The sequence below is a fragment of the Symsagittifera roscoffensis genome, chromosome 6 (assembly GCF_963678635.1).
Source record: "Symsagittifera roscoffensis chromosome 6, txSymRosc1.1, whole genome shotgun sequence".
In the NCBI taxonomy this organism is placed as follows: domain Eukaryota; kingdom Metazoa; phylum Xenacoelomorpha; order Acoela; family Convolutidae; genus Symsagittifera; species Symsagittifera roscoffensis.
The window spans coordinates 5,968,080-6,213,373 of NC_087067.1; the positions used below are offsets into that span (position 1 = coordinate 5,968,080).

General features: G+C 35.8%; 1 protein-coding gene and 87 non-coding genes across 88 annotated transcripts; 1 reads left to right on the top strand and 87 right to left on the bottom strand.

The window, feature by feature from the left end:
* The first annotated feature begins 21,036 nt into the window (after positions 1–21,036).
* Positions 21,037–209,432, top strand: LOC134847776 (2-(trimethylamino)ethylphosphonate dioxygenase-like). Its single transcript, XM_063864993.1, has 8 exons — positions 21,037–21,107; positions 48,647–48,932; positions 205,637–205,976; positions 206,230–206,498; positions 207,118–207,240; positions 207,676–207,800; positions 208,211–208,310; positions 209,029–209,432. The coding sequence occupies exons 2-8, from the start codon at positions 48,647–48,649 to the stop codon at positions 209,283–209,285; spliced, it is 1,500 nt and encodes a 499-aa protein (XP_063721063.1). The 5' UTR covers positions 21,037–21,107; the 3' UTR covers positions 209,286–209,432.
* On the bottom strand, positions 67,622–67,693 carry Trnap-cgg (transfer RNA proline (anticodon CGG)). Its single transcript has one exon. It is a non-coding gene; the product is annotated as a tRNA-Pro (tRNA).
* Positions 69,480–69,551, bottom strand: Trnap-cgg (transfer RNA proline (anticodon CGG)). Its single transcript has one exon. It is a non-coding gene; the product is annotated as a tRNA-Pro (tRNA).
* On the bottom strand, positions 72,684–72,755 carry Trnap-cgg (transfer RNA proline (anticodon CGG)). Its single transcript has one exon. It is a non-coding gene; the product is annotated as a tRNA-Pro (tRNA).
* Positions 73,597–73,668, bottom strand: Trnap-cgg (transfer RNA proline (anticodon CGG)). Its single transcript has one exon. It is a non-coding gene; the product is annotated as a tRNA-Pro (tRNA).
* Trnap-cgg (transfer RNA proline (anticodon CGG)) lies at positions 75,430–75,501 on the bottom strand. The gene has a single exon. It is a non-coding gene; the product is annotated as a tRNA-Pro (tRNA).
* Positions 76,817–76,888, bottom strand: Trnap-cgg (transfer RNA proline (anticodon CGG)). Its single transcript has one exon. It is a non-coding gene; the product is annotated as a tRNA-Pro (tRNA).
* On the bottom strand, positions 77,267–77,338 carry Trnap-cgg (transfer RNA proline (anticodon CGG)). The gene has a single exon. It is a non-coding gene; the product is annotated as a tRNA-Pro (tRNA).
* Positions 78,654–78,725, bottom strand: Trnap-cgg (transfer RNA proline (anticodon CGG)). Its single transcript has one exon. It is a non-coding gene; the product is annotated as a tRNA-Pro (tRNA).
* Trnap-cgg (transfer RNA proline (anticodon CGG)) lies at positions 83,185–83,256 on the bottom strand. The gene has a single exon. It is a non-coding gene; the product is annotated as a tRNA-Pro (tRNA).
* On the bottom strand, positions 84,754–84,825 carry Trnap-cgg (transfer RNA proline (anticodon CGG)). Its single transcript has one exon. It is a non-coding gene; the product is annotated as a tRNA-Pro (tRNA).
* Trnap-cgg (transfer RNA proline (anticodon CGG)) lies at positions 86,007–86,078 on the bottom strand. Its single transcript has one exon. It is a non-coding gene; the product is annotated as a tRNA-Pro (tRNA).
* Trnap-ugg (transfer RNA proline (anticodon UGG)) lies at positions 90,878–90,949 on the bottom strand. Its single transcript has one exon. It is a non-coding gene; the product is annotated as a tRNA-Pro (tRNA).
* Trnap-ugg (transfer RNA proline (anticodon UGG)) lies at positions 91,488–91,559 on the bottom strand. The gene has a single exon. It is a non-coding gene; the product is annotated as a tRNA-Pro (tRNA).
* On the bottom strand, positions 92,081–92,157 carry Trnap-ugg (transfer RNA proline (anticodon UGG)). Its single transcript has one exon. It is a non-coding gene; the product is annotated as a tRNA-Pro (tRNA).
* Positions 92,866–92,937, bottom strand: Trnap-ugg (transfer RNA proline (anticodon UGG)). The gene has a single exon. It is a non-coding gene; the product is annotated as a tRNA-Pro (tRNA).
* Trnap-ugg (transfer RNA proline (anticodon UGG)) lies at positions 93,617–93,688 on the bottom strand. The gene has a single exon. It is a non-coding gene; the product is annotated as a tRNA-Pro (tRNA).
* On the bottom strand, positions 94,669–94,740 carry Trnap-ugg (transfer RNA proline (anticodon UGG)). Its single transcript has one exon. It is a non-coding gene; the product is annotated as a tRNA-Pro (tRNA).
* On the bottom strand, positions 95,721–95,792 carry Trnap-ugg (transfer RNA proline (anticodon UGG)). Its single transcript has one exon. It is a non-coding gene; the product is annotated as a tRNA-Pro (tRNA).
* Positions 97,535–97,606, bottom strand: Trnap-ugg (transfer RNA proline (anticodon UGG)). Its single transcript has one exon. It is a non-coding gene; the product is annotated as a tRNA-Pro (tRNA).
* On the bottom strand, positions 101,879–101,950 carry Trnap-ugg (transfer RNA proline (anticodon UGG)). Its single transcript has one exon. It is a non-coding gene; the product is annotated as a tRNA-Pro (tRNA).
* Trnap-agg (transfer RNA proline (anticodon AGG)) lies at positions 115,232–115,306 on the bottom strand. The gene is given in 2 exon segments: positions 115,232–115,267; positions 115,271–115,306. It is a non-coding gene; the product is annotated as a tRNA-Pro (tRNA).
* Positions 115,699–115,770, bottom strand: Trnap-agg (transfer RNA proline (anticodon AGG)). The gene has a single exon. It is a non-coding gene; the product is annotated as a tRNA-Pro (tRNA).
* Positions 117,104–117,175, bottom strand: Trnap-agg (transfer RNA proline (anticodon AGG)). The gene has a single exon. It is a non-coding gene; the product is annotated as a tRNA-Pro (tRNA).
* Trnap-agg (transfer RNA proline (anticodon AGG)) lies at positions 118,042–118,113 on the bottom strand. The gene has a single exon. It is a non-coding gene; the product is annotated as a tRNA-Pro (tRNA).
* On the bottom strand, positions 120,386–120,457 carry Trnap-agg (transfer RNA proline (anticodon AGG)). Its single transcript has one exon. It is a non-coding gene; the product is annotated as a tRNA-Pro (tRNA).
* Trnap-agg (transfer RNA proline (anticodon AGG)) lies at positions 120,848–120,919 on the bottom strand. The gene has a single exon. It is a non-coding gene; the product is annotated as a tRNA-Pro (tRNA).
* Trnap-agg (transfer RNA proline (anticodon AGG)) lies at positions 121,768–121,839 on the bottom strand. The gene has a single exon. It is a non-coding gene; the product is annotated as a tRNA-Pro (tRNA).
* Positions 123,153–123,224, bottom strand: Trnap-ugg (transfer RNA proline (anticodon UGG)). The gene has a single exon. It is a non-coding gene; the product is annotated as a tRNA-Pro (tRNA).
* On the bottom strand, positions 124,554–124,625 carry Trnap-agg (transfer RNA proline (anticodon AGG)). Its single transcript has one exon. It is a non-coding gene; the product is annotated as a tRNA-Pro (tRNA).
* Trnap-agg (transfer RNA proline (anticodon AGG)) lies at positions 125,015–125,086 on the bottom strand. The gene has a single exon. It is a non-coding gene; the product is annotated as a tRNA-Pro (tRNA).
* Positions 125,939–126,010, bottom strand: Trnap-agg (transfer RNA proline (anticodon AGG)). Its single transcript has one exon. It is a non-coding gene; the product is annotated as a tRNA-Pro (tRNA).
* On the bottom strand, positions 126,862–126,933 carry Trnap-ugg (transfer RNA proline (anticodon UGG)). The gene has a single exon. It is a non-coding gene; the product is annotated as a tRNA-Pro (tRNA).
* On the bottom strand, positions 127,326–127,397 carry Trnap-agg (transfer RNA proline (anticodon AGG)). The gene has a single exon. It is a non-coding gene; the product is annotated as a tRNA-Pro (tRNA).
* On the bottom strand, positions 127,793–127,864 carry Trnap-agg (transfer RNA proline (anticodon AGG)). Its single transcript has one exon. It is a non-coding gene; the product is annotated as a tRNA-Pro (tRNA).
* Trnap-agg (transfer RNA proline (anticodon AGG)) lies at positions 128,257–128,328 on the bottom strand. The gene has a single exon. It is a non-coding gene; the product is annotated as a tRNA-Pro (tRNA).
* Trnap-ugg (transfer RNA proline (anticodon UGG)) lies at positions 129,180–129,251 on the bottom strand. Its single transcript has one exon. It is a non-coding gene; the product is annotated as a tRNA-Pro (tRNA).
* Trnap-agg (transfer RNA proline (anticodon AGG)) lies at positions 129,644–129,715 on the bottom strand. The gene has a single exon. It is a non-coding gene; the product is annotated as a tRNA-Pro (tRNA).
* Trnap-agg (transfer RNA proline (anticodon AGG)) lies at positions 130,112–130,183 on the bottom strand. The gene has a single exon. It is a non-coding gene; the product is annotated as a tRNA-Pro (tRNA).
* On the bottom strand, positions 130,576–130,647 carry Trnap-agg (transfer RNA proline (anticodon AGG)). The gene has a single exon. It is a non-coding gene; the product is annotated as a tRNA-Pro (tRNA).
* Trnap-agg (transfer RNA proline (anticodon AGG)) lies at positions 131,045–131,116 on the bottom strand. The gene has a single exon. It is a non-coding gene; the product is annotated as a tRNA-Pro (tRNA).
* On the bottom strand, positions 131,512–131,583 carry Trnap-agg (transfer RNA proline (anticodon AGG)). The gene has a single exon. It is a non-coding gene; the product is annotated as a tRNA-Pro (tRNA).
* Trnap-agg (transfer RNA proline (anticodon AGG)) lies at positions 131,978–132,049 on the bottom strand. Its single transcript has one exon. It is a non-coding gene; the product is annotated as a tRNA-Pro (tRNA).
* Positions 132,447–132,518, bottom strand: Trnap-agg (transfer RNA proline (anticodon AGG)). The gene has a single exon. It is a non-coding gene; the product is annotated as a tRNA-Pro (tRNA).
* Positions 132,908–132,979, bottom strand: Trnap-agg (transfer RNA proline (anticodon AGG)). The gene has a single exon. It is a non-coding gene; the product is annotated as a tRNA-Pro (tRNA).
* On the bottom strand, positions 133,374–133,445 carry Trnap-agg (transfer RNA proline (anticodon AGG)). Its single transcript has one exon. It is a non-coding gene; the product is annotated as a tRNA-Pro (tRNA).
* Trnap-agg (transfer RNA proline (anticodon AGG)) lies at positions 133,840–133,911 on the bottom strand. Its single transcript has one exon. It is a non-coding gene; the product is annotated as a tRNA-Pro (tRNA).
* Positions 134,303–134,374, bottom strand: Trnap-ugg (transfer RNA proline (anticodon UGG)). Its single transcript has one exon. It is a non-coding gene; the product is annotated as a tRNA-Pro (tRNA).
* Trnap-agg (transfer RNA proline (anticodon AGG)) lies at positions 135,232–135,303 on the bottom strand. The gene has a single exon. It is a non-coding gene; the product is annotated as a tRNA-Pro (tRNA).
* On the bottom strand, positions 135,696–135,768 carry Trnap-agg (transfer RNA proline (anticodon AGG)). The gene has a single exon. It is a non-coding gene; the product is annotated as a tRNA-Pro (tRNA).
* Trnap-agg (transfer RNA proline (anticodon AGG)) lies at positions 136,163–136,234 on the bottom strand. Its single transcript has one exon. It is a non-coding gene; the product is annotated as a tRNA-Pro (tRNA).
* On the bottom strand, positions 136,626–136,697 carry Trnap-ugg (transfer RNA proline (anticodon UGG)). Its single transcript has one exon. It is a non-coding gene; the product is annotated as a tRNA-Pro (tRNA).
* On the bottom strand, positions 137,092–137,163 carry Trnap-agg (transfer RNA proline (anticodon AGG)). The gene has a single exon. It is a non-coding gene; the product is annotated as a tRNA-Pro (tRNA).
* On the bottom strand, positions 137,556–137,628 carry Trnap-agg (transfer RNA proline (anticodon AGG)). The gene has a single exon. It is a non-coding gene; the product is annotated as a tRNA-Pro (tRNA).
* On the bottom strand, positions 138,481–138,552 carry Trnat-ugu (transfer RNA threonine (anticodon UGU)). Its single transcript has one exon. It is a non-coding gene; the product is annotated as a tRNA-Thr (tRNA).
* Positions 139,404–139,475, bottom strand: Trnap-ugg (transfer RNA proline (anticodon UGG)). The gene has a single exon. It is a non-coding gene; the product is annotated as a tRNA-Pro (tRNA).
* Trnap-agg (transfer RNA proline (anticodon AGG)) lies at positions 139,871–139,942 on the bottom strand. The gene has a single exon. It is a non-coding gene; the product is annotated as a tRNA-Pro (tRNA).
* Trnap-ugg (transfer RNA proline (anticodon UGG)) lies at positions 140,330–140,401 on the bottom strand. Its single transcript has one exon. It is a non-coding gene; the product is annotated as a tRNA-Pro (tRNA).
* Positions 140,799–140,870, bottom strand: Trnap-ugg (transfer RNA proline (anticodon UGG)). Its single transcript has one exon. It is a non-coding gene; the product is annotated as a tRNA-Pro (tRNA).
* On the bottom strand, positions 141,263–141,334 carry Trnas-acu (transfer RNA serine (anticodon ACU)). The gene has a single exon. It is a non-coding gene; the product is annotated as a tRNA-Ser (tRNA).
* On the bottom strand, positions 141,728–141,799 carry Trnap-agg (transfer RNA proline (anticodon AGG)). The gene has a single exon. It is a non-coding gene; the product is annotated as a tRNA-Pro (tRNA).
* Positions 142,190–142,261, bottom strand: Trnap-agg (transfer RNA proline (anticodon AGG)). The gene has a single exon. It is a non-coding gene; the product is annotated as a tRNA-Pro (tRNA).
* Positions 144,087–144,158, bottom strand: Trnap-agg (transfer RNA proline (anticodon AGG)). Its single transcript has one exon. It is a non-coding gene; the product is annotated as a tRNA-Pro (tRNA).
* On the bottom strand, positions 145,010–145,083 carry Trnap-agg (transfer RNA proline (anticodon AGG)). The gene has a single exon. It is a non-coding gene; the product is annotated as a tRNA-Pro (tRNA).
* Positions 147,112–147,183, bottom strand: Trnap-agg (transfer RNA proline (anticodon AGG)). The gene has a single exon. It is a non-coding gene; the product is annotated as a tRNA-Pro (tRNA).
* Positions 147,576–147,648, bottom strand: Trnap-agg (transfer RNA proline (anticodon AGG)). Its single transcript has one exon. It is a non-coding gene; the product is annotated as a tRNA-Pro (tRNA).
* Trnap-ugg (transfer RNA proline (anticodon UGG)) lies at positions 148,501–148,572 on the bottom strand. The gene has a single exon. It is a non-coding gene; the product is annotated as a tRNA-Pro (tRNA).
* Trnap-agg (transfer RNA proline (anticodon AGG)) lies at positions 148,965–149,037 on the bottom strand. The gene has a single exon. It is a non-coding gene; the product is annotated as a tRNA-Pro (tRNA).
* Positions 149,888–149,959, bottom strand: Trnap-ugg (transfer RNA proline (anticodon UGG)). The gene has a single exon. It is a non-coding gene; the product is annotated as a tRNA-Pro (tRNA).
* On the bottom strand, positions 150,354–150,425 carry Trnap-agg (transfer RNA proline (anticodon AGG)). Its single transcript has one exon. It is a non-coding gene; the product is annotated as a tRNA-Pro (tRNA).
* Trnap-ugg (transfer RNA proline (anticodon UGG)) lies at positions 150,811–150,882 on the bottom strand. The gene has a single exon. It is a non-coding gene; the product is annotated as a tRNA-Pro (tRNA).
* On the bottom strand, positions 151,281–151,352 carry Trnap-ugg (transfer RNA proline (anticodon UGG)). The gene has a single exon. It is a non-coding gene; the product is annotated as a tRNA-Pro (tRNA).
* Positions 151,746–151,817, bottom strand: Trnap-agg (transfer RNA proline (anticodon AGG)). The gene has a single exon. It is a non-coding gene; the product is annotated as a tRNA-Pro (tRNA).
* On the bottom strand, positions 152,212–152,283 carry Trnap-agg (transfer RNA proline (anticodon AGG)). Its single transcript has one exon. It is a non-coding gene; the product is annotated as a tRNA-Pro (tRNA).
* Trnap-agg (transfer RNA proline (anticodon AGG)) lies at positions 153,137–153,208 on the bottom strand. Its single transcript has one exon. It is a non-coding gene; the product is annotated as a tRNA-Pro (tRNA).
* On the bottom strand, positions 155,717–155,790 carry Trnap-agg (transfer RNA proline (anticodon AGG)). The gene has a single exon. It is a non-coding gene; the product is annotated as a tRNA-Pro (tRNA).
* On the bottom strand, positions 160,103–160,174 carry Trnap-agg (transfer RNA proline (anticodon AGG)). The gene has a single exon. It is a non-coding gene; the product is annotated as a tRNA-Pro (tRNA).
* Positions 166,557–166,630, bottom strand: Trnap-agg (transfer RNA proline (anticodon AGG)). The gene has a single exon. It is a non-coding gene; the product is annotated as a tRNA-Pro (tRNA).
* On the bottom strand, positions 181,569–181,640 carry Trnap-agg (transfer RNA proline (anticodon AGG)). Its single transcript has one exon. It is a non-coding gene; the product is annotated as a tRNA-Pro (tRNA).
* Trnap-cgg (transfer RNA proline (anticodon CGG)) lies at positions 183,463–183,534 on the bottom strand. Its single transcript has one exon. It is a non-coding gene; the product is annotated as a tRNA-Pro (tRNA).
* Positions 184,983–185,054, bottom strand: Trnap-cgg (transfer RNA proline (anticodon CGG)). The gene has a single exon. It is a non-coding gene; the product is annotated as a tRNA-Pro (tRNA).
* Trnap-ugg (transfer RNA proline (anticodon UGG)) lies at positions 189,100–189,171 on the bottom strand. The gene has a single exon. It is a non-coding gene; the product is annotated as a tRNA-Pro (tRNA).
* Trnap-agg (transfer RNA proline (anticodon AGG)) lies at positions 191,209–191,280 on the bottom strand. Its single transcript has one exon. It is a non-coding gene; the product is annotated as a tRNA-Pro (tRNA).
* Positions 193,096–193,167, bottom strand: Trnap-ugg (transfer RNA proline (anticodon UGG)). The gene has a single exon. It is a non-coding gene; the product is annotated as a tRNA-Pro (tRNA).
* Trnap-ugg (transfer RNA proline (anticodon UGG)) lies at positions 194,740–194,811 on the bottom strand. Its single transcript has one exon. It is a non-coding gene; the product is annotated as a tRNA-Pro (tRNA).
* Positions 196,382–196,453, bottom strand: Trnap-ugg (transfer RNA proline (anticodon UGG)). Its single transcript has one exon. It is a non-coding gene; the product is annotated as a tRNA-Pro (tRNA).
* Positions 198,032–198,103, bottom strand: Trnap-ugg (transfer RNA proline (anticodon UGG)). The gene has a single exon. It is a non-coding gene; the product is annotated as a tRNA-Pro (tRNA).
* Positions 200,169–200,240, bottom strand: Trnap-ugg (transfer RNA proline (anticodon UGG)). The gene has a single exon. It is a non-coding gene; the product is annotated as a tRNA-Pro (tRNA).
* Positions 209,433–245,294: the final 35,862 nt, after the last annotated feature.

The following is a 245,294-nucleotide window of genomic DNA, read 5'->3' on the forward strand; positions in this document are numbered from 1 at the left end:
TTTCGTCTTAAGTGGAAATTGCGATACATTTTCTTCAGAATATGAAGCGCTTACAAGAGGAATTTTATTCCACAAAGAGACCCAAATATTACTTCCGGAAAAATTTGTTAACGTTCAATTTCTTGTGCCATTCCCGAAATACAATTTCACGATGCAGAAACAAGTAGAAACAATGTTAGCAAAATTAGCCGAAATGTGGAATGTCAAAACCTTTCAATTCCTCGCACAAACCCTTCAATTTGAATTGGATGCTGGCCAAAATACAAAACGAAACAAATGCAGCACAGCAGGAAGTTGAACACATGCGCAACGTAACAGCAAAATTTCTATCGAACGATGAAAACGAGGAAGAAAATCAAAACAAACAACAAAATTCACAAGGAATCCAAAATCGTGAAAAACGCGGTGCACCTGTAGTAGCAGCCGCTGCTGTAGCAGGAATAGCGCTGTTCGGATCCCTTGGAATATCAATGGGAGGATCAAGTGACTGTGGATAACTTTGAGTTTTCGGTAATTGCCAAAACACAGGAAAGAAAAATGCAGAGAACATCGACCGACTAAACCAATACGCTAGCCAACTTACAGAGTACGTTTTAGAAATTGAACAAGCCAGCAACGAGAATTTTTTCTTGATTTCCAACGAAATAGCCGAAAAAGCGAAAATCCAAAAGGAAATGCAAGAAAACCAGAACAAAAATTGGAAAATTGTACAGCAGCAATTTGAAATCTTTCAAAACAACTTTCATGTTTTACGAGATTGTACTAAAATGCTGTTTTCGCACCAACAGCTAAATTTCAATTTCGACACAGCCGCTTCATTGTTGAACGTTTTGTATGCAGACGTCAAAAGTTACCGTTCAGCTTTATACGCCTATAGCATAAATTTGCTCAACTCAATCCCAATTCTACTAGACAAAAGACTTCCAATGTCCCTAGTTCCACGAGAATCTTTAAATGCTGTACTCGACTCAGTACATGATGCACAAAAATACTCCACGGATAAACTGTCATTGGCAATTCCAATGCAAGATCTAATGTCCTATTACGAAGCGAAATTACTAACAGAAATTTCAACAGTAAAACAAGGATTACTTCTCACATTGGCGATACCTCTATCATCAAGAACAACAACCTTTACAGTTTACAGTGCACATTTAGTACCAATGCCACAACACGATCCCTCTGAAGCTTTAGAATGGGTCATCGAAGGCCCATACCTAGCAATTTCACAGGATTCAATGGAATTGACAACTCCTACACAAAAACATTTGGACAACTGCACTGGATCATCAACATACAGAATTTGCCATGAAACAATGGAAATACACTTAGCACAATCCTCATGTCTTGCGACACTTTACTACCAGGAACCGATAGTTGCCTTAGCATGGTTGCCTTGGTTAATAACGAGCGCAAGACAATTTAAATGGAGACAACACAGTAAGTGGACAAGAAACAACATCAAACGTGAATAAGGATGGATGTTAAATTTGCCTTATAACTCTCATTTGTGGAGAACAACTTATAAGCAAGCATATTAAAATACGGTCAGACCTGTCAAGCTGCGCAAAAATTCCAGCAGTACAAATTGACGTCAAATTAGACGACCCTCTTCAGAAGCTTATTTCAACGGTCCCCAAGCTAGACCAATTACCCTATTACAAGTCTAAAGCAGACGCAAATATTGCCCTATTTCAGCAAATGAAACTAGAATTGACAATGATGTCAGTAGATAATCTTCAACAAAACGATTGACGAAATTGCTAAACCCTTAGTCCACAAAATGCAACTTTTGAAACCAGCATTAATTGATAAACTCTATTCCTACGTCCTTATAAAAGTCTCTTTATCCCTCACAATCTTTGTTTTTATCGGAAATCTCCTTTTACACATCCTAGTCATGTACCTTTATCATAAATTCAAGTTCATTCGAAACTTAACGCCAAAATTTATGAAATCAACCGATACAAAAATTCCAGTCAAACAAGTCATGTCAGTAACTAAGGACCAATTCCCACTGGTACAATCGATGGATCATAAGCTCAAAAGGAAGATAACTTTCATTAATGAATCTACAACGGATGAAGAAATAATACAAGACATACTCCTTCGGTTAAACAAAATCGAGAACCTTGTGGATGAACACCACAAGCATCTGATACAAGAGGAAAACCAGAGAGACGCTATACAAACCCAATCCCTCAGTTCATCCCGCAGAATTCTCCAATCGCAGTCACGGCATTCAGTACATGCCCGTGAAATCCCGCACGAAACACAACAAACAGACCAAAACCCAATCTACTTTCGGGCTCCTCAAACATTCCCAGTTCGGCTCCTCAAACATTCCAATCACCGGTGAAAAATGCGACAACTTAAGGGTGGCACCTTAAAAAAACTAGTAACCACATTTAATTTTATATACATAAATTTTATCAAAGAGCGGTTGTGTAACGTCCTAGAAAAGTCCGTTATATTAAGAGTGCTATAATCATCCATATTTCCATATTACCATATATGGAGTTTGAACTTGTATACCATCATAAGAATGTAAAATCACTTGCTCAAACACGAAACACCACAAACAGTTCTTGTATTTGCTAAAACCACTCATAAACCGGAAAAAGTATCTATCTGTTTACCTATCTGAGAACATAATTACTCCATCCTGCTCCGGTTATAACTTGCCGTATAAAATACTGTAAACTCTTGCCTTATTAAGTGCCGCTAATTTTGTTATTGTCTTTCATCTGGCGCGTGCCGGCGCAAGTAGATATGATTATATTTGAACTATTGAATAGAAACAGTGTGAAAATTATAACACTGAGAGCGATGAGATTGAAACCTGACGAACAGTAAGACGAAATTCAGTATTAAAATAACTAACTACTTTTACTATCTAAGAGTGAGATCAGATACTGTCGGCCCTGCTCCGAAGTAAAGTAAAAGCTCGCCATCGAAAGATTGAATTTTATAGTAAAGCATTGTCCAATATTCCTAGGAAATAAGTTAAAAATAGCGCCATCACATGGTGATAGGAGTGGGATAAATAGCGCCATCACATGGTGACAGGAGTGAAGTATGCATTGAATGAAACGATTTAAATTTTCTCACAACATGTAAGTTTTTTTAAAGACTTAAATAGCATGTTAATAGCATTTAGCGTTACGCATTTATTTTCAACAAAAGAAGTTGGTATAATTTCTTGATTTACTAGTTAATATGTACAACTAAGATATTATGTATTATTACCACTAGCAGAAATTGCAGATGTCATTAAAGTAAACGTATCACCCATCAACTTACGTATTGTTAGAGCTACATAAGTTGCCAGTGGAAACTGTGTTCGTCTTAAGGAGTTGACTTTCCATTTGTGGATATACGCAGGCGAACTTCGAACTTTTGTTTTTTTTTGAGGTTCAAAAATATTGTCTTCATTGACATCATCCAGTCTATTATATACGCTGTGCGTCACATTTTTTCGTTCCATCTCATTACATGTAATTTCATAAATTCAACGCAAAATTTTACCAAATTTTTTTGTACCACTTCAGATATGTTCAAAAAAGCCAGTAAGAAACTTTATTTCTATTTTTCGTGACACATGATAAGAAACGACTATGCAACGATGAGCAAAGAGTTTTAGCATATTCAGAAAGATGCGAGTTTATGTGGTCTATGGCTTCAAAAACTCTTTTTTCCAGTTCTTTTTTGTTTTTCGGTTGCGGACCATCATAAACCCTTGAACTTAACATGCTCCACACGTTTTCTATAATGTTGAGGTCCGGTCTCCTGCTGGGCCAAGGTAGAGGCTCAATTCCCGTCTCCTCAAAAAAGTCCAAACTTTTTTTTAAAACACGAATACTGCAATTGTCTTGTTGCAGAACGAAACCATCGGGGAGAATGTCTCTCTTTAAAGGGATGGCAGTGTCTTTCATAAGATTATTGTAGGTGTCTGAATTGATTCGACCAGATACCGTTTTGACAAAAATGTGACCGGTCGAAAAATCATACCCCAGACCATTAGGGAACCACCCCCACATTCACGTTTATTGAGGTAAACTTGATGATTTTCCTCCTTCCAGAAACACCAGTTGTCGTGTCCGTCTAGGTTAAATTTTTTTCATCCGTAAAGACGACTTCATCCCAGTTTTTTGTTTTATTCAACCATTCAGTGCAGAGGCGTACTCGGTTTTTTTTTTCTGTTTTTTGGTCAAAATTATCGTGAACTTTGCATTTTTGTTTCTATACCTCATTCTTGATAAAGCCCGATGAACCGTTCTTCTGCTGATTTTGAGGGCTGTCTCCCTCAGAACCTTTGAGGCTGTCACCCTTTCTTTGCGTTTTTTCAGTAGAGCAATGTATCGTTTTATACACAGTTATTTGAAGCCAACGGTCACATGCTTGGGTCCCCGCTTTGCTTCCACTCTTCAACGCCATACTGATCTCGTTAAAATTTTCTCGTAATCTTCTGAAATCATATTTCCTTGTTTCATTCGCAACTAAGTCCGAATTCTTGAAATTTTTGGTAGATGCATTGCGAAAAAAAACAGCGTCCATTTAAACTGGATCGTAGAAATTTTCTCGAAATGCTGGTATCAACCAGATGTCAAAATCTTTTATTATGGTTTCGGACATCAATGATAAGCCGACTTATTTGTTGAATTCTCGAGAAACTTTTGAAAATAATTTCGAAGTTTTATTTTGATCAAAAAACCCCAACCTGCTGGAACGTTCCAAGTATGATCCGACTTAAAGATGGTGTAGATTGGCTCCAAAGGAGGTGAGGCCGTGTTAAATGTTCCATCACACAAATCGTTTTGGCTTCTCACCGCAAAATCGAGACTGTTTCGTGCCAAACTCAGCATACCTTGCAAAAGAAGGCATTCTTAGCGATTCTAAGTCATTGTTTCCGATCCTCAAGTTAACTGTCTTCCAAAATCAAATGAAGGCTGGCGTAAATTTTTGTTGCATCGTTGGATTGTCTTGTATTTTGAGGCCAAAATCGCACTGATCTGATTCTTGTAATCCAATTCTACTCTTAGTCCGTTCTTGTTGTTGGCCGTTATTCAATGTTTCATAGCGCACAAAAAATACGTGAAGAGCAATAATAAGCACAAATGATAACGTTGAGTTTCTTAGCGAAATTTAAAATGATTTAAAGCGGGTGTTCAATCAGCCTCTTTAATTATTCAGCCGAAAATACCCTTCAAACGTTGTCACGAACAATTTCCTTTTGCTCTGCTAACCACGCTTAGATAGGACATTGTTCTTAGCTATTGGAAAACTGGTACAGGGGCATAGCTTTTACAAGCATTTATATATAGCGAAGATCGATGTTTCAAGAAGCAGTTAAAACAATGAAAGAATTTACAAAATTTACAGAAAAAATTGCCAACAGGGCAAGTTTGCCTGCTAAGGTGAACCTCTGCGAGCAACCAGTTTCTTCTTATAGAAAAAGGAAGAAAAGCATACTTTCTCTTTTTCTTGTAGTGATTTATTCAGTTCAACTATCAATTTGTACATACATTGAAATTTTTAGATAGTTAGCATGATTGCTTGCAAGAATTTAGTTTTGTACGTTTGATCGTTTTCAATTATGAGTGAAAGAGCATATTCAAAAAAACTATTATGAACATTTAAAATACAACGCAGGATGTGATATCATTGATGTTTGAAGAACCCTGAGAAAAATAAACTGTCAAATATGAGTCAAAAACAATAATATCTGATGTCGGATAGACTCGTTTCAGATATCCTTGAGTTCCTTTAGTAATCGACCTCAAGAAAATACATTCAAATCAAAACAAGCATAGCCGATTGCTGTGCAAAAGCACAGAATGTTCCGACCATAAAAACTTGCAAAAAAGGTTTCAGTTTTTATTTTCAACTTCAAATTAGTGTCATTTTTAGTGCGTGTAGTGATTCGAGATTTATACAAACGCGTAGAAACTTAGTAAATGAGACAATCGACAATATTTGTCTCCAAAAAGTGAATTACAAACAACAAATTAAAAAAGTAAAAATGTAAACATCCAAAATGAATTTTATTGATAATCAAGTTAGGTTTTTTTATGTCTAAAAGTCCAAATAAAATAAATGTTCGAAAAACGATTGTTACTCAATGGCAATACTCAACGGCTATACTCAACTAAAAATCAACAATTGTAAACCAGTTTTTCTCAACACTGGGAGATTTTTTTTGAAATTGTTTAATGACGTTCGAATCACGACTGAAAGGGCTCCAATTTGGTATATCACTTGACTCATTCTGATTATTATTTGTGGTACCTGATTTGCGTGAAAAACAAAAAAAAGAACAAAAAAACTAAAACACTTGAATACAGCTTCTACTCATTTTCAATGGTCGGAACAAAAAGTTTGTATCGAGAGCAAATAGAGGGCTGGGACAAAGGTCGGAAAAAAACAAGATCTGATTTGCAGAGGACTGCTTCACATTAGTAACGCACCTAGTTTGCAGCCGATATCAGTAATCAGCATCTTATTGAAAATGTGAGTTGAAAAATACTTTTGATTCACTGAAAATCTTTTAACCAAAGAATCAAGCTCAAAATAACAGGTAAGAATCAGGTGAGAATAGATATTTATTTTGCCAAAAATCTTCTAGTTAAACTAATTTAAGTAAAATTTAGAGCATGTCCTGCACTCGACAGGTGTTAATCAGTATTCAAAAAATCAATTATCTTATTGTATTAAAACTGTTTAGTTACTAAAAGTAAATTTCGACCAGGTTCTGTTCACGTTGGCTTTTATCAGTATAGAATAACTATTGATCGGATCACTCGATGAAGTAGGATGACGTTTCTGCCAATGATTGCAGGTATATTATCAAGATTCAGAGTTATCCAATGGAATATCTGTTTAAAATGACCTTTTTGTCGTGATTCGAGGTCTGAGAATATTTTCTTAGCTTCTCATCGTCTCAAGCAAATTGGTCCAAAATGTGCTGTTCAGGCTAATTTACCGCTTAAGTATTAGATGCAAAATACGCCCGTAGTGGACAAAAAAATTATAATTGACGAATAACTTTTTTTTCAACCAGCTTTCTTTGCTTGCTTGATGTTAAACTGTTTTAGTATAATTTGAGTTAAAATTTCCTGTCTCATGATTTAACAATGCTGGTTAAAATCCGTGTAAACAAAAAAAGTCAGTGCTGCAGTGACGCTCAACTAAGCAGTATATTACGAGGGTCGCAACAGAAACAAGAAACATGTCAAATCTTCCTTTAAACTTGCAAGAGCGAGTGTCTTGTAATCGGGAACTGGACTTTTTTTTTATTTGTAAACAACATTTACAAATGTAGTTAGTTGAAGCTGCTTCCATACTGAAACCTTAATAAGAGGTAACACAGTTGCTTTTGCACCGTAAGTTCAGGGATCGAGTTGCGGCCGAACCTTGCTTTTAAAGTGAAATGGAAAAAAATTCCCTAAAAATCGAATTGTCGGACTTACCTTTGTCTGCTTATGTTATGTCCGCTTAGTTGCCACAAGACAAAACTTGATTTTTCTTGTAATTTAAGAAAATTTCATTCTAGTTGCAATTGTTGTTGATTTCATCCTATGATTTTAAAATTTACTAACCCTGACGTAGTATATTTTTTCTTTGTTTTTTTTTGCTTTTGAAAATTTTATTCGCCCTAAAAGTTTTTGGCGTATGTTTTTATCGACTCGTCATTTTTTGAATTGTTTGAAGGGCAGAAATCGATTATTTTTTTGAACATTCAAGTCGTATGTGGTGTATAAGTTCAAGATGTAAACTTAATCGCTCAACATTTTTTCGTAATTTTTTTTCGGTTCAATGAGCATCTACTCACGTATTATTGGCTTGTTGGCAGCTCATTAAAAAAAATGTTTTAAAGCAGGTGGTTGTATTTCACGGCGGTTTTTCTAAAATTATAGTTTTTGAAAAAATTTTAACCTAATTTTTTTTTACCCGAAGGGTCGATATTTAAATTGAAATTTTTGGCTGAAATTTACCATTATGATTAGCAGAATTTATCCGAAGTTGCGGGAACCCCTAAATTTTTTTGAAGCCTGCGCAATGAAAAACACTTTTTTTAATAAGGTCCAACCCACCGGGAATTTTTGACCCCCGCGATTTACGTACTGCAGAGTAAGCATTATTGTTGCGATCCTGCACGCAACATTCCTTCTTGCTTTTTGTCTGACAGGAGATTAATGGCCTGTTTCTCTTTTCTTTTGTCATGAAAGTTTTGGTTCCGTTCAAGATGCGATGACCGTAGCTCAGACTCATATATAAGTTGCGAGGTTTTTTTTTAATTTACTTTTTCGCTATTTGACTTTTATTTTTAGTTCAGTTCATTTCCTTTGTCAAAAGGAAGGCAAACTCTACTATCGAATAGCGAAAGTTATAAAGTCACGAAAAACGTGATCTTCTAATTTCGAAAATGGAATTTAATTTTCAGATGCTCCAGCGAAATTTAAAAAAATTGTCCTAGAAATTCAAAGAGCTTTAAGGGCTTCACAAATTCAGTCAGTTTTTTTTTCTGTTTCATTGCGTTCATTGATTCTTTTCCAACTGTCTGTTGGCTATGTTTTTTGGGCAATTTCAAGCGTTTCAAAAATAATTAATAATTGGACGTTTTGACGTTTTGTTTAATTTTGCAGTTGGTAAAATTCTGTTTTTGAGAATCACCTAAGAAAACAGTTGAATTGTCTGTAAAATGTTTTTGTTTTAAAGCTAGCGTTTGCTAGTTTTTTTTTGCCCAGGTGATTTTCATCCTTTTTCAAGTATCTGAAGCTATTTGATGGTTGTTATAGGGGAGTCGGAACATTCACAACACTCATACGTGCAGTCTTCCGCTACATAAGCAACCCAGAGGGTGTGTTATAGAGTTATTTTCGTAAGACTAGCAGCTTAAGCATTTAAATAGGAGTTTTTAGCTTTTAAAACTATTTTGATATTCGTGTACGCTTATCTTAAGACAAGACGGCTGATTTTCTGGACAAAAACTACTTGATTAAGTTTTGGCTGATTTAAATGATCGATATTTGCATTTTGTGTTATTACTGACAAATTCTGGACAATAGTTCTCTTAATGGCAACATTAAAATGCATTTGAACTGTTCGTTGGTTCGCATCAGTAATAAAATGTGCACTTTCATGAGCGTATCGACGGCTTGGGTCAAAGCATAGCTAAGTATCAGGCTCATATCAACAATCATGCCATAAGTGGCGGAAGTCTCGTTGGACGGGTCGAGAAAGAAACAGTTTTCGTCTTTGAAAATCAACTTGACCCCTGCTGTTACTGATCGAACTCTGTCAAATGAAAAAATAGCCCAGCATATGTAGTTTGCTATCAATATAGGAGCCCCGATAATGATAGTTTTCTTCAAATGTTTCACGTATTTTGTGCTTCGGAGTGCTGCGTCTTCGCTATCAATTGGACCATTTTCGTTGAGTAGAAAAACGGCTTCCGAGTTCAAGGTCGAATTCAACGAAGGCGATTTTCGCTCGACGCGTTTAAGAATATTTTTGGTGGTTTTGTAGTAAAATTTGAATAACAGCGAGAGAGTTATAACGTAAAATAAATGCCACATTATCAAGTACATTGAGTAGAAAGCTGTTATGAATTTTGACTCGAAACGAAGTTCGCTCCTTAGAAGAGATATTGAAGCTGTAACGAAAAAGATTCCGATGATTAAATACTCGACCAAGTACTTCATACTTTTCCATTCGGCAAATAGCTGACAACAGTAGTATGAGTTTTTGCTGAAACTGTATCTGTATGTCGCGACTAACAGCAGAAGAAAATAATACATTGAGTCGCAAAAGTATAAGCGAACTTCTGTCATAATTGCAGTCAGTAAGGGTGAAAAGGCGGGTTGATATTCATTGCAAAGTACCAAAATTCTGCCTCCTATCAAAGATACGAGGCTTGAAATTAACACTCCGACTGCGAGAGTGAAAATAAGTTGCTGGTCCGGGGCGAGATTCGAACTTGGGTTCCTTCTACTAGAGTAGCAGTAAATGACATAGGAATAGATCAATATTCCGAGAACTGCAGAAATGTTGCTGTACACGTCTATGGCGATGAAGAAAGTAGGTTTGAAGGTCTCGCAGGACCAGAGAAGGTGCCAGAAACTTGGATGTTTCCATTCCAGAACACCTCCAACTTCGCGCAGAATCAATTCTGAATATGACATTGAGAATTTTGAGGAAAAATCCAGGATGAATATATAAAATTATCCGTTAAGTACAAGAAGAGTTGAGATTTTTTAGGCCGTGAAAAGGCTAATCCGTCTTTGAAGACCGTGAAAAGACTAAATTAACGTTTGAACTTATGAATTCTATTTGCTCAGTTAATTTAAATCTACTTTGTATCCTTCACTTTGGCAAATTTACCTGTATATGTTTTCAGAACAAATATTTGACATTTTTCACGCGATCTGTTATCATAATACGCAGGTATTGTTCTCTTGACCGAAGTATCGAATGTTCGAATACTTCCGACCAATCAACGTTCTTTAAGGTGTCCAAAACTGCCTGATTTTCACGCTTTGAATCTAAACTTAATTTGTTGGCATTCGGTCACAAAGGATTACACCAATAATTAGCTGAACTTATAATGAGCTGAACTTCAAATTATTGGAAGTCAAATGACATTTGAGGACGTAATTGAAATTTGCTCTACTCGCAAACTTCATTTGCAGAAAATTAGGTCGAAAGTATTGAAGTCAACTTTGACCTATAGAGTTCTTTCAGTTGAAAGAAATTGTCGGCTGACAATAATTTGCTTGTGGTTTGACATCTAAAAGCATACCAGTTAAATTAGTTCAGTACAAGAGAGCCTTAAAAAAATCTGTTCAAGAAGCCGAAATATAAAATCCGTTCAAAAATCTAAAAAACAAAATGTCAGATTATGGAAAATATCGTTGATAACAAATAATGCAACGTTTCCCAGAAGCTTACGTTGTTGATTTCTCTTACCGCAAACGATCTTTTCAATCCAACTATTTTTCTTCTCGTTCTATCTTTTTTCTGGTTTTTGGTGTTTTTCCTGTAGTTTCTTTTTTTCTCACCAAAACTCAAAATTTTTTATGAAGTTTTCTTCGCTGCTGAGCTATAAGATGTCGTTAGAGATGATAGTGTTTCTAATAGATTCCACATGTTTATCGGACAATATCCGTTAAGTCAAAACTTTTAAAAATGAAGATTCCTTGAAATTCCGATAAAAAAATCGACAAGGATAATATTTTTTCGATTTCATTAAACTGAAAGCTATATACGGAATAAAAATCATCGTTGAATTTTTCTTCAATTTTTGAAGTTGGGCGTAATCAGTGGCAAGATGAATTTTCTTACTTTATTGCCCGCATCCAAGTCTAGGCGTAAGTAATCGATTATAACGGAATATTATGATGATTTTTTGACAGTTATAATTGATTATAATTACCAAAATCAGGTGTTTAAAGGATTTATAATTGATTATAATCGTGATATTTTCCAAGAGATTAAAATCTCTTATAATCGATAATAATTGATTATAGTTCTTACAAAAAACCCTTAAAATCAATTATAATCGATTATAATCTCTTATTTTGCCGAAATTTTGTCAATTCAAAACTAAATTCGAATTATATCTTATGGGTTATTATTTTTGTGTCAATAAGAAAATCTTTAAAAGAGAGATCTCTTGAACACTTTGGTTCATCCGAACACAAAGTTTTACCACGAAACAAAAGTTTCATGGAGATCCTTTCACGTGAGTGGAAATGTTCCCGCGGTAGATGAAAAATAAATCTTACGAATCAATCATTAAACTAAATCAATTTGCTGATGTTTTGGTGGTTGAAAAAGCTTAAAATATGCATCACAAAACAACTCTAATGGGGAAGAAATGAAAAAAAAAACTTATAAAATATAAGCAATTTAGATGCAACTTCGAAGACAAAATGGACAAACAAAAAGGATCATAAACAATTATAATCGATTATAACAAAAGAACTAGAAATTTGAATAAATATAATGGATTATAATCAATTATAATCGATTATAACTGTATCGAAAAATAGACGAATAAATAATCGATTATGATCGATTATAATGGATTATAGTTAATTATAATTTGATTTTAAGAAGAGAGATTATAATCGATTATTAATTGATTAAAATCGATTGTTTCTCAAATTTAGTAAGACTGGTACTAAAATCGTAAAATAATCGATTATTAACGATTGAAACTGGATGCGGGTGAAAACTGCATGGCAATAATGAAACTGAGAATTCACATGCTGATTACCTGGTCATCATTTTTTAACAGCAGCACAAAAACCATCCGCAAAATTTGTCCAAACAATGAAGACAACATCATTTTCCAGTTTTTCTGAATTGGCTTCTAAGTAACTGCAACAAAAACAATTCGTCGTCTTTTTTGGAGAACAGCAAAACCAAAAAAAGCGTTTGCTTTTCAAATACAGGAAAAAAATTATTGTATGGGGCTGGGGCTGATCTAGGATTTTCTCGAAGGGGGCGGAAGGGGGTACTGAATTCTCAAAAAAAATTTTTTTATAGGTCGACCAAATTGATTTTCTGAGCTCTCGCAAATCACACTCCATTTTGCCATTTTGACCAAATTTTCTGAGCCGCAGGCAAAATCTTGAAAAACAGGCCAAAAGAGCTGTTTTGGGAACTTTTTAGAAGTTTTTGACCAAAACATTGCGTTTTTTTTGGCGCACGCTCCTACCTCAAAATTAGAATATAAGCAGAGTCAGTCAGCCAAGAATTGATATCTCAAAATAGTACAAAGGGGGGACATTTTGGGTTGGCAGGGGGTCGAATCACTAAGAAAGGGGCGTCCGCCCCCCCCCCCCCCACCTAAATCTGCTGGTAGTATGGGGTAAAGGCACTGGATCTGTTTTGAAAGAACCAATAAAAAGTCTTGTTGACAGTTCTTATCCATTTCTTATGACCGAACTTTTTGGTATTCGAGGTTGCTGTTCTTTTCGGTGTAAAATTTTTTGTATGTTTATATCAATTTTGGATAGAGGTTTTGTGATTATTGGGAACTTCATTTTCTCCTGAAGCCATTTTTTAAAACGAATTTGAATCTTTTCATATAGTAAACGAATAAACGATGGTTATGTGCATCTGGAAATTTTGTAATTTCAGATATTTTTGAGTCTAGAGTAGTTGTAGTTTGTTAACTTGGCTTGACGCATGCGTAAGTTTTTCTAATGTTTTGGGGTTTTACTCTTTTTCAGCGATAGCCAACGATTTCCTAACTAATATCGAGCCGGTTTTGATGAAACAAATCTCAACATTTATTCAGTAAAAACAGATGTAATTCGAGATATTTTAATAAAGGGAGAAAAGTTTTTATTTAAACTGTTTTCAATAAATGGAGACAAAATGGAAATCACCAATAATTTGGCAATTTTTTCCCATGGCTTTTTGTTCAATGTTAGTTCCGTTTTTTAAAAAAAAATTGAAAGCTAAGTTCCCAATTTTGTTAATTGTTTTGGCATGCTTGGATTCATTTCATTTTCATGTCATTTTGATTCCGTAGAACGAGAAATTTTACCTTACTTTGTCCAGGAAGCATTTTTTTCGACTCAGTAGTAGTATGCATCTAAATCAGTGTTAAGCGTTAATCTAGGCGGTTTACTTAAGTAATTGTTCCGACCATTTGGGAGGTGTTTTTTTTTGGTTTGTTTTCCTCGCAAAATCAGCGACCACAAATAATCATCGGAGAGAGTTGAGTGATATATCATACTAAAGCCCTTTCAGTCGTGATTCGAACGACATTAATAATTTCTCAGTGTCGAGAAAAACAGGTTTGAAGGTTTCGATTTCTCGTCTTAATTCGAGCGAATAAATAAACATGCAATAGCTTATTTTAATGGCTTAAAAGCTTACAATAGCTTAGTTTAAGCCGTAAAAATTTAGTTTAACTCGAGGAAAGTTAGTTTTTTTTAGTATTTTAGCGCTTTTTGTTGTCAAAAACTTCAAAATTTGAAAACACTGCAAAAACAAATGAACAATTTTTTGAACTTTTTTTAGAAGTTTTTTTTAGTAATTTTTCTTGAAAAATTGTTATGCAATTTGCGTTTTTTACTATGACTATCGAATATACCTAAGCTCTAGTTTTTTGTTAAGATCCGTTTATCAGACCACGCCGAAAAAACGATCCTAACATGAAAAAATTTAGTTGTATTTTTTCAAGACTATGGTCGGAACATTCAGTGCTACTTGCACAGTAACAGGTTATCCTTGTTAAAGATAAAAGTTCAATTGATTATTACGGCTTTCGAAGAAAGCGAGGAATATGAATGATTGGGTTAGTTTTTCTTCAGACCAATTTTACAAAAGAAGTTTTGACAGCTTGGGGATTGATCATGGGATCTTCGGACTACTAGGTGGGGTCAAATTGCAGATGTAATTGAAAATTGTAATTTGAGCGTTATTATTTTTTAACGCAAGTTCTTTATTTATATTCTGGCATCAATTCAAATAATCACTGCTCTCGTTTCGAAATGGATTCAGATTTGCAAAAAATATTGCCTGTTACAAGTTTGAAGTTTGTTCAATGCTCCCTGCTTGAATTCGTACAATTTTTGACTTCACTCCATTTAGAACTGGCTGCGAACTTGTGACAACTTTCTCAATTGTGACCTGTTCACGACTTCCTTCTCTCGAAGAATCGTTTTCAGGGCCCACATTTGAAAAAGACATGGCAAATAGGGAAGATTGTATACTTGTATTTGAGCCGAACTCAAGATGCTCTTCGCCTGTGAAATATGGAACTGGTTCGACCGCTTCCACGTTTGGGTGATAGAAGAATGTGCGGAATATGAAAAATGCACCAGCTATAGAAATATTTGATGAGCATTTGGAAATAGGTTTTTGAAAAATCCAGCGATTAATGAGCGAACAAAAAACGACTCGTAATAAAGCTTACGGTCAAATGTTTGTTCCGAGAACAATTTGGGAATGGAACTAAGGCTTCAAGTGTTTTTACCCAACATCATGTACCACAAAGAAAAGTTATTGTGATTTGAGTTAATAAAAAAAATCAAGCCCCTTAAGTCTTGATTCGATCGTTTTTATCGAACTTTGAATCCTTTATGTCAAGAAGAATTGATCTGAATTTTCTACTTTTCAGATCAATTTACAGCGGTGTTGTTGAGTTCCCAGTTACGCCCTTACTTGATTTTCCGCCATAGAGCTATTTCAGTTTAACTTTTTTTTTGCTAAAATGCTTTCAGAAATATGAATAATAATAGGTTACTTCAATTTTAAGTTTCATGAACGTAATGAATGCTCTTGATAGGTCTTGGTGATTTTTTTTCAGGACAATGTGTTAAAATTTGTTCGCGTTCAAATTGGATTTTTCGCGGTTTGACTTTCGATTTATATCTAAATTCAGTTCATGTCCTTTGTTAGAAGGAGGCAAACTCCTTAAACGAACAGCAGTAGGGTAATGTTCACGAAAAACGTGATCGACGTCTTGTTTCGAAAAGGTAATTACATCCTCAGATTTCCCAGCGGAAATAAAAATTTAGCTATTGAATAAGAATTTTTCAACGTCTTACAAAATTAGGCTCTAAGAATATTTCGAGATTGGGTTTTTTTCTTAAAAGAAAGCTGTAAGATAGAGACTTTTCTTATAATGAAGTTGTAAGATAGGAACTTTTCTTACAAAAATTTCGAAAATTTTGTTTTCAAGTTTCTTCTCAAAATTTTTCTTTTATCCCGTTTAAAATTATCCGCTGGCGCAGACTACAATAACGGAAACCCAGAGGCCAAATGACTCGTTTCGCTACATGTTTTTCTCAAAAACTCACTCACTCTGTAAAGTTAGTTTTTTGCTGGTCTTTAAAAGTTTTGTCGATGTATACCTGAACCCGTTAATTTTGTGTTATTACAATATAGAAACACATTCAAAATATTTTTGGCATTTTTTTAGATTTTTGGGAAAAAGTTGCTAACTGGTCAACCCGTGGCCAATCAGAAGCTTTTCTAGAAATTTAAACATCGTTACGGTTTTTTTGAATTTTTAAAAACAATTTAGTTGCTTTCAATGTTCTTGCGTTCATGACTCTTTTCCAGCTGTCTGTTGGCTATGTTTTCTCTTATCACTAGACGAAGTATTACCTCAATTTTGAATCAGAAATATGAGGCTCTCAATCGTCTAGTTTAAGTTACGGGCAGTCTTCCTAAAATTTAACAATGCTTCTGTGTTTTTATGTAGCTGCCTGTTACATGAACTCACCAAAGGGTTATGAGTGCTGATTGAAAAAAGATCCTACCGATCCTTTTAGATTCTTGTGAGATATAAATGCTTTAATATTCGTTTCGTGATTTCTAATGATACATGAAAATGTTTGAAGCTTCAAGATAATCCCGTTTTGAAAAAATTCTGGGTAGAGTGCAAACTGCAGTGGAAAGCAAATATGAGAATTCCAATCTCAGATATAGAAACATAGAGTTTTTATTTACTTGATTTTCTGCTGTTCCAACTTAAACAGTTATTGTGCAGCTGAATAAAATTTTCGTGTTTCGAGATGAGTAACTTCCTAATTAATTTTTGGGGAGCTTGATATTTTGTTAGAATTAAAATCTCATTCCCGCAAGCATATATTTTTTTCGGAGTATGTTAATTGATTAAAATCTATGAGTGTGCTCAGAAATTTTTTTTCTTTATGAAAATATACTTTTTACTGATGGTTCAGAACCAAAAAAAGAAGTTTTTTTTGTATTTTTTGCATGATACGGGAAAAAGTTCGTGCTGATAGCGTATTGGATTTTTCGTGTTTCTTGATTTGTTTGCCTTTATGTTGGTGAAAGTGTGATTTTTAACAGCGGATTTAAGGGAGGTGGGGCGGGGGGCGGACGCTACTTATCTCAGGGGTTCGACCCTTTGCCGACCCAAATAGTCCCCCCTTAGTACTATTTTTCAGATGTCCATTTTGGCTGACGGACCCTAAAATTTTTCTAAATGCGCTTTTTGCGCCAATATAAACTAATTTTGAGGGGGGAGCGCAAAATTTGGTCAAAATAGGGTTTTTTTAGTGATTTGGGAGAGCTGAGAAAATCAATTTGGTCGACCTAAAAAAATGGGTCGACAAACTTTTTTTTTTTGAAAATCAACCCCCCTCGAGAAAATCTTAGATCCGCCGCTGATTTTGGTGCACTCTTAAGTTGTGAATATAGTGTTTTGCCAAAATAATCCGCGATAAAAATTGTCGTATTTATCAAATGCAAAAAAAATTGGTATAAATGGATTAAAAAGTATTACTTTTTTGATTAAATTGTGAATCGAATCTTCAAATGCTCGTCACTGGTTAGAATAGAGAAGAAAAACGTCAGGACAATGGTAACAAAGACGACGCTTGAGGCCGGCCAATTGATTGGTTCTGAAAAAGATCCAGTTGCCTCTTGAGTTGAAGTTGAAGCCGAAAATGCTGCGCCATCTGCATAAAGTTTTGGCATAATGAATAGGTGCTATTTTTTCTGGAAATCAAATCACAAACCAACAATAAGACGATGTCACGATTCTGGTGTTTCCAAATGAACTGATTGAGTTGAGAGCGTGCGGTTGAGGTTAAGACTGAAATTAACGATGTTCGGAACGTTAATTAATAGAATAAGTTAACATTTTTAATCGAGATGAAGTTTGATCCGAAATTGCAAATTTGTTTCTTTAAGAGGGATAAATTTTGATCAGCAGCTTAAATGAGTTTTTTCACTGAAATTTAAAAGCGGTTTAGGTACACTTGGTTTGTTAGCAATATTTTTTGAATTTGTGAATGACTTTGGGAATAATTTAACATCATTGACCGCAAAGGTTTCAAATTTTGTATTTAAAGACCTTTGAACCAATTTGTTTGAAACAGACCCATGTATAATAGGCAAATCAAAGGCGCGCAAGTTATGTGTTTTATAAACTTTGTGCTTAATCGAGACTCATGTGAAAGTAAATACTGTTATCTAGTGTGTCTAAATACTGCTGCTGCTGATGAAGCGAAAGCAACTTTCTCTTCTAGTATCTTGCTTGGCCTTCAACCTGAAGCAGAAGTAGTTTTGCTTAAAGTGAGTCGAAACCGATCAAATGTTCTATAATTTTGTTCTCTTTTTTTAAAAGCGAAGACCGCTGTCGGTTTGCCTCCAAAGTTGGACGAGACTAATTGACCAACCAAATGACCAAATTCGTGTTTTTCTCGAAGCAATCAGAAGCAATACTTATTTCCATGCCTGAAATAAATACAGCAAACCAGGGCCTCAAAGGATTCTGCTAGCAGCAGAATTAGCAGAGCTCGGCCTATAGAGCAGAGTAATTTATTGAGCAGTATATATAGCAGAATTAAAATCATAAGGCAGAATTTACCCATTTTTTTCCAGGAATCTTCTTAATAAATATTTATCATTACCAAATCGACAATTAACTGGGCAAAAATGGTTTATCTGCGAGAAACTATCGTTTTTCTTAAGCCTATTAGTGTTCTACAAATTGTGTCTCCGTTTTCTTTTTTGGTTTATTGGGCGTTAGGAATTTGCACGTTGTGAAGGGATAAAAGTCAACCTTTTTAAACTCATTTGTTTCCGTTTTTTTTGTGCTGCTTTTTTGTGCGAGACTTTTTGAGGCTTATCTAAATTATCTTAAAACACAGGATTAAAGCGTGAATGAGCGTGGTGTCTCAAGCAGAAATGTTTGGTCACAATAACTGTGATTTTTCAAAAAAAAACAACCTTGCTGATTAAAAATTGAGAACAACGAAAAGTTTCAAAAACGTTTTGTTTGAGTTTTGGTCGATATCGATGAAAGTCTGAGTTAGGAAATCAGAACCACGTTTTCTTAGAAAATTAGAGTTCAAACCTAAAGTCTAAATCAATAATAAGTATTGGCTCACAATAAACAACAAGATTGATGCCATGTTTCCTAGTTTATTGCCAAAAAAATTATTCTGTAAAATCGAAATATTCAGAGCCGTTTTTCCGAAGGAAATTCCAAATCAAGACTGAAGGATGTAATATGACATTAAGCTGTAAAATAATATAAAAATCTATTGTTTTCAGACTAACAAATAATTTTGATTGTTACGAACCGCAATTCCAACCATTAAGTTTTAGTTTGCGAGATATCCATGAGATCTTCTGGTCCGTTTTCAGACTTCTCTGAGCAGAAAAGTTTTTTGTTTTCTGAATTTCCTAACTGACATTTTCATCAGTATTGCTAAAATTCAAAGAAACTCAAAACGGTACGAGCTTTTCTACGAAGGAAAGACAAAGAGAGAAAACACCAAGATTAATCTGTTGACATGTTATAAATAGTTTCCTTGCTGTTTAATTTGCTCAGTAGATTTTTTAAATTCAAAATGAAGTTGTCTAAGAAAAGGTAGTTCTTTCTTGTTAAGGCTATTTTGGAATCTTTATGGGTAAACTCATACCAGCTTAGTCCATAATTAAAGACGCAATTGATCAGTTTTCTTGTTCTTAAATGCGGCGAATTTTTTGTATTGTAGTTTGCAGCGGGTTGTTGAATTTTTCAAAAATAATCCTTGTTTTGATGTTTCACTTAGGTCATAATCATTCAGTACGTGGCGTAAGGTTACGACTGGGAACTTCTGAAATTAATTTAAATGAAATTTTCAAAAAGCGAGACTTCTATTTGTTTCGGCTCACTGGTTTTCATATCGGCTTTTAGTTTCTGCTCTGTTTTTCTTTAAAAGATGAAGACAAGTTAAGTTATCTTATAGATTCCATCTACGGTTGTAATCATTGCATATATAATGACTCTAAAGTTGGTTTTTTACTGCTGATTTTTGACTTTCTGTTTTTCGAATAAAGCTCTGTTGGTTGCATTTCGGAGTTGTGTTTATATCTTTTGTGACTGCATGTGATGACGCTGTCCGTATATGAAAAAGTTGCGTATTGACTCATAATAAGAACTAAATCGAATTGAATTTTTTTGTCATTTTCAATTTTGGTGCTTCTACTGTGACGGTTCTTTGGTTTTTTAAATAGATGAGAATAATCAACTGTCCATAGATGTCATACAAAAACGATGTTTTGCAAATATGTAGTTTTCGTAGTCAGTTATTTTTTTCTGTCTTTTGTCTGTCACAGATATTTGATTCATGGAAAATTTTGAAATACCTATTTGAAATATCTATTCGTCGTCAATTTCGACTTGAAATATTTAAATATGTTTTTATTTTATTTGTATTGTTTTGAATATTTTTGATAATGTTTGATATGAGCCTCCTAATTGATATCATTCGCATTCATTAGTAATTTTCAGCATTAATTACTTTTTTTAACGCTTGGGGAGGGTTTGTATAATAATGTCTTTTCGTAGGGTTTTTAGTTTAACGTTGTTTTTTGCATGTTTTAGTAGGAATTTCCCAGTAATAAAAATTGACCTTTGTTACACGAAGAATTGAGATTTTTTGTTACTTCATTTTTTGTTCATTTTAATAACATGATCTATACTAATTTCACTGCTGTGGTTTTTCGTTGAATTTGATAATTTCGATAATTTGAGATGCAACCAAAGAAGTTGCGAGTGGATAAATTTTCAAGTGAATTGGCGAAATTGAGATAAACTAAATTAAATGACGTTTTTTTTCATTTCATTTTCTTTTCACCCATCACGAAGGAAGTTGCATGGATCGTTTTTTACAATCAATATAATTTTTTCTGTATAATTAGCTTTGCGAAGCTCCGCTTGACCACTGTGTAAATCTATGATCTATTTTCTTTTTCTTTAAATTGAATGTAGTAACACTCTTTTTTTTAAAATTCGACGTTTGCTCCAGTATGTTTTTTTTCTGATTTATTATGGCTGAAAAAATTGACTTGTGAACGTTTTGACCCCAAAAGGACTGATTTGTTTTTGTTTTATGCATGCAGTAGTTTATTTCATTGCAAGTTCAGTTGGATAACTTTGATACGTACTATAATCAATTAATCAAATAACTTTAAGAAATAATTCTGGGAGAGTGTCTTATTAAGCAAGTTCATCTTTAGGGTACATTCAGATAAGGAAATTTCGGGTTCAAAGGTTTAAGTCCTTCTTTTCAAAGACACGCGCTATTTCTTTTCATATAGTCTTCTTAATCTTCGAGGTAAGCCTTTTAATTTGCTTTTATTACTGTCTGATGGAAATTTAGAAATCGGACGCTTTAAATTGCGTTTTCTTTGTTCGAACTGCCCTAATATTTTTTAAGAAAAGTTTTCGGAATTTTAATAAATAATTACACGAAAACTTTGAAGAAGGAATGTTCTGAGTTACTTGCACATCATATGACATCTCTTGTATCTAAGCAGGGAATCACTTTGGGGTGTTTTTCGTATTTGTTTAATTTTTTCTTGTTGTCTCTCATTTCTTAGTCTCACAGTCGGAGACTATAATTAGCTTGTTTGTTTTTTTTGTCGAAATTACTACAACTTCTAACTATTTTGTTTCTTTTTTTAACCTAGGGAACGATCCATGCCAAAAAATTCGCCCTAATTCTCGGCGCTGTTTTACGAAACTCATTTGTAGAAAGAAGAAATTGAAGTTTAGCTTATCACTTAGTTGTCTATCAATTTTAAATTAAGGCGAACCAAAAACGCCATTTTTGTAGGAAAAATTTCTCCTTATACTGCTTGGAGCGGAGTTTTTGAAAAAAAATAATTTACTCACCATTGGCCTGTACTCAGGGGTGGATCTAGAATTTTCTGGAGGGCAGGGGGTAAAAAAGCTTTGTGGACCTTTTTTTAAGCCGACGAAATTGATTTTACGAGGGCTCCCAGAGCACTACAAAAACCCTATTTTGACAAAAAAATTTGCACCCCAGGCAAATTTTTAAAAAAAGTGTAACAAATGCCTTTTTGGGCACTTTTTGGAAGGTTTTGACCAAAAAATTGCGTTTTTGGCGCGCCTTTAGTATTTGAGATCTTTGACGCCGATATTAACTAAGTTTGAGGGGAGAGCGCGCGCCGAAAAAACGCGATTTTTTTTGTAAAACATTTCAATAAAGTGCCTAGAAAGCCTAAAAACGCCATTTTCTGCCTGTTTTTTAAAATTTTTCGTGAGGCGCAGAAAATGTGGCCAAAACAGTGTCTTAAATGTGGCCAAAACAGTGTCTTTTAAGTGCTTTGGAAGAGCTCGGGTTTTGATCGACCTAAAACAAAAGGTCGACAAAACTTTTGAAAATCTGCACCCCCCCCCCCCTCGAGAAAATTCTAGATCCACCCCTGATTAAAAGAATAAAAATTACATGATTTTTTTTAGAAAAATAAAATTTTGTGACGTGAAGGTTTTGCTTCAAGCTTTTATTCAGCCCTAATGATTTTGGTCGAAGTTCTATCGGCCTTCCAAACTAATTTTGCGTTTCAAACTTGTTTCTCACCTAATATTGCTTTATTTGAAATAAAAGTGGAGTTTTATCTTTTTGTTTTAATTGCCGACTACTCATACACTTTCGTTTTAGTTGCCTCTCTATATGATTTCTTTTGACTTTCAAAAACTCTCGGGTCAATTGCTCAGTTGTACAAAAAGATATTTGAGCCCCGAAACAGCGTTAAATAAGTGTCCAGAAAAAAATTAAAGCGTTCCAAAAGGCCTGTTAGCAAACATTGTTTAATAGATCAAAATAATATGGTTAACCTTGCGATAAGCAAGAGTATTGCAATCGTACTAGATTTTTTCCCGTAAATAACTTTGTTCACAGAATGGTCAAATTTGTAGGAATGGTAAATTTGAGGACATGCTCACTTTCTTGAAAATTCAAATAAAACTACCTCAATTTGATAGTTAATAAGGGGAGTACATAGGTTCAGTTAATGTTTTTTCAATTACATTTGAAAAAATAATTATTTTTTTCGGATTTGTGGTTTTGGCCGAGTTTCCGTTGGTGCAATTTCTTTTTTTTAATCATCATTTAAGTTTTATCAGGTACTACTTTTTATCGGCCTACTTTGTGAAGCGTGGATTTTATTTGGATACAAAATTTTGTTTACTATAAAGTTTCTGTAATTTGTCATTTTACCAAGTCTGATTTTGAACAATTTTGTTTTGTACTTTTTTTTTCGTTTTAATGGTTTCAGCTAATGCTGTATGAGATAAGTCAATTTATATTGCATTTTCTTGACGGTCAAAATTTTGTGTTCAAAAAGTCAGATGTTTTGAAAATGCAAGGGATAGGGTTTTTTAATTTTGCTTTTTTTGAGAAGCTTCCGAAAGTTTTTTTCACTCTTTGCAAAAATTTTAGTTCGGTAAAAAACTACTCTGCCGAGTTTCAAAAAAGGCGTATCGTTTGAAAGATTGCTTACTCCCCTGTGTGCCTGCATAGTCTTTCTGGTCTCTTTTTACTTTATTCTACTGTCTACAGCCTTCAAAAAAGTCTCTGGGGGAATATTTGACCCATATTTTTGGATTTTTTTCATTTTCTCAAAATTTCTTCTGAATCTGAACTTCTATGTTCAATGATAAAATGTTCTGGGAATATTCCCTGCTTAAATGTCTACGCTCAAGTTGTTCTCCACTACGCCCATTGTTTTTTTATACGCAAAGTTATGACCCCTCGGAAAAGTCAATACTTGGTTTGTTGTACCATCTTTTGAAATAGTTTGACTTTTCGCGAAATCTAACCTCCCAAATCCTGTTCTTGCAATCAATCGGAACGACAAATTGTGTGAATGTTTCTGTTTAGCGACCATTTCCGTTTTTTACACCAAAAAGTGTGATACGTAGAAAGTTCAACTTTTTGCTTGTTTGACAGTTTTTGGGAAACTTTTTGGTTTTTCTCGAAAACCACCCTGCTAATTATTAGACTAAGTGTTCGGATTCAATCAAGAAACCCGGTTTTGGGAATCTTCTCTGCTTAAACGGCCACGACTTTCTCATTGCAGAAAAAGTGGTTGGTTTCGGAAAGTCAAGTTTTTGAATTTTTGACCGTTTTCTGAAACGTTATTAACCTATCGAATATGCGAATATGAGATGAAGGGCTCAATCGTAAGAACTAGTTGCAAGATTTTTTTCTACAGAAGCGGCAACTATTTCTTTTTTCTAAGAAAAGTTGTTTGTATTTACAAAGATTGCTTTTTCTTAAAAATTTCACTCATTTCACTTTTTTTAGTAGAGAAATAACCTAAATTTTTGGCAAACTCCAATTTTTCAAATTACCTATTTGATCTCGGCTTAGTATAACAAATTCTGAATATATAAATTTGCTACTTTTTGAGCTGGGCCTCTAGTTACCGTTTATCGAGAACTTCGAACATTTTGGTTCGCCTAGCTTTTTTTTTCAACATATTTCTTTTTTTTTGCGTTTGAGCGTTTAGTTCAGCAAATTTGAATTTAGGTTGCAAAACTTTCCTACAAAACTGAATACCTATTTTTTTTTGTTTCCCAAGTATGTCGTTTTTTTATTATAGAGGGGTGCGGTCGGCTCAGATCCTTTAAGTTTCCGAGATATGAAGTTTTTATGCTATTTTTTAATTTTTTTTTCAAAAGTTAGATTTAGAACACGTGACAAAGTTTGAAATTCCAAAACCTATAGTGGGGTTCCGTCAGGGTAATCCCAGGGTTTCAGATCTTGCCTCCAAATATACTGCTTAAATTTTCTATATATTTTTTAAAACAAAATAGCTTTATTAAAAATAGGTTTAAACAGCTTCACAAATTTCGGAAATCTCAATCCTATAGTTGGTGCTGTCAGGGTAATCTCACAGAGTGGCGAGTATTGCCTCCAAAAAAAACAGCTCAACGCCTTTATACTCCGGGACCTGGCGTTCCTATGAATTTTTAAACCTCCGATATAAACCTGATTTAATTTTTTTTCACTTTTCGAACCTACGGCGGTGTGATATGAAGTTACTCACAGAGGTTGCAGATGTGGCCTCTTATTTTGACTGCTCAGATCCTTTCAGTGTTATCAGATCCAATCAGCTACCCATACACCCAACAAGCCATCGCTCTGTTAAGCTATCCTCCCAACGAGCAATCAATCCGTCATGCTATCAGCATATCGATCAAGCCTTTTGTTCATCAAGCGATCCAACCAGCCATTGTGTCAGTTTTTAATTGATTGGCCCATCCATCCAGCCATCCATCCGTCAAGTCATCAATCTATCTAGCCATCCATCTAACCGGCCATCCATCCGTCCAGCCAGCAAGCCAATCATTAATTAATTTGCAAATCTCTGTAGCCATGCATCCAGCAAGCCATCCGTCCAGCCATCCATCAAGCTAACTCATCAAGTGATCCATCCGTCTTGCCATCCTTTCATCAAATCATCCATCTATGTAGCCATCCAAACAGCTATCTATCTATTCATCTATCCGTCTTACCAACCAGTCATCCATTCATCCTTTGAACCATCCATGCTTGCATTCAGCCATCGATCCCTTCATCTAGCAATGCATCCAGCCAGACATCCAGCCATCAAAGCAGCCACCACTCAAGCAATCCATCACTCCAACCAGCCATTCGTTCAACCAGCCATGTATTCGTTCATCAAGAATGTCATCCACGCATTTATCGACCCTGCCGCCTGTCTTGCCCTCCTCAGTACTACCATGAATCCATCCAACCAGCCATTCTACCATCCGTTAATCCTCCGGCAGTCCATCCACACATTCGGCCAGTCCTCCGTCCAGCCGCTCATCATCGATCTAACAATCCATCCATCTAGATATCATTTCGTCCCGCATCCATCCCTCTAGCCATTTATGTATCCCATCAGGCTTTCACTCAGCCGTTCATTTCCATCTAGCCATCAATCCAACCAGCCTTCTCTCCATCCAGCAACCGATCCATTCAGCCATCCATACAACAATTCATCCATGCACCTGGTCATCGATCCATTCATCAGTCATCCCGCCATCACTTCAGCTAGCTTTCCTTTCATCTAGCTATCCATCCAGCCAGTCCTATATCTAGCCAACAACCCATGTGGTCTTTCAACCAGGCAGTCATCCATACATCTAGCCATCCATCCATCCTCTTATCATTTCAGCCATCGATGCATCAAGCCATCCATTCATCCAACCAGGCAGTCTTCGATCCAGCCGTCACTCAAGACATCCATCCTTCCGACTAGCCATCCATGCGCCCATCTATCTATCCATCGTGCCTGCATTCCATCCTTTCAACAGTCCATTAATTGATTCAAACATCCATTGATCTATTTCATCCACTATCCAGCCATCCTTAAAACCAGCTAAACATCCATCCATCTAACCAGGGGTGGATCTAGGATTTTCTCGAGGGGGGCGGATTTTCAAAAAAAATCAAAAATTTTGACGACTTTTTTTTTTAGGTCGACCAAATTGATTTTTCGAGCTCTCCCAAAGCACTGTTATGCCCCTATTGTGGCTAAATTTGTCTGCACCGCAGGAAAATTTTTGAAAAAACAGTCAAAAAGCCGTTTTTGGGCACTTTTTGAAAAATTTTGACAAAAAAAATCGCGTTTTTTTTTGGCGCGCGCTCCCCCTCAAAATTAGTATATATTGGCGCCAAAGGCGCCTTTAGAAAAATTTTAGGGTCGGTCGGCCAAAAATGGATTTCCGAAAAAGTATCAAAGGGGGGACCCTTTGGGTCGGCAGGGGGTCGAATCCCTGAGGGGGGGGGGGGGGCGTCCCCCCCCCCCCCCCCCCCTAAATCCGCCCCTGCATCTAACCTTTTTTTCTGTTAGAGATAAATTTTGTAAATTTTCGGGAGCAGCTTAAGCTGCATAGGGCCTGCTAGTCCATTTTTAAAACTGAAAGTTGACGTGACGCTCATTGATATTTTTTGACTTTCAAGTTATCGGATATATAAATCTTTGTTAAATGATCGTTTGTTTGTCCAATTAGAGATATTGTAGGCATATTTTATTGACTTTTTAATGGTATTGAATACAATGAACATCATTCAGCCTCCAGTTTTAACTAACTTGCTTTGTGGGGTAAATGCGGGTTAAAAAGAGCCTCCTATTTTTTTTAGCTCAAAACAAGGTATTCCGAGCCGTTGCCAAATCTTTTTACCCTTAATTAAAGAAGCTTAGTTTGATGATGGCATTTTTTTTGTTTCTTCACGCTGTCTGCGATCACATTTCACCTGAAAACATTTTTTATTTGATTCCTTCAAATCAAAGTGTATTCATCTTTTTCATAAATAAATAACTAACTAAGGCTGACTTACGGCAAAGTTACCACAATCAGTACATTGCATAATCTACTACGCCGCTGCTTAGAGATAGGCGAAGCAACTCTCATTCAAAATTAATTTTTTGCTTCCGTTTTTTAATAATTTCCGACTGGTTGGTTTTCACGTACAATTATCATCTGTCTTTTTTCTCAGGCCTCTGACGAGACTCCATCATTTGAAAAAGAGAAAAATAAATCAGATTCTACATTTTAATTTTTGGTCCAACTGACACAAAATAGATCACTGCTCAAATCGTCAAAATGGTAAGTTCTATTCAATGATTTTTCTGTTCCGACATGCATATGGAAGAAATTCTGAATAAGGGTAATTTTACACAAAATTAGATTTCACAAAATTTTGTTGGATATCACACTGAAGATCTTTCGATTGTGATTAAAAATTATATTAAACAGTTTAAAAAAATCGCAATGACATCTTAAGTAAGTAAGTATAGATAATACTATACGAATAAATAACTAATGAATTTTATTCGCCATTGAAATATGCTTTTTACCATACTATGAAACTTTCAATGAGTATTGCCTCTTTTTTCAATCGAGTTTTTTTTTTTCATTTTATAGATCTTTTTTCAGCCGAGTATTTTTCAAATTAGTGTTGTCTCTTGTGCGTGGTGTGATGAGAACTACACACCTGCGAAGAAAGTTATTAAATTGAGTTTGATCGACAATAGTTGATTTCAAAAAAAAACACAAAAAAATGTATGAAAAATTTCAAAAAAAAGATCAATGAAAACTTTTGATCTCATTCGATTTACGACTTAAAGTTTTAAGATATATCACTCGACCCATTCCCATGATTATTTTTGGTACCTGGTTTTGCGTAGAAAACATAAAAAGAAGAAAAAACACGAAAACACCTGAATACGAAGTTCTCCCCATTTTCATTGGTCGATTTAAAAATTGAATGTAAGTTTTATAATTGAGGTTTTTTCTAGAAGTATCAAATTGTTCATTCGCTAGAAAAAAAGTTTACTTAAAGTTTTAACTCACCTTGACTCATTTTTTTTAGTCACCAACTGCAATCCAATTTTTTGAGTATTCGCTTAGGGTGAGATAGTTTTATCAGGTTGTTTTTTTTTTTCGGCTAGCTGACTTTGGTTAGTTTAACTTTATATATTTATAGCCTATATTCATTTGCTTTTTATTTACACATGTGATGTAAGTTTTTTTTAAAATTTATTGCTGTTTCGATTTGGTAAAAGTGACTCGCGATATGAGTTCTTATAGCACGCATAAGCGGTGAATTAAACCATGGTAATTTGAATTGAGTTCCCCGAAATATGGTCCGAATAATACAATACGAGATGCATACTGCATCTATTTGTATTTAACATAGCTTGCGGATACAAAATTGTTTGTTTCATTTTTTTTCAATGATTTAATTGATGTTTTTGAGGCCAATTTTTTTCTTCAGCTTTAAAGGTGAGTTAGGACTGGGGTGTATAACTCATAGAGTAATTTCGGATAGGGTACACCGTCTGCTCGTCACGCTATCTTATTTTCGGCCGGATAGATTCGTGCAACTTCTTAGTCTAATACCGATCCTAATCTTACTCTTATACTATCTAGTCTCAGGTTGTTTAACTAGTCTCTGCTAGGCTCAATAGATCTAGGGTATACTGGTTTATTGCGGCTGCTGAAGTGCTCGGGAGAGTCCAACTAATTTCTAAGTTAAATTCAAATCTCTCTGGTGCTGAAATTACAAGTAACTTCAGCACTTACAAATAAGTAGGTTGTTAGTTAGATGGATCATGATTGGTTAATATTAAATACTTTACATTGGTAAAACATTTAATTTATCCAATCATAAAATATAGTTTAGATCAGGTTCCACCCATCCGGGTTTTACAGAGTTTTTTAGAACAGTTCTTCTGTAATTCAAGGATGGATGATGGACGTTGGTATTTGGCGAACATCATTTTTCTTTTGTTTCCTTTTTGTTAAGGAAGTTCCAGGGAGCTGGAGTTAAGGACATAAGACGTTGTGTTCTTCTTGTGACAACGACTGAGTCTCTGCAACAGCATCAATTCTGATTTCAGAATGGTTGGCTATGTCAGGTTTTTCTGTTCTTCGGAGAGAACTTCTTTTGTGTTTGATCTAGCTTGGGAATGGCGTGGAGATTGTGCGTGGAGGGGATGCCTGGTTACTCGGATCTGTACGTATACTTGAACATCGAGGTGGTCATTGGTCTAGTTCAATGAAGTCCTTTTCTGCGAAGTCAAGTCGTACTCTAAATCCTTTGAGTTGTGATTGTGAGCGGCATATCGATTGTAGTTGGTCATTCTCTCTCGAGTGTAGCGGGGTCGTCTTGTCTTTTGATGTTCGTCTTTGGTGTTGTATTCTGATCTATATATTGCATCATGTGATTTTACATTTTATAAAACTTTTATTAGTTTAGTATTTTTTAATTATGATTTTAGTTAGTTGTTTTCACAAAAGCTTTTTGTTTTAGTTCGGTTATTTTGAAGAGTTACTCACCCTTGAGTAGCTCTTATTAAAAATAAAGGTGTGGTCACAAAGCGTGGATGTAGCGCGGTGGGTTAGGCCGGCTATAGAGCATGCTCAGGACGTCCTTTCCTGGTGGGTTAGGCCAGGTGTGGGAGTATAATTTCATGCGGTTTTTGTGAGGGGTCCTGTTATGTGACAACGTTTTATGTTGGGTTTGTTGTGGTTTTACTTATGTCTTGTTGGTTATGTACTTTTTCTAAAAAACAAATTGTTTGTGGTATGGGTTTGTCTTTCGACTTTTTTGTGTTTTATTATTTCTTTCTAAGACTTTGTAATAGTCTTCAAAAGAATAAATTATCCAGTTTTAAACTGGGTTAATCCGGTTTGGGTACCGTTGGTTTCCTTTTCTTAGTCATGCTGTTATTCTATGATTTGTGGTATTTAGTAAGCTGCGTTGGTTAGTTTTGTTTAGTATATGATTCCTTTCCAACCGGGTTAAAGGAAAGTTTGAAACATGTTATTATATGTTAGAGTTGTTGAGTGTGAAAACTTGAAACTGAAATTCATTATTTTAAACAATTCTTCGTGGGCGAGCTGTGCGAGTGTGGATAGAATTTCTGTGTGAATGAATGAAAATATCAAAAGGTTAGTACTGCAATTGCGTTTTATTAATTTACTGCATAGAATTTGGAAATTTACTGCTAGTTATGGGGGAATTTTAAGATACAAATTTTCATCATATGTAGATTTACTGCTTTTGGGGGAAAATATTATAAATTAATTTACTGCATTGGTATTATATTTATTTAATTGTTGGTGCAAAAGTTTAATAGGGTCTTAAACAGTTTTGAAGAAGTTTGCTATTTTTTATTTTTCTTTTGTGAGTTTTTCAGATGATCGAGGATGAAGGCTAAAAATCTAAAGAAAACATGAATAAAGTATGGTGAGTTTTTTAATATTTTAATTAGTTAGTAATATTTATTTAATTCATACTTACCTGTTAGTCGTCGGGGAAAAAACCGTGGGGGAAGATGTCGTGAATTAGTTCTGAAGTTGTTAGTAGTTTAGCTAAGATGCGGATGATATTTTTAGTTTGAAGCAGTGGCCAAAGCAATTGAAGTGCCTTAATAGTGGTTAGTTCTTCAGTGCCTACTGCAAACTCATAAGGTGTGTTTTGGATTAAGTTATATAATTTGTGGTTAAATTTAGTGTTGTGGATGAATTCTAAAATTGGGATTTCTATAGGCTGTACAAACTCGTGCGGGATAAGGAAGGGTCGGGATTCTTCGGCGTTGAAGGTCTTGGTGATGGGGCAGAAAATATACATTTGGGTTATGGGGTCATAATTACGAAGAATACCATGGAGGTTAGTGTCTTTAATACAATATGTGAAATTTAGGAAATACGGTGAAGTGTATTTTGAATTGATGAATTGGAAACGATGGTGTGGTTGTCTAGAGGGTGTGTGGAGGTCAAAGTGATTTTGGATGAAACGATAGTAACTGTATGTATGTGTTTGTTTAGTGCGCAACATAATATCGTGTGAGCAGTGTAAATCTCTTTCGTGTGGTGCAAGGAAATGAAAGGTTAGTGAAAAGATTTGGAAGCGTTCTTTAAAACTTTCGTATGCTTGTGTGTTTGTTAGTGCTTCTGAAATAATGTGATCAAACTTTCGGTCGAAGATGTTTAGTGTAAATACATATGGTGTCTTGATGAAAAATTTCTCGGTGATTTGTGGATTAGCGAAGCGATCGTCGTCTAAGAATTGATCTTGGTTAGCTCTGATGATGTTGTGATCGTAGTATTCTAGTGTATATTCATTAGCTCTAGGTGCAGTGTGTATTTTTAGTGATTTTTTATATCCTACGTAAGTAAACTGTCTAGCGGTGAGTGGTGTAGTTAGTCGATATAGCATATCTTTGTTTCGGTCTATATCGATGGAAGTGTTGGTTAAAGGTAAGCAAAGAGGGTTAGTGAAATGATAGTATGAGGTCCAAGAGAGAGTGGGCATTAAAACGTATTCGTCTACAAAGTTGCGTGTTTCGTTAGCGTCATGAGGGGTGTTTAAGGTGTATTGTGGAAATGAGGGTAAAGTGATAGCTAAAAATTCTTTAGTGTTAGTATGCTGGGGGTGGTTGATGTATTCACGGGCTGTTCCTGGTTTTGCTGGGAAAGGATGGTTGGGGAACTTTCTTTTAAAAGTGCGGTAAGCTCTATTAGTGTTGAGTGAGGATTCAGTTGATGTGGATGATGGTGCTAATGATTCAGTATAATTTGAAGAGGGTGTAGGGGGATTGGATGAATTTGTAGTGGAGGAGATTTGGTTTATGGTCGGGGTGTTAAGGTGGTAGGGTTGTTGTTGGAGGGTAATAAAATTGTCTAGCTCTGGGGAGATTCGGGGGGTGTCTGGAGATGATTGGTCAGAATGGTATGAGGAATAGGTTGGGGTAACTTGGGAAGCATAAGAGGGTGTGGGAGTGATTGGGTCAGGGTGATTTGACAATATGGGTTGAAAAGGAGGTTGAGAAAAATGAGAAGGGTTATGAAAATTATTGGATGGAGATGGTTCTGAGTCGGCAAATTCATCGGGGGTTTCAATATTCGGGTTATTTAGCTGTGAAATGGAGTATAAAACTGAAATATGTGAGTTAGTGTCGGAATTCATGCCTGATGTTACATTGCTAGATGGAAAATCGGGTGGCGGAAAAGCGAAAAGTGGTATTATTGGGATTGAAGAGGTAAGGTTGGTTGGATGGGAATTTGATCGATGGAGTGATCCAAGTTGGCGGCTCATCGTGGGCTAAAAAAATTATTATTTTGAGATTGAAAAGCGGTGGTATGTGGTTGTTCAATAATTTGTTCATAAGTATTATCATCTTGTGATTGATGTGTTATTATATGTTGGACGGGACTTTGTGATGTGGTGAGTCTAAAATTTGGATTATGTGTGATGGCTAAATTTCGAAAATTTCGTGGGACTAGGGATAGTGGATGGTTATTTGGTAGGGGTGGTAATTGTGGTGCCGTTGGCTGTGTGTCGACATTGTTATGTTCTTCGTTGTATGTATTTTGTCGTGTTGTTATTTTTGTGTTATATTCTTTTATTTGTGCGTCTAAAAGAATTTTGCTTATAGATGTGGAAAAAATTCCAAAAAATCCTGCAAAGAGTATGCGTGCTACGCTTGCTTGTCTGTTTACTTGTGTGTGTATAGCACATGTATTGTAGATTCCTTTTAAGAGTGAGAAAAGAAATCCAATAAAGTTGAACATTGCGTATAAAATAGTCAATTTTTCTAAGATGTAGTAGGGCCATCCTAGAAAATCAAGGATTTCATTCTTGAGTGTAACAAAGCTAAAAATGTTAATTGGTGATATATCTTGGGGACGGTATTTTTCGCCGTTTAGATATATATAATCTTTAATGTCTTTAAAATATCCGCTATAGTCTTGCGTGTAGATATCGGCAAATCCTGCGGTTTCTGCAAGTTTGCGTAAATTTTGGTCTATTGATTGTCTTTGTATAGTGTCCATTTGTGTTAATAATTCTTGGAATTGTTGTGTTCTAATGTGATGTTGAATATCTGATTTTGAATAGATTCCTATTGATTGTAAGTCTATATTTGGGTTTCGAGCAATAGCGCGAATGCTTTCTGGTGAAAATTTTTTGAGTGATTGCATTAATGTGGGGTATGGAGTGAGAAGATAATATTTATTTTCATCAGGGTTTAGTTGTACTACATTGTGGCTATTTTCTGATCCACATGGGACTGCGGTATCCCAGAAATAGGTTCTTCGTGAAAGTGTATCCACGAAATGTACTTTATTCTTATAAAAGATAGGGATTCTTTTATAACATCGTTTATCTTCAAAAACGTATAGTGGTGATACTTTTTTAGTACAAGTATAAAACCATAAGATGTTTCCTTCGTAGTCTAAAAAATTTGATCTATTTCCTGATAATAAGTATCCTGCGTAGGGTATTTTTAATACTGCTAGTGCAAGTGATTGTAATATTTGTGTTCGTTCTAATTCACATAGTTGGTGTAGTGTTTCTAATTCGGAGAGTGACATTTCTTGAAAAATGCGGCTAATTGTATAGTCTAGTTTCATATCTAAATGAATATCATAGTGGATATTACCGAAATATGTAGTATTCATTAGTGATAATTCTTGTAAGCGTGTGCTTCTGGTGTCATAAGGTTTTAGATGTCCACCAGGTTGTCCGTTGCTTTTTTCAAAATTAACTGGTATATAGGATGTTCCTTCGTTTAGAGGATGACCTGTGGCATATGGGTCGATTTTTACTTTTCCAGTGGTCATGTCGAATCCTTTTTCGTATTCAACTAATATTTCAGAGTATTGTGTTCTGTGAAGTGGATTCCTGTATTTACATGCAAGTTCTGTTTCTTGATATATTTGAAAACGTGTCAATTTATTTTCTATATTGTCTATGTTTCTAAAATCGGAACTTAGTTTGCGTGATGGATGGACTTGTTCATATGGAATTGATTGTATGAAATATTTTTCGTGAAATTTTATCATACGAGCGTGTATTTTTGCTACTTGAAATGTTGTACATGTATCTTCGGGGAACCAAACAATTGTTGCTTGTGTTCTCGTTGTAGGGTCGCAATATCCTTGATCATTTTTACAAGGTAGTCGGATTCCTTGATAGATCATTGTATTATCAGATAAATCTCGTGTGAGTTGTATTTTTTCGAGTTGTATTTTCCAATCGAAAAACATTATTTCTTGGTATCCTTTCTTTTTCGTGTCTGCTTTGCAGTTTGATGGGTTATTTATACCAATGTGTGGTATCCAATGTTTATCATGTAGGTCATAGGTTAATCGTCCGTGTGCGCCGTTATACGGGTATTTTTCGTCTAGTTTTATATGTCCTTGGTGTCTTTCAAGTTGTGATTGATGTACAGAGTCTGAAAAAACTTGAAAATTTACTAACTTTTTTTGGGAGTTTTTATTTCGTGTGATGTTTAGTCTAAGTAATTCATTTTTACAATCGTCGGGATTGAGATGTAAAAGACGTTCTATATTACTTTGATAGAATGATTCATGGTCAAGTCGGTTTTTGTTTCCGTTCGAGACTTGTGAACAATGTACTTTCTTTTCGGAAAATGTTGCTGTGAATTTATAACCTGTAACTGTTGTTGCTCGGGCTTTTGAATAGAGTGTTGCTATTATATCTGTGGTTTCTATAGCTTGTGGTTCTGTTTCACAATGTGATACTTGATTTATTGCATATTTGTGTAGTGTTTTTTGTTCATTTTCTTCGCAATCGTAATGTGTTACTAATAAATCTTGTGGTCCTGTACGAGGGGAAGGGTTTATGTTTTGATTTGAGGTTACTAGAAAAAGGAGTTGGAGAAAATTTAATAATTTTAGAATATACATGTGTATGATAATCCTGAGTATGGATTATAAAATGTAATGTAACCAATTGTGTTTTTGGTATATCTGTCGTATTTGTATATTACTTCAGTAGTTATAAAAGGTGGTGGTAGTGATTGTGCTGTTATGTTAGGTGGATTTGATGGGTAGGGATGTTGTGTAATATTGTTTAATTTAACTGTGATTTCAAACTTTAATTGTAAACTGTTTTGTTGGAGTATTTGAATATTGTGATCACGGATATCGTTGTGAATATCTTGGCGATATTGTAATCTATTAAGTGCCCAGTTATGAAGGCGGTTACTTTCTTGATGTTGTCCAAATAATGGTGGAGGTGCTGTGAATGTATTCCAATCTAATCTTAAAGGAATATTTATTGATGATTGTTCTCGATATCTGGCGTCGAGATTATTTGGAAAATTTAAGTTAAAGGGTAGTGGTGAAAATTGGCTTATTGATGGTGTTGATGGTAGTGATAATGTTTCCGGTAGTGATGAGGATGTTGTTGTATCCGTAGAAATATCTATGGGGTCGTTGACTAAATTTGGTTCACCTTGTGTGAATGAATGTGTAGTCCAATATGGTAGTCGTGATGTTAGGTTTGGGGGGTTAAAAGGATTTTCTCGTGCTTGTTCAGATGTTGGTGTTGAACCTAAGTAATCTGATGGTAAGCTTGAGGTGCTACGTTGTGAAAGAAGTGTAGGGGTTTCTGGTAATATACCAGTGGTGTTTTCTGGAGTGTTTTGTGATGGGGATTGAGGTATATCAAAATGAACTCGGGGAGTTTGAAAATTTCTATTTCGTCGAGGATGTATAATTTGTCTATTTATTTCTGTTGTGTTTTGGTTTTGACTAAGGTTTCGTATTCTGCTTAGTTCTTGTGGTAGTGTTGGGTAAAGATTATATGTTGGTTCACTTAGAGGTGCTTGTCGTTGAACTGGTTCTAGTGGTTCAGATAAACGAGCGTGCTGTTCTTCAAAAGTGTATGGATTGTCTTGAAAGGAAATTCGTGTAGATGTTTGAGGATTTTGAGTAGTTGAAGGTGGTGTTGGATTATCTTGGGATGATGTCGGTGAAGACTGATTCTGTGACTGTTGGGTAGCAATTTTTGATGGATTTTTGAATTGTTACTTTAGTGGGAAGGTTTATGTTTATTATAATATTCTTCTAAAAAAAATAATTAGAAAAATTGTTGCTAGGGCAAATGTGATGATTGCTTTCTTTATACATTTACATATGGTCAAAATGAGGGATGATAGAAATGTTGTGAAAATTACAAACAATAAAAAAATATCAGTTCTACTGAAAATTGTTCGTATCATTTAGACAAGTTGTTAAAATCGTACCTGTGGATATATTCAAGGGTTTTGGAAAGTTGGAGGAATAGTTCGAGTATTGTGTAGAAAATTAAAAAAATGTTACAAAAAATGATTAAGATTATTAGAAAAGATTCAAGTAGATCAAAAAGAAATATTATAAAAGCTTCAAGTATTGAAAAAAAATGTTTAAAATTTATAAGTATTTGAGCGACTGTTTGAGAGAAAAGCATTTAAGAAATGATCTCTTGGTCGAATATTTTTTGCTGTTTGAGGCGATTTTCTAGTGTGGTCGAATTATTTATTAGTTTTTTGACAAGTGGGTTGAGTTTCGTAAAAAATTGTTGGGGGCAATTTTCATGGTGACTGGGAGGTCGTCTTTTTCTTTATTTTTGTTTGTCAAATGATCCGGGGTATGGTGAGATTTTTATACTTTAGGCTAATTAAAATCTTCATTTTGTTACTTTAGGCTAAGTTATCAAATTTGTTTTGGGGTATTCGTGGTCTGAGTTGGGGAAATATTGTTGATCTTTGGGTTATTAGATAAGGGAGGGGTACGGTATTATGGTGATATTTATTTTAGCTGTCAAGTTGGAGTGGTTTGCTTATTTTTGACCTGGAGGTTGTAAAGTTATAGTTAGAGATGTGCCTGGAGTTCTAGATTATTCGTCTAATTGATCTTAGTTTGAGTTAGAGAAAGTGGCGGATTGGATGAATCCTATTGGTCTATTTTGAACTAGAATTATTGTGTACTTGTGAGCATGTTATTTTGAAAAATTGAAATGAAAAATGTTACGGAGGTTTCAAGATTGTGAAGTATAAAATCTTAAAATTACTTTTTAAATTCTACTTTCTTTAATATTTTAGATTGGGGGATGAACATTTTGTAGTTTTTACGTGGTTGATTTCGGAGTCTTGTTGTTTTTCTATGTTCTGATTTGTCTATTTCTTCTTGGGGTATTATTTGTTCTGTCATTTTTCTATTTTTTCTTAGTTTTGGAGATTCTTTATGGTTTTGGGTATTGTTTTTGGTGGCGGTTGGTTTTGTGTTTTGATTTTCGGTGGGGTTATCATTTTGTTCTGTGTTTTTCAGATGTGGTTCGTTTTGAATGATTTTTAATCCTGTGAAAGAATATAATTGAGTTAATTCGCGGAGTGCGTATTCTTTTGGGTAATAAGGTAATAGGTTGTTTCGATGTTGAACGATTTCTTTTTTGTTTGAGTCGGTAATTTTATATGTGACATCAGTGGGTTTTGCAATTATTTGGTAGGGTCCTTTTCGGAGGGGTTGTAATTTTTTAGAAATTCCTTTTTGAGTATTAAAATTAGGTATTAAAACAAATGTTCCAATTTTTAAATCGGAAGCTGGTGTAAAACGTGAATTGATTTGTTCATTTATGTTTTGTCTTTGTAATAACTTTTTCGTTATTTTTTGGTAAATTTCATTGTGTTTCTTATCTCTATTTAAAATCCATTCGGTGTGTGTACCGGAGGCTAATTTGAGAATTTGTGGGTGATGAAAATGATCTTCATCGTGTGTATGTAAAGGTAGGTTATAACAAATTGAGTCTTTAGTTGGTTGACAATAACCTTGTGCGTTTTTATGGGAATTTGCTGTAAACATTATTGGTTTGCGTGGCTTTTGGTTGAAAACCATTTCATATGGTGACATTCCTAAAGTTGTCGTGATTTGTGAATTATATGCTAAGGGAAATAATTTTACATCTGCTGACCATTCGGTATATTTTGTATCATTTCCGTTGATGATACATCTAAGATATTCTTGTAGTGAGCGGTTCATACCTTCGACTAAACCGTTTGTCCAAGGTGCATGAGATGTACGTGGTTTGTGTTTAATGTTATATAAATGACATAGTGTGATAATTTCATTATTTATGAATTCTGTGCCGTTGTCTGTAACTAAAATTTCTGGTAGTCCAAATTTTGCTATCCAGTGTTCATAAAGTGTTGTATATGCGTAATAAGCATTACAATGTGGTACTGGGTTAAGTGCTACATAGTGTGTGAATGCGTCAACAATTACCATAATGTAGGAGTTTCCTTCTGATGAGGGTGAAATTGGGCCTTTAGTATCAAATGAGATACGGTGATTAAAGTACAAACTTTGTCCTTTAAAATCTTGTTTTTGTGCTATTTGTTTTTGATTTGGGTAAGGTTTATTCAGTTGACATACTATACAATCATTGCATAGTACTTTTATCCAAATCGGTGCATTTGGGAAGTAAAAATTTTGTATAAAATTTGAATATGTTTTTTCTGATCCAGAGTGTCCTTTAATATTTTGTGTATGTGAAATATTAAAAGCTATAAGAATCATACTTATAGGGAGACAGGGAACCGTAGATTCATTTAATTTGTATTCTAGAAGGTCTGTGTTTTCGTTAATTGTTGTGTTGTTAAATTTACGAAAGTATCGGAGGAGTGTTTTGTTTCCTAGAATGGTTGAATCTGCTTTGATAGGTTTAGTTTTATATTTGTGCCATGATTTCAGTTGTCGAATTACTGGGTCAAGGTTTTGATATTGTTTCAGTGTTGAAATTGTAATTGTTTCTGTTGGGGGGAGAAAAATGTTTTCGATTTCTAATTTAGATAAGGGTATTGTATCAAGTGGGTCGTGAAGGTCAAAAACTTGATTTATTGTGTATTTTGAATCATTTGTTTGTGGTCCTGATAAATTTATTTTATCAGTTAAATTTTCTTTTTCAATTAGTGGAAAATGGTCTTTTTTAGGTAGGTGTTGTTTTGTTCGTTTTTGTTGGGTGTTATTTTTTATCCATTGAGAATATGGGATTGGTTTGAAAGTTGATGTTCCAAGTAGATCAACTTCATAATGATTATTTTGACAATCTAAATAAAGTGGGAAATGTTGTAAATTATTTATTTGTGATTGTTCAATATCAGTTTTTACTGCATATTTGCATTCTAATCGAGGTGATGTTTCGTTTTCTGCAAGGTAGAATTTTATATTTTTGGGTATTTCAACTGTTGTTTTTCGTGTAAGTAATTCAGGTGGTGTATTTCGACTTAAGGTGTCTGGTAATGCAAGATTTTTTCCTGCAGTCCAAACTATATGTAAGTTTGGAAACTTCATTAGAATTAATTGAAATCTGTAAACTCGGTGGTTTGGGTTAGATTTTTGTGTGAAAAGAAAAATGATTGGTTTGTGGTCTGTGAATAAAACTGTGGGATGTTTTGATCCAAGTATCAGAAATTCATATTCTGTAAGTGTATAGATTATGGCTGTACATTCTCTCATTAGGGTTGAGAGTCGTAGCTCTGCTTGAGTGAATAATCGGGAGTTTGCTGATATAAGGTTCATTTTGTTTGTACCATTATGTGATTGTAATAATGCTGCGCCGATGCCAAAGTTCGAAGCATCGCACATTGCATAAAATGGTTGATCAGGGTCTGGAATTGTATTTGAAATTTGTTCAGTTAAAAGTTTCTTTATTTCTTCGAATCGTGCTTGATGTTCTGTATTCCATTCAAAGTTATTTTGTTGTCTAAGGATGTTATAAAATGGTCGTAGATATAATTGCATTTTATAAACATATTTACTTAAAAAGTTTAACATTCCAAGAAATTCTTGGATTTTCTTTTTATTTGTTGGTGGTTGAAGTTTTTGAATAGCGTCAATGCGTGATTTCAGTGGAGTGATTGTTTTTCTTTCTATGTTATGTCCTAAGAATTTAACTCTTGTCAAAAAGAAGTGTGATTTATCGGGGGCGGCCTTCAGATTTTCGTTCTGAAGTATTTGGTGATATGTTTCTAAAACTTTGAACATTTCGTCTTTTGTTTGTGATTGCATAAAAACATCGTCTAGATAGGTGATTGCGTTTTTCTTGAGTATTAGTGGTCTAAAAATTTTGCTCATAAAAGCTGAAAATGCTGCTGGTCCTATGGATATTCCATAGAATAAGCGGTTGAATTCATATTGTTGGTTTCCGATAACAAATTGTGTTAAACGTCGTGATTGTTCATCTAGTGGCATTTGATTGTATGCACTATTCATATCGGCGGTTGTGAAGTATTTGCCGTTTATTTTTGTTAAAATAACTTGTATTGGTTCGATGGGCCAATTGCATTTTGATTCATCTATGAGTGAATTAAGGTATCTAGCGTCGAGAACGATTTTTAATGATTCTCCTTTAGCTAGAATGATAACGGGGTTGATAAATGTGTTGCCTTTTGGTTGTTCTTCTTTATTAACTGGTGATATAATATTGTACTGTTCTAAAATATCGAGTAATCTGTTTACTTTATCATGTAAGTGAATTGGTACTTTACTTGCTCTCTGTTTTTTGAAAACTGCGTCTGGTTTTAATGGGAGATGTAGTGATGAACTGATTTTGCCAACATCGAATTTTGATGTTGCATAGACTGATGAATATTTAATTAGCTGTTTGGCTAACTTTTCGAATTCGTCTTGTGTTATTTGTGAATGTTGGAAATTAAACATTGTTAAAAATTTTTGTTGGTCTGCTGTGTAGTTACTTATGTTGAATGTAGGTTTGAAATATGGAGTTTTTGTGAAATAATCCGTATTTCTGTTTTCGTTACTTATTATATTATTTATAGATAATTCTTCATTAAGAATTGTAGATTGGCAAATATCTAGTAATTGGAGTATATTATTTACGCGATAGGCTTTTTCGTGTATTGGTGATATTGTAGCGTTAGTTTCACAATATCCTAAGAGTCCTAAAGGTAATGTTACTTGGTAAGGTGTGTTGTTATAAACATGTAAGGAAATAATATCTGAATTCGAATTTTTCAAATATTTTATTGAAGAGATTGTCATTTTGAAAAATTTATGAATGGGTTTGAATTCAAAATCTGACATATAAAATTTTTGTTTGTTTTGTTCTTTATCATATTGGTGAACTTGTTTGATTGAAAAATTATAGATGTTTCCTGATAGTGGTTTCAGGTGTTTTCTTTGTTGGTTATATATCGGGTAGAATTTTGAAAAGAATGGTGGTTGTTTATTTAATCTTTGAAAAAATGTTAAGGATGTTTCTTTTGTTTTTGTATATTTATCTTTGATTAATATTTTACTATTTAGGATGTTAATTGTTGGTATATACTTCGAAATAAATGGTATTCCAATGATATTATATTTAATATCAGTGATATGAAATATTTGTTTAAATGGCTTGTTTAGAATTTTGCTTTGCTCCATTGTTCTGGTAGGGAGGAGAAATAATTGGATTTTTCCGTAGTTTATCAATGTTGATCCTTGTGCTGTTGCTAGCTTACTGGAGGTTTCAAGAGGTGTTAGTTTCGGATGTAAAGTTTTTATTTCATTCCATGTGGGAATGTTTATTATGTTTGATTCTGCTCCTGAATCAATTAAAAAATCTATTTCAAGGTCTGGTGGTTGAAATTCTTTGTTTCTTGGGCTTTCTAAGAGAAATGGTATTGTCCAAATTTTTTCTTTGGGTTGTTCTTTTTGTATATTCTGGTAGATGTGGTTTGTATTCAAGCATTTTGTTTTGACATTTTGATTGGGTTGTTCTGTAGTATTTTTTGCATTTGTTTCTTGCGTTGTTGGTGTGGAATTTATGGGTGTAGTGTAATTATTTTGAAGAAATTCTGATTGATTTTCATATATATGTGATGGAAAGGGTTGTTCATATATGACAGATTCATAGTCATTTTCGACTTTTATCATATTGATAGCAAGAGTGTTTTCAGTATCACTTTCTGAATCTGATGATGTACAGTTTATTTGATTGAGTTGTAACGTATCAGTTACTGTGTCATCAATACCTGGAGGGTCTGATGTTGTTTCTGGGTTAGCTTGTACTTGATTGATTTGTCTTTGATGTTTAGGTGTACTGCTTCTGTGGCGATTATTAGAGTTATTATAGTGATTATTATTCCGGTGTGGTGATTGGGAATAATTTCTATAACGATTATTATAACTTGGGTGTCGATTTTGTGAATTATTTCGCGATCTGTTTTGGTAATTATTGTTTGGTCTGTTATAGTTCGATCTATTATATGAGTTATTCCTTGATCGATTGTTCGGATAATTCTGGTTTCGGTTGTTTGAATAACTTCTATTTCGATTATAGGAGTAGTTTCTATTTCTATTGTATGATGAATTTCGTGATTGGTTGTTTGGATAGTACTTATTTCTTGATTGGGAATTAGATCTAGAAACAAATCGTTGTGTATTTGAATTTGATCTGGAGTAGTTATTTCGACTATTTGGTCTATTGTAGTGATTTTGTGATGAATTATACGTGTTTCTTCGTTCTGGTGATCTTCCTCTATAACTTGAGTTATATGGTGATTGATTTCTTGTATAATTTGTATTGTTCGGGAGTGGTTTTCCTGAACTGTTGTTGCTGTGGACTGTTTTGTTCGGTAGATTTTGATCTTTCTTCATGTATTGATAGAATGATTTATTTGGTTCTTTATATTTCTGAGGTTTATTTTGATTGTCTTGCTGTTTTTGTCTACATTCGGAAATACTGTGTCCGTATCGTCGGCAATAATTACACCATTTTTTGAAAGATGGTTTGCCTTTAAAGTTTGGGTTCTTTTCGTAAATATTGAGTATTTCAGTGATTTTTTCAACGAGGTCTGTTTCTGATTCCTGTATATTATTAATATTAGTGGGAGTCGTTTCAATTCTGTTAACGTATTGTAATTTCAGATTTTCCGTTTCTTCTAGTTTCATCGTGATTTCTGCTTGTTCTAGTTTGTCTACTAGTTTTCTAAAATCTAAATCGGGTTCTCGAATTGAAGAAGGATGGGATGCTCTCTTTTTTATTGCTATTTTCCTTAATTGTGGTGTTAAGGTCATCATTAAGATTTCTGTCATCTTTGTGTTTTTATAGTCATGTGTATTTAGTGAGTATGCTTTTCGAACTAGTGTTTCGATTCGTACTGCTATTTGCTTGATGGTTTCGTTTGGTAATCTACGAATTTCATTACATAAAACTCTTTGTTGTTGTTTGTTTCTTTCGGAGTCAAACATTTTTGAAAATTCTTGTGTAAATCTTTTCCAGTTTGATTTTATTTCTAGAGGTAGTACTGAAAACCATTTTTGGGCTGCGCCATCTAAGGTTGTTTGTATCAACGCTGTGCGTCGATGTATCCAGTTTTGATGTAGTGGCGTGTTAATTGGTTCAGGTCCTATGTTTAAAATCAAATTTGCTGTTACTGCATTTAAGTAATCTTCTACAGAGTATTCAGGGTCTGTTCCTGTGAAGACCATTAAAGGTTTATTTGATGTTATCGATGATCCACCCATAAGGTATGGATTCATTGTCATTTGTAATGATTCTGCTGCATTTGGCATTTGCGAAAAATTTGAAAGTTGGTTTCTTGTTATTTCATGTTGTTGGAGATAATATGGGAGTGGTATTTCATTTTGCATTTGTGATGGTTGATACGAGTGTGCAGTCATTGGATTTTGTTGTTGAATTGGTTGAAAAGATTGTGTATTAATTAGATTTTGTTGGTGAATTGGTTGTTGATGTTGTGCATCTATTGGTTGTGGAGAAAAATTTCTATGATTTGTACGTGTTTTCTGTATTCCTTGTCTACGATATTCTTGAGTATTTGGTGCAAATATATCTGGTTGTAAGAAATCATCATCTGAGGATAAATAATCCATTTGATAAGATGTTTGTTTTTTATTTCTATTTTGTTGAAAAAATGGGTAATTTTCACTGCGATCCTGTGGAGGATTTGGTTGAAAATTTTTGGAATTATATTGGGCCGTTGGGTTATCCCAGTTTCGAGGTTTTGTATATTGATTAAAATTCCTTTGTGGTTGATAATTTGTTTTTGATGGATGTGTATAATTATAATTATGGTCTGCAAAGTTGTTTCTAGTGAATGTTTTGCGTGTTTTTGATGGTATTGTCATGGGTCTGTATGTTTGGTAATCCATATGTGAATATTTAGGGGCAACCGAAGGTTTAACGGTTGATTGTAAGGTTACCTGTGTTTGTGAAGGATTTGTATTTCTTGGTGTTGTTAAATTTGGGCGTATTGGTGAAATACTTTGTTGTGTAGTTGTTGTGTGTACAATTTCTTCATTTATGAAGTGTGATGGTGTCTGGATATCTTGTTGAGTAAGATTCCTAGTTCCATTGAGGTTTTCGTTGTGTATGACTGTAGAGTTTAAACTATTATTTTGTGTATCGGGTAAAAATGTATTATAGTTTAATGGTGTTGCATCTATTGTTAATGGTATTACTCTTACATAATCTCTTATGTAAGATATTGTACCTATTGCTTGACTTGAGATTGATTGTGGAAAGCTTATAAATGCGGGATGAGACCATTCGGGGGTCCCAAACATAATCTGATTGTTCTGTGATAGCGGTATCATCGTTCGAATTTTGGGGTCTAAAATTTTTTCTTGCTTGTGCAATTAAATCAATATTGTGTGTGAAATAATCTATTATGAACCATGCTAAAATTTTCTGTAAATCGTGTTTGGTATGTTGTGAAACGTCGTCTTTCGTGAAATTTTCTTTAATGATGTTTAAATAACTAGAGAGTAGTGTGATTTCATGTCGTACTCTTAAATGTTTAGATGTTTCTGTCGGTGAGACATTTGTTAATGGGATTTCGTTTTCTAATATCGAAATATAACTATATATTATTGCGAAAACTTCATTGGTGAAAATGGAGTTTGCTCTTTGTGAGTTATGGTATTGGATGCTTTTTATATATTCTGAAAAAACTTTTGAAAATTCTAAATCAAGGTCGTCTGTTTGAATAGTATATGTTCTATTATTATGGTTTGGGGAAGTGAATTCTATAGAGTAGATTCCATACTGTTGTGTTATGTTGCATATATCTTTTAGATAGTGATCTATGATTTGTCTTTTGATTTTTACATCGGGGAACTCTGTTTTACATGGACTGATTCCGGGTTCAAATAAATTTACGAGTAAATTTTGACAAAATATGTGTTGTCCTCTATCAGTATCTGCATCTACTATAAAAGGAAAGATTTCATCATCATCTGGAGTTTCGTCACCTGGGGTGTGTGTTGAACTCATTTTTCCGTTCGATGACTGTTAATATGTAATTATTAATATGTCGAATTGGTTGATTCCAATTGTATAGATGTACTGGTTTGTGTTTATACTGTTTTTTTTATTCTTCTTTTTCCTCTTTGTGATGAATTTGAAGTTGTTTCTGAGTCAGAAAAATATAATTGATCGTGGAGTGGGTAATTTTTATCTATTGATTCTTTTAGTTTGTAAAGTTCGTCTAAACTGTTGGTTTCTGATTCTGAAAATGCGTTTCGATTTTTTGAAAATCTTTTTCGTGTTATTTGTCTCTGTTTAGTTATTATTTTCCTCTTTAGTGTTTGTCGTTTTGTGCGAATGTATCCAACTGTTTGTGTATGAGGTGTGATTACAAGGTCGTATTTTTTGTTATCTATTTCACAATTGTGTAAAATGATTGTTTGTTTATTTCCTAGGTTTTTAAATGACATAAGGTTTAGAATGACGGATGCAAAGGTTGTTAAATGATTTCTATTTTCCTAAACTGTTAGTTCTTACGATTTTTTGGTTAGCTTAACCTGGGTCTATTTGTTCAGGGTTGGAGAGAAAAGTATATCGATTCCGAAGAATGATTTTTACTTTCTCGTGACTAGTATAAGTTAAGGTGTTAACTTACTTAATCTTACTTAGGGGTAGTGATTGTGTTCAAGGGTTGGAGAATAGTAAATCGATCCACAAGGTTCAGGTATAATTAGAACGCGAGTAGTTCGTTAGATACTATTTTAAACTTACTAAGTCTAAGATTTATCCTGGGTCTGGTAAGAGGGGGGGTCAAGTGAAGGATGAATAACCGAAGTTCTTCACTGTTTATCCTAATTTGAATGATTAGTTTTGTTTAAAAATTTCTATTAGTCTTAGGTCTTTAGAAAGGGTTGGGTAGTGAATCGACGTTTGAGGTCGTTAGACACTAATTAAGTGGGTGGGGGAGAACAAAGTTGTTCTGTTTGATCCAAGGATAAGCCTTGATGATCAAATTTGAAATTTAATTAAGTAGAAAATGATTTAAGATCCAAGGATAAGCCTTGATGATCTGGTTTTAAAATTAAGTGACTTTAAGTTTTAATAAAATTTTAAATGTGTGTAAAGGAAAGATTTAGTGTTTTGATGATATTAGTGGGTTTATGATTGCTGTTATGTTTTAGGTGATGAAGCTGGAACAACAGGATGATTTATGATTACTAACCATTTATTGTCATGCTACTAATTTTTATTTTTATTTTCCAATAAATATTTTTCAAACATGTTTTGTATAATACTGCAGAGTTTTAGGAAAACGATCTTAGATCTTTTTATCAATCGTTATTGTATAATATTAATTTTGTTTAGCGCCTGAAATGATTTTGAAGATTAACTTCAAGGTTTTATGTTTGCAAATGGAAATCTAAATTCATTGCAAGTAGTATTCGAAATCTAAAAGTTTGTTCTGGCTTTTGCCGAACTATCATATAACTATACGGCAAGTTTCTACTTTGTCGTATGTCGTCTTTGGTTCGATGTCTTCTTCCAATTCCGGGTAGTTCTATTATGGTTCGGAATATTGGCTCTGATCTATTGAGTCGGAGAGACATTTCAATTAAATTATTGTCGTATAACATTTTGTAAATGTTTTTGTCTAATTTCTAATCTAAATTTGGTTAATTCTAATCTAGTAAGGTCTTGTTCGAGACTTATGGTCGCACCAGATGAGTTAGGACTGGGGTGTATAACTCATAGAGTAATTTCGTATAGGGTACACCGTCTGCTCGTCACGCTATCTTATTTTCGGCCGGATAGATTCGTGCAACTTCTTAGTCTAATACCGATCCTAATCTTACTCTTATACTATCTAGTCTCAGGTTGTTTAACTAGTCTCTGCTAGGCTCAATAGATCTAGGGTATACTGGTTTATTGCGGCTGCTGAAGTGCTCGGGAGAGTCCAACTAATTTCTAAGTTAAATTCAAATCTCTCTGGTGCTGAAATTACAAGTAACTTCAGCACTTACAAATAAGTGGGTTGTTAGTTAGATGGATCATGATTGGTTAATATTAAATACTTTACATTGGTAAAACATTTAATTTATCCAATCATAAAATATAGTTTAGATCAGGTTCCAAAGGGCAGTTGGAAAATTCAAGGCTCTGTCCTGATATACGAGCAGTGTGTTTTTATATCAAAATGATGTACATGTCGTAGAGAAACGACAAAAGTTATCCAAATGATATTTAACAAAAGTATAAAGTGAGCTTGCAATCCTGAGTGGCTCAAATGCCAATTCTTCCAGGGAATTGATGTTTTTATTGACAACGTGTTGAATATTTACAACAATTAAAATAGTTCTCTTCAATTGTTATTAATCTTAGTACGAAACGTTTTCTTTGAAACTGATATCAGGTTAACTGATTTTGTTGATCGACTTTGATACGTCTTTAAGAAAAGAGGGCCCTTTTGAACGTGCTCCTTCTTTAATAGACTAAGTGAAAAATCTCTCCCCTATAACCAAATGGCAAATTCAAACCGAAAAGGCCTTCATGCACTATGCTTCAATCTGATTGGCTGAAAAATAATACTTTTAACCAAGTGAACAATCTTCCTCCCACATTGATTTAGTGGAGGGGGAGATAATTCACTTGGTCAAAAATGGGTGCGTTAGGGTTTAAGTTTGATAATAAACAATATCAGCGGCAAGTTGAACTAGCTCCCTGTGAAGCTTGTATCAGCTCTTTTGACTTTTCTATCATTTTTAAGTCTTTTGATTGTGACTCCCTAGAATGCGGCTCTTTTCCTCTCCCTCCATCTCACATAATTATCAATTTTATGGTATAACGAGGGGTTTAGTAGGGTTGGGTTTGAGGACTAAATATGTTGTCATAGCCTAATTAGTCCGCATGCCAATTTTTCTAACAACCGTACAATGTGAACAGACACATTACTAAAAAAAGTCGCTGGTCGGGTAAAAGGAAAAAGAGCCGTCTTCTGCGCGTAAAGATTGTGCTGAAAAAATTTCCACGGGAAAAAAACTGTTTGTTTTTCGCACGGTTTTCTTCGGCGAAATAGTTTACACGACGAAGAGGTTAACTGTATCAGCCTCTGTTCCTCCTTTGCGCTTCGACTGCTTAAGTATCAATCTCTTGAAGTTTGCCCTTTCTCTTGAAGGATGACATGATTAGAACGTAATGCATTGGGATAAGACCTTGATTGAGAAATGCCTTAGACATCCATTTTGGACGCATAAAACATTTGGATTGTTTAGATGGTTTTGACTCAAGTTCGAAGAGTGCTGCAAAAACCGAGTGGCCAGCGTGAAATTTCTCGTTATTGCTCGCAACTGCTCAAAGACGCCGACTTTCTGTTCAGTCCTAACCCGCCCAAATCATCGAAACAACGAGTTCTGGAGCTGAACGCTAGTTCGCAGTCAGTTCAAAACAAGGGACTGTTACACGAATGTGGAAACGTGAACAAAAGGAATATTTCACACTCCAGTTGGACTCCTGTCAAGGATGAGTTCTTGAAAGACCACATTAAGCTACCTGTAAATGGTTAGTCTGCTGGCTTTTTCTTTACTCGTTGGTCCTGTCGTACGTAGTAATGAAACTCATACCCTTTTAGTTATACTAACTCAACTGTTAAGCATATACAAGTTTAGTAATTTGTTATAAGTTTTCCCCATATCGCAATAAGGAGCCGTAGTTACACGATCAAAGTGCTGGCAAGATCAATCAAGGCGACAGGTATGGGTTTTATCAACTGGGTTTCCATGTTATTTACGGCCTCCTCTCAAATTGCACCGCGAATTTTGAGGGATTCTATGCTTGTGTATATATTTTTTGTACCTGCGAATGTTCACAACTTTAGTGACGAGGCTTTCACGAGGAATGCAATTCAACATACAATTTTGCAATTATTGATGTTTTTGCGTTATGTTTCTGTTCTATGTTTGTAGTTGGTTAGTGTTTGCTGTCTGTCTACGAGAATTTGTTGTTCTGATTAGTATACTGGAGACAGCCGGGAGTTGCACCCGTGACCTCTCGAACCCTTAGCGAAAAACATACCACAAGACCACTGTCCCATAATTTAGCTTCGATGCGTTCCTACTTTTTGCAAATCAAAATCCTTGCGTTTTTTAGCAGTTTTTCTAGTTTTGATGAGTTTTTATGGGTTGAATAATTATTTTAAGTTGTTTACTGTTAGCTATTTTCTACTGGAAATTAACAATTGTGTTCTGTAAGTTTATTGGGGACTACCGAGAATCAAACCAGGGACCTCTCGTAACCTAAGCGAGAATCATAACACTAGACCACTTTCCTAAGTATTTTGGTTCGATGCTTTCCTACATTTTTCGCAAATCAAGATCATTGCGTTTTATAACTTTTTTTAAAGTGTTGATTCGTTTCTCTGGGTTTAATAATTATTTGTTGTTTACTGTTAGCTATTTTTTTCTACCAGAAAAAATATATATTTTTCTGTTAGTATTTTGGGGACAGCCGGGATTGAACAAGAACACGGGACCTCTCGCACCCAAAGAGAGAATCATACCACTAGACCACTGTCCCACATGTTAAGCTTCGATGCATTCCAACATATTTCGCAAATCAAGATCATTGCGTTTTTTAACAATTATTTTTGTTTTTATGAGTTTTTGTGGGTGTAATAATTCTTTTAAGTTGTTTGATGAGTTTAATTGATTTTCTGAGTTGCATAATGTTTGCTGTCTTTTTACTTGAAAATGTATTTTTTTTGCTAGTTTAAATGAGACATCCGCTGTATAAATCCGGAACTTTTACCGCTCTACTTGAGACTCGTACCTTTAGATCACTGTCCCATATTTCAGCGTCGATGCTTTCCCACTTGTTTCACAAAAAAAAGAATGTTTAGTTTTTATCCGTTTTCATCCATTTTCGTGAGTTTGATAACTATTGTAGGTTGCTTAGTGTTTGCTGTCGTTCTACAATTTATTATTTTCTGGTAGTATCCTGGGGCCAGCGGGGAATTGAACACGGGACCTCTCGCACCCAAAGAGAGAATCATACGACTAGACCACTGTCCCATGGTATTAATTTCGATGCAGTCGTACCTGTTTCACAAATCAAGCGTGTGTTTTTTTTGTCCGTTTTTTTTCGTATTAGGGATTTTAATATTTTTTTTCTAAGTTGCTTAGTGTTTGCTGAATTTTTACTGAAGTTTTTGATTTTTTTCTGCTCGTTTAACTGAGACATCCGCAGTATAAACCCGGAACTTTTACCGCTCTAATCGAAAATCATACCTCTAGACTACTGTCCCAGATTTAAGCATCGATGCATTCCTACTTGTTTCACAAAAAAAATTGTTTAGTTTTCATTTGTTTTTGTGAGTTTAATCATTTTTGTACGATGCTTAGTGTTTGCTGTCGTTATACTAGAATTTATTATTTTTTGTTAGTAATCTTGGGACACCCAGAAATTGAACCCGCGACCTCTCGCGCACGAAGCGAGAATCATACCACTAGACCACTGTCCCATGGTATTAGGGTCGATATAATCCTAAATCTTTCACGAGTAAAAGTTTTTCTTTTTTTGTCCGTTTTTCTTCGTTTTAGCGATTTTAATTTTTTTTTTAAGTTGCTTAGTGCTTGCTGTCTTTTTACTAGAAACTGTAATTTTTTTTCTGCTAGTTCAAGTGAGACATCCGCGGTATAAACCCGGAACTTTTACCGCTCTACTCGAGAATCGTACCTTTAGACCACTCTCCCATGTTTCAGAGTCGATGCTTTCCCACTTGTTTCACAAAAAAAGAATGAATAGTTTTTATCCGTTTTCATCCATTTTCGTGAGTTTAATAACTATTGAAGGTTGCTTACTGTTTGCTGTCGCTCTACTACAATTTATATTTTTATGTTAGTTTTCTGGGGACTGCGGGGTATTGAACATGGGACCTCTCGCACCCAAAGAGAGAATCATACCACTAGACCACTGTCCCATGGTAATAATTTCAATGCAGTCCTACCTTTTTCACAATCAAGATTGTTTTTTTTTTGTCCGTTTTTCTTCGTATTAGTGATTTTAATAGTTTTTTCTAAGTTGCTTAGTGTTTGCTGTCTTATTACTAAAATTTTTGAGTTTTTTCTGTTCGTTTAAATGAGACATCCGCAGTATAAACCCGGAACGTTTACCGCTCTAATCGAAAATCATACCTCTAGACTACTGTTCCAGGTTTAAGCAACGATGCATTCTTTTTTGTTTCACATAAAAAAAAGAATGTTTAGATTTTGTCCGTTTTCATTTGTTTTAATGAATTTAATAATAGTTTTAGGTTGCTAAGCGTTTGCTGTCTTTATACTAGAGTTTATTAATTTTCGTTAGTAATCTGTGGACAGTCGGTAGTTGAAACCGGGAGCTCTCGGACCCGAAGCGAGAATCATACCGCTAGACCACTGTCCTCTGACTTTCGCTTCGATGCCGAACAACGTTTTTCGCAAAGGACAATCATTGCGTTTACTAACCGTTTTTTAAATTTCTGCTAAGCGTTTGTAGGTTTAATAATTTTTAAAAGTTGTTTACTGTTAACTATTTATTTTACTAGAAAATCTGAACTTTTTTCTGTAATTTTATTGGGGACAACTGGGTTTGAAATCGAGATCTCTCGCACCGTAAGCGAGAATCATGCCACTAGACTATTGTCCATGTATTTAGCTTCTATGCATTCCTTCATACTTCGCAAATCAAGATCATTGCGTTTTTAACAGTTTTTTTTTTGTTTTGCGGGACAACAGATAATGGAACCCGAGACTTCTTGCACCATAAGCGATAATCATTCCACTAGATCACTTTACCATGTATTTAGTTTAATAATCATTTCAAGTTGCTTAGTGTTTGCTGTCTTTATACTATAAAGTCTTTTTTTTAGTACTCTGGGGACAGCCGGGAAGTGAACCCGGGACCTCTCGCACCCGAAGCTAGAATCATACCACTAGACCACTGTCCCATGGTGGTAGGTTCCACATATTCCTACATCTTTCAAGATTATTCGTTTTTTTGTCCGTTTTTCTTCGTTTTAGTGAATTTAATTTTTTTTCTAAGTTGCTTAGTGTTTGCTGTCTTTTTTACTAGAAAATGTATAATTTTTTTCTGCTAGTTTAAATGAGACATCCGCGGTATAAGCCCGGAACTTTTACCGCTTTACTCGAGAATCGTACCTTGAGACCACTGTCCCATGTTTCAGCTTCGATGCTTTCCCACTTGTTTCACAAAAAAAAGAATGTTTAGATTTTATCCGTCCTCATCCATTTTCGTGAGTTTAATAACTATTGAAGGTTGCTTAGTGTTTGCTGTCGTTCTACCACAATTTATATTTTTATGTTAGTTTTCTGGGGACAGCGGGGTATTGAACATGGGACCTCTCGCACCCAAAGAGAGAATCATACCACTAGACCACTGTCCGATGGTATTAATTTCAATGCAGTCCTACCTTTTTCACAATCAAGATTGTCTTTTTTTATCCGTTTTTCTTCGTATTAGTGATTTTAATAGTTTTTTCTAAGTTGCTTAGTGTTTGCTGTCTTATTACTAAAATTTTTGAGTTTTTTCTGTTCGTTTAAATGAGACGTCCGCAGTATAAACCCGGAACTTTTACCGCTCTAATCGAAAATCATACCTCTAGACTACTGTCCCAAGTTTAAGCAACGATGCATTCTTTTTTGTTTCACATAAAAAAAAGAATGTTTAGATTTTGTCCGTTTTCATTTGTTTTAATGAATTTAATAATAGTTTTAGGTTGCTAAGCGTTTGCTGTCTTTATACTAGAGTTTATTATTTTTCGTTAGTAATCTGTGGACAGTCGGTAGTTGAAACCGGGAGCTCTCGGACCCGAAGCGAGAATCATACCGCTAGACCACTGTCCTCTGACTTTCGCTTCGATGCCGAACTACGTTTTTCGCAAAGGACAATCATTGCGTTTACTAACCGTTTTTTAAATCTCTGCTGAGCGTTTGTAGGTTTAATAATTTTTTAAAGTTGTTTACTGTTAGCTATTTATTTTACTAGAAAATCTGAACTTTTTTCTGTAACTTTATTGGGGACAACTGGGTTTGAAATCGAGATCTCTCGCACCGTAAGCGAGAATCATGCCACTAGACTATTGTACATGTATTTAGCTTCTATGCATTCCTTCATACTTTGCAAATCAAGATCATTGCGTTTTTTAACATTTTTTTTTGTTTTATGAGTTTTTGTGGGTATAATACTCATTTTAAGTTCTTTACTGTTAGCTATTTTTCTACAAGAAAATATAAGTTTTTTTCTGTAAGTTTATGTGGGACAACAGATAATGGAACCCGAGACTTCTTGCACCATAAGCGATAATCATTCCACTAGGTGGCCGCGTTCCAGCATTTCAAAAAATTTTTAGGTGGGGTAGGGCCCCCACCGGTACAAGTAATCTCCCTAAATTGGTCTTTAGAGAATTTTGACAAAAAAGTCGATTCTCGAAATTGTCAGGTTAGATTGGTCTAATTTTTTGCATGCGGCCCTAAAATGTCAAACGAATAGGGGTTTCCTTTTGTGATTTTTTGACCCAACAATTTTTAACAGGTGTTTGGGCTAATTTGGGCTTTTTGCCCAATTTGGGAAAAGTTTTTATTTTGCTTAATTCTCAAAAATAAGTAAAAATTTTGATATTTTTATGAAAATGCGTCTAAATTGATCTCAGCAGTCCTATCTAACGAACTAATTATCATGGTGGTGGAGGTTTTTGAATCTGAGAAAATTGATTTTTTTGACTTTTTTTTACCCATTTTTGACTACTCTTTCAAAATGAAAGCTTTTAACGAAAAAACTTGAAAAGAATTTGCTATATTAATTTAATTGAGCTTAAAGGGCATTGCTCTGGTTTTCTTAGCTAAAATGAAAAGTTTCAGCTAAAAATTGGCACTTTTTCAAAACAATCATTTTTTTCAAAAAAATTTTAAGTTTTTGATTTCTTTTCAATTTCTTGTTCAGAAATAAAGTTAAAAAACGATTATTGAGTCAGAGTAAATTTTTTGTTTCCACCCTAATGTACCTTATGTGGGAGTACTGTTTGTACTATTTTTAGGCCCTCATTCTTGTTTTTAGCCAAGATTTTGCTTTCGGAATTCTGTGAAAAAAGTCGAAAAAACATGTTTTTTTGACCTTTCTCAAAATTTTAAAATAAGTGATCCACTTGTTGTTAGTCGCCAGATAAGGTCTCCAAAAACCTCGAAGACTCCAATAAACAGAGTGATGAGATTTTTTTTAAAATTTTTCAAAATTCGAATTTTTCGATTTTTTTTGAACTTTTCAGCTGAAAAATTATTCTAAGTATCGCCATTTGAAGAAGAAAAAAAGATTAAAGTTCAAAATTTTCTTTCTTTTCTGAATTTTTTTTCTTCCAGGCGTGTTATCAAGCTAAAAATGGCTCATTCAGACTATCTGCTTAGCTTGTTTAGGTTCCAGTTTCTCAAGTTGGCTCAAAGGTGCCTTAAGTGGAGGCGACAAGGAAACATAGCCAGAATGAAAACTTCATAAAATCTATAATTTTCAACATTTTTTGGGAATTTAAAATGCTAGACCCACTAAGTTGGGTACGCTGAATCGTAATACGCAATTAATTTTCACTTTTTTTCAATTTTGAAAATTACAAATTTTTGACTTTTTTAAAAAAAAAACATAATTTTTAATTTTTTTTTTTAAACATTTTACATCTATTGATGTTGTTTCTGCCAAAGTGTAATAAACGGCTAGAACAGGAATCTTCATTACTTAAGAACAGTGAGTGGTGCGAGGAAAACAAAAAAAAAGTGATTCATTTCTCCCGATTTACAAAAGAAAAAAGAAAAAAAACTGTTTTTAAATTTTTAAATTCATTTGAAAACTTACAATTTTTCGCATCATTATCCCTTACTAGTTTTCACCAACCGCATTTGTAACCCCCTAACAACAATTGTTCTTGGAAGCATTGATTAATAAAATCAATTTTTAAAAAATTTATACAGCTTCTCATGAGGAACTGAAAACAAGCATTAGTGAAAAAAACTTTGTCAAAAATTGAAAACAACTATCCGTTATCCTGGATCGAGGTAGGATGCTCACTCGGTCCCTCTGGGACCTGTAGAGGGAGCAGCCGTAACCGTAAATTCTACGCTTAAAATCTGAAATCAGCCTGATCGGAATTATGACATTAGCGGAGATCAAATAAGTTTTTGAAGTTGCGTTCTTATTTTGAACAATTTTTTTCTTTCCATTTCCTTCATTTTCCATTTTATTTTTGCCGAAATCAGTCTCACTGCATGCCCGGTATTAGCAAAAACTTGATTGTTTCACACTTTGATATCTTTGGTTTTTTTGGTGGTAGTTTCAGTTAAAATTTATCAGAATTTTCCTTTGAAAAATATTCACCTGATAAAATTAATTGAGCATTGGCATTTGCGCCCGAATGGCGCAAGGCTAATGTGAATGCGTAGAGTCCGACGTCTTTGCTTGAGGCCATGATATTGGCGCATGACCTTATTGTTTTGGTTTCAGAAAATACCAAAAACAAAAATAAGTCACGTGACCTTGAGGGTGCTAGGTGGCCGCCGCGTCCGGCTATGGCGTTCAGCAGAGACAGGGGAAGGGGCCCCGTCGGTTCGAAGGAACAATTACCTTTTACCCTTTTCATGCAGAATAAGTCGTGTTCTCGAAAACTGGAGGTCAGAATTCCCTAATTTTTTGCATGCAGCCCCGTATGGAAATTCTAAGGATACACTTTTGCCCCGTTTTGCCAAAATTTTGTTATGTGTTGACTTATAGAGGGAAATGGGGGGCAAAAATGGTAAAAAACACGTTTTTTGATAAAAATCACCTATTAACTCTGTTTTGGTTCAAAAAATGGGGTATATTGACAAGAAATGGATGAAATTAGACTGTTTGGGGAGCCCAATTATAAAAGTTTGAGGAAAAATTTTCCTCTCAAAAATTTGAGTTTTTTCAAAAACTGCAACAAAAATGATGTTTTTTTTGTAACTAAAAAGGTGTTTTTTCCACTTTTCTCAAAATGGGTGAATTTTCGGCTCTAACCCAAAAACACATTCTGAACAGGTTAATAAAGTGTGTTTTAGTGAAACAAATTGATTGGAACACTTTATTTTGACTTTTTGAAAAAAATTGATTTTTTACGTTTCTGACTCAACATTGTATTCAAAAAAACAAAAATTTTAAAAAGTGAGAAAAAATGAATTTTGATGGCTTATTTGAGCTTGCCATAGACATTTTAGTAGGTATAGAGTATTTAAACGTCAAAATTGAATAAAAATTATGGTTTTTACAATTTTTTTTCTCGGCTAATTTACTACTATTTTACTACAAAAAAAAATTGCCAAATTTCGAAAAAAAAGTCTTAAATTCGGAAGTGGCCAACAAAACTGTTCTAGTTTTTTGCATGCGACCTAACAAGGACACTACATATACACCCTACACCCTATTTAGATCACTGCTCAATCCTATAGGTTTGAAGACGACTTTACCCGATTTATCTACCTTTTTGAGTTAACCAAAAAGTTGTTTTTTTTTGCCTTTTCTCTAAACATGGAAATTTTACGGCTTTGGTCTTGAAAACCATTCTGAGCAGGTTCATATATTGTAGTCTAGTGATTTAAGCCAATTGGAGCTACTTTTAATGACTTTTGAAAAATGGGTTTTTTCACGTTTCTGTCTCAACTTTTTTTTCCAAATAAAATTTTTTTTTATTTTTTCTTTTGCTTCTAATCAATTTGAGACAAACTTAACCTCTTTGTGACAAATTCCAAGTCCAATTCAGCTATTAGTAACAATTGAAAGTCCACGTACTTGACAATGGCTTCGAAAAAAAATATGAGGACTGTTTCCGAAAACTTGTTTTCGTTGGAACGGTCCTCTTCATGAATCACTGAAAAACATAAGTTACTTTGGTTTAGAGTTCTCTAGAGACTGATCAGGTGTAGATTCAGTCATTGAAAGTATGAGAAATCTTTTTCGATCTTTTCTAATCACATACAGAATGTTTTGTGTTGTTGCTTTTGTGACACCTTACAAAGTTCATCAGATACCGTTTCAGAAAACTTTCGAGCAAAAAAGAGCACCCGAAGGGTGCTCCTTTTGCGAGTGCGTTAAGCGTTCCCCTGCTCCGCCCCCCGCGGAACCCACTCGTCAAAAGTCACTTAATTAGCGGGGCCACAGTGACAACTAGGTGGCCGCGTTCCAGCATTACAAAATGTTTTGAGGTGGGGTAGGGGCCCCCACCGGTACAAGTAATATCCCTCAAATGGACTATAGAGAAATTTTGCAAAAAAGTCGATTCTCGAAATTGTCAGGTTAGATTGGTCTAATTTTTTGCATGCGGCCCTAAAATGTCAAACGAATAGGGGTTTCCTTTTGTGACTTTTTGACCCAACAATTTTTAACAGGTGTTTGGGCTAATTTGGGCTTTTTGCCCAATTTGGGAAAAGTTTTTATTTTGCTTAATTCTCAAAAATAAATAAAAATTTTGATATACTTATGAAAATACGTCTAAATTGATCTCAGTAGTCCTATCGAACGAACTAATCATCATGGCAGTGGAGGTTTTTCAATCTGAGAAAATTAATTTTTTTGACTTTTTTTTACCCATTTTTGAATACTTTTTCAAAATAAAAGCCTTTAACGAAAAAACTTGAAAATAATTTGCTTAATTAAATTATTTGAGCTTAAAGAACATTGCTCTGGCTTTCTTAGCTAAAATGAAAAGTTTCAGCTAAAAATTGGCACTTTTTCAAAACAATCGTTTTTTTCAAAAAAATTTTTAATTTTTGATTTTTTTAAAATTTTTTGTTCAGAAATGAAGTTCAAAAACGATTTTTGAGTCAGAGTCAATTTTTTGTTTCCAACCTAATGTACTTTATGTGGGAGTACGGTTTGTACTAATTTTAGGCCCTCATTTTTGTTTTTAGCCAAGATATTGCTTTCGGAATTCTGTCAAAAAAATCGAAAAAACATGTTTTTTTGACCTTTCTCAAAGTTTTATAATAAGTGATCCTTTTGTTGTTAGCCGCCAGATAAGATCTCCCAAAACCTCGAAGACTCCAATAAACAGACTGATGAGATTTTTTTAAAATTTTTTCAAAATTTGAATTTTTTGATTTTTTTTGAACTTTTCAGCTGAAAAATTATACTAAGTATCGCCATTTGAAGAAGAAAAAAGGTTAAAGTTCAAAATTTTCTTTCTTTTCTGGAGTTTTTTTTCTTCCAGGCGTGTTATAACGCTGAAAATGGCTCATTCTGACTATCTGTATAGCTTGTTTAGGTTCCAGTTTCTCAAGTTGGCTCAAAGGTGCCTTAAGTGGAGGCGACAAGGAAAAATAGCCAAAATGAAAACTTCATAAAATCTACAATTTTCAACATTTTTTGGTAATTTAAAATGCTAGACCCACTAAGTTGGGTACGCGGAATCGTAATATGCAATTAATTTTCACTTTTTTTCAATTTTGAAAATTACAAATTTTTGATTTTTTTAAAAACAAACATAGTTTTTACATTTTTCTCTTTTTTAAAACATTTTACATCATATTTATGTTTTTTCTGCCAAAGTGTTATGAACGGCTAAAACAGGAATCTTCATTACTTAAAAACAGTGGGTGGTGTGAGAAAAACTTAAAAAAAAACTGATTCATTTCTCCCGATTTACAAAAGAAAAAAAGAAAAAAACTGTTTTTAAATTCATTTGAAAACTTACAATTTTTCTCATCATTATCCCTAACTAGTTTTCACCAACCGCATTTGTAACCGCCTAACATCAGTTGTTCTTGGAAGCATTGATAAAAAAAATCAATTTTTTAAAATTTATACAGCTTCTCATCAGGAGTTGAACACAAGCATTAGTGAAAAAATATTTTGTGAAAAATTTAAAACAACTATCCGTTATCCTGGATCGAGGTAGGATGCTCACTCGGTCCCTCTGGGACCTGTAGAGAGAGCAGCCGTAACCGTAAAATCTACGCTTAAAGTTTGAAATCAGCCTGATCGGAATTATGACATTAGCGGATATCAAATAAGTTTTTGATGTTGCGTTCTTATTTTGAACAGTTTTTTTCTTTCCATTTCCTTCATTTTTTCTTTTACTTTTGCCGAAATCAGTCTCACTGCATGCTCGGTAATAGCAAAAACTTGATTGTTTCACACTTTGAATTCTTTGCGTTTTTTGGTGATAGTTTAAATTAAAATTTATCAGAATTTTTCTGTAAAAATTTTTTTTCACCTGCCAAAATTAGTTGAACATTGGCATTTGCGCCCGAAGGGCGCATTGCGAATGGGAATGCGTAGAAGTCCACATATTTGCTTGAGCACATGATGTCGATGCATGACCACGCTCTCTTTTGGTTTGACTAAATACGAAAAACAAACATCCACCACTAGTACCTGATTGTGCTAGGTGGCCGCGTTCCAGCAATTCAAAAATTTTTTAGGTGGGGTAGGGCCCCCACCGGTACAAGTAATCTCCCTAAATTGGTCTTTAGAGAATTTTGACAAAAAAGTTGATTCTCGAAATTGTCAGGTTAGATTGGTCTAATTTTTTGCATGCGGCCCTAAAATGTCAAACGAATAGGGGTTTCTTTTTGTGATTTTTTGACCCAACAATTTTTAACAGGTGTTTGGGCTAATTTGGGCTTTTTGCCCAATTTGGGAAAAGTTTTTATTTTGCTTAATTCTCAAAAATAAGTAAAAATTTTGATATACTTATGAAAAAACGTCTAAATTGATCTCAGCAGTCCTATCTAACGCACTAGTCATCATGGTAGTGGAGGTTTTTGAATCGGAGAAAACTGATTTTTTTGACTTTTTTTTACCCATTTTTGATTACTTTTTCAAAATAAAAGGCTTTAACGAAAAAACTTGAAAATAATTTGCATCATTAATTTATTTGAGCTTAAAGGGCATTGCTCTGGCTTTATTAGCTAAAATGAAAAGTTTCAGCTAAAAATTGGCACTTTTTCAAAACAATCATTTTTTTCAAAAAAATTTTCAGTTTTTGATTTTTATACAATTTTTTGTTCAGAAATAAAGTTATAAAACGATTTTTGAATCAGAGTCAATTTCTTCTTTCCAACCTAATGTACTTTATGTGGGAGTACTGTTTGTACTATTTTTAGGCCCTCATTTTTGTTTTTAGCCAAGATATTGCTTTCGGAATTCTGTCTAAAAAATCGTAAAAACAGGTTTTTTTGACCTTTCTCAAAAACTTAAAATAAGTGATCCACTTGTTGTTAGCCGCCAGATAAGGTCTCCCAAAACCTCGAAGACTCCAATAAACAGACTGATGAGATTTTTTTAACATTTTTTCAAAATTTGAATTTTTTGATTTTTTTTGAACTTTTCAGGTGAAAAATTATTCTAAGTATCGCCATTTGAAGAAGAAACAAGGTTAAAGTTCAAAATTTCCTTTCTTTTCTGCAGTTTTTTTTCTTCCAAGCGTGTTATCACGCTGAAAATGGCTCATTCAGATTATCTGTATAGCTTGTTTAGGTTCCAGTTTCTCAAGTTGGCTCAAAGGTGCCTTAAGTGGAGGCGACAAGGAAAAATAGCCAAAATGAAAACTTCATAAAATCTACAATTTTTAACATTTTTTGGTGATTCAAAATGCTATACCCACTAAAATGGGTACGCTGAATCGTAATATGCAATTAATTTTCACTTTTTTTCAATTTTGAAAATTACAAATTTTTGATTTTTAAAAAAAAACATAATTTTTAAATTTTTCTCTTTTTTAAATCATTTTACATCATATTGATGTTTTTTCTGCCAAAGTGTTATAAACGGCTAGAACAGGAATCTTCATTACTTAAGAACAGTGGTTGGTGCGAGGAAGACTTTAAAAAAAATGATTCATTTCTCCCGATTTACAAAAGAAAAAAGAAAAAAACAGTTTTTAAATTCATTTGAAAACTTACAATTTTTCTCATCATTATCCCTTACTAGTTTTCAGCAACCGCATTTGCAACCGCCTAACATCAGTTGTTCTTGGAAGCATTGATTAATAAAATCAATTTTTTTAAAATTAATACAGCTTCTCATGAGGAAATGAAAACAAGCATTAGTGAAAAAAAAATTTGTGAAAAATTAAGAACAACTATCCGTTAACCTGGATCGAGGTAGGATGCTCACTCGGTCCCTCTGGGACCTGTAGAGGGAGCAGCCGTAACCGTAAATTGTACGCTTAAAATCTGAAATCAGCCTGATCGGAATTATGACCTTAGCGGAGATCAAATAAGTTTTTGATGTTGCGTTCTTATTTTGAACAATTTTTTTCTTTCCATTTCCTTCATTTTTCAATTTATTTTTGCCGGATTCAGTCTCACTACATGCCCGGTAATAGCAAAAACTTGATTGTTTCACACTTTGAAATCTTTGCGTTTTTTGATGGTAGTTTAAGTTAAACTTTATCAGAATTTTTCTTTAAAAAATTTTCACCTGGCGAAATTAATTGAGCATTGGCATTTGCGCCCGAAGGGCGCACTGCGAATGGGAATGCGTAGAAGTCCACGTATTTGCTTGAGCACATGATGTAATGTCGATGCATGACCAGGCTCTCTTTTGGTTTCAGAAAATTCCCAAAACAAAAATAAGTCACGTGACCTTGAGGGTGCTAGGTGGCCGCCGCGTCCGGCTATGGCGTTCAGCAGAGACAGGGGAAGGGGCCCCGTCGGTTCGAAGGAACAATTACCTTTTACCCTTTTCATGGAGAATAAGTCGTGTTCTCGAAAACTGGAGGTCAGAATTCCCTAATTTTTTGCATGCAGCCCCGTATTAAAATTCTAAGGATACACTTTTGCCCCGTTTTGCCAAAATTTTGTTATGTGTTGACTTATAGAGGGAAATGGGGGGCAAAAATGGTAAAAAACACGTTTTTTGATAAAAATCACCTATTAACTCTGTTTTGGTTCAAAAAATGGGGTATATTGACAAGGAATGGATGAAAGTAGACTGTTTGGGGAGCCCAAATATGAAAGTTTGAGAAAAAATTTTTCTCTCAAAAATTTGAGTTTTTTCAAAAACTGCAACAAAAATGATGGTTTTTTTGTAACTAAAAAGGTGTTTTTTCCACTTTTCTCAAAATAGATGAATTTTCGGCTTCAACCCAAAAAACCATTCTGAACAGGTTCATAAAGTGTGTTTTAGTGAAATAAATTGATTGGAACACTTTATTTTGACTTTTTGAAAAAAATTGATTTTTCACGTTTCTGACTCAACATTGTATATCAAAAAAACAAAAATTTTAAAAAGTGAGAAAAAATGATTTTTGATGGCTTATTTGAGCTTGCCATAGACATTTTAGTAGGCCTAGAGTATTTAAACGTCAAAATTGGATAAAAATTGTGGTTTTTACATTTTTTTTTCTCGGCTATTTTACTACTATTTTACTACAAATAAAAATGGCCAAATTTCGAAAAAAAGTCTTAATTTCGGAAGTGGCCAACAAAACTGTTCTAGTTTTTTGCATGCGACCTAACAAGGACACTATATATATACCCTATTTAGATCACTTCTCGATCCTATAGGATTGAAGACGACTTTACCCGATTTATCTAACTTTTTGAGTTAACCAAAAAGTTGTTTTTTTTTGCCTTTTCTCTAAATATGGAAATTTTAGGGCTTTGGTCTTGAAAACCATTCTGAACAGGTTCATATATTGTAGTCTAGTGATTTAAGCCAATTGGAGTTACTTTTAATGACTTTTGAAAAAAGGGTTTTTTCACGTTTCTGACTCAACTTTTTTTTCCAAATAAAAAAAAATGTTTTTTTTTCTTTTGCTTCTAATCAGTTTGAGACAAACTTAACCTTTTTGGGAAAAATTCCAAGTCCAATTCAGCTATTAGTCACAATTGAAAGTCCACGTACTTGACAATGGGCTCGAAAAAAAATATGAGGACTGTTTCCGAAAACTTGTTTTCGTTGGAACGGTCCTCTTCATGAATCAATGAAAAACATAAGTTACTTTGGTTTGGAGTTCTCTAGAGACTGATCAGGTGTAGATTCAGTCATTGAAAGTATGAGAAATCTTTTTTGACCTTTTCTAATCACATACAGAATGTTTTGTGTTGTTGCTTTTGTGACACCTTACAAAGTTCATCAGATACCGTTTCAGAAAACTTTCGAGCAAAAAAGAGCACCCGAAGGGTGCTCCTTTTGCGAGTGCGTTTAGCGTTCCCCTGCTCCGCCCCCCGCGGAAACTACTCCTTCGAAAGTCACTGATATAGCGGGGCCACAGTGACAACTAGGTGGCCGCGTTCCAGCATTACAAAATTTTTTGAGGTGGGGTAGGGGCCCCCACCGGTACAAGTAATATCCCTCAAATGGACTATAGAGAAATTTTGCAAAAAAGTCGATTCTCGAAATTGTCAGGTTAGAATGGTCTAATTTTTTGCATGCGGCCCTAAAATGTCAAATGAATAGGGGTTTCCTTTTGTGATTTTTTGACCCAACAATTTTTAACAGGTGTTTGGGCTAATTTGGGCTTTTTGCCCAATTTGGGAAAAGTTTTTATTTTGCTTAATATTCAAAAATAAGTAAAAATTTTGATATGCTTATGAAAATACGTCTAAATTGGTTTTAGCAGTTCTATCTAGCGAACTAATCATCATGGTAGTGGAGGTTTTTGAATCTGAGAAAATTGATTTTTTTGACTTTTTTTTACCCATTTTTGAATACTTTTTCAAAATAAAAGCCTTTAACGAAAAAACTTGAAGATAATTTGCTTAATTATTTTATTTGAGCTTAAAGGGCATTGCTCTGGCTTTCTTAGCTAAAATGAAAAGTTTCAGCTAAAAATTGGCACTTTTTCAAAACAATCATTTTTTTCAAAAAAATTTTAAATTTTCGATTTTTTTACAATTTTTTGTTCAGAAATAAAGTTAAAAAACGATTTTTGAATCAGAGTCAATTGATTGTTTCCAACCTAATGTACTTTATGTGGGAGTACTGTTTGTACTAATTTTAGGCCCTCATTTTTGTTTTTAGCCAAGATATTGCTTTCGGAATTCTGTCTAAAAAATCGTAAAAACAGGTTTTTTTGACCTTTCTCAAAATTTTAAAATAAGTGATCCACTTGTTGTTAGCCGCCAGATAAGGTCTCCCAAAACCTCGAACACTCCAATGAACAGACTGATGAGATTTTTTTAAAATTTTTTCAAAATTTGAATTTTTTGATTTTTTTTGAACTTTTCAGCTGAAAAATTATTCTAAGTATCGCCATTTGAAGAAGAAAAAAGGTTAAAGTTCAAAATTCCCTTTCTTTTCTGCAGTTTTTTTTCTTCCAGGGGTGTTATCACGCTGAAAATGGCCCATTCACACTATCTGTATAGCTTGTTTAGATTCCAGTTTCTCAAGTTGGCTCAAAGGTGCCTTAAGTGGAGGCGAAAAGGAAAAATAGCCAAAATGAAAACTTCATAAAATCTACAATTTTCAACATTTTTTGGTACTTTAAAATGCTAGACCCACTAAGTTGGGTACGTTGAATCGTAATATGCAATTAATTTTCACTTTTTTTCAATTTTGAAAATTACAAATTTTTAATTTTTAAAAAAAAAACATAATTTTTAAATTTTTTCTCTTTTTTAAAACATTTTACATCATATTGATGTTTTTTCTGCCAAAGTGTTATAAACGGCTAGAGAAGTAATCTTCATTACTTAAGAACAGTGGGTGGTGCGAGGAAAACTTGAAAAAAAAATGATTCATTTCTACCGATTTACAAAAGAAAAAAAGAAAAAAACAGTTTTTCAATTCATTTGAAAACTTACAATTTTTCTCATCATTATCCCTTACTAGTTTTCAACAACCGCATTTGTAACCGCCTAACATCAGTTGTTCTTGGAAGCATTGATTAATAAAGTCAATTTTTTTAAAATTAATACAGCTTCTCATGAGGAATTGAAAACAAGCATTAGTGTAAAAAAATTTTGTGAAAAATTAAGAACAACTATCCGTTAACCTGGATCGAGGTAGGATGCTCACTCGGTCCCTCTGGGACCTGTAGAGGGAGCAGCCGTAACCGTAAATTCTACGCTTAAAATCTGAAATCAGCCTGATCTGAATTATGATTTGAGCGGAGATCAAATAAGTTTTTGATGTTGCGTTCTTATTTTGAACAATTTTTCTCTTTCCATTTTCTACATTTTCTATTTTACTTTTGCCAACATCAGTCTCATTGCAAGCCCGGTAATAGCAAAAACTTGATTGTTTCACACTTTGAAATCTTTGCGTTTTTTGGTGATAGTTTAAATTAAAATTTATCAGAATTTTTCTTTAAACAAATTTTTTCACCTGGCAAAATTAATTGAGCATTGGCATTTGCGCCCGAAGGGCGCATTGCGAATGGGAATGCGTAGAAGTCCACGCATTTGCTTGACCACATGATGTCGTTGCTTGAAGACACTCTCTTTTGGTTCCAGAAATTACTAAAAACTCAAAACAAGCCACTAGTACCTGATTGTGCTAGATCACTTTACCATGTATTTAGTTTAATAATCATTTCAAGTTGCTTAGTGTTTACTGTCTTTATACTATAAAGTCTTTTTTTAGTAATCTGGGGACAGCCGGGAAATGAACGCGGGACCCCTCGCACCCGAAGCCAGAATCATACCACTAGACCACTGTCCCATGTCGTCAGGTTCGTTATAATCCTACATCTTTCACGAATTAAGATTATTCTTTTTTTGTCCGTTTTTCTTCGTTTTAGTGAGTATTTGCTGTCTTTTTACTAGAAAATGTATAATTTCTTTTCTGCTAGTTTAAATGAGACATCCGCGGTATAAACCCGGAACTTTTACCGCTCTACTCGAGAATCGTACCTTTAGACCACTGTCCCATATTTCAGCGTCGATGCTTTCCCACTTGTTTCTCAAAAAAAAAGAATGTTTAGATTTTATCCGTCTTCATCCGTTTTCGTGTGTTTAATGATTATTGAAGGTTGCTTAGTGTTTGCTGTCGTTCTACTACAATTTATTTTTTACTGCTAGTTTTCTGGGGACAGCGGGGAACTGAACAAGGGGCCTCTCGCACCCAAAAAGAGAATCATACCACTAGACCACTGTCCCAAGGTGTTATTTTCGATGCAGTCCTACCTTTTTCACAATCAAGATTGTCTTTTTTTGTCCGTTTTTCTCCGTATTAGTGATTTGAATAGTTTTTTCTAAGTTGCTTAGTGTTTGCTGTCTTTTTACTACGAGCTGTTAGTTACGATGCATTCCTACTTTTCTTTACAAATCGAGATTTTTCCTTTTTTTGTCCGTTTTTCTTCGTATTAGTGATTTTAATAGTTTTTTCTAAGTTGCTTAGTGTTTGCTGTCTTATTACTAAAATGTTTGATTTTTTTTGTTCGTTTAAATGAGACATCCGCAGTATAAACCCGGAATTTTTACCGCTCTAATCGAGAATCATACCTTTAGACTACTGTCCTAAGTTTAAGCAACGATGTATTCTTTTTTGTTTCACATAGAAAAAAGAATGTTTAGATTTTGTCCGTTTTCATTTGTTTTAATGAATTTAATAATAGTTTTAGGTTGCTAAGCGTTTGCTGTTTTTATACTAGAGTTTATTGTTTTTGTTAGTAATCTGTGGACAGTTGGGAGTTGAAACCGGGAGCTCTCGGACCCGAAGCGAGAATCATACCGCTAGACCACTGTCCTCTGACTTTCGCTTCGATGCCTAACTACGTTTTTCTTAAAGGACAATCATTGCATTTATCAACCGTGTTTTTAATTTTTGCTGAGCATTTGTAGGTTTAATATTTTTTTAAAGTTGTTTACTGTTAGCTATTTGTTTTACTAGAAAATCTGAACTTTTTTCTGTAATTTAATTGGGGACAACTGGGTTTGAAATCGAGATCTCTCGCACCGTAAGCGAGAATCTTGCCACTAGACTATTGTCCATTTATTTAGCTTCTATGCATTCCTTCATACTTCGCAAATCAAGATCATTGCGTTTTTTAACAGTTTTTTTGTTTTGATGAGTTTTTGTGGGTATAATACTCATTTTAAGTTCTTTACTGTTAGCTATTTTTCTACTAGAAAATATAAGTTTTTTCTGTAAGTTTATGTGGGACAACAGATAATGGAACCCGAGACTTCTTGCACCATAAGCGATAATCATTCCACTAGATCACTTTACCATGTATTTAGTTTAATAATCATTTTAAGTTGCTTAGTGTTTGCTGTCTTTATACTAGAAAGTCTTTTTTTTGTTAGGAATCTGGGGACAGCCGAGAATTGAACCCGGGACCTCTCGTACCCGAAGCGAGAATCATACCACTAGACCACTGTCCCATGGTGTTAGATTCGACATTTTCCTACATGTTTCACGATTTAAGATTATTCTTTTTTTGTCCGTTGTTCTTCGTTTTAGTGAATTTAATTTTTTTTCGAAGTTGCTTAGTGTTTGCTGTCTTTTTTACTTGAAGATGTATAGTTTTTTTCTGCTAGTTTAAATGAGACATCCGCGGTATAAACCCGGAACTTTTACCGCTCTACTCGAGAATCGTACCTTTAGACTACTGTCACATGTTTCAGCGTCGATGCGTTCCCACTTGTTTCACAAAAAAAAGAATGTTTAGATTTTATCCGTGTTCATCCATTTTCGTGAGTTTAATAACTATTGGAGGTTGCTTAGTGTTTGCTGTCGTTCTACTACAATTTATTTTTTTCTGTTAGTACTCTGGGGACAGCGGGGAATTGAACACGGGGCCTCTTGCACCCAAAGAGAGAATCATACCACTAGAACACTGTCCTATGTACTTAGCGTCGACGCGTTTCTTCATTTTCCCATGGTAATAATTTCGATGCAGTCCTACCTTTTTCACAAATAAAGATTGTCTTTTTTTGTCCGTTTTTCTTCGTATTAGTGATTTTAATAGTTTTTTCTAAGTTGCTTAGTGTTTGGTGACTTTTTACTAAAATTTTTGATTTTTTTCTGCTCGTTTAAATAAGACTTCCGCAGTATAAACGCGGAATTTTTGCCGCTCTAATCGAGCATCATATTTTTTGAGTACTGTCCCAGGTTTAAGCATCGATGCTTTCCTTCTTGTTTAACAAAAAGAGTGTTTAGTTTTCATTTTTTTTGAGTTTAATTATTTTTGTAGGTTGCTTAATGTTTGCTGTCTTCATACTAGAATCTCTTGTTTCTTGTTAGTAATCTGGGGACAGCGGGGAATTGAACCCGGGACCTCTCGCACCCGAAGCGAGAATCATACCACTAGGCTACTGTTCCAAGGTTTTAGGGTCGATATAATCCTACATCTTTCACGAATTAAGATTATTCTTTTTTTGTCCGTTTTTCGTCGTCTTAGCCAGTTTAATTTTTTTCCAAGTTGCTTAGTCTTTGCTGTCTTTTTACTAGAAAATGTATAATTTTTTTTTTCTGCTAGTTTAAATGAGAAATCCGCGGTAAAAACCCGGAACTTTTACCGCTTTACTCGAGAAGCGTACCTTTAGACCACTGTCCCATGTTTCAGCGTCGATGCTTTCCCACTTGTTTCACAAAAAAAATGATGTTTAGATTATATCCGTTTTCATCCATTTTCGTGAGTGTAATAACTATTGTAGGTTGCATAGTGTTTGCTGTCTTTATACTAGAATTTATTATTTCTTGTTAGTAATCTGGGGACAGCCGGGAAATGAACGCGGGACCTCTCGCACCCGAAGCCAGAATCACACCACTAGACCACTGTCCCATGGTGTCAGGTTCGTTATAATCCTACATCTTTCACGAATTAAGATTATGCTTTTTTTTGTCCGTTTTTCGTTTTAGTGAGTTTAAGTTTTTTCCAAGTTGCTTAGTATTTGCTGTCTTTTTACTAGAAAATGTATATTTTTTTTTTCTAGTTTAAACGAGACATCCGCGGTATAAGTCCCGAACTTTTACCGCTCTACTCGAGAATCGTACTTTTAGACCACTGTCCCATATTTCAGCGTCGATGCTTTCCCACTTGTTTCTCAAAAAAAGAAGGTTTAGATTTTTTCCGTTTTTATCCATTTTCGTGAGTGTAATAACTACTGTAGGTTGCTTAGTGTTTGCTGTCTTTATACTAGAATTGATTAATTTTGGTAGTAATCTGGGGACAGCCGGGAATTGAACCCGGGACCTCTCGCACCCGAAGCGAGAATCATACCACTAGACCACTGTCCCATGGTGTCAGGTTCGATATACTCCTACATGTTTCACGAATCAAGATTATTCTTTTTTCGTACGTTTTTCTTCGTTTTAGTGAGTTTAATTTTTTTCCAAGTTGCTTAATATTTGCTGTCTTTTTACTAGAAAATGTATATTTTTTTTCTGCTTGTTTAAATGAGACATCCGCGGTAGAAACCCGAAACTTTTACCGCTCTACTCGAGAATCGTACCTTTAGACCACTGTCCCATGTTTCAGCTTCGATGCTTTCCCACTTGTTTCACAAAAAAAAGAATGTTTAGATTATATCCGTTTTCATCCATTTTCGTGAGTGTAATAACTATTGTAGGTTGCATAGTGTTTGCTGTCTTTATACTAGAATTTATTATTTCTTGTTAGTAATCTGGGGACAGCGGGGAACTGAACACGGGGCCTCTCGCACCCAAAAAGAGAATCATACCACTAGACCACTGTCCCAAGGTATTATTTTCGATGCAGTCCTACCTTTTTCACAATCAAGATTGTCTTTTTTGTCCGCTTTTCTCCGTATTAGTGATTTGAATAGTTTTTTTTCTAAGTTGCTTAGTGTTTGGTGACTTTTTACTAAAATTTTTGATTTTATTTCTGCTCGTTTAAATGAGACATCCGCAGTATAAACCAGGAATTTTTAACGCTCTTATCGAGCATCATACTTTTTGAGAACTGTCTCAGGTTTAAGCATCGATGCTTTCCTACTTGTTTCACAAAAAATAGTGTTTAGTTTTCATTTTTTTTGAGTTTAATCATTTTTGTAGGTTGCTTAATGTTTGCTGTCTTTATACTAGAATTTATTATTTCTTGTTAGTAATCTGGGGACAGCGGGGAATTGAACCCGGGCCCTCTCGCACCCGAAGCGAGAATCATACCACTAGACTACTGTTCCATGGTTTTAGGGTCGATATAATCCTACATCTTTCACGAATTAAGATTATTCTTTTTTTGTCCGTTTTTCTTCGTCGTAGCCAGTTTAATTTGTTTTCTAAGTTGCTTAGTGTTTGCTGTCTTTTTACTAGAAAATGTATTTTTTTTTCTGCTAGTTTAAATGAGAAATCCGCGGTATAAACCCGGAACTTTTACCGCTTTACTCGAGAATCGTACCTTTAGACCACTGTCCCATGCTTCAGCGTCGATGCTTTCCCACTTGTTTCACAAAAAAAATAATGTTTAGATTATATCCGTTTTCATCCATTTTTGTGAGTGTAATAACTATTGTAGGTTGCTTAGTGTTTGCTGTCTTTATGCTAGAATTTATTAATTCTTGTTAGTAATCTGGGGACAGCCGGGAAATGAACGCGGGACCTCTCGCACCCGAAGCGAGAATCAAACCACTAGACCACTGTCCCATGGTGGTAGGTTCCACATATTCCTACATCTTTCACGATTTAAGATTATTCGTTTTTTTGTCCGTTTTTCTTCGTTTTAGTGAATTTAATTTTTTTTCTAAGTTGCTTAGTGTTTGCTGTCTTTTTTACTAGAAAATGTATAATTTTTTTCTGCTAGTTTAAATGAGACATCCGCGGTATAAACTCGGAACTTTTACCGCTCTACTCGAGAATCGTACCTTTAGACCACTCTCCCATATTTCAGCTTCGATGCTTTCCCACTTGTTTCTCAAAAAAAAAGAATGTTTAGATTTTATCCGTCTTCATCCGTTTTCGTGTGTTTAATGATTATTGAAGGTTGCTTAGTGTTTGCTGTCGTTCTACTACAATTTACTTTTTACTGCTAGTATTCTGGGGACAGCGGGGAACTGAACACGGGGCCTCTCGCACCCAAAAAGAGAATCATACCACTAGACCACTGCCCCAAGGTATTATTTTCGATGCAGTCCTTCCTTTTTCACAATCAAGATTGTCTTTTTCTGTCCGTTTTTCTCCGTATTAGTGATTTGAATAGTTTTTTTTTTCTAAGTTGCTTAGTGTTTGCTGTCTTTTTACTAGAAAATGTATAATTTTTTTCTGCTCGTTTAAATTTGACGTCGGCAGTATAAACCCGGAACTTTTACCGCTCTAATCGAGAATCATACCTTTAGACTACTGTCCCAGGTTTAAGCGTCGATGCATTCCTACTTGTTTCACATAAAAAAAAGAATGTTTAGATTTTGTCCGTTTTCATTTGTTTTAATGAATTTAATAATAGTTTCAGGTTGCTTAGCGTTTGCTGTCTTTATAGTAGAATTTATTACTTTTTGTTAGTAATCTGGGGACAGTCGGGAATTCAACCCTGGAAATCTCGGACTCGAAGCCAGAATCACACCACTAGACCTGTCCCATGGTGTCAGGTTCGTTATAATCCTACATCTTTCACGAATTAAGATTATTCTTTTTTTGTCCGTTTTTCTTCGTTTTAGTGAGTTAAGGTTTTTTTCAAGTTGCTTAGTATTTGCTGTCTTTTTACTAGAAAATGTATAATTTTTTTTCTGCTAGTTTAAACGAGACATCCGCGGTATAAACCCGGAACTTTTACCGCTCTACTCGAGAATCGTACCTTTAGACCACTGTCCCATATTTCAGCGTCGATGCTTTCCCACTTGTTTCTCAAAAAAAAGAATGTTTAGATTTTATCCGTTTTTATCCATTTTCGTGAGTGTAATAACTACTGTAGGTTGCTTAGTGTTTGCTGTCTTTATACTAGAATTGATTAATTTTTGGTAGTAATCTGGGGACAGCCGGGAATTGAACCCGGGACCTCTCGCACCCGAAGCGAGAATCATACCACTAGAATTATGTCCCATAGTGTCAGGTTTGATATACTCCTACATCTTTCACGAATTAAGATTATTCTTTTTTTGTACGTTTTTCTTCGTTTTAGTGAGTTTAATTTTTTTCCAAGTAGCTTAGTATTTGCTGTCTTATTACTAGAAAAAGTATAATTTTTTTCTGCTTGTTTAAATGAGACATCCGCGGTAGAAACCCGGAACTTTTACCGCTCTACTCGAGAATCGTACCTTTAGACCACTCTCCCATATTTCAGCTTCGATGCTTTCCCACTTGTTTCTCAAAAAAAAGAATGTTTAGATTTTATCCATTTTCGTGAGTGTAATAACTATTGTAGGTTGCTTAGTGTTTGCTGTCTTTATACTAGAATTGAGTAATTTTTGGTAGTAATCTGGGGACAGCCGGGAATTGAACCCGGGACCTCTCGCACCCGAAGCGAGAATCATACCACTAGACCACTGTCCCATAGTATCAGGTTTGATATACTCCGACATCTTTCACGAATTAAGATTATTCTTTTTTTGTACGTTTTTCTTCGTTTTAGTGAGTTTAATTTTTTTTTCCAAGTTGCTTAGTATTTGCTGTCTTTTTACTAGAAAATGTATAATTTTTTTTCTGCTAGTTTAAATAAGACATCCGCGGTATAAACCCGGAACTTTTACCGCTCTACTCGAGAATCGTACCTTTAGACCACTGTCCCATGCTTCAGCGTCGATGCTTTCCCACTTGTTTCACAAAAAAAATAATGTTTAGATTATATCCGTTTTCATCCATTTTTGTGAGTGTAATAACTATTGTAGGTTGCTTAGTGTTTGCTGTTTTTATGCTAGAATTTATTATTTCTTGTTAGTAATCTGGGGACAGCCGGGAAATGAACGCGGGACCTCTCGCACCCGAAGCCAGAATCACACAACTAGACCACTGTCCCATGGTGTCAGGTTCGTTATAATCCTACATCTTTCACGAATTAAGATTATTCTTTTTTTGTCCGTTTTTCTTCGTTTTAGTGAGTTTAATTTTTTTCCAAGTTGCTTAGTATTTGCTGTCTTTTTACTAGAAAATGTATAATTTTTTTCTGCTAGTTTAAATAAGACGTCCGCGGTATAAACCCGGAACTTTTACCGCTCTACTCGAGAATCGTACCTTTAGACCACTCTCCCATATTTCAGCTTCGATGCTTTCCCACTTGTTTCTCAAAAAAAAGAATGTTTAGATTTTATCCATTTTCGTGAGTGTAATAACTATTGTAGGTTGCGTAGTGTTTGCTGTCTTTATACTAGAATTGAGTAATTTTTGGTAGTAATCTGGGGACAGCCGGGAATTGAACCCGGGACCTCTCGCACCCGAAGCGAAAATCAAACCACTAGACCACTGTCCCATAGAGTCAGGTTTGATATACTCCTACATCTTTCACGAATTAAGATTATTCTTTTTTTGTACGTTTTTCTTCGTTTTAGTGAGTTTAATTTTTTTCCAAGTTGCTTAGTATTTGCTGTCTTATTACTAGAAAAAGTATAATTTTTTTCTGCTTGTTTAAATGAGACATCCGCGGTAAAAACCCGGAACTTTTACCGCTCTACTCGAGAATCGTACCTTTAGATCACTGTCCCATGTTTCAGCTTCGATGCTTTCCCACTTGTTTCACAAAAAAAAGAATGTTTAGATTTTATCCCTCTTCATCCAGTTTCGTGAGTTTAATGATTTTTGAAGGTTGCTTAGTGTTTGCTGTCGTTCTACTACAATTTATTTTTTACTGCTAGTGTTCTGGGGACAGCGGGGAACTGAACACGGGGCCTCTCGCACCCAAAAAGAGAATCATACCACTAGACCACTGCCCCAAGGTATTATTTTCGATGCAGTCCTTCCTTTTTCACAATCAAGATTGTCTTTTTCTGTCCGTTTTTCTCCGTATTAGTGATTTGAATAGTTTTTTTTTCTAAGTTGCTTAGTGTTTGCTGTCTTTTTACTAGAAAATGTATAATTTTTTTCTGCTCGTTTAAATTTGACGTCGGCAGTATAAACCCGGAACTTTTACCGCTCTAATCGAGAATCATACCTTTAGACTACTGTCCCAGGTTTAAGCTTCGATGCATTCCTACTTGTTTCACATAAAAAAAAAGAATGTTTAGATTTTGTCCGTTTTCATTTGTTTTAATGAATTTAATAATAGTTTCAGGTTGCTTAGCGTTTGCTGTCTTTATAGTAGAATTTATTATTTTTTGTTAGTAATCTGGGGACAGTCGGGAATTCAACCCTGGAAATCTCGGACTCGAAGCCAGAATCACACCACTAGACCACTGTCCCATGGTGTCAGGTTCGTTATAATCCTACATCTTTCACGAATTAAGATTATTCTTTTTTTGTCCGTTTTTCTTCGTTTTAGTGAGTTTAAGTTTTTTCCAAGTTGCTTAGTATTTGCTGTCTTTTTACTAGAAAATGTATAATTTTTTTTCTGCTAGTTTAAACGAGACATCCGCGGTATAAACCCGGAACTTTTACCGCTCTACTCGAGAATCGTTTTAGACCACTGTCCCATATTTCAGCGTCGATGCTTTCCCACTTGTTTCTCAAAAAAAAGAATGTTTAGATTTTATCCGTTTTTATCCATTTTCGTGAGTGTAATAACTACTGTAGGTTGCTTAGTGTTTGCTGTCTTTATACTAGAATTGATTAATTTTTGGTAGTAATCTGGGGACAGCCGGGAATTGAACCCGGGACCTCTCGCACCCGAAGCGAGAATCATACCACTAGAATCATGTCCCATAGTGTCAGGTTTGATATACTCCTACATCTTTCACGAATTAAGATTATTCTTTTTTTGTACGTTTTTCTTCGTTTTAGTGAGTTTAATTTTTTTCCAAGTTGCTTAGTATTTGCTGTCTTATTACTAGAAAAAGTATAATTCTTTCTGCTTGTTTAAATGAGACATCCGCGGTAGAAACCCGGAACTTTTACCGCTCTACTCGAGAATCGTACCTTTAGACCAATCTCCCATATTTCAGCTTCGATGCTTTCCCACTTGTTTCTCAAAAAAAAGAATGTTTAGATTTTATCCATTTTCGTGAGTGTAATAACTATTGTAGGTTGCTTAGTGTTTGCTGTCTTTATACTAGAATTGAGTAATTTTTGGTAGTAATCTGGGGACAGCCGGGAATTGAACCCGGGACCTCTCGCACCCGAAGCGAGAATCATACCACTAGACCACTGTCCCATAGTGTCAGGTTTGATATACTCCTACATCTTTCACGAATTAAGATTATTCTTTTTTTGTACGTTTTTCTTCGTTTTAGTGAGTTTAATTTTTTTCCAAGTTGCTTAGTATTTGCTGTCTTATTACCAGAAAAACTATAATTTTTTTCTGCTTGTTTAAATGAGACATCCGCGGTAGAAACCCGGAACTTTTACCGCTCTACTCGAGAATCGTACCTTTAGATCACTGTCCCATGTTTCAGCTTCGATGCTTTCCCACTTGTTTTAAAAAAAAAAGAATGTTTAAATTTTATATGTCTTCATCCATTTTCGTGAGTTTAATGATTATTGAAGGTTGCTTAGTGTTTGCTGTCGTTCTACTACAATTTATTTTTTACTGCTAGTATTCTGGGGACAGCGGGGAACTGAACACGGGGCCTCTCGCACCCAAAAAGAGAATCATACCACTAGACCACTGCCCCAAGGTATTATTTTCGATGCAGTCCTTCCTTTTTTACAATCAAGATTGTCTTTTTCTGTCCGTTTTTCTCCGTATTAGTGATTTGAATAGTTTTTTTTTCTAAGTTGCTTAGTGTTTGCTGTCTTTTTACTAGAAAATGTATAATTTTTTTCTGCTCGTTTAAATTTGACGTCGGCAGTATAAACCCTGAACTTTTACCGCTCTAATCGAGAATCATACCTTAAGACTACTGTCCCAGGTTTAAGCTTCGATGCATTCCTACTTGTTTCACATTAAAAAAAAAGAATGTTTAGATTTTGTCCGTTTTCATTTGTTTTAATGAATTTAATAATAGTTTCAGGTTGCTTAGCGTTTGCTGTCTTTATAGTAGAATTTATTACTTTTTGTTAGTAATCTGGGGACAGTCGGGAATTCAACCCTGGACATCTCGGACTCGAAGCCAGAATCGCACCACTAGACCACTGTCCCATGGTGTCAGGTTCGTTATAATCCTACATCTTTCACGAATTAAGATTATTCTTTTTTTTGTCCGTTTTTCTTCGTGTTAGTGAGTTTAAGTTTTTTCCAAGTTGCTTAGTATTTGCTGTCTTTTTACTAGAAAATGTATAATTTTTTTTCTGCTAGTTTAAACGAGACATCCGCGGTATAAACCCGGAACTTTTACCGCTCTACTCGAGAATCGTACCTTTAGACCACTGTCCCATATTTCAGCGTCGATGCTTTCCCACTTGTTTCTCAAAAAAAGAATGTTTCGATTTTATCAGTTTTTATCCATTTTCGTGAGTGTAATAACTACTGTAGGTTGCTTAGTGTTTGCTGTCTTTATACTTGAATTGATTAATTTTGGTAGTAATCTGGGGACAGCCGGGAATTGAACCCGGGACCTCTCGCACCCGAAGCGAGAATCAAACCACTAGACCACTGTCCCATAGTGTCAGGTTTGATATACTCCTACATCTTTCACGAATTAAGATTATTCTTTTTTTGTACGTTTTTCTTCGTTTTAGTGAGTTTAATTTTTTTCCAAGTTGCTTAGTATTTGCTGTCTTATTACTAGAAAAAGTATAATTTTTTCTGCTTGTTTAAATGAGACATCCGCGGTAGAAACCGGGAACTTTTACCGCTCTACTCGAGAATCGTACCTTTAGACCAATCTCCCATATTTCAGCTTCGATGCTTTCCCACTTGTTTCTCAAAAAAAAAGAATGTTTAGATTTTATCCATTTTCGTGAGTGTAATAACTATTGTAGGTTGCTTAGTGTTTGCTGTCTTTATACTAGAATTGAGTAATTTTTGGTAGTAATCTGGGGACAGCCGGGAATTGAACCCGGGACCTCTCGCACCCGAAGCGAGAATCATACCACTAGACCACTGTCCCATAGTGTCAGGTTTGATATACTCCTACATCTTTCACGAATTAAGATTATTCTTTTTTTGTACGTTTTTCTTCGTTTTAGTGAGTTTAATTTTTTTCCAAGTTGCTTAGTATTTGCTGTCTTATTACTAGAAAAACTATAATTTTTTTCTGCTTGTTTAAATGAGACATCCGCGGTAGAAACCTGGAACTTTTACCGCTCTACTCGAGAATCGTACCTTTAGATCACTGTCCCATGTTTCAGCTTCGATGCTTTCCCACTTGTTTCACAAAAAAAAGAATGTTTAGATTTTATCTGTCTTCATCCATTTTCGTGAGTTTAATGATTATTGAAGGTTGCTTAGTGTTTGCTGTCGTTCTACTACAATTTATTTTTTTTTGCTAGTATTCTGGGGACAGCGGGGAACTGAACACGGGGCCTCTCGCACCCAAAAAGAGAATCATACCACTAGACCACTGCCCCAAGGTATTATTTTCGATGCAGTCCTTCCTTTTTCACAATCAAGATTGTCTTTTTCTGTCCGTTTTTCTCCGTATTAGTGATTTGAATAGTTTTTTTTTTCTAAGTTGCTTAGTGTTTGCTGTCTTTTTACTAGAAAATGTATAATTTTTTTCTGCTCGTTTAAATTTGACGTCGGCAGTATAAACCCTGAACTTTTACCGCTCTAATCGAGAATCATACCTTTAGACTACTGTCCCAGGTTTAAGCTTCGATGCATTCCTACTTGTTTCACATAAAAAAAAAGAATGTTTAGATTTTGTCCGTTTTCATTTGTTTTAATGAATTTAATAATAGTTTCAGGTTGCTTAGCGTTTGCTGTCTTTATAGTAGAATTTATTACTTTTTGTTAGTAATCTGGGGACAGTCGGGAATTCAACCCTGGACATCTCGGACTCGAAGCCAGAATCGCACCACTAGACCACTGTCCCATGGTGTCAGGTTCGTTATAATCCTACATCTTTCACGAATTAAGATTATTCTTTTTTTGTCCGTTTTTCTTCGTTTTAGTGAGTTTAAACTTTTTCCAAGTTGCTTAGTATTTGCTGTCTTTTTACTAGAAAATGTATAATTTTTTTTCTGCTAGTTTAAACGAGACATCCGCGGTATAAACCCGGAACTTTTACCGCTCTACTCGAGAATCGTACCTTTAGACCACTGTCCCATATTTCAGCGTCGATGCTTTCCCACTTGTGTCTCAAAAAAAAGAATGTTTAGATTTTATCCGTTTTTATCCATTTTCGTGAGTGTAATAACTACTGTAGGTTGCTTAGTGTTTGCTGTCTTTATACTAGAATTGATTAATTTTGGTAGTAATCTGGGGACAGCCGGGAATTGAACCCGGGACCTCTCGCACCCGAAGCGAGAATCATACCACTAGACCACTGTCCCATGGTGTCAGGTTCGATATACTCCTACATCTTTTACGAATCAAGATTATTCTTTTTTCGTACGTTTTTCTTCGTTTTAGTGAGTTTAATTTTTTTTCCAAGTTGCTTAATATTTGCTGTCTTTTTTTACAAGAAAATGTATATTTTTTTTCTGCTTGTTTAAATGAGACATCCGCGGTAGAAACCCGGAACTTTTACCGCTCTACTCGAGAATCGTACCTTTAGACCACTGTCCCATGTTTCAGCTTCGATGCTTTCCCACTTGTTCCACAAAAAAAAGAATGTTTAGATTTTATCCGTCTTCATCCATTTTCGTGAGTTTAATGATTATTGAAGGTTGCTTAGTGTTTGCTGTCGTTCTACTACAATTTATTTTTTTTTGCTAGTTTTCTGGGGACAGCGGGGAACTGAACACTGGGCCTCTCGCACCCAAAAAGAGAATCATACCACTAGACCACTGTCCCAAGGTATTATTTTCGATGCAGTCCTACCTTTTTCACAATCAAGATTGTCTTTTTTTGTCCGCTTTTCTCCGTATTAGTGATTTGAATAGTTTTTTTTCTAAGTTGCTTAGTGTTTGGTGACTTTTTACTAAAATTTTTGATTTTTTTCTGCTCGTTTAAATGAGACATCCGCAGTATAAACCCGGAATTTTTAACGCTCTTATCGAGCATCATACTTTTTGAGTACTGTCCCAGGTTTAAGCATCGATGCTTTCCTACTTGTTTCACAAAAAAGAGTGTTTAGTTTTCATTTTTTTTTTGAGTTTATTCATTTTTGTAGGTTGCTGTCTTTATACTAGAATTTATTATTTCTTGTTAGTAATCTGGGGACAGCGGGGAATTGAACCCGGGCCCTCTCGCACCCGAAGCGAGAATCATACCACTAGACTACTGTTCCATGGTGTCAGGTTCGTTATAATCCTACATCTTTCACGAATTAAGATTATTCTTTTTTTGTCCGTTTTTCTTCGTCTTAGCCAGTTTAATTTTTTTTCTAAGTTGCTTAGTGTTTGCTGTCTTTTTACTAGAAAATGTATATTTTTTTCTGCTAGTTTAAATGAGAAATCCGCGGTATAAACCCGGAACTTTTACCGCTTTACTCGAGAATCGTACCTTTAGACCACTGTCCCATGCTTCAGCGTCGATGCTTTCCCACTTGTTTCACAAAAAAAATAATGTTTAGATTATATCCGTTTTCATCCATTTTCGTGAGTGTAATAACTATTGTAGGTTGCTTAGTGTTTGCTGTCTTTATGCTAGAATTTATTATTTCTTGTTAGTAATCTGGGGACAGCCGGGAAATGAACGCGGGACCTCTCGCACCCGAAGCCAGAATCACACAACTAGACCACTGTCCCATGGTGTCAGGTTCGTTATAATCCTACATCTTTCACGAATTAAGATTATTCTTTTTTTGTCCGTTTTTCTTCGTTTTAGTGAGTTTAATTTTTTTCCAAGTTGCTTAGCATTTGCTGTCTTTTTACTAGAAATTGTATAATTTTTTTCTGCTAGTTTAAATAAGACATCCGCGGTATAAACCCGGAACTTTTACCGCTCTACTCGAGAATCGTACCTTTAGACCACTCTCCCATATTTCAGCTTCGATGCTTTCCCACTTGTTTCTCAAAAAAAAGAATGTTTAGATTTTATCCATTTTCGTGAGTGTAATAACTATTGTAGGTTGCTTAGTGTTTGCTGTCTTTATACTAGAATTGAGTAATTTTTGGTAGTAATCTGGGGACAGCCGGGAATTGAACCCGGGACCTCTCGCACCCGAAGCCAGAATCACACAACTAGACCACTGTCCCATGGTGTCAGGTTTGATACACTCCTACATCTTTCACGAATTAAGATTATTCTTTTTTTGTACGTTTTTCTTCGTTTTAGTGAGTTTAATTTTTTTCCAAGTTGCTTAGTATTTGCTGTCTTATTACTAGAAAATGTATAATTTTTTTTCTGCTAGTTTAAATAAGACATCCGCGGTATAAACCCGGAACTTTTACCGCTCTACTCGAGAATCGTACCTTTAGACCACTCTCCCATATTTCAGCTTCGATGCTTTCCCACTTGTTTCTTAAAAAAAAGAATGTTTAGATTTTATCCATTTTCGTGAGTGTAATAACTATTGTAGGTTGCTTAGTATTTGCTGTCTTTTTACTAGAAAATGTATAATTTTTTTCTGCTAGTTTAAACGAGACATCCGCGGTATAAACCCGGAACTTTTACCGCTCTACTCGAGAATCGTACCTTTAGACCACTGTCCCATGTTTCAGCTTCGATGCTTTCCCACTTGTTTCACAAAATAAAGAATGTTTAGATTTTATCCGTCTTTATCCATTTTCGTGAGTTTAATGATTATGGAAGGTTGCTTAGTGTTTGCTGTCGTTCTACTACAATTTATTTTTTACTGCTAGTATTCTGGGGACAGCGGGGAACTGAACACGGGGCCTCTCGCACCCAAAAAGAGAATCATACCACTAGACCACTGCCCCAAGGTATTATTTTCGATGCAGTCCTACCTTTTTCACAATCAAGATTGATTGTCTTTTTCTGTCCGTTTTTCTCCGTATTAGTGATTTGAATAGTTTTTTTTCTAAGTTGCTTAGTGTTTGCTGACTTTTTACTAGGAAATGTATAATTTTTTTTCTGCTCGTTTAAATTTGACATCGGCAGTATAAACCCGGAACTTTTACCGCTCTAATCGAGAATCATACCTTTAGACTACTGTCCCAGGTTTAAGCTTCGATGCATTCCTACTTGTTTCACATTAAAAAAAAGAATGTTTAGATTTTGTCCGTTTTCATTTGTTTTAATGAATTTAATAATAGTTTCAGGTTGCTTAGCGTTTGCTGTCTTTATAGTAGAATTTATTACTTTTTGTTAGTAATCCGGGGACAGTCGGGAATTCAACCCTGGAAATCTCGGACTCGAAGCGAGAATCATACCACTAGACCAAAGTCCCATGGTGTTAGGTTCGATCTATTCCTACATCTTTCGCGAATTAAGATTATAGAAATTATAAATTTTTCTATGGAAGTGAATTCGGGACAACCGTGAATTGAACCCGGGAACTCTCGCACAGCAAGCGAGAATCATACCGCTTGACCACTGTCCTCTGACTTTAACTGCGAAGCCTTACTATGCTTTTCGCAAAGGACGATCAATGCGTTTTTAACCGTTTTTTTTTTATTTTTGCTGATCATTTGTGGGTTTAATAATTCATAATTCTTTTAAGTTGTTTACTGTTAGCTATTTTTTCTACTAAAAATATGAATTTTTTACTGTAATTTTATTGGGGACAACTGGGTTTGAAATTGGAATCTCTCGCACCGTGAGCGAGAATCATGCCACTAGATCATTGTCCATGTAATTAGGTTCTTTGCATTCCTACATACTTTGCAAATTAAGATCATTGCGTTTTTATTTAACACTTTTTTTGATGAGTTTTTGTGGGTATAATACTCATTTTAAGTTGTTTACTGTTAGCTATTTTTCTACAAGAAAATATAAGTTTTTCTGTAAGTTTATTGGGGACAAGAGGTAATGGAACCTGAGACTTCTCGCACGATTAGCGATAATCATTCTACTAGACCACTATACCAAGTATTCATTTTGATAATCATTTTAAAGTGCCTGAGTGTTTGCTGTCTTTCTACAATAAACTATGATTTTTTGTTAGTAATCTGGACATAGCCGGGAATTGAACCCGGGACCTCTCGCACCCGAAGCGAGAATCATACCAGTAGACCACTGTCCCATGGTGTTAGGTTCGATATGTTCCTACATGTTTCACGAAATAAGATTTTTCTTTTTTTGTCCGTTTTTCTTCGTTTTAGTGAGTTTAATTTTTTTTCTAACTTGCTTAGTGTTTGCTGTCTTTTTTCTCATAATCATTCTACTAGACCACTATACCAAGTATTCAGTTTGATATTCATTTTAAAGTGCCTGAGTGTTTGCTGTCTTTCTACAATAAACTATGATTTTTTGTTAGTAATCTGGACATAGCCGGGAAGTGAACCCGGGACCTCTCGCACCCGAAGAGAGAATCATACCAGTAGACCACTGTCCCATGGTGTTAAGTTCGATATGTTCCTACATGTTTCACGAAATAAGATTATTCTTTTTTTGTCCGTTTTTCTTCGTTTTAGAGAGTTTAGTTTTTTTTTCTAACTTGCTTAGTGTTTGCTGTCTTTTTACTAGAAAGTGTAATATTTTTCTGCTAGTTTAAATGAGGCATCCGCGGTAGAAACCCGGAGTTTTTACCGCTCTACTCGAGAATCGTACCTTTAGACCACTGTACCATGTTTCAGCTTCGATGCTTTCCCACTTGTTTCACAAAAAAAAGGAATGTTTAGATTTTATCCGTCCTCATCCATTTTCATGAGTTTAATAACAATTGAAGGTTACTTAGTTTTTGCTGTCTTTAAAGTAGAATTTATTTTTTTTTGGTAGTAATCTGGGGACAGCCGGGAATTGAACCCGGGACCTCTCGCACCCGAAGCGAGAATCATACCACTAGACCACTGTCCCATGGTGTCAGGTTCGATATACTCCCACATGTTTCACGAATTAAGATTTTTCTTTTTTTGTCCGTTTTTCTTCGTTTTAGTAAGTTTAATTTTTTTTCCAAGTTGCTTAGTATTTGCTGTCTTTTTACTAGAAAATGTATAATTTTTTTCTGCTTGTTTAAATGAGACATCCGCGGTAGAAACCCGTAACTTTTACCGCTCTACTCGACAATCGTACCTTTAGACCACTGTCCCATGTTTCAGCTTCGATGCTTTCCCACTTGTTTCACAAAAAAAAAGATTGTTTAGATTTTATCCGTCCTCATCCATTTTCGTGAGTTTAATAACTTTTGAAGGTTGCTTAGTGTTTGCTGTCGTTCTACTACAATTTATTTTTTTCTGTCAGTATTCTGGGGACAGCGGGGAATTGAACATGGGGCCTCTTGCACCCAAAGAGAGAATCATATCACTGTCCTCTGACTTTAACTGCGATGCCTTACTATATTTTTCGCAAAGGACGATCAATGCGTTTTTCACAAGAAAATATAAGTTTTTTCTGTAAGTTTGTTGGGGACAACAGGTAATGGGACCTGAGACTTCTCGCACCATAAGCGATAATCATTCCACTAGACCACTCTACCAAGTATTTAGTTTAAAAATCACTGTATAGTGCCTAAGTGTTTGCTGTCTTTCTACTATAAACTATTATTTTTTGTTAGTACTATAAACTATTATTTTTTGTTAGTATTCTAGGCATAGCCGGGAATTGAACCCGGGACCTCTCGCACCCGAATGAAGAATCATACCAGTAGACCACTGTCCCATGGTGTTAGGTTCGATATGTTCCTACATGTTTCACGAAATAAGATTGTTTTTTGTCCGTTTTTCTTCGTTTTAGTTAGTTTAATTTTTTTCCTAACTTGCTTAGTGTTTGCTGTCTTTTTTCTCATAATCATTCTACTAGACCACTATACCAAGTATTCAGTTTGATATTCATTTTAAAGTGCCTGAGTGTTTGCTGTCTTTCTACAATAAACTATGATTTTTTGTTAGTAATCTGGACATAGCCGGGAAGTGAACCCGGGACCTCTCGCACCCGAAGAGAGAATCATACCAGTAGACCACTGTCCCATGGTGTTAAGTTCGATATGTTCCTACATGTTTCACGAAATAAGATTATTCTTTTTTTGTCCGTTTTTCTTCGTTTTAGAGAGTTTAATTTTTTTTTCTAACTTGCTTAGTGTTTGCTGTCTTTTTACTAGAAAGTGTAATATTTTTCTGCTAGTTTAAATGAGGCATCCGCGGTAGAAACCCGGAGTTTTTACCGCTCTACTCGAGAATCGTACCTTTAGACCACTGTACCATGTTTCAGCTTCGATGCTTTCCCACTTGTTTCACAAAAAAAAGGAATGTTTAGATTTTATCCGTCCTCATCCATTTTCATGAGTTTAATAACAATTGAAGGTTGCTTAGTGTTTGCTGTCTTTAAACTAGAATTTATTTTTTTTGGTAGTAATCTGGGGACAGCCGGGAATTGAACCCGGGACCTCTCGCACCCGAAGCGAGAATCATACCACTAGACCACTGTCCCATGGTGTCAGGTACGATATACTCCCACATGTTTCACGAATTAAGATTTTTCTTTTTTTGTCCGTTTTTCTTCGTTTTAGTTAGTTTAATTTTTTTCCAAGTTGCTTAGTATTTGCTGTCTTTTTACTAGAAAATGTATAATTTTTTTCTGCTTGTTTAAATGAGACATCCGCGGTAGAAACCCGTAACTTTTACCGCTCTACTCGACAATCGTACCTTTAGACCACTGTCCCATGTTTCAGCTTCGATGCTTTCCCACTTGTTTCACAAAAAAAAAGATTGTTTAGATTTTATCCGTCCTCATCCATTTTCGTGAGTTCAATAACTTTTGAAGGTTGCTTAGTGTTTGCTGTCGTTCTACTACAATTTATTTTTTTCTGTCAGTATTCTGGGGACAGCGGGGAATTGAACATGGGGCCTCTTGCACCCAAAGAGAGAATCATATCACTGTCCTCTGACTTTAACTGCGATGCCTTACTATATTTTTCGCAAAGGACGATCAATGCGTTTTTCACAAGAAAATATAAGTTTTTTCTGTAAGTTTGTTGGGGACAACAGGTAATGGGACCTGAGACTTCTCGCACCATAAGCGATAATCATTCCACTAGACCACTCTACCAAGTATTTAGTTTAAAAATCACTGTATAGTGCCTAAGTGTTTGCTGTCTTTCTACTATAAACTATTATTTTTTGTTAGTACTATAAACTATTATTTTTTGTTAGTATTCTAGGCATAGCCGGGAATTGAACCCGGGACCTCTCGCACCCGAATGAAGAATCATACCAGTAGACCACTGTCCCATGGTGTTAGGTTCGATATGTTCCTACATGTTTCACGAAATAAGATTGTTTTTTGTCCGTTTTTCTTCGTTTTAGTTAGTTTAATTTTTTTCCTAACTTGCTTAGTGATTGCTGTCTTTTTACTAGAAAATGTAATATTTTTCTGCTAGTTTAAATGAGACATCCGCGGTATAAGCCCGGAATTTCTACCGCTCTACTCAAAAATCGTACCTTTAGACCACTGTCCCATGTTTTAGCGTCGATGCTTTCCCACTTGTTTCACAAAAAAAAAGATTTTGTTTTTATCCGTTTTCATCCATTTTCGAGAGTTTAATAATTTTTGAAGGTTGCTTAGTGTTTGCTGTCTTTAAACTAGAATTTATTTTTTTTGGGTAGTAATCTGGGGACAGCCGGGAATTGAACCCGGGACCTCTCGCACCCGAAGCGAGAATCAAACCACTAGACCACTGTCCCAAAGTGTCAGGTTTGATATACTCCTACATCTTTCACGAATTAAGATTATTCTTTTTTTTGTACGTTTTTCTTCGTTTTAGTGAGTTTAATTTTTTTCCAAGTTGCTTAGTATTTGCTGTCTTTTTACTAGAAAATGTATAATTTTTTTCTGCTTGTTTAAATGAGACATCCGCGGTAGAAACCCTTAACTTTTACCGCTCTACTCGACAATCGTACCTTTAGACCACTGTCCCATGTTTCAGCTTCGATGCTTTCCCACTTGTTTCACAAAAAAAAAGATTGTTTAGATTTTATCCGTCCTCATCCATTTTCGTGAGTTAAATAACTTTTGAAGGTTGCTTAGTGTTTGCTGTCGTTCTACTACAATTTATTTTTTTCTGTCAGTATTATGGGGACAGCGGGGAATTGAACATGGGGCCTCTTGCACCCAAAGAGAGAATCATATCACTGTCCTCTGACTTTAACTGCGATGCCTTACTATATTTTTCGCAAAGGACGATCAATGCGTTTTTTAACCGTTTTTTTTGCTGAGCATTTGTGGGTTTAATAATTCCTATTTCTTTTAAGTTGTTTACTGTTAGCTATTTTTCTACAAGAAAATATAAGTTTTTTCTGTAAGTTTGTTGGGGACAACAGGTAATGGGACCTGAGACTTCTCGCACCATAAGCGATAATCATTCCACTAGACCACTCTACCAAGTATTTAGTTTAAAAATCACTGTATAGTGCCTAAGTGTTTGCTGTCTTTCTACTATAAACTATTATTTTTTGTTAGTACTATAAACTATTATTTTTTGTTAGTATTCTGGGCATAGCCGGGAATTAAACCCGGGACCTCTCGCACCCGAATCAAGAATCATACCAGTAGACCACTGTCCCATGGTGTTAGGTTCGATATGTTCCTACATGTTTCACGAAATAAGATTGTTTTTTGTCCGTTTTTCTTCGTTTTAGTTAGTTTAATTTTTTTTCTAACTTGCTTAGTGATTGCTGTCTTTTTACTAGAAAATGTAATATTTTTCTGCTAGTTTAAATGAGACATCCGCGGTATAAACCCGGAATTTCTACCGCTCTGCTCAAAAATCGTACCTTTAGACCACTGTCCCATGTTTTAGCGTCGATGCTTTCCCACTTGTTTCACAAAAAAAAAGATTTTGTTTTTATCCGTTTTCATCCATTTTCGAGAGTTTAATAATTTTTGAAGGTTGCTTAGTGTTTGCTGTCGTTCTATTACAATTTCTTTTTCTTTCTGTTAGTATTCTGGGGACAACCGATAATTGAACCCGGGAGCTCTCGCACACTAAGCGAGAATCATACTGCTAGACCACTGTTCTCTGCCTTTTGCTTCGATGCCTTACTACTTTTTTCGCAAAGGACGATCATTGCTTTTTTTATACTCGTTTTTTTTTTTGCTGAGCATTTGTGGGTTTAATAATTGTTTTAATTTGTTTACTGTTAGCTGTTTTTTCTACTAGAAAAAATGAACTTTTTTCTGTAGTTTTTTGGGACAACTGGGTGTGATTCGGGATCTCTCGCTTCGTAAGCGAGAATCATGCCAATAGACCATTGTCCTAGTAATTAGCTTCTATGCATTCCTACATACTTCGCAAATCAAGATCATTGCGTTTTTTTCAACAGTTTTTTTGTTTTGATGAGTTTTTGTGGGTATAATACTCATTTTAAGTTGTTTACTGTTAGCTATTTTTCTACAAGAAAATAGAAGTTTTTTCTATAAGTTTATTGGGGACAACAGGTAATGGAACCTGAGACTTCTCGCACCATTAGCGATAATCATTCTACTAGACCACTATACCAAGTATTCAGTTTGATAATCATTTTAAAGTGCTCAAGTGTTTGCTGGCTTTCTACTAGAAAATATTTTTTTTGGTTAGTATTCTGGGGTTAGTTAGAATTAATTATCGATGCACTTCTACATTTTTCGCAAATCATGGTCAATGCAATTTTTTTAAATCTTTTCTTTTTGGTTTTGATGAGTTTTTTTGGGTTTGATAATCATTTTAAGTTGCTTACTGTTAGCTATTTTTCTACTAGAAATTATAATTTTTTCTATGCATGTGAATTGGGGACAACCGGGATTTGAACCCGAGACCTCTCGAACACTAAGCGAGAATCATACCGCTAGACCACTGTCCTCCGACTTTCGCTGCGATGCCTTACTATGTTTTTCACAAAGGACGATCAATGCTTTTTTAACCGTTTTTTTTATTTTTGCTGAGCATTTGTGGGTTTAATAATTCTTTTAAGTTGCTTACTGTTAGCTAATTTTTCTACTAAAAATATGAACTTTTTTCTGTAATTTTATTGGGGACAACTGGGTTTGAAATTGGGTTCTCTCGCACCCAAAGTGAGAATCATACCACTGTCCAAAGATTTGCAGTCGATGCATTCCTACATATTTGGCAAATCAAAATCATTGCGTTTTCTGCGGTCTAGTGGTATGACTCTGTCTTTCCCGGCTGCCCCCAATGAGACTATGTATTTAGTTACGATGCATTTCTACTTGTTTCACAAAAAAAGATTTCTTCGTTTTTGTCCGTTTTGGTGAGTTTAATAGTGTTTGCTGTCTTTCTACAAGAAGTTTGTTATAGTTACTGGGAATAGCCGGTAGTTGCACTTTTTTTCTACTGTCAAGTATAATTATTTCTGTTAGTATAATGGGGACAGCCGGGAATTGAACTCGGGACCTCTCGCTCCCAAAGCGAGAATCATACTTCTAGACCACTGTCGCATGCTGTTAGTTACGATGCGTTCCTACATATTTCACAAATCAAGATTATTTTTTGTTCGTTTTTCTTCGTTTCAGCGATTTTAACAGTTTCTTTCTAAGTTGCCTTGTGTTTGCAGTCCTTTTATCAGAAAATGTAATTTTTTCTGCTAGCTTAAATGAGACATCCGCTGTTTAAACCTGGAATTTTTACCGCTCTAATCACGAATCGTAACTTTAGACCACTTCCCTAGTTTAAGCATCGATGCATTCCGACTTGTTTCACAAAAAAAAAGAATGTTAAGTTTTTGTCCGTTTTCATGTTTTTTGTGAGTTTAATAAATATTGTAGGTTTCTTAGTAATTGCTGTCTTTCTACTAGAAATTATATGTTCTCTTTCAGTATTTTGGCGACAGCCGGGACTTGAACCCAGAAACTCACGCACCCTAAGCGAGAATCAAACCACTAATGTGTTAAGGTTCGATGCATTCCTACATATTTCGCAAATCAAGATCATTGCGTTTTTTAACAGTTTTTTTGTTTTGACGAGTTTTTGTGGGTGTAATAATTCTTTTGAGTTGTTTACTGTTAGCTATTTTTTCTACTAGAAAAAATAAACTTTTTTCTGAATGTTTATTGGGGACATTTGGTTTTGAAATCGGGTTGTCTCGCACCCTAAGCGAGAATCATACCACTGTCCATGGATTTGCCTTCGATGCATTCCTACATACTTGGCAAATCAAGATTAATGCGTTTTCTGCGGTCTAGTGGTCTGAGTCTGTCTTTCCCGCCTGCCCCCAATGACACTATGTATTTAGTTACGATGCATTTCTACTTGTTTCACAAAAAAAGATTTCTTCGTTTTTTTTCCGTTTTGGTGAATTTAAGAATCATTTTAAGTTGCTTAGTGTTTGATGTCTTTCTACAGGAAGTTTGTTTTAGTTACTGGGGATAGCCGGTAGTTGCACTTTTTTTCTACTGTCAAGTATAATTATTTCTGTTAGTATAATGGGGACAGACGGGAATTGAACTCGGGACCTCTCGCTCCCAAAGCGAGAATCATACTTCTAGACCACTGTCCCATGCTGTTAGTTACGATGCGTTCCTACATATTTCACAAATCAAGATTATTTTTTTGTTCGTTTTTCTTCGTATTAGCGAGTTTAACAGTTTCTTTCTAAGTTGCCTTGTGTTTGCAGTCCTTTTATCAGAAAATGTAATTTTTTCTGCTAGCTTAAATGAGACATCCGCTGTTTAAACCCGGAATTTTTACCGCTCTAATCAAGAATCGTAACTTTAGACCACTTCCCTAGTTTAAGCATCGATGCATTCCGACTTGTTTCACAAAAAAAAGAATGTTAAGTTTTTGTCCGTTTTCATTTGTTTTTTTTTGTGAGTTTAATAAATTTTGTAGGTTTATTAGTAATTGCTGTCTTTCTACTAGAAATTATATGTTCTCTTTCAGTATTTTGGCGACAGCCGGGACTTGAACCCAGAAACTCTCGCACCCTAAGCGAGAATCAAACCACTAATGTGTTAAGGTTCGATGCATTCCTACATATTTCGCAAATCAAGATCATTGCGTTTTTTAACAGTTTTTTTTGTTTTGACGAGTTTTTGTGGGTGTAATAATTCTTTTGAGTTGTTTACTGTTAGCTATTTTTTCTACTAGAAAAAATAAACTTTTTTCTGTATGTTTATTGGGGACGTTTGGGTTTGAAATCGGGTTGTCTCGCACCCTAAGCGAGAATCATACCACTCTCCATGGATTTGCCTTCGATGCATTCCTACATACTTGGCAAATCAAGATCATTGCGTTTTCTGCGGTCTAGTGGTATGGGTCTGTTTTTCCCGCCTGCCCCCAATGACACTATGTATTTAGTTACGATGCATTTCTACTTGTTTCACAAAAAAAAGATTTCTTCGTTTTTTTTCCGTTTTGTTGAATTTAAGAATCATTTTAAGTTGCTTAGTGTTTGCTGTCTTTCTATAGGAAGTTTGTTTTAGTTACTGGGAATAGCCGGTAGATGCACTTTTTTCTACTGTCAAGTATAATAATTTCGGTTAGTATATTGGGGACAGCCGGGAATTGAACCCGGGACCTCTCGCACCCAAAGCGAGAATCATACCTCTAGACCACTGTCCCATGCTGTTAATTACGATGCATTCCTACATATTTTGCAAATCAAGATCATTGCGTTTTTTAACAGTTATTTTTTTTGATGAGTTTTGTGGGTGTAACAATTCTTTTAAATTGTTTACTGTTAGCTATTTTTTCTACTAGAAAAAATAAACTTCTTTCTGTATGTTTATTGGGTACAACTGGGTTTCTATTCGGGTTCTTTCGCACCCTAAGCGAGAATCATACCACTGTCCAAAGATTTGCCTTCGATGCATTCCTACATATTTGTCAAATCAAGATCATTGCATTTTCTGCGGTCTAGTGGTATGAGTCTGTCTTTCCCGCCTGCCCCCAATGACACTATGTATTTAGTTACGATGCATTTCTACTTGTTTCACAAAAAAAGATTTCTTCGTTTTTTTCCGTTTTGGTGAATTTAAGAATCATTTTAAGTTGCTTAGTGTTTGCTGTCCTTCTACAGGAAGTTTGTTTTAGTTACTGGGAATAGCCGGTAGATGCACTTTTTTCTACTGTCAAGTATAATTATTTCGGTTAGTATATTGGGGACAGCCGGGAATTGAACCCGGGACCTCTCGCACCCAAAGCGAGAATCATACCTCTAGACCACTGTCCCATGCATTTAGTTACGATGCATTCCTACATATTTCGCAAATCAAGATCATTGCGTTTTTTAACAATTATTTTTTTTGATGAGTTTTGTGGGTGTAACAATTCTTTTAAATTGTTTACTGTTAGCTATTTTTTCTACTAGAAAAAATAAACTTCTTTCTGTATGTTTATTGGGTACAACTGGGTTTCTATTCGAGTTCTTTCGCACCTTAAGCGAGAATCATACCACTGTCCAAAGATTTGCCTTCGATGCATTCCTACATATTTGTCAAATCAAGGTCATTGCATTTTCTGCGGTCTAGTGGTATGATTAGGTCTTTCCCGGCTGCCCCCAATGTATAGTTACGATGCATTTCTACTTGTTTCACAAAAAAAGATTTCTTCGTTTTTATGAGTTTAATAATCAATTTTAAGTTGCTTAGTGTTTGCTGTCTTTCTACAAGAAGTTTGTTATAGTTACTGGGAATAGCCGGTAGTTGCACTTTTTTTTCTACTGTCAAGTATAATTATTTCGGTTAGTATATTGGGGACAGCCGGGAATTGAACCCGGGACCTCTCGCACCCAAAGCGAGAATCATACCTCTAGTCTAGACCACTGTCCCATGCCGTTAGGTACGCTGCATTCCTACATATTTCGCAAATCAAGATCATTGCGTTTTTAACAGTTATTTTTTTTGATGAGTTTTGTGGAGAAAAAATAAATTTCTTTCTGTATGTTTATTGGGTACAACTGGGTTTCAAATCGGGCTCTTTCGCACCCTAAGCGAGAATCATACCACTGTCCAAAGATTTGACTTCGATGCATTCCTACATATTTGGCAAATCAAGATCATTGCGTTTTTTAACAGTTTTTTTTTGTTTTGATGAGTTTTTGTGGGTGTAACAATTCTTTTAAATTGTTTACTGTTAGCTACTTTTTCTACTAGAAAAAATAAACTTCTTTCTGTATGTTTATTGGGTACAACTGGGTTTCTATTCGAATTCTTTCGCACCTTAAGCGAGAATCATACCACTGTCCAAAGATTTGCCTTCGATGCATTCCTACATATTTGTCAAATCAAGGTCATTGCATTTTCTGCGGTCTAGTGGTATGATTCGGTCTTTCCCGGCTGCCCCCAATGTATAGTTACGATGCATTTCTACTTGTTTCACAAAAAAAAGATTTCTTCGTTTTTATGAGTTTAATAATCAATTTTAAGTTGCTTAGTGTTTGCTGTCTTTCTACAAGAAGTTTGTTATAGTTACTGGGAATAGCCGGTAGTTGCACTTTTTTTTCTACTGTCAAGTATAATTATTTCGGTTAGTATATTGGGGACAGCCGGGAATTGAACCCGGGACCTCTCGCACCCAAAGCGAGAATCATACCTCTAGACCACTGTCCCATACCGTTAGGTACGCTGCATTCCTACATATTTCGCAAATCAAGATCATTGCGTTTTTAACAGTTATTTTTTTTGATGAGTTTTGTGGAGAAAAAATAAACTTCTTTCTGTATGTTTATTGGGTACAACTGGGTTTCAAATCGGGCTCTTTCGCACCCTAAGCGAGAATCATACCACTGTCCAAAGATTTGACTTCGATGCATTCCTACATATTGTGGGTGTAATAATTCTTTTAAGTTGTTTACTGTTAGCTATTTTTTCTACTAGAAAAAATAAACTTTTTTCTGTATGTTTATTGGGGACAACTGGGTTTGAAATCGGGTTGTCTCTCACCCTAAGCGAGAATCATACCACTGGATCACTGTTCATGGATTTGCCTTCGATGCATTTCTACATACTTGGCAAATCAAGATCATAGCGTTTTCTGCGGTCTAGTGGTATGAGTCTGTCTTTCCCGGCTGCCCCCAATGACACTATGTATTTAGTTACGATGCATTTCTACTTGTTTCACAAAAAAAAAAAGATTTCCTCGTTTTTATCCGTTTTGGTGAATTTAAGAATCATTTTAAGTTGCTTAGTGTTTGCTGACTTTCTACAGGAAGTTTGTTTTAGTTACTGGGAATAGCCGGTAGATGCCTTTTTTTCTACTGTCAAGTATAATTATTTCGGTTAGTATATTGGGGACAGCCGGGAATTGAACCCGGGACCTCTCGCACCCAAAGCGAAAATCATACCTCTAGACCATTGTCCCATGCTGTTACTTACGATGCATTCCTACATATTTCACAAATCAAGATTAATCTTTTTTTGTTCGTTTTTCCTCGTAGTAGTGAGGTTAATAGTTTCTTTCTAAGTTGCTTTGTGTTTGCAGTCTTTTTATTAGAAATGTAATTTCTTCTGCTAGCTTAAATGAGACATCAATCAAAAATCGTAACTTTAGGCCACTTCTCAAGTTTTAGCGTCGATGCATTCCGACTTGTTTCACAAAAATAAATAATGTTAAGTTTTTGTCCGTTTTCATTTTTTTTGTGAGTTTAATAAATTTTGTAGGTTGCATAGTGCTTGCTGTCTTTCTACTAGAAATTATATGTTTTCTATCAGTATTCTGGCGACAGCCGGTACTTGAACCCAGAACCTCTCGCACCCTAAGCGAGAATCATACAACTAGACCACTGTCCCACGTGTTAAGCTTCGATGCATTCCTGCATATTTCGCAAATCAAGATCATTGCGTTTTTTAACAGTTTTTTTTTGTTTTGATGAGTTTTTGTGGGTGTAATAATTCTTTTAAGTTGTTTACTGTTAGCTATTTTTTCTACTAGAAAAAATAAACTTTTTTCTGTATGTTTATTGGGGACAACTGGGTTTGAAATCGGGTTGTCTCTCACCCTAAGCGAGAATCATACCACTGGATCACTGTCCATGGATTTGCCTTCGATGCATTTCTACATACTTGGCAAATCAAGATCATAGCGTTTTCTGCGGTCTAGTGGTATGAGTCTGTCTTTCCCGGCTGCCCCCAATGACACTATATATTTAGTTACGATGCATTTCTACTTGTTTCACAAAAAAAAAGATTTCTTCGTTTTTATCCGTTTTGGTGAATTTAAGAATCATTTTAAGTTGCTTAGTGTTTGCTGACTTTCTACAGGAAGTTTGTTTTAGTTACTGGGAATAGCCGGTAGATGCCTTTTTTTCTACTGTCAAGTATAATTATTTCGGTTAGTATATTGGGGACAGCCGGGAATTGAACCCGGGACCTCTCGCACCCAAAGCGAAAATCATACCTCTAGACCATTGTCCCATGCTGTTACTTACGATGCATTCCTACATATTTCACAAATCAAGATTAATCTTTTTTTGTTCGTTTTTCCTCGTAGTAGTGAGGTTAATAGTTTCTTTCTAAGTTGCTTTGTGTTTGCAGTCTTTTTATTAGAAATGTAATTTCTTCTGCTAGCTTAAATGAGACATCAATCAAAAATCGTAACTTTAGGCCACTTCTCAAGTTTTAGCGTCGATGCATTCCGACTTGTTTCACAAAAATAAATAATGTTAAGTTTTTGTCCGTTTTCATTTTTTTTGTGAGTTTAATAAATTTTGTAGGTTGCATAGTGCTTGCTGTCTTTCTACTAGAAATTATATGTTTTCTATCAGTATTCTGGCGACAGCCGGTACTTGAACCCAGAACCTCTCGCACCCTAAGCGAGAATCATACAACTAGACCACTGTCCCACGTGTTAAGCTTCGATGCATTCCTGCATATTTCGCAAATCAAGATCATTGCGTTTTTTAACAGTTTTTTTTTGTTTTGATGAGTTTTTGTGGGTGTAATAATTCTTTTAAGTTGTTTACTGTTAGCTATTTTTTCTACTAGAAAAAATAAACTTTTTTCTGTATGTTTATTGGGGACAACTGGGTTTGAAATCGGGTTGTCTCTCACCCTAAGCGAGAATCATACCACTGGATCACTGTCCATGGATTTGCCTTCGATGCATTTCTACATACTTGGCAAATCAAGATCATAGCGTTTTCTGCGGTCTAGTGGTATGAGTCTGTCTTTCCCGGCTGCCCCCAATGACACTATATATTTAGTTACGATGCATTTCTACTTGTTTCACAAAAAAAAAGATTTCTTCGTTTTTATCCGTTTTGGTGAATTTAAGAATCATTTTAAGTTGCTTAGTGTTTGCTGACTTTCTACAGGAAGTTTGTTTTAGTTACTGGGAATAGCCGGTAGATGCCTTTTTTTCTACTGTCAAGTATAATTATTTCGGTTAGTATATTGGGGACAGCCGGGAATTGAACCCGGGACCTCTCGCACCCAAAGCGAAAATCATACCTCTAGACCATTGTCCCATGCTGTTACTTACGATGCATTCCTACATATTTCACAAATCAAGATTAATCTTTTTTTGTTCGTTTTTCCTCGTAGTAGTGAGGTTAATAGTTTCTTTCTAAGTTGCTTTGTGTTTGCAGTCTTTTTATTAGAAATGTAATTTCTTCTGCTAGCTTAAATGAGACATCAATCAAAAATCGTAACTTTAGGCCACTTCTCAAGTTTTAGCGTCGATGCATTCCGACTTGTTTCACAAAAATAAATAATGTTAAGTTTTTGTCCGTTTTCATTTTTTTTGTGAGTTTAATAAATTTTGTAGGTTGCATAGTGCTTGCTGTCTTTCTACTAGAAATTATATGTTTTCTATCAGTATTCTGGCGACAGCCGGTACTTGAACCCAGAACCTCTCGCACCCTAAGCGAGAATCATACAACTAGACCACTGTCCCACGTGTTAAGCTTCGATGCATTCCTGCATATTTCGCAAATCAAGATCATTGCGTTTTTTAACAGTTTTTTTTTGTTTTGATGAGTTTTTGTGGGTGTAATAATTCTTTTAAGTTGTTTACTGTTAGCTATTTTTTCTACTAGAAAAAATAAACTTTTTTCTGTATGTTTATTGGGGACAACTGGGTTTGAAATCGGGTTGTCTCTCACCCTAAGCGAGAATCATACCACTGGATCACTGTCCATGGATTTGCCTTCGATGCATTTCTACATACTTGGCAAATCAAGATCATAGCGTTTTCTGCGGTCTAGTGGTATGAGTCTGTCTTTCCCGGCTGCCCCCAATGACACTATATATTTAGTTACGATGCATTTCTACTTGTTTCACAAAAAAAAAGATTTCTTCGTTTTTATCCGTTTTGGTGAATTTAAGAATCATTTTAAGTTGCTTAGTGTTTGCTGACTTTCTACAGGAAGTTTGTTTTAGTTACTGGGAACAGCCGGTAGATGCACTTTTTTTCTACTGTCAAGTATAATGATTTCGGTTAGTATATTGCGGACGGCCGGGAATTGATTCCCGGACCTCTCGCACCCAAAGCAAAAATCATACCTCTAGACCACTGTGCCATGCTGTTACTTACGATGCATTCCTACATATTTCACAAATCAAGAGTTTAATAGTTTCTTTCTAAGTTGTTTTGTGTTTGCAGTCTTTTTATTAGAAATGTAATTTCTTCCGCTAGCTTAAATGAGACATCAATCAAGAATCGTAACTTTAGACCACTTCTCAAGTTTTAGCATCGATGCATTCCGACTTGTTTCACAAAAAAAAATAATGTTAAGTTTTTGTCCGTTTTCATTTTTTTTGTGAGTTTAATAAATATTGTAGGTTGCATAGTGCTTGCTGTCTTTCTACTAGAAATTATATGTTTTCTATCAGTATTCTGGCGACAGCCGGTACTTGAACCCAGAACCTCTCGCACCCTAAGCGAGAATCATACAACTAGACCACTGTCCCACGTGTTAAGCTTCGATGCATTCCTGCATATTTCGCAAATCAAGATCATTGCGTTTTCTGCGATCTTGTGGTATGATTCTGTCTTTCCCGGCTGCCCCCAATGAGACTATGTGTTTAGTTAAAATGCATTTCTACTTTTTTCACAAAAAAAGATTTCTTCGTTTTTGTCCGTTTAATAATCATTTTAAGTTGCTTAGAGTTTGCTGTCTTTCTACAGGAAGTTTGTTTTACTTACTGGGAATAGCCGGTAGATGCACTTTTTTCTACTGTCAAGTATATTTATTTCGGTTAGTATATTGGGGACAGCCGGGAATTGAACCCGGGACCTCTCGCACCCAAAGCGAGAATCATACCTCTAGACCACTGTCCCATGCAGTTAGTTACGATGCATTCCTACATATTTCGCAAATCAATATCATTGCGTTTTTAACAGTTATTTTTTTTGATGAGTTTTGTGGAGAAAAATAAACTTCTTTCTGTTTGTTTATTGGGTACAACTGGGTTTCAAATCGGGCTCTTTCGCACCCTAAGCGAGAATCATACCACTGTCCAAAGATTTGACTTCGATGCATTCCTACATATTTGGCAAATCAAGATCATTGCGTTTTCTGCGGTCTAGTGGTATGAGTCTGTCTTTCCCGGCTGCCCCCAATGCCACTATGTATTTAGTTACGATGCATTTCTACTTGTTTCACAAAAAAAACGATTTCTTCGTTTTTATCCGTTTTGGTGAATTTAAGAATCATTTTAAGTTGCTTAGTGTTTGCTGACTTTCTACAGGAAGTTTGTTTTAGTTACTGGGAATAGCCGGTAGATGCCTTTTTTTCTACTGTCAAGTATAATTATTTCGGTTAGTATATTGGGGACAGCCGGGAATTGAACCCGGGACCTCTCGCACCCAAAGCGAAAATCATACCTCTAGCCCACTGTCCCATGCTGTTACTTACGGTGCATTCCTACATATTTCACAAATCAAGATTAATCTTTTTTTGTTCGTTTTTCCTCGTATTAGTGAGTTTAATAGTTTCTTTCTAAGTTGCTTTGTGTTTGCAGTCTTTTTATTAGAAATGTAATTTCTTCTGCTAGCTTAAATGAGACATCAATCAAGAATCGTAACTTTAGACTACTTCTCAAGTTTTAGCATCGACGCATTCCGACTTGTTTCACAAAAAAAATAATGTTAAGTTTTTGTCCGTTTTCATTTTTTTTGTGAGTTTAATAAATATTGTAGGTTGCATAGTGCTTGCTGTCTTTCTACTAGAAATTATATGTTTTCTATCAGTATTCTGGCGACAGCCGGTACTTGAACCCAGAACCTCTCGCACCCTAAGCGAGAATCATACAACTAGACCACTGTCCCACGTGTTAAGCTTCGATGCATTCCTGCATATTTCGCAACTCAAGATCATTGCGTTTTCTGCGATCTTGTGGTATGATTCTGTCTTTCCCGGCTGCCCCCCAATGAGACTATGTATTTAGTTACGATGCATTTCTACTTTTTTCACAAAAAAAGATTTCTTCGTTTTTGTCCGTTTTGGTGAGTTTAATTATCATTTTAAATTGCTTAGTGTTTGCTGTCTTTCTTCAAGAAGTTTGTTATAGTTACTGGGAATAGCCGTTAGTTGCACTTTTTTTTCTACTGTCAAATTTAATTATTTCTGTTAGTATAATGGGGACAGCCGGGAATTGTACCCGGGACCTCTCGCACCCAAAGCGGGAATCATACCTCTAGACCACTGTCCCATGCTGTGGGTTACGATGCGTTCCTACATATTTCACAAATGAAGATTATTTTTTTTTGTTCGTTTTTCCTCGTATTAGTGAGCGTTTTTCCTCGTATTAGTGAGTTTAATAGTTTCTTTCTAAGTTGCCTTGTGTTTGCAGTCTTTCTATTAGAAAATGTAATTTTTTTCCGCTAGCTCAAATGAGACATCCGCTGTTTAAACCCGAAATTGTTACCGCTCTAATCAAGAATCGTAACTTTAGACCACTTCCCAAGTTTTACCATCGATGCATTCCGACTTGTTTCACACAAAAAAAAAGAATTTTAAGTTTTTGTCTGTTTTCATTTTTTTTTGTGAGTTAAACAAATATTGTAGGTTGCATAGTAATTGCTGTCTTTCTAATAGAAATTATATGTTTTCTTTCAGTATTTTGGCGACAGCCGGGACCTAAACCCAGAACCTCTCGCACCCAAAGCGGGAATCATACCTCTAGACCACTGTCCCATGCTGTGGGTTACGATGCGTTCCTACATATTTCACAAATGAAGATTATTTTTTTTGTTCGTTTTTCCTCGTATTAGTGAGCGTTTTTCCTCGTATTAGTGAGTTTAATAGTTTCTTTCTAAGTTGCCTTGTGTTTGCAGTCTTTCTATTAGAAAATTTAATTTTTTTCCGCTAGCTCAAATGAGACATCCGCTGTTTAAACCCGAAATTGTTACCGCTCTAATCAAGAATCGTAACTTTAGACCACTTCCCAAGTTTTACCATCGATGCATTCCGACTTGTTTCACACAAAAAAAAGAATTTTAAGTTTTTGTCTGTTTTCATTTTTTTTTGTGAGTTAAACAAATATTGTAGGTTGCATAGTAATTGCTGTCTTTCTAATAGAAATTATATGTTTTCTTTCAGTATTTTGGCGACAGCCGGGACCTAAACCCAGAACCTCTCGCACCCTAAGCGAGAATCATACCACTAGACCACTGGCCCATGTGTTACCTTCGATACAATCCTACATATTTCGCAAATAAAGATTGTTGCGTTATTTTATTCTTTTCTTTTTGGTTTTGATGAGCTTTTTCTGGGCTTAAAAAATTTTTGAAGTTGTTTACTCTTAGCTGTTTTTTCTACAAAAAAAATTTAAAAAATTTTCCACCGTTCATTGGGTACAACTGGGTCTGAAGTCGGGATCTCTCGCACCTCAAGCGAGAATCATACCACTAAACCACTGTCCATGTATTTAGCTTCGATGCATTCCTACATATTTCGCAAATAAAGATCATTGCGTTTTATAACCTTTTTTTAAGTATTGATTCGTTTCTGTGGATTTAATAATTATTTAATGTCGTTTACTGTTAGCAATTTTTTTCTACCAGAAATTATTTATTTTTTTTCTGTTAGTATTTTGGGGACAGCTTGGATTGGAACTAGGGACCTATCGCACCCAAAGAGAGAATCATACCACTAGACCACTGTCCCACATGTTAAGCTTCGATGCATTCCTACATATTTCGCAAATCAAGATCATTGCGTTTTTTAACAGTTTTTTTGTTTTGATGAGTTTTTGTGGGTGTAATAATTCTTTTAAGTTGTTTACTGTTAGCTATTTTTTCTACTAGAAAAATTAAACTTTTTTCTGAATGTTTATTGGGGACAACTGGGTTTGAAATCGGGTTCTCTCGCTCCCTAAGCGAGAATCATACCACTGCACCACTGTCCAAGAATTTGCCTTCGATGCATTTCTACATACTTGGCTAATCAAGATCATTGCGTTTTCTGCGGTCTAGTGGTATGATTCTGTCTTTCCCGGCTGCCCCAAATGACACTATGTATTTAGTTACGATGCATTTCTACTTGTTTCACAAACAAAAAGATTTCTTCGTTTTTGTCCGTTTTTGAACCCGGGACCTTTCGCACCCTGAGCGAGAATCATACCACTAGACCACTGTCCTATGTGTTAAGATACGATGCATTTCTAGATTTTTCTCAAATCAAGTTCATTGCGTTTTTTTTTTAATTTTTTTCTTTTAGGTTTTGATGAGTTTTTTTGGGCTTAATAATTATTTTAAGTTGTTTACTGTAAGCAATTTTTGTTAACTAAAAAATATAAAATTTTTCTGTATGATTATTGGGAACAACTGGGTTTGAAACCGGGATCTCTCGCACCCTTCGCGAGTTTGATGCCACTAGACCACTGTCCTTGGATATACCTTCGATGCATTCCTAAATATTTCTCAAATCAAGATCATTGCGATTTCTGCGGTCTAGTGGCATGATTCTGTCTTTGCTGGCTGTCCCCAATGAGACTATGTATTTAGTTACGATGCATTTCTACTTGATTCACAAATAAAAGATTTCTTTGTTTTTGTCCATTTTGGTGAGTTTATAATGGGGTAGCCGGGAATCGCACTGTTTTTCTACTAGCAAGTATAATTTTGTTTGTTTGTATATTAGGGACAGCCGGAAATTGAACTCTGGACCTCTCACACCAAAAGCGAGAATCATACCTCTATTTCACTGTCCCATGCTGTTAGTTACGATGCATTCCTACCTTTTTTCACAAATCGAGATGTTTCCTTTTTTGTTCGTTTTTCCTCGTATTAGTGAGTTCAATAGTTTCTTTCTATGTTGCTTTGTGTTTGCTGTATTTTTATTAGAAAATGTTATTTTTTTCTGCTAGCTTTAATCCGCGAGACATCCGCGGTTTAAAACCGGAGTTTTTACCGCTCTAATCCAGAATCGTAATGTTAGACCACTGTCCCATGTTTTAGCATCAATGCATTCCCGACTTGTTTCACAAAAAAAAGAATAGTTAGTTATTGTCCGTTTTCATCTGTTTTTTGAGAGTTAAGTAATTATTGTAGGGTGCTTAGTGTTTACGGTCTTTCTACTAGAAAGTATGTTTTTTCTGTTGGTCTTCTGGGGACAGCCGGGAATTGAACCCGGGACCTCTCGCACCCAAAGCGAAAATCATACCTCTAGACCATTGTCCCATGATGTTACTTACGATGCATTCCTACATATTTCACAAATCAAGATTAATCTTTTTTTGTTCGTTTTTTCTCGTAGTAGTGAGTTTAATAGTTTCTTTCTAAGTTGCTTTGTGTTTGCTGTCTTTTTATTAGAAAATGTTTTTTTTTCTGCTTGCTTAAATGAGACATCCGCTTTTGAAACCCGGAAGTTTTACCGCTCTAATCAAGAATCGTAACTTTAGACCACTGTCCATATTTTAGCATCAATGCATTCCCACTTGTTTCACAAAAAAAGAATAGGTAGTTATTGTCCGTTTTCATCTGTTTTTTGAGAGTTAAGTAATTATTGTAGGGTGCTTAGTGTTTACGGTCTTTCTACTAGAAAGTATGTTTTTTCTGTTGGTCTTCTGGGGACAGCCGGGAATTGAACCCGGGACCTCTCGCACCCTAATCGAGAATCCTACCACCAGACCACTGTCCTATGAGTTGCGCTACTATGCATTTCTAGATTTTTTTTCAAATCAAGTTCATTGCGTTTTTTTTTTAAATTTTTTTCTTTTAGGTTTTGATGAGTTTTTTTTGGTTTTAATAATTATTTCAAGTTGTTTACTGTTAGCTATTTTTCTAACTAAAAAATATGAAATTTTTCTGTATTTTATTGGGGACAACTAGGTTTAAAAACGGGATCTCTCGCACCCTTCGCGAGATTGATACCACTAGACCACTGTCCATGGATTTACCTTCGATGCATTCCTACATATTTCTCAAATCAAGATCATTGCGTTTTCTGCAGTCTAGTGGTATGATTTTGTCTTTGCCGGCTGTCCCCAATGAGACTATGTATTGAGTTACAATGCATTCTACTTAATTCACAAACAAAAGATTTCTTCATTTTTTTTTCCAATTTTGTGAGTTTAATAATAAATTTATGTTGCTTAGTGTTTGCTGTCTTTCTACTAGAAATCTTTTATTTTGTTAGTGTACTGGAGTAGCCGGGAATTGCACTGTTTTTCTACTAGCAAGTTCAGTTTTTTATGTTAGTATAATGGGGACAGCCGGGAATTGAACCCGGGACCTCTCTCACCAAATGCGAGAATCATACCTCTATTCCACTGTCCCATTCTGTTAGTTACGACGCGTTCCTACTTTTTTCACAAATCGAGATTTTTCCTCTTTTGTTCATTTTTCCTCGTATTAGTGAGTTCAATCGTTTCTTTTTAATTTGCTTTGTGTTTGCAGCCTTTTCATAAGAAAATGTTTTTTTTTCTGCTAGCTTAAATGAGACATCCGGGGTTTGAACCCGGAATTTTTACCGCTCTAATCAAGACTCGGAACTTTAGACCACTCTCCCTTGTTTTAGCATCAATGCATTCCCACTTGTTTCATAAAAAAAGAATAGTTAGTTATTGTCCGTTTTCATTTGTTTTTTGAGAGTTAAGTAATTATTGTAGGGTGCTTAGTGTTTACGGTCTTTCTACTAGAAAGTATGTTTTTTCTGTTGGTCTTCTGGGGACAGCCGGGAATTGAACCCGGGACTTCTCGCACCCAAATCGAGAATCATACCACCAGACCACTGTCCTATGAGTTACGCTACTATGCATTTCTAGATTTTTTTCAAATCAAGTTCATTGCGTTTTTTTTAAATTTTTTTCTTTTAGGTTTTGATGAGTTTTTTTTGGGTTTAATAATTATTTTAAGTTGTTTACTGTTAGCTTTTTTTTACTAAAAAATATGAAATTTTTCTGTATTTTATTGGGGACAACTGGGTTTAAAAACGGGATCTCTCGCACCCTTCGCGAGATTGATACCACTAGACCACTGTCCATGGATATACCTTCGATGCATTCCTACATATTTCTCAAATCAAGATCATTGCGTTTTCTGCGGTCTAGTGGTATGATTTTGTCTTTGCCGGCTGTCCCCATTGAGACTATGTATTGATTTACAATGCATTCTACTTAATTCACAAACAAAAGATTTCTTCATTTTTTTTCCAATTTTGTGAGTTTAATAATAATTTTATGTTGCTTAGTGTTTGCTGTCTTTCTACTAGAAATTTTTTATTTTGTTAGTGTACTGGGGTAGCCGGGAATTGCACTGTTTTTCTTCTAGCAACTCAGTTTTTTATGTTAGTATAATGGGGACAGCCGGGAATTGAACCCGGGACCTCTCTCACCAAATGCGAGAATCATACCTCTATTCCACTGTCCTATTCTGTTAGTTACAATGCGTTCCTACTTTTTTCACAAATCGAGATTTTTCCTCTTTTGTTCATTTTTCCTCGTATTAGTGAGTTCAATAGTTTCTTTCTAAGTTGCTTTGTGTTTGCAGCCTTTTTATAAGATAATGTTATTTTTTTCTGCTAGCTTAAATGAGACATCCGCGGTTTAAACCCGGAGTTTTTACCGCTCTAGCATCGATGCATTCCTACTTGTTTCACAAAAAAGACTGTTTAGTTTTTGCCCGTTTTCATTTGTTTTTTGTGAGTTTAATCATTATTGTAGGTTGCTCAGTATTTGCTGTCTATCAACTAGAAACTAAAATCAAGATTATTCCTTTTTTGTTCTTGTTTCCTCGTATTAGTGAGTTTAATACTTCTTTCTAAGTTGCTTTGTGTTTGCTGTCTTTTTATTAGAAAAATTAATTCTTTGCTGCTAGCCTAAATGAGACATCCGCTTTTCAAACCCAGAATTTTTACCGCTCTAATCAAGAATCGTAACTTCAGACCACTGTCCCTTGTTCCAGCATCGATGCATTCCTACTTGTTTTACAAAAAAAAGAATGTTTAGTTTTTGTCCGTTTTCATTTGTTTTGTTTTGTGAGTTTAATAAGTATTGTAGGTTGCTCTGTGTTTGCTGTCTTTCTACTTGAAATTTTAATTTTGTTAGTATACTGAGCACTGTTTTTCTACTAGCAAGTATAAATTTTTTATGTTAGTATATTGGGGACAGCCGGGAATTGAACTCGGGACCTCTCGCACCAAAAGCGAAAATCATACATCTTTTCCACTGTCCCATGCTGTTAGTTACGATGCATTCCTACTTTTTTCACAAATCGAGATTATTCCTTTTTTGTTCGTGTTTCCTCGTATTAGTGAGTTTAATACTTTCTTTCTAAGTTGCTTTGTGTTTGCTGTCTTTTTATTAGAAAAAAAAAAAATTTTCTGCTAAATTGAGACATCCGCTTTTCAAACCCGGAATTTTTACCGCTCTAATCAAGAATCGTAACTTTAGACCACTGTCCCTTGTTCTAGCATCGATGCATTCCTACTTGTTTTACAAAAAAAAGAATGTTTAGTTTTTGTCCGTTTTCGTTTGTTTTTTTGTGAGTTCAATAAATATTGTAGGTTGCTCAGTATTTGCTGTTTTGTATTAGAAACATTTTTTTTTTGTTAGTAATCTGGGGACAGCCGGGAAATGAACCCGGGACCTCTAGCACCCTAAGCGAGAATAATACCACTAGACCACTGTCCCATGATGTTAGTTTAGATGAATTCCTACCTTTTTCTCAAATCAAGATTAATGCTTTTTTGTTTGTGTTTCCTCGTATTAGTGAGTTTAATACTTTCTTTCTAAGTTGCTTTGTGTTCGCTGTCTTTTTATTAGAAAAATTAATTTTTTTCTGCTAGCCTAAATGAGACATCCGCTTTTCAAACCCGGAATTTTTACCGCTCTAATCGAGAATCGTAACTTTAGACCACTGTCCCTTGTTCTAGCATCGATGCATTCCTACTTGTTTTACAAAAAAAGGAAGTTTATTTTTTGTCCGTTTTCATTTGTTTTTGAGAGTAAAGTAATTATTGTAGGGTGCTTAGTGTTTACGGTCTTTCTACTAGAAAGTATGTTTTTTCTGTTGGTCTTCTGGGGACAGCCGGGAATTGAACTCGGGACTTCTCGGACCCTAATCGAGAATCCTACGACCAGACCACTGTCCTATGAGTTACGCTACTATGCATTTCTAGATTTTTTTCAAATCAAGCTCATTGCGTTTTTTTTTAAATTTTTTTCTTTTAGGTTTTGATGAGTTTTTTTGGGTTTAATAATTATTTTAAGTTGTTTACTGTTAGCTATTTTTTTTACTAAAAAATATGAAATTTTTCTGTATTTTTTTGGGGACAACTGGGTTTAAAAACGGGATCTCTCGCACCCTTCGCGAGATTGATACCTCTAGACCACTGTCCATGGATTTACCTTCGATGCATTCCTACATATTTCTCAAATCAAGATCATTGCGTTTTCTGCGGTCTAGTGGTATGATTTTGTCTTTGCCGGCTGTCCCCAATGAGACTATGTTTTGAGTTACAATGCATTCTACTTAATTCACAAACAAAAGATTTCTTCATTTTTTTTCCAATTTTGTGAGTTTAATAATAATTTTATGTTGCTTAGTGTTTGCTGTCTTTCTACTAGAAATTTTTTATTTTGTTAGTGTACTGGGGTAGCCGGGAATTTCACTGTTTTTCTACTAGCAATTTCAGTTTTTTATGTTAGTATAATGGGGACAGCCGGGAATTGAGCCCGGGACCTCTCTCACCAAATGCGAGAATCATACCTCTATTCCACTGTCCCATTCTGTTAGTTACGATGCGTTCCTACTTTTTTCACAAATCGAGATTTTTCCTCTTTTGTTATTTTTTTCTCGTATTAGTGAGTTCAATCGTTTCTTTTTAAGTTGCTTTGTGTTTGCAGCCTTTTTATAAGAAAATGTTTTTTTTTCTGCTAGCTTAAATGAGACATCCGGGGTTTGAACCCGGATTTTTTACCGCTCTAATCAAGACTCGGAACTTTAGACCACTCTCTCTTGTTTTAGCATCAATGCATTCTCACTTGTTTCACAAAAAAAGAATAGTTAGTTTTTGTCCGTTTTCATTTGTTTTTTGAGAGTTAAGTAATTATTGTAGGGTGCTTAGTGTTTACGGTCTTTCTACTAGAAAGTATGTTTTTTCTGTTGGTCTTCTGGGGACAGCCGGGAATTGAACCCGGGACTTCTCGCACCCAAATCGAGAATCATACCACCAGACCACTGTCCTATGAGTTACGCTACTATGCATTTCTAGATTTTTTTCAAATCAAGTTCATTGCGTTTTTTTTTAAATTTTTTTCTTTTAGGTTTTGATGAGTTTTTTTGGGTTTAATATTTATTTTAAGTTGTTTACTGTTAGCTTTTTTTAAACTAAAAAATATGAAATTTTTCTGTATTTTATTGGGGACAACTGGGTTTAAAAACGGGATCTCTCGCACCCTTCGCGAGATTGATACCACTAGACCACTGTCCATGGATTTACCTTCGATGCATTCCTACATATTTCTCAAATCAAGATCATTGCGTTTTCTGCGGTCTAGTGGTATGATTTTGTCTTTGCCAGCTGTCCCCAATGAGACTATGTATTGAGTTACAATACATTCTACTTAATTCACAAACAAAAGATTTCTTCATTTTTTTCCAATTTTGTGAGTTTAATAATAATTTTATGTTGCTTAGTGTTTGCTGTCTTTCTACTAGAAATTTTTTATTTTGTTAGTGTAGTGGGGTAGCCGGGAATTGCACTGTTTTTCTACTAGCAAGTTCAGTTTTTTATGTTAGTATAATGAGGACAGCCGGGAATTGAACCCGGGACCTCTCTCACCAAATGCGAGAATCATACCTCTATTCCACTGTCCCATTCTGTTAGTTACGATGCGTTCCTACTTTTTTCACAAATCGAAATTTTTCCTCTTTTGTTCATTTTTCCTCGTATTAGTGAGTTCAATAGTTTCTTTTTAAGTTGCTTTGTGTTTGCAGCCTTTTTATAAGAAAATGGTTTTTTTTCTGCTAGCTTAAATGAGACATCCGGGGTTTGAACCCGGAATTTTTACCGCTCTAATCGAGACTCGGAACTTTAGACCACTCTCCCTTGTTTTAGCATCGATGCTTTCCTACTTTTTTTTACAAAGAAAGAATAGTTAGTTTTTGTCTGTTTTCATTTGATTTTTGAGAATTTAGTAATTATTGTAGGGTCCTTAGTTTTTACTGTCTTGCTACTAGAAAGTATGTTTTTTCTGTTGGTATTCTGGGGACAGCCGGGAATTGAACCCGGGAGCTCTCGCACCTAAAACGAGAATCATACCACCAGACCACTGTCCTATGTGTTACGCTACGATGCATTTCTAGATTTTTCTCAAATCAAGTTCATAGCGTTTTTTTTTAAAATTTTTTTCTTTTGGGTTTTGATGAGTTTTTTTGGGTTTAATAATTATTTTAAGTTGTTTACTTTAAGCAATTTTTTTTAACTAGAAAATATGAAATTTTTCTGTATGTTTATAGGGGACAACTGGGTTTAAAACCGGAATCTCTCGCACCCTTCGCGAGATGGATGCCTCTAGACCACTGTCCATGGATTTACCTTCGATGCATTCCTACATATTTCTCGAATCGAGATCATTGCGATTTCTGCGGTCTTGTGGCATGATTCTGTCTTTGCCGGCTGTCCCCAATGAGACTATGTATTTAGTTACGATGCATTTCTGCTTGATTCACAAAAAAAAGATTTCTTCATTTTTGTCCATTTTGGTTATTTTATACTGGGGTAGCCGGGAATTGCACTGTTTTTCTACTAGCAAGTATAATTTTTTTTGTTTGTATATTGGGGACAGCCGGGAATTGAACTCCGGGACCTCTCACATCAAAAGCGTGAATATTACCTCTATTTCACTGTCCCATGCTGTTAGTTACGATGCATTCCTATCCTTTTTTCACAAATCGAGATTTTTTTCTGTTAGTAATCTGGGGACAGCCTGGAATTGAACCGGGGATCTCTCGAGAACTTAGCGAGAATCATACCACTAGACCACTGTCCCATGATGTTAGTTTAGATGCATTCCTACCTTTTTCTCAAATCAAGATTAATGCTTTTTTGTTTGTGTTTTCTCGTATTAGTGAGTTTAATACTTTCTTTCTAAGTTGCTTTGTGTTCGCTGTCTTTTTATTAGAAAAATTATTTTTTTTCTGCTAGCCTAAATGAGACATCCGCTTTTCAAACCCGGAATTTTTACCGCTCTAATCGAGAATCGTAACTTTAGACCACTGTCCCTTGTTCTTGCATCGATGCATTCCTACTTGTTTTACGAAAAAAGGAAGTTTAGTTTTTGTCCGTTTTCATTTGTTTTTTTTTGTGAGTACAATAAATATTGTAGGTTGCTTTGTGATTGCTGTCTTTCTACTAGAAATTTTTATTTCGTTATTATACTGAGTCAGCCGGGAGTTGCACTGTTTTTCTACTAGCAAGTATAATTTTTTTATGTTAGTATATTGGGGACATCCGGGAATTGAACCCGGGACCTCTCGCACCAAAAGCGAGAATCATACCTCTGTTCCACTGTCCCATGCTGTTAGTTACGATGCATTCCTACTTTTTTTTCACAAATCAAGATTATTCCTTTTTTTTCGTGTTTCCTCGTTTTAGTGAGTTTAATACTTTCTTTCTAAGTTGCTTCGTTTTTTCTGTCTTTTTATAAGATAATGTTATTTTTTTCTGCTAGCTTAAATGAGACATCCGCCGTTTAAACCCGGAATTTTTACCGCACTAATCAAGAATCGGAACTTTAGACCACTCTCCCATGTTTTAGCATCGATGCATTCCTACTTATTTCACAAAAATGATTGTTTTAGTTTTTGTCCGTTTTCATTTGTTTTTTGTGAGTTTAATAATTATTGTAGATTGCTCAATGTTTGCTGTCTTTCTACTAAAAACCATATTTTTTCTGTTAGTAATCTGCGGAAAGCCAGGAATTGAACCCGGGACCTCTCGTACCCTAAGAAAGAATCATACCACTAGACCACTGTCCCATGATATTATTTTAGATGCATTCGTACCGTTTTCACAAATCAAGATTATTCCTTTTTTGAAAGAATGTTTAATTTTTGTCCGTTTTCATTTGTTTTTTTATTGTGAGTTTATTAAACATTTTAGGTTTGCTTTGTGTTTGCTGTCTTTCTACTAGATATTTTTATTTTGATAGGATACTGAGCTAGCCGGGAGTTGCACGGTTTTTCTACTAGCAAATATATATATTTTTTTAGTATATTGGTGACAACCGGGAATTGAACCCGGGACCTCTCGCCCCACAATCGAGAATCATACCTCTATTCCACTGTCCCATGCTTTTAGTTACGATGCGTTCCTACTTTTTTCACAAATCGAGATTTTTCCTCTTTTGTTCATTTTTACTCGTATTAGTGAGTTCAATAGTTTCTTTTTAAGTTGCTTTGTGTTTGCAGCCTTTTTATAAGAAAATGTTTTTTTTTACTGCTAGCTTAAATGAGACATCCGGGGTTTGAACCCGGAATTTTTACCGCTCTAATCCAGAATCGTAATGTTAGACCACTGTCCCATGTTTTAGCATCAATGCATTCCCGACTTGTTTCACAAAAAAAGAATAGTTAGTTTTTGTCCGTTTTCATTTGTTTTTTGAAAGTTAAGTAATTATTGTAGGGTGCTTAGTGTTTACGGTATTTCTACTAGAAAGTATGTTTTTTCTGTTGGTCTTCTGGGGACAGCCGGGATTTGAACCCGGGACCTCTCGCACCCAAATCGAGAATCATACCACCAGACCACTGTCCTATGAGTTACGCTACTATGCATTTCTAGATTTTTTTGAAATCAAGTTCATTGCGTTTTTTTTTAAATTTTTTTCTTTTAGGTTTTGATGAGTTTTTTTGGGTTTAATAATTATTTTAAGTTGTTTACTGTTAGCTATTTTTTTTACTAAAAAATATGAAATTTTTCTGTATTTTATTGGGGACAACTGGGTTTAAAAACGGGATCTCTCGCACCCTTCGCGAGATTGATACCTCTAGACCACTGTCCATGGATTTACCTTCGATGCATTCCTACATATTTCTCAAATCAAGATCATTGCGTTTTCTGCGGTCTAGTGGTATGATTTTGTCTTTGCCGGCTGTCCCCAATGAGACTATGTTTTGAGTTACAATGCATTCTACTCAATTCACAAACAAAAGATTTCTTCATTTTTTTTCCAATTTTGTGAGTTTAATAATAATTTTATGTTGCTTAGTGTTTGCTGTCTTTCTACTAGAAATTTTTTATTTTGTTAGTGTACTGGGGTAGCCGGGAATTGCACTGTTTTTCTACTAGCAAGTTCAGTTTTTTATGTTAGTATAATGGGGACAGCCGGGAATTGAACCCGGGACCTCTCTCACCAAATGCGAGAATCATACCTCTATTCCACTGTCCCATTCTGTTAGTTACGATGCGTTCCTACTTTTTTCACAAATCGAGATTTTTCCTCTTTTGTTCATTTTTCCTCGTATTAGTGAGTTCAATAGTTTCTTTTTAAGTTGCTTTGTGTTTGCAGCCTTTTTATAAGAAAATGTTTTTTTTTTCTGCTAGCTTAAATGAGACATCCGGGGTTTGAACCCGGAATTTTTACCGCTCTAATCGAGACTCGGAACTTTAGACCACTCTCCCTTGTTTTAGCATCGATGCATTCCTACTTTTCTTACAAAGAAAGAATAGTTAGTTTTTGTCCGTTTTCATTTGATTTTTGAGAATTTAGTAATTATTGTAGGGTCCTTAGTTTTTACTGTCTTGCTACTAGAAAGTATGTTTTTTCTGTTGGTATTCTGGGGACAGCCGGGAATTGAACCCGGGAGCTCTCGCACCTAAAACGAGAATCATACCACCAGGCCACTGTCCTATGTGTTACGCTACGATGCATTTCTAGATTTTTCTCAAATCAAATTCATTGCGTTTTTTTTTTAAAATTTTTTTTCTTTTGGGTTTTGATGAGTTTTTTTGGGTTTAATAATTATTTTAAGTTGTTTACTGTAAGCAATTTTTTTAAATAAAAAATATAAAATTTTTCTGTATGTTTATAGGGGACAACTGGGTTTAAAACCGGAATCTCTCGCACCCTTCGCGAGATGGATGCCACTAGACCACTGTCCATGGATTTACCTTCGATGCATTCCTACATATTTCTCGAATCGAGATCATTGCGATTTCTGCGGTCTTGTGGCATGATTCTGTCTTTGCCGGCTGTCCCCAATGAGACTATGTATTTAGTTACGATGCATTTCTGCTTGATTCACAAAAAAAAGATTTCTTCATTTTTGTCCATTTTGGTTATTTTATACTGGGGTAGCCGGGAATTGCACTGTTTTTCTACTAGCAAGTATATATTTTTTTGTTTGTATATTGGGGACAGCCGGGAATTGAACTCCGGGACCTCTCACATCAAAAACGTGAATATTACCTCTATTTCACTGTCCCATGCTGTTAGTTACGATGCATTCCTATCCTTTTTTCACAAATCGAGATTTTTCCTTTTTTGTTAGTTTTTCCTCGTATTAGTGAGTTCAATAGTTTCTTTCTAAGTTGCTTTGTGTTTGCAGCCTTTTTATAAGATAAAGTTATTTTTTTTCTGCTAGCTTAAATGAGACATCCGCGGTTTAAACCCGGAGTTTTTACCGCTCTAGCATCGATTCATTCCTACTTGTTTCACAAAAAAGACTGTTTAGTTTTTGCCCGTTTTCATTTGTTTTTTGTGAGTTTAATAATTATTGTAGGTTGCTCAGTATTTGCTGTCTATCAACTAGAAACTAATTTTTTTCTGTTAGTAATCTGGGGAGAGCCTGGAATTGAACCTGGGATCTCTCGAGAACAAAGCGAGAATCATACCACTAGACCACTGTCCCATGATGTTAGTTTAGATGCATTCCTACCTTTTTCTCAAATCAAGATTATTGCTTTTTTGTTTGTGTTTCCTCGTGTTAGTGAGTTTAATACTTTCTTTCTAAGTTGCTTTGTGGTCGCTGTCTTTTTATTAGAAAAAATTATTTTTTTCTGCTAGCCTAAATGAGACATCCGCTTTTCAAACCCGAAATTTTTACCGCTCTAATCGAGAATCGTAACTTTAGACCACTGTCCCTTGTTCTAGCATCGATGCATTCCTACTTGTTTTACAAAAAAAAGGAAGTTTAGTTTTTGTCCGTTTTCATTTGTTTTTTTTTGTGAGTACAATAAATATTGTAGGTTGCTTTGTGTTTGCTGTCTTTCTACTAGAAATTTTTATTTCGTTAGTATACTGAGGTAGCCGGGAGTTGCACTGTTTTTCTACTAGCAAGTATAATTTTTTATGTTAGTATATTGGGGACATCCGGGAATTGAACCCGGGACCTCTGGCACCAAAAGCGAGAATCATACCTCTGTTCCACTGTCCCATGCTGTTAGTTACGATGCATTCCTACTTTTATTTCACAAATCAAGATTATTCCTTTTTTGTTCGTGTTTTCTCGTTTTAGTGAGTTTAATACTTTCTTTCTAAGTTGCTTCGTTTTTTCTGTCTTTTTATAAGATAATGTTATTTTTTTCTGCTAGCTTAAATGAGACATCCGCCGTTTAAACCCGGAATTTTTACCGCACTAATCAAGAATCGGAACTTTAGACCACTCTCCCATGTTTTAGCATCGATGCATTCCTACTTATTTCACAAAAATGATTGATTAGTTTTTGTCCGTTTTATTTGTTTTTGTGAGTTTAATAATTAGTGTAGATTGCTCAATGTTTGCTGTCTTTCTACTAGAAACCATATTTTTTCTGTTAGTAATCTGCGGAAAGCCGGGAATTGAACCAGGGACCTCTCGTACCCTAAGAAAGAATCATACCACTAGACCACTGTCCCATGATATTATTTTAGATGCATTCGCACCGTTTTCACAAATCAAGGTTATTCCTTTTTTGAAAGAATGTTTAGTTTTTGTCCGTTTTCATTTGTTTTTTTTTGTGAGTTTATTAAACATTTTAGGTTTGCTTTGTATTTGCTGTCTTTCTACTAGATATTTTTATTTTGTTAGGATACTGAGCTAGCCGGGAGTTGCACGGTTTTTCTACTAGCAAATATAATTTTTTTTTAGTATATTGGTGACAACCGGGAATTCAACCCGGGACCTCTCGCCCCACAATCGAGAATCAAACCTCTATTCCACTGTCCCATGCTTTTAGTTACGATGCATTCCTACCTTTTTTCACAAATCGAGATTTTTCCTTTTTTGTTATTTTTTCCTCGTATTAGTGAGTTCAATATCTTCTTTCTAAGTTGCTTTGTGTTTGCAGCCTTTTTATAAGATAATGTTATTTTTTTTTCTGCTAGCTTAAATGAGACATCCGTGGTTTAAACCCGGAATTTTTACCGCTCTTATCAAGACTCGGAACTTTAGACCACTCTCCCATGTTTTAGCATCGATGCCTTCCTACTTGTTTCACAAAAAAAGAATAGATAGTTTTTGTCTGTTTTCATTTGTTTTTTGAGAATTTCGTAATTATTGTAGGGTGCTTAGTGTTTTCTGTCTTTCTACTAGAAAGTATGTTTTTTATGTTGGTATTCTGGGGACAGCCGGGAACTGAACCCGGGACCTCTCGCACCGAAAGATTATTCCTTTTTTATTCATGTTTCCTCGTATTAGTGAGTTTAATAGTTTCTTTCTAAGTTGCTTTGTGTTTGCTGTCTTTTTATTAGAAAATGTTTTTTTTTTCTGCTAGCTTAAATGAGAGATCCGCTTTTCAAAACCGGAATTTTTACCGCTCTAATCAAGAATCTCAACTTTAGACCACTCTTCCATGTTTTAGCATGGATGCCTTCCTACTTGTTTTACAAAAAAAGAATAGATAGTTTTTGTCCGTTTTCATTTGTTTTTTGAGAGTTTAGTAATTACTGTAGGTTGCTTAGTGTTTGCTTCTGCTGTCTTTCTACTATAAGTTTTTATTTTGTTAGTATACCGGGGTGGCCGGGAGTTGCACTGTTTTTCTACTAGCAAGTATAATTTTTTAATGTTAGTATATTGGGGTCAGCCGGGAATTGAACCCGGGACCTCTCGCACCAAAAGCGAGAATCATACCTCTGTTCCACTGTCCCATGATTTTAGTTTAGATGCATTCCTACCTTTTTCACAAATCAAGATTATTCCTTTTTTGTTCGTGTTTCCTCGTATTAGTGAGTTTAATACTTTCTTTCTAAGTTGCTTTGTGTTTGCTGTTTTTTTATTAGAAAAAATTTTTTTTTTCTGCTAGCCTAAATGAGACATCCGCTTTTCAAACCCGGAATTTTTACCGCTCTAATCAAGAATCATAACTTTAGACCACTGTTCCTTGTTCTAGCATCGATGCATTCCTACTTGTTTTACAAAAAAAGAATGCTTAGTTTTTGTCCGTTTCATTTAATTTTTTTGTGAGTTCATTAAATATTTTAGGTTGCTCAGTGTTTGCTGTATTTCTACTAGAAACCATATTTTTTCTGTGAGAAATCTGGGGACAGCCGGGAATTGAACCCGGGACCTCTCGCACCCTCCTAAGCGAGAATCATACCACTAGACCACTCTCCCATGATGATAGTTTAGATGCATTCCTACCTTGTTCACAAATCAAGATTATTCCTTTTTTGTTCGTGTTTCCTCGTATTAGTGAGTTTAATAATTTCTTTCTCAGTTGCTTTGTGTTTGCTGTCTTTCTATTAGAAAAATTAATATTTTTCCGCTAGCCTAAATGAGACATCCGGTTTTCAAACCCGGCATTTTTACCGCTCTAATCTAGAATCGCAACTTTAGACCACTGTCCCGTTCTAGCATCGATGCATTCCTACTTGTTTTACAAAAAAAAGAATGTTTAGTTTTTGTACGTTTTCATTTCTTTTTTTTTGTGAGTTCAATAAATATTGTAGGGTGATCAGTGTTTGTTGTCTTTCTACTAGAAACCAATTTTTTTCTTTTATTAATCTGGGGACAGCCGGGAATTGAACCCGGGACCTCTCGCACCCTAAGCGAGAATCATACCACTAGACCACTGTCCCATGATGTTAGATTAGATGCATTCCTACCTTTTTTCACCAATCAAGATTATTCCTTTTTTGTTCGTGTTTCCTTGTATTAGTGAGTTTAATACTTTCTTTCTAAGTTGCTTTGTGTTTGCTGTTTTTTTATTAGAAAAATTATTATTTTTCCGCTAGCCTAAATGAGACATCCGGTTTTCAAACCCGGCATTTTTACCGCTCTAATCAAGAATCGCAACTTTAGACCACTGTCCCGTTCTAGCATCGATGCATTCCTACTTGTTTTACAAAAAAAAGAATGTTTAGTTTTTGTACGTTTTCATTTGTTTTTTTTTGTGAGTTCAATAAATATTGTAGGTTGATCAGTGTTTGCTGTTTTTCTACTAGAAACAATATTTTTTTTGTTAGTAATCTGGGGACAGCCGTGAAATGAACCCGGGACCTCTGGCACCCTATGCGAGAATCATACCACTATACCACTGTCCCATGATGTTAGTGTAGATACATTCCTACCTTTTTCACAAATCAAGATTATTCCTTTTTTGTTCGTGTTTCCTCGTATTAGTGAGTTTAATACTTTCTTTCTAAGTTGCTTTGTGTTTGCTCTATTTTTATTAGAAAAATTAATTTTTTTTTGCTAGCCTAAATGAGACATCCGCTTTTCAAACCCGGAATTTTTACCGCTCTAATCAAGAATCGTAACTTTAGACCACTGTCCCTTGTTCTAGCATCGATGCATTCCTTCTTTTTTACAAAAAAAAGAATGCTTAGTTTTTGTCCGTTTTCATTTGTTTTTTTTGTGAGTTCAATAAATATTGTAGGTTGCTCAGTGTTTGCTGTTTGTCTACTAGAAACCATATTTTTTTTGTTAGTATTCTGGGGACAGCCGGGAATTAAACCCGGGACCTCTCGCACCCTAAGCGCGAATCATACCACTAGACCACTGTCACATGATGATAGAATAGATGCATTCCTACCTTGTTCACAAATCAAGATTATTCCTTTTTTGTTCATAATTCCCCGTTTTAGTGAGTTTGTGAACAATACTTTCTTTCTAAGTTGCTTTGTGTTTGCTGTCTTTTTATTAGAAAAAAAAAATATTTTTTTTTCTGCTAGCCTAAATGAGACATCCGCTTTTCAAACCCAGCATTTTTACCGCTCTAATGAAGAATCGTAACTTTAGACCACTATCCCTTGTTCTAGCATCGATGCATTCCTACTTGTTTTACAAAAAAAAAGAATGTTTAGTTTTTGTACGTTTTCATTTGTTTTTTTGTGAGTTCAATAAATATTGTAGGGTGATCAGTGTTTGTTGTCTTTCTTCTAGAAACCAATTTTTTTCTGTTATTAATCTGGGGACAGCCGGGAATTGAACCCGGGACCTCTCGCACCCTAAGCGAGAGTCATACCACTAGACCACTGTCCCATGATGTTAGTTTAGATGCATTCCTACCTTTTTTCTCCAATCAAGATTATTCCTTTTTTGTTCGTGTTTCCTTGTATTAGTGAGTTTAATACTTTCTTTCTAAGTTGCTTTGTGTTTGCTGTCTTTCTATTAGAAAAATTAATATTTTTCCGCTAGCCTAAATGAGACATCCGGTTTTCAAACCCGGCATTTTTACCGCTCTAATCAAGAATCGTAACTTTAGACCGTTGTCCCTTGTTCTAGCATCGATGCATTCCTTCTTTTTTACAAAAAAAAGAATGCTTAGTTTTTGTCCGTTTTCATTTGTTTTTTTTGTGAGTTCAATAAATATTGTAGGTTGCTCAGTGTTTGCTGTTTGTCTACTAGAAACCATTTTTTTTTTGTTAGTATTCTGGGGACAGCCGGGAATTGAACCCGGGACCTCTCGCACCCTAAGCGCGAATCATACCACTAGACCACTGTCACATGATGATAGAATAGATGCATTCCTACCTTGTTCACAAATCAAGATTATTCCTTTTTTGTTCATAATTCCCCGTTTTAGTGAGTTTGTGAACAATACTTTCTTTCTAAGTTGCTTTGTGTTTGCTGTCTTTTTATTAGAAAAAAAAAATATTTTTTTTCTGCTAGCCTAAATGAGACATCCGCTTTTCAAACCCTGAATTTTTACCGCTCTAATCAAGAATCGTAACTTTAGACCACTGTCCCGTTCTAGCATCGATGCATTCCTACTTGTTTTACAAAAAAAAGAATGTTTAGTTTTTGTACGTTTTCATTTGTTTTTTTTGTGAGTTCAATAAATATTGTAGGATGATCAGTGTTTGTTGTCTTCCTACTAGAAACCAATTTTTTTCTGTTATTAATCTGGGGACAGCCGGGAATTGAACCCGGGACCTCTCGCACCCTAAGCGAGAATCATACCACTAGACCACTGTCCCATGATGTTAGTTTAGATGCATTCCTACCTTTTTTCACCAATCAAGATTATTCCTTTTTTGTTCGTGTTTCCTTGTATTAGTGAGTTTAATACTTTCTTTCTAAGTTGCTTTGTGTTTGCTGTTTTTTTATTAGAAAAATTATTTTTTTTCTGCTAGCCTAAATGAAACATCCGGTTTTCAAACCCGGCATTTTTACCGCTCTAATCAAGAATCGCAACTTTAGACCACTGTCCCGTTCTAGCATCGATGCATTCCTACTTGTTTTACAAAAAAAAAGAATGTTTAGTTTTTGTACGTTTTCCTTTGTTTTTTTTGTGAGTTCAATAAATATTGTAGGTTGATCAGTGTTTGCTGTTTTTCTACTAGAAACAATATTTTTTTTGTTAGTAATCTGGGGACAGCTGGGAAATGAACCCGGGACCTCTAGCACCCTATGCGAGAATCATACCACTATACCACTGTCCCATGATGTTAGTGTAGATACATTCCTACCTTTTTCACAAATCAAGATTATTCCTTTTTTGTTCGTGTTTCATCGTATTAGTGAGTTTAATACTTTCTTTCTAAGTTGCTTTGTGTTTGCTGTTTTTTTATTAGAAAAATTAATTTTTTTCTGCTAGCCTAAATGAGACATCCGCTTTTCAAACCCGGAATTTTTACCGCTCTAATCAAGAATTGTAACTTTAGACCACTGTCCCTTGTTCTAGCATCGATGCATTCCTTCTTTTTTACAAAAAAAAGAATGCTTAGTTTTTGTCCGTTTTCATTTGTTTTTTTTGTGAGTTCAATAAATATTGTAGGTTGCTCAGTGTTTGCTGTTTGTCTACTAGAAACCATATTTTTTTTCGTTAGTATTCTGGGGACAGCCGGGAATTGAACCCGGGACCTCTCGCACCCTAAGCGCGAATCATACCACTAGACCACTGTCACATGATGATAGATTAGATGCATTCCTACCTTGTTCACAAATCAAGATTATTCCTTTTTTGTTCATAATTCCCCGTTTTAGTGAGTTTGTGAACAATACTTTCTTTCTAAGTTGCTTTGTGTTTGCTGTCTTTTTATTAGAAAAAAAAAATTTTTTTTTCTGCTAGCCTAAATGAGACATCCGCTTTTCAAACCCAGCATTTTTACCGCTCTAATGAAGAATCGTAACTTTAGACCACTATCCCTTGTTCTAGCATCGATGCATTCCTAATTGTTTTACAAAAAAAAGAATGTTTAGTTTTTGTACGTTTTCATTTGTTTTTTTTGTGAGTTCAATAAATATTGTAGGTTGCTCAGTGTTTGATGTTTTTCTACTAGAAACAATATTTTTTTTGTTAGTAATCTGGGGACAGCCGGGAAATGAACCCGGGACCTCTAGCACCCTATGCGAGAATCATACCACTATACCACTGTCCCATGATGTTAGTGTAGATACATTCCTACCTTTTTCACAAATCAAGATTATTCCTTTTTTGTTCGTGTTTCCTCGTATTAGTGAGTTTAATACTTTCTTTCTAAGTTGCTTTGTGTTTGCTGTTTTTTTATTAGAAAAATTAATTTTTTTCTGCTAGCCTAAATGAGACATCCGCTTTTCAAACCCGGAATTTTTACCGCTCTAATCAAGAATTGTAACTTAAGACCACTGTCCCTTGTTCTAGCATCGATGCATTCCTTCTTTTTTACAAAAAAAAGAATGCTTAGTTTTTGTCCGTTTTCATTTGTTTTTTTTGTGAGTTCAATAAATATTGTAGGTTGCTCAGTGTTTGCTGTTAGTCTACTAGAAACCATATTTTTTTTGTTAGTATTCTGGGGACAGCCGGGTATTGAACCCGGGACCTCTCGCACCCTAAGCACGAATCATACCACTAGACCACTGTCACATGATGATAGATTAGATGCATTCCTACCTTGTTCACAAATCAAGATTATTCCTTTTTTGTTCATAATTCCCCGTTTTAGTGAGTTTGTGAACAATACTTTCTTTCTAAGTATCTTTGTGTTTGCTGTCTTTTTATTAGAAAAAAAAATATATTTTTTTCTGCTAGCCTAAATGAGACATCCGCTTTTCAAACCCAGCATTTTTACCGCTCTAATGAAGAATCGTAACTTTAGACCACTATCCCTTGTTCTAGCATCGATGCATTCCTACTTGTTTTACGAAAAAAAGAATGTTTAGTTTTTGTACGTTTTCATTTGTTTTTTTTTGTGAGTTCAATAAATATTGTAGGTTGCTCAGTGTTTGATGTCTTTCTACTAGAAACCATGTTTTTTTAGTTAGTAATCTGGGGACAGCCGGGAGTTGAACCCGGGACCTCTCGCACCCTAAGCGAGAATCATACCACAAGACCACTGTCCCATGATTTTAGTTTAGATGCATTCCTACCTTTTTCACAAATGAAGATTATTTCTTTTTTGTTCGTGTTTTTCGTATTAGTGAGTTTAATACTTTCTTTCTAAGTTGCTTTGTGTTTGCTGTTTTTTTATTAGAAAAAAATTTTTTTTCTGCTAGCCTAAATGAGACATCCGCTTTTCAAACCCGGAATTTTTACCGCTCTAATCAAGAATCATAACTTTAGACCACTGTTCCTTGTTCTAGCATCGATGCATTCCTACTTGTTTTACAAAAAAAAGAATGCTTAGTTTTTGTCCGTTTCATTTAATTTTTTTGTGAGTTCATTAAATATTTTAGGTTGCTCAGTGTTTGCTGTATTTCTACTAGAAACCATATTTTTTCTGTGAGAAATCTGGGGACAGCCGGGAGTTGAACCCGGGACCTCTCGCACCCTAAGCGAGAATCATACCACTAGACCACTGTCCCATGATGATAGTTTAGATGCATTCCTACCTTATTCACAAATCAAGATTATTCCTTTTTTGTTCGTGTTTCCTCGTATTAGTGAGTTTAATAATTTCTTTCTCAGTTGCTTTGAGTTTGCTGTCTTTCTATTAGAAAAATTAATATTTTTCTGCTAGCCTAAATGAGACATCCGGTTTTCAAACCCGGCATTTTTACCGCTCTAATCAAGAATCGTAACTTTAGACCACTGTCCCGTTCTAGCATCGATGCATTCCTACTTGTTTTACAAAAAAAAGAATGTTTAGTTTTTGTCCGTTTTCATTTGTTTTTTTTGTGAGTTCAATAAATATTGTAGGTTGCTCAGTGTTTGCTGTCTTTCTACTAGAAACCATATTTTTTCTGTTAGTAATCTGGGGACAGCTGGGAATTGAACCCGGGACCTCTGGCAACCTAAGCGAGAATCATACCACTAGACCACTGTCCCATGATGTTAGTTTAGATGCATTCCTGTTTTTTTCACAAATCAAGATTATTCCTTTTTTTCGTTTTTCCTCGTATTAGTGAGTTTAATACTTTCTTTCTAAGTTGCTTTGTGTTTGCTGTCTTTTTATTAGAAAATTTTTTTTCTGCTAGCCTAAATGAGACATCCGCTTTTCAAACCCTGAATTTTTACCGCTCTAATCAAGAATCGTAACTTTAGACCACTGTCCCGTTCTAGCATCGATGCATTCCTACTTGTTTTACAAAAAAAAGAATGTTTAGTTTTTGTACGTTTTCATTTGTTTTTTTTGTGAGTTCAATAAATATTGTAGGTTGATCAGTGTTTGTTGTCTTTCTACTAGAAACCAATTTTTTTCTGTTATTAATCTGGGGACAGCCGGGAATTATACCCGGGACCTCTCGCACCCTAAGCGAGAATCATACCACTAGACCACTGTCCCATGATGTTAGTTTAAATGCATTCCTACCTTTTTCACCAATCAAGATTATTCCTTTTTTGTTCGTGTTTCCTCGTATTAACGAGTTTAAAACTTTCTTTCTAAGTTGCTTTGTGTTTGCTGTTTTTTTATTAGAAAATTTTTTTTTCTGCTAGCCTAAATGAGACATCCGGTTTTCAAACCCGGCATTTTTACCGCTCTAATCAAGAATCGCAACTTTAGACCACTGTCCCGTTCTAGCATCGATGCATTCCTACTTGTTTTACAAAAAAAAGAATGTTTAGTTTCTGTACGTTTTCATTTGTTTTTTTTTGTGAGTTCAATAAATATTGTAGGTTGATCAGTGTTTGCTGTTTTTCTACTAGAAACAATATTTTTTTTGTTAGTAATCTGGGGACAGCCGGGAAATGAACCCGGGACCTCTAGCACCCTATGCGAGAATCATACCACTATACCACTGTCCCATGATGTTAGTGTAGATACATTCCTACCTTTTTCACAAATCAAGATTATTCCTGTTCTGTTCTTTTTTCCTCGTATTAGTGAATTTAATACTTTCTTTCCAAATTGTTTTGTGTTTGCTGTCTTTTTATTAGAAAATTAATTTTTTTCTGCTAGCCTAAATGAGACATCCGCTTTTCAAACCCGGAATTTTTACCGCTCTAATCAAGAATCGTAACTTTAGACCACTGTCCCTTGTTCTAGCATCGATGCATTCCTACTTGTTTTACAAAAAAAGAATGCTTAGTTTTTGTCCGTTTCATTTGTTTTTTTTGTGAGTTCAATAAATATTTTAGGTTGCTCAGTGTTTGCTATATTTCTACTAGAAACCATATTTTTTCTGTGAGTAATCTGGGGACAGCGGGAATTGAACCCGGGACCTCTCGCACCCTAAGCGAGAATCATACCACTAGACCACTGTCCCATGAAGATAGTTTAGTTGCATTCCTACCTTTTTCACCAATGAAGATTATTCCTTTTTTGTTCGTGTTTCCTCGTATTAGTGACTTTAATACTTTCTTTCTAAGTTGCTTTGTGTTTGCTGTTTTTTATAAGAAAAATTAATTTTTTTCTGCTAGCCTAAATGAGACATCCGCTTTTCAAACCCGGAATTTTTACCGCTCTAATCAAGAATCGTAACTTTAGACCACTGTCCCTTGTTCTAGCATCGATGCATTCCTTCTTTTTTACAAAAAAAAGAATGCTTAGTTTTTGTCCGTTTTCATTTGTTTTTTTTTGTGAGTTCAATAAATATTGTAGGTTGCTCAGGGTTTGCTGTTTGTCTACTAGAAACCATATTTTTTTGTTAGTATTCTGGGGACAGCCGGGAATTGAACCCGGGACCTCTCGCACCCAAAGCGAGAATCATACCACTAGACCACTGTCCCATGATGTTAGTTTAGATGCATTCCTACCTTTTTCACAAATGAAGATTATTCCTTTTTTGTTCGTGTTTCCTCGTATTAGTGAGTTTAATACTTTCTTTCTAAGTTGCTTTGTGTTTGCTGTTTTTTTATTAGAAAATTTATTTTTTTTCTGCTAGCCTAAATGAGACATCCGCTTTTCAAACCAGGAATTTTTACCGCTCTAATCAAGAATCGTAACTTTAGACCACTGTCCCTTGTTCTAGCATCGATGCATTCCTTGTTTTTTACAAAAAAAAGAATGCTTAGTTTTTGTCCGTTTTCATTTGTTTTTTTTGTGAGTTCAATAAATATTGTAGGTTGCTCAGTGTTTGCTGTTTGTCTACTAGAAACCATATTTTTTTTGTTAGTATTCTGGGGACAGCCGGGAATTGAACCCTGGACCTCTCGCACCTTAAGCTCGAATCATACCACTAGACCACTGCCACATGATGTTAGATTAGATGCATTCCTACCTTGTTCACAAATCAAGATTATTCTTTTTTTGTTCATAATTCCCCGTTTTAGTGAGTTTGTGAACAATACTTTCTTTCTAAGTTGCTTTGTGTTTGCTGGCTTTTTATTAGAAAAAAAATATATTTTTTTCTGCTAGCCTAAATGAGACATCCGCTTTTCAAACCCGGCATTTTTACCACTCTAATGAAGAATCGTAACTTTAGACCACTGTCCCTTGTTCTAGCATCGATGCATTCCTACTTGTTTTACAAAAAAAAAAGAATGCTTAGTTTTTGTCCGTTTTCATTTGTTTTTTTTGTGAGTTCAATAAATATTGTAGGTTGCTCAGTGTTTGCTGTCTTTCTACTAGAAACCATATTTTTTCTGTTAGTATTCTGGGGACAGCCGGGAATTGAACCCGGGACCTCTCGCACCCTAAACGCGAATCATACCACTAGATCACTGTCCCATGATGTTAGTATAGATGCATTCCTACCTTTTTCACAAATCAAGATTATTCCTTTTCTGTTCTTTTTTCCTCGTATTAGTGAATTTAATACTTTCTTTCTAAGTTGCTTTGTGTTCGCTGTCTTTTTATTAGAAAAATATTTTTTTTCTGCTAGGCTAAATGAAACATCCGCTTTTAAAACCCGGAATTTTTACCGCTCTAATCAAGAATCGTAACTTTAGACCACTGTCCCTTGTTCTAGCATCGATGCATTCCTACTTGTTTTACAAAAAAAAAGAATTTTTTGTTTTTGTCCGTTTTCATTTTTTTTGTGAGTTCAATAAATATTGTAGGTTGCTCAGTATTTGCTGTCTTTATACTAGAAACCATATTTTTTCTGTTAGTAATCTGGGGACAGCCGTGAATTGAACCCGGGACCTCTCGCACCCTAAGCGAGAATCATACCACTAGACCACTGTCCCATGATGTTAGTTTAGATGCATTCCTGTTTTTTTCACAAATCAAGATTATTCCTTTTTTGTTCGTTTTTCCTCGTATTAGTGAGTTTAATACTTTCTTTCTAAGTTGCTTTGTGTTTGCTGTCTTTTTATTATAAAATTTTTTTTTCTGCTAGCCTAAATGAGACATCCGCTTTTCAAACCCTGAATTTTTACCGCTCTAATCAAGAATCGTAACTTTAGACCACTGTCCCTTCTTCTAGCATCGATGCATTCCTACTTGTTTTACAAAAAGAAGAATGTTTAGTTTTTGTCCGTTTCATTTGTTTTTTTTGTGCGTTCAATAAATTTTGTAGGTTGCTCATTGTTGGCTGTCTTTCTACTAGAAACCATGTTTTTTCTGTTAGTAATCTGGGGACAGCCGGGAATTGAACGCGGGACCTCTCGCACCCTAAGCAAGAATCATACCACTAGACCACTGTCCCATGATGTTAGTTTAGATGCATTCCTACCTTTTTCACAAATCAAGATTATTACTTTTTTGCTTTGTTTGTGTTTCCTCGTATTAGTGAATTTAATACTTTTTTCTAAGTTGCTTTGTGTTTGCTGTTTTTTTATTAGACAAATATTTTTTTTTCTGCTAGCCTAAATGAGACATCCGCTTTTCAAACCCGGAATTTTTACCGCTCTAACCAAGAATCGTAACTTTAGACCACTGTCCCTTGTTCTAGCATCGATGCATTCCTACTTGTTTTACAAAAAAAATGTTTAGTTTTTGTCCGTTTTCATTTGTTTTTTGTGAGTTCAATAAATATTGTAGGTTGCTCAGTGTTTGCTGTCTTTATACTAGAAACCATATTTTTTCTGGTAGTATTCTGGGGACAGCCGGGAATTGAACCCGGGACCTCTCGCAACCTAAGCGAGAATCATACAATTAGACCACTGTCCCATGATGTTAGTTTAGATGCATTCCTACCTTTTTCACAAATCAAGATTATTCCTTTTCTGTTCGCTTTTCCTCGTATTAGTGAGTTTAATACTTTCTTTCTAAGTTGCTTTGTGTTTGCTGTCTTTTTATTAGAAAAATAATTTTTTTCTGCTAAAATGAGACATCCGCTTTTCAAACCCGGAATTTTTACCGCTCTAATCAAGAATCGTAACTTTAGAACACTGTCCCTTGTTCTAGCATCGATGCATTCCTACTCGTTTTACAAAAAAAAAGAATGTTTAGTTTTTGTCCATTTTCATTTGTTTCTTTGTGAAATCAATAAATATTGTAGGTTGCTCAGTGTTGGCTGTCTTTCTACTAGAAACCATGTTTTTTCTGTTAGTAATCTGGGGACAGCCGGGAATTGAACGCGGGACCTCTCGCACCCTAAGCAAGAATCATACCACTAGACCACTGTCCCATGATGTTAGTTTAGATGCATTCCTACCTTTTTCACAAATCAAGATTATTACTTTTTTGCTTTGTTTGTGTTTCCTCGTATTAGTGAATTTAATACTTTTTTCTAAGTTGCTTTGTGTTTGCTGTTTTTTTATTAGACAAATATTTTTTTTTTGCTAGCCTAAATGAGACATCCGCTTTTCAAACCCGGAATTTTCACCGCTCTAACCAAGAATCGTAACTTTAGACCACTGTCCCTTGTTCTAGCATCGATGCATTCCTACTTGTTTTACAAAAAAAATGTTTAGTTTTTGTCCGTTTTCATTTGTTTTTTGTGAGTTCAATAAATATTGTAGGTTGCTCAGTGTTTGCTGTCTTTATACTAGAAACCATATTTTTTCTGGTAGTAATCTGGGGACAGCCGGGAATTGAACCCGGGACCTCTCGCAACCTAAGCGAGAATCATACAATTAGACCACTGTCCCATGATGTTAGTTTAGATGCATTCCTACCTTTTTCACAAATCAAGATTATTCCTTTTCTGTTCGCTTTTCCTCGTATTAGTGAGTTTAATACTTTCTTTCTAAGTTGCTTTGTGTTTGCTGTCTTTTTATTAGAAAAATAATTTTTTTCTGCTAAAATGAGACATCCGCTTTTCAAACCCGGAATTTTTACCGCTCTAATCAAGAATCGTAACTTTAGAACACTGTCCCTTGTTCTAGCATCGATGCATTCCTACTCGTTTTACAAAAAAAAAGAATGTTTAGTTTTTGTCCATTTTCATTTGTTTTTTTGTGAAATCAATAAATATTGTAGGTTGCTCAGTGTTTGCTGTCTTTATACAAGAAACCATATTTTTTCTGTTAGTACTCTGGGGACAGCCGGGAATTGAACCCGGGACCTCTCGCACCCAAAGCGAGAATCATACCACTAGACCACTGTCCCATGATGTTAGTTTAGATGCTTTCCTACCTTTTTCACAAATCAAGATTATTCCTTTTTTGTTCGTTTTTCCTCGTATTAGTGAGTTTAATACTTTCTTTCTAAGTTGCTTTGTGTTTGCTTTCTTTTTATTAGAAAAATATTTTTTTTTCTGCTAGCCTAAATGAGACATCCGCTTTTCAAACCCGGAATTTTTACCGCTCTAATCAAGAATCATAACTTTAGACCACTGTCCCTTGTTCTAGCATCGATGCATTCCTTGTTTTTTACAAAAAAAAAGAATGCTTAGTTTTTGTCCGTTTTCATTTGTTTTTTTTGTGAGTTCAATAAATATTGTAGGTTGCTCAGTGTTTGCTGTCTGTATACTAGAAACCATATTTTTCTGTTAGTATTCTGGGGACAGCCGGGAATTGAACCCGGGACCTCTCGCACCCTAAGCGAGAATCATACCACTAGACCACTGTCCCATGAGGTTAGTTTAGATGCATTCCTACCTTTTTCACAAAACAAGATTATTCCTTTTCTGTTCGTTTTCCCTCGTATTAGTGAGTTTAATACTTTCTTTCTAAGTTGATTTGTGTTTGCTGTCTTTTTATTAGAAACATAATTTTTTTCTGCTAGCCTAAATGAGACATCCGCTTTTCAAAGCCGGAATTTTTACCGCTCTAATCAAGAATCGTAATTTTAGACCACTGTCCCTTGTTCTAGCATCGATGCATTCCTACTTGTTTTACAAAGAAAAAGAATGTTTAGTTTTTGTCCGTTTTCATTTGTTTTTTTTGTGTGAGTTCAATAAATATTGTATGTTGTTCAGTGTTTGCTGTCTGTATACTAGAAACCATATTTTTTCTGTTAGTATTCTGGGGACAGCCGGGAATTGAACCCGGGACCTCTCGCACCCTAAGCGAGAATCATACCACTAGACCACTGTCCCATGAGGTTAGTTTAGATGCATTCCTACCTTTTTCACAAAACAAGATTATTCCTTTTCTGTTCGTTTTCCCTCGTATTAGTGAGTTTAATACTTTCTTTCTAAGTTGATTTGTGTTTGCTGTCTTTTTATTAGAAACATAATTTTTTTCTGCTAGCCTAAATGAGACATCCGCTTTTCAAAGCCGGAATGTTTACCGCTCTAATCAAGAATCGTAATTTTAGACCACTGTCCCTTGTTCTAGCATCGATGCATTCCTACTTGTTTTACAAAGAAAAAGAATGTTTAGTTTTTGTCCATTTTCATTTGTTTCTTTGTGAAATCAATAAATATTGTAGGTTGCTCAGTGTTGGCTGTCTTTCTACTAGAAACCATGTTTTTTCTGTTAGTAATCTGGGGACAGCCGGGAATTGAACGCGGGACCTCTCGCACCCTAAGCAAGAATCATACCACTAGACCACTGTCCCATGATGTTAGTTTAGATGCATTCCTACCTTTTTCACAAATCAAGATTATTACTTTTTTGCTTTGTTTGTGTTTCCTCGTATTAGTGAATTTAATACTTTTTTCTAAGTTGCTTTGTGTTTGCTGTTTTTTTATTAGACAAATATTTTTTTTTCTGCTAGCCTAAATGAGACATCCGCTTTTCAAACCCGGAATTTTCACCGCTCTAACCAAGAATCGTAACTTTAGACCACTGTCCCTTGTTCTAGCATCGATGCATTCCTACTTGTTTTACAAAAAAAATGTTTAGTTTTTGTCCGTTTTCATTTGTTTTTTGTGAGTTCAATAAATATTGTAGGTTGCTCAGTGTTTGCTGTCTTTATACTAGAAACCATATTTTTTCTGGTAGTATTCTGGGGACAGCCGGGAATTGAACCCGGGACCTCTCGCAACCTAAGCGAGAATCATACAATTAGACCACTGTCCCATGATGTTAGTTTAGATGCATTCCTACCTTTTTCACAAATCAAGATTATTCCTTTTCTGTTCGCTTTTCCTCGTATTAGTGAGTTTAATACTTTCTTTCTAAGTTGCTTTGTGTTTGCTGTCTTTTTATTAGAAAAATAATTTTTTTCTGCTAAAATGAGACATCCGCTTTTCAAACCCGGAATTTTTACCGCTCTAATCAAGAATCGTAACTTTAGAACACTGTCCCTTGTTCTAGCATCGATGCATTCCTACTCGTTTTACAAAAAAAAGAATGTTTAGTTTTTGTCCATTTTCATTTGTTTTTTTGTGAAATCAATAAATATTGTAGGTTGCTCAGTGTTTGCTGTCTTTATACAAGAAACCATATTTTTTCTGTTAGTACTCTGGGGACAGCCGGGAATTGAACCCGGGACCTCTCGCACCCAAAGCGAGAATCATACCACTAGACCACTGTCCCATGATGTTAGTTTAGATGCTTTCCTACCTTTTTCACAAATCAAGATTATTCCTTTTTTGTTCGTTTTTCCTCGTATTAGTGAGTTTAATACTTTCTTTCTAAGTTGCTTTGTGTTTGCTTTCTTTTTATTAGAAAAATATTTTTTTTCTGCTAGCCTAAATGAGACATCCGCTTTTCAAACCCGGAATTTTTACCGCTCTAATCAAGAATCATAACTTTAGACCACTGTCCCTTGTTCTAGCATCGATGCATTCCTTGTTTTTTACAAAAAAAAAAGAATGCTTAGTTTTTGTCCGTTTTCATTTGTTTTTTTTGTGAGTTCAATAAATATTGTAGGTTGCTCAGTGTTTGCTGTCTGTATACTAGAAACCATATTTTTCTGTTAGTATTCTGGAGACAGCCGGGAATTGAACCCGGGACCTCTCGCACCCTAAGCGAGAATCATACCACTAGACCACTGTCCCATGAGGTTAGTTTAGATGCATTCCTACCTTTTTCACAAAACAAGACTATTCCTTTTCTGTTCGTTTTCCCTCGTATTAGTGAGTTTAATACTTTCTTTCTAAGTTGATTTGTGTTTGCTGTCTTTTTATTAGAAACATAATTTTTTTCTGCTAGCCTAAATGAGACATCCGCTTTTCAAAGCCGGAATTTTTACCGCTCTAATCAAGAATCGTAATTTTAGACCACTGTCCCTTGTTCTAGCATCGATGCATTCCTACTTGTTTTACAAAGAAAAAGAATGTTTAGTTTTTGTCCGTTTTCATTTGTTTTTTTTTGTGTGAGTTCAATAAATATTGTATGTTGTTCAGTGTTTGCTGTCTGTATACTAGAAACCATATTTTTTCTGTTAGTATTCTGGGGACAGCCGGGAATTGAACCCGGGACCTCTCGCACCCTAAGCGAGAATCATACCACTAGACCACTGCCCCATGAGGTTAGTTTAGATGCATTCCTACCTTTTTCACAAAACAAGATTATTCCTTTTCTGTTCGTTTTCCCTCGTATTAGTGAGTTTAATACTTTCTTTCTAAGTTGATTTTTGTTTGCTGTCTTTTTATTAGAAACATAATTTTTTTCTGCTAGCCTAAATGAGACATCCGCTTTTCAAAGCCGGAATTTTTACCGCTCTAATCAAGAATCATAACTTTAGACCACTGTCCCTTGTTCTAGCATCGATGCATTCCTACTTGTTTTACAAAAAAAAGAATGTTTAGTTTTTGTCCGTTTTCATTTGTTTTTTTTGTGAGTTCAATAAATATTGTATGTTTTTCAGTGTTTGCTGTCTGTATACTAGAAACCATATTTTTTCTGTTAGTATTCTGGGGACAGCCGGGAATTGAACCCGGGACCTCTCGCACCCTAAGCGAGAATCATACCACTAGACCACTGTCCCATGATGTTAGTTTAGATGCATTCCTACCTTTTTCACAAAACAAGATTATTCCTTTTCTGTTCGTTTTCCCTCGTATTAGTGAGTTTAATACTTTCTTTCTAAGTTGATTTGTGTTTGCTGTCTTTTTATTAGAAAAACTATTTTTTTTCTGCTAGCCTAAATGAGACATCAGCTTTTCAAAGCCGGAATTTTTACCGCTCTAATCAAGAATCGTAATTTTAGACCACTGTCCCTTGTTCTAGCATCGATGCATTCCTCCTTGTTTTACAAAGAAAAAGAATGTTTAGTTTTTGTCCGTTTTCATTTGTTTTTTTTTGTGTAAGTTCAATAAATATTGTATGTTGTTCAGTGTTTGCTGTCTGTATACTAGAAACCATATTTGTTCTGTTAGTATTCTGGGGACAGCCGGGAATTGAACCCGGGACCTCTCGCACCCTAAGCGAGAATCATACCACTAGACCACTGTCCCATGAGGTTAGTTTAGATGCATTCCTACCTTTTTCACAAAACAAGATTATTCCTTTTCTGTTCGTTTTCCCTCGTATTAGTGAGTTTAATACTTTCTTTCTAAGTTGATTTGTGTTTGCTGTCTTTTTATTAGAAACATAATTTTTTTCTGCTAGCCTAAATGAGACATCCGCTTTTCAAAGCCGGAATTTTTACCGCTCTAATCAAGAATCGTAATTTTAGACCACTGTCCCTTGTTCTAGCATCGATGCATTCCTACTTGTTTTACAAAGAAAAAGAATGTTTAGTTTTTGTCCGTTTTCATTTTTTTTTTTTGTGTGAGTTCAATAAATATTGTATGTTGTTCAGTGTTTGCTGTCTGTATACTAGAAACCATATTTTTTCTGTTAGTATTCTGGGGACAGCCGGGAATTGAACCCGGGACCTCTCGCACCCTAAGCGAGAATCATACCACTAGACCACTGTCCCATGATGTTAGGTTAGATGCATTCCTACCTTTTTCACAAAACAAGATTATTCCTTTTCTGTTTGTTTTCCCTCGTATTAGTGAGTTTAATACTTTCTTTCTAAGTTGATTTGTGTTTGCTGTCTTTTTATTAGAAAAACTATTTTTTTTCTGCTAGCCTAAATGAGACATCCGCTTTTCAAACCCGGAATTTTTACCGCTCTAATCAAGAATCATAACTTTAGACCACTGTCCCTTGTTCTAGCATCGATGCATTCCTACTTGTTTTACAAAAAAAAGAATGTTTAGTTTTTGTCCGTTTTCATTTGTTTTTTTTTGTGAGTTCAATAAATATTGTATGTTTTTCAGTGTTTGCTGTCTGTATACTAGAAACCATATTTTTTCTGTTAGTATTCTGGGGACAGCCGGGTATTGAACCCGGGACCTCTCGCACCCTAAGCGAGAATCATACCACTAGACCACTGTCCCATGAGGTTAGTTTAGATGCATTCCTACCTTTTTCACAAAACAAGATTATTCCTTTTCTGTTCGTTTTCCCTCGTATTAGTGAGTTTAATACTTTCTTTCTAAGTTGATTTGTGTTTGCTGTCTTTTTATTAGAAAAACTATTTTTTTTCTGCTAGCCTAAATGAGACATCAGCTTTTCAAAGCCGGAATTTTTACCGCTCTAATCAAGAATCGTAATTTTAGACCACTGTCCCTTGTTCTAGCATCGATGCATTCCTCCTTGTTTTACAAAGAAAAAGAATGTTTAGTTTTTGTCCGTTTTCATTTGTTTTTTTTTGTGTAAGTTCAATAAATATTGTATGTTGTTCAGTGTTTGCTGTCTGTATACTAGAAACCATTTTTTTTCTGTTAGTATTCTGGGGACAGCCGGGAATTGAACCCGGGACCTCTCGCACCCTAAGCGAGAATCATACCACTAGACCACTGTCCCATGAGGTTAGTTTAGATGCATTCCTACCTTTTTCACAAAACAAGATTATTCCTTCGTTTTCCCTCGTATTAGTGAGTTTAATACTTTCTTTCTAAGTTGATTTGTGTTTGCTGTCTTTTTATTAGAAACATAATTTTTTTCTGCTAGCCTAAATGAGACATCCGCTTTTCAAAGCCGGAATTTTTACCGCTCTAATCAAGAATCGTAATTTTAGACCACTGTCCCTTGTTCTAGCATCGATGCATTCCTACTTGTTTTACAAAGAAAAAGAATGTTTAGTTTTTGTCCGTTTTCATTTGTTTTTTTTTGTGTGAGTTCAATAAATATTGTATGTTGTTCAGTGTTTGCTGTCTGTATACTAGAAACCATATTTTTTCTGTTAGTATTCTGGGGACAGCCGGGAATTGAACCCGGGACCTCTCGCACCCTAAGCGAGAATCATACCACTAGACCACTGTCCCATGATGTTAGTTTAGATGCATTCCTACCTTTTTCACAAAACAAGATTATTCCTTTTCTGTTTGTTTTCCCTCGTATTAGTGAGTTTAATACTTTCTTTCTAAGTTGATTTGTGTTTGCTGTCTTTTTATTAGAAAAACTATTTTTTTTCTGCTAGCCTAAATGAGACATCCGCTTTTCAAACCCGGAATTTTTACCGCTCTAATCAAGAATCATAACTTTAGACCACTGTCCCTTGTTCTAGCATCGATGCATTCCTACTTGTTTTACAAAAAAAAGAATGTTTAGTTTTTGTCCGTTTTCATTTGTTTTTTTTTGTGAGTTCAATAAATATTGTATGTTTTTCAGTGTTTGCTGTCTGTATACTAGAAACCATATTTTTTCTGTTAGTATTCTGGGGACAGCCGGGTATTGAACCCGGGACCTCTCGCACCCTAAGCGAGAATCATACCACTAGACCACTGTCCCATGATGTTAGTTTAGATGCATTCCTACCTTTTTCACAAAACAAGATTATTCCTTTTCTGTTCGATTTCCCTCGTATTAGTGAGTTTAATACTTTCTTTCTAAGTTGATTTGTGTTTGCTGTCTTTTTACTAGAAACATAATTTTTTTCTGCTAGCCTAAATGAGACATCCGCTTTTCAAAGCCGGAATTTTTACCGCTCTAATCAAGAATCGTAATTTTAGACCACTGTCCCTTGTTCTAGCATCGATGCAATCCTACTTGTTTTACAAAAAAAAACAATGTTTAGTTTTTGTCCGTTTTCATTTGTTTTTTTTTGTGAGTTCAATAAATATTGTATGTTGTTCAGTGTTTGCTGTCTGTATACTAGAAACCATATTTTTTCTGTTAGTATTCTGGGGACAGCCGGGAATTGAACCCGGGACCTCTCGCACCCTAAGCGAGAATCATACCACTAGACCACTGTCCCATGATTTTAGTTTAGATGCATTCCTACCTTTTTCACAAAACAAGATTATTCCTTTTCTGTTCGTTTTCCCTCGTATTAGTGAGTTTAATGCTTTCTTTCTAAGTTGCTTTGTGTTTGCTGTCTTTTTATTAGAAAAATATTTTTTTTCTGCTAGCCTAAATGAGACATCCGCTTTTCAAACCCGGAATTTTTACCGCTCTAATCAAGAATCGTAACTTTAGAACACTGTCCCTTGTTCTAGCATCGATGCATTCCTACTCGTTTTACAAAAAAAAGAATGTTTAGTTTTTGTCCATTTTCATTTGTTTCTTTGTGAAATCAATAAATTTTGTAGGTTGCTCAGTGTTTGCTGTCGTTGTACTAGAAACCATATTTTTTCTGTTAGTATTCTGGGGACAGCCGGGAATTGAACCCGGGACCTCTCGCACCCAAAGCGAGAATCATACCACTAGACCACTGTCCCATGATGTTAGTTTAGATGCTTTCCTACCTTCTTCACAAATCAAGATTATTCCTTTTTTGTTCGTTTTTCCTCGTATTAGTGAGTTTAATACTTTCTTTCTAAGTTGCTTTGTGTTTGCTGTCTTTTTATTAGAAAAATAATTTTTTTTCTGCTAGCCTAAATGAGACATCCGCTTTTCAAACCCTGAATTTTACCGCTCTAATCAAGAATCATAACTTTAGACCACTGTCCCTTGTTCTAGCATCGATGCATTCCTACTTGTTTTACAAAAAAAAGAATGTTTAGTTTTTGTCCGTTTTCATTTGTTTTTTTTGTGAGTTCAATAAATATTGTAGGTTGCTCAGTGTTTGCTGTCTTTCTACTAGAAACCATATTTTTTCTGTTAGTAATCTGGGGACAGCTGGGAATTGAACCCGGGATCTCTGGCAACCTAAGCGAGAATCATACCACTAGACCACTGTCCCATGATATTAGTTTCGATGCATTCCTACATTTTTCACAAATCAAGATTATTCCTTTTTTTTCGTGTTTTCTCGTATTAGTGAGTTTAATAGTTTCTTTCTAAGTTACTTTGTGTTTGCTGTCTTTTTATTAGAAAAATAATTTTTTTCTGCTAGCCTAAATGAGACATCCGCTTTTCAAACCCGGAATTTTTACCGCTCTAATCAAGAATCGTAACTTTAGAACGCTGTCCCTTGTTCTAGCATCGATGCATTCCTACTTGTTTTACAAAAAAAAAGAATGTTTAGTTTTTGTCCATTTTCATTTGTTTTTTTTTGTGAAATCAATAAATATTGTAGGTTGCTCAGTGTTTGCTGTCTTTATACTAGAAACCATATTTTTTCTGTTAGTAATCTGGGGACAGCCGGGAATTGAACCCGGGACCTCTCGCACCCTAAGCGAGAATCATACCACTAGACCACTGTCCCATGATGTTAGTTTAGATGCATTCCTACCTGTTTCACAAATCAAGATTATTCCTTTTTTGCTTTGTTTGTGTTTCCTCGTATTAGTGAGCTTAATACTTTCTTTCTAAGTTGCTTTGTGTTTGCTGTCTTTTTATTAGAAATTTTTTTTTTCTGCCAGCCTAAATGAGACATCCGCTGTTCAAACCCGTAATTTTTACCGCTCTTATCAAGAATCGTAACTTTAGACCACTGTCCCTTGTTCTAGCATCGATGCATTCCTACTTGTTTTACAAAAAAAAAGAATGTTTAGTTTTGTCCGTTTTCGTTTGTTTTTTGTGAGTTCAATAAATATTGTAGGTTGCTTAGTGTTTGCTGTCTTTATACTAGAAACCATATTTTTTCTGTAAGTATTCTGTGGACAGCCGGGAATTGAACCCGGGACCTCTCGCACCCTAAGCGAGAATCATACCACTAGACCACTGTCCCATGATGTTAGTGTAGATGCATTCCGACCTTTTTCACAAATCAAGATTATTCCTTTTTTGTTCGTTTTTCCTCGTATTAGTGAGTTTAATACTTTCTTTCTAAGTTGCTTTGTGTTTGCTGTCTTTTTATTAGAAAAATTATTTTTTTTTCTGCTAGCCTAAATGACACATCTGCTTTTTAAACCCGCAATTTTTACCGCTCTAATCAAGAATTGTAACTTTAGACCACTGTCCCTTGTTCTAGCATCGATGCATTCCCACTTGTTTTACAAAAAAAAGAATGTTTAGTTGTTGTCCGTTTTCATTTGTTTTTTTTGTGAGTTCAATAAATATTGTATGTTGTTCAGTGTTTGCTGTCTGTATACTAGAAACCTTATTTTTTCTGTTAGTATTCTGGGGACAGCCGGGAATTGAACCCGGGACCTCTCGCATCCTAAGCGAGAATCATACCACTAGACCACTGTCCCATGATGTTAGTTTAGATGCATTCCTAACTTTTTCACAAATCAAGATTATTCCTTTTCTGTTCGTTTTCCCTCGTATTAGTGAGTTTAATACTTTCTTTCTAAGTTGCTTTGTGTTTGCTGTCTTTTTATTAGAAAAATAATTTTTTTCTGCTAGCCTAAATGAGACATCCGCTTTTCAAACCCGGAATTTTTACCGCTCTAATCAAGAATCGTAACTTTAGAACACTGTCCCTTGTTCTAGCATCGATGCATTACTACTCGTTTTACAAAAAAAAGAATGTTTAGTTTTTGTCCATTTTCATTAGTTTTTTTGTGAAATCAATAAATATTGTAGGTTGCTCAGTGTTTGCTGTCTTTAAACAAGAAACCATATTTTTTCTGTTGGAATTCTCGGGACAGCCGGGAATTGAACCCGGGACCTCTCGCACCCAAAGCGAGAATCATACCACTAGACCACTGTCCCATGATGTTAGTTTAGATGCTTTCCTACCTTTTTCACAAATCAAGATTATTCCTTTTTTGTTCGTTTTTCCTCGTATTAGTGAGTTTAAAACTTTCTTTCTAAGTTGCTTTGTGTTTGCTGTCTTTTTATTAGAAAAATAATTTTTTTTCTGCTAGCCTAAACGAGACATCCGCTTTTCAAACGCGGAATTTTTACCGCTCTAATCAAGAATCATAACTTTAGACCACTGTCCCTTGTTCTAGCATCGATGCATTCCTACCTGTTTTACAAAAAAAAAGAATGTTTAGTTTTTGTCCGTTTTCATTTGTTTTTTTTGTGAGTTCAATAAATATTGTTTGTTGTTCAGTGTTTGCTGTCTGTATACTAGAAACCATATTTTTTCTGTTAGTATTCTGGGGACAGCCGGGAATTGAACCCGGGACCTCTCGCACCCTAAGCGAGAATCATACCACTAGACCACTGTCCCATGATGTTAGTTTAGATGCATTCCTACCTTTTTCACAAATCAAGATTATTCCTTTTCTGTTCGTTTTCCCACGTATTAGTGAGTTTAATACTTTCTTTCTAAGTTGCTTTGTGTTTGCTGTCTTTTTATTAGAAAAATAATTTTTTTCTGCTAGCCTAAATGAGACATCCGCTTTTCACACCCGGAATTTTTACCGCTCTAATCAAGAATCGTAACTTTAGACCACTGTCCCTTGTTCTAGCATCGATGCATTCCTACTTGTTTTACAAAAAAAAGGATGTTTAGTTTTTGTCCGTTTTCATTTGTTTTTTTTTGTGAGTTCAATAAATATTGTAGGTTGCTCAGTGTTTGCTGTCTTTCTACTAGAAACCATATTTTTTCTGATAGTAATCTGGGGTCAGCCGGGAATTGAACCCGGGACCTCTCGCACCCTAAGCGAGAATCATACCACTAGACCACTGTCCCATGATGTTATTTTAGATGCTTTCCTACCTTTTTCACAAATCAAGATTATTCCTTTTTTGTTCGTTTTTCCTCGTTTTAGTGAGTTTAATACTTTCTTTCTAAGTTGCTTTGTGTTTGCTGTCTTTTTATTAGAAAAATAATTTTTTTTTCTGCTAGCCTAAATGAGACATCCGCTTTTCAAACCCGGAATTTTTACCGCTCTAATCAAGAATCATAACTTAAGACAACTGTCCCTTGTTCTAGCATCGATGCATTCCTACTTGTTTTACAAAAAAAAAGAATGTTTAGTTTTTGTCCGTTTTCATTTGTTTTTTTTGCGAGTTCAATAAATATTGTAGGTTGCTCAGTGTTTGCTGTCTTTCTACTAGAAACCATATTTTTTCTGTTTGTAATCTGAGGACAGCTGGGAATTGAACCCGGGACCTCTCGCACGCTAAGCGAGAATCATACCACTGTCCCATGATGTTAGTTTCGATGCATTCCTACATTTTTCACAAACCAAGATTATTCCTTTTTTGTTCGTGTTTCCTCGTATTAGTGAGTTTAAAAGTTTCTTTCTAAGTTGCTTTGTGTTTGCTGTTTTTTTATTAGAAAAATAATTTTTTTCTGCTAGCCTAAATGAGACATCCGCTTTTCAAACCCGGAATTTTTACCGCTCTAATCAAGAATCGTAACTTTAGAACACTGTCCCTTGTTCTAGCATCGATGCATTCCTACTTGTTTTACAAAAAAAAGAATGTTTAGTTTTTGTCCATTTTCATTTGTTTTTTTTTGTGAAATTAATAAATATTGTAGGTTGCTCAGTGTTTGCTGTCTTTTTACTAGAAACCATATTTTTTCTGTTAGTATTCTGGGGACAGCCGGGAATTGAACCCGGGACCTCTCGCACACAAAGCGAGAATCATACCTCTAGACCACTATCCCATGATGTTAGTTTAGATGCTTTCCTACCTTTTTCACAAATCAAGATTATTCCTTTTTTGTTCGTTTTTCCTCGTATTAGTGAGTTTAATACTTTCTTTCTAAGTTGCTTTGTGTTTGCTGTCTTTTTATTAGAAAAATAATTTTTTTTTCTGCTAGCCTAAATGAGACATCCGCTTTTCAAACCCGGAATTTTTACCGCTCTAATCAAGAATCATAACTTAAGACCACTGTCCCTTGTTCTAGCATCGATGCATTCCTACTTGTTTTACAAAAAAAAGAATGTTTAGTTTTTGTCCGTTTTCATTTGTTTTTTTTGTGAGTTCAATAAATATTGTAGGTTGCTCAGTGTTTGCTGTCTTTCTACTAGGAACCATATTTTTTCTGTTTGTAATCTGGGGACAGCTGGGAATTGAACCCGGGACCTCTCGCACCCTAAGCGAGAATCATACCACTGTCCCATGATGTTAGTTTCGATGCATTCCTACATTTTTCACAAACCAAGATTATTCCTTTTTTGTTCGTGTTTCCTCGTATTAGTGAGTTTAAAAGTTTCTTTCTAAGTTGCTTTGTGTTTGCTGTCTTTTTATTAGAAAAATAATTTTTTTCTGCTAGCCTAAATGAGACATCCGCTTTTCAAACCCGGAATTTTTACCGCTCTAATCAAGAATCGTAACTTTAGAACACTGTCCCTTGTTCTAGCATCGATGCATTCCTACATGTTTTACAAAAAAAAGAATGTTTAGTTTTTGTCCATTTTCATTTGTTTTTTTTTGTGAAATCAATAAATATTGTAGGTTGCTCAGTGTTTGCTGTCTTTATACTAGAAACCATATTTTTTCTGTTAGTATTCTGGGGACAGCCGGGAATTGAACCCGGGACCTCTCGCACCCAAAGCGAGAATCATACCTCTAGACCACTATCCCATGATGTTAGTTTAGATGCTTTCCTACCTTTTTCACAAATCAAGATTATTCCTTTTTTGTTCGTTTTTCCTCGTATTAGTGAGTTTAATACTTTATTTCTAAGTTGCTTTGTGTTTGCTGTCTTTTTATTAGAAAAAATATTTTTTTTTCTGCTAGCCTAAATGAGACATCCGCTTTTCAAACCCGGAATTTTTACCGCTCTAATCAAGAATCGTAACTTTAGACCACTGTCCCTTGTTCTAGCATCGATGCATTCCTACTTGTCTTACAAAAAAAAGAATGTTTAGTTTTTGTCCGTTTTCATTTGTCTTTTTTTGTGAGTTCAATAAATATTGTAGGTTGCTCAGTGTTTGCTGTTTTTCTACTAGAAACCATATTTTTTCTGTAAGTAATCTGGGGACAGCCGGGAATTGAACCCGGGACCTCTAGCACCCTAAGCGAGAATCATACCACTAGACCACTGTCCCATGATGTTAGTTTAGATGCATTCCTACCTTTTTCACAAATCAAGATTATTCCTTTTTTGCTTTGTTTGTGTTTCCTCGTATTAGTGAATTTAATACTTTCTTTCTAAGTTGCTTTGTGTTTGCTGTCTTTTTATTGGAAAATTTTTTTTTTCTGCTAGCCTAAATGAGACATCCGCTGTTCAAACCCGTGATTTTTATCGCTCTAATCAAGAATCGTAACTTTAGACCACTGTCCCTTGTTCTAGCATTGATGCATTCCTACTTGTTTTACAAAAAAAAAGAATGTTTAGTTTTCGTTTGTTTTTTTTGTGAGTTCAATAAATATTGTAGGTTGCTTAGTGTTTGCTGTCTTTATACTAGAAACCATATTTTTTCTGTTATTTTTCTGGGGACAGCCGGGAATCGAACCCGGGACCTCTCGCACCCAAAGCGAGAATCATACCACTAGACCACTGTCCCATGACGTTAGTTTAGATGCATTCCTACCTTTTTCACAAATCAAGATTTTTCCTTTTTTGCTTTGTTTGTGTTTCCTCGTATTAGTGAGTTTAATACTTTCTTTCTAAGTTGCTTTGTGTTTGCAGCCTTTTTATAAGATAATGTTATTTTTTTCTGCTAGCTTAAATGAGACCTCCGCGGTTTAAACCCGAAATTTTTACCGCTCTAATCAAGAATCGTAACTTTAGAACACTGTCCCTTGTTCTAGCATCGATGCATTCCTACTTGTTTTACAAAAAAAAGAATGTTTAGTTTTTGTCCATTTTCATTTGTTTTTTTGTGAAATCAATAAATATTGTAGGTTTCTCAGTGTTTGCTGTCTTTATACTAGAAACTATATTTTTTCTGTTAGTATTCTGGGGACAGCCGGGAATTGAACCCGGGACCTCTTGCACCCAAAGCGAGAATCAAACCACTAGACCACTGTCCCATGATGTTAGTTTAGATGCTTTCCTACCTTTTTCACAAATCAAGATTATTCCTTTTTTGTTCGTTTTTCCTCGTATTAGTGAGTTTAATACTTTCTTTCTAAGTTGCTTTGTGTTTGCTGTCTTTTTATTAGAAAAATATTTTTTTTCTGCTAGCCTAAATGAGACATCCGCTTTTCAAACCCGGAATTTTTACCGCTCTAATCAAGAATCATAACTTTAGACCACTGTCCCTTGTTCTAGCATCGATGCATTCCTACTTGTTTCACAAAAAAAAGAATGTTTAGTTTTTGTCCGTTTTCATTTGTTTTTTTTGTGAGTTCAATAAATATTGTAGGTTGCTCAGTGTTTGCTGTCTTTCTACTAGAAACCATATTTTTTCTGTTAGTAATCTGGGGACAGCCGGGAACTGAACCCGGGACCTCTCGCACAGTAAGCGAGAATCATACCACTAGATTACTGTCCCATGATTTTAGTTTAGATGCATTCCTTCCTTTTTCACAAATCAAGATTATTCCTTTTTTGCTTTGTTTGTGTTTCCTCGTATTAGTGAGTTTAATACTTTCTTTCTAAGTTGCTTTGTGTTTGCTGTCTTTTTATTAGAAAATTTTTTTTTTCTGCTAGCCTAAATGAGACATCCGCTGTTCAAACCCATAATTTTTACCGCTCTAATCAAGAATCGTAACTTTAGACCACTGTCCCTTGTTCTAGCATCGATGCATTCCTACTTGTTTTACAAAAAAAAGAATGTTTAGTTATGTCTGTTTTCGTTTTTTTTTTGTGAGTTCAATAAATATTGTAGGTTGCTTAGTGTTTGCTGTCTTTATACTAGAAACCATATTTTTTCTGTTATTATTCTGGGGACAGCCGGGAATTGAACCCGGGACCTCTCGCACCCTAAGCGAGAATCATACCACTAGACCACTGTCCCATGATGTTAGTGTAGATGCATTCCGACCTTTTTCACAAATCAGGATTATTCCTTTTTTGTTCGTTTTTCCTCGTATTAGTGAGTTTAATACATTCTTTCTAAGTTGCTTTGTGTTTGCAGCTTTTTTATAAGATAATGTTATTTTTTTTCTGCTAGCCTAAATGAAACATCCGCTTTTCAAACCCGCAATTTTTACCGCTCTAACCAAGAATCGTAACTTTAGACCACTGTCCCTTGTTTTAGCATCGATGCATTCCTACTTATTTCACAAAAAATGAATGTTTCTATTTTGTCAGTTTTCAATTGTTTTTTGTGAGTTTAATAATGATTGTAGGTTGCTCAGTTTTTGCTGTCTTTCTACTAGAAACCATGTTTTTTCTGTTAGTAATCTGGGGAAGCCGGGAATTGAACCCGGGACCTCTCGCACCCTAAGCGAGAATCAAACCACTAGACCACTGTCCCATGATGTTAGTTTAGATGCATTCCTACCATTTTCGCAAATCAAGATTATTCCTTTTTTGTTTGTGTTTCCTCGTATTAGTGAGTTTAATACTTTCTTTCTAAGTTGCTTTGTGTTTGCTGTCTTTTTATTAGAAAAAAAATTTTTTTTCTGCTAGCCTAAATGAGACATCTGCTTTTCAAACCCAGAATTTTTACCGCTCTAATCAAGAATCGTAACTTTAGACCACTGTCCCTTGTTCCAGCATCGATGCATTCCTACTTGTTTTACAAAAAAAGAATGTTCAGTTTTTGTCCGTTTTAATTTGTTTTTTTTTGTGAGTTTAATAAATATTGTAGGTTGCTTTGTGTTTGCGGTCTTTCTACTAGAAATTTTTATTTTGTTAGTATACTGAGGTAGCCGGAGTTGCACTGTTTTTCTACCAGCAAGTGTAATTTTTTTTATGTTAGTATGTTGGGGACAGCCGGGAATTGAACCCGGGACCTCTCGCACCAATGCGAGAATCATACCTCTGTTCCACTGTCCCATGCTGTTAGTACGATGCATTCCTACCTTTTTTCACTAAGCGAGATTTTTCCTTTTTTGTTAGTTTTTCCTCGAATTAGTGAGTTCAATAGTTTTTTTCTAAGTTGCTTTGTGTTTGCAGCCTTTTTATAAGATAATGTTATTTTTTTTCTGCTAGCTTAAATGAGACATCCGCGGTTTAAACCCGAAATTTTTACCGCTCTAATCAAGAATCGGAACTTTAGACCACTGTCCCTTGTTCTAGCATCGATGCATTCCTACTTGTTTTACAAAAAAAAAGAATGTTTTATTTTTGTCTGTTTTTTTTGTGAGTTTAATAAAAATTGTAGGTTGCTTTGTGTTTGCTGTCTTACTGCTAGAAATTTTTGTTTCGTTAGTATACTGAGGTAGCCGGGAGTAGCACTGTTTTTCTACTAGCAAGTATAATTTTTTTTATGTTAGTATTTTGGGGACAGCCGGGAATTGAACCCGGGACCTCTCGCACCAATGCGAGAATCATACCTCTGTTCCACTCTCCCATGCTGTTAGTTACGATGCATTCCTACCTTTTTTCACAAATCGAGATTTTTCATTTTTTGTTAGTTTTTCCTCGTATTAGTTTTTTCTGTTATTATTCTGGGGACAGCCGGGAATTGAACCCGGGACCTCTCGCACCAATGCGAGAATCATACCTCTGTTCCACTGTCCCATGCTGTTAGTACGATGCATTCCTACCTTTTTTCACTAAGCGAGATTTTTCCTTTTTTGTTAGTTTTTCCTCGAATTAGTGAGTTCAATAGTTTTTTTCTAAGTTGCTTTGTGTTTGCAGCCTTTTTATAAGATAATATTATTTTTTTCTGCTAGCTTAAATGAGACATCCGCGGTTTAAACCCGAAATTTTTACCGCTCTAATCAAGAATCGGAACTTTAGACCACTGTCCCTTGTTCTAGCATCGATGCATTCCTACTTGTTTTACAAAAAAAAAGAATGTTTTATTTTTGTCTGTTTTTTTGTGAGTTTAATAAAAATTGTAGGTTGCTTTGTGTTTGCTGTCTTACTTCTAGAAATTTTTGTTTCGTTAGTATACTGAGGTAGCCGGGAGTAGCACTGTTTTTCTACTAGCAAGTATAATTTTTTTTATGTTAGTATTTTGGGGACAGCCGGGAATTGAACCCGGGACCTCTCGCACCAATGCGAGAATCATACCTCTGTTCCACTCTCCCATGCTGTTAGTTACGATGCATTCCTACCTTTTTTCACAAATCGAGATTTTTCATTTTTTGTTAGTTTTTCCTCGTATTAGTTTTTTCTGTTATTATTCTGGGGACAGCCGGGAATTGAACCCGGGACCTCTCGCACCCTAAGCGAGAATCATACCACTAGACCACTGTCCCATGATGTTAGTGTAGATGCATTCCGACCTTTTTCACAAATCAGGATTATTCCTTTTTTGTTCGTTTTTCCTCCTATTAGTGAGTTTAATACATTCTTTCTAAAATGCTTTGTGTTTGCAGCTTTTTTATAAGATAATGTTATTTTTTTTCTGCTAGCCTAAATGAGACATCCGCTTTTCAAACCCGCAATTTTTACCGCTCTAATCAAGAATCGTAACTTGAGACCACTGTCCCTTGTTCTAGCATCGATGCATTCTTACTTGTTTTACAAAAAAAAAATGTTTAGTTTTTGTCCGTTTTCATTTGTTTTTTTGTGAGTTCAATAAATATTGTAGGTTGCTTAGTGTTTGCTGTCTTTCTACTAGAAACCATATTTTTTCTGTTAGTAATCTGGGGACAGCCGGGAATTGAACGCGGGACCTCTCGCAGCCTAAGCGAGAATTATATCACTAGACCACTGTCCCATGATGTTAGTTTAGATGCATTCCTACCTTTTTCACAAATCAAGATTATTCCTTTTTTGTTTGTGTTTCCTCGTACTAGTGAGTTTAATACTTTGTTTCTAAGTTGCTTTGTGTTTGCTGTCTTTTTATAGAAAAACTATTTTTTTTCTGCTAGCTTAAATGAGACATCCGCTTTTAAAACCCGGAATTTTTACCGCTCTAATCAAGAATCGTAACTTTAGACCACTGTCCCTTGTTTTAGCATCGATGCATTCCTACTTATTTCACAAAAAATGAATGTTTCCATTTTGTCAGTTTTCAATTGTTTTTTGTGAGTTTAATAATGATTGTAGGTTGCTCAGTTTTTGCTGTCTTTCTACTAGAAACCATGTTTTTTCTGTTAGTAATCTGGGGACAGCCGGGAATTGAACCCGGGACCTCTCGCACCCTAAGCGAGAATCAAACCACTAGACCACTGTCCAATGGTGTTAGTTTAGATGCATTCCTACCATTTTCGCAAATCAAGATTATTCCTTTTTTGTTTGTGTTTCCTCGTATTAGTGAGTTTAATACTTTCTTTCTAAGTTGCTTTGTGTTTGCTGTCTTTTTATTAGAAAATTTTTTTTTTCTGCTAGCCTAAATGAGACATCTGCTTTTCAAACCCAGAATTTTTACCGCTCTAATCAAGAATCGTAACTTTAGACCACTGTCCCTTGTTCCAGCATCGATGCATTCCTACTTGTTTTACAAAAAAAGAATGTTCAGTTTTTGTCCGTTTTCATTTGTTTTTTTTAATGAGTTTAATAAATATTGTAGGTTACTTTGTGTTTGCGGTCTTTCTACTAGAAATTTTTATTTTGTTAGTATACTGAGGCAGCCGGAGTTGCACTGTTTTTCTACCAGCAAGTGTAATTTTTTTAATGTTAGTATGTTGGGGACAGCCGGGAATTGAACCAGGGACCTCTCGCACCAATGCGAGAATCATACCTCTGTTCCACTGTCCCATGCTGTTAGTACGATGCATTCCTACCTTTTTTCACTAAGCGAGATTTTTCCTTTTTTGTTAGATTTTCCTCGAATTAGTGAGTTCAATAGTTTTTTTCTAAGTTGCTTTGTGTTTGCAGCCTTTTTATAAGAGAATGTTATTTTTTTCTGCTAGCTTAAATGAGACATCCGCGGTTTAAACCCGAAATTTTTACCGCTCTAATCAAGAATCGGAACTTTAGACCACTGTCCCTTGTTCTAGCATCGATGCATTCCTACTTGTTTTACAAAAAAAAGAATGTTTTATTTTTGTCTGTTTTTTTGTGAGTTTAATAAAAATTGTAGGTTGCTTTGTGTTTGCTGTCTTACTGCTAGAAATTTTGTTTTGTTAGTATACTGAGGTAGCCGGGAGTAGCACTGTTTTTCTACTAGCAAGTATAATTTTTTTTCTGTTAGTATTTTGGGGACAGCCGGGAATTGAACCCGGGACCTCTCGCACCAATGCGAGAATCATACCTCTGTTCCACTCTCCCATGCTGTTAGTTACGATGCATTCCTACCTTTTTTCACAAATCGAGATTTTTCCTTTTTTGTTAGTTTTTCCTCGTATTAGTGAGTTCAATATCTTCTTTCTAAGTTGCTTTGTTTTTGCAGCCTTTTTATAAGATAATGTTTTTTTTTTCTGCTAGCTTAAATGAGACATCCGCGGTTTAAACCCGGAATTTTTACCGCTCTTATCAAGACTCGGAACTTTAGACCACTCTCCCATGTTTTAGCATCGATGCCTTCCTACTTGTTTCACAAAAAAAGAATAGATAGTTTTTGTCTGTTTTTTTTGTGTTTAATAAAAATTGTAGGTTGCTTTGTGTGTGCTGTCTTTCTGCTAGAAATTTTTATTTCGTTAGTATACTGAGGTAGCCGGGAGTTGCACTGTTTTTCTACTAGCAAGTATAATTTTTTTTATGTTAGTATTTTGGGGACAGCCGGGAATTGAATCCGGGACCTCTCGCACCAATGCGAGAATCATACCTCTGTTCCACTCTCCCATGCTGTTAGTTACGATGCATTCCTACCTTTTTTTTCACAAATCGAGATTTTTCCTTTTTTGTTGGTTTTTCCTCGTAACAGTGAGTTCAATATCTTCTTTCTAAGTTTCTTTGTGTTTGCAGCCTTTTTATAAGATAATGTTATTTTTTTCTGCTGGCTTAAATGAGACAGCCGGGACCACTGGGAATTGAGTTCAAGAATGTTTGCTGTCTTTTTATTAGAAAAATTATTTTTTTTCTGCTAGCCTAAATGAGACATCTGCTTTTCAAACCCAGAATTTTTACCGCTCTAATCAAGAATCGTAACTTTAGACCACTGTCCCTTGTTTTAGCATCGATGCATTCCTACTTATTTCACAAAAAATGAATGTTTCCATTTTGTCAGTTTTCAATTGTTTTTTGTGAGTTTAATAATGATTGTAGGTTGCTCAGTTTTTGCTGTCTTTCTACTAGAAACCATATTTTTTCTGTTAGTAATCTGGGGACAGCCGGGAAGTGAACCCGGGACCTCTCGCACCCTAAGCGAGAATCATACCACTAGACCACTGTCCCATGATGTTAGTTTAGATGCATTCCTACCTTTTTCACAAATCAAGATTATTCCTTTTCTGTTCGTTTTCCCTCGTATTAGTGAGTTTAATACTTTCTTTCTAAGTTGCTTTGTGTTTGCTGTCTTTTTATTAGAAAAATAATTTTTTTCTGCTAGCCTAAATGAGACATCCGCTTTTCAAACCCGGAGTTTTTACCGCTCTAATCAAGAATCGTAACTTTAGACCACTGTCGCTTGTTCTAGCATCGATGCATTCCTACTTGTTTTACAAAAAAAAGAATGTTTAGTTTTTGTCCGTTTTCATTTGTTTTTTTTTGTGAGTTCAATAAATATTGTAGGTTGCTCAGTGTTTGCTGTCTTTCTACTAGAAACCATATTTTTTCTGTTAGTAATCTGGGGTCAGCCGGGAATTGAACCCGGGACCTCTCGCACCCTAAGCGAGAATCATACCACTAGACCACTGTCCCATGATGTTATTTTAGATGCTTTCCTACCTTTTTCACAAATCAAGATTATTCCTTTTTTGTTCGTTTTTCCTCGTATTAGTGAGTTTAATACTTTCTTTCTAAGTTGCTTTGTGTTTGCTGTCTTTTTATTAGAAAAATATTTTTTTTTCTGCTAGCCTAAATGAGACATCCGCTTTTCAAACCCGGAATTTTTACCGCTCTAATCAAGAATCATAACTTAAGACAACTGTCCCTTGTTCTAGCATCGATGCATTCCTACTTGTTTTACAAAAAAAAAAGAATGTTTAGTTTTTGTCCGTTTTCATTTGTTTTTTTTGTGAGTTCAATAAATATTGTAGGTTGCTCAGTGTTTGCTGTCTTTCTACTAGAAACCATATTTTTTCTGTTTGTAATCTGGGGACAGCTGGGAATTGAACCCGGGACCTCTCGCACCCTAAGCGAGAATTATACCACTGTCCCATGATGTTAGTTTCGATGCATTCCTACATTTTTCACAAACCAAGATTATTCCTTTTTTGTTCGTGTTTCCTCGTATTAGTGAGTTTAAAAGTTTCTTTCTAAGTTGCTTTGTGTTTGCTGTTTTTTTATTAGAAAAATAATTTTTTTCTGCTAGCCTAAATGAGACATCCGCTTTTCAAACCCGGAATTTTTACCGCTCTAATCAAGAATCGTAACTTTTGAACACTGTCCCTTGTTCTAGCATCGATGCATTCCTACTTGTTTTACAAAAAAAAGAATGTTTAGTTTTTGTCCATTTTCATTTGTTTTTTTTTGTGAAATTAATAAATATTGTAGGTTGCTCAGTGTTTGCTGTCTTTTTACTAGAAACCATTTTTTTTCTGTTAGTATTCTGGGGACAGCCGGGAATTGAACCCGGGACCTCTCGCACCCAAAGCGAGAATCATACCTCTAGACCACTATCCCATGATGTTAGTTTAGATGCTTTCCTACCTTTTTCACAAATCAAGATTATTCCTTTTTTGTTCGTTTTTCCTCGTATTAGTGAGTTTAATACTTTCTTTCTAAGTTGCTTTGTGTTTGCTGTCTTTTTATTAGACAAATATTTTTTTTTCTGCTAGCCTAAATGAGACATCCGCTTTTCAAACCCGGAATTTTTACCGCTCTAACCAAGAATCGTAACTTTAGAACACTGTCCCTTGTTCTAGCATCGATGCATTCCTACTTGTTTTACAAAAAAAAGAATGTTTAGTTTTTGTCCATTTTCATTTGTTTTTTTTGTGAAATCAATAAATATTGTAGGTTGCTCAGTGTTTGCTGTCTTTCTACTAGAAACCATATTTTTTCTGTTAGTTATCTGGGGTCAGCCGGGAATTGAACCCGGGACCTCTCGCACCCTAAGCGAGAATCATACCACTAGACCACTGTCCCATGATGTTATTTTAGATGCTTTCCTACCTTTTTCACAAATCAAGATTATTTCTTTTTTGTTCGTTTTTCCTCGTATTAGTGAGTTTAATACTTTCTTTCTAAGTTGCTTTGTGTTTGCTGTCTTTTTATTAGAAAAATAATTTTTTTTTCTGCTAGCCTAAATGAGACATCCGCTTTTCAAACCCGGAATTTTTACCGCTCTAATCAAGAATCATAACTTAAGACCACTGTCCCTTGTTCTAGCATCGATGCATTCCTACTTGTTTTACAAAAAAAAAGAATGTTTAGTTTTTGTCCGTTTTCATTTGTTTTTTTTGTGAGTTCAATAAATATTGTAGGTTGCTCAGTGTTTGCTGTCTTTCTACTAGGAACCATATTTTTTCTGTTTGTAATCTGGGGACAGCTGTGAATTGAACCCGGGACCTCTCGCACCCTAAGCGAGAATCATACCACTGTCCCATGATGTTAGTTTCGATGCATTCCTACATTTTTCACAAACCAAGATTATTCCTTTTTTGTTCGTGTTTCCTCGTATTAGTGAGTTTAAAAGTTTCTTTCTAAGTTGCTTTGTGTTTGCTGTCTTTTTATGAGAAAAATAATTTTTTTCTGCTAGCATAAATGAGACATCCGCTTTTCAAACCCGGAATTTTTACCGCTCTAATCAAGAATCGTAACTTTAGAACACTGTCCCTTGTTCTAGCATCGATGCATTCCTACTTGTTTTACAAAAAAAAGAATGTTTAGTTTTTGTCCATTTTCATTTGTTTTTTTGTGAAATCAATAAATATTGTAGGTTGCTCAGTGTTTGCTGTCTTTATACTAGAAACCATATTTTTTCTGTTAGTATTCTGGGGACAGCCGGGAATTGAACCCGGGACCTCTCGCACCCAAAGCGAGAATCATACCTCTAGACCACTATCCCATGATGTTAGTTTAGATGCTTTCCTACCTTTTTCACAAATCAAGATTATTCCTTTTTTGTTCGTTTTTCCTCGTATTAGTGAGTTTAATACTTTCTTTCTAAGTTGCTTTGTGTTTGCTGTCTTTTTATTAGAAAAAATTTTTTTTTTTCTGCTAGCCTAAATGAGACATCCGCTTTTCAAACCCGGAATTTTTACCGCTCTAATCAAGAATCGTAACTTTAGACCTCTGTCCCTTGTTCTAGCATCGATGCATTCCTACTTGTCTTACAAAAAAAAGAATGTTTAGTTTTTGTCCGTTTTCATTTGTTTTTTTTGTGAGTTCAATAAATATTGTAGGTTGCTCAGTGTTTGCTGTTTTTCTACTAGAAACCATATTTTTTCTGTAAGTAATCTGGGGACAGCCGGGAATTGAACCCGGGACCTCTAGCACCCTAAGCGAGAATCATACCACTAGACCACTGTCCCATGATGTTAGTTTAGATGCATTCCTACCTTTTTCACAAATCAAGATTATTCCTTTTTTGCTTTGTTTGTGTTTCCTCGTATTAGTGAGTTTAATACTTTCTTTCTAAGTTGCTTTGTGTTTGCTGTCTTTTTATTGGAAATTTTTTTTTTCTGCTAGCCTAAATGAGACATCCGCTGTTCAAACCCGTAATTTTTATCGCTCTAATCAAGAATCGTAACTTTAGACCACTGTCCCTTGTTCTAGCATTGATGCATTCCTACTTGTTTTACAAAAAAAAAGAATGTTTAGTTTTCGTTTGTTTTTTTGTGAGTTCAATAAATATTGTAGGTTGCTTAGTGTTTGCTGTCTTTATACTAGAAACCATATTTTTTCTGTTATTTTTCTGGGGACAGCCGGGAATCGAACCCGGAACCTCTCGCACCCAAAGCGAGAATCATACCACTAGACCACTGTCCCATGACGTTAGTTTAGATGCATTCCTACCTTTTTCACAAATCAAGATTTTTCCTTTTTTGCTTTGTTTGTGTTTCCTCGTATTAGTGAGTTTAATACTTTCTTTCTAAGTTGCTTTGTGTTTGCAGCCCTTTTATAAGATAATGTTATTTTTTTCTGCTAGCTTAAATGAGACCTCCGCGGTTTAAACCCGAAATTTTTACCGCTCTAATCAAGAATCGTAACTTTAGAACACTGTCCCTTGTTCTAGCATCGATGCATTCCTACTTGTTTTACAAAAAAAAAGAATGTTTAGTTTTTGTCCATTTTCATTTGTTTTTTTGTGAAATCAATAAATATTGTAGGTTTCTCAGTGTTTGCTGTCTTTATACTAGAAACTATATTTTTTCTGTTAGTATTCTGGGGACAGCCGGGAATTGAACCCGGGACCTCTCGCACCCAAAGCGAGAATCATACCACTAGACCACTGTCCCATGATGTTAGTTTAGATGCTTTCCTACCTTTTTCACAAATCAAGATTATTCCTTTTTTGTTCGTTTTTCCTCGTATTAGTGAGTTTAATACTTTCTTTCTAAGTTGCTTTGTGTTTGCTGTCTTTTTATTAGAAAAATATTTTTTTTCTGCTAGCCTAAATGAGACATCCGCTTTTCAAACCCGGAATTTTTACCGCTCTAATCAAGAATCATAACTTTAGACCACTGTCCCTTGTTCTAGCATCGATGCATTCCTACTTGTTTCACAAAAAAAAGAATGTTTAGTTTTTGTCCGTTTTCATTTGTTTTTTTTTGTGAGTTCAATAAATATTGTAGGTTGCTCAGTGTTTGCTGTCTTTCTACTAGAAACCATATTTTTTCTGTTAGTAATCTGGGGACAGCCGGGAACTGAACCCGGGACCTCTCGCACCCTAAGCGAGAATCATACCACTAGATCACTGTCCCATGATTTTAGTTTAGATGCATTCCTTCCTTTTTCACAAATCAAGATTATTCCTTTTTTGCTTTGTTTGTGTTTCCTCGTATTAGTGAGTTTAATACTTTCTTTCTAAGTTGCTTTGTGTTTGCTGTCTTTTTATTAGAAAAAATTTTTTTTTCTGCTAGCCTAAATGAGACATCCGCTGTTCAAACCCGTAATTTTTACCGCTCTAATCAAGAATCGTAACTTTAGACCACTGTCCCTTGTTCTAGCATCGATGCATTCCTACTTGTTTTACAAAAAAAAGAATGTTTAGTTTTGTCTGTTTTTGTTTTTTCTTTGTGAGTTCAATAAATATTGTAGGTTGCTTAGTGTTTGCTGTCTTTATACTAGAAACCATATTTTTTCTGTTATTATTCTGGGGACAGCCGGGAATTGAACCCGGGACCTCTCGCACCCTAAGCGAGAATCATACCACTAGACCACTGTCCCATGATGTTAGTGTAGATGCATTCCGACCTTTTTCACAAATCAGGATTATTCCTTTTTTGTTCGTTTTTCCTCGTATTAGTGAGTTTAATACATTCTTTTTAAGTTGCTTTGTGTTTGCAGCTTTTTTATAAGATAATGTTATTTTTTTTCTGCTAGCCTAAATGAGACATCCGCTTTTCAAACCCGCAATTTTTACCGCTCTATTCAAGAATCGTAACTTGAGACCACTGTCCCTTGTTCTAGCATCGATGCATTCCTACTTGTTTTACAAAAAAAAAATGTTTAGTTTTTGTCCGTTTTCATTTGTTTTTTTGTGAGTTCAATAAATATTGTAGGTTGCTCAGTGTTTGCTGTCTTTCTACTAGAAACCATATTTTTTCTGTTAGTAATCTGGGGACAGCCGGGAATTGAACGCGGGACCTCTCGCACCCTAAGCGAGAATCATATCACTAGACCACTGTCCCATGATGTTAGTTTAGATGCATTCCTACCTTTTTCACAAATCAAGATTATTCCTTTTTTGTTTGTGTTTCCTCGTACTAGTGAGTTTAATACTTTGTTTCTAAGTTGCTTTGTGTTTGCTGTCTTTTTATTAGAAAAACTATTTTTTTTCTGCTAGCTTAAATGAGACATCCGCTTTTAAAACCCGGAATTTTTATCGCTCTAATCAAGAATCGTAACTTTAGACCACTGTCCCTTGTTTTAGCATCGATGCATTCCTACTTATTTCACAAAAAATGAATGTTTCCATTTTGTCAGTTTTCAATTGTTTTTTGTGAGTTTAATAATGATTGTAGGTTGCTCAGTTTTTGCTGTCTTTCTACTAGAAACCATGTTTTTTCTGTTAGTAATCTGGGGAAGCCGGGAATTGAACCCGGGACCTCTCGCACCCTAAGCGAGAATCAAACCACTAGACCACTGTCCCATGATGTTAGTTTAGATGCATTCCTACCATTTTCGCAAATCAAGATTATTCCTTTTTTGTTTGTGTTTCCTCGTATTAGTGAGTTTAATACTTTCTTTCTAAGTTGCTTTGTGTTTGCTGTCTTTTTATTAGAAAAAATTTTTTTTTCTGCTAGCCTAAATGAGACATTTGCTTTTCAAACCCAGAATTTTTACCGCTCTAATCAAGAATCGTAACTTTAGACCACTGTCCCTTGTTCCAGCATCGATGCATTCCTACTTGTTTTACAAAAAAAGAATGTTCAGTTTTTGTCCGTTTTCATTTGTTTTTTTTTGTGAGTTTAATAAATATTGTAGGTTGCTTTGTGTTTGCGGTCTTTCTACTAGAAATTTTTATTTTGTTAGTATACTGAGGTAGCCGGAGTTGCACTGTTTTTCTACCAGCAAGTGTAATTTTTTTTATGTTAGTATGTTGGGGACAGCCGGGAATTGAACCCGGGACCTCTCGCACCAATGCGAGAATCATACCTCTGTTCCACTGTCCCATGCTGTTAGTACGATGCATTCCTACCTTTTTTCACTAAGCGAGATTTTTCCTTTTTTGTTAGTTTTTCCTCGAATTAGTGAGTTCAATAGTTTTTTTCTAAGTTGCTTTGTGTTTACAGCCTTTTTATAAGATAATGTTATTTTTTTCTGCTAGCTTAAATGAGACATCCGCGGTTTAAACCCGAAATTTTTACCGCTCTAATCAAGAATCGGAACTTTAGACCACTGTCCCTTGTTCTAGCATCGATGCATTCCTACTTGTTTTACAAAAAAAAGAATGTTTTATTTTTGTCTGTTTTTTTTGTGAGTTTAATAAAAATTGTAGGTTGCTTTGTGTTTGCTGTCTTACTGCTAGAAATTTTTGTTTCGTTAGTATACTGAGGTAGCCGGGAGTAGCACTGTTTTTCTACTAGCAAGTATAATTTTTTTTATGTTAGTATTTTGGGGACAGCCGGGAATTGAACCCGGGACCTCTCGCACCAATGCGAGAATCATACCTCTGTTCCACTCTCCCATGCTGTTAGTTACGATGCATTCCTACCTTTTTTCACAAATCGAGATTTTTCATTTTTTGTTAGTTTTTCCTCGTATTAGTTTTTTCTGTTATTATTCTGGGGACAGCCGGGAATTGAACCCGGGACCTCTCGCACCAATGCGAGAATCATACCTCTGTTCCACTGTCCCATGCTGTTAGTATGATGCATTCCTACCTTTTTTCACTAAGCGAGATTTTTCCTTTTTTGTTAGTTTTTCCTCGAATTAGTGAGTTCAATAGTTTTTTTCTAAGTTGCTTTGTGTTTGCAGCCTTTTTATAAGATAATGTTATTTTTTTCTGCTAGCTTAAATGAGACATCCGCGGTTTAAACCCGAAATTTTTACCGCTCTAATCAAGAATCGGAACTTTAGACCACTGTCCCTTGTTCTAGCATCGATGCATTCCTACTTGTTTTACAAAAAAAAGAATGTTTTATTTTTGTCTGTTTTTTTGTGAGTTTAATAAAAATTGTAGGTTGCTTTGTGTTTGCTGTCTTACTGCTAGAAATTTTTGTTTCGTTAGTATACTGAGGTAGCCGGGAGTAGCACTGTTTTTCTACTAGCAAGTATAATTTTTTTTATGATAGTATTTTGGGGACAGCCGGGAATAGTTACGATGCATTCTTACTTTTTTCAAAAATCGAGGTTTTTCCTTTTTCGTTCTATTTTCCTCGTATTAGTGAGTTCAATAGTTTCTTTTTAAGTTGCTTTGTGTTTGCAGCCTTTTTATAAGAAAATGTTTTTTTACTGCTAGCTTAAATGAGACATCCGGGGTTTGAACCCGGAATTTTTACCGCTCTAATCAAGAATCGGAACTTGAGACCACTGTCCCTTGTTCTAGCATCGATGCATTCTTACTTGTTTTACAAAAAAAAAATGTTTAGTTTTTGTCCGTTTTCATTTGTTTTTTTGTGAGTTCAATAAATATTGTAGGTTGCTCAGTGTTTGCTGTCTTTCTACTAGAAACCATATTTTTTCTGTTAGTAATCTGGGGACAGCCGGGAATTGAACGCGGGACCTCTCGCAGCCTAAGCGAGAATTATATCACTAGACCACTGTCCCATGATGTTAGTTTAGATGCATTCCTACCTTTTTCACAAATCAAGATTATTCCTTTTTTGTTTGTGTTTCCTCGTACTAGTGAGTTTAATACTTTGTTTCTAAGTTGCTTTGTGTTTGCTGTCTTTTTATTAGAAAAACTATTTTTTTTCTGCTAGCTTAAATGAGACATCCGCTTTTAAAACCCGGAATTTTTACCGCTCTAATCAAGAATCGTAACTTTAGACCACTGTCCCTTGTTTTAGCATCGATGCATTCCTACTTATTTCACAAAAAATGAATGTTTCCATTTTGTCAGTTTTCAATTGTTTTTTGTGAGTTTAATAATGATTGTAGGTTGCTCAGTTTTTGCTGTCTTTCTACTAGAAACCATGTTTTTTCTGTTAGTAATCTGGGGACAGCCGGGAATTGAACCCGGGACCTCTCGCACCCTAAGCGAGAATCAAACCACTAGACCACTGTCCAATGGTGTTAGTTTAGATGCATTCCTACCATTTTCGCAAATCAAGATTATTCCTTTTTTGTTTGTGTTTCCTCGTATTAGTGAGTTTAATACTTTCTTTCTAAGTTGCTTTGTGTTTGCTGTCTTTTTATTAGAAAAATTTTTTTTTTCTGCTAGCCTAAATGAGACATCTGCTTTTCAAACCCAGAATTTTTACCGCTCTAATCAAGAATCGTAACTTTAGACCACTGTCCCTTGTTCCAGCATCGATGCATTCCTACTTGTTTTACAAAAAAAGAATGTTCAGTTTTTGTCCGTTTTCATTTGTTTTTTTTTATGAGTTTAATAAATATTGTAGGTTACTTTGTGTTTGCGGTCTTTCTACTAGAAATTTTTATTTTGTTAGTATACTGAGGTAGCCGGAGTTGCACTGTTTTTCTACCAGCAAGTGTAATTTTTTTTATGTTAGTATGTTGGGGACAGCCGGGAATTGAACCCGGGACCTCTCGCACCAATGCGAGAATCATACCTCTGTTCCACTGTCCCATGCTGTTAGTACGATGCATTCCTACCTTTTTTCACTAAGCGAGATTTTTCCTTTTTTGTTAGTTTTTCCTCGAATTAGTGAGTTCAATAGTTTTTTTCTAAGTTGCTTTGTGTTTGCAGCCTTTTTATAAGAGAATGTTATTTTTTTCTGCTAGCTTAAATGAGACATCCGCGGTTTAAACCCGAAATTTTTACCGCTCTAATCAAGAATCGGAACTTTAGACCACTGTCCCTTGTTCTAGCATCGATGCATTCCTACTTGTTTTACAAAAAAAAGAATGTTTTATTTTTGTCTGTTTTTTTGTGAGTTTAATAAAAATTGTAGGTTGCTTTGTGTTTGCTGTCGCAAATCAAGATTATTCCTTTTTTGTTTGTGTTTCCTCTAGCTGTCTTACTGCTAAAAATTTTTGTTTTGTTAGTATACTGAGGTAGCCGGGAGTAGCACTGTTTTTCTACTAGCAAGTATAATTTTTTTTATGTTAGTATTTTGGGGACAGCCGGGAATTGAACCCGGGACCTCTCGCACCAATGCGAGAATCATACCTCTGTTCCACTCTCCCATGCTGTTAGTTACGATGCATTCCTACCTCTTTTCACAAATCGAGATTTTTCCTTTTTTGTTAGTTTTTCCTCGTATTAGTGAGTTCAATATCTTCTTTCTAAGTTGCTTTGTTTTTGCAGCCTTTTTATAAGATAATGTTATTTTTTTTTCTGCTAGCTTAAATGAGACATCCGCGGTTTAAACCCGGAATTTTTACCGCTCTTATCAAGACTCGGAACTTTAGACCACTCTCCCATGTTTTAGCATCGATGCCTTCCTACTTGTTTCACAAAAAAAGAATAGATAGTTTTTGTCTGTTTTTTTGTGTTTAATAAAAATTGTAGGTTGCTTTGTGTTTGCTGTCTTTCTGCTAGAAATTTTTATTTCGTTAGTATACTGAGGTAGCCGGGAGTTGCACTGTTTTTCTACTAGCAAGTATAATTTTTTTTATGTTAGTATTTTGGGGACAGCCGGGAATTGAATCCGGGACCTCTCGCACCAATGCGAGAATCATACCTCTGTTCCACTCTCCCATGCTGTTAGTTACGATGCATTCCTACCTTTTTTTTCACAAATCGAAATTTTTCCTTTTTTGTTGGTTTTTCCTCGTAACAGTGAGTTCAATATCTTCTTTCTAAGTTTCTTTGTGTTTGCAGCCTTTTTATAAGATAATGTTATTTTTTTCTGCTGGCTTAAATGAGACAGCCGGGACCACTGAGAATTGAGTTCAAGAATGTTTGCTGTCTTTTTATTAGAAAAATTATTTTTTTTCTGCTAGCCTAAATGAGACATCTGCTTTTCAAACCCAGAATTTTTACCGCTCTAATCAAGAATCGTAACTTTAGACCACTGTCCCTTGTTCTAGCATCGATGCATTCCTACTTGTTTTACAAAAAAAGAATGTTCAGTTTTTGTCCGTTTTCATTTGTTTTTTTTTGTGAGTTTAATAAATATTGTAGGTTACTTTGTGTTTGCGGTCTTTCTACTAGAAATTTTTATTTTGTTAGTATACTGAGGTAGCCGGAGTTGCACTGTTTTTCTACCAGCAAGTGTAATTTTTTTTATGTTAGTATGTTGGGGACAGCCGGGAATTGAACCCGGGACCTCTCGCACCAATGCGAGAATCATACCTCTGTTCCACTGTCCCATGCTGTTAGTACGATGCATTCCTACCTTTTTTCACTAAGCGAGATTTTTCCTTTTTTGTTAGTTTTTCCTCGAATTAGTGAGTTCAATAGTTTTTTTCTAAGTTGCTTTGTGTTTGCAGCCTTTTTATAAGATAATGTTATTTTTTTCTGCTAGCTTAAATGAGACATCCGCGGTTTAAACCCGAAATTTTTACCGCTCTAATCAAGAATCGGAACTTTAGACCACTGTCCCTTGTTCTAGCATGGATGCATTCCTACTTGTTTTACAAAAAAAAGAATGTTTTATTTTTGTCTGTTTTTTTTGTGAGTTTAATAAAAATTGTAGGTTGCTTTGTGTTTGCTGTCTTACTGCTAGAAATTTTTGTTTTGTTAGTATACTGAGGTAGCCGGGAGTAGCACTGTTTTTCTACTAGCAAGTATAATTTTTTTTATGTTAGTATTTTGGGGACAGCCGGGAATTGAACCCGGGACCTCTCGCACCAATGCGAGAATCATACCTCTGTTCCACTCTCCCATGCTGTTAGTTACGATGCATTCCTACCTTTTTTCACAAATCGAGATTTTTCCTTTTTTGTTAGTTTTTCCTCGTATTAGTGAGTTCAATATCTTCTTTCTAAGTTGCTTTGTGTTTGCAGCCTTTTTATAAGATAATGTTATTTTTTTTCTGCTAGCTTAAATGAGACATCCGCGGTTTAAACCCGGAATTTTTACCGCTCTTATCAAGACTCGGAACTTTAGACCACTCTCCCATGTTTTAGCATCGATGCCTTCCTACTTGTTTCACAAAAAAAGAATAGATAGTTTTTGTCTGTTTTTTTTGTGTTTAATAAAAATTGTAGGTTGCTTTGTGTTTGCTGTCTTTCTGCTAGAAATTTTTATTTCGTTAGTATACTGAGGTAGCCGGGAGTTGCACTGTTTTTCTACTAGCAAGTATAATTTTTTTTATGTTAGTATTTTGGGGACAGCCGGGAATTGAATCCGGGACCTCTCGCACCAATGCGAGAATCATACCTCTGTTCCACTCTCCCATGCTGTTAGTTACGATGCATTCCTACCTTTTTTTTCACAAATCGAGATTTTTCCTTTTTTGTTGGTTTTTCCTCGTAACAGTGAGTTCAATATCTTCTTTCTAAGTTTCTTTGTCTTTGCAGCCTTTTTATAAGATAATGTTATTTTTTTCTGCTGGCTTAAATGAGACATCTGCGGTTTAAACCCGAAATTTTTACCGCTCTAATCAAGAATCGGAACTTTAGATCACTGTTCCTTGTTCTAGCATCGATGCATTCCTACTTGTTTTACAAAAAAAGAATGTTTAGTTTTTGTCTGTTTTTCTTGTGAGTTTAATAAAAATTGTAGGTTGCTCAGTGTTTGCTGTCTTTCTACTAGAAAACATATTTATTCTGTTAGTAATCTGGGGACAGCCGAGAATTGAACCCGGGACCTCTCGCCCCAAAATCGAGAATCATATCTCTATTCCCTTGTCCCATGCTGTTAGTTACGATGCATTCTTACTTTTTTCAAAAATCGAGGTTTTTCCTTTTTCGTTCTATTTTCCTCGTATTAGTGAGTTCAATAGTTTCTTTTTAAGTTGCTTTGTGTTTGCAGCCTTTTTATAAGAAAATGTTTTTTTTTACTGCTAGCTTAAATGAGACATCCGGGGTTTGAACCCGGAATTTTTACCGCTCTAATCAAGAATCGGAACTTTAGACCACTGTCCCTTGTTCTAGCATCGATGCATTCCTACTTGTTTTACAAAAAAAAAGAATGTTTTATTTTTGTCTGTTTTTTTTGTGAGTTTAATAAAAATTGTAGGTTGCTTTGTGTTTGCTGTCTTACTGCTAGAAATTTTTGTTTCGTTAGTATACTGAGGTAGCCGGGAGTAGCACTGTTTTTCTACTAGCAAGTATAATTTTTTTTATGTTAATATTTTGGGGACAGCCGGGAATTGACCCCGGGACCTCTCGCACCAATGCGAGAATCATACCTCTGTTCCACTCTCCCATGCTGTTAGTTACGATGCATTCCTACCTTTTTTCACAAATCGAGATTTTTCCTTTTTTGTTAGTTTTTCCTCGTATTAGTTTTTTCTGTTATTATTCTGGGGACAGCCGGGAATTGAACCCGGGACCTCTCGCACCCTAAGCGAGAATCATACCACTAGACCACTGTCCCATGATGTTAGTGTAGATGCATTCCGACCTTTTTCACAAATCAGGATTATTCCTTTTTTGTTCGTTTTTCCTCGTATTAGTGAGTTTAATACATTCTTTCTAAAATGCTTTGTGTTTGCAGCTTTTTTATAAGATAATGTTATTTTTTTTCTGCTAGCCTAAATGAGACATCCGCTTTTCAAACCCGCAATTTTTACCGCTCTAAACAAGAATCGTAACTTGAGACCACTGTCCCTTGTTCTAGCATCGATGCATTCTTACTTGTTTTACAAAAAAAAAATGTTTAGTTTTTGTCCGTTTTCATTTGTTTTTTTGTGAGTTCAATAAATATTGTAGGTTGCTCAGTGTTTGCTGTCTTTCTACTAGAAACCATATTTTTTCTGTTAGTAATCTGGGGACAGCCGGGAATTGAACGCGGGACCTCTCGCACCTTAAGCGAGAATCATATCACTAGACCACTGTCCCATGATGTTAGTTTAGATGCATTCCTACCTTTTTCACAAATCAAGATTATTCGTTTTTTGTTTGTGTTTCCTGGTACTAGTGAGTTTAATACTTTGTTTCTAAGTTGCTTTGTGTTTGCTGTCTTTTTATTAGAAAAACTATTTTTTTTCTGCTAGCTTAAATGAGACATCCGCTTTTAAAACCCGGAATTTTTACCGCTCTAATCAAGAATCGTAACTTTAGACCACTGTCCCTTGTTTTAGCATCGATGCATTCCTACTTATTTCACAAAAAATGAATGTTTCCATTTTGTCAGTTTTCAATTGTTTTTTGTGAGTTTAATAATGATTGTAGGTTGCTCAGTTTTTGCTGTCTTTCTACTAGAAACCATGTTTTTTCTGTTAGTAATCTGGGGACAGCCGGAAATTGAACCCGGGACCTCTCGCACCCTAAGCGAGAATCAAACCACTAGACCACTGTCCAATGATGTTAGTTTAGATGCATTCCTACCATTTTCGCAAATCAAGATTATTCCTTTTTTGTTTGTGTTTCCTCGTATTAGTGAGTTTAATACTTTCTTTCTAAGTTGCTTTGTGTTTGCTGTCTTTTTATTAGAAAAAAAATTTTTTTTTCTGCTAGCCTAAATGAGACATCTGCTTTTCAAACCCAGAATTTTTACCGCTCTAATCAAGAATCGTAACTTTAGACCACTGTCCCTTGTTCCAGCATCGATGCATTCCTACTTGTTTTACAAAAAAAGAATGTTCAGTTTTTGTCCGTTTTCATTTGTTTTTTTTGTGAGTTTAATAAATATTGTAGGTTACTTTGTGTTTGCGGTCTTTCTACTAGAAATTTTTATTTTGTTAGTATACTGAGGTAGCCGGAGTTGCACTGTTTTTCTACCAGCAAGTGTAATTTTTTTTATGTTAGTATGTTGGGGACAGCCGGGAATTGAACCCGGGACCTCTCGCACCAATGCGAGAATCATACCTCTGTTCCACTGTCCCATGCTGTTAGTACGATGCATTCCTACCTTTTTTCACTGAGCGAGATTTTTCCTTTTTTGTTAGTTTTTCCTCGATTTAGTGAGTTCAATAGTTTTTTTCTAAGTTGCTTTGTGTTTGCAGCCTTTTTATAAGATAATGTTATTTTTTTCTGCTAGCTTAAATGAGACATCCGCGGTTTAAACCCGAAATTTTTACCGCTCTAATCAAGAATCGGAACTTTAGACCACTGTCCCTTGTTCTAGCATCGATGCATTCCTACTTGTTTTACAAAAAAAAGAATGTTTTATTTTTGTCTGTTTTTTTTGTGAGTTTAATAAAAATTGTAGGTTGCTTTGTGTTTGCTGTCTTACTGCTAGAAAATTTTGTTTTGTTAGTATACTGAGGTAGCCGGGAGTAGCACTGTTTTTCTACTAGCAAGTATAATTTTTTTTATGTTAGTATTTTGGGGACAGCCGGGAATTGAACCCGGGACCTCTCGCACCAATGCGAGAATCATACCTCTGTTCCACTCTCCCATTGTGTTAGTTACGATGCATTCCTACCTTTTTTCACAAATCGAGATTTTTCCTTTTTTGTTAGTTTTTCCTCGTATTAGTGAGTTCAATATCTTCTTTCTAAGTTGCTTTGTGTTTGCAGCCTTTTTATAAGATAATGTTATTTTTTTTCTGCTAGCTTAAATGAGACATCCGCGGTTTAAACCCGGAATTTTTACCGCTCTTATCAAGACTCGGAACTTTAGACCACTCTCCCATGTTTTAGCATCGATGCCTTCCTACTTGTTTCACAAAAAAAGAATAGATAGTTTTTGTCTGTTTTTTTTTGTGAGTTTAATAAAAATTGTAGGTTGCTTTGTGTTTGCTGTCTTTCTGCTAGAAATTTTTATTTCGTTAGTATACTGAGGTAGCCGGGAGTTGCACTGTTTTTCTACTAGCAAGTATAATTTTTTTAATGTTAGTATTTTGGGGACAGCCGGGAATTGAATCCGGGACCTCTCGCACCAATGCGAGAATCATACCTCTGTTTCACTCTCCCATGCTGTTAGTTACGATGCATTCCTACCTTTTTTTTCACAAATCGAGATTTTTCCTTTTTTGTTGGTTTTTCCTCGTAACAGTGAGTTCAATATCTTCTTTCTAAGTTTCTTTGTGTTTGCAGCCTTTTTATAAGATAATGTTATTTTTTTCTGCTGGCTTAAATGAGACATCTGCGGTTTAAACCCGAAATTTTTACCGCTCTAATCAAGAATCGGAACTTTAGATCACTGTTCCTTGTTCTAGCATCGATGCATTCCTACTTGTTTTACAAAAAAAGAATGTTTAGTTTTTGTCTGTTTTTTTTTGTGAGTTTAATAAAAATTGTAGGTTGCTTTGTGTTTGCTGTCTTTCTGCTAGAAATTTTTATTTCGTTAGTATACTGAGGTAGCCGGGAGTTGCACTGTTTTTCTACTAGCAAGTATAATTTTTTTTATGTTAGTATTTTGGGGACAGCCGGGAATTGAATCCGGGACCTCTCGCACCAATACGAGAATCATACCTCTGTTCCACTCTCCCATGCTGTTAGTTACGATGCATTCCTACCTTTTTTTTCACAAATCGAGATTTTTCCTTTTTTGTTGGTTTTTCCTCGTAACAGTGAGTTCAATATCTTCTTTCTAAGTTGCTTTGTGTTTGCTGTCTTTTTATTAGAAAAATAATTTTTTTCTGCTAGCCTAAATGAGACATCTGCTTTTCAAACCCAGAATTTTTACCGCTCTAATCAAGAATCGTAACTTTAGACCACTGTCCCTTGTTCCAGCATCGATGCATTCCTACTTGTTTTACAAAAAAAGAATGTTCAGTTTTTGTCCGTTTTCATTTGTTTTTTTTGTGAGTTTAATAAATATTGTAGGTTACTTTGTGTTTGCGGTCTTTCTACTAGAAATTTTTATTTTGTTAGTATACTGAGGTAGCCGGAGTTGCACTGTTTTTCTACCAGCAAGTGTAATTTTTTTTATGTTAGTATGTTGGGGACAGCCGGGAATTGAACCCGGGACCTCTCGCACCAATGCGAGAATCATACCTCTGTTCCACTGTCCCATGCTGTTAGTACGATGCATTCCTACCTTTTTTCACTAAGCGAGATTTTTCCTTCTTTGTTAGTTTTTCCTCGAATTAGTGAGTTCAATTGTTTTTTTCTAAGTTGCTTTGTGTTTGCAGCCTTTTTATAAGATAATGTTATTTTTTTTCTGCTAGCTTAAATGAGACATCCGCGGTTTAAACCCGAAATTTTTACCGCTCTAATCAAGAATCGGAACTTTAGACCACTGTCCCTCGTTCTAGCATCGATGCATTCCTACTTGTTTTACAAAAAAAAAGAATGTTTTATTTTTGTCTGTTTTTTTGTGAGTTTAATAAAAATTGTAGGTTGCTTTGTGTTTGCTGTCTTACTGCTAGAAATTTTTGTTTTGTTAGTATACTGAGGTAGCCGGGAGTAGCACTGTTTTTCTACTAGCAAGTATAATTTTTTTTATGTTAGTATTTTGGGGACAGCCGGGAATTGAACCCGGGACCTCTCGCACCAATGCGAGAATCATACCTCTGTTCCACTCTCCCATGCTGTTAGTTACGATGCATTCCTACCTTTTTTCACAAATCGAGATTTTTCCTTTTTTGTTAGTTTTTCCTCGTATTAGTGAGTTCAATATCTTCTTTCTAAGTTGCTTTGTGTTTGCAGCCTTTTTATAAGATAATGTTATTTTTTTTCTGCTAGCTTAAATGAGACATCCGCGGTTTAAACCCGGAATTTTTACCGCTCTTATCAAGACTCGGAACTTTAGACCACTCTCCCATGTTTTAGCATCGATGCCTTCCTAGTTGTTTTACAAAAAAAGAATGTTTAGTTTTTGTCTGTTTTTCTTGTGAGTTTAATAAAAATTGTAGGTTGCTCAGTGTTTGCTGTCTTTCAACTGGAAAACATATTTATTCTGTTTGTAATCTGGGGACAGCCGAGAATTGAACCCGGGACCTCTCGCCCCAAAATCGAGAATCATACCTCTATTCCCTTGTCCCATGCTGTTAGTTACGATGCATTCTTACTTTTTTCAAAAATCGAGGTTTTTCCTTTTTCGTTCTATTTTCCTCGTATTAGTGAGTTCAATAGTTTCTTTCTAAGTTGCTTTGTGTTTGCAGCCTTTTTATAAGAAAACGTTCTTTCTTTTTGCTGCTTAAATGAGCCATCCGCGGTTTAAACCCAGAATTTTTACAGCTCTAATCAAGACTCGGAACTTTAGACCACTCTCCCATGTTTTAGCATCGATGCCTTCCTACTTGTTTCACAAAAAAGAATAGATAGTTTTTGTCCGTTTCCATTTGTTTTTTGAGAGTTTAGTAATTACTGTAGGTTGCTTTGTGTTTGCTGTCTTTCTACTAGAAGTTTTCATTTTGATAGTATACTGGGGTAGTCGGGAGTTGCACTGTTTTTCTACTAGCAAGTATAATTTTTTAATGTTAGTATATTGGGGTCAACCGGGAATTGAACCCGGGACCTCTCGCCCCAAAAGCGAGAATCCTACCTCTCTTCCACTTTCCCATGCTGTTAGTTACGATGCATTCCTACCTTTTTCACAAATCGAGATTTTTCCTTTCTTGTTAGTTTTTCCTCGTATTAGTGAGTTCAATAGTTTCTTTCTAAGTTGCTTTGTGTTTGCAGCCTTTTTATAAGACAATGTTATTTTTTTCTGCTAGCTTAAATGAGACTTCCGCGGTTTAAACCCGAAATTTTTACCGCTCTAATCAAGAATCGGAACTTTAGACCACTGTCCCTTGTTCTAGCATCGATGCATTCCTACTTGTTTTACAAAAAAAAGAATGTTTAGTTTTTGTCTGTTTTTTGTGAGTTTAATAAAAATTGTAGGTTGCTCAGTGTTTGCTGTCTTTCTACTAGAAACCATTTTTATTCTGTTAGTAATCTGGGTGCAGCCGGGAATTGAACCCGGGACCTCTCGCCCCAAAATCGAGAATCATACCTCTATTGCACTGCCCCATGCTGTTAGTTACGATGCATTCTTACTTTTTTCAAAAATCGAGGTTTTTCCTTTTTTGTTCAGTTTTCCTCGTATTAGTGAGTTCAATAGTTTCTTTCTAAGTTGCTTTGTGTTTGCAGCCTTTTTATAAGATAATGTTATTTTTTTTCTGCTAGCTTAAATGAAACATCCGCGGTTTAAACCCGAAATTTTTACCGCTCTAATCAAGAATCGGAACTTTAGACCACTGTCCCATATTTTAGCATCGATGCCTTCCTACTTGTTTCACAAAAAAGAATAGACAGTTTTCGTCCGTTTTCATTTGTTTTTTGAGAGTTTAGTAATTACTGTAGGTTGCTTTGTGTTTGCTGTCTTTCTACTAGAAGTTTTCATTTTGATAGTATACTGGGGTAGCCGGGAGTTGCACTGTTTTTCTACTAGCAAGTATAATATTTTAATGTTAGTATATTGGGGTCAGCCGGGAATTGAACCCGGGACCTCTCGCCCCAAAAGCGAGAATCCTACCTCTCTTCCACTGTCCCATGCTGTTAGTTACGATGCATTCCTACCTTTTTCACAAATCAAGATTATTCCTTTTTTGTTTGTGTTTCCTCGTACTAGTGAGTTTAATACTTTGTTTCTAAGTTGTTTTGTGTTTGCTGTCTTTTTATTAGAAAAACTATTTTTTTTTCTGCTAGCTTAAATGAGACATCCGCTTTCAAAACCCGGAACTCTTACCGCTCTAATCAAGAATCGTAACTTTAGACCACTGTCCCTTGTTTTAGCATCGATGCATTCCTACTTATTTCACAAAAAAATGAATGTTTCCATTTTGTCAATTTTCAATTGTTTTTTGTGAGTTTAATAATGATTGTAGGTTGCTCAGTTTTTGCTGTCTTTCTACTAGAAACCATGTTTTTTCTGTTAGTAATCTGGGGACAGCCGGGAATTGAACCCGGGACCTCTCGCATCCTAAGCCAGAATCAAACCACTAGACCACTGTCCAATGGTGTTATTTTAGATGCATTCCTACCATTTTCGCAAATCAAGATTATTCCTTTTTTGTTTGTGTTTCCTCGTATTAGTGAGTTTAATACTTTCTTTCTAAGTTGCTTTATGTTTGCTGTCTTTTTATTAGAAAAATGAATTTTTTTCTGCTAGCCTAAATGAGACATCTGCTTTTCAAACCCAGAATTTTTACCGCTCTAATCAAGAATCGTAACTTTAGACCACTGTCCCATGTTTTAGCATCGATGCCTTCCTACTTGTTTCACAAAAAAGAATAGACAGTTTTTGTCCGTTTTCATTTGTTTTTTGAGAGTTTAGTAATTACTGTAGGTTGCTTTGTGTTTGCTGTCTTTCTACTAGAAGTTTTCATTTTGATAGTATACTGGGGTAGCCGGGAGTTGCACTGTTTTTCTACTAGCAAGTATAATTTTTTAATGTTAGTATATTGGGGACAGCCGGGAATTGAACCCGGGACCTCTCGCACCAATGCGAGAATCATACCTCTGTTCCACTGTCCCATGCTGTTATTACGATGCATTCCTACCTTTTTTCACTAAGCGAGATTTTTCCTTTTTTTTTAGTTTTTCCTCGAATTAGTGAGTTCAATAGTTTTTTCTAAGTTGCTTTGTGTTTGCAGCCTTTTTATAAGATAATGTTATTTTTTTCTGCTAGCTTAAATGAGACATCCGCGGTTTAAACCCGAAATTTTTACCGCTCTAATCAAGAATCGGAACTTTAGACCACTGTCCCTTGTTCTAGCATCGATGCATGCCTGCTTGTTTTACAAAAAAAAGAAGGTTTTATTTTTGTCTGTTTTTTTGTGAGTTTAATAAAAATTGTAGGTTGCTTTTTGTTTGCTGTCTTACTGCTAGAAATTTTTGTTTCGTTAGTATACTGAGCTAGCCGGGAGTTGCACTGTTTTTCTACTAGCAAGTATAATTTTTTTATGTTAGTATTTTGGGGACAGCCGGGAATTGAACGCGGGACCTCTCGCACCAATGCGAGAATCATACCTCTGTTCCACTCTCCCATGATGTTAGTTACGATGCATTCCTACCTTTTTTTACAAATCGAGATTTTTCCTTTTTTGTTGGTTTTTCCTCGTATTAGTGAGTTCAAGATCTTCTTTCTAAGTTGCTTTGTGTTTGCAGCCTTTTTATAAGATAATGTTATTTTTTTCTGCTAGCTTAAATGAGACATCCGCGGTTTAAACCCGGAATTTTTACCGCTCTTATCAAGACTGGGAACTTTAGACCACTCTCCCATGTTTTAGCATCGATGCCTTCCTACTTGTTTCACAAAAAAGAATAGATAGATTTTGTCCGTTTTCATTTGTTTTTTTGTGAGTTCAATAAAAATTTTAGGTTGCTCAGTGTTTGTTGTCTTTCTACTAGAAAACATTTTTATTCTGTTAGTAATCTGGGGACAGCCGGGAATTGAACCCGGGACCTCTCGCCCCAAAATCAAGAATCATACCTCTATTCCACTGTCCCATGCTGTTAGTTACGATGCATTCTTACTTTTTTCAAAAATCGAGGTTTTTCTTTTTTGTTCGTTTTTCCTCGTATTAGTGAGTTCAATAGTTTCTTTCTAAGTTGCTTTGTGTTTGCAGCCTTTTTATAAGAAAACGTTCTTTTTTTCTGCTAGCTTTAATGAGCCATCCGCGGTTTAAACCCAGAAATTTTACCGCTCTAATCAAGACTCGGAACTTTAGACCACTCTCCCATGTTTTAGCATCGATGCCTTCCTACTTGTTTCACAAAAAAGAATAGCCAGTTTTTGTCCGTTTTCATTTGTTTTTTGAGAGTTTAGTAATTACTGTAGGTTGCTTAGTGATTGCTGTCTTTCTACTAGAAGTTTTCATTTTGTTAGTATACTGGGGTAGCCGGGAGTTGCACTGTTTTTCTACTAGCAAGTATAATTTTTTAATGTTAGAATATTGGGGTCAGCCGGGAATTGAATCCGAGACCTCTCGCCTCAAAAGCGAGAATCCTACCTCTCTTCCACTGTCCCATGCTGTTAGTTACGATGCATTCCTACCTTTTTTCACAAATCGAGAATTTTCCTTTCTTCTTAGTTTTTCCTCGTATTAGTGAGTTCAATAGTTTCTTTCTAAGTTGCTTTGTGTTTGCAGCCTTTTTTTAAGATAATGTAATTTTTTTCTGCTGGCTTAATTGAGACATCCGCGGTTTAAACCCAAAATTTTTACCGCTCTAATCAAGAATCGGAACTTTAGACCACTGTCCCTTGTTCTAGCATCGATGCATTCCTACTTGTTTTACAAAAAAAGAATGTTCAGTTTTTGTCTGTTTTTTTTGAGTTTAATAAAAATTGTAGGTTGCTTTGTGTTTGCTGTCTTTCTGCTAGAAATTTTTATTTCGTTAGTATACTGAGGTAGCCGGGAGTTGCACTGTTTTTCTACTAGCAAGTATATTTTTTTTTATGTTAGTATTTTGGGGACAGCCGGGAATTGAACCCGGGACCTCTCGCACCAATGCGAGAATCATACCTCTGTTCCACTCTCCCATGCTGTTAGTTACGATGCATTCCTACCTTTCTTTCACAAATCGAGATTTTTCCTTTTTTGTTGGTTTTTCCTCGTAACAGTGAGTTCAATAACTTCTTTCTAAGTTGCTTTGTGTTTGCAGCCTTTTTATAAGATAATGTTATTTTTTTCTGCTAGCCTAAATGAGACATCTGCGGTTTAAACCCGAAAATTTTACCGCTCTAATCAAGAATCGGAACTTTAAATCACTGTTCCTTGTTCTAGCATCGATGCATTCCTACTTGTTTTACAAAAAAAGAATGTTTAGTTTTTGTCTGTTTTTCTTGTGAGTTTAATAAAAATTGTAGGTTGCTTAGTGTTTGCTGTCTTTCTACTAGAAACCATATTTATTCTGTTAGTAATCTGGGGACAGCCGGGAATTGAACCCGGGACCTCTCGCCCCAAAATCGAGAATCATACCTCTATTCCACTGTCCCATGCTGTTAGTTACGATGCATTCTTACTTTTTTCAAAAATCGAGGTTTTTCCTTTTTTGTTCGTTTTTCCTCGTATTAGTGAGTTCAATAGTTTCTTTCTAAGTTGCTTTGTGTTTGCAGCCTTTTTAAAAGAAAATGTTCTTTCTTTCTGCTGCTTAAATGAGCCATCAGCGGTTTAAACCCAGAATTTTTACAGCTCTAATCAAGACTCGGAACTTTAGACCACTCTCCCATGTTTTAGCATCGATGCCTTCCTACTTATTTCACAAAAAAGAATAGACAGTTTTTGTCCGTTTTCATTTGTTTTTTGAGAGTTTAGTAATTACTGTAGGTTGATTTGTGTTTGCTGTCTTTCTACTAGAAGTTTTCATTTTGATAGTATACTGGGGTAGCCGGGAGTTGCACTGTTTTTCTACTAGCAAGTATAATTTTTTAATGTTAGTATATTGGGGTCAGCCGGGAATTGAACCCGGGACATCTCGCCCCAAAAGCGAGAATCCTACCTCTCTTCCACTGTCCCATGCTGTTAGTTACGATGCATTCCTACCTTTTTTCACAAATCGAGATTTTTCCTTTCTTGTTAGTTTTTCCTCGTATTAGTGAGTTCAATAGTTTCTTTCTAAGTTGCTTTGTGTTTGCAGCCTTTTTATAAGATAATGTTATTTTTTTCTGCTAGCTTAAATGAGACATCCGCGGTTTAAACCCGAAATTTTTACCGCTCTAATCAAGAATCGGAACTTTAGACCACTGTCCCTTGTTCTAGCATCGATGCATTCCTACTTGTTTTACAAAAAAAGAATGTTTAGTTTTTGTCTGTTTTTTTGTGAATTTAATAAAAATTGTAGGTTTCTCAGTGTTTGCTGTCTTTCTACTAAAAACCATATTTATTCTGTTAGTAATCTGGGGACAGCCGGGAATTGAACCCGGGACCTCTCGCCCCAAAATCGAGAATCATTCCTCTATTCCACTGTCCCAAGCTGTTAGTCACGATGCATTCTTACTTTTTTCAAAAATCGAGGTTTTTCCTTTTTTGTTCGTTTTTCCTCGTATTAGTGAGTTCAATAGTTTCTTTCTAAGTTGCTTTGTGTTTGCAGCCTTTTTATAAGAAAACGTTCTTTCTTTCTGCTGCTTAAATGAGCCATCCGCGGTTTAAACCCAGAATTTTTACAGCTCTAATCAAGACTCGGAACTTTAGACCACTCTCCCATGTTTTAGCATCGATGCCTTCCTACGTGTTTCACAAAAAAGAATAGACAGTTTTTGTCCGTTTTCATTTGTTTTTTGAGAGTTTAGTAATTACTGTAGGTTGCTTTGTGTTTGCTGTCTTTCTACTAGAAGTTTTCATTTTGATAGTAAACTGGGGTAGCCGGGAGTTGCACTGTTTTTCTACTAGCAAGTATAATTTTTTAATGTTAGTATATTGGGGTCAGCCGGGAATTGAACCCGAGACCTCTCGCCCCAAAAGCGAGAATCCTACCCCTCTTCCACTGTCCCATGCTGTTAGTTACGATGCATTCCTACCTTTTTTCACAAATCGAGATTTTTCCTTTCTTGTTAGTTTTTCCTCGTATTAGTGAGTTCAATAGTTTCTTTCTAAGTTGCTTTGTGTTTGCAGCCTTTTTATAAGATAATGTTATTTTTTTTCTGCTTGCTTAAATGAGACCTCCGCGGTTTAAACCCGAAATTTTTACCGCTCTAATCAAGAATCGGAACTTTAGACCACTGTCCCTTGTTCTAGCATCGATGCATTCCTACTTGTTTTACAAAAAAAAGAATGTTTAGTTTTTGTCTGTTTTTTTGTGAATTTAATAAAAATTGTAGGTTGCTCAGTGTTTGCTGTCTTTCTAAAAGAAACCATATTTATTCTGTTAGTAATCTGTGTGCAGCCGGGAATTGAACCCGGGACCTCTCGCCCCAAAATCGAGAATCATACCTCTATTGCACTGTCCCATGCTGTTAGTTACGATGCATTCTTACTTTTTTCAAAAATCGAGGTTTTTCCTTTTTTGTTCGTTTTTCCTCGTATTAGTGAGTTCAATAGTTTCTTTCTAAGTTGCTTTGTGTTTGCAGCTTTTTTATAAGATAATGTTATTTTTTTTCTGCTAGCTTAAATGAAACATCCGCGATTTAAACCCGAAATTTTCACCGCTCTAATCAAGAATCGGAACCTTAGACCACTGTCCCTTGTTCTAGCATCGATGCCTTCCTACTTGTTTTACAAAAAAAAATGTTTAGTTTTTGTCTGTTTTTTTGTGACTTTAATAAAAATTGTAGGTTGCTTTGTGTTTGCTGTCTTTCTGCTAGAAATTTTTATTTCGTTAGTATACTGAGGTAGCCGGGATTTGCACTGTTTTTCTACTAGCAAGTATAATTTTTTTATATTAGTATTTTGGGGACAGCTGGGAATTGAAACCGGGACCTCTCGCACCAATGCGAGAATCATACCTCTGTTCCACTCTCCCATGCTGTTAGTTACGATACATTCCTACCTTTTTTTCACAAATCGAGATTTTTCCTTTTTTGTTGTTTGTTCCTCGTATTAGTGAGTTCAATATCTTCTTTCTAAGTTGCTTTGTGTTTGCAGCCTTTTTATAAGATAATGTACTTTTTTCTGTTAGCTTAAATGAGACATCCGCGGTTTAAACCCGGAATTCTTATCGCTCTTATCAAGACTCGGAACTTAAGACCACTGTCCCTTGTTCTTTCTAGCATCGATGCATTCCTACTTGTTTTACAAAAAAAGAATTTCTAGTTTTTAACTGTTTTTTTTGTGAATTTAATAAAAATTGTAGGTTGCTCAGTGTTTGCTGTCTTTCTACTAGAAACCATATTTATTCTGTTAGTAATCTGGGGACAGCCGGGAATTGAACCCGGGATCTCTCGCCCCAAAATCAAGAATCATACCTCTATTGCACTGTCCCATGCTGTTAGTTACGATGCATTCTTACTTCTTTTCAAAAATCGAGGTTTTTCCTTTTTTGTTCGTTTTTCCTCGTTTTAGTGAGTTCAATAGTTTCTTTCTAAGTTGCTTTGTGTTTGCAGCTTTTTTATAAGATAATGTTATTTTTTTTCTGCTAACTTAAATGAAACATCCGCGGTTTAAACCCGAAATTTTTACCGCTCTAATCAAGAATCGGAACTTTAGACCACTGTCCCTTGTTCTAGCATCGATGCCTTCCTAGTTGTTTTACAAAAAAAATGTTTAGTTTTTGTCTGTTTTTTTTGTGAGCCTAATAAAAATTGTAGGTTGCTCAGTGTTTGCTGTCTTTCTACTAGAAACCATATTTATTCTGTTAGTAATCTGGGGACAGCCGGGAATTGAACCCGGGACCTCTCGCCCCAAAATCGAGAATCATACCTCTTTTGCACTGTCCCATGCTGTTAGTTACGATGCATTCCTACCTTTTTTTCACAAATCGAGATTTTTCCTTTTTTGTTGTTTTTTCCTCGTATTAGTGAGTTCAATATCTTCTTTCTAAGTTGCTTTGTGTTTGCAGCCTCTTTATAAGATAATGTACTTTTTTCTGTTAGCTTAATTGAGACATCCGCGGTTTAAACCCGGAATTCTTATCGCTCTTATCAAGACTCGGAACTTAAGACCACTGTCCCTTGTTCTAGCATCGATGCATTCCTACTTGTTTTACAAAAAAAGAATTTCTAGTTTTTGTCTGTTTTTTTTGTGAATTTAATAAAAATTGTAGGTTTCTCAGTGTTTGCTGTCTTTCTACTAGAAACCATATTTATTCTGTTAGTAATCTGGGGACAGCCGGGAATTGAACCCGGGACCTCTCGCCCCAAAATCGAGAATCATACCTCTATTGCACTGTCCCATGCTGTTAGTTACGATGCATTCTTACTTCTTTTCAAAAATCGAGGTTTTTCCTTTTTTGTTCGTTTTTCCTCGTTTTAGTGAGTTCAATAGTTTCTTTCTAAGTTGCTTTGTGTTTGCAGCTTTTTTATAAGATAATGTTATTTTTTTCTGCTAGCTTAAATGAAACATCCGCGGTTTAAACCCGAAATTTTACCGCTCTAATCAAGAATCGGAACTTTAGACCACTGTCCCTTGTTCTAGCATCGATGCCTTCCTAGTTGTTTTACAAAAAAAATGTTTAGTTTTTGTCTGTTTTTTTTGTGAGCTTAATAAAAATTGTAGGTTGCTCAGTGTTTGCTGTCTTTCTACTAGAAACCATATTTATTCTGTTAGTAATCTGGGGACAGCCGGGAATTGAACCCGGGACCTCTCGCCCCAAAATCGAGAATCATACCTCTTTTGCACTATCCCATGCTGTTAGTTACGATGCATTCTTATTTTTTTCAAAAATCGAGGTTTTTCCTTTTTTGTTCGTTTTTCCTCGTATTAGTGAGTTCAATAGTTTCTTTCTAAGTTGCTTTGTGTTTGCAGCCTTTTTATAAGATAATGTTATTTTGTTTCTGCTAGCTTAAATGAAACATCCGCGGTTTAAACCCGAAATTTTTACCGCTCTAATCAAGAATCGGAACTTTAGACCACTGTCCCTTGTTCTAGCATCGATGCCTTCCTACTTGTTTTACAAAAAAAAATGTTTAGTTTTTGTCTGTTTTTTTTGTGAGTTTAATAAAAATTGTAGGTTGCTCAGTGTTTGCTGTCTTTCTACTAGAAACCATATTTATTCTGTTAGTAATCTGGGGACAGCCGGGAATTGAACCCTGGACCTCTCGCCCCAAAATCGAGAATCATACCTCTATTGCACTGTCCCATGCTGTTAGTTACGATACATTCTTACTTTTTTCAAAAACTGAGGTTTTTCCTTTTTTGTTCGTTTTTCCTCGTATTAGTGAGTTCAATAGTTTCTTTCTAAGTTGCTTTGTGTTTGCAGCCTTTTTATAAGATAATGTTATTTTTTTCTGCTAGCTTAAATGAGACATCCGCAATTTAAACCCGAAATTTTTACCGCTCTAATCAAGAATCGGAACTTTAGACCACTGTCCCTTGTTCTAGCATCGATGCATTCCTACTTGTTTTACAAAAAAAGAATGTTTAGTTTTTGTCTGTTTTTTTTGTGAGTTTAATAAAAATTGTAGGTTGCTCAGTGTTTGCTGTCTTTCTACTAGAAGTTTTCATTTTGATAGTATACTGGGGTAGCCGGGAGTTGCACTGTTTTTCTACTAGCAAGTATAATTTTTTAATGTTAGTATATTGGGGTCAGCCGGGAGTTGAACCCGGGACCTCTCGCCCCATAAGCGAGAATTCTACCTCACTTCCACTGTCCCATGCTGTTAGTTACGATGCATTCCTACCTTTTTTCACAAATCGAGATTTTTCCTTTCTTGTTAGTTTTTCCTCGTATTAGTGAGTTCAATAGTTTCTTTCTAAGTTGCTTTGTGTTTGCAGCCTTTTTATAAGATAATGTTATTTTGTTTCTGCTAGCTTAAATGAAACATCCGCGGTTTGAACCCGAAATTTTTACCGCTCTAATCAAGAATCGGAACTTTAGACCACTGTCCCTTGTTCTAGCATCGATGCCTTCCTACTTGTTTTACAAAAAAAAATGTTTAGTTTTTGTCTGTTTTTTTTTGTGAGTTTAATAAAAATTGTAGGTTGCTCAGTGTTTGCTGTCTTTCTACTAGAAACCATTTTTATTCTGTTAGTAATCTGGGGACAGCCGGGAATTGAACCCTGGACCTCTCGCCCCAAAATCGAGAATCATACCTCTATTGCACTGTCCCATGCTGTTAGTTACGATGCATTCTTACTTTTTTCAAAAACTGAGGTTTTTCCTTTTTTGTTCGTTTTTCCTCGTATTAGTGAGTTCAATAGTTTCTTTCTAAGTTGCTTTGTGTTTGCAGCCTTTTTATAAGATAATGTTATTTTTTTCTGCTAGCTTAAATGAGACATCCGCAATTGAAACCCGAAATTTTTACCGCTCTAATCAAGAATCGGAACTTTAGACCACTGTCCCTTGTTCTAGCATCGATGCATTCCTACTTGTTTTACAAAAAAAGAATGTTTAGTTTTTGTCTGTTTTTTTTGTGAGTTTAATAAAAATTGTAGGTTGCTCAGTGTTTGCTGTCTTTCTACTAGAAGTTTTCATTTTGATAGTATACTGGGGTAGCCGGGAGTTGCACTGTTTTTCTACTAGCAAGTATAATTTTTTAATGTTAGTATATTGGGGTCAGCCGGGAATTGAACCCGGGACCTCTCGCCCCATAAGCGAGAATTCTACCTCACTTCCACTGTCCCATGCTGTTAGTTACGATGCATTCCTACCTTTTTTCACAAATCGAGATTTTTCCTTTCTTGTTAGTTTTTCCTCGTATTAGTGAGTTCAATAGTTTCTTTCTAAGTTGCTTTGTGTTTGCAGCCTTTTTATAAGATAATTTTATTTTTTTCTGCTAGCCTAAATGAGACATCCGCGGTTTAAACCCGAAATTTTTACCGCTCTAATCAAGAATCGGAACTTTAGACCACTGTCCCTTGTTCTAGCATCGATGCATTCCTACTTGTTTTACAAAAAAAGAATGTTTAGTTTTTGTCTGTTTTTTTGTGAGTTTAATAAAAATTGTAGGTTGCTCAGTGTTTGCTGTCTTTCTACTAGAAACCATATTTATTCTGTTAGTAATCTGGGGACAGCCGGGAATTGAACCCGGGACCTCTCGCCCCAAAATCGAGAATCATACCTCTATTGCACTGTCCCATGCTGTTAGTTACGATGCATTCTTACTTTTTTCAAAAATCGAGGTTTTTCCTCGTATTAGTGAGTTCAATAGTTTCTTTCTAAGTTGCTTTGTGTTTGCAGCCTTTTTATAAGATAATGTTTTTTTTTTCTGCTAGCTTAAATGAAACATCCGCGGTTTAAACCCGAAATTTTTACCGCTCTAATCAAGAATCGGAACTTTAGACCACTGTCCCTTGTTCTAGCATCGATGCCTTCGTACTTGTTTTACAAAAAAAAAATGTTTAGTTTTTGTCTGTTTGTTTGTGAGTTTAATAAAAATTGTAGGTTGCAAATTGTGTTTGCTGTCTTTCTGCTAGAAATTTTTATTTCGTTAGTATACTGAGGTAGCCGGGAGTTGCACTGTTTTTCTACTAGCAAGTATAATTTTTTTATATTAGTATTTTGGGGACAGCTGGGAATTGAAACCGGGACCTCTCGCACCAATGCGAGAATCATACCTCTTTTCCACTCTCCCATGCTGTTAGTTACGATGCATTCCTACCTTTTTTCACAAATCGAGATTTTTCCTTTTTTGTTGTTTTTTCCTCGTATTAGTGAGTTCAATAGTTTCTTTCTAAGTTGCTTTGTGTTTGCAGCCTTTTTATAAGATAATGTTATTTTTTCTGTTAGCTTAAATAAGACATCCGCGGTTTAAACCCGGAATTTTTACCGCTCTTGTCAAGACTCGGAACTTTAGACCACTGTCCCTTGTTCTAGCATCGATGCATTCCTACTTGTTTTACAAAAAAAGAATGTTCAGTTTTTGTCTGTTTTTTTTGTGAGTTTAATAAAAATTGTAGGTTGCTCAGTGTTTGCTGTCTTTCTACTAGAAACCATATTTATTCTGTTAGTAATCTGGGGACAGCCGGGAATTGAACCCGGGACCTCTCGCCCCAAAATCGAGAATCATACCTCTATTGCACTGTCCCATGCTGTTAGTTACGATGCATTCTTACTTTTTTCAAAAATTGAGGTTTTTCCTTTTTTGTTCGTTTTTCCTCGTATTAGTGAGTTCAATAGTTTCTTTCAAAGTTGCTTTGTGTTTGCAGCCTTTTTATAAGATAATGTTTTTTTTTCTGCTAGCTTAAATGAGACATCCGCAATTTAAACCCGAAATTTTTACCGCTCTAATCAAGAATCGGAACTTTAGACCACTGTCCCTTGTTCTAGCATCGATGCATTCCTACTTGTTTTTTCAAAAAAAGAATGTTTAGTTTTTGTCTGTTTTTTTGTGAGTTTAATAAAAATTGTAGGTTGCTCAGTGTTTGCTGTCTTTCTACTAGAAGTTTTCATTTTGATAGTATACTGGGGTAGCCGGGAGTTGCACTGTTTTTCTACTAGCAAGTATAATTTTTTTTATATCAGTAGTATTTTGGGGACAGCTGGGAATTGAAACCGGGACCTCTCGCACCAATGCGAGAATCATACCTCTGTTCCACTCTCCCATGCTGTTAGTCACGATGCATTCCTACCTTTTTTCAAAAATCGAGATTTTTCCTTTTTTGTTGTTTTTTCCTCGTATTAGTGAGTTCAATATCTTCTTTCTAAGTTGCTTTGTGTTTGCAGCCTTTTTTTAAGATAATGTTATTTTTTCTGTTAGCTTAAATGAGACATCCGCGGTTTAAACCCGGAATTTTTACCGCTCTTATCAAGACTCGGAACTTTAGACCACTCTCCCATGTTTTAGCATCGATGCCTTCCTATTAGTTTCACAAAAAAAGAAAGGATAGTTTTTGTCCGTTTTCATTTGTTTTTTTTTGTGAGTTCAATAAAAATTGTAGTTTGCTCAGTGTTTGCTGTCTTTCTACTAGAAACCATATTTATTCTGTTAGTAATCTGGGGACAGCCGTGAATTGAACCCGGGACCTCTCGCCCCAAAATCGAGAATCATACCTCTATTCCACTTTCCCATGCTGTTAGTTACGATGCATTCTTACTTTTTTCACAAATCGAGGTTTTTCCTTTTTTGTTCCTTTTTCCTCATATTAGTGAGTTCAATAGTTTATTTCTAAGTTGCTTTGTGTTTGCATCCTTTTTATAAGAAAACGTTCTTTTTTTCTGCTAGCTTAAATGAGCCATCCGCGGTTTAAACCTAGAATTTTTACCGCTCTAATCAAGACTCGGAACTTTAGACCACTCTCCCATGTTTTAGCATCGATGCCTTCCTACTTGTTTCACAAAAAAGAATAGACAGTTTTTGTCCGTCCGTTTTCATTTGTTTTTTGAGAGTTTAGTAATTACTGTAGATTGCTTAGTGATTGCTGTCTTTCTACTAGAAGTTTTCATTTTGTTAGTATACCGGGGTAGCCGGGAGTTGCACTGTTTTTCTACTAGCAAGTATAATTTTTTAATTTTAGTATATTGGGGTCAGCCGGGAATTGAACCCGGGACCTCTCGCCCCAAAAGCGAGAATCATACCTCTCTTCCACTGTCCCATGCTGTTAGTTACGATGCATTCCTACCTTTTTTCACAAATCGAGATTTTTCCTTTCTTGTTAGTTTTTCCTCGTATTAGTGAGTTCATTAGTTTCTTTCTAAGTTGCTTTGTGTTTGCAGCCTTTTTATAAGATAATGTTATTTTTTTCTGCTAGCTCAAATGAGGCATCCGCGGTTTAAACCCGCAATTTTTACCGCTCTAAACAAGAATCGGAATTTTAGACCACTCTCCTGTGTTTTAGCATCGATGCATTCTACTTGTTTTACAAAAAAAAGAATGTTTAGTTTTTGTCCGTTTTCATTTGTTTTTTGTGAGTTCAATAAATCTTGTAGGTTGCTCAGTTTTTGCTGTTTTTCTACTAGAAACAATATTTTTCTGTTAGTAATCTGGGGACAGCCGGGAAATGAACCCGGGACCTCTAGCACCCTTAGCGCGAATCATACCACTATACCACTGTCCCATGATGTTAGTGTAGATACATTCCTACCTTTTTCACGAATCAAGATTATTCCTTTTTTGTTCTTGTTTCCTCGTATTAGTGAGTTTAATACTTCTTTCTAAGTTGCTTTGTGTTTGCTGTCTTTTTATTAGAAAAATTAATTCTTTTCTGCTAGCCTAAATGAGACATCCGCTTTTCAAACTCAGAATTTTTACCGCTCTAATCAAGAATCGTAACTTCAGACCACTGTCCCTTGTTCCAGCATCGATGCATTCCTACCTGTTTTACAAAAAAAAGAATGTTTAGTTTTTGTCCGTTTTCATTTGTTTTTTTTGTGAGTTTAATAAGTATTGTAGGTTGCTTTGTGTTTGCTGTCTTTCTACTTGAAATTTTAATTTTGTTAGTATACTGAGCACTGTTTTTCTACTAGCAAGTATAATTTTTTTATGTTAGTATATTGGGGACAGCCGGGAATTGAGCTCGGGACCTCTCGCACCAAAAGCGAAAATCATACATCTTTTCCACTGTCCCATGCTGTTAGTTACGATGCATTCCTACTTTTTTCACAAATCGAGATTATTCCTTTTTTGTTCGTGTTTCCTCGTATTAGTGAGTTTAATACTTTCTTTCTAAGTTGCTTTGTGTTTGCTGTCTTTTTATTAGAAAAAAAAAATTTTTCTGCTAAATTGAGACATCCGCTTTTCAAACCCGGAATTTTTACCGCTCTAATCAAGAATCGTAACTTTAGACCACTGTCCCTTGTTCTAGCAGCGATGCATTCCTACTTGTTTTACAAAAAAAAGAATGTTTAGTTTTTGTCCGTTTTCGTTTGTTTTTTTGTGAGTTCAATAAATATTGTAGGTTGCTCAGTATTTGCTGTTTTCTACTAGAAACATTATTTTTTCTGTTAGTAATCTGGGGACAGCCGGGAAATGAACCCGGGACCTCTAGCACCCTAAGCGAGAATAATACCACTAGACCACTGTCCCATGATGTTAGTGTAGATACATTCCTACCTTTTTCACAAATCAAGATTATTCCTTTTTTGTTCTTGTTTCCTCGTATTAGTGATTTTAATACTTCTTTCTAAGTTGCTTAGTGTTTGCTGTCTTTTTAATAGAAAAATTAATTTTTTTCTACTACCTTAAATGAGACATCCGCTTTTCAAACCCGGAATTTTTACCGCTCTAATCAAGAATCGTAACTTCAGACCACTGTCACTTGTTCCAGCATCGATGCATTCCTACTTGTTTTACAAAAAAAAGAATGTTTAGTTTTTGTCCGTTTTCATTTGTTTTTTTTGTGAGTTTAATAAAAATTGTAGGTTGCTTTGTGTTTGCTGTCTTTCTACTAGAAATTTTTGTTTTGTTAGTATACTGAGGTAGCCGGGAGTTGCACACTTTTTTTCTACTAGCAAGTATAATTTTTTTATGTTTATATATAGGGGACAGCCGGGAATTGAACTCGGGACCTCTCGTACCAAAGGCGAGAATCATACCTCTTTTCCAGTTAGTTACGATGCATTCCTACTTTTTTCACAAATTGAGATTTTTCCTTTTTTGTTCGTGTTTCCTCGTATTAGTGAGTTTGATACTTTCTTTCTAAGTTGTTTTGTGTTTGCTGTCTTTTTATTAGAAAAATTATTTTTTTTCTGCTAGTTTTAATGAGACATCCGCTTTTCAAACCCGGAATTTTTACAGCTCTAATCAAGAATCGTAACTTCAGACCACTGTCACTTGTCCCGGCATCGATGCATTCCTACTTGTTTTACAAAAAAAGAGAATGTTTAGTTTTTGTCCGTTTTCATTTGTTTGTTTTTTTGTGAGTTTAAAAAAATTGTAGGTTGCATTGTGTTTGCTGTCTTTCTACTAGAAATTTTTATTTTGTTAGTATTCTGAGGTAGCCGGGAGTTTTTCTACTAGCAAGAAAAAAATTTTATGTTAGTATATTGCGGACAACCAAAAGCGAGAATCATACCTCTATTCCACTGTCCCATGCTGTTAGTTACGATGCTTTCCTACTTTTTTCACAAATCGAGATTTTTCCTTTTTTGTTAGTTTTTCCTCGTATTAGTGAGTTCAATAGTTTCTTTCTAAGTTGCTTTGTGTTTGCATCCTTTTTTTAAGATAATGTTATTTTTTTCTGCTAGCTTAAATGAGACATCCGCGGTTTAAACCCGTAATTTTTACCGCTCTAATCAAAAATCGGAACTTTAGACCACCCTCCCATGTTTCAGCGTCGATGCATTCCTTCTTGTTTCACAAAAAAGATTGTTTAGTTTTTGTCCGTTTTCATTTGTTTTTTGTGAGTTTAATAATTCTTGTAGGTTGCTCAGTGTTTGCTGTCTTTGTACTAGAAACCATTTTTTTTCTGTTAGTAATCTGGGGACAGCCGGGTATTGAACCCGGGACCTCTCGCATCCTAAACGAGAATCATACCACTAGACCACTGCCCCATGATGTAAGTTTAGATGCATTCTTACCTTTTTCACAAATCAAGATTATTCCTTTTTTGTTCGTGTTTCCTCGTATTATTGAGTTTAAAACTTTCTTTCTAAGTTGCTTTGTGTTTGCTGTCTTTTTATTAGAAAAATCAATTTTTTTCTGCTAGCTTAAATGAGTTATCCGCTTTTCAAACCCGGAATTTTTACCGCTCTAATCCAGAATCGGAACTTTAGACCACTCTCCCATGTTTTAGCATTGATGCATTCCTACTTGTTTCACAAAAAAGATTGTTTAGTTTTTGTCCGTTTTTATTTGTTTTTTGTGAGTTTAATAATTATTGTAGGTTGCTCAGTGCTGTCTTTCTACTAGAAACCATACTTTTTCTGTTAGTTGTCTGGGGTCAGCTGAAAATTGAACCCGGGACCTATCGCACCCTATGCGAGAATCATACCACTAGACCACTGTACCATGATGTTAGTTTAGATGCATTCCTACCTTTTTCACAAATCAAGATTATTCCTTTTTAATCCTGTTTCCTCGTATTAGTGAGTTGAATACTTTCTTTCTAAGTTGCTTTGTGTTTACTGTCTTTTTATTAGAAAAAATTAATTTTTTTTCTGCTAGCTTAAATGAAACATCCGCTTTTCAAACCCGGAATTTGTACCGCTCTAATGAAGAATCGTAACTTTAGACCACTTTCCCTTGTTCTAGCATCGATACATTCTTAGTTGTTTTACAAAAAAAAGAAAGTTTAGTTTTTATCAGTTTTCATTTGTTTTTTGTGAGTTTAATATATATTGCAGGTCGCTTTGAGTTTGCTGTCTTTCTACTTGAAATTTTAATTCTGTTAGTCTACTGAGGTAACCGGAAGTTGCACTTTTTTTCTACTAGCAATTATAATTTTTTTATGTTAGCATATTGGGGACAGCCGGGAATTGAACCCGGGACCTCTCTCACAAAAAGCGAAAATCATACATCTTTTCCACTGTCCCATGCTGTTAGTTACGATGCATTCCTACTTTTTTCACAAATCGAGATTATTCCTTTTTTGTTCGTGTTTCCTCGTATTAGTGAGTTTAATACTTTCTTTCTAAGTTGCTTTGTGTTTGCTGTCTTTTTATTAGAAAAAAAAAAAAAATTCTGCTAAATTGAGACATCCGCTTTTCAAACCCGGAATTTTTACCGCTCTAATCAAGAATCGTAACTTTAGACCACTGTCCCTTGTTCCAGCATCGATGCATTCCTACCTGTTTTACAAAAAAAAGAATGTTTAGTTTTTGTCCGTTTTGGTTATTTTATACTGGGGTAGCCGGGAATTGCACTGTTTTTCTACTAGCAAGTATAATTTTTTTTGTTTGTATATTGGGGACAGCCGGGAATTGAACTCCGGGACCTCTCACATCAAAAGCGTGAATATTACCTCTATTTCACTATCCCAAGCTGTTAGTTACGATACATTCCTACTTTTTTCACAAATCGAGAATTTTCCTTTTTTGTTCGTTTTTCCTCGTATTAATGAGTTCAATGGTTTCTTTCTAAGTTGCTTTGTGTTTGCAGCCTTTTTATAAGATAATGTTTTTTTTTCTGCTAGCTTAAATGAGACATCCGCGGTTTAAACCCGGAATTCTTACCGCTCTAATCAAGAATCGGATTTTTTGACCACTCTCACTTGTTTTAGCATCGATGCATTCCTACTAAAGAATGTTTCATAAAAAAAAAGAATGTTTAGTTTTTGGCCGTTTTCATTTGTTTTTGTGAGTTTAATAATTTTTGTAGGTTGCTCAGTGTTTGCTGTCTTTCTACTAGAAACCATGTTTTTTCTGTTAGTAATCTGGGGACAGCCGGGAATTAAAACCGGGACCTCTCGCACCCGAAGCGAGAATCATACCACTAGACCACTGTCCCATGTGTTAAGATTTGATGCATTTCTCTATTGTTCGCAAATCAAAATGATTGCTTTTTTAATTTTTTTTTTTGGTTTTGATGAGTTTTTGTGGGTGTTATAGTTATTTTAAGTTGCTTACCGTTAGCTATCTTTTTACTAGAAAATCTAAACTTTTTATGTATATTTATTGGGGACAACTGGGTTTGAAATTGGGTTCTCTCGCACCCTAAGTGAGAATCATACCACTGTCCATGAATTTACCTTCGATGCGTTCCTCCATAATTCGCAAATCAAGATAATTGCGTTTTCTGCGGTCTAGTGGTATGATTCAGTCTCAGACTATTTTTTTAGTTACGATGCTTTTCTACTTGTTTCACAAAAAAAAGATTTCTTCGTTTTGTCCATTTGTTGAGTTTGATAAACATTTTAAGTTGCTCGGTGTTTGCTGTCTTTCTACTAGAAGTTTTTTTTGTATGTATACTGGGTATAGCCTGGCATTGTACGTTTTTTCTTTTAGCAAGAATAATTTTTTCTGTTAGTATATTGGGGACAGCCGAGAATTAAACCCGGAACCTCCCGCACCCTAAGCGAGAATCATACCTCTAAACCACTGTCCCATGATGTTAGTTTCGATGCATTCCTACCTTTTTCACCAGTCACGATTATTCTTTTTTTTTGTTCGTTTTACCTCGTAATAGTGAGTTCAATAGTTTCTTTCTAAGTTGCTTTGTGTTTGCAGCCTTTTTATAAGATAAAGTTATTTTTTTCTGCTAGCTTAAATGAGACATCCGCGGTTTAAACCCGGAATTTTTACCGCGCTAATCAAGAATCGGAACTTTAGACCACTCTCACATGTTTTAGCATCGATGCATTCCTACTGATTTCACAAAAAAAGAATGTTTAGTTTTTGTCCGTTTCAAATTTTTTTGTGAGTTTAATAATTATTGTAGGTTGCTTAGTCTTAGCTGTCGTTGTACTAGCTATTATATAGTTTCTGTTTGTTTTCTGACGAGAGCCGGGAATTGAACCCGGGACCTCTCTCACAAAAAGCGAGAATCATACCTCTATTTCACTATCCCAAGCTGTTAGTTACGATACATTCCTACTTTTTTCACAAATCGAGAATTTTCCTTTTTTGTTCGTTTTTCCTCGTATTAATGAGTTCAATGGTTTCTTTCTAAGTTGCTTTGTGTTTGCAGCCTTTTTATAAGATAATGTTTTTTTTCTGCTAGCTTAAATGAGACATCCGCGGTTTAAACCCGGAATTCTTACCGCTCTAATCAAGAATCGGATTTTTTGACCACTCTCACTTGTCTTAGCATCGATGCATTCCTACTTGTTTCATAAAAAAAAAGAATGTTTAGTTTTTGGCCGTTTTCATTTGTTTTTGTGAGTTTAATAATTATTGTAGGTTGCTCAGTGTTTGCTGTCTTTCTACTAGAAACCATGTTTTTTCTGTTAGTAATCTGGGGACAGCCGGGAATTGAACCCGGGACCTCTCGCACCCGAAGCGAGAATCATACCACTAGACCACTGTCCCATGTGTTAAGATTTGATGCATTTCTCTATTGTTCGCTAATCAAAATGATTGCTTTTTTAATTTTTTTTTTGGTTTTGATGAGTTTTTGTGGGTGTTATAGTTATTTTAAGTTGCTTACCGTTAGCTATCTTTTTACTAGAAAATCTAAACTTTTTATGTATGTTTATTGGGGACAACTGGGTTTGAAATCGGGTTCTCTCGCACCCTAAGTGAGAATCATACCACTGTCCATGAATTTACCTTCGATGCGTTCCTCCATAATTCGCAAATCAAGATAATTGCGTTTTCTGCGGTCTAGTGGTATGATTCAGTCTCAGACTATTTTTTTAGTTACGATGCTTTTCTACTTGTTTCACAAAAAAAAAGATTTCTTCGTTTTGTCCATTTGTTGAGTTTGATAAACATTTTAAGTTGCTCGGTGTTTGCTGTCTTTCTACTAGAAGTTTTTTTTGTATGTATACTGGGTATAGCCTGGCATTGTACGTTTTTTCTATTAGCAAGAATAATTTTTTCTGTTAGTATATTGGGGACAGCCGAGAATTAAACCCGGAACCTCCCGCACCCTAAGCGAGAATCATACCTCTAAACCACTGTCCCATGATGTTAGTTTCGATGCATTCCTACCTTTTTCACCAGTCACGATTATTCTTTTTTTGTTCGTTTTACCTCGTAATAGTGAGTTCAATAGTTTCTTTCTAAGTTGCTTTGTGTTTGCAGCCTTTTTATAAGATAAAGTTATTTTTTTCTGCTAGCTTAAATGAGACATCCGCGGTTTAAACCCGGAATTTTTACCGCGCTAATCAAGAATCGGAACTTTAGACCACTCTCACATGTTTTAGCATCGATGCATTCCTACTGGTTTCGCAAAGAAAGAATGTTTAGTTTTTGTCCGTTTCAAATTTTTTTTGTGAGTTTAATAATTATTGTAGGTTGCTTAGTCTTAGCTGTCGTTGTACTAGCTATTAAATAGTTTCTGTTTGTTTTCTGACGAGAGCCGGGAATTGAACCAGGGACCTCTCGCACTTTAAGCGAGAATCATACCACTAGACCACTGTCCATTGCTGAGTGTCGAAGCTACCTTTTTCATAAATCACGATCCTTGCGTTTTTAACCGTTTTTTTTCTTATTTTTGTTGAGCATTCGTGGGTTTCACTATTAGAAAATATAAATTTTTTTCTTTATGTTTATTCGTGACAACTGGGTTTGAAATCGGGTTCTCTCACATCCTTAGCGAGAATCATACCAGTAGACCACTGTCCGTGGATTTACCTTCGATGCGTTCCAACATATTTCACAGATCAAGATCACTACGTTTTCTGCGGTCTAGTGGTATGATTCTGTCTTTCTCGGCTGTCCCCAAGGCGACTATGTAATTAGTTACGATGCATTTCTTCTTGTTTCACAAAAAAAAACAGTTTTCTTCGTTTTGGTGAGTTTAATAATCATTTTATGTTGCTTAGTGTTTGCTACTAGAAATTTTTTTCTAATATACTGCGATTAGCCGGTAGTTGCACTTTTATTCTACTATCAAGTTCACTTTTTCTATTAGTATAGTGGGTACAGCCGGGAATTGAACCCGAGATCTCTCGCACCCAAAGCGAGAATCATACTTCTAGACCACTGTCCCATGCTGACAGTTCTTCTGCATTCCTACCTTTTTCATAAAACAAGATTATTCCATTGTTCGTTTTTTCCTCGTATTAGTGAGTTTAAAAGTTTCTTTCTAATTTGCTTTGTGTTTGCTGTATTTTTTTTTTTTAGAAAAGGTAATTTTTTTCTGCTAGCTTAAATGAGACATCTGCGGTTTAAACCCAAAATTTTACCGCTCTAATCAAGACTCGTTACTTTAGACCATGGTCCCAAGTTTTAGCATCGATGCATTCCTACTTGTTTCACAAAAAAAAGAATGTTTACTTTTTGTCCGTTTTCAATTGTTTTTGTGAGTTTAATAATTATTGTAGGTTGCTTAGCGTATGCTGTTTTTGAACTATGTATTATATATTTTCTGTTAGTTTTCTGAAGACAGCCGGGTATTGAACCCGGGACCTCTCGTTCCCTGAGCCAGAATCATGCCACTAGACCACTGTCCCATGCTGAGTTTCGATGCCTTGCTACCTTTTTCATAAATCACGATCCTTGCGTTTTTTAACCAGTTTTTTTCTCATTTTTGCTGAGCATTCGTGGGTTTCATAATTATTTTAAGTTGTTTCCTGTTGGCTATTTTTTCTATTAGAAAAAATAATTTTTTTCTGAATGTTTATTCGGGACAACTGGGTTTGAAATCGGGTTCTCTCACATCCTTAGCAAGAATCATACCACTAGACCACTGTCCGTTCCAACATATTTTGCAGATCAAGATCATTACGTTTTCTGCGGTCTAGTGGTATGATTCTGTTTTTCTCGGCTGTCCCCAAGAAGACTATGTATTTAGTTACGATGCATTTCTTCTTGTTTCACAAAAAAAAAGATTTCTTCAGTTTTTGTCCGTTTAATAATCATTTTAAGTTGCTTAGTGTTTGCTGTCTTTCTACTAGAAATTTTTTTCTAGTTTACGGCGATAAGCCGGTAGTTGCACTTTCATTCTACTAGCAAGTACACCTTTTCTATTAGTATATCGCGGACAGCCGGGAATTGAACCCGGGACCTCTCGCACCCAAAGAGAGAATCATACCTCTAGACCACTGTCCCATGCTGACAGTTCTGATGCATTTCTACCTTTTTCACAAATCAAGATTATTCCTTTTTTGTTAGTTTAGACATCCGCTTTTCAAACCCGGAATTTCACCGCTCTAATCAAGAATCGTAACTTTAGACCACTGTCCTTTGTTTTAGCATCGATGCATTCCTACTTGTTTTACAAAAAAAAGAATGTTTAGTTTTCATTTGTTAAATAAATGATGTACGTTGCTGAGTGTTTGCTGTCTTCCAACTAGAAACTACATAGTTTCTGTTAGTATTCTGTGGACAGCCGAGACTTGAACCCAGGACCTCTCGCACTCCAAACGAGAATCATACCTCTAGACGACTGTTCCATGATGTTAGTTTCGATGCATTTTAACCTTTTTCACAAATCAAGATTATTCCTTATTTGTTCGTGTTTCCTCGTATTAGTGAGTTTAATAGTTTCTTTCTAAGTTGCTTTGCGTTTGCTGTCTTTTTATTAGAAAATGCTTTTTTTTCTGCTAGCTCAAATGAGACATCCGCTTTTCAAACCCGGAATTTTACCGCTCTAATCAAGATTCGTAACTATAGACCACTGTCCCGTGTTTTAGCATCGATGCATTCCTATTTGTTTCACAAAAAAAGAATGTTTAGTTTTTGCCCGTTTTCATTTGTTTTTGTGAGTTTAATAATTATTGTAGGTTGCATAGTGTTTGCTGTCTTTGTACTAGATATTACATATTTTCTGTAAGTATTCTGGGGACAGCCGGGAATTGAACCCGGGACCTATCGCACCCTAAGCGAGAATCATACCACTAGCACACTGTCCCATGCTGAGTGTAAATGCCTTGCTACCTTTTTCATAAATCGCGATCCGAACTTTGCGTTTTTTAACCGTTTTTTTTCTTATTTTTGCTGAGCATTCGTGGGTTTCATAATTATTGTAAGTTGTTTACTGTTGGCTATTTTTTCTATTAGAAAATATAAACTTTTTTTCTGTTTTCTGTATGTTTATTTGGGACAACTGGGCTTGAAATGGGTTCTCTCACATACTAGCGAGAATCATACCACTAGACCACTGTCCGTAGATTTACCTGCGATACATATTTTGCAGATCAAGATCGTTACGTTTTCTTTGGTCTAGTGGTATGATTCTGTCTTTCTCGGCTGTCCCGAAGGAGACTATGTATTTATTCACGATGCATTTCTTCTTGTTTCACAGAAAAAGATTTCTTCGTTTTTGTCTGTTTTGGTGAGTTTAATAATCATTTAAGTTGTTTAGTGTTTGCTGTCTTTCTACTAGAATTTTTTTTTCTAGTATACTGCGATTAGCCGGTAGTTCACTTTTGTTCTACTATCAGGTACTTTTTTCTATTAGTATATTGGGGACAGCCGGTAATCGAACCCGGGCCCTCTCGCACCCAAAGCGAGAATCATACCTCTAGACCACTGTCCCATGATGTTAGTTTCGATGCATTCCTACTTTTTTCACAAATCAAGATTATTCCTTTTTTGTTCGTGTTTCCTCATATTAGTGAGTTTAATATTTTCTTTCTAAGTTGCTTTGTGTTTGCTGTATTTTTTTAGAAAATGTAATTTTTTTCTGCTACCTCAAATGAGACATCTGCAGTTTGAACCCGGAATTTTAACGCTCTTATCAAGAATCGTAACTTTAGACCATGGTCCCAAGTTTTAGCATCGATGCATTCCTACTTGTTTCACAAAAAAAAGAATGTTTCGTTTTCATTTGTTTTTTTTGTGTGTTTAATAAATAATGTACGTTGCTGAGTGTTTGCTGTTTTTCTTTTGTTTTAAGTTGTTTACTGTTGGCTATTTTTTCTATTAGAAAATATAATTTTTTTTCTGAATGTTTATTCATAACAACTGGGTTTGAAATCGGGTTCTCTCACATCCTTAGCAAGAATCATACCACTAGACCACTGTCCGTGGATTTACCTTCGATGCGTTCCAACATATTTTGCAGATCAAGATCATTACGTTTTCTGCGGTCTAGTGGTATGATTCTGTTTTTCTCGGCTGTCCCCAAGGAGACTATGTATTTAGTTACGATGCATTTCTTCTTGTTTCACAAAAAAAAAGATTTCTTCAGTTTTTGTCCGTTTAATAATCATTTTAAGTTGCTTAGTGTTTGCTGTCTTTCTACCAGAAATTTTTTTCTAGTTTACGGCGATAAGCCGGTAGTTGAACATTCGTTCTACTAGCAAGTACACCTTTTCTATTAGTATATCGCGGACAGCCGGGAATTGAACCCGGGACCTCTCGCACCCAAAGAGAGAATCATACCTCTAGACCACTGTCCCATGCTGACAGTTCTGATGCATTTCTACCTTTTTCACAAATCAAGACTATTCCTTTTTTGTTATTTTTTCCTCGTATCAGTGAGTTTATTAGTTTCTTTCTAAGTTGCTTTGTGTTTGCTGTATTTTTTTTTGGAAAATCTAATTTTTTTCTGCTAGCTCAAATGAGACATCCGCTTTTCAAACCCGGAATTTTACCGCTCTAATCAAGAATCGTAACTTTAGACCACTGTCCTTTGTTTTAGCATCGATGCATTCCTACTTGTTTTACAAAAAAAAGAATGTTTAGTTTTCATTTGTTAAATAAATGATGTACGTTGCTGAGTGTTTGCTGTCTTCCAACTAGAAACTACATAGTTTCTGTTAGTATTCTGTGGACAGCCGAGACTTGAACCCAGGACCTCTCGCACTCCAAACGAGAATCATACCTCTAGACGACTGTTCCATGATGTTAGTTTCGATGCATTTTAACCTTTTTCACAAATCAAGATTATTCCTTTTTTGTTAGTTTAGACATCCGCTTTTCAAACCCGGAATTTCACCGCTCTAATCAAGAATCGTAACTTTAGACCACTGTCCTTTGTTTTAGCATCGATGCATTCCTACTTGTTTTACAAAAAAAAGAATGTTTAGTTTTCATTTGTTAAATAAATGATGTACGTTGCTGAGTGTTTGCTGTCTTCCAACTAGAAACTACATAGTTTCTGTTAGTATTCTGTGGACAGCCGAGACTTGAACCCAGGACCTCTCGCACTCCAAACGAGAATCATACCTCTAGACGACTGTTCCATGATGTTAGTTTCGATGCATTTTAACCTTTTTCACAAATCAAGATTATTCCTTATTTGTTCGTGTTTCCTCGTATTAGTGAGTTTAATAGTTTCTTTCTAAATTGCTTTGCGTTTGCTGTCTTTTTATTAGAAAATGTTTTTTTTCTGCTAGCTCAAATGAGACATCCGCTTTTCAAACCCGGAATTTTACCGCTCTAATCAAGATTCGTAACTATAGACCACTGTCCCTTGTTTTAGCATCGATGCATTCCTATTTGTTTCACAAAAAAAGAATGTTTAGTTTTTGCCCGTTTTCATTTGTTTTTGTCAAATTAATAATTATTGTAGGTTGCTTAGTGTTTGCTGTCTTTGTACTAGATATTACATATTTTCTGTAAGTATTCTGGGGACAGCCGGGAATTGAACCCGGGACCTCTCGCACCCTAAGCGAGAATCTTACCACTAGAACACTGTCCCATGCTGAGTGTCGATGCCTTGCTACCTTTTTCATAAATCGCGATCCGAACTTTGCGTTTTTTAACCGTTTTTTTTTCTTATTTTTGCTGAGCATTCGTGGGTTTCATAATTATTGTAAGCTGTTTACTGTTGGCTATTTTTTCTATTAGAAAATATAAACTTTTTTTCTGTTTTCTGTATGTTTATTTGGGACAACTGGGCTTGAAATCGGGTTCTCTCACATACTAGCGAGAATCATACCACTAGACCACTGTCCGTAGATTTACCTGCGATACATATTTTGCAGATCAAGATCGTTACGTTTTCTTTGGTCTAGTGGTATGATTCTGTCTTTCTCGGCTGTCCCGAAGGAGACTATGTATTTATTCACGATGCATTTCTTCTTGTTTCACAGAAAAAGATTTCTTCGTTTTTGTCTATTTTGGTGAGTTTAATAATCATTTAAGTTGTTTAGTGTTTGCTGTCTTTCTACTAGAATTTTTTTTCTAGTATACTGCGATTAGCCGGTAGTTCACTTTTTTTCTACTATCAAGTACACTTTTTTCTATAAGTATATCGGGGACAGCCGGGAATTAAACCCGGGACCTCTCGCACCCAAAGAGAGAATCATTCCTCTAGACCACTGTCCCATACTGACAGTTCTGATGTATTCCTACCTTTTTCACAAATCAAGAATATTCCTTTTTTTGTTAATTTTTCCTCGTATTAGTGAGTTTAAGAGTTTCTTTCTAAGTTGCTTTGCGTTTGCTGTATTTTTTTAGAAAATGTAATTTTTTTCTGCTAGCTTAAATGAGACATCTGCGGTTTAAACCCGGAATTTTAACGCTCTTATCAAGAATCGTAACTTTAGACTATGGTCCCAAGTTTTAGCATCGATGCATTCCTACTTGTTTCACAAAAAAAAGAAGGTTTCGTTTTCATTTGTTTTTTTTGTGTGTTTAATAAATAATGTACGTTGCTGGGTGTTTGCTGTCTTCCTACTAAAAATTATATTGTTTCTGTTAGTTTTCTGTGGACAGCCGAGACTTGAACCCAGGACCTCTCTCACTCCAAGCGAGAATCATACCTCTAGACGACTGTCCCATGATGATAGTTTCGATGCATTTTAACCTTTTTCACAAATCAAGATTATTCCTTTTTTGTTCGTGTTTCCTCGTATTAGTGAGTTTAATAGTTTCTTTCTAAGTTGCTTTGCGTTTGCTGTCTTTTTATTAAAAATTGTAATTTTTTTCTGCTAGCTTAAATGAGACATCCGCTTTTCAAACCCGGAATTTTACCGCTCTAATCAAAAATCGTAATTTTAGACCACTGTCCCATGCTGAGTGTCGAAGCTACCTTTTTCATAAATCACGATCCTTGCGTTTTTAACCGTTTTTTTTCTTATTTTTGTTGAGCATTCGTGGGTTTCACTATTAGAAAATATAAACTTTTTTTCTGTATGTTTCTTCGGGACAACTGGCTTTGAAATCGGGTTCTTTCACATCCTTAGCGAGAATCATACCACTAGACCACTGTCCGTAGTTTTACCTTCGATACATATTTTGCAGATCAAGATCATTACGTTTTCTGCGGTCTAGTGGTACGATTCTGTCTTTCTCGGCTGTCCCCAAGGAGACTATGTATTTAGTTACCATGCATTTCTTCTTGTTTCACAAAAAAAAAATTTCTTCGTTTTTGTCCGTTTTGGTGAGTTTAATAATCATTTAAGTTGCTTAGTGTTTGCTGTCTTTCTGCAAGAAGTTTGTTATAGTTACTGCGATTAGCCGGTAGTTCACTTTTATTCTACTATCATGTTCTTTTTTCTATTAGTAAATTGGGGACAGCCGGGAATTGAACCCGGGACCTCTCGCACCCAAAGCGAGAATCATACCTCTAGACCACTGTCCCATGAGGTTAGTTTCGATGCATTCGTACCTTTCTTAGTTTCCTTCTATGTTCCTTTGTGTTTGCTGAAGTTTCAGATGGGAACTTGGGAATTTCAGATTTTTAAAAACTTTAAAAAATTTAAGTTTTCTGAAAATTTTGAAAAAATCACAAAAAATGTCATATCTCGAAAACTACAAAAAATTGAGGAGTCATATTTGGAGGCAAGATTTGCAACCTTTGATAGTACTCTGACAGTACCCAATTACAGGTTTGTGAATTTCAGATTTTAAAAAATAATCAGATTTTAAGTTTTCTGAAAGTTTTTGAAAAAATCACAAAAAATGTCATATCTCGAAAACTACAACAAATTGAGCAGCCATATTTGGAGGCAAGATTCGCAATCTTTGAGATTACTCTGGCAGGACCCAACTACGGGGTTAGGAATTTCAGATTTTGCAAAAAATATATAAGTGATCTGAATTTTTTTTTTTTAAATCACAAAAAACGTCATATCTCGAAAACTACAAGGATTTGAACTGTCATGTTTGGAGGCAAGATTTGTAACTCCTTAGAGTACTCTGATAGCACCCAACTACAGGGTTGGGAACTTCAAGTTTTTTAAATTGTTTGGTTATTTGAAATTTCTGAAAATTTTCGAAAAAATCTCAAAAATCGTCTTATCTCGTTAACTAAAATGATTCGGGCATTCAAAATTGGAGGCCAAATTCGCAACCCATTATTCGAAATTGTGCTGCTCAATTGAAACTCGGTAAAAATAAGTTCTAAAAACAAATTGGAAAATCGAGAAAAAGTCTTAACCATTGCAATATACGATATAGCTTAAACATGCAAAAAAATACGTTGAAAAAGTTTAAACATGGCGAGATAGTGGAGCCCGCATTTAAATATATAACAGATTATTGGTTGCTTAGTGTTTGCTGTCTTTCTACTAGAAATTATATATTTTCTGTTAGTATTCTGGGGACAGCCGGGAATTCAACCCGGGACGTCTCGCACGCTAAGCGAGAATCATACCACTCGACCACTGTCCCATGCTGAGTTTCGATGCCTTGCTACCTTTTTCATAAATCCCGATCCTTGCGTTTTTTAACATTTTTTTTTCTTATTTTTGCTGAGCAATCGCGGGTTTCATAACTATTTTAAGTTGTTTACTGTTGGCTATTTTTTCTATTGGAAAACATAATTTTTTTTCTGTATGTTTATTCGGGACAACTGGGTTTGAAATCGAGTTCTCTCACATCCTTAGATAGAATCATACCACTAGACCACTGTCCGTAGTTTTACCTTCGATACATATTTTGCAGATCAAGATCATTACGTTTTCTGCGGTCTAGTGGTACGATTCTGTCTTTCTCGGCTGTCCCCAAGGAGACTATGTATTTAGTTACGATGCATTTCTTCTTGTTTCACAAAAAAAAAATTTCTTCGTTTTTGTCCGTTTTGGTGAGTTTAATAATCATTTAAGTTGCTTAGTGTTTGCTGTCTTTCTGCAAGAAGTTTGTTATAGTTACTGCGATTAGCCGGTAGTTCACTTTTATTATACTATCATGTTCTTTTTTCTATTAGTAAATTGGGGACAGCCGGGAATTGAACCCGGGACCTCTCGCACCCAAAGCGAGAATCATACCTCTAGACCACTGTCCCATGAGGTTAGTTTCGATGCATTCCTACCTTTCTTAGTTTCCTTCTATGTTCCTTTGTGTTTGCTGAAGTTTCAGATGGGAACTTGGGAATTTCAGATTTTTAAAAGCTTTAAAAAATTTAAGTTTTCTGAAAATTTTGAAAAAATCACAAAAAATGTCATATCTCGAAAACTACAAAAAATTGAGGAGTCATATTTGGAGGCAAGATTTGCAACCTTTGATAGTACTCTGACAGTACCCAATTACAGGTTTGTGAATTTCAGATTTTAAAAAATAATCAGATTTTAAGTTTTCTGAAAGTTTTTGAAAAAATCACAAAAAATGTCATATCTCGAAAACTACAACAAATTGAGCAGCCATATTTGGAGGCAAGATTCGCAATCTTTGAGATTACTCTGGCAGGACCCAACTACGGGGTTAGGAATTTCAGATTTTGCAAAAAATATAAAAGTGATCTGAATTTTTTTTTTTAAAATCACAAAAAACGTCATATCTCGAAAACTACAAGGATTTGAACTGTCATGTTTGGAGGCAAGATTTGTAACTCCTTAGAGTACTCTGATAGCACCCAACTACAGGGTTGGGAACTTCAAGTTTTTTAAATTGTTTGGTTATTTGAAATTTCTGAAAATTTTCGAAAAAATCTCAAAAATCGTCTTATCTCGTTAACTAAAATGATTCGGGCATTCAAAATTGGAGGCCAAATTCGCAACCCATTATTCGAAATTGTGCTGCTCAATTGAAACTCGGTAAAAATAAGTTCTAAAAACAAATTGGAAAATCGAGAAAAAGTCTTAACCATTGCAATATACGATATAGCTTAAACATGCAAAAAAATACGTTGAAAAAGTTTAAACATGGCGAGATAGTGGAGCCCGCATTTAAATATATAACAGATTATTGGTTGCTTAGTGTTTGCTGTCTTTCTACTAGAAATTATATATTTTCTGTTAGTATTCTGGGGACAGCCGGGAATTCAACCCGGGACGTCTCGCACGCTAAGCGAGAATCATACCACTCGACCACTGTCCCATGCTGAGTTTCGATGCCTTGCTACCTTTTTCATAAATCACGATCCTTGCGTTTTTTAACATTTTTTTTTCTTATTTTTGCTGAGCAATCGCGGGTTTCATAACTATTTTAAGTTGTTTACTGTTGGCTATTTTTTCTATTGGAAAACATAATTTTTTTTCTGTATGTTTATTCTGGACAACTGGGTTTGAAATCGAGTTCTCTCACATCCTTAGATAGAATCATACCACTAGACCACTGTCCGTAGTTTTACCTTCGATACATATTTTGCAGATCAAGATCATTACGTTTTCTGCGGTCTAGTGGTACGATTCTGTCTTTCTCGGCTGTCCCCAAGGAGACTATGTATTTAGTTACGATGCATTTCTTCTTGTTTCACAAAAAAAAATTCTTCGTTTTTGTCCGTTTCGGTGAGTTTAATAATCATTTAAGTTGCTTAGTGTTTGCTGTCTTTCTGCAAGAAGTTTGTTATAGTTACTGCGATTAGCCGGTAGTTCACTTTTATTATACTATCATGTTCTTTTTTCTATTAGTAAATTGGGGACAGCCGGGAATTGAACCCGGGACCTCTCGCACCCAAAGCGAGAATCATACCTCTAGACCACTGTCCCATGAGGTTAGTTTCGATGTATTCCTACCTTTCTTAGTTTCCTTCTATGTTCCTTTGTGTTTGCTGAAGTTTCAGATGGGAACTTGGGAATTTCAGATTTTTAAAAGCTTTAAAAAATTTAAGTTTTCTGAAAATTTTGAAAAAATCACAAAAAATGTCATATCTCGAAAACTACAAAAAATTGAGGAGTCATATTTGGAGGCAAGATTTGCAACCTTTGATAGTACTCTGACAGTACCCAATTACAGGTTTGTGAATTTCAGATTTTAAAAAATAATCAGATTTTAAGTTTTCTGAAAGTTTTTGAAAAAATCACAAAAAATGTCATATCTCGAAAACTACAACAAATTGAGCAGCCATATTTGGAGGCAAGATTCGCAATCTTTGAGATTACTCTGGCAGGACCCAACTACGGGGTTAGGAATTTCAGATTTTGCAAAAAATATAAAAGTGATCTGAATTTTTTTTTTTTAAATCACAAAAAACGTCATATCTCGAAAACTACAAGGATTTGAACTGTCATGTTTGGAGGCAAGATTTGTAACTCCTTAGAGTACTCTGATAGCACCCAACTACAGGGTTGGGAACTTCAAGTTTTTTAAATTGTTTGGTTATTTGAAATTTCTGAAAATTTTCGAAAAAATCTCAAAAATCGTCTTATCTCGTTAACTAAAATGATTCGGGCATTCAAAATTGGAGGCCAAATTCGCAACCCATTATTCGAAATTGTGCTGCTCAATTGAAACTCGGTAAAAATAAGTTCTAAAAACAAATTGGAAAATCGAGAAAAAGTCTTAACCATTGCAATATACGATATAGCTTAAACATGCAAAAAAATACGTTGAAAAAGTTTAAACATGGCGAGATAGTGGAGCCCGCATTTAAATATATAACAGATTATTGGTTGCTTAGTGTTTGCTGTCTTTCTACTAGAAATTATATATTTTCTGTTAGTATTCTGGGGACAGCCGGGAATTCAACCCGGGACGTCTCGCACGCTAAGCGAGAATCATACCACTCGACCACTGTCCCATGCTGAGTTTCGATGCCTTGCTACCTTTTTCATAAATCACGATCCTTGCGTTTTTTAACATTTTTTTTTCTTATTTTTGCTGAGCAATCGCGGGTTTCATAACTATTTTAAGTTGTTTACTGTTGGCTATTTTTTCTATTGGAAAACATAATTTTTTTTCTGTATGTTTATTCGGGACAACTGGGTTTGAAATCGAGTTCTCTCACATCCTTAGATAGAATCATACCACTAGACCACTGTCCGTAGATTTACCTTCGATACATATTTCGCAGATCAAGATTATTACGTTTTCTGCGGTCTAGTGGTATGGTTCTGTTTTTGTGGGCTGTTCCCAAGGAGACTATGTATTTAGTTACGATGCATTTCTTCTTGTTTCACAAAAAAAAATTCTTCGTTTTTGTCCGTTTCGGTGAGTTTAATAATCATTTAAGTCGCTTAGTGTTTGCTGTCTTTCTATTAGCAATTTTTTTCTAGCATTCTGCGGTTAGCCGGTAGTTGCACTTTTATTCTATTATCATGTACTTTTTTCTCTTGTGCATGTATAATGGGGACAGCCGAGAATTGAACCCGGGACCTCTCGCACCCAAAGCGAGAATCATACCTCTAGACCACTGTCCCCTGTGTTAATCTTCGATGCATTCCTACCTTTTTACAAATCAGGATTATTCCTTTTTTGTTCGTGTTTCCTCGTATTAGTGAGTTTTATAGTTTCTTTCTAGTTGCTTTGCGTTTGCTGTATTTTTTTTAGAAAATGTAATTTTTTTCTGCTAGCTTAAATGAGACATCTGCGGTTTAAACCCGGAATTTTACCGCTCTAATCAAGAATCGTAACTTTAGACCATAGTCCCAAGTTTTAGCATCGATGCATTCCTACTTGTTTCACAAAAAAAGAATGTTTAGTTTTCTGTCAGTTTTGTTTCTGTATGAGTGAGTTTAACCATTTTTTAAAAGTTGCTCAGTGTTTGCTGTCTTTCTACTAGAAAAGATATAATTTTTTGCTAGTATATTGGGGACCTCCGCGGTTGAATCCTTGGACCTCTCGTGCTCTAATCGAGACCCAAACCACTCGACCACCCCCATGGTTAAGCATCGATGCATTCCTACTTGTTTCACAAATCAAGATTATCTTTTTTGATCCGTTTTTTTTCGTCTTTGTGAGTTTAAAAGCTTTTTTCTAAGTTGCTTAGTGTTTGCTGTCTTTTAACTAAAACTTGTGAATTTTTATGCTAGTTTTAATGAGACATCCGCTGTATAAACCCGAAACTTTTACCGCTCTAATCGAGAATCATACCTTTAGACCATTGTCCCATGTTTTGGCATCAATGCTTGGTTCACATAAAAAAAGAATGTTTAGTTTTTGTCCGTTTTCTTTTTTTTCAGTGAGTTTATTAATAAATAGCACTTAACGCACCTTCGGTGCTTCGAAATTTTCGACAACTCGTGAGAAACCGCATATATTGGAAACGACATCTGCAAACTTTTAGTGTACTCTGACTGCACCCAATTACAGGGTTGGTAATTTCGAACTTTTAATTTTTTTTCCCATTTTCAAAGCGTCATTTCGAAAACTTTAAGGGCCTCTGGAGAAATTTGGAAGCCAGATTTGCAACCACTGAGAGTCCCTCAGAGCACCCTACTATAAGATTAGGAATCCAAAATTTTGTGAATTTTTTTAAACCAAAGTTTCCCGAAAAAAAATTGAAAAAACGTCTTATCTCCGAAACTAAAAAGGTTTGAGCATACATTTTAAAAGGCAAGATTTGAGACGCCTGGATGTACGCTGACAATAAGATTTTATCTTCATCAAGTTAGTAGTTTCAAATTTTTCGAATTTCTGTGAGAAATTTTGAGAAAATCAAAAAATGTCACATCTCGGAAAGTAAAATCATTTGAGCAGTCGCGTTTAGCAGTCGCATGTGGCAAAATTTGCAACTCTTTGGAGTACCCTGACAACCCTGAACTATAGCGTTGGGAATTTCAAATTTTGAAAAAAATTAATTTATACTTTCTGAAAATTTTGAAAAAATTACAAAAGAATGTCATATCTCGAAAACTACAAATAATTGAGCAGTCATACTTGAAGGCGAGATTTGCAGTCTTTGAGAGTATTTTGACAGGATCTAACTACAGAATTTCAGATGGGAACTTGGGAATTTCAGATTTTTAAAAACTAAAAATAATTTAAGTTTTTTGAAAACTTTTGAAAAAATCACAAAAAATGTCTTATCTCGAAAACTACAAAGAATTGAGGAGTCATGTTTGGAGGCAAGATTCGCAATCTTTGATAGTACCTGTTTTTTTGTGAGTTCAATAAATATTGTAGGTTGATCAGTATTTGCTGTTTTCTACTAGAAACATTATTTTTTCTGTTAGTAATCTGGTGACAGCCGGGAACTGAACCCGGGACCTCTCGCACCCTAAGCGGGAATCATACCACTAGACAGATGTCCCATGTATTAAGCTTCGATGCATTCCTACTATGTATTTAGTTACGATGCATTTCTTCTTGTTTCACAAAAAAAAATTCTTCGTTTTTGTCCGTTTCGGTGAGTTTAATAATCATTTAAGTCGCTTAGTGTTTGCTGTCTTTCTATTAGCAATTTTTTTCTAGCATTCTGCGGTTAGCCGGTAGTTGCACTTTTATTCTATTATCATGTACTTTTTTCTCTTGTGCATGTATAATGGGGACAGCCGAGAATTGAACCCGGGACCTCTCGCACCCAAAGCGAGAATCATACCTCTAGACCACTGTCCCATGTGTTAATCTTCGATGCATTCCTACCTTTTTACAAATCAGGATTATTCCTTTTTTGTTCGTGTTTCCTCGTATTAGTGAGTTTTATAGTTTCTTTCTAGTTGCTTTGCGTTTGCTGTATTTTTTTTAGAAAATGTAATTTTTTTCTGCTAGCTTAAATGAGACATCTGCGGTTTAAACCCGGAATTTTACCGCTCTAATCAAGAATCGTAACTTTAGACCATAGTCCCAAGTTTTAGCATCGATGCATTCCTACTTGTTTCACAAAAAAAAGAATGTTTAGTTTTCTGTCAGTTTTGTTTCTGTATGAGTGAGTTTAACCATTTTTTAAAAGTTGCTCAGTGTTTGCTGTCTTTCTACTAGAAAAGATATAATTTTTTGCTAGTATATTGGGGACCTCCGCGGTTGAATCCCTGGTTCTCTCGTGCTCTAATCGAGACCCAAACCACTCGACCACCCCCATGGTTAAGCATCGATGCATTCCTACTTGTTTCACAAATCAAGATTATCTTTTTTGATCCGTTTTTTTCGTCTTTGTGAGTTTAAAAGCTTTTTTCTAAGTTGCTTAGTGTTTGCTGTCTTTTAACTAAAACTTGTGAATTTTTATGCTAGTTTTAATGAGACATCCGCTGTATAAACCCGAAACTTTTACCGCTCTAATCGAGAATCATACCTTTAGACCATTGTCCCATGTTTTGGCATCAATGCTTGGTTCACATAAAAAAAGAATGTTTAGTTTTTGTCCGTTTTCTTTTTTTTCAGTGAGTTTATTAATAAATAGCACTTAACGCACCTTCGGTGCTTCGAAATTTTCGACAACTCGTGAGAAACCGCATATATTGGAAACGACATCTGCAAACTTTTAGTGTACTCTGACTGCACCCAATTACAGGGTTGGTAATTTCGAACTTTTAATTTTTTTTCCCATTTTCAAAGCGTCATTTCGAAAACTTTAAGGGCCTCTGGAGAAATTTGGAAGCCAGATTTGCAACCACTGAGAGTCCCTCAGAGCACCCTACTATAAGATTAGGAATCCAAAATTTTGTGAATTTTTTTAAACCAAAGTTTCCCGAAAAAAAATTGAAAAAACGTCTTATCTCCGAAACTAAAAAGGTTTGAGCATACATTTTAAAAGGCAAGATTTGAGACGCCTGGATGTACGCTGACAATAAGATTTTATCTTCATCAAGTTAGTAGTTTCAAATTTTTCGAATTTCTGTGAGAAATTTTGAGAAAATCAAAAAATGTCACATCTCGGAAAGTAAAATCATTTGAGCAGTCGCGTTTAGCAGTCGCATGTGGCAAAATTTGCAACTTTTTGGAGTACCCTGACAACCCTGAACTATAGCGTTGGGAATTTCAAATTTTGAAAAAAATTAATTTATACTTTCTGAAAATTTTGAAAAAATTACAAAAGAATGTCGTATCTCGAAAACTACAAATAATTGAGCAGTCATACTTGAAGGCGAGATTTGCAGTCTTTGAGAGTATTCTGACAGGATCTAACTACAGAATTTCAGATGGGAACTTGGGAATTTCAGATTTTTAAAAACTAAAAATAATTTAAGTTTTTTGAAAACTTTTGAAAAAATCACAAAAAATGTCTTATCTCGAAAACTACAAAGAATTGAGGAGTCATGTTTGGAGGCAAGATTCGCAATCTTTGATAGTACCTGTTTTTTTGTGAGTTCAATAAATATTGTAGGTTGATCAGTATTTGCTGTTTTCTACTAGAAACATTATTTTTTCTGTTAGTAGTCTGGGGACAGCCGGGAACTGAACCCGGGACCTCTCGCACCCTAAGCGGGAATCATACCACTAGACAGATGTCCCATGTATTAAGCTTCGATGCATTCCTACATTTTTCGCAAATTAAGATAATTGCGTTTTTTTCTAATCTTTTTTTTTTTGGTTTTAATGTGTTTTTTGGGTTTAATAACTTTTTTAAGTTGTTTTCTGTGAGCTATTTTTCTACTAGAAATTATATATTTTTTAAGGAAGTGTATTGGGGACAACCGGGAATTGAACCCGGGACCTCTCGCAGCCTATGCGAGATTCACACCGCTAGACCGCTGTCCCATTTATTTTGCGTCGATGCATTCCTACATTTTTTTGCAAATCAAGATCATTTCGTTTTTTTAACATTTTTTTCTTGTTTTGATGAGTTTTTTGTTATTTTATTTTTTTTTTACTTTTTGCTGTTTTTCTGCAAGAAAAAAAAATTTGTTTTTAATTTTATATTGGGGACAACCGGGAATTGAACCCGCGACCCAGCGGACCCGAAGCAAGAATCATACCACTAGAACACTGTCCCATATTTATAGCTTCGATGCTTTCCTGCATTTTTCACAAATCAAGGTTATTCCTTTTTTTGTCCGTTTTTTTTGTTATAGTGAGTTTAATAGTTTTTTTTCTACGTAGCTTAATGTTTGCTGTCTTTTACCAGAAAATAAATTTTTTCTGTTAGTAGATTGGGGATAGCCGGGTAATCTTCCTTGCTAATCTAGAATCATACCACTAGACTACTGTCTCATGTTTTTAGCTGAGATGCATCCCTACTTTTTTCACAAATTAAGATTTTTCTTTTTTGTCCATTTTTTCTCGATTTGGTAATCGAGAATCAAACCACTAGACCATTGTTCCATGTGTAAGCATCGATGCATTCCTAATGATTTCACAATAAAAAAAAATTGTTTCATTTTTATTCGTTTATTGTTATTATAATTTTTTTTACTTTTGCTGTATTTCTGCTAAAAAAATGTAAACTTCTTTTTTTATATAATATTGGGGACAACCGGGAGTTGAACCATGGATCTCTCACATCCGAAGCAAGAGCAAACCACTAGACCACTGTCCCATGTTTTTGCTTTCCTGCATTTTTTCACAAATCAAGAATATTCCTTTTTTGGTCCGTTTTGTTTTTCGTTTTGGTGAGTTAATTAGTTTTTTTCTATCTTGCTCAGTGTTTGCTGTCTTTTTACTTAAAGTTTTAGTTTTTGCTGTTAGTATATTGGAGACAGCCGGGAATTGATTCTGTGATATCTCGCACCTTTAGCAAGAATCGTACCACTAGACCACTGTTCCATGTTTGTAGCGTTGATGCATTCTTACTTTTTCATGAATAAGATTTTTCCGTTTTTGTCAGTAGCTTTTTCGTTTTGGCGAGTTTTAGCGGGTTTAATAATTATTTTAAATTGCTTGCTGTTTTCTATTTTTCTACTGAAAAATATATTTTTCTTTTAAGTTATTTTGTGGACCAACGGATTTGTTTCGGGGACCTCTCGCACCCAAAGCGAGAATCGTATCACTAGACCACTTTTCTATGATTCACTGCTACAAACAATCTAGTTCATGCTAGTTTGAACACCTAACCTATATCACACTAAGCCAGAATCATACCACTAGCGTCATTCATACCACTAGACTTTTGTCCCAATGTTTAGCTATGATGCTTTCCTATTTTTTCACACAAAAAATAGATTTTGTTTGTTGTCTGTTTTGATACCGGAACCTCTCACACCTAAAGCGAGAATCCTTGAAATATTGTCTTAAGTTTTGTAGTCTTTGATGTATTTCTGCTAGAACATATGTGTTTTTTTCTAATGGTAAATTGTGGAGAGCCGTGGATTGACTACCGGTCACACAGGAAGAGAAAGTTTCTCTCCAATTTTGGTTGTCGGAAGACAAAGACGAGCTTCATCATCAATAAACTGTCAACCAGAATTTTTTTTGCGTGTTTTCAATTGAACTGGAATTGTGTTGTGATTTTACATGCAACTCAAAAGTGAAAAATAAAAAAATTTAACTTTTTTTTGAGTTCGTTTACACTTTTGTATTTGTTTGTTGACTATGATGAATTTTCTAAATGACTAAATGGTTTGCTTATAATGGTTTGCTCAGAAAAGTTTGAAAAATGGTTAAAGCTGGAAATTTGTGAATATTTTGAAAAATACTCAGTTGAATGAATAGTTTGCCTGAGAAAACATAGAAAAACGCAAAGCAATTCACGACAAGGAAGAGTTTAAAGAATCCAAGTTTCATGATTAATGAGCTTGCTGCTTGCTTACTACAGCCGATTTTTTGCTCGCCGATAGACTAATTGATAAGGGCTTGATAGTCACATTTATTTGCAATTTTTCGCAAATGGTCAAATCATAAAGGAAAATTTTTACTTTTTTTTTAAAAAAAGACCTTAAAATATAGTTAATAACTTCGCAAAAACTTCATGAAAAAAGGTAGCGGATAATAAGGCTACTTTTTAGTTGCATCAAAAATATTTAAAAAAGAAAATGATATTTTCTTGATCACTCACTTGAGAAATTTTTGCGTCCATTTGCCCATAAGCGAAACAGGAAATTCTCACGACACAGTCACACTTGGCGAGGTCGTCCATTTTTTCAAATTCTAAATGGATTTTATATGGTGGGAAATGAAGTTATTTGATTCGTTTTGATTTGCTACTATTGAACTGATATGCTGTTCGTTTTTTCATGATATGGTTTTCAAGTAGCACAGAATATTCCAACCATAGTATTAAAAAGATGCAAAAAGTTTTTTTTCAAAATAGAGTTTTTTTTCTGCATTGTGTGATAAACAGATCTGAACTAAAAAAAGAATGTAGGCATATTAGACACACACAGTGAAATAGGCCAATTGGAAATCAGTTTTTGAAGCAAAATGACTAGAAAAACGAAAAAAAAAAATTATTGTAAGAAAAGTTTTAAACAAGTATTAAACATTTTTCATTTTTTTAAGTTTTTGGAATTTGTGAAATTTTTGGTCCCCAAAATGGCGCTAATAATTCCACAAACTAACTTTACATGAGTAAAACTCGAGCTTTCACGGCTTTTTAGGGTGCATTGAAAGAGAGTGACGCTCTAATTCTAAAGACGCCAAAAATTTTCTTAAGGCGCCAAAATATACTAACCGACGAAACGCAAATTTTTGATCAAGTCTTTCCGTTTCCGAAAAAGGCCTAAAAACGGCTTTTTGAACCTGTTCTTTTTTTCAAAAAATTTCTTGCGGCGCAAAATTGTTGATAATAATAGGGTTTTTATAGTTTTCTGGGAGTCCTCTGAGAATCAGTTTGGTAAAAAAAAGATCGACAAAGTTTCCGTAAAGGAAGACTAAGTTCCTCTCCAATTTCGGTGGTCGGAAGAAATAGACGAGCTTCATCGTCAAGAAGCTGTCAATCAGAATTATTTTCTACGTGATTTTATCTGAACTATAATCTGTACTTGATGTTATTTCACATGCAACTCAAGAGTGAAAAATAAAAAATTCAACATTTTTTGAGTTCATTCAACACACTTTTCTAGCTGTTTATTGGATATTTTGATTTTTCTAAATGACTAAAAACTAATTTTCGACCTTTCTACTTTTGATTTGCTGTTTAGATGGCTCGACACATCATTCTTTTCACACAATGTTGTTACGTCTAAACTGCAGATGTTCAGAATGCTCCGAACCAAGTTCGGGCCAGAAAATGTTTGTGCCGTGGAATTGCAACCCAAACTACAAACTACCTAAAACCCAAAGCAGCTCGTCTGCAAAAACTCGCCCCCGATTCTCGTCTGGGAGTTTCGACGTTACTCGATGTTCACAATCTGAACAAGATGAAAACTTGTGGAACGTTGAGTTTCTCGATCGTAGAGACGGGTCCACCCATTTGGGTTCCGTGTCGAAGGATTTCCTCGCCGAGGTCTATCACAACTGCGAGAAACGACAGCATATAAGGTCAGTGATTGATGATAGATCATCTAATTTCTTATCGCTGTTTTACGTAATTTTTTACAGCGATTTTTTCACCCCAGTACTGAATTAGTTTATGACCCAAATCATGGTTAAGGGGCGTGCATCCAAAAGTTTCATATTTGACGTCCATTCGAATATGGAAAAATTTGATCCTAAATTGTTCGATCCAGAGGCCAGGAACAACGCTTATCCCCTCGCTTAAGGTCAGCTGAATACCCAGCATTGTTTCTTTCAGCGAATCGAAGACCCCGAAACCTTTGACGGATGCTGTCAGGAAAATTGATTATACCCATTTCTACGGAACTGAAGAAGGTTTATTTGGAGCACTAACCGAGCTGGTCCATAGCGGTATGGTTATTCTCAAGAATGCGCCACAACGCACTGAGACCATACAGATGTGTATGGCCCGATTTGGTCCAGTGGCAGAGACCATTTATGGAATTGACTGGAGAGTGAAAGTTGAAGACAATCCAATAAACATTGCATACTCCAACGAACATTTGGGTAAAACTGTGATGGTACATAAGCTAGCCGAAAACTCTAAGCAGTCCGTTGCCTAATAAGTATCTGAAAATTAAGTATTAAAAAATCAAAAAAAAACAATGGTAAAAATTATAATTAATTCATTTTTTCAATTAATTAAGATAATCTGCTCAATGTCGATTCGTTAATAATTTGGCTGGTTTGTCCACTTTCGATAAACATTTTATTATTAGAGACGGATTTTGATTTTTTTTTGCAAAATGATCGCTCAAACAAACTGAAATCCCTCCTCTGTGAAAAAGAAAATTGCGTCGTCGATCAATTTTGAAACAAAGTTTAGCCAAAATACGAATGTATACCAGATTAAGATCTCTTATTCGAGCAGATATGAAAAGTGTCTCAATTCTGACCTATCTCAAAAAAAACCTAAGAACAAAAAATCATTTATTTGAGGTCAAAATGGCTGAAAAAAAAGAGAAAGCAGACTGAAAATTCTCAACAGTTTTAACTGCGACTTGAGACGCTTCCAAAAGACCTCATATAAGGTCCTAGTTGTGCTTCTCTTATTTTTATTAGTTTCAAGATTTTATAACAGTGGTGGTAACTTTTGACTTGTGATTTGAAGTTGAAGTTGTTTTAGACTATCACATGGATCTGATCTATTATGAAAGCGCACCTGGTCTGCAAGGCTTACACGCCTACCTGTTCGACCGGGAGACCAAAGGAGGCGAGTCTCTCCTGCTGGATGTCTTTCCAGTTGCAGGTGAACAGACAGCAGCAGACATCTTAATTTAAAAAAGCTGAAATTTTTGTTTTAAACAGAAATGGTAACGAGAGTTGTTTTAATAATGAAAACTTAAATTTTTACACTCGTTTTAACATAAGCCAGTGCAAATCAGTTGAATGATTGTTGTCCAGCTGGACAAAAAAGGTGTATTTTTGATTGAAAGTGAAGTTTTTTGAAGCTAGAAAATTTGATTTAAACTAGATTTTTTGTCAATTTTAGTAAGACTGGTACTAAAATAATATTATAATCGATTATTAACCCTTGAAACTGGATGCGTTAGATCTAATTGTTAAATAATTAAAACAATTTTTATATTCATTGTTTTTGAGTTCTTGTGAAACCTATATCTAAACTCTTAACATGTTTTTGGACGCAAATAATGTAATGCATCAATTTCTGTTCTTATTTCAGAGGAGTTCAGGCGTCTTCATCCAGATCTATTCCAGACCTTCTCCACGGTACCCGCCACTTTCCAGAAGATCCACTTCAGTCGAGAGAGTCCAGTGTATCTGCGTAGTCACAAACCACACATAGAGGTAGAATGCGATGGGGTTCGAATCTGAGTGGGATCTTTGTTTTTTGGGGTTAGATTAAAACGACCGTTTTTTTATCCCTTCTCTCAATCATTAAATTGAGAGAAGGGATATCCCTTCTCTCAATCATTATCCCTTCTCTCAATCCCTTCTCTCAATGGGATCTGAGTGGGATCTTTGTTTTTTTGGGGTTAGATTAAAACGACCGTTTTTTTATCCCTTCTCTCAATCATTAAATATTTTAAATTCATTTTGTTTCCAAGTCTGAATTTCGACAATTTGAGTATAAAATAGTTTTTTTCCGATCTCAACATAAGTTGACTGAAATGATGTTTCTCTCCCAATCGGTGTTTTCCTCAAAGGTTCAGACTGAATAATCTTTCACTTAGCAACATAAGTGTCATATCACACAGGTGAACAGAGATGGTGCCATCATTGCAGTCAATTGGAGTCCTCAGTTCGAGGGACCCCTTCTCAAAGCACGACCCGACGAGGTGGCTAGCTACTATGAAGGCAAGCAATCTGCAAGTCTTGGGGCGGGGGGGGGGTAAGATTGGTAAATAAAGTGATGCGAAGAGGTGAATACTTTTATTGCTCTTCGTGCGTGATGACGGGGTGATTATGAAGTTTGAGCTTGAATTTTTGTTGGTCAAACCAATTTACTTTTTAGGCTTATATCGAAATCTAAGTAGACTCAATTTTTCAAAAAAAAGTCTGTTTAATTGAACATTTTGAAAGTTTTTGTTTCAAGTGCTATAGCTTTCTGCAAGTACCACCCTCGCCACGGGATATGGCTTCTTCAATTTTAAGACATGGCTCTTTTCAATTTTCCCCCACCTCACATAAGCATCAATTTTATGTTGTAAAGATTGGTGTTACAAGGTTAAATATGATGATGACTAAGTATGTTTGCCATGACCAAATTAGTCCGCATGCCAATTTTTGTAACAATAGGCAATCGAACAATGTGAACAAAAATTCGCAGGTGGTGGAGGAGGTTTAGAAAAAGAGCCTAAAGTTTGTCTTCAAGAAACAGAAAAAAAAATTCCTCCGAAAATGATTGTCGTTCGGAAATTATTTTGAAATAGGTTTTCTGACGAAAAAAAATCACATTTTTAAAATGCCAGTTACATTATTTTCTAATGTTTATGTGCCGGTCAAAATCGTGTTTTGTGACTTTGACTGATATGTTATGATGATTGCTTTGATTTTGATTGCTTCGATGCTTTAGCGTACACCACGTTTGGACAGATGCTTCAAGACAGCAAACTCGGAAAGCAATTCAAACTTGAAGAAAACGACGTGCTGGTCTTTAACAATCGGCGCATTGTACACGGCAGGACGGAGATCGAATCCCGCTCTGGCGGGCGGGAACTGATTGGCGCATATGTCAACATCGACGAATTTTACAAAACTTATAATGTGTTAGCGGTGAAATATGGCAAACAAACTTACCCTGTTCGTGTTGGAAATCACGACCAAGCATAACGAGTCCTGAAATTCAGCCAACTTGATTATGTTTTTCTTAATAACTAGACGCTGAAACGACACACCAAAACCCTGAGTGCCCATATTGCTCAAAGAGTGGCGACAAGTTTTGAACTTTAGACTAAAAGCGGTTTTTAAAATTGTACGAACTGTGGTGATATATTATAATAGGTGGTAATTTTAATTATAGTGCGTGTATTAACTACAATGCATAATATAGTCCTTTCATTTTCAATCATTTGTACACGCTGCTTAGATAGTTTTTGTAAATACGGTACTCTGCCAGATGAAATGTTACTCAAAAACTCAAATTTTGCACTATAGCCATAAAACTTGGCTTTTGAAATTAATTATAGAAACTTTGCGAAGTATAACAAAAAGCGATCCAGCTATTTAACTGTAAATTGCCACCTATTGTAATATATCACCCGAACTGTATATATGTGACTCACATCGTTCCATTTGACCTAAAATCCTCCATATTTGTAAATTCTACAGCAGCATATTATATTCGATGCTTAAATTTTAAAATTCAATTATATTTAGCCTCAAAATGGTGTTTTTTAATTACTAAATTTGATACAGTTGTGGTCTCGTTTCGAAAATCTTAACGTGCAGCGTAAATTATCTCTTAATTTTTTTTTCTCATATTTTAATTTCGTTTTGATTTTGAGTCTAATCAGTAACGATAGCAGTTCTAATCGTTTGGCGGGATCACAATTCGAGGATCACAATATTTCAAACAATTTCTTTCATTTCGGACATACGGTTGTTTTTACCCTGTGGCAAACGGAGCTTAAGAAATTAGACGAAAAGCAAAATAGACCATCAGATAATAACGGAATTTAGACAATAACATGCGCGCACATTTAGTGAAGTTTGTTTACAGACTTAAATTAACTTTTGGCTGAGTAAATACTGGTTGTCCGTAAATTCCGTTTCTTTACGGTCGTCTTATGTGCTTGCAGTCTAATTTCCTAGGCCCCGTGGCAAACATGTGCATTTAATTTTCTGTGGCACAATTTATTAGCGTTTCAAATAAACTACCCAGAACGAAAAGCCAGAAAGATCATTAAAATGCCAATAGATGTAACTAAACAACTTATTTCACTACCCGTATCGAGAAAATTCTTTATTTCTGACCTGAAATACTTTGTCTGATCAGAAGTTTTTTTAAAATGTTTAATTAAAGTATGGATTTTCTTAATTTTTTTTAATTTCTCATCCTGAAAAAGTCTCCTGATGGGGTTAGCACCCCTGCCCTTCTGATTTCTAGATATTTGCTCTATCCACTAGTCTACAAGCTTTGCTGCAGATTAGTAGTTTTAGCAGTATAAAACTTGTTATAACAAATGTAAGTTTGCATTGGTTCGCTGCTGTTATCGTGTATACTCGAAGCATGTTTATCTCGTTGCGGTTGAGCAGTGAACTGATTTCTGGTTATTTCTTTCCAGAAACTGTTTATTTGTAAACTAGAAAAGAATGAGGTCACTTCTGCAAGAAAAAAACGAGAAAACTAGGCTAGGTAATCTATATAAAATTTCTATCTAGAAAAAGAGCTTCCGTTGGGTACGGGTAAGAAAAACTTAATATAAATTCGAATTAACAGAAAATTTATTATCTGCAAATTCTGCTTAACAGTCCATAAAATCAGTTGGGCCAAAACAATGCCAAAGTTAGTTATTCCATAAATAAAACAAAAAAATTTAGTTTTTTAAATTTTTCAGTTATTTGTATAGTTCTTAACGTATTTTCTTTGTTTTTCTTTTGATAGCAAAACAGATTTTGATTAAAAATCAATTTTATAACTTTTTAGTTGCCTTACAATTTCTCATTCAAACTCAGAAGAGATTTAATTATGAATAATTATAATCATCCCGTTCTTACGCTCGACCAACCTAATGATCTCCCGAAGTATTTGAAACGTTTGTTTAAGTTGTAAAAATTAGATTTCATATTTTTTGCATCCATAGTTTGTTCTTTTTTGGTCAAAAACGTGTATATCTATTCAAACCTTTTTGGACCACAAAGTAAGTTGTTTGTTTAGTGATTTTTTTCCAACTTTCTGTCAAGTTATGTTTTTTCAATGATCTTGTACAAACATAGCTGCTAGTTAAATTTTAAAAAACAACTATTTTATCAATATTTCTGCAAAAAAAAATACAATGATTGGTATGGTTACTCGGAACGCGTTGCGCTAAAATAAATAAGTGTTGAAATCAAACGCAGAGCAAAAGAAAAAAATTTTTTTTTGTCAAAATTAAAGCAATCATTCTGGGGACATCACTTTTCTGTTCAGTCAGCTCAATTCACTCCAATTTGAAACCCATTCAAAACCGTAACTTTTTTGTTACTTAAATCGATCTTAAACTATTTTATGTCAGTGCGGGTAAGATTGAGTTTGCTGTACTGGAGAAAAAAGAAGTCGCGCCAAACTCTACGGTAAAAAAAACACAAAAAGATAGGCAGATGGTTGTATATAGTAAACTAAAGTTTTCTATCAGATAACAAGCTTCCTATGGTCATATTCATGGCCATTATCTCAATGAGCCAAACGTGCCCTTATCGTCACACAACGATAAGCTCAGATTTTGGCGGTTCTCGGATCGACCAACGAAAATTAGAAAGCGCATCTCCACTTAGAAACTAAAATTTTACGTGCATGAGGGGGTTTTAAAAGCCTTGCTTTAAATGAAGTTTCAAACCTTACAACTTCAGCTGTCCATCAAAAAGCCACTGACGACGGTGCTGTCTGTGAGCATAAGACCGTAAACCAGTTGCCCTGCGTTGCTTCCCGGATTGAAGATCACGTCAACGGGTATCAGTGACTCTGAAAATCACACCCGCTAATTTACCGCCAAATTCAAAAAATAAACTAACACGCATAACTGGCGACTGTTCTTCTTTTTTGCGAAGAGAATAATGGGTGTACAGGTGTTTCAAATAAGTCACAAAAAGTGATTGCCGAGAAAGACCGCATTTCTACAACTTTTATCTGCGCACACCCTTGAGGATTAAAATTTAGGGGATTGCTTATCTAGGTCCGTTAACACACTCTAACTTAACGGCAAAGCAAAGTGGTCCTTGGACTGAGATTCACTACTATCCCCAATCCCGAAAGGGTAAGTTGATGGCAACTGTTTTGTACCGTTTTCTGTTACTTGCCCCGTTTTGTACTGCTCTTAGGGCTGTCTCGTTCGCTCGATACGATCGCAAAAACTTACAGATAAAATTGATTTCGAATAATAAAATTCCAAAAACAGAAGGTGCTAAGTGGCCAGAGTGAAATCTAATAATCTAATCAAAAGAAATGGATCCACGATCCGCTAACACAATTGCTAACTAGCATTTAAATGGCTCATTAGCACTAACTAACTTTTTACACTCATGCTATCCTCGATAGCTCAATCAATATTCTCTCACTCCGGAGAAATCGCTATCTTCACCCACTCACCTTCACTTGGAGAATCACTTTTCTCACAAGTGTCAAACTGTTCTCTCTAACTGAGAAACAACTATGCTCTATCTCAGTATCAATTATTCTGCCTAAGGATAGGCTTCCCGTAACCTTTTCGCTATGTTTTTTTAATTGAGTTTTGGTAATAGTTATAGTTATGATCGTCCCTACAAGTCCTGGTTTTAACCTATCACCCCTTTCGCAAGGTCTTAACCGAATCCTTACTCTAACGACACTACTCCTAAATTCCAAGTTCATCATAGGTGTTTCTATCTAAGTTGTGCAAATATCAAGTCCAATTTCACCTCTAAACCAAGCTATGTTTAATTAAACAATCTCCCAAGATTTTTATTTGATTATCCCATTAACGTTCCGACCTCCCGAAGCTTGGGGGACACCCTTTTTATTTGTAAATAAGTCATTCCGAGCATCCAAACTTTCAATCTATACTCTATTATAATCCCGACCTTCTAGCTATCAGGGGAGTGTGATTCGCTTATTAGGAGTCAAATTGAACCAAAAGGCCATCTATGGGGAGCTAAGTGAATATCCTGCCAACCATGTCAATTTTGAGATCTTTCTCCCATGCCATGCTCCTATTAATGCCAATTTCTTCTGGGGTTTTTCTTTAATTTGATTGATTTTCTATAAAAAGCGCTTTCACCAAGCTTAGCTGGACTCAATGTTTGCCGAGTTTACTCGTTTTATTTCACTACTTCAAAGATACAATAAAAAGCTAAATATTTTGCAGCTTCTGCTTCAGTTATTAATATATAAGTTCCCTCCCAATATTAGTGAGGTGACTAAAGCCATAAAATTTGGCTTTTGAATTAAATTATAAAAACTTTGAAGTATAACAAAAAAGCGATCCAGCTATTTAAATTTAAATTACCACCTATTGTAATATATCACCCGAACTGTATTGATGTGACTCACAATGTTTCATTTGACCTAAAAATCTTCCATATATGTAAATTCTACAGCAGCATATTATGTTCGATGCTTAAATTTTAAAATTCAATTATATTTAGCCTCAAAATGGTGTTTTTTATTTACTAAATTTGATACAGTTGTGGTCTCGTTTCGAAAATCTTAACGTGCAGCGTAAATTATCTCTTTAATCTTTTTTTTCTCATATTTTAATTTCGTTTTGATTTTGAGTCTAATCAGTAACGATAGCAGTTGTAATCGTTTGGCGGGATCACAATTCGAGGATCACATTATTTCAAACAATTTTTTTCATTTCGGACTTACGTTTGTTTTTACCCTGTGGCAAACGGAGCTTAAGAAATTAGACGAAAAGCAAAATAGACCATCAGATAATAACGGAATTTAGACAATAACATGCGCGCACATTTAGTGAAGTATGTTTACAGACTTAAATTAACTTTTGGCTGAGTAAATACTGGTTGTCCGTAAATTTCGTTTCTTTGCGGTCGTCTAACGTGCTTGTCGTCTAATTTCCTAGGCCCCGTGGCAAACATGTGCATATAATTTTCTGTGGCACAATTTATTAGCGTTTCAAATAAACTACCCAGAACGAAAAGCCAGAAAGATCATTAAAATGCCAATAGATGTAACTAAACAACTTATTTCACTACCCGTATCGAGAAAATTCTTCATTTCTGACCTGAAATACTTTGTTTGATCAGAAATTTTTTAAAAATGTTTAATTAAAGTATGGATTTTCTTAATATTTTTTAATTTCTCATCCTGAAAAAGTCTCCTGATGGGGTTAGAACCCCTGCCCTTCTGATCAGGAGTCAAATTGAACCAAAAGGCCATCTATGGCTAGCTAAGTGAATATCTTGCCAACTATGTCAATTTTGAGATCTTCTTCCCACGCCATGCTCCTATTAATGCCAATTTCTTCTGGGATTTTTCTTTAATTTGATTGATTTTCCATAAATAGTGCATTCACCAAGCTTAGCTGGACTCAATGTTTGCCGAGTTTCATCGTTTTATTTCACTACTTCAAAGATACAATGAAAAGCTAAGTATTTTGCAGCTTCTGCTTCAGTTATTAATATATAAGTTCCATCCCAATATTAGTGAGGTGACTATAGCCATAAAATTTGGCTTTTGAATTAAATTATAAAAACTGTGAAGTATAACAAAAAAGCGATCCAGTTATTTAAATGTAAATTACCACCTATTGTAATATATCACCCGAACTGTATATATGTGAGTCACAATGTTTCATTTGACCTAAAAATCCTCCATATTTGTAAATTCTACAGCAGCATATTATGTTCGATGCTTAAATTCTAAAACTCAATTAGATTAAGCCTCAAAATGGTGTTTTTTAATTACTAAATTTGATACAATTGTGGTCTTGTTTCGAAAATCTTAACGTGCAGCGTAATTTATCTCTTTATTCTTTTTTTTCTCATATTTTAATTTCGTTTTGATTTTGAGTCTAATCAGTAACGATAGCAGTTGTAATTCGAGGATCACATTATTTCAAACAATTTTTTTCATTTCGGACTTACGTTTGTTTTTACCCTGTGGCCAACGGAGCTTAAGAAATTAGACGAAAGGCAAAATAGACCATCAGATAATAACGGAATTTAGACAATAACATGCGCGCACATTTAGTGAAGTTTGTTTACAGACTTGAAATAACTTTTGGCTGAGCAAATACTGGTTGTCCGTAAATTTCGTTTCTTTGCGGTCGTCTTACGTGCTTGTCGTCTAATTTCCGAGGCACCGTGGCAAACATGTGCATATAATTTTCTGTGGCACAATTAATTAGCGTTTCAAATAAACTACCCAGAACGAAAAGCCAGAAAGATCATTAAAATGCCAATAGATGTAACTAAACAAATTATTTCACTACCCGTATCGAGAAAATTCTTTGTTTCTGACCTGAAATACTTTGTCTGATCAGAATTTTTTTTAAATGTTTAATTAAAGTATGGAATCTCTTAATTTTTTTTTAATTTCTCATCCTGAAAAAGTCTCCTGATGGGGTTAGCACCCCTGCCCTTCTGATTTCTAGATATTTGCTCTATCCACTAGTCTACAAGCTTTGCTGCAGATTAGTAGTTTTAGCAGTATAAAACTTGTTATAACAAATGTAAGTTTGCATTGGTTTGCTGCTGTTATTGTGTATACTCGAAGCATGTTTATCTCGTTGCGGTTGAGCAGTGAACTGATTTCTGGTTTTTTCTTTCCATAAACTGTTTGTTTCTAATTAGAAAAGAATTAGGACTTTTCTGCAAGAAAAAACGAGAAAACTAGGCTAGGTAATCTATATAAAATTTCTATCAAGAAAAAGAGCTTCCGTTGGGTACGGGTAAGAAAAACTTAAATTAAATTCAAATTAACAGAATATTTATTATCTGCAAATTGTGCTTTACAGTCCAGTAAACCAGTTAGGCCGAAACAATCCCAAAGTTAGTTATTCCATAAATAAAACAAAAAATCTAGTTTTTATAATTTTTCAGTTGTTTGTATAGTTCTTAACGTATTTTCTTTGTTTTTATTATGATAACAAAACATATTTTGATTAAAAATCAATTTTATAATTTTTTAGTTGCATTACAATTTCTCATTCAAACTCAGAAGAGAATTAATTATGAATATTTATAATCATCCCGTTCTTACGCTCAACCAACCTAATGATCTCCCGTAGTGTTTGAAACGTTTGTTAAGTTGTAAAAATTAGATTTCATGTTTTTTGCATCGATAGTTTGTTCTTTTCTGTTCAAAAACGTGTATATCTATTCAAATCTTTTTGGACCATAATGTAAGTTGTTTGTTTAGTGATGTTTTTTTCAAATTTTTTGTCAAGTTATGTTTTTTCAATAATCTTGTACAAACATAGCTGCAAGTTATATTTTAAAAACAACTATTTTATCAATATTTCTGCAAAAAAAATACAATGATTGGTATGGTTGATCGGAACGCGTTGCGCTAAAGTAAATAAGTGTTGAAATCAAACGCAGAGCAAAAGAAAGAGTTTTTTTGGTCAAAATTAAAGCAATCATTCTGGGGACATCACTTTTCTATTCATTCAGCTCAATTCACTCCAATTTGAAACCCATTCAAAACCGTACCTTTTTTGTTACTTAAAGTTTTTTGAAGGCCATTCGTTTGTGGGAGATAAGTGGTCGAGTGGGCCTGTTTCACTTTTGACCTCTTCATTAACTCTTTTGACCTCTCCACGAATGCTTTGACATTGTCTGATTGGAACGTGATTGGGCAGCCGTGTCTCGCTATCCGTAAATTTATCAAGTGATCGCACGTTTCTTCCGCTGATGCTGTCATGCAGGGTGCTGCCTCTGCGTATTTCGTGAAATGATCAATCATAACCAGCACTTGATTATAGCCCGTGGCTGTCATGCATATCTTTTGATGATCAATTTGCACCACCTCATTGAATCCTGATGACTCTATTGACTGTAGAAGAAACCTCAACTTCCTGGAGTCCTTCGCCTGTTGACATGACAAGCATGCAGAATCTACTTTTCACAGGCCTTCTTCAAACCAAGCCATTCGAACCATTTCTGTATCCTATTGTACACTTTGTCCACGCCTTGATGGCCCATTTGATCATATGAACAAAAGAGCAATTCGGTCTGATACAACTGCGGTAGCACTATCAAATTATACTGGTAAAGAACTTTGTCTTCCTCCTTGCATTTGCAGGCCACGATCGCTTCTTTATTCTTTATAAAACTGATTTAGGATCTTAGGCTTCTTCCAAATCACCTTTGTCAGGTGCTCTGTTTTCAATCCATCTCTTTAGGTTAATCGTCATTCTATCATTTTGCTGCGCCTTCAAGAGGTCCGACAGTCGGTACCTGGCTTTCAGATATGTCTTTATTATGTTTAGTTGTCCGCTAACTATCTCCGGTGCATGGGCATCGTCCTTCAACTTAGCGCACCATATCTGTTTCAAAGGTGTTGCCTCTTGCACTTATGGTTCCAGGTTGGTACGGACGACAGTAGCATGCGCAAGTAACCTAGTCGGACGTTTCGACACTGCTATTAATTCAAGCTCGTCTGCGGCCTTATCAAATACTGTGCCCTCCTCGTCGGAGGTATATCGGTCTCTGTCTGCGTCTTGATGCATTTCTCTATCCAGCCCGCGCTGCTTCCATTCTACTAGCAAAGAATGGATCGCAATTTCTGAGACGTCGGAATTCGATGTAGTTTCCGACCCATTCTCCCAAGGCTGAGACAGCTGAGACTGCGAGTCCTCACTTGAGCCGATGGATTCTGCATCATCGTCTTTTGCTTTTTTCATGATGTTTCTCGGCTCCCCGGACAAAACTCTGTCCCTTAGTCGCTCTGAAATCGACTCCCCGGACAACATTCTGTCCCTTGGTCGTTTCGACATTGTCTCCCCGGACAAGCCATCCTGCCCGGGCCCGAATGTGCATGACTCCCCGGACAATGTTCCGTCTCCGATATGCTGAACACCAATATGCTTTAGCGTACACCACGTTTGGACAGATGCTTCAAGACAGCAAACTCGGAAAGCAATTCAAACTTGAAGAAAACGACGTGCTGGTCTTTAACAATCGGCGCATTGTACACGGCAGGACGGAGATCGAATCCCGCTCTGGCGGGCGGGAAATGATTGGCGCAAATGTCAACATCGACGATTTTTACAAAACTTTTAATGTGTTAGCGGTGAAATATAGCAAACAAACTTACCCGGTTCGTGTTGGAAATCACGACCAAGCATAACGAGTCATAGAATTCAGCCAACTTATTTATGTTTTTCTTAATAACTAGACGCTGAAACGACACACCAAAACCCTGAGTTGCCATACTGCTCAAAGTGTGGCGACAAGTTTTGAACTTCAGACTCTAAAAGCGATTTTTAAAGTTGTACGAACTGTGGTGATATATTACAATAGGTGGTAATTTAATTATAGTGGATGTATTAAAATTGAGAACTACAATGCATAATATAGTCCTTTCATTTTCAATCATTTGTACACGCTGCTTAGATAGTTTTTGTAAATACGGTACTCTGCCAGATGAAATGTTACTCAAAAACTCAAATTTTGCACTTAAGCCATAGAATTTGGCTTTTGAAACAAATTATAAAAACTGTGCAAAGTATAACAAAAAGCGATCCAGCTATTTAACTGTAAATTACCACCTATTATGATATATCACCCGAACTGTATATATGTGACTCACATCGTTCCATTTGACCTAAAATTCTCCATATTTGTAAATTCTACAGCAGCATATTATGTTCGATGCTTAAATTTTAAAATTCAATTATTTTTAGCCTCAAAATGGTGTTTTTTATTTACTAAATTTGATACAGTTGTGGTCTCGTTTCGAAAATTTTAACGTGCAGCGTAAATTATCTCTTAATCTTTTTTTCTCATATTTTGATTTTGAGTCTAATCAGTAACGATAGCAGTTGTAATCGTTTGGCGGGGTCATAGTCCGAGGATCACAAAATTTCAAACAATTTCTTTCATTTCGGACTTACGTTTGTTTTTACCCTGTGGCAAACGGGGCTTAAGAAGTTAGACGAAAAGCAAATTAGACCATCAGATAATAACGGAATTTAGACAATAACATGCGCGCAAATTTAGTGAAGTTTCTTTACAGACTTAATTTAACTTTTGGTTGAGTAAATACTGGTTGTCCGTCAATTCCGTTTCTTTACGGTCGTCTAATGTGCTTGTCGTCTAATTTCCTAGGCCCCATGGCAAACATGAGCATTTAATTTTCTGTGGCACAATTTATTAGCGTTTCAAATAAACTACCCAGAACGAAAAGCCAGAAAGATCATTAAAATGCCAATAGATGTAACTCTGCAACTTATTTCACTACCCGTATGGACAAAATTTTTTATTTCTGACCTGAAATACTTAGTCTGATCAGAATTTTTTTAAAATGTTTAAATAAAGCATGGATTTTCTTTACTTTTTTAATTTCTTATCCTGAAACGGTCTCCTGATAGGGTTAGCACCCCTGCCCTTCTGATTTCTAGATATTTGCTCTATCCACTTGTCTACAAGCGTTGCTGCAGATTTGTAGTTTTAGCAGTATAACACTTGTTATAACAAATGTAAGTTTGCATTGGTTTGCTGCTGTTATTGTGTACACTCGAAGCATGTTTATCTCGTTACGGTTGAGCAGTGAACTGATTTCTGGTTATTTCTTTCCAGAAACTGTTCATTTCTAAACTAGAAAAGAATTAGATCACTTCTGCAAAAAAAAACAAGAAAACTAGGTTAGGTAATCTATATAAAAATTCTATCAGGAAAAATAGCTTTCGTTGGGTACGGGTAAGAAAAACTTAATATAAATTCGAATTAACAGAAAATTTATTATCTGCAAATTGTGCTTTACAGTCCATAAAATCAGTTAGGCCAAAACAGTGCCAAAGTTAGTTGTTCCATAAATAAAACAAAAATTCTAGTTTTTATAATTTTTCAGTTATTTGTACAGTTCTTAACGTTTTTTCTTCTTTTTTTTTATTACAAACCAGATTTTGATTAAAAATCAATTTTATTAACTTTTAAGTTGCATTACAATTTATCAATCAAACTCAGAAGAGAATTAACTATGAATATTTATAATCATCCCGTTCTTACGCTCGACCAACTTAATGATCTCCCGAAGTATTTGAAACGTTTGTTAGGTTGTAAAAATTAGATTTCATATTTTTTTGCATCGATAGTTTGTTCTTTTTTTGTCAAAAACGTGTATATCTATTCAAATCTTTTTGGACCACAATGTAAGTTGTTTGTTTAGTGATATTTTTTCAAACTTTCTGTCAAGTTATGTTTTTTCAATGATCTTGTACAAATATAGCTGCTAGTTAATTTTTAAAAAACGACTATTTTATCAATATTTCTGCAAAAAAATACAATGATTGGTATGGTTACTCGGAACGCGTTGCGCTAAAATAAATAAGTGTTGAAATCAAACGCAGAGCAAAAGAAAGAGTTTTTTTGTCAAAATTGAAGCAATTAAAGCAACTCTATTCTCCGTTAAAGAAAGAGGTATCAGAAGTTATGATTCTAAATTAAAAGCTTAATGGTGTCTGTCAAGGACATCAGAAAAGAAGTGGCATAGAGAAAAAAAGGGTAGATTGCGAAGCCTGCTTGAAGTTATTCCAATTATGACTTAGTATCAATTTGGAGTCCGATAACTCAAACACCGCTGAAACAGTCTGGCTTTTAGGAGATACTGAAATAACAGGAAACAGATAGGGTTTTAAGGTTTTTCCAAGGTTTTGTGTTTGACATAATTGGAACTGTGAGGGGGCAAGTCTGTCTTAGCCCTGGAGCCAGCTAAAAAATTGAATACGATCATGCAATTTACTGATGAACAACTTGGTGAGAACAGTAATTTGGCCTTTCTGAAAACGAGAGTAAACGTGGACGAAAACAGGTCAAATGAGAGTGATTACGAAAATCAATTGATACATGAAATTTTTCAAATTTTAGAGACTATGCATTTTGCAGTACATAAGTAGTTAATGAGGTGAAGGTTCATTAGATTCAAAAGCACTTCAAAATAAGTAAATTTTGACTAAGTTTTGCAGAAAAATCCGGAGATCTGGACAGATAAAGTCGTATCTGAAACTCTTAACACGATCCTTGAGGGCAAAAAGTTTCAGCGATTCTGGCAACAGAACAAAGAAACGAGAAATGGTTGAAAGACTCATTCCCATTATTTACTAGCTACATTACCTACTTTCATTAACTACCAGCTGACAAAAGTACACTTCAAGAGAAGAGAAAGGAATGAAAATAGATAGGTGAAACTGTTCAACTGACGCAAAAGATTTTAGATCAATTAGGCAACACCCATAAACTAATCACACTAGAAGCCTTTGAAAATTTGGAGGGAACGGCCAAAAATCAACACGCGCAAAAAAATCAATACTCGGGAATTGACACTAAAATGTTAGACTGTGCATAAATATAGCTATAACTTAAACAACTGATCAATACAGCAGTATCTCCAGGGGATCAACCAAGTAGACCCTCTTGGTTGATCAGCCTCTCGGAAAAAAATTAGGTAAAACACAGATTAAAACGGTTAATGTTTGCATGAACAGTTGTGTCAGTATGGATTAAACATTGTCCAAAAGTTCGGAATTTTATCATGCATGAAGAAATTTTTTCCTTTCTTGCAAAAATGGAAACACAGATGTTCAGCAAATGGGGAATAGCTATGCCCAGTTTAATTAAGAAAAAAGTTATGGCCTAGAAACACGACAAAATTGGCATCTGTCCAAAAATTGCGAAACAAATCCAAGAATCATCAGCACACATGAAAAAAATTAGTAGAAATTGTCATCAAGGTTGAAAATTGTACTACCCCCAGCAGCCAAGAAGGTTTAATTGAAGGCATACAATCATTTGAACAGTAAGACCGAATAATTGTAGCTGACTCACTGTAGGAAGAAATCTCTTAACGTACTAAAAACAAGGAACTACCGCAACATCCGGAGCCTTTTAAATTAAGCAAATACGCTTCACTGGAGGGTGCAAAATGAATGGTCAGACAAAAAAGTTTCAATCTCTCTATAACGAATCACGATAATAAAAAAATTAGATAATTTAAGTATTGTGATTCAAAGCTGAAAATCTAAAACGAGCATAAACTTTATGATGATAGAACAAAAGCCATCTATGAACGAACAAAATTAAACCTTTCAGAACTAAGAAGTAAGAAAAATTGCGCCCAGAACAATGCGGCAAAAGAAACCGAGGAATAATAAAATCATTATTTAGTTATTGAGTTCCCTAATGACATCCCGAAAGTTGATTGTCTTTTTACCCCTAATAATTGCCGATAAATTCAGTACTTCGTTGGAAGTATTGGTTGTTAGAGAACCAATCATTACAGCAGCATCTTCAGGGGATCAACCAAGTAGACCCTCTTGGTTGATCAGCATCTCGGAAAACAATTAGATAAAACACAGGAATGGTGGTCTTCCGGGCTTAAAACGGTGAACAGCCCGACAGTTGATTGTCTTTTTACCCCTAATAATTGCCGATGAATTCAGTACTTCGTTGGAAGTATTGGTTGTTAGAGAACCAATCATTACAGCAGCATCTCAAGGGGATCAACCAAGTAGACCCTCTTGGTTGATCAGCATCTCGGAAAACAATTAGATAAAACACAGGAATGGTGGTCTTCCGGGCTTAAAACGGTGAACATCCCGAAAGTTGATTGTCTTTTTACCCTAATAATTGCCGATAAATTCAGTACTTCGTTGGAAGTTTTGGTTGTTAGAGAACCAATCATTACAGCAGCATCTCCAGAGGATCAACCATGTAGACCCTCTTGGTTGATCAGCATCTCGGAAAAGAATTAGATAAAACACAGGAATGGTGGTCTTCCGGGCTTAAAACGGCGAAAATCCCGAAAGTTGATTGTCTTTTTACCCCTAATAATTGCCGATAAATTCAGTTCTTCGTTGGAAGTATTGGTTGTTAGAGAACCAATCATTACAGCAGCATCTCCAGGGGATCAACCAAGTAGACCCTCTTGGTTGATCAGCATCTCGGAAAACAATTAGGTAAAACACAGGAATGGTGGTCTTCCGGGCTTAAAACGGTGAAAATCCCGAAAGTTGATTGTCTTTTTACCCCTAATAATTGCCGATAAATTCAGTACTTCGTTGGAAGTATTGGTTGTTAGAGAACCAATCATTACAGCAGCATCTCCAGGGGATCAACCAAGTAGACCCTCTTGGTTGATCAGCATCTCGGAAAACAATTAGATAAAACACAGGAATGGTGGTCTTCCGGGCTTAAAACGGTGAACATCCCGAAAGTTGATTGTCTTTTTACCCTAATAATTGCCGATAAATTCAGTACTTCGTTGGAAGTTTTGGTTGTTAGAGAACCAATCATTACAGCAGCATCTCCAGGGGATCAACCATGTAGACCCTCTTGGTTGATCAGCATCTCCGAAAACAATTAGGTAAAAGACAGGAATGGTGGTCTTCCGGGCTTAAAACGGTGAACATCCCGAAAGTTGATTGTCTTTTTACCCCTAATAATTGCCGATAAATTCAGTACTTCGTTGGAAGTATTGGTTGTTAGATAACCAATCATTACAGCAGCATCTCCAGGGGATCAACCAAGTAGACCCTCTTGGTTGATCAGCATCTCGGAAAACAATTAGATAAAACACAGGAAGGGTGGTCTTCCGGGCTTAAAACAGTGAACATCCCGAAAGTTGATTGTCTTTTTACCCTAATAATTGCCGATAAACTCAGTACTTCGTTGGAAGTATTGGCTGTGAGAGAACCAATCATTACAGCAGCATCTCCAGGGGATCAACCAAGTAGACCCTCTTGGTTGATCAGCATCTCGGAAAACAATTAGGTAAAACACAGGAATGGTGGTCTTCCGGGCTTAAAACGGTGAACATCCCGAAAGTTGATTGTCTTTTTACGCCTAATATTTGCCGATAAATTCAGTACTTCGTTGGAAGTTTTGGTTGTTAGAGAACCAATCATTACAGCAGCATCTCCAGGGGATCAACCATGTAGACCCTCTTGGTTGATCAGCATCTCCGAAAACAATTAGGTAAAACACAGGAATGGTGGTCTTCCGGGCTTAAAACGGTGAACATCCCGAAAGTTGATTGTCTTTTTACCCCTAATAATTGCCGATAAATTCAGTACTTCGTTGGAAGTATTGTTTGTTAGATAACCAATCATTACAGCAGCATCTCCAGGGGATCAACCAAGTAGACCCTCTTGGTTGATCAGCATCTCGGAAAACAATTAGATAAAACACAGGAAGGGTGGTCTTCCGGGCTTAAAACAGTGAACATCCCGAAAGTTGATTGTCTTTTTACCCTAATAATTGCCGATAAACTCAGTACTTCGTTGGAAGTATTGGCTGTGAGAGAACCAATCATTACAGCAGCATCTCCAGGGGATCAACCAAGTAGACCCTCTTGGTTGATCAGCATCTCGGAAAACAATTAGGTAAAACACAGGAATGGTGGTCTTCCGGGCTTAAAACGGTGAACATCCCGAAAGTTGATTGTCTTTTTACGCCTAATAATTGCCGATAAATTCAGTACTTCGTTGGAAGTATTGGTTGTTAGAGAACCAATCATTACAGCAGCATCTCCAGGGGATCAACCAAGTAGACCCTCTTGGTTGATCAGCATCTCGGAAAACAATTAGATAAAACACAGGAAGGGTGGTCTTCCGGGCTTAAAACAGTGAACATCCCGAAAGTTGATTGTCTTTTTACCCTAATAATTGCCGATAAACTCAGTACTTCGTTGGAAGTATTGGCTGTGAGAGAACCAATCATTACAGCAGCATCTCCAGGGTATCAACCAAGTAGACCCTCTTGGTTGATCAGCATCTCGGAAAACAATTAGGTAAAACACAGGAATGGTGGTCTTCCGGGCTTAAAACGGTGAACATCCCGAAAGTTGATTGTCTTTTTACGCCTAATAATTGCCGATAAATTCAGTACTTCGTTGGAAGTATTGGTTGTTAGAGAACCAATCATTACAGCAGCATCTCCAGGGGATCAACCAAGTAGACCCTCTTGGTTGATCAGCATCTCGGAAAACAATTAGATAAAACACAGGAATGGTGGTCTTCTGGGCTTAAAACGGTGAACATCCCGAAAGTTGATTGTCTTTTTACCCTAATAGTTGCCGATAAATTCAGTACTTCGTTTTAAGTATTGGTTGTTAGAGAACCAATCATTACAGCAGCATCTCCAGGGGATCAACCATGTAGACGCTCTTGGTTGATCAGCATCTCGGAAAACAATTAGATAAAACACAGGAATGGTGGTCTTCCGGGCTTGAAACGGTGGACATCGCGATAGTTGATTGTCTTTTTACCCTAATAATTGCCGATAAATTCAGTACTTCGTTGGAAGTATTGGTTGTTACAGAACCAATCATTACAGTAGCATCTCCAGGGGATCAACCAAGTAGACCCTCTTGGTTGATCAGCATCTTGGAAAACAATTAGATAAAACACAGGAATGGTGGTCTTCCGGGCTTAAAACGGTGAATATTTGCATAAACAGTTGTGTCAGTTTGAAATAAATATCGTAAAAAAGTTCGGTTTTTCATAATACATTTCGTACTTTTTTCCTTTTTTTGCAAAAATGGAAAAACAGATATTCCGCAAACGGGCAATAGCTAGAGAAATTTCAATCACTATGCTATTTATGTTTTTCTCGGCAGTGGGCTTTCTTCTGTTTTTAACCTTGCTAAAGCAATGGATTGGAAACAGATTTCAACGGCGTTTGAGAAAAAAAACCAGAAGTAGAATTGTGCAGGTGAACAATTTTTTATGATAAGGGAAGCAATTGTGCAAGGCAATGGACATCAGGAACATGCAATATAAATTTTTAGGTTAACATAAGCTTGCAATATTTGGACGATCCAACTTCAAATACGTTTGAGTGCATTTAGGTAGAACACAGTGTTAGCTGTGAAATTAAGAACAAGTAATGAATAAGATATATTGACTATGGGCTTATGAAAAAATAATTACTTTTATTAGTCTTCAGGCCTTTTTTATTTGGAATGTTTAAAAATAATTCCAATTCGATTCAAATTAAATCTAATTCTTGTTCGATCCTAACTACGTGTTGGGCTTATCCATTAGAACATAAATTTCTTAAAACTTTCATCGAAATGATTCATAATAGTTTTGCTGGAGCCTTTTTTATATTTAGTTCGATTAATTTTTTCAGTTTTCAGCCGACAATTCCTTCAGAGTGATTCCTTTCCTTGGATCTTTTTTCATACAAGCCTGATTATGTTTCGAAATTTTGCTTTTGTTTTAAATCCCTCTGCTCGGCCTCTTTGTTTATTCCTCTTTGTAAAAATACCTGACTCAAGTTTTTTTGGCTTTAGAAGTTTTTTTGGCTTTGGTTTCTACTTTACCTGTCTGCCTACAGCCTACGACAAAATCTGTGGAGCAATATGACGAATAAATTTTTTTGTCTTCTCGAAAACTACCCCTTTTGAGACCGTGTTTTTGTTTTCAATGAAAAGAACGGTTTTGAAAAATTCCCTGCTTGAGCAGCTAGGTTCAACGTTTTTCGGTTATAAAGTTATGAGCCTTTGAAGTGTCAGTTTTTTGATTTTTTGGCCGTTTTCAGTCTTTTGATTATTTTTTTGCGAAAGTTACACTGCTGTTACCGAGGCTTTGATTCCACTTCAAAAAACAAGTTGTGGGAGCCTCACTTGGTAATGTGATTACGCCCAAGTTTTGTTGACACCAGCAGTAATGGCTCGCGGAGAAATCATTTTTTTACATTTTTTGACACTTTTTTTTAACTTCTTCTTCGGAACTACTTTCCCAGTTCAGAAATTTCAGTATCAATCGAATTTTCAGGCTGCGTAAATTGCTTCTGCATTAACTATTACGCCCTACTTTTTCATACAAAAGCTACGATTCTCGGAAATGCCAAGTTTTTGATTTGTTGACATATTTTTTTTTTTTCTCACCGACTATCCTGCCAAATCTGCTATCAAAAGTTTAATCAGTTTAACAGCTTGTTGAAAGCCTAAACTTGTAGTGGGCTATGCCCAGTTTAATTAAGAAAAAAGTTATGGCCTAGAAACACGACAAAATTGGCATCTGTCCAAAAATTGCGAAACAAATCCAAGAATCATCAGCACACATGAAAAAAATTAGTAGAAATTGTCATCAAGGTTGAAAATTGTACTACCCCCAGCAGCCAAGAAGGTTTAATTGAAGGCATACAATCATTTGAACAGTAAGACCGAATAATTGTAGCTGACTCACTGTAGGAAGAAATCTCTTAACGTACTAAAAACAAGGAACTACCGCAACATCCGGAGCCTTTTAAATTATGCAAATACGCTTCACTGGAGAGTGCAAAATGAATGGTCGGACAAAAAAGTTTCAATCACTCTAAACGAATCACAAAAAATAAAAAAAATTAGATAATTTAAGTATTGTGATTCAAAGCTGAAAATCTAAAACGAGCATAAACTTTATGATGATAGAACAAAAGCCTTCTATGAACGAACAAAATTAAACCTTTCAGAACTAAGAAGTAGGAAAAATTGCGCCCAGAACAATGCGGCAAAAGAAACCGAGGAATAATAAAATCATTGTTTAGTTATTGAGTTCCCTAATGACATCCCGAAAGTTGATTGTCTTTTTACCCCTAATAATTGCCGATAAACTCAGTACTTCGTTGGAAGTTTTGGTTGTTAGAGAACCAATCATTACAGCAGCATCTCCAGGGGATCAACCAAGTAGACCCTCTTGGTTGATCAGCATCTCGGAAAACAATTAGATAAAACACAGGAATGGTGGTCTTCCGGGCTTAAAACGGTGAATATTTGCATGAACAGTTGTGTCAGTTTGAATTAAATATGGTAAAAAAGTTCGGTTTTTCATAATACATTTCGTACTTTTTTCCTTTTTTGCAAAAATGTAAACACAGATATTCCGCAAACGGGCAATAGCTAGAGAAATTTCAATCACTATGCTATATATGTTTTTCTCGGCAGTGGGCTTTCTTCTGTTTATAACCTTGCTAAAGCAATGGATTGGAAACAGTTTTCAACGGCGTTTGAGAAAAAAAACCAGAAGTAGAATTGTGCAGGTGAACAATTTTTTATGATAAGGGAAGCAATTGTGCAAGGCAATGGACATCAGGAACATGCAATTATAAAATTTTAGCTTAATATAAGCTTGCATTATTTGGACGATCCAACTTCAAAGTGAGTGCATTTAGGTAGAACACATTGTTAGCTGTGGAATTCAGAACAAGTAATGAATAAGATATATTGACTATGGGCTTATGAAAAAATAATTAAAACACAGTCTTATCTGAAATGAAAATATAGTGTAATCTGAATGCTTAGAAAAAGAGTAAGACACGGTGTAGACTGTGTGATGAGGACTAACTGTAGAATTTTTTTCGAATAAATAAAACGGAGTGACAATTGTAACTTTGGGACCTTTACCTTTGAAAAAAAACGCTTAGTAAATGAAGACTGACAAGCCCCAGAAGTCGAGATTTTTTGTAGTTCCTAACCAAACTCTTCGAAGTAAAAACTTGACTCAATGTGAACAGAGTTATAGGTGTGAATAGCAAATACAGGACAACTTAAATAATCAATCTTACTAGAAGTCTGTGAAACTTTTATTAGTCTTCGGGCCTTTCTAATTTGGAATGTTTAAAAATAATTCCAATTCAATTCAAATTAAATATAATTCTTGTTTGATCCTAACTACGTGTTGGGCTGATCCATTAGAAATTGAATTTTTTAAAACTTCCATCGAAATGATTCATAATAGTTTTGCTGGAGCCTTTTTTATAATTAGTTCGATTAATTTTTTCAGTTTTCAGCCGACAATTCCTTCAGAGTGATTCCTTTCCTTGGATCTTTTTTCATACAAGCCTGATTATGTTTCGAAATTTTGTTTTTGTTTTAAATCCCTCTGCTCGGCCTCTTTGTATATTCCTCTTTGTAAAAATTCCTGACCCATGTTTTTTTGGCTTTAGAAGATTGCCTATTTGTATTTCTGCCTGTTTTTACTCTACCCGTCTGCCTACAGCCTACGACAAAATCTGTGGAGCAATATGACGAATAAATTTTTTTGTCTTCTCGAAAACTACCCCTGTTGGGACCGTGTTTTTGTTTTCAATGAAAAGAACGGTTTTGAAAAATTCCCTGCTTGAACGGCTAGGTTTAATTTTTCTCGTTTATGAAGTTATGAGCCTTGAAAAGTAAAATTTTTGATTTTTCGGCCGTTTTCAGTCTTTTGATTATTTGCGAAAGCTACACTGCTGTTACCGAGGCTTTGATTCCACTCCAAAAAACAAGTTGTGGGAGCCTCATTTGGTAATGTGATTACGCCCAAGTTTTGTTGACACCAGCAGTAATGGCTCAAGAAGAAGTCAATTTTTTGATTTTTTGACACTTTTGTTAGAACTACTTTCTTCAGAACTACTTTCCCAGTTCAAAAATTTCAGTATCAATCGAATTTTCAGGTTAGGTAAATTGCTACTGCATAAACTACTACGCCCTACTTTTTCATACAAAAGCTATGATTCTCGGAAATGTCAAATTTTTGATTTGTTGACTTGTTTTTTGTTTTTTTTTCTCACCGACTATCCTGCCAAATCTGCAATTTTAAGTTAAATCGATTTAACAGCTTGTTGAAAACCTACCTTTGTAGTGGGTTATGCCCAGTTTATTTAAGAAAAAAGTGCTGGCCTGGAAACACGACAAAGTTGGCATCTGTCCAAAAATGAAGGAAAAAAACGCATAGACAGAAAGGTGTTGAATGTGAAAATGTTTCATATTGGTTCCATCAAAAATGTACTAAGCTTCAAAAAATTGGAAAAAAATACTGTTTGGTTTTTCGAGCTAATATTGTTTTATTTTGATCGGCATGCTCTGAGTTAAAAGAAAAGAACAAACACTCAGAGGAAATAAAATCCTTTCTAAGATATTTGAATGATCAAGAGAGAGCTGTGAAAAGAGATCCAGAGGAATTGTTAAATGCCGCAACTCAACTACAACCTAATCTGCAGCTTACTTTAGAAAAGATTAACGAGAAAGGCATCTTAGCCTTTCCTTTTATTAACGTTAATGTGTACACAGGTAAAAACGTAATTTGTGGATGGTACCAAAAACCAACTGATTAAGCGACCATTCTCTTTTTTAGTAGCTGCGCTCCACTCAATTATAAGAAGAACAAAATGAAAGGCGCAGGTCATCGAGTTTTTAGAAGCACATCAAATAAGAATAAATTCGATGAGATCTAGAGATATCGCAATTTGATTGGGCTCAAAATTAAAGCTCTCTGAGATTTCTCTTGCTTCTAATGAGTGGGTTTCGATTTTTGGGCCCTCAAGGTTCTCGAAACTTTTAGCATGAACTTTGTTTAGGTTATAATAAAAGTTAACAGGCGATGAGAGGATTGCTCTCATTGGGGTCTTCTCTTTATGCACCATCGCCAACCCATAAAGCCTGGCGGGGTACCTCCAGTAGACCTCATCCTTGTGTAGAGATCCTCTTTTATTTCGTCGTTTTTCGTTTTGCCAACTATTCGTTGTTGATATCTTTTTTCATCTTCATAACAATCGAATCACTTCTTCCTTTGCTTTCGCTGAACTGATTTGAATCTAATAAGCCCTATTGCTTGTTCCAGTAAGTAAAATCCTCATTAAACAAAAACCAACGCCCTTGTCGTACAATACCGCAGCTAATCCATTATTCTTCAGATGCTTTCGGGCCTTCTCAACGCCTTTGTCAGACGGTGTTTGTTTCAACCTTTTGGTATATGCTTTTGCCACTGCTTCGATCTTACAAAAGTCCCTCCTAGGGAATTTTCGATTTCTGAGTTCAAAAAGAAAGATGTCAATATCGGCGAGAAAGTGTGTCCAACTAAATTTTTCTCTGACAGGATGTTTTTGCCCTATTGCCAACTTTTGTTGTACCCAATCTGATAATTCAACATCATCAAGAGTTTTTACCGAATTTTCACATTGCTTTACTAGCGGTCGATCTTGCCTTTCTGATAGTTTCGTTAGTTTCTTCTGATGGGTCTCTTTAACTGTTGTTGTTGTTGTTGTTGTTGTTGTTGTTGTTGTTGTTGTTGTTGTTGTTGTTGTTGTTGTTTTTTGTCTCGCCTGTGTTGGCCGAACTGTTCGACATCTCTACTCTAGAATTGACAAACATCGCAAAGAAGACTCACCCGTAGGACAATACTTAGAGCTGTTTGGAAATGAGGGCACGAGCGCGGGAATTTCATGGGAGGTTATAGACCAAATTTTTTGATTTTTTGACACTTTTGTTAGAACTACTTTCTTCAGAACTACTTTCCCAGTTCAAAAATACAGTATCAATCGAATTTTCAGGTTAGGTAAATTGCTACTGCATAAACTACTACGCCCTACTTTTTCATACAAAAGCTATGATTCTCGGAAATGTCAAATTTTTGATTTGTTGACTTGTTTTTTGTTTTTTTTTCTCACCGACTATCCTGCCAAATCTGCAATTTTAAGTTAAATCGATTTAACAGCTTGTTGAAAACCTACCTTTGTAGTGGGTTATGCCCAGTTTATTTAAGAAAAAAGTGCTGGCCTGGAAACACGACAAAGTTGGCATCTGTCCAAAAATGAAGGAAAAAAACGCATAGACAGAAAGGTGTTGAATGTGAAAATGTTTCATATTGGTTCCATCAAAAATGTACTAAGCTTCAAAAAATTGGAAAAAAATACTGTTTGGTTTTTCGAGCTAATATTGTTTTATTTTGATCGGCATGCTCTGAGTTAAAAGAAAAGAACAAACACTCAGAGGAAATAAAATCCTTTCTAAGATATTTGAATGATCAAGAGAGAGCTGTGAAAAGAGATCCAGAGGAATTGTTAAATGCCGCAACTCAACTACAACCTAATCTGCAGCTTACTTTAGAAAAGATTAACGAGAAAGGCATCTTAGCCTTTCCTTTTATTAACGTTAATGTGTACACAGGTAAAAACGTAATTTGTGGATGGTACCAAAAACCAACTGATTAAGCGACCATTCTCTTTTTTACTAGCTGCGCTCCACTCAATTATAAGAAGAACAAAATGAAAGGCGCAGGTCATCGAGTTTTTAGAAGCACATCAAATAAGAATAAATTCGATGAGATCTAGAGATATCGCAATTTGATTGGGCTCAAAATTAAAGCTCTCTGAGATTTCTCTTGCTTCTAATGAGTGGGTTTCGATTTTTGGGCCCTCAAGGTTCTCGAAACTTTTAGCATGAACTTTGTTTAGGTTATAATAAAAGTTAACAGGCGATGAGAGGATTGCTCTCATTGGGGTCTTCTCTTTATGCACCATCGCCAACCCATAAAGCCTGGCGGGGTACCTCCAGTAGACCTCATCCTTGTGTAGAGATCCTCTTTTATTTCGTCGTTTTTCGTTTTGCCAACTATTCGTTGTTGATATCTTTTTTCATCTTCATAACAATCGAATCACTTCTTCCTTTGCTTTCGCTGAACTGATTTGAATCTAATAAGCCCTATTGCTTGTTCCAGTAAGTAAAATCCTCATTAAACAAAAACCAACGCCCTTGTCGTACAATACCGCAGCTAATCCATTATTCTTCAGATGCTTTCGGGCCTTCTCAACGCCTTTGTCAGACGGTGTTTGTTTCAACCTTTTGGTATATGCTTTTGCCACTGCTTCGATCTTACAAAAGTCCCTCCTAGGGAATTTTCGATTTCTGAGTTCAAAAAGAAAGATGTCAATATCGGCGAGAAAGTGTGTCCAACTAAATTTTTCTCTGACAGGATGTTTTTGCCCTATTGCCAACTTTTGTTGTACCCAATCTGATAATTCAACATCATCAAGAGTTTTTACCGAATTTTCACATTGCTTTACTAGCGGTCGATCTTGCCTTTCTGATAGTTTCGTTAGTTTCTTCTGATGGGTCTCTTTAACTGTTGTTGTTGTTGTTGTTGTTGTTGTTGTTGTTGTTGTTGTTGTTGTTGTTGTTGTTGTTGTTGTTGTTGTTGTTGTTTTTTGTCTCGCCTGTGTTGGCCGAACTGTTCGACATCTCTACTCTAGAATTGACAAACATCGCAAAGAAGACTCACCCGTAGGACAATACTTAGAGCTGTTTGGAAATGAGGGCACGAGCGCGGGAATTTCATGGGAGGTTATAGACCAAGCATACACCAACGCCGAGCTACTGACATTAGGAGCACTTCACATCTGGAAGGATAAACCGAGAATAAACACGCGCATTGAGTTCAGTAGCAGGGAATTTATTCTTAATTAATAGTACAAAAAACGAAATGTAGGCTGTCACAAAAATTGGAAAAAATATATCGAATTAAAAAATTGACATTCTTCGAAAGTGGAAAATGACACAAATCGAAAAAAAATTCAAATTTAAAATTTAAAAAAAAATGAAAATTACTAGAATGTCTTAGAAATTTAAGTCAGATGATATAATCATGATGTAATTTTGGCGCAATTTTCGAAATTGCAACCTTCTGATTGGTCGATGTTTTTTATTTTGAACAGGACTATGGCAAATTTATTTGAGGGTACTGAGGGTTCCAACATTGATATAAACTCATCGTATGCCAGGAGGATCATTCATTGAAAGTACTAATTTTGATTCGATTATTTGAGTGGGAAAAACCACAGGCAATGGGAAGAAAGATCATGAAAAGATTATGAATTTTGGCCGTCATCCAGGTGCATTGTAAATGCAATGAAAATTGGTCTGTTCAAAGAGATGGTTTGGCCATTGGCGCCTCTCTAACCGTGATTTTAGCAAATCTTAGTCTCAAGGGTAATGAACATGCACTGAAAATGGAGATTCCAAAATTGACTACACCTGCAAATTAATGTTAAAAATGTGCACCCAATGCAACAAAAAAAGTTACCTACACTTCAAACGGGGTAGAATGCGAGGGATGCTTGAACTGGTATTACGTTAAATGCGGAGATACATCAGACACTGATTACCAAAACATAGCTGAAATAGTGTAGTTTTGTAAAAGTTGCACTTCAAAGAAGGAAAACGAGGCAAAACCTCAAGGTGCGAAACTTTTCCTCCGCTACGTGGATGATATAGTGAGTATTTCAAGCTGCCAAAAAGTATTTCAAGCTGCCAATAGATTTCATCCTAACTTACATTTCACAATTGAAACACCAAATGCCTCGGGATATCTTGATTTTTAGATTTAGAAACAAACATCGATAAGGACAGGAGAGTGAGCTGTGAGTGATATCACAAACCAACTGATACAGGCACTATCCTTTATTTTAGGAGTTAATCCCCCTTCAGTATAAAATTAAGGTAATCGAAGATACTGTTCACCGTGTCTTCTGGAGTACGTCTACCTGGGAAGGTTTTGATAAGGCAATGAAAATCAATCGCAAAAAGTGGTCTGACAACCAGTATTCAGTTCAGATCACTGGTCGTCTCAGTTTGCGTTTTATGCACTCGAGAAAATCATAGAGGAGAATAGAAACATCAAGAGGAAGGGTGACAACCAGATCCGTGCTGATTATTCGATATTGAGTTAACCACATTGAGAATTTATTGAAGTAATTGTGGAATATTGCCGCCACGCAAATAGTTTTTACGACGAGAATTTTAAATTATGTTTATTGTCGTTGAAATCAGCGTTTTCGTTTAAAACCCAAAGTGGTATGCAAGTTAGAATCTAGTGGCTGCAAAACCATTTATGTCAGCCAAATTGTCATAGACCTTACCACTAGGGTTGAGGAGCACCAAAAGCGGATACCCACGTCAGGCAACATCTGAAAAGGTGTGAAGGCGATGGTTTGAGTTGAAAATTAAGTTGGAAGATCATTGACCAGCCCAAGACTCATGCCGATGAAGACCGACTATGAAGAGACACAAAAGTTGAAGAGATATAGTGTGAAAGACTGTCCTTATCATGCCAATAAAGATAAAATTTTAAAAAGGATTAATGAATTAAAATCTATTCATAAACTGTTTTCAATGAAGTCCGAAACGGACGATGGTTTGTCGAGCTGCTCGAATTTTCCGGAACGCCCCTCGTCCTATAAACTAGAATCTGACAAACCGGTTTTGCCAGAAATAGAACACTTAAAAGGGAAAATAGGTGAGGGAGATTTTGAATTATTGCGGGCGGTTTGAAATCGGAACGCGGATGTATTTTCAAAGCATAAGGCGGATATCGGTTGCTGTAACTTCGTCTAACACAAAATCGATCTTGAGGAAGGCGCCGTTCCCCTCAGGGAGGGCCCAAGACGGATGACGCCACATAAATCGGAAGCGTGCCGAGCCGAAATAGAAATGTTGCTCGAATACGACATGATAGAACCCTCGAAATCGCCAGGGGCTTTTGGGGTGGTAATGGCGAAAAAGAAAGGGGGCAGCTTAGGTTTTGTTGCGACTTTCGCTATTTGAACGCGGTGACAATAAAAGACGCGTACCCGATACCGCGAATAGACGAACGCTTCTCGAAACTTGGTGACGCCAAGTTCTTCACCACTCTGGACTTGGGTTCTGCCTTCTGGCAGGTCCCTCTGCGGAAAAAGGACAGAGAAAAGACAGGATTCGCATGTGAACTGGGGTTGTACTAGTGGAAGAGGATGCCCTTCAGCTTGTGCAACGCACTGGCCACGTTTCAAAGACTGATGGCTCAGGCTTTGACCGGAGTGACGAAGAAGTACGGGAATCTTGTGATGTGTTACGTGGATGACGTGGTCATAGCAACACCAACCCTGGAAGACCACATTGATCGGCTCGATGAGGTCTTTGACTGCATGAAGAGAGCAGGCTTAAAATGCAAACCATCGAAATGCGAGATCCTGAGGGATTCGATCAAGTATCTAGGAAGAATGGTGGACAGGCATGGTGTGAGGCCGGACCTGGAAGCAGTAGAGGCTGTGTTGACATGGAAGGCTCCCAGAACGGACACACAGCTCATGAGCTTCCTAGGGTTTGCCAATTATTACCGTGAGTTCATAAAAGGATATGCAGACAAGGTGTATCCCATGCAGAAGCTGATGCGCAACAAAGGAAAGAAGTTCGAATGGAGTGATGAAGCTCAAACTGCCTTCGAGAACATAAAGCGAGAATTGTGCGAAGCGCCAGTGCTAGGCATGCCTATTGAAAAGGGCATGTATGTTCTTGACACAGACGAATCGGTAGTAGCCATCTCGGGAAAACTGCATCAGGAGCAGGAATGGAATGGAAGAACCGTTCTCCGTCCCATTGCATATGGCAGTAAGGTGTTAAGTGACACTGAGATGAAATATGGTGTACCAAAAGCAGAAATGTTTCAGTGGTCGCATTTGTGGAAAAGTAACGCGCATACTTGTGGAGCGCTCCCCTTAAGTTACGCGTGGACAACAGAGCGTTATCCTGGTTGAAGACATACTTGATGGATCAGAGTTATATTGGTAGATGGATAGTGAGGTTAGATGGCTACCACATGATAATCGAGCACAGGATGCGGAACAAACAGCAGAATGCTGACAACCTCAGCAAGAAAACCGAGTTCTATGAAAGATTGGAACAGAAGCAAGCCAATCGGGCAGAAATCAAGGAAGGATTCTCGTTTCTGGATAAAGAAATTTATGAAGCACTTCCCTTGACGAGATGGTTGGATAAGTCTGAACATCCAATCCCAGGACATCCTGAGTTACCTGTAGAGAAAGCAGCCGAGATAAAGATTCTATCCAAGAAAGACCCGGTGCCCTTGGACCTGTTGCTGTGCTCGAACCTGTTCCACCAGGAACTCTCTCGCTTGAACATTAGCAGCATCTCATTATTGGATAAAACGGTGCAGGTCACACCGCAAGTGATGCGGATACTGGGTAGATTGTTAGAGAGAGAAGTGACCAGAGACGACCCCGAGTGGGCAGCAGCAATGGCATCACTGACAGTCAATGAGAAGGTGAAGATCATGCCGTCCAGACGACAACACAAAGAAAACGAGAGTGATTGTAGCACAATAGTTCAGCAACTATTATCCTCAATACCCCACGAGGTTTTAACAAGCACTTCATACAGACGCAAAGAACAGGGGAACGATACGCAAAAGAAAAACGTTATCTTTGAGGACCAGGATAAAGAAGGTGAGAAGGTTGAACGAAACCTGGAGCAAGATTGTTTGTCTGGGGAGATGAACACTGAGAAGAGTCGGCGAGTTCAAGATCAACACCCGGGACAAGGAAGTTTGTCCGGGGAATCTGACGTAGATGAAAAAATTCCTGATGAGAAACGGGACCTGGAGAATAAAGTTTTGTCCGGGGAGTTCGGGTGGATGCGAAGAAGGCACAGAACTGATCCGAATGAGGAGACGTGCCCTATCGCAGACTCTTCAATGAAACGATAACTCCCAGAACTCAAGAATCGACACCTACTCAGACAGGATTTCGAGCTCAGGATCGGAACTGTCAGAGCTAGCAATCCACACACTACTAGTGGAGACTCGAGCAAGGGATCTGAACAGGGAGTTATATCAAGACCCTGACAGCGATCGCTACCTCATACCAGGTGAAAGAGTCTTTGATAACGCAGCGGATGATCTGGAAACAATAGCGGTATCGAAACGTTCGATAAATCTGTTGCCACAAAAAGAGGTAGTCAGGACTGATCTTCAGCCGTTCGAACAAGAAACACAGACGTTGTCGAAGATTTGGTGCGTTAAGATGGAAGAAGACACGCATCAGCCCAATGAGCTGAATAGTCAGATGAGGGTCATGAAGATGCACTTGAAGGCAAGATACAGACTCTAGGACCTACTAAGAGCGCAGAGAAATGACCGCATGACAAGCAACCTGAAAAAGTGGATCGAAAATGGTGCTCCGGACAAAGGAGACCTGTAGGAAAACAGTTACCGTATTCTGAGACAAAATTTTATGCAGAAAGAAGGAAGGTTATATCTGAACAAGGACGGGATCGTGGCTTGCAAGAGAAGAGAAGAGGACAAAGTCCTGTACAAATACAATGCGATAGTGTTGCCGCAACTCTATCAAACAGAACTTTTATTATGGTCGCATGACCAGATGGGCCATGAGGGAATCCACATGAGGAGTGGGTCGATGACCGGTCCAAGCCCGAGGTAGAATTCGACGACGAGCAACAGCAGTCATATGAACAAGACTTGACGAATTTGCGTGTCTTGGAATGGCTGAACGAAATGACGTCGGACCCAAAGGAGACCAGTGTCACGTTTCAAGATGTATATCGTGAAAGCATGAAGTACATGAAAACCGAACGAGAGGATCCTTCCTGGGCTGCCCAGGAAGGGCGACTACTCATTCCGGCTTCCAATCTCGACTTGATACCCGGTATGAGATCGACCGCGACGTCAATGGATATTTTTGTTCGGGGAGTGGGGGTAGGACTTACCCACAATGAAAATTTATTAATAAATAAATTAAGAATAGCAAGAGAGACAGGAGATTTAGAAGCGGAAACAAACGAGGACCCGAAAAAAACGGACATAGGGAGGGTAGTTCAGTCATATTTTAACTTACCAAATGAATTTTTCAAGTAGCATAATACTAACAGATAGCAATTTCATACTCACAAACAGAACATGTGCGATAGCAATCACAATTGACATGAGTTTCAAGACAGCGTTAGCAGCAGATTTTAAGAGAGAATACAAAAACATAGAATTCCTTTGGAAGCAAAGGCCAGGATTAGGGGGCGTAGTAGCCTTGCCTAGCGGCGTTACAGATACCAAGAAAGTACTTATGCTTCTTGGTGACGAGGGCGACGGAGAAGCGGCACGTGGACCCAGAAAATTTAGTCTTGTCCTTGACGAGATTGAGGGACTTCCTTGTGGAGAGGGAAGTGAAGGAGCTTTCACTTCCAGTGTACGATCCGAACCGAGGACAACTGCATCCACGGAAGTTGTATGCGCTGAAACACGTAATCTTCTCCGAGACTAATATACAAGTATACTTACATAAGAAATATTATTTAAGTATAGGCTGAGTTTAAGTTGCATGCAGGAAGACGTCATACTAAAAAGTGTGTTGTATGTGATATGTGTGTTATGTTATGTTATGTGTTATGTTACTAAGACCCTGGGTAAGAAGGAATTAGTGACCATGAACAACTGAATGACAATCTTAGGAATAGATCCAAATTCTGGACTGTCCAATCTTAGGTCGAATTCCAAAATTTTAGAAATTGATTGATTTTAATAAATTTTAGGATCAAAATCTTTTTATATGACTGTTTTAAATAAATTTTAACAAAAAATTAGTGTAAAAATGACAAGTGTGATATTCGTGGCCTCTTTTCTAGATCCTGATTGATCGTTTAATTACTCACTTGAGTTCAAATCATTGAATGAATAACAGAATCAAACCTGAAAGCGATTGGATAATTTCAACTTGGACGAATTGATGGACCTGGCAGAGGCATACGTAGGACCGATGGTAGATGCGATCTATCGGAGGCAAATGGATCGAGACTTCGCTCTGGAGGACCCAGAGGTAGACATGTTGCTGACCGCCTTGATAAACATCTTGGGGCATGATAACCGTGGGAACCGCCCCACGGAAGTCTTATTGATGGCAGCATATGGAGAAAGGGGAGTACTAGACCGACCGAACATGAGAGGGATGAGGTGCAGAAACGGGGCTCTCTCAGGGAGTGACTTGGCGATTGAGCCTCGATTGGGAAGTTCGAGGACCTACCAGCCAGGTGAAATGCCTTTGCCCACCAAGCCTAAGCCTGGACTGAGGAGGATGCATCAGGAGATGAACAGCGAGGCTGCCTCGTGAGCAGCTGTGCCACCAAAGAGGGCGAGAGTAGAACAGGAGGTTCAAACGAACGAGGCTATGCAAGATCTCAATGGAACGACAGAAGAACTAGAGAAGACTAGAAGGGAGCTGGACGAGATTATCAAGACCATGCTTAGTATAGAAGAAGATAGGTACATGTGGAAGAAATTGTTTGAAGACTGCAACAAGAAGCAGGGTGAAGAAATAGAGCGCTTGAAGCGAGAATACAAGCAGTGATCGGAGCGTCTGTCGTTAACGACAACAGTAGAAAAAGCGATACCTACAAGGGATATTCCTCGTGGGCAGTCCCCGATGGAACTCTTGACGCCTCGAGAAAAGAGTCAGACGACAGAAACGCGACTCCCGGCTACAACTGGTCGAGTGACAGTCCCGGATCCGAATGACACCTTAGGTGATCCAGTCGTAGAGCAAACGGTGAGGAAGCTGATAGAGACAGCAGGACGACTGGTTGCCAACAGGAATGCGCTGAATCAAGAGCTGTGCGAGCACTACTAACAACGGGTGGCCCTCGAATAAAGAAGCTTCACGGGCGTTACGTGGAAGTCTATGAGCCGTATCAAGTGATGCTGAACGTAGATGGAATCAGTATCTACACTAGGACATATGTGGCATTAGACAGTGACCAAATAGGGCAGACCTATTTGGGCGAAAAAGAACTCAAAGTCCGTAGGATAGGCCATGACGCCATGATGGAGCAAGACGCGGTTCACATTGGATACGAAGCAGATCAGACTGCACATCTGTTTGACACCAACGGAAAGAAAATCGTAGTCACGGGGCTTATGGACACAGGAGCGGTAGTGAGCGTGATGCCGATAAAAGCATGGGAAAGAATGGGCTTCACCAGGGAAGACCTAATTCCGACGAATCTCCGATTAGCAGCAGCCAATCGAGGAGCGCTTTACGTAGCCGGAAGGACACCAATAACGGTCCTCCACATGGGAGGACGGGATCTTTGGATGAGCTTCCTGGTGGTAGAGAACTTGGATGACTCCAACCAGTTCATCTTGGGCAGAGATTTTGTCAGGAATTTCGACGTGATGATTGACTTGAACAACGGCCTAATAAGGATTAGAAACCCGGACCGGAAGTATGTTAAGAAACCAGTTAATAGTATAATAACAGATGAAAACAAGGTACCAATCTTTTGAGACAGAAAGGTAAAACTACAGCCAGGACAAGCAGTAGTAGAAATTTTTAGAATGAGAAATTTAAATTCGTTAAGTGATAGTAAACAGGTTTGTTTGGTACCGAATCCAAATAGTCAAAGTTCAGTGATTTCAGGCCGGAGCTTCTCGGTAACTCGAAACGGACTGTGTGTCAGTGTGTTATTGAACACACTGGACACCACGATTTCAATTCAGCGTGGAAACAAACTTGGCTACGCTTTGCCGATGAGGACCGACTATGAAGAGACAGAAAACTTGAAGAGATATAGTGTCAAAGACTGTCCTTATCATGCCAATAAAGATAAAAATTTAAAAAGGATTAATGAATTAAAATCTATTCATAAACTGTTTTCAGTGAAGTCCGAAACGGACGATGCTTTGTCGAGCTGCTCGAATTTTCCGGAACGCCCCTCGTCCTATGAACTAGAATCTGACAAACCGGTTTTGCCAGAAATAGAACACTTAAAAGGTTAAATAGGTGAGGGAGATTTTGAATTATTGCGGGCGGTTGGAAATCGGAACGCGGATGTATTTTCAAAGCATAAGGCGCATATCGGTTGCTGTAACTTCGTCTAACAAAGAATTGATCTTGAGGAAGGCACCGTTCCCCTCAGGGAGGGCCCAAGACGGATGACGCCACATAAATTGGAAGCGTGCCGAGCCGAAATAGAAATGTTGCTCGAATACGACATGATAGATCCCTCAAAATTGCCATGGGCTTTTGGGGTGGTAATGGCGAAAAAGAAAGGGGGCAGCTTAGGTTTTGTTGCGACTTTCGCTATTTGAACGAGGTGACAATAAAAAACGCATACCCGATACCGCGAATAGACGAACGCCTCTCGAAACTTGGTGACGCCAAGTTCTTCACCACTCTGGACTTGGGTTCTGCCTTCTGGCAGGTCCCTCTGCGGAAAAAGGACAGAGAAAAGACAGGATTCGCATGTGAATTGGGGTTGTACCAGTGGAAGAGGATGCCCATCAGCTTGTGCAACGCAACGGCCACGTTTCAAAGACTGATGGCTCAGGCTTTGACCGGAGTGACGAAGAAGTACGGGAATCTTGTGATGTGTTACGTGGATGACGTGGTCATAGCAACACCAACCCTGGAAGACCACATTGATCGGCTCGATGAGGTCTTTGACTGCATGAAGAGAGCAGGCTTAAAAAGCAAACCATCGAAATGCGAGATCCTGAGGGATTCGATCAAGTATCTAGGAAGAATGGTGGACAGGCATGGTGTGAGGCCGGGCCCGGAAGCAGTAGAGGCTGTGTTGACATGGAAGGCTCCCAGAACGGACACACAGCTCATGAGCATCCTAGGGTTTGCCAATTATTACCGTGAGTTCATAAAAAGATATGCAGACAAGGTGTATCCCATGCAGAAGCTGATGCGCAACAAAGGAAAGAAGTTCGAATGGAGCGATGAAGCTCAAACTGCCTTCGAGAACATAAAGCGAGAACTGTGCGAAGCGCCAGTGCTAGGCATGCCTACTGAAAAGGGCATGTAATGTTCTTGACACAGAAGCATCAGTAGTAGCCATCTCGGGAAAACTGCATCAGGAGCAGGAATGGAATGGAAGAACCGTTCTCCGTCCCATTGCATATGGCAGTAAGGTGTTAAGTGACACTGAGATGAAATATGAGTACCAAAAGCAGAAATGTTTGCAGTGGTCGCATTTGTGGAAAAGTACCGCGCATACCTTGGGAGCGCTCCCCTTAAGTTACGCGTGGACAACAGAGCGTTATCCTGGTTGAAGACATACTTGATGGATCAGAGTTATATTGGTAGATGGATAGTGAGGTTAGTTGGCTACCACATGATAAACGAGCACAGGATGCGGAACAAACAGCAGAATGCTGACAGCATCAGCAAGAAAACCGAGTTCTATGAAAGATTGGAACAGAAGCAAGCCAATCGGGCAGAAATCAAGGAAGGATGCTCGTTTCTGGATAAAGAAACTTATGAAGCGCTTCCCTTGACGAGATGGTTGGATAAGTCTGGACATTCAATCCCAGGACATCCTGAGTTTTCTGTAGAGAAAGCAGCCGAGATAAAGATTCTATCCAAGAAGGACCCGGTGCCCTTGGACCTGTTGCTGCGCTCGAACCTGGTCCAGCAGGAACTCTCTCGCATGAACATTAGCAGCCTCTCATTATTGGATAAAACGGTTCAGGTCACACCGCAAGTGATGCGGATACTGGGTAGATTGTTAGAGAGAGAAGTGACCAGAGACGACCCCGAGTGGGCAGCAGCAATGGCATCACTGACAGTCAATGAGAAGGTGAAGATCATGCCGTCCAGACGACAACACAAAGAAAACGAGAGTGATTGTAGCACAATAGTTCAGCAACTAGTATCCTCAATACCCCACGAGGTTTTAACAAGCACTTCATACAGACGCAAAGAACAGGGGAACGATACGCAAAAGAAAAACGTTATCTTTGAGGACCAGGATAAAGAAGGTGAGAAGGTTGAACGAAACCTGGAGCAAGATTGTTTGTCCGGGGAGAAGAACAGTGAGAAGAGTCGGCGAGTTCAAGATCAACACCTGGGACAAGGAAGTTTGTCCGGGGAATCTGACGTAGATGAAAAAATTCCTGATGAGAAACAGGACCTGGAGAATAATGTTTTGTCCGGGGAGTTCGGGTGGATGCGAAGAAGGCACAGAACTGATCCGAATGAGGAGACGTGCCCTATCGCAGACTCTTCAATGAAACGACAACTCCCAGAACTAAAGAATCGACACCTACTCAGACAGGAACTCGAGCTCAGGATCGGAACTGTCAGAGCTAGCAATCCACACACTACTAGTGGAGACTCGAGCAAGGGATCTGGACAGGGAGTTATATCAAGACCCTGACAGCGATCGCTACCTCATACCAGGTGAAAGAGCCTTTGATAACGCAGCGGATGATCTGGAAACAATAGCGGTATCGAAACGTTCGATAAGTCTGTTGCCACAAAAAGAGGTAGTCAGGACTGATCTTCAGCCGTTCGAACAAGAAACACAGACGTTGGCGAAGATTTGGTGCGTTAAGATGGAAGAAGACACGCATCAGCCCAATGAGCTGAATAGTCAGATGAGGGTCATGAAGATACACTTGAAGGCGAGATACAGACTCTAGGACCTACTAAGAGCGCAGAGAATTGACCGCATGACAAGCAACCTGAAAAGTGGATCGAAAATGGTGCTCCGGACAAAGGAGAACTGGAGGAAAACAGTTACCGTATTCTGAGACAGTACTTTATGCAGAAAGAAGGAAGGTTATATCTGAACAAGGACGGGATTGTGGCTTGCAAGAGAAGAGAAGAGGACAAAGTCCTGTACAAATACAATGCGATAGTGTTGCCGCAACTCTATCAAACAGAACTTTTATTATGGTCGCATGACCAGATGGGCCATGAGGGAATCCACAAAGTTTATCAGAGGATCCTGAAGCGCTTTGAGTGGCCTGGAACGAAAAAAGCATGCGAGAGATGGGTAACAGCATGTCTGTCATGCCAACAGGTCAAGGATACAAGGAAATTGCAATTTCCTTTGCAGTTGATTGAGTCGTCTGAATTCAACAAGGTGGTGCAGATAGATAACCAAAAGATATGCATGACAGACAGTGGTTATAATCAAGTCTTGGTCATGATAGATCATTTCACGACGTATGCAGAAGCCGTGCCCTGCATAACTGGCTCAGCGGAAGAGACGTGCGATCACCTGATCAAAACGTGGATAGCGAGACATGGTTGTCCGATGACATTTCAATCGGATAATGGAAAAACTTTTGTGGGGGAACTCACGAAAGAGCTTATGAGACGCTCGCTCGCAGGTTGCTCAAGCTCACTCCGCGACATACCATCCCCAGACGGATGGCTCAGTGGAAAGGCAGAATCGAACGTTAGTATCGATGCTGAGGGTATATTGTTCCGGAAACATGACCGATTGGGACAGATACCTTCCACAGGTGATGGAAGCTTATAACAGCACGCAAATTCCACCACGGGAGTTAGTCCACACATGATGCTAACCGGACACGAGAAGTCTTTGCCCCTGACTTTCTTCTGCCCAGAGTATGAGGGTAAACAAACGTCTCCACAAGTCTATGTAAGGGA

Excerpts from the sequence above, each read along its gene's own strand:
- LOC134847776 (XM_063864993.1), top strand. The coding sequence starts at position 48,647 with ATGGTTTTGACTCAAGTTCGAAGAGTGCTGCAAAAACCGAGTGGCCAG. Across the intron at positions 206,499-207,117 it reads ATACTCCAACGAACATTTGG|ACTATCACATGGATCTGATC; the intron begins GTAAAACTGTGA and ends AAGTTGTTTTAG. Across the intron at positions 207,801-208,210 it reads GTCACAAACCACACATAGAG|GTGAACAGAGATGGTGCCAT; the intron begins GTAGAATGCGAT and ends CATATCACACAG.